This window comes from Dromiciops gliroides, chromosome 1 (genome assembly GCF_019393635.1).
Source record: "Dromiciops gliroides isolate mDroGli1 chromosome 1, mDroGli1.pri, whole genome shotgun sequence".
Classification (NCBI taxonomy): domain Eukaryota; kingdom Metazoa; phylum Chordata; class Mammalia; order Microbiotheria; family Microbiotheriidae; genus Dromiciops; species Dromiciops gliroides.
Window position 1 is genome coordinate 462,235,658 of NC_057861.1, and position 265,998 is coordinate 462,501,655.

Here is a 265,998-nt window from a genome sequence, read left to right on the forward strand (position 1 = left end):
ATCTGAAAATAATGTGCTCTCTCTCAATCTCTCTCTCTCTCTCTCTCTCTCTCTCTCTCTCTCTCTCCACTGCTTGAATATTCCTTTTTATAATTTTTGATGCATTCATTGCTCTAGTATTCTGAGGTCAAGAAAGAAGGGGATATTGAGTATTAAGAAATGGGAAAATGGGTGGAGGACAATTTTAAGTATAGTAGGTATTTAATAATTTGTCAAATTGAATGGACTAGAATGGAATTTCCTTCTGTACCATATGGCCTACTCTCATGAACACTGAATAAGCATTTTAAAAGGCAATATTGGCAAGTCCTTATCTGAAAAAACACTTAAAAATACAGATCTATTTTAGACCAGAAAACTTTATCTTTATCTTCTGTGCTTTATTCTAAAAAGGATTTATTTACCTTATTCTTTTCATTAATTCTCTTCTCAATCTATTTATTCTAAACCTGTGTTCTTTGATTTATTGTCCTTATGGTTATTTATTCCTTCTTTAGTTTCTGTGTTAATTGTGTAATTAAAACTTCTAAAGAAACCTATTTTGAGTCCATTCCTCTAAATAACTTCTGTATTATTGTCTTGTAGATCTTTCTCCTTTCCTCTCACACACATACTTTTAGACAGAAACTTCTTCATGGTCTCTCTGTTATGATGTTGTTTTTGTTGTTTTGCTCCATACATGCTCTTCACTTTCCACTTTTTTCTTTTAATAGTCTCTAGAGATAGAGTAATTTCTTTTATTACTTGTGCTTTTCTTGGTAGCTGCATACATTTTTAACTTTCTTCTATTACTGTTGTCTGAGGTATTTGCAAATTAAATTATCTGCTCATGTTTTCTGTTGAGGGTTAGGAATACTATAAATGCCTCTCTGTTATTAGACATTCATCTTTCTTTTCATTGATGGTTAGATTCACGGCTGCAAGATATGTTATTTTGGGCTGCAACTTGAGCTTTTTTGCTTTTTTGCAATATATTTTTTTTCCATTCTCTCCTGTAGTTTCTAATGGGTACAAAATACTCTTGATATTTTATTCCCCTTTCCTTTTTATTTGAAGGTCCTTTTCCTGGTTACTTTTGTTTGTTATTGGAATTGTTCAATTTAACCACTATGTCTTGGGGTTTGCAGCAGAGGTTCTCACCCTACAGCCCCAGCCTTTGCCCTTTCCTCCACTAGATACATAGAAGTGAATTGTAGAATCTTTCAACTGACACTTTGTTTTCTGTATTCAGAAATTCTGGGTAGTTTTCTTGTTTTATTTCATGCAAATGATATTTGGATATTTTCAGATAGTTATAAAATGTATTAAGTTCAAGGAGCGCAGTTTAGGAACCACTATAGCAGAAGGCTACTAGATGACAGATTGTTTGGCTACAGTCATCTATGAAACAGATAAAACCACAAAGTGACACTAAGTAATGTAGGTCTCCTTAAAAGTAATCGACATTAGAGGTATTATTCCCCCCCCCCCCGCCCCCTGCAATTTATAGATGAGTTAACTGAGACTAAGAAGCTTGCCAGTCAATCTTCACCCAGCTAGTGTTAGGCTGGTCCTCCTGACTACAGATCTCGTGCTTTTTCAATTACAGATAACATTGCCATGGGGGCAGCTAGGTAGCACAGTGGATAAAGCACTGGCCCTGGATTCAGGAGGACCTGAGTTCAAATCCAGCCTCAGATACTTGACACTTACTAGCTGTGTGACCCTGGGCAAGTCACTTAACCCTCATGACCCTGGGGGGGGGGGAACATTGCCATGATGATGATGCCTCTTCTCCAATTATGATGACAGAATGGCAAAAATAGGACTAAGACTCACACATTTCTTAGACCATCCACAAACATTCATTTAGTTGTTGGTAATTTTAGTTTAGAATATTTACCTATAAGTCATTTACTTAATGACTGACAACTTGACCACAGGAACTGGACCATATTCATGTTGATATTCCCATTGTAAATGAACCCAATAGAAATAAAGTTAGAGTTAAATGGAAGGACAGTTCACAGGTTCTTCTCAGAGCAACAAATCAAGGAATTACCAGATTTAGTTTTAAATTTACTGCAAAGAAATACTTTCTATTAAGAACTATATAAGATACTACAAACTAAGCCATTTCTTAGGTTTATTGGGTTATAAAATCATTCATTTAGAGATGGAAAATAACTTAGGGGTCATCTTCATTTTCTAAGTAAAGAAATGAGGCTCAATGAAGTTAAACTTGTCCAAGGTTCACATTGGTAGTAAATAGAAGGTTGAGTCAAACACAGAAATTAAGTGACATCAATGAAGGAGAAAATCAAGCAGAGAATGCCAAAGAAGACCTTTATTAACAACATTTATATGACACTTTACTATGCAAGGCATTGTGCTAAGTGATTTATAATTATGGTTTCAAAAATATTATCTTCAAAAATATGGTTTGAGAACAAGAAACGAAAGAAACCAAAGATTTTATAGGCTTATAGACTGAGAACTAGAAAGGATCTTAAGAGGTCATACTATCAAGAAATCTCACAGCTGAATGTTAGAAATTTTTCCAGGCAGAAGGTAACTGGATGTGGCTAACATAGCACATTGCTAAAAAAATGAAACTGACTAAATCTTAGCAGCTGGTTGCAGATATAACAATCATTTCATATTCAGTAACCAAATGACACTGGAAAAGTGCATGGAAGCTATTCCTCAGGCTGCAACTTAATACCAAATAGTGGTCTGCAAATAAGAAGCTGTATGTATATCCAGGAAGTGTGTGTCTAGAAAAGAAGATGGACAGGCTATGGAATGAGAATGTGAAACATCCACTGAACAGCAAAGAATGACTTCGGTGCTCCTGGAGAATAAAGCAAGACAAACGCCTCCAGGAAATATAGGAACAAGAAAGTCAAGGCTGAAAAAGCCAGCACAGGTTTTGCCAGAAGCAGTAGCTAAACTGATGAGATCATCAGTCTATCAAGGTATACTTCAAAGTTATCAGCATTAATAAAGCAAAATTTAGCTTCTGACCCTAAAAGTAATTTTTAACAAAACTTTAAAAGAATTTCCTAAGTTCTCTTACATATATATATATATATATATATATATATATATATAGAGAGAGAGAGAGAGAGAGAGAGAGAGAGAGAGAGAGAGAGAGAGAGAGAGAGAGAATTGGTGGTAGAGATACTTAGATGAAGATATTTAAATATTGTGTTGTTTTTGTTTTGCTTTTTCGATCTCAAGATCTAATATCTCACCCTAACAATAATTCCTGTTCCCAGTTGCCAAATGGATAAAAAAGCCATCCATGCCCAACTGGCAAAGGCAGCTGGACAGAATTGCTAAGGAAATGAAACTAAGGGAATTTACAGTGAGCCAAGCCTTAAAAGCACCACTCCAGAAAACAGTCATAGCTTTTCTCTTATCCCCTTTCTTCCCTCCAACCATTTCTGTATTCCTCTCTTCTCCTCCCCCAAATCACAATTCTACCTACTAGCATTACCTGCCCTGAAGATTAAACATTTTCCCTGTGGCCATATTAAACCAATCACTATTGCTTCACCTACACATGACAGAAAAAATTTTGAAGGATTAATAGTAGCTTCTAGAAAAGAAAGCATGATGAGGCAGCCAGTGATGGTGATGTGCTTCATTGCTGCTGGGCCTGAGTGCACCTGTGCCATAGAGCTTTCTAAGTCTGGGGGCAACAAAGGTGAGGTGGGGGATGGGGAGGATCCAGAAGGCTGAGAGTGTACGATCTCCTTCTGCTTCATTGCATTACTGAGAGTTTCCTGTCCCTCCTCGTTCCTCTAGGATATCAATCTCCTAGTTTACAGTTCCTATCAGGGCACCCTTTTGTGAAAAACAAAGCCTCATTTGTTAAGAAGTGTCACAGATCAGCATGTATCAGATGCAAGATTGAATGTCCCCCAAACACAAAGACATGCAAAGCAATGCCAGCAAACCAGCAATGGAGCTTTTGACCATGAGAAAACAGATGGTCTGGGTGGGAAAAAAAGACCAGTCTTTATGGAAAAGAAATTCTTCCAGCCAACCCTCCCTCCCCTCCCATTCTCTCCTTTCACTCCCTGGTCGTTCCAGGGCAACATTTGATATGCTGCAACATCATCTGACGTTTGTGTCCTTTTAATTAAACCAAGGGGTCTAGAATAGGGAAGTTTTTGTTTTCACAGGGAAAAAAAAACCAATTTCTAAAGATAATAGAATCTATTTTTCTCTAGGCTTGCAAAAGCCTTGTGTATAATTTGTCCTTTGCAAGAGCAATCAAAGATAACCTGTGTGCAATTGATTATGGACTTTGTATCCTTTTAATTACTTGTTTCTACACACTGGTTTAGTTACATGCTGAAAGTCGAGCCATGTGGAGCTGTCTCTAAACTGTAGTACTTGCTTTTGCTTACATGGTTAAATAATAAAGCTATTAGTGAGCTACCACTCTACCCAACAATCCTATCACTACTGGTCAGAATCTGCATCTTGTCTTCCTTTATTCCTCCAACAGGCTTTTAGATGTTTATATGGAAAAAGAAGGTTGAAGAACTGCAACATTTCTTGATAGAGGGGTGTGGGAAAACCATATGGGATCAGGAGGGTAAAAAGTCTCTCTTGTTTCCCAAAAGTAAAAAGGTCCCCTCTCTCTGGCTGAGAAGTAAAAGTTTGAATACAGAAAGATGTTTTTCGAGGAATAGCAAGTTGACATTCTCCTTTTGCCCTGCAAGCTGCACGCTAATCTTTTGCATTTTAACTGAATTCCCTTGACAAACCCAGCAGCCAAAGCCACAAATATATTTGTGTTTTCTAGTGTTTGAATACTAAGTATTGACAATGCTTTCAAATGGGTCTGTGTGATCCCGAAAATGGGGAAACAGTTTTGTTATTGTGTTCACATGAGCAGAGATTGTGAAAAGGGTCCTTAGGTGATAAGAAAATGGATGAAATACGAATAATACCTGTTAAATAAAACACCATTTAGTTACCTGCCACAGACTTATGCCCTGGGAAAAAACAAAAGCTGTAGCTGGGCAGGGCAGGGCAGGGCAGGGCAGGGCAGGGCAGGGCAGGGCAGGGCAGGGCAGGGCAGGGCAGGGCAGGGCAGGGCAGGGCAGGGCAGGGCAGGGAAGGGAAGGGAAGGGAAGGGAAGGGAAGGGAAGGGAAGGGAAGGGAAGGGAAGGGAAGGGAAGGGAAGGGAAGGGAAGGGAAGGGAAGGGAAGGGAAGGGAAGGGAAGGGAAGGGAAGGGAAGGGAAGGGAAGGGAAGGGAAGGGAAGGGAAAGCTAATTCTATCACCAAGTCCCTGGGATAGAGGTGCACACTAGGAAAATAATGGATGTGAAACTCTTTTTTAAAAACATGCAACAATGACAAAAAGTATAGCTTACACACCTTCTCCTACTCCTATGCTTCAAAAGCCCAAAGCCTGTCTCAACTTCCCTTGTCATAGGCTATACACTCCTATCAGAGAATGTGACTCTCCTCTTTCTTTATTGCAATTTTGGGTCTTTTGAGCACCTGCTATGTGATCATACTGCCATGAGCACCAAAAGGGATATAGCACAATGTGCTCTGTCTTTAAGGAATTCTAGTTAGGCACATGAAACAATGAAAAATACAAGATAGCATGTGTTTAATCCAATTATGTGATTGTTTAGTCATTTTCCAATCATGTCTAACTCTTTGTGACCCCTTTTGGGGATTGCTTAGCAAAGACACTAAAGTGAGTGGTTTGCCAATTCCTTCTCCAGCTCATTTTACAGATGAGGAAACTGAAGCCAACAAGGGTTAAATGACCTCCCCAGGGTCACGTATCTAGTAAGTATCTGAGACTAGATTTGAACATAGAAAGATTGGTCTTCCTAAGTCCAGGCCAGGCACTCTATCCATCAGGCCACCTGGCTACCCCTAAATCATGTGGTAAATATTGTAAATAGTGTGGGAGTTCAGAAAAAAAAGAGAGAGGGCTGAAGCCATGAGATAGGCACAGATAGGACTTAAGTTTAGTCTTCAAGGATGGATAATAGTAATGGTTGTCATTGTTGTCGTTGTTTTTGTTGTTGTTTTCAAATACCAGACCTATGATTTGGGGGTAGAGAGCTCCAGGTAACTTTCTCTACCAAACCATAGTGGTACCTTCTCTGCAATTTATAATCTCAGAAAGCTGATATCGTCACTATGTGCCAAATTGAGAGTCCACATCAAGTCATTCTGACTCTAAGGTCTGTTCTCCATCCATTATGCCACCATCTCTCAATAATGATGATAGCTGACGTTTCTTAAGCTATCCATGCTATTACCCAGCTCATCATTATATGTCATTCTTCTTCACTTAATCTATATTTCAGCCCAAGTAGCCTATTTTCTCTTCCTGGTTCACAACCTTCCATCCCCCATATCCAAGCCTTAGCAAAGGTTCTCCCAATGTCTGGAATACATTCCCTCACTTCTACCCTGTGGAATTTCTGACTGCCTTCACAGTTCAGTTCAAGTGCCACTTCCTACATGAAGTTTTTCATGATCTCTCCTTTCTTCGTATGTCTTTTATGCTTCTAAAATTAAACACATTTCTTTTGCCTATTCAAAGTATGCTGGTTTAGGACAGGATATTTCATTTTTGTCTTCTTATTCCCAGCATCTAACATATTACTTGATATATAGTGAATGCTTAACAAATGCTTATTGATTAAGTGAAGTACATTATAAACATGATTTCTTTTGCTCCTCACAGCAAGACTGTAATATTATTATCATCATTTTACAGAAGGGGGAACTATTGTTGTTGTTCTTCCTTTGATTTGAAAAGAACCAATGACATCACAAAGTGACCTCTTGACTAATGCATGAATTGGATTTCAGTGAGACAGAGTTGCACAAAGTCATCAGTCTCACTCTTTCTTCCAGAGTCATCAAAGTCCAGTATCAAGATAACTGATGATGGTCCAGGATGCAATGGATAATCTTGGAGTCTTCAATGTCTGGCCAAGCTCTAAGTAATCCACATAGTCACTTTCAGCTGCCTTCATGATTGTTGGAACAAATTGTTCTCATCCACCCATTCTTCCAAGAAAAGTCTTCACATTCTTGGGGAAGGCATCCCCCTAACTCACCAACAGGTTTGGGGACTATCAGTTCCCCTCAGTCTGGTCTACCTCTGTGCTGAGATGGTTTTACTGGGGTGTGGCCGCTGCACATGCTACAGCTTCTTAGAGCCACAAGTGAGAGTTTGATGATGAGAAGGCAACAAAGGTGGATGAGTAGCTCTAAGAGGCCACATAGAGGTGCTGGTCTTCCTTAAATACCCCATAGACCCCAGGAAGAGCTAAGGTTAAAGGGGAACTAAGGTTAAATGACTTCCCTACTGTCACACAGTGTCTGAGACAGATTTTAAACCCAGGTCTTCCTTACTCCAAATTCAGTATGAAAGGGAAAAAAAAGGACGGATAGAAGGAAGGAAGGAAGGAAGGAAGGAAGGAAGGAAGGAAGGAAGGAAGGAAGGAAGGAAGGAAGGAAGGAAGGAAGGAAAGAAGGCCTTTACTCCATTACTAACTGTGTCTTGTCAGAATACGTTGCCAGTAGACAAGCTACTACACCAAATCGACTAGTTGGTAGCCAAGCCAGCTTTCATCTGCTGCCATGCCCTTGGGTTAACTTTTATTGTCAGAACTTCTCTAGCTTGGACCAGCTGTTCACACAGCTTTGGGGAACTGGAGAAACTGGAGCACTTGGCTAATTTTCATAACAGCCCACCCTGACAGCTGTTAACTCCTCCTCCTCTTTGGTGTTAGGATCAGTAAACTATGCAGTCAGACTCAGTGCTGAGCCTGTGCAAAATTATAATACAAATGAAGCTTGTTTTCAAGATCCTCTATTCTCTACTTTACTCCTCTCCCTTTTCTAAAGTCTACTCTGCTCAAGGGACCATTATGCCACTCTCCCCTTCAGACCTCCCTCACTTAAATCCAATTCAGTGCAAGTCATGACATCACCTGATGTCATGGTTCTCTTCAAGAACAAAGGACAAAAAACAACAACAACATCCCCCCCCCTTCAAAATATTCTCCAATTCAGCCATCATATAGACTCTAGAACTTGTTTACTTATTGGTAAAAAATTTAACCTGCATGTGGTCCCCTCCTTCAATATTTGGGGAACAAATAAAAAAAGGTAGATGATAGCTAGCAAACTAATTTGATAAACTAGTAATTAATGCTGATGGTTTACCTCTCTCCCTCTACTTCTATCTCCTTTGCCTCCCCCAAACACAAGTTGCATTTTCTCAGAAGCCTTTTCAAAGACAGTATTTAACCACCACCCCCTCCTTGGCCTCAGTTGCCTCATTTACAAAGTGGAGGGAGGGAAGAGGTTAAGTGATTAGATTGCTTTTGAGATCCCTTCTAGCTCTAAACCTATGGTCCTGTGATCCAATAATCCTCTGAATGCTTAATGCCTATCCCCGCTTCAAGGCCATAATATTGCTCCTTCCTTAAGCACTCTAATCACTCAGTTTCTCAACTTTTTCCCCTTTCATGAGCTACTCATTCACCCCACCTCAGCCACACAGAAAGAAGGTCATGCTCTTGATCTATGAACCACAAATGTATCATCTCTATGTTCAAGAGTTCTGAAGTCCCCACACCCAAACATTGGCTCGTTCACACTCTCTCTCTCTCTCTCTCTCTCTCTCTCTCTCTCTCTCTCTCTCTCTCTCTCTCTCAACACCTTCATCTCTAATTCCTTGACCTCTCTCTTCTCCTCATACTGATCCTTTGGTGAATAATTCAACTCCATACATTCCTCTGTCAAATTCTTAACCCCTTTATCATGTTGTCAATTACACTCAGTCAAGCATCAGCCATGGATCATTCCCACCATTTGCCACCTTCACTCCTATACATATGCTGCTGAACAAAGATGGAGAAAATCACACAATCATTTTGTCTGGGTCCACTACAAATTTAGAGTGCATAATTTTTTTGCAGGGCAATGAGGGTTAAGTGACTTGCCCAGGGTCACACAGCAAGTAAGTGACAAGTGTCTGAGGCCAGATTTGAACTCAGGTCCTCCTGAATCCAGTGCCAATGCTTTATCCACTGTGCCACCTAGCTGCCCTACACTGCATAATCTCAACTGAGGTCACATTGCTGATAAGTAAGCCTATCAATTCCATCTTAATTCTCCACCATGGCTCTACCAAACCTTTTCATTCCTTCTTAAGTCTCCCTTCCTGCAGCTGAGAACCTTGACTCATATTTTATGGGAAAAAAAGTGAACCTTTCACTATGAGCTCTTTCTTCCCTCTTCCTTGTCTCCTGTTAGTCAGATGTTTTCTGCCATTATATCCTCCTTCACCCCTGTTTTAGATGATAAAGTGGCCTTACTCCCTTCCAAGTCCAACCATTCTACATGTTAAAGTGATCCCATTCCATGCCATCTCCAATACATTCCTCCCTCTGTCATGCCTACTCTTCATTTATTTTCAATTTATCCTTTTCTACTGGCTAATTCCCCATGGACTACAAACAGGCCCTGATCTCTCCCATCCTGAAAAATACTCCCACTTAATCATTCCATCCCTGCTAATTATCATCCTATATCTCTTCTGCCCTTTGTAATTAAACTCCTCAAAAAGATCATCTATAAGTACCTCCATTTTCTTTCCTTTTACACTCTTCTTAACCCCCTGACAATCTGATTTCCAACATCATTCCACAGAAGCTGCTCTCTCCAAAGTTACTAGTGATCTCTTAGTTGCTAAATCTAATGGCTTTTTCTCAATCCTCATTCTCCTTGACCTCTCTGGGGCCTTTGACACTGTTGACCACTCTCAGCCTTGATACTCTCTTCCCCCTAGGTTTTTGGGTCATCACTCTGTCCTGAATCTCATCCCACCTATCTGAATACTCCTCTGTCTCTTTCACTGGATCTCCTTCCAGATCATGCCCTCTAACTGTAGGTGTCTCTCAGGACTCCATCTTGATCCCTCTTCTTTACTCCCTTTATACTTCACTGGGTGATCTTACTAGCTCCCATGGATTTAATTACTATCTCTATGTTGATGATTCTCCAATCTATTCATACTGCCCCAAACCTTCTACTGACCTCCAGTCTCTCATCTCCAATTGCCTTTCAGACATCTCAAACTAGATGTCCAGTAGACATCTTAAGTTTAGTATGTCCAAAATAAAACTCATTATCTTTCCCCCTAAACCCATGCCAACCTTCTAATTTCCCATCCTCAAAGCTCCTGAGGTTCAGAACCTAGAAGTTATTCGGGACCCCTCATTATCTCTCCCCTCCCATAACTAATTTGTTACTAAGGCCTCTTGATTTTACCTTCACAATATCTCTCAAATACATTCTTTTCTCTCTTCTGATGCTGTCACCACTTTAGTGCAGGCCCTTATTATCTCATGCCTAGAATATTGCAATTGCTTACTGATGAGTCTACCTACTTCAAGTCTCTCCCCACTCCAATCAATCCTCCATTCCTCCACTCATGTGATTTTCCTAAAAGGCAGTTCCAATCATATCACCTCCCAACCCGTACTCAATACAAATTGCAGTGGCTTCCTATTGCTGCCAGGAGAAAACAAAAAATGCTCTGTTTCATATCCAAAGCTTTTCATGACCTAGCCCCTTCCCACCTTACCAATCATCTTATATTTTATTCAATGACATGTACTCTTTTTTTCCTTAATTTTTTTTCTTTTCTTGAAGCTTTCTTATGCAAAATGACCAATATGGTATTGTTTTACATAACTGCACATGTATAACCTATATCTAGTTATTTACCACCTCAGGGAGGAAGGGAAGGAGGGATAGAATTTGGAACTCAAAACTTTAAATAAAAATGTTTATTATTATTTTAACAAAAAGAATTAATCCTGCCTCTTCATAATGAGCACCCCATCTTGTCATTGGGCCAATCAAAATACTTAAGGAGAAACTAAGGTGGCATTAATTCCACCTCCCCATGATTTTCTGATTCAATCAAAATATCTTTTCCCTTATGTGGAAGACTTCCATGACATGTACTCTTCAATCTAGTAATACTGGCCTACTGGCTGTTCCATGAACAAGACACTGCATTTCTTGATTCTTGACATTTCTTCTTTCTCTCCTCCATGCTTGGAAAGCTCCTTTCTTCTATACTGCCTACTGACCTTCCTGGCTTCATTTAAGTCTCAAGTAAAATCTTATTTTTTACTGGAAGTTTTCTTCAACTCTTCTTAATTCTAGTACCTTCCTTCTGTTATTTCCCATTTATTGTGTATATACCTTGCTTTGTCTGTATTTGTTGGCATGTTGTCTCCCCCATTAGATTGTAAGCTCCTTAAGGGCAGAGATTATTTTTACATGTATCCTCAGCACTTAGCACAGTACCTGGCACACAGGGGGAGCCTAATAAATGTTGACTGATTGGTTGATAGCATCTCCAGAATTGAGAGGCTAAGTGTCTTGCCCATGGTCACATACTTCATACTTGTGAGAAAGTGAGAACTTGGACCCAAGTTTGACTTTAGGGTCAGAAAGTTTAGAGTCAGGCCAGTTCATGATCCACTTTGCCACACTGTATCCCTATTTATTTGTAATATATTTAATATTTACTTACCTCTGTTTTTGTTCTATTTCCCAAGGAGAATGTGACCTCCTTTATTTTTGCTTTTATATCTCTAGTGCCTATCAGAGTATCTTGTACACAGTGGACCCTTGAATCCTTATTGAATAAATGAAAGGATGAATCTCAAAGAGGGACTCTAATTATAGTAATTTCAAGACTTATAGCAAGCTTGCAAGAATTTTGGTGGGCTTCTCAATGTCTCTCAAATCACTCTATAAAAATGAAGTCTCTCTGTGTGTCTCCAGAAAGAGAAAGGGTTTCAACTTAGGATCCTGGTTATCTAGTGCTATTCCTGTTTTTTCCTGTTTTTTTCTATTTAGAATTTTATTACTCCCCAATTACATGTAAAAACAATTTTAATGTCCATTTTGAAAACTTTGTATTTCAAATTCTCTTCTTCCCTCCCTTCACACCCCCTTTTAAGAATGCAAGCAATTCAATATAAGCTATACATGCATAGTCATGGAAAAAATTTCCACATTAGGTTGAGAAAGAAAACAGACAAAAAATTAAGAAAAAGGTAATAAAATATGCTTCAATCTCTACTCAGACACCATCAGTTCTTTCTCTAGAGATGAACTGCATTTTTCATAAGTCCTTCAGAGTTATCTTGGATCATTGTATTGCTGAAAATAGCTAAGTCATTCACAGCTAATCATCTTACAATATTGCTGTTACTTTGTACACATTACATTTCACTTTGCATCAGCTCATGTAAGTCTTTCCAGGTTTTTCTGATAGCATCCTGCTCATCATTTCTTATAGCACAATAGTGTCCTATCCTAATCTCATCCCACAGTTTGTTCATCCATTTCCCAATTGATGGGAATGTCCTCAATTTCGAATTCAACTTTTTGGTTGTTGTTTTTTTTAATCCCTTTTTGTATACTCTCCTAGTAGCGGTATTACTAGACCAACGACTATGCATGATTTTATAACCCTTTAGCCATAGTTTCAAATTTTTCTACAGTGCTATTCCCCTTTGTCCTCCCACCTCATTCCATTCCCACCATAGTATGGTCTATTAATTGTTAGCAAGCACTCATTCCAAATACATTGAAAATGAGTTTATTTTATCTAGAAACAAAATCCATTGTAAAAATAAAGATAGTAGATAACTGTGATTTAAGAAGAAGCATGCCAGTTTATTGGCAATGGCGCAAGGGAGAAAGAAAGCGTGGAAGGGAATTAATTCACCAGGTCCCAGGGCAACAGCAAATTATCTCCAAACAGAGCAGTACTTAAGCAGTGAGTCAAGTGGAGTTCCAACTATTCACTATTAAAGGCCATTGCTGCCCACATACTGGGCCTCCAGTATTCCTGGGCTTGCTCCTTCCTATATATTTTCCTCTTTCCATGATTTTCAGTCCTTCCTTCTACAACACTACACTTCCTATCATCCCCATTGCCAAAAGGGGTTACATAAGCAACTACCTTCTCCTATGTATAGGTTCGATCCTAATAAGAATGCTATTTTATGAGCTTCCCTTTCTTTTTTATAGGCACTAAATTCTCTTTCTCTCTCCCTCAGAAGTTGAGGAACAGCTGTTTCTGCCACCTAGGATAAGATTACAATAAATAAAGTCCAAATAAGGAAAGGTCAGTACTAATGAAAACCAAATGGCCAACTCTTCATCTCCATATTTTTTCAACCATATAGCAAAAAGAAAACCTTGAATATTTTTCTTAAGCTGTTAGAAATGGCATCCTCCCCTTAATTGTAATAATTAATGTTACATTGTGTTTTGGTCTTTGCTCTCTTGATGTTTCAGACTTTCTCCCTATTGTGGCATTCTCCACTTTTTCTTTGCCCTTTATTTCTATCCACATCAGAAGCTAAAAGGGAGAAAGAGGATACACAAGACTAGGCCTACACATTAGGACAGATCATCGAGAATTTACTGCAGAGTTTCTTTTGTGTTTCTTTGGGCAAAACTCCTAGCTGGTTAAAAGGAGTTTATAGATTTTGTTTTCTTTTTTGAAGGTAATAAAACACAAAGTTAGAAGACCTAGTAATTAAAAATTTCTTTTTCCTCTTGAACTGAAATAAGCGCTGTCCAGCTATAAAAAGTGCCAAAGTAGCACCCAATGATTTCATTTCCAGGAGAAAGTGGTTTATGATATAGTTGCAGATTATGCCTATTCGTGAGGAGGGATTTTTAAAGGACCTGCTTGCTTGTCATTCTCTCTCCTTTAAACTGTAAAAATTCTCTTGATAACTTTCCCGGTGCTTGTAGATCTCTCCAAGAGGGAATAGGACAATGGGGAATTATTCAGAAACCTGAGTATAGCTGTAGAGTTCTGTTCAACAACCAAGAAAAGCTAGAGTGATATGGGAGTGTTCAGGTCAAGGAGGAAGGAATCCTTTTCACCCTTAATAAATAAGCTCCTTTTCTCTACCTCAACCAAGAAGTACTGGTTCTCCGAAAGAAAAAAAAAATTCTTGTTTTAATCACAATGCTATCTTACTTGAACACCAAGTGGTCAGGAACCAACTAAAGCTTTTTTAGATGAATTGTAAAGATGGGCAATTTTATTAGCTGACCTTAAGCTTTATTTGGTCCTTGGGAAATTTGCAAGTTCTGTTCCCCAATCTGAAACCTTACAGTTGCAAGCAGAGGAATTTCTCTGGGCTAGGAAGATGAAACCACTTGAGCCCTACCTTATGATACATTGAAGATATGGGGAGGGGTAGACCAATGTGATGGTACCCTGAAAAAGAAATGGTGATAATTTCTGTTGAGTAAATTGGGGGTAGTATGACAAAGGAACTGAAGCTTCACTATGTCACAATAGTTGTGACAATGGGCCCCAAAGCAGAATTACAAACCCTAAACTCCCATTATTATGAGGGTTCTTTGAAGGGTCTGCCCTCCCTCTATAATACAAAACCTTAAGGGAAATGCAAAGATTCTTTATCTCTGTCTCTATCCATCACGGTTTCACACACACACACACACACACACACACACACACACACACACACACACACACGCTCGCACGCGTGCACACAGAGAGAGAGAGAGAGAGAGAGAGAGAGAGAGAGAGAAAGAGAAATCCATGTTTCTTGAGGTCCTATCAACTACCAGAGAAATGGAAAACAAGGTACTTCATGAAATGCATGGCCCAGCACCACAAGGAGAAATAAGATTTCACCTGATTGACTCTATCAATTCCCCCCTTTTGAAATGCATTTATTACTTTAGTATTCTGAGGTCAAGAAAAGAGATCATTTTAGTATGGGGGTGCAGAAAAATGAGAGGTGTTATTAAAAATGCAAGAAAAGATATGTAACAGATAAAAGGAAAAAACAGGACAAGAGGATGTGTGAAGTGTTTCCTCTCCTCCTATTTGCCACATAACCTTCAGCAAAATGATATTCTCCTTCCTGGCTAAGAAAATCGCTGTACCACCTGTTTTCTAGATAGGGATGGAGATATACTTTACATTCTTAGCAACCACATCATAAAGGGTACTTAAGCCCTTTGAAGATATCCTCAGTAAATATGAGAGTAGACCACCATTGTTGACCAGTCTTCACAGACATACTTAACCTAGTCTTTAAAAAAAATTCAATATATTCTTCAACCAATTCAGCTTTAAAGTTACTACAGTTGGGCTCAATGAGCAGGGCTAACCTGTAAAACCTCTCTATTGATCATTCTCTTCCCCAATTCCACATTATGTGGAAAAGAGTAGATTTAAGGGGATGGGAATCCCATGAGATAGACAGGAAATTAACATTTATATAGCACCTACTCTGTTCCAGCCTCTCTGCTAAGCTCTTTATAAATATGACACCATTTGATAGACAAGCAAAGAGGAGAAGAGAATAGGATGTTGGCCAGAAGTAATGCTAAAGAAGTATTAATAGTTTTACTATCTCAGATTAAACCTTATCACACACATAGTTTGGGAGATTTCTACTCTCTTTCAGTTTAGGAGCAGTCAATGGTGGCTGGTTCACCGTTATAGAATCTTAAGGCTTGGAGCCACATGGGATTACAGAAATCAATTTTAACATCCTCATTGTACAAATGAAGAAAGTGAGGCAGAGTGAGGAAGTAGTTTGCTGAAGGTCATACAAGTAGTAAATAGCAGAACCAGGATTCAAACCTGACTCAAATTCAATTATTTATTATGTAGTTATTTATTATGTAGGTCATGCCCAATATGCCCAATATAATACCCAGTACTTTCTGCTTCTGGTGATACTGATCACTTTATAGCATAAAAGAATTAATTGTAACATACCTACAAACAAGCACTTATTAAGTGCCTATTATGTGCCAGGCACTGAGTGTACAGATACTCACTCTCCAGAAAAATTCTGGTCTGCTATGACACAAATCTCTGGCCCTTCCTCTTCCTTTCATATTCTTGTGATACTATACATCATGGAGGACAGCTGGTTGGTGAAAGGGATAGAGTGCTAGCTCTGGAGTCAGGAGGATTTGAGTTCAAATCTGGCCTCAGACACTTACTAGATGTGCGACCCTGGGCAAGTCACTTAACTCTGTTTACCTTTTCTTTATCTGTAAAATAAATCGGAAAAAGAAATGGCATACTACTCCCAAAATCCCAAATGGGGTCATGAAGAGTTGGACGCAACTGAAAAAATGACTGAATACATTGTGGGATTCAGAGGTGATCAGCAAACTATTTATGAGACTGTGGCTTACCTATAGAAGTAGATTACCTATTTTCTTTTGATGACAGTCACATAAGACAATTTACTATATCCTTCCTTTAAGCAATATATTGTCTGTCCAGCCTTTCTCCAGCTTTGCTTTTCATACTTAGCAATAGGATTAAAAATGTAAGAAAGAGGGAAGGAACATAAAAAATTAAAATGGAGTTCACCTGTATTGAAGACACAATGAGAGAATGTATGAAGCATTTATTAAACATTTACTGTATGCAAGGCATCATGCAAAGTACTGGAAATACAAATAGAAAAGTAGGTAGATCATGATCTTAAGGACTCACATTCTAATGGAGAAGTGGAAGGTTTCAAATTCAAGTCAAAAGGAAAAGTCCCATAGTTCTTAGGGTATAGCAGCAAAACAAGTGTTAATGACTTTTCTTTATTGTTGTTTCTACTGTGATAATAACTGACATTTATATATTATACAAAACTCTTTCCTCAAAAAAGCCCTCTAAATTATACCAGTATTACAGTTATTCCAATTTTACAAATGTAGAAATTGAAGATGAGAGATATGTCCACCCAGTTAATTAAAGTCACAACTTGGATTTAAACTAAAGTCAGAGGATCATAAGATTTAGCATTGTAAAGTACATTACATATAATTAAGTCTAACTTTCATATTACAGATAAGGAAACTGAGGCATTACTGATTCACTGAAGGCCACACTGATGGTAAGCAGTGGAGCCGATACTCAAACACTGATCCTCTGACTTCTTACTCAGGGTTATTTCTGTTGTACAACAGTGATACCAGCTCTATGCCCAATATTCTTTTCATTATATAACCCTGCTTTTGAAATATACAGTTATCTGTGTGTGTGTGTGTGTGTGTGTGTGTGTGTGTGAGACAGACCATCCATTTCACTCTTTAGAGGATATGCAATTCATTTGACCTGGGAACTTTTTAAAAATCCCAATGAGTCAATCTTTATATCTTATTTTAGAGTGTGTAGAGTTCTCATTTTCTTAATGCTAAATCAAAACTGATTATATAGTTTCCATAGATTATAAGAATCATGTAGAGAATGGGTTCAATTTTCAGACCATCCAAATAACAGGAAGTGACCATATTATCTTCATGTGGCTCACCAAACAAACTGACCAAACGCTTCAAATTCTCTGTCTTCCGCTGAATAGATTATTTCTCCATCACTTTTCAATGGCCATACGACTCTAGAACATGAAAGAAAATAGCTTCAAATCAGGGGAAGTAGGATAGATCAAAGGAAAGACAATTACTTTAGTCTGCTGAAGACTTTTGTAGATGAAATAATTTTTCTTCCAAAGCCTCCTGAATCAAACAACTGGTGTGCAACATGTGCTGAAAATAGAGGAGTAGTACAGATGCTCTGAGATGGGACACAGGTGTTTTCACTGATACTCACCAGCCAGGCTGCCAGGAAGGCAACTTCTTTTGTGAATACTCTGCAGCTGTTTCACTGGAAAACTGGAGGGAGCAGGACCACCCACTGCTAATAAAAGATTCTATTCTATTCTTACTGCCTCTGAACCAGTCACAGACTCTCTAGGCTAAATAAAGATGGGCCTCCTCTGCCTTTCTATTAAGGCTTAGAAGTTCTTTGAGAAAGTAAAAAGCTCAGTAATGGGCCCTTTACTTTGTGCGAGATCTTGCTGAGAATACTGCTAGCAACAGAGAAAACTCTGGGCCCTCGATGTGAATGAGCTAGAAAGCTTTGAAAGTACCACTCCGAGCACTTCGATAGCTCCCACCCTTAGTCCCTTGTACCAATATGCTTTTTGTTTTGGGACTTGTCTTTCATTTATCTGTCCAGGCTTAATCTACCTACTCTAGTCATCTAAGAAAAGTCTGGTTATATTCTGGCCTTTATAGGCTTAGAAATGCTGTTGTTCAGTCAGCACTGCTGTGCCAAAGATTGGGTGAGCCATAGAGAGGTGGCAACTCCATGAGAATGCCAGAAACAGTGTGGACAACATGGCAGTCCAGAGTCAAGCTTGGCCATTATTCTGGTTCTCACACCAATTTACTTGGTTATCTTGGTAAACTTCCTATAACCTCTCAGTGAACTCCAGTTTCCTCCTCTGAAAATGAAGATAATAACACCTGCACAACCAACTTCACAAGATTGTTGTTAGGATCAAATGAGATAATATATATGAGAGTGTCTAGAGGAGGGAGGGGGCAGGAAGAATAAATAAAAAGGGCTATACAAATATAAGGTCATGCAAGGATCGTCTTTACATCAGGATTTTCACACACACACATATACACACAAAGGGGTTATGTCTAACATTTCCCATTTTAAAAAAAATTCTCAACTTAGTAATGATCAATAAAACAAACATCAAGACAAATGATAAAAATTTTAAAGTTCATGAAGCCATAACCTTCTCTTATATACATATTTTTTATTAAGTGAGGCAATTGGGGTTAAGTGACTTGCCCAGGGTCACACAGCTAGTAAGTGTTAAGTGTCTGAGGCCAGATTTGAACTCAGGTACTCCTGACTCCAGGGCTGGTGCTCTATCCACTGTGCCACCTAGCTGCCCCTCTTATATACATTTTTGAAAGGATATATTAACTTGAACAAGATAGTAACAACAATGTCCTGTTTTGCTTTGGTTTTTTTCTCTCTCTGAACTTTTCCTTGCATTCACATTTCCAGATTTTGTTATTATTGTCATTAATATTATTTGAATAGTTGACCTGAGAACAAACACTATCTTTTCAATGTCTATTTCTTTCCACTGAATCATTGTTTTTACATATTTCTTTCTATTCATTTTTTTTCATTTCTTTATGGCATGGTGTAGTGACTATAGAAGACACCATACCTGAAAATCAGAAAGGTAGATTCAAGCCTTACTCTGACACCTATTGGCTATATAACACTGGGGAAGTCACTTAGTCCACCTCTGAGTGCTCCAGGAAACATTCCAAGGCTCTAAGTTATAGAATAGTTTCTGATCTCCATTTAGAGCAGTTCCTTAAAGTACTGAATTCACCTAGCATAGGACCTTGAACATACTGGACACTAATAAATGTTTGCTGATTGATGGATTGATTGATTGATTGATAGGTCCAATAAAAATTAAATTTCATATACGACAATTTGTTTAGCTATTTCCCCAACTATTTGGGCACATAGATTGTTCCATTAAAATATTACAAATGATGTTGAAATTATCATTTTCTGTAGATAAGCCCTGGATGACAATAATATCCTAACAGTAAGATCACTGGGACAGAGGATATGAAGAGGTGGTTTTTTATTATTATTATTATACAGTTCCATACTGTTTTCCAGAAAGACTGAGCCAATCCATAGTCCTACCAGTAGTATAAGCTTGTATGTTCCTACTTAAGTCAACCAGAATTAAATTTAGTCATTTCAAATAATATTTCCCAACTTAATTTATATAAGGTTGTTTCTCTGGGGGGAGTTTAAATTTTTATTTGTATGATGACTAGAGAGTATGAACAATTTTTCAAGTGCTTCAAGTTCTCAAACTCAAAGTAACTTTGATCTCCATGTGGTTGTTCCCTCTGCTGTTGTAAGCAGTGAACAATAAATCCATGCCTGTCTTTCCTGAGCGGCTCTCATCCATGTGTACCCCTTAGTTTGTCAAAGGGGGCCCAATTGCTTTCTATTGACATCAAGTAGATACCAGTATAGAACATGAGGTCTATCTCTCAATCCAACTTCTTTTTCAGCTCCTGAATTTGACAGGGGCAGCTCAGTAGTGCAGTGGATATAGCAGTTAGGAAGACCCGAGTTCAAAATTGGGCCTCAGATTCTTAATAGCTGTGTGACTTCACTTAATCTCTGTCTGTCTCAGTTCCTTCATCTTTAAAATAGGGATAATAACAACACTCACCTTCCAGGGTTGTTGTGCGGATAAAATGAGATAAGTATTTAGCACAGTGTCCAGCATATAATAAGCCCTAAATAAATGTTAGTTATTATTATAATAGTTTCTTTTACTCCCATTCTATATTATTTCTTATTTATAATATGTTGTGACACATTCTTTTTCATAATTCCTCTTTACATTCTTCTTTGTTCTTCAATATAAACTTTGTTATTGCTTTAATTCTATGAAGTAGAACATCAGAATTTTTATTGCTCTCAAAGTAATAACTTGGTAGTAATATCATCTTTGCTGTTTTGCCCTGCCCTAGCCATGATTGTTAAGGAGCTCTCCAAAGATTTATTTCTTCCTCTATTTCTGTTAAAATTGCTTTTTAGTTGTCTTTATATAGGTCTTATGTGTAGAATGGTAGATCAATGTCCAAGTATTTGACATCTTTTGTAATTATAGTGAATGTGATTTCTGTATTCCGCTTTTCATTTGTGATAGAACTAGTGAGATATTTGTTTGCTTATCTTATATCCCACTAGTATTATACATTTTATATTGACCTTGCAAATAAAACTCAAAGACAGCTTGTCTAATATAATGGAAACATCACTGGTTTTGGAATCAGAACCTACTTTAAATTCTGGCTGTGTCATAAATCAGATCAATGAGCATTTATTAAGTGCCTGCAGTCTCAGAAAAGCATGAAAAGAAAAGCAGAGGCAGTCTTTCAGCCCAGAAATGGCAGTTGTAAGTAGGAAGAGGAAAAACCCTTGCCCCAGAGATAACAGACATGAAGAGAGGGCAATGGGGCCCGAGATGAAAATTCTTAGAAAGTTCCAAGGGGGCAGCCAGGTTGCACAGTGGATAAAGCACCAGCCCTGGATTCAGGAGGACCTGAGTTCAAATCCATCCTCAGAAACTTGACAGTTACTAGCTGTGTGACCCTGGGCAAGTCACTCAACCCTCATTGCCCCACAAAGAAAGAAAGAAAGATCCAGAATCCTGGGGAGAAGAGGAGAGAATTTGGATCATATGACTTAAGAGTATTCAAACTCACTCCTTGGAAAGATTGAGGTGGGTCTTTGGAAAGTACCAAATTCCTGGACCCACATTCCTAGGGGGAAGAAAAAGGTGAGCTCTTTGGATGTTCAAATCAGATGAGCTGACTACCCTTAATCCATCTTCTCGTGAGAGATTCCAAACTTTTAAGGTAGTTCTGCACCTGGAGGACTCAATAGGTCCCTGGGGGTAGATGAATTTCATCGAACATAGGAGAGATTTTTTTTTAATTAATGGGCTACCCTGAGTTCTTTATATTGTTTCACATATTTTCCCCAATGGGACTACAATATACCCAGAATATGTTAGTTGGGTGCTTACATAGAAAATGAGGGTCTTTTGCCCACAATTTTGTCATGAACTATATTTGAAGATTTTTAGGGGGAACTCTTGCAGTTGGCAAAGGAACAAAAGAGAGCAATTTGTGAGAAGCCACTTTGATTTACTCCTATCTATTTCAGCCTCTAACTTATAGTACTAAACTTTTTTGGAAAGAAACAAAGCAACACAAAATTTGAAATTTGAGTGATATAAAGTAAGCCTCAAGTTCTTTTCACATTTATTAGAAGATCTTTCCTAAGTGGTCTCATTTATAGTCCTGTCTAAGAGGTTGTACAAAACCTATATGAGTCTGTTGGAAATAAATCTTTAAAATACAACTCATGGTAAAGTGAATTCACTGAGAAGAACATTATATCCCACCCCAGTTGGAAAGGTAATATCTAAAATAAAGTGTTTGTTTCCTTTCTTGGTGTACTTAGCATAGTAGATGGTTAATAAATGCTTATATACTGGCTGACTGACAATATATAGTTTAATCAATCAGTCAATAATCATTTATTAAGCACCTACTATGTTCCAGACTCTGTGCTAAGCACTAGGGATACCAAGAAAGGCAAAAGACAGTCCTTACCCTCAAGGAGCTCACAGTCTAATGGGGAAGATAACATGCAAACAACTCTGTACAAACAATCTATACACAAGATAAATAGGAAATAATCAACAAAAGGAAGGCACAAAAATAAAGAGGAAATTGGGAAAGGCTTCTTGTAGAAGTAGAATTTTAGTTGGGACTTGAAGGAAGCCTGGAGGCAGAAGGGAAGGGAAAGGGGGTGGGGTAAGCACTTATATAGCACCCACTAAATGCCTAGCACTATGTTATTCACTTTTTTTTTTTTGAGATATTTTATTTTTTCTGTTACATGTAAAGATAGTTCTCAACTTTTGTTTATACATGCTTTACACTTTCAGATTTTTCTCCCTCCCTCCCTCCCCTCCCTCCCCCCTCCCCTAGACAGCAGGTAATCTGATATAGGTTATATCTATATATATCTATACATATACATATAGATATATATACACACACATATATATATACATAATAACATTAATCCTATTTCTGCATTAATCCTGTTACAAGAGAAAGAATCAGAGCAGTGATGCAAAACCTCAAAATAGAAAAAAAAAACAACAGTACCCAAAACAAAAGAAATAATATGGTTCAATCAGCATCTATACTCCACAGTTCTTTCTTTCTTTTTTTTTCTTGGATTTGGAGATCCTCTTCTATCATGAGTTCCCTGGAACTCTTCTGTACCATTGCATTGGTGAGAAGAATATAGTCCATCACAGTAGGTCAACACTCAATGTTGATGATACTGTGTACAATGTTCTTCTGGTTCTGCTCATCTCACTCATCATCAGCTCACGTAAGACCCTCCAGGTTTCTCTGAACTCTTCCTGCTCATCATTTCTTACAGCACAATAGTATTCCATTGTATTCATATACCACAACTTGTCCAGCCATTCCCCAATTGATGGGCACCCCCTCAACTTCCAATTCCTTGCTACCACGTAAAGAGCAGCTATAAATATTTTTGTACATGTGGGTCCCTTTCCCCCTTCCATGATTTCTTTGGGCAAAAGACCTAAAAGTGGGATTGCTGGGTCAAAGGGTATGCACAGCTTTATCGCCCTTTGGGCATAATTCCAAATTGCTCTCCAGAATGGTTGGATCAGCTCACAGCTCCACCAACAATGCATTAGTGTTCCAATTTTCCCACAGCCTCTCCAACATTTATTATCTTCCTTTTTTGTCATTTTAGCCAATCTGATAGGTGTCAGGTGGTACCTCAGAGTTGTTTTAATTTGCATCTCTCTAATCATTAGAGATTTAGAGCATTTTTTCATATGGGAATAGATAGCTTTGGTTTCTTCATCAGAAAACTGCCTGTTCATATCCTTTGACCATTTCTCAATTGGGGAATGACTTGGATTCTTATAAATTTGATTTAATTCCCTATATATTTTAGAGATGAGGCCTTTATCAGAAGCACTGGCCTCAAAAATTGTTTCCAGCTTTCTGCCTCCCTTCTAATTTTGGATGCATTGCTTCTGTTTGTACAAAAATTTTTTAATTTAATATAATCAAAATCATCCACTTTGCATTTTATAATATACTCTATCTCATGTTTGGTCAAAAACTGTTCTCCTTTCCAAAGATCTGATAGGTACACTATTCCTTTCTCTCCTAATTTACCTATGGTATCACCTCTTATGTCTAAATCATGTATCCATTTTGACCTTATTTTAGTATAAGGTGTAAGATGTTGGTCTAAGCCTAATTTCTGCCATACTATCTTCCAGTTTTCCCAGCAGTTTTTGTCAAATACTGAGTTCCTATCCCAGAAGCTGGAGTCTTTGGGTTTATCAAACACTACATTACTAGTGTCATTTACTACTGCATTTCCTGAGCCTAGCCTATTCCATTGATCTACCACTCTATTTTTTAGCCAGTACCAGATAGTTTTGATGACTGCCGCTTTATAGTAAAGCTCCAGGTTTGGTACCGCTAACCCACCTTCCTGTGAATTTTTTTTCATTATTTCCCTGGATATTCTTGATTTTTTGTTTTTCCAGATGAATTTTGTTATTATTTTTTCTAGCTGTATAAAATAATTTTTAGGTAGCCTGATTGGTATGGCACTGAATAAGTAAATTAATTTAGGCAGTATTGTCATTTTTACTATATTAGCTCTGCCTATCCATGAGCAATTGATATCTTTCCAATTATTTAGATCTGATTTGATTTGTGTGAAGAGTGTTTGGTAGTTGTGTTCATAGAGTTCCTGGGTTTGTCTTGGCAAGTAGACTCCCAAGTATTTTATATTACCTACCGTTACTTTAAATGGAATTTCTCTTTCTATCTCTTGCTGCTGGACTTTGTTGGTCATGTATAGAAATGCTGATGATTTATGTGGATTTATTTTATATCCTGCTACTTTGCTAAAGTTGTTAATTGTTTCAAGTAATTTTTGACTTGATTCTCGAGGATTCCTTAAGTATACCATCATATCATCTGCAAAGAGTGATAGTTTTGTTTCCTCCTTGCCTATTCTAATTCCTTTAATTCCTTTCTCTTCTCTGATTGCTAAAGCTAACATTTCTAGGACAATATTAAATAATAGGGGTGATAATGGACATCCCTGTTTCACCCCTGATCTTATTGGGAAGGCCTCTAATTTATCTCCATTGCATATAATACTTGCTGATGGCTTTAGGTAGATACTGTTTATTATTCTAAGGAAAGCTCCCCCTATTCCTAAACTCTCTAGTGTTTTTATTAGGAATGGGTGCTGTATATGTTATTCACTTTTACAAATATTATCTCATTGGGGCAGCTAGGTGGCGCAATGGATAAGGCACTAGCCTTGGATTCAGAAGGACCTGAGTTCAAACCCAGCCTCTGACACTTACTAGCTGTGTGACCCTGGGCAAGACACTTAAACCCCATTGCCCTGCAAAAAAAACAAAAAACAAAAACAAATATTATCTCATTTATAGGTGTTATTGTCACCCTCATTTTACAGTTGAAGAGACTGAGGTAATCAGAGATTAAGTGATTTGTCCAGTGTCACACAGCTAGATTGATGGAGGAGGAAGAACTTTGAACACCAAGCAAAGAGTTTTGTATTCGATCCAAAAGGTAATAGGGAGCCATTGACATTTATTGAGTAGGGTGGTGACATGGCCAAACAGAGCTTTAAGATAATCACTTTGGCAGTTAAATAGAAGATGGAATAGCCAAGAGAAAATGTTACCAAGGAGGTGCTAAATAAGGAAGTGAATGGCAAATGGGACCTTTATTTGTCCTGTAGTATTACCCTAGCAACCTTGGTGTAGCTATTTACTGGCAGCAGGTCATCATTCCATCTCCTTTAAGTTGTTGTAGCTACCTGTCAGCTTTTCTCTTTTAATAGGGACATCCATAAGCAAAGAGGAAGCTGCTTTCAAGGTTGGAAATTAATTGAAGGGGTTGGGGTGGAAATATTAAAAATAAAAGCAACTAAAAGCCAATCTACCCTTTGACCACATCCTCATTACTGTCACATGAAAATATCTCACTGGTGTATGTGACTTCTAAATACTTCATTTTCTATGAGTGTCACAAACATTCCAGCAGAAAACCTCAGACTCCTCTCAACTCTATTTTGACTTCATAGGGCTTTTCAGGAACTTTTGCAAGCAGGGATAAAGCTGCATTTTTAACCAAAAAAGAGAATATGATGCTAAATCTTGAGGAACCTAACCTATCTAAATCTTATGAACACATACTATTTGTCATATTGGAAAGAGACAGGAAGAATTTAGAGGTAGTTGGTAGGGACCTTTTTTTACTTCCAGGTGAAAAAAAGCTGATATGAATATGAGCTTTGAAAGGAAAATAGGGGCATGGAATATTGCATAGGGTGTCCCAAAAGTCAGTTCTCCTTTAAACTATTAAAGCTTAAAATTGCCTTAAGACTTTTGGGATACCCTCTATATTAAGACTATTTATTCATTGAGAAAACTAAGGAATTAGAGGGAAGCAGGATGCTTTTGGGTCAATGGAATACCTAACAGCAACAAGTCAACAAGCATTTATTAAGTACCTATAATGTTCCAGGCACTGTGCTAGGTGCTTTTTAGAGTATGTTACAGACCATCAGCCATAAAGGGGAAACAGATGAACTCAGGAAAGATATCATAAGCCTTGTACAGGGACATAATATAATAGTGACGGGGAATTTAAATTATCCAGATAATTCATAAAAAGTTATTTGAGGAAAGAATGGGAACTATCAAGAATGAAATTCTAAAGACAAAAACTGAAATATTTAATTTGAGGAGAGAAAAAAGGGAGTGTGTGAAGATAGATGTATGGATGGGTAAAAAGACTGAACATTTATTAAGAGTTTGCTATGTGGGGAGCAGCTAGGTGGTGCAGTAGATAAAGCACTGGCCCTGGATTCAGGAGGACCTGAATTCAAATCCAGCCTCAGACACTTGACACTTACTAGCTGTGTGACCCTGGGCAAGTCACTTAACCCTCATTGTCCCACAAGAAAAAAAAAAGTTTGCTATATGCTAAGAGCTGAAAATGTAAATACAAGCAAACAACATAGTCCTTACCCTCAAGGAGTTCATATTCTAATGGGGGCATCATCATATAAAAAGATACTTAAAAGGAGAGGGTATGGATGGGTAAATTATATCTTAAATTCAAAATAAAATTAAAATAACTATTTTCTTTTAAAAGGAGGGAGTATGCTACCTAGGCTGCAGCATGGTAATGAACAAGAAAAGGCATGGTGGCCTGGTTTATAGTATAGCAAGATAAGACAAAAGTTCACCCATAAGTATTGTGGTAGTGAGAAAAAGGGAGAGAAAGGAATCCAGGGGTAGAGTCTAAGATTCTTACAAGAGAAGGATAAGAATGATTGCCAAAGAACAGATGGCGTGGTGAGAAGACTGAAGGAAAAGTATGAATTCATTGAGAATTCACCAACCAACATTATCTATAGAACAAGATGATGGTATTCATTGGTTTCTTAGTTTCCCTCTAGCTCTAAATTTATTATCTTATGTTGTTTATGTAGAAAACATTTATTTTTTACCATCATTCATGTAAAAATATCTTTTTTTTCTAAAAAACAAAGAATCCTTAATTCATGGAAATTCCAGATTCTAATCCAGAATACACACACACACACACACACACACACACACATGCTCGCACACACATACCCCTCCACAAACTCCAACTCCCAAAACAAACTCAGTTATGAAGAGATGCAAATATGTAAATCCAAGATTTTTGCCAGATGAAGAGATATATGGATCTGCTCTCTGGTCCTGCCATGGAGAAGAAATAAAATTCTAAAAAAAAAAAAAAATCCCATCCCATGTTGCAAAAGCCTTTTGAAATCAACATAAGGCACACATCAAAACCCTCCAGTGAAAGACTCCATTAGTTGTGAGATGCAGTTAATTGATTTCAGAAGCATTACTAAGGATGACATTTAACTTTTTTTCTTTTTTTGGGGGGGCGGGGAGGGCAGGGAGGAAGGACCTGAAGAAATCTTTCCAGTTAAAACAGCCCCAGGGTTCTGGGAGTCACCAATTTAATCACAGTGTTTATTATACCACTGGGATAGACAGAGGCACATAGTTTCCTATTGTCTACCTTTGTCTTTAAACCCAAAGCTGAATTATCTCAAAGGCAGATTGGATCCTTAGGATGAAAAATAAATTATACATAGGGTACTGCATTTAGCAAGCAGCTAGATGAATCATCTGATGATTACCATGGAGTTATGCAACCTCATAGCCTTTTGCTACAAATAAACAAGCAGTAAAATTTTAGTGAGGCAGAGGCATTCTAAAAGGCTGAAAGGCTTATGGGATTTGGAATGCTCTGGGGACTAGAAACATTCTGGGCTCTCAGCTGTCTTGCTTCTTGAACATAATGAAGATTAAACCAAAGTCCCAGGGCACAAGGTCAGAGACACCCACCCACTTTTCTTTTTTTTTTTTTAGCTACCTAATCATTTTTAAGCGTTATGGTCTGTGACCAATAAAAATTATGGAAACTCAATGCAGTATTTAAATATATATATATATATATTTCAAAAAACCTTAAACTTCCTTTCTCTTTTAACTAATAATAATAGCATTTATATAGCAAACCACTATACAAATATCTCATTTTCCTCACACAGCAATCATAGGAGGTAGGTGATATTATTATCCTCATTTCACAGATGAGGAAACTGAGGTTAAATGACAGAGTCTCATGGCTGTAAGTATAAGAAGAGGCTAGATTTGAACTTGTGTCTTCCTAACTGGAGATCCAGGGTTCTAGCAATTGTACCGTTTAGCTACCTGTCCACCTAGCTTCAGAAAGGATCTAAATATCAGACAAGCCCCCAAATGCTCATTATTAAGTTCCAGTTGATGTCAAGAAATGGTCACTGTTCTCCTAAAGACATTTTTAGTGATTTCTGAAAAATTACAATTTTAGTACATGAAGAAGCGTATAAACAGAGTTGAAAGAAGCCAGCTTGGTCTGGGTTCAACATCACTGATATCGGAAGGGTATTCTGTACCACAGGAGCAAAGGAGCTCCTAATGGGCACAGCTTTTGATGGTGAAAACTCACCTTCAGGGTTTCATCTGACTTTCCAGTATGGTACACCTGACTCATTACCCTGAAATCAGTTCTTTCTTTGATATCAATAAGCCTGCTGTTGTGAAGCACTTTACACTCCCTGGGCACAGAAATTGAAAGGCATTTCATTCCTTTAACTGAGACTTCTCTAAAAGAAAGGTGACTCAGGTTTGACAGTAATTGAGATGAAACTGAAATATCTACTAAATACATTACATGTTTTAAAGGCAGTAACTGGTCCTTTCATTAGACATCTTTCCAGTCAGTTGTCAGTCAACTAGCTTTTATGAAATACCTACTGTGTGCCAAAGACTGCAGTAAGTGCTGGGGACACAACCAATGGTTCCTGCTCTCAAAGATCTCATAGTCTAATAACATTGCCCTTCTACTTCAACACAATCTATAGGAATAGATTCTAATTCTATATCATCAATTTTAATTTCTGTTTTCAAATAAACTTGAGGAGATAGAAAATACTGGATATTTTCATGAAAATGATTTCCCTTATGTTTACATTTAGCTGCCTTGCCACATTAATCTAATGACTTAAGTCTGTTTTCCCTTTGCAAGCTCAGCATGGTTATAAATACAATAAAGAACAGCATTTCTTCCATCATCAGTGTTCCCAAAATAAGTTCAAACCAAACACATGTCCTATAATATGCCATTTCTACAGTTTTCTTATTACTTGAACATATTTTTCCCACTATTTCTGCTGACAAAAATTAGTCATCATCCTTTCCCAATTTGGATTGACCTCACTCAAATCTTGAAAGTGCATAAGGCTATATACATGGCTTCCCTTCTTTGTCAATCTTTTGCTGGATGTAAATGCAGTCTGCCATGATTGATCTATGGGAAGAAAGTGGCTGCAATCCAAAGTGGACAGTCCAAAAAACTAGGATGGGTGATCCTGTACTGTTCCATTAGGCTGTGCCTTCAGTTTCAGAGTCTACCTTTCCATCACCTGTTGTCATAATATATTTTCAAAGTGTCAAAACCCATGCAGCAGATCACTATTGCAAATGAAGAAATCATGGGAAATAGTGACCTATGAAGACCCGTATGCTTTATAACCTTCTACCATTCAGCAAAACTTTGAAGCCACAGGGGTATACAAGTGGCACTATAATGAATCCTATTCTTAATCTCATCTAATCTTTTTAAAGGCTAGCTACTTCACCCCTTGGTTGGTGTAAGAAGGCTCAACTATTGTCATTGGAGAACAATAAGAGCAGGGTAAAGCTCTTATTATTTGTTTCCTGGTTGAAGGAACTTCAGAATAAAGAGGACTTCTTTATTACTGGGCATAAAGAAGGGTATTTGAGTACAGAAAAACTCAGTGAGGCAAATTGAGGCAACTGTCCAACACTGCTTCTTGCCAGGGACTAAAAGCTCTCGCAGATTTAATCCCCAGGCCTCACCTTTGGATATCCCCTTCTTGAACATTGCTATGATTTCTAGTTTTAACCCTTTTCCAGTTCAGAGACCAGCTCCTACCTCTGGCCTTTCAGGTCTGTAAAGGTGGTTAATGGGGGAGCCTGTGATCGATTCAATATATTCCCCTAGTCAGCTTCATCATATTGCAGGGCTTGGGTTTTTGTCTGGAGGAACCTGAAGGGTGCCTCACAGAGGTAAGCATAAGCTTGTTGAAGAGTAACTCCTCTGAATGATTCCCAGTGACTGAGGTTGCTTCCACAGGTGATATTCAACAAAGAGGATAAACTCTTATAGAGTTCTAGGGGCAGCTAAGTGGCGTAGTGGATAAAGCATGGGCCCTGGATTCAGGAGGCCCCGAGTTCAAATTCAGCCTCAGACACTTGACACCTACTAGCTGTGTGCCCCTGGGAAAGTCACTTAACCCTCATTGCCCCACCAAAAAAAAAAAAAGAAAGAAAAAGAAAGAGTCTTGCCTCCTACTAGAGCCTATTTTTTTAAAAAACCTGATGATTCCTTTTCTCTCTCTCCCCTGGGCTTCTAGCCTGGAACACAAGAAAGCAGACCATAATTTGGGGGAGATGAGAGATTTCATAAACACACACACACACACCTCAGTAACTGATGGCACCTTCCAGCACAAACTCCTGGCTATGGTAAAGATGTGCACACATGAAGGGAAAACTCAAAGGTTTTGGGGTTTTTTTTTTCCTGAACTACAACTCACATTCCCTAGGCAGTATGATCCTAGGATATCACCTTCTAGACAAAGAAAGGAGATTTCCTAGGCAGCACTAGCTTTGAAAGTTGTCTGGTGGATAAATGCAAGTTCAAAAGTTCCTCATTTTAGGGCAAATAGGTGGCACAATGGATAAAGCACCAACCCTGGATTCAGGAAGACCTGAGTTCAAATAGAGCCTCATACACTTGACACTTACTAGCTGTGTGACCCTGGGCAAGTCACTTAACCCTCAAGAAAAGAAGAGAAAAGAAAAAATACAAAAAAGTCCCTCGTTTCACCAGCATCCTAGAGAGATTTCCTCAATGTCATACTTCTTAAAGAAAGAAAAGGATGACCAGAAGTAGATTGCAGTTAGAATGTGAACTCTTCAGTAGAATGGGAGCTCCTTGAGGGCAGGGACCATATTCCAAGTGCTTGTTGACTGAATTACTGACTGCAGTTGAAGAATTAAGTTCATGCCTTTGGGGAGAGGACAGAGGGGTTTAAAAAAGAAAGAAGTAAATCTTGAAAATCTGATAATAAAATGAGTTCCTCAAAAAAATAGAAACAAAATATTTGTCTGGCAGCCCTCTAAAGTATGTTTACCTTCTGCAAAAAGTCCTAATAGGTTTTGTGAGTGTATTGTTTCCATAGGCTCCTGTGGATCGGAGTGAATTTTTTTTCCAGTGGGGTCAGGGGAGGCAATAAATGCTGTCCCAAACCTGAAACTCATGTTGAACATTAAGTGCATTGCAGCAGTTGGGGGTGATGTTATTCAAGTATGGAGAAACCTAGATGTGATCTATGACTAAGCTTTGTAGCAGGGGTGATCCTTCCTCATCTCTAACCCCACTCACAGAACATACTAAAAGCTTCCCTTCCTTATTTCCGTCAACTCTGGGAAAATTTTGGAACCTATTTCCAGCCTTCTGGTAGCCCGGTACTGAAAGTAATTTGAATTTTAGTATTATATAGTAAATCCTGCTTCCAGTATAGTACCAGCAGGTAGCCTGATTCACCAATTAAAAGAAGAAGAGCTTCTGGCCCTCATTCTTTTGGCTCTGATCCTCCAGTTGGCATTATGGGGTTCCAATGAGAACTGTGGAAGGAAGAATCTTCATAGCAGCCTCACCCATATGTTAATTAATTCAGTGGGTTGCAACTTCATGTGTTTGCACTGGGTCCTGGATGCCTTTGAATGTTTTTGTTTTTTTTTCTGACTCTTCAACAGCCTGCCAATAGCCTTCTCACCTTAAAGATGCCTCTGCCCTTGCATTCCCTCCTCTGATTGGCGTGTTTCTGCCCAGCTCCTCTATTTCACAAAGATTCCAGACCATCCATGCTTATTTCTCTCCTGGATCTCCTCCTGACTCTCCAGACTCTTCCATCTTAACGCTACAAGATTCCCCTCTCTCTGATCACCACCCCCACATTCCTAGTTCCATGTGTTGTGTTGCCCCACTAGAAAGTAAACTCCTTGGGCCAGGGACTGGCTCTTTTTAGATTATATTTGAATTACCAACATTTATCAGTGTGCCAGGTACATTGTAAGTGCTTAAGAAATCCTTTACCTACCTGTCTTTCTGTATTTAATTCCACTTGTACTCCCCTCTTGGAAAGACCCAGACATGAGCCATAATCCACGTCCTACAAGATACCTTTCCTGATTGCTCTTGTTGTTAGTGCTGCCTCTTCCACCTAAGTGAAGTTGTTATTTTTCAGGCTTTTCAGTCCTGTCTGACTCTTTGTGACCCCATTTGGGATTTTCTTGGAAAAGATACTGGAGTGCGGGGACAACTAGGTGGCGCAGTGGATAAAGCACTGGCCCTGGATTCAGGAGGACCTGAGTTGAAATCCGGTCTAAGACACTTGACACTTACTAGCTGTGTGGCTCTGGGCAAGTCACTTAAGCCTCATTGCCCCGCAAAAAAAAAAAAAAAATACTGGAGTGCTTTGCTGTTTCCTTCTCCAGCTCATTTTACAGATGAGGAAACTGAGGCAAACAGTGTTAAGTGACTTGCCAATGGACACATACTTAGTAAGTGTCTGAGGCTGGATTTGATCTCAGGAAGGTGAGTCCTCCTGTTTCCAGGCCTGACTCCCTATGAATAAAATGGGCCACCTAACTGCCTGCTTAAATTACTTTGGAATTGTTTTGTACCTATTCGGCACTTACCTATCAGGGAACATATTTCCCTCAGTTGGATGCATCCCCTTGAAGACAGGATTGTTTCATCTCATTCATGTCTTTGTATCGTCAGCGCCCATCACAGAACCTGTTATATAGTAGACACTTAAGAAATGTTTGTTGAATTGAATTGTATTTATTAATACTTTATTTCCCACTGCTGAGAACCCCAGGAAAATAATCTTTCTCCCTATGGACTACAGGCCCCTTATTAGAAACCCAAATTTGCCTAAGTTGACTTACATTCTTGAGGTGCTTTCATTTTACCTTAATGTTTTCATCCCCCTTTTCTCCCTCCCCACCTAAGTAACTGCAGCCCTCAGGCCTTGTCTGACTTATCAAACATCCTTTCACAAAAGAATAGAACACAAAACCTTTGGCTACACATACAGATTCCCATTTTTCACACCATGGAAGAAAGCCAAGAGAAGTGGCAGTACTTGGCACTTGGCACATATTTTGCTCATTTCTATCAAGGGACAGCTTGCCCGTAATGGGAAATGGAAAATAAGTGGGGGTCGGAGCGGGGGGGGGGGGGGGAGAAAGACCCTTCTTTAATGAGCCAGATGCTCCCAGTGTGTTAAGAGAACTGTCCAAAAGTTCATTTCGGTAAATGTCTAAACAAACAACACATCCTCCAGTCCTCAGAGACACATTCATCCCCAACCTTCATCCTACCATGGCCTGGACTTGAAAGGGAAAATGTGTTCACAAAGCAAAGAGTGCCAGAGGCCATGAGCATATTTTCTTTAATTATTAATAAGTCTATACTTACTTATTTTTGTCTCTCCTGCTTAATTGTCTCTCCTGCTCTCCTTGAGCATTGTGACCATATTTAAATTCTGGAAAGCCCATTAAGAATATGAGATTTTTACATATGTATGCACATATGTGTATTTCATGCAAATTATACATAATTATTTTACATGCATACATGTGAGTATATTATATAGGTAAGAGATATATGTATGTGCATGTGTATGTATATGTGTATATGTATAGGTATATGTAGTGCTTTGGAAACCTTAATTTGCTATATAAATATTAGTTATCATTATTAGTAGTATTGATATTCTGATTTACAAAGTTTACAAAGGAGAGGCAGATAACAAATGTGTGAAAAAAGTCTCAGACCTTATTGATTCCTAAGAAAACTGATCATGAAAATATCAATTACTAGCAAATATGCCTACTATCTAATCTATACAAAAATTTATAAGATCCATCTATACATGAATTTAGGGCATTCTTGATGAGGGTACAAGTAAGAAACAAGCAAGTTTTCACAAACCATATTCAACAACGAACTATCTTACATCTTACCATCTTTACCATCTTACAATTGACTAAAAGATTATGATTATTGTTAGTTGATTATGTTTAATTATTTTTTCCAAATTAACAAGCATTTATTTCTCTTCCCCTTATACTGACCTACTGAGTAAAAAAAGAAAAACAAAAGAAAAAAACCTTATAATTAATAAGCAAACAATTTCCCAATTGGTCATGTATAAAATGTTTGTCTTACTCTAAATCTTAGTCCACCACCTCACAGTAAGGAGGTAGGTAGAATTCTTTATCATAACTGCTCTGGAATTATGATGTGATATTGCATTCATCACAGTTCTTAAGTTTTTCAAAATTTTTCATTTTTACAAAGCTGTGGTCATAAAACAAGCTATTCTACTGTTTTTGCTTACTTTATTCTGCATCAGTTTATAAAGTCTTCCTAAGTTTTTCTTTCATCTTGGCTGTTTACCATTATGCTTATATATGATAACTCGTATATCCAACCATTCCTCAGTTTTGGGATATCCTTTAGTTTCTAGGGTTTTTTGCCACCACAAAAAGGGCTGTTATAGTTATTTTTATAATGCGGAGTTATTTCTTCTTTATTTGATCTCTTTGGTGAATAGGTCTAGTAATGATATTACTAGGTCAATAGGCATGCTCAGTTTCATAACTTTTGAAGCATAGTTACAAGTTGCTTTCTATAACCACTGTGCCCATTCATAGCCACAGCAATAGTGCACTAATTTGTCTTTTTTCCTGCTTCTCTGCCAATATTTGTAATTTTCTATTTTTGACAATTTAGCCAATCTGATGGGTGTGAATTGTTTGATTTGGATTTTTCTAATTATTAATTATTTAAAATATCTTTTCATATGGTTGTATGTAGCTTGATTTTGTCCCTTGAGAGCTGCCTCTTTATATCCTTTGTTAATTCTTTAAAAAATTATCAAGTTGGGAGAAGCTAGGTGGTGCAGTGGATAAAGCACCATCCCTGGAATCAGGAGGACCTGAGTTCAAAGCCAGTCTCAGACATTTGACACTTACTATCTCTGTGACCCTGGACAAGTCACTTAACCCTCATTGCCCTGCCCCCCAAAAAACAAACAAACAAAATTTATCAAGTAGTAGGGGCAGCTAGTGGATAGAGTGCTGACTCTGGAATTAGGAGTACCTGATGTCAAATCCAACCTCAGACCTCAAATTAAATTTATCAAATACTGAAAGGTTCTTAATTTCATATATTTGAATTGGTTAGTCATTTAATTTGGAAATGATACCTTATCAGAGAAATTTGATGCAATGGTTTTTCCCCTACATAATTGTTTCCCTTCTACTCTTAGGTATAATGCATTTGTTTATTCAAAAACTTTTATACTTTTATTTGTTGATTATGAGGAAGTATTTGACTCAATAAAACAAAATAATAAAATGACACCCTGCAAGCTCTTTAAAAACAAGATGCTTCCTTCTATATATACAAGTGCCCATTCTTGGAAACTCTAACAAAGCCTGTTCAATGAATCTCTAATGAATAGTCAAGGAATAAAATACTAAGATGTATGTTCACCAAAAGTATTCTCCATTGTGATAAAGGAAATGAAGCAGAGAGGTCAAGGAGGAATTCCCTTTGGATAGTAAAGTCCTCCAGATGTTCATGTTTATGGATGATATTGTGTATGGATGACATCAGGCCCCTAAGAAGCTGCATAGCCTCCTAAAAGAGTTATATGATCACTCAAAGAAGTTTGGCCTGTCCATCTATGCAGTAAAGACCAAATGGATGAAGGATGTTTATTGACCAGATTTTATCATGGATCTGAATAACATAATATAGAATTTGTTCAATAATATCTATATATAGGGACAAATAATACAGATGATCTGGTCATAGAGTCAAAAAAAGAAGTGTAGGATGCATTGCTTTCAGAAAATTGCAAAGCACTTTTACTGGCCCAAAATTTGCCCTAATAGCAAAGGCTCATCTTTTCTGCACTGACATTTTCAGATGTTGCCGCTTGACAAATAGACCTAGAATAGTATTTCCTCTGTATAACTAAAGAAGAACATGACATATAAGGCAATGGAAAAGCTTATGGTGAGTATGCAAAGGCCACAACATATAACCAATGAGGAAATCCAAAGAACAGGAATAAAGGATATATTCAAAGAATTGTGTGCCAGAAAAGAAAAGATGGGTTGGTCACATGGTGAGAGTAAGGGTAGAGAGCCAGAGGGCTCTACAGGTACTCTTGCAATCATCTGAGAGAAAGCAGGAAAAGACTGGCATGTTGAGTGGACTCCTCATGGTTACATCTTGGGAGAGCATGGATAATAATTGCATAGCATTGGCAGATATGTAGAAACTGTAATAAGCATGATTGGAGGAAATTCCAGAATTTGTGAGATGGCAGATCCATTTCAGTATTTGAGTATTACTAAATGCAGTATGTGACTGTGAACCCCAGGTGTACTCCGCCAATATTAGCCATTAATTATGAATACCCCCATTTTTGTGGATATAGAGTCAGAAACCCAGAAAGCCACAACATCATAGTTATTTGCCATTTTCACGGGAAGGAACATTAAACCATGACTCAATATAGTCTGTTCAATGTTCTTTACTAAGAACACTATTTACTCTAAGCGTACTTAGAAGATATGCCAGGTATGCAGGCATACCCTAGCGGAGTGCCTACCCCCACTGCCTTGAAGAGAAAGGGAAGAACCAATGAGAATGCCTCCCTCCACCCCCAGAATGGGAGGTATATCACCATGCCTATGTTATTTAAATAATTTTATGCTTTTTTTTTTTTTTTTTGCAGGGCAATGGGGGTTAAGTGACTTGCCCAGGGTCACACAGCTAGTAAGTGTCAAGTGTCTAAGGCCAGATTTGAACTCAGGTATTCCTGAATCCAAGGTTGGTGCCTTATCCACTGCGCCACCTAGCCACCCCAATTTTATGCTCTTATTCCCAGTTTAGAAGTCTGTGAGACAACTGCAGATATTTAGTGACCCTATAAGAAGGAACCACACTAACTAGAACCAGGCACTATTATATTATATCAGATATATTACAAGGTTCTTATTATAGCATGACCAAACTATATCTGTGTACTATATTTCCAAGCCTCGGCATCACAAAGCCATCTCTGAACACAAGGCCATATGCTTTTTGGTGCTACTTTATGGACAAACCATACTAGGCTACCTGTGAATAAGGCATTCATACTTTTTTGTTTCTGTCGTTCCGATCATAGTCCATTCGTAGCAGGCAACTGGGCTCAGCATGAAGTGATTCAATGAGTCAGAGAAAGTTAGAGGATGAGGACAAGTGGGAAATAATAAATTATTCGCCAAGAAAGGCAGCTTGAAAAGACTCAGTGAGTCGGAGAAAAATGGGGGATGAGGAAAAGTAATAGAGTAGAAAAGAAATGAATTGTTTACCAAGAATGGCATCCCCACAGAATAAGGAAAAAACCTAACCTGGGAGTTAGGAGACTTGAGTTTGAGTCCCAGCTTGACTATATTATATTATATAATAGTATAGTATAGTATCATATTCTACCATAGTATATTATGTCATAGTATATATTACATTGTGTTATGCATACATATATATATTATATCATTATAACATTATATAATGGTGTAAAGTTGCTAAAATTCTAGCTATACTGTCTAAAATAACTGAGTGATCACCAATAAATTATAAGCTTTAGCAAGAGTTTAGACTTTTAAGCATTTATTAAGGAAAATAAGAATTTAGTGAAGAGAGAGAAAGAGGCCTAGATACCTATATCTATCTATCTCAGGGAGCCTGCATTTTTTGCTCCACTCTTCATGAGAGTTCTGATGACAGAAGAAAGAACCACACCTTCTTCATCCTACAAGCTTCCTGTGAAAACTGGAAATGTCCTGTCCCCATACACACGGCTCCAAGCTAATTGGCTGATAGCTTTGATAGACAATATCCACGAACAAATGTCACTTCCTTAAGCCAAGGAACTGACCACATGGCTTGCCCTCAGATGCCTTCTCCTCGTGGCGGAGCTTTCCTATAGTAACTCTCCAGCAGGTGGCATCATTCCAATCATTAAAATGGGGTGTGTGTGTGTGTATGTATGTGTATATATATATGTGTGTGTGTGTGTATGTATGTATGTATGTATATGTGTGCGTATATATAATATACACACACATATACATACATAAAATGTGATCTTAGGAAAGTGTCTTCTTGGTATCAGTTTATTCGTTTATAAAATGGAATTCCTTCTAGGGCTATTATAATATGAATTCTTTAAAAAAAACTTAATGAATAAGATTCAAACAGCACCAAGAAAAAAATGAAGAAAATATTTTTGGCTCACAAAAAATCAGACTCCCCAAATTAATTTCTATGATTAATATAATCTACTATGCAAACATCTGATCCTGGAATCACTATCCTGAAATTATAGAAACTCCCTCTTACAAAGTTGGAAGAGAAACAGTCAGACTCCGTGAAGCCTGCTCTGATGACTGGGGCAACAGAATATGTTACTAATATAGAACATACTATGGCTTATTGTCACACAGATTCAGATATGCCAATGATTAAGTCATGTCCTCTGAAACATAACTCTTTTTGGTAGAATGCTGCTTGTCTAATTGGTCTAGAATGAGTCTGGGAAGTCATTTCCCCAGAAAGAGCATCAAGGCCACCATTCCACTCTGTGTACTTACATACATGCCAACATGGCACCTGGTTTTACAATCTGTACTGTACTCTTTGACCATATAAATAAGAACTGGATCATGTACCACATTTGACTATAGGAAACCTTGCTTGGTTTTCTTCAAAACAGCATCATTAAACTACCAGTGTCGCTCACTGAAAAAGAAAATGTGCATTTTAAACAGCAAAATATGAGGAGTGAAATAAAACCTGAGGAAAAATTTTAAAGTTTTCCACAGTTCACACATATAACAGCTTTTTTGTTTTTGTTTTTTGTGGGGCAATGGGGGTCAAGTGACTTGCTCAGGGTCACACAGCTAGTAAGTGCCAAGTGTCTGAGGCCAGATTTGAACTCAGGTACTCCTGAATCCAGGGCTGGTGCTTTATCCACTGCGCCACCTAACTGCCCCCTACATAACAGCTTTAAGTGTATGTCAGGCAATATTAACTAGTTACAGGCTATGTATATGTGTGTGCTAACAGACATGCATACATTTGTGAACAAATGCCAGGTGTGATTAAATCTCCTAATGGAGTATTTTCTAAAATAATTGTATAGAGGGAAGCTAGGTAGCACAGTGGATAAAGCACCGGCCCTGGATTCAGGAGGACCTGAGTTCAAATCCGGCCTCAGACAGTTGACACTTACTAGCTGTGTGACCCTGGGCCAGTCACTTAACCTTCATTGTCTTGCAAAAATAAAGAAATGAATGAATGAATGAAATAAAATAAAATGCAAACTCTTCCTGAGTTAAGAATGTACAGGGTTTGGGAAAGGCTAACTATAGCATGTCCTAAAAATTAAACCCTTGTAGCAAATTTTTTTGATGACAACAGAGGACACAGATGCTCCATATTTTCAAAGCAGGAGACAACTTATGAAAAAGGTCATTATGATAAATCAAGCTCTAGTTTGTGCTTCTTAAAAAAAAATCCTCCCAAAGTTCTAGACTAAAAGACAAATAGCTGTAAATTCTGTCTGAGGTTGTCTCCACTCCTTCTGGACATTAAATTAAGTCTTCACAATTCTCCCAGAGCCAATCTGTCATCCTTGGATTGTCAAAACACTCCTCTACATAAAAAGGTAACTCTCCAAAGAACAGTACCATAAATTGTGTAGGAATGTAAATTAATGAGGAAAAAAGAGTCTATCCTTGGTAAAGAAAAGGAGGAGGAGGGGAAAGCAAGATGGAAAATATTCTCCCTGTGGAGTATGGTTAGTAAAAAATGTAGCTGTTGAGTGTTATGTTTTCCATTGAGGCTGAAGTAGAACCAGTAAGGTTGTCAAGTTTTGCATCTCAAAGTGAGTCTTCTGTGATTATGATGCAGATCTACAGATCCATTTTTGACATGAGAAAGAGGTCATTTTGTCAGCTAGTTTAACTGAGAGGCAAGACTCCAATCATCTTCTGCCTCCCTTTGCACTGCCTGTTTCAAAATACAGCAAGGCAAAGCTTCTGGCTTGCATTCAGGGAACACAATCCTGAAGGACTGGGTCGGGCACTAATACATGGGACTTCATCCTTATCTTGCCAGGGGTTACTTCTCCTGATGTCTCAGGGGAGAGTGATTTTTTAATATTGAATGTGTGTTTATGAAGCTTTATGGTAGAACTATTTTGCTGGCATAGCATAACAAAATTTTACACACTAATATAAAATGTAAGAACCGTGTCTTCAAAACTCAATCTTTGCATTCTAGCTGTTATTAATGGCACCTTTATGACATATGCTTTGTTCTACAAGTTTTTCTAGGCCTGCTTTCTCCTTTGTCTCCTAGCATGACATGTCTGATACAGTAATAAAGTGTATAATACTCATGTTGTACAATGATGTGTATTACACTATGAGGGACTGGACATATTGTGATGTTGTCCTGAAAAGATTGATGCTTGTTTAACCATATCCAAACTTTTGACATGGAAAATCACTCTGTCTCACCGAAGGAGACATAGATCAAAGTACTTTGGAAATCAAGGATTTTCACTTTCCCCTGACTCCAGTATTCAAGGTTTTAGAAACCTTAATATTTCTCCTTCGCCCTAAAGTACTACCCCAGCACCTCATTGTGGTGTGGAAATAACCCTCAGTTCTTAAAGGTTGAGTTTACAAGTCCCCACCAGTGTTCTTTCTACTAACAATTAAACCAATAAACTCAAGTGGCTTTTAGGAACTGTTTACTCAAATGATAGCAAAAACAATCATTAAAAATCATTACCCCTGGGGGCAGCTAGGTGGCACAGTGGATAAAGCACTGGCCCTGGATTCAGGAGGATCTGAGTTCAAATCTAGCCTCAGACACCTGACACTTACTAGTTGTGTGACCCTGGGCAAATCATTGAACCCTCATTGTACCTCAAAAAAAATCATTACCCCCAAAACCCATAGTATGACCTCCTACAAATATACACAGAGTCCATGGTGGGGAGGGAACACACTAAAAAAGAGACATAGGTTCAGAGAACACATCTGTCCAAGGCAACTCATAACTCTGGAACTATAGGACCAAGATGTCTTCTTTCTCTCTGGATAGTCCTTATGATACACACAGTGGGACATGGCATCAATTTTGTCTCAGGTCAGTGATAAATGAGTCACTCCTGCGTCTAGACTGAGATGGCATCCATAGAGCATGATAAGCTGGTCAGGTGGCTCAGAAGGGCTTGTTCAATGCAAGGCAAACCTATTCCTATTTGGGGCCAGGCAGATTGCTTAGCCATTGGGTTGATCATCAAAAGACACAGCATCTATGCTAGATGAGTCAATTTGCTGAATTCCATCAGTTTGCACTTCAGTGGAGAGTCTCTACCACCTCCAGATTCAAGCCTCATTAGGTGTACAGTACTGTATTCTTTCAATTTTGGGAATATATTCAACTGGAGCACACTGCCTTTTTCAGATGGAATGCTACTATGTTGTTGTTGTGATGGTGGTGGTTTTGCTTTTTTTGTTTTTGTTTTTGTTTTTCCGGAAAAGGCAGATACTTTATCCTAAGATTGTTAGAAATCTTGCCAGGTCTGTTATTTCAGGGCCTTGGCTGTGGGGTTTGTTACATCCTAGGCAGTGTGTATGAAAAGTATGACCTCTCTTATTTGGCAATTCTTACTGTTTCAGAGCCAGGTTACAATAATACGGTATCTTTCAGTACCCCAGTTACCAGTATGGTAATTTTTTAGTATGTTTCCAAGATTCCTATTAGATCTTGTGGAAATTAATAGCTACTGATCAAGATACTGAGGCATTTTGTGCCCTAGGACAAGTTCCTTGCCTTTTGCTGTCCTTTTCATATGCAATTACATTAATTAAATCTACTAAAAGAAAACACAATGACAACAAGAGGAAGACCTCTATAGAGTCTACCAGCAGGATAAGCATCAGCCTGGCAGTTCCTAGACCTAGCAGCCAACAGGCAGTAAATGGGTCAGACAATCACTCAGAAGGAGATTACAGAGGTTCCTTTGCTGGCATTGGGGGGGGGGGCAACACTCTCTTGCATTGCCCATACTTGGATCTGGGTCTCAGCCCCAGGATAAGGAGGATCACTAGCAAACCAGAACTTGTGGCCATAGGAGAGCTGGGATCCTGGTCACAGTTCCAGGGTAAAAGAAATGCTTGTAGTCACTCACAGATCAGAGCACAGTTCAGGAGAGTAGGAAAAGCACCTCTCTCTAAATCATAACATCTTGAAAGAACCAAAATCTTAGAAGTCTCCAGAATTATATCTAAAAACAATAGCACAAAACAATCCTGAAGCTTGGGACAGTGCCCCCTCCACTTTGGAAGCAGAGCACGACTTTAGCATAGAGTTAAATCAAGAAATAGGCTGGAAAAATTAGCAAACATCACAAAAAGATCCTAACTATAGAAAGTTACTATGGTGACAGGGAAGATCAAAACACAGACTCAGAAGACAACAAAGTCAGAAGTCTCAAGAAAATTATGAATTGGTCTCAGACCATGGAAGAGCTCAAAAAGGATTTTAAAAATCAATTAAGATGGGGCAGCTATGTGATGCAGTGGATAGAGCACTGGCCCTATGGTCGGGAGGACCTGAATTCAAATCCGGTCTCAGACACTTGACACTTACTACCTGTGTGACCCTGGGCAAGTCACTAAACACTTATTGCCCCACAAAAAAAAAAAAGAATTGGGCAAGTGAAAGCTAATGACTTTATGAAAAATCAAGAAACAATAAAACAAAATCATAAGAATGAAAAAATAGAAGAAAAGATAAAGTATCTAACTGAAAAAATAACTGATCTGGAAAATAGATAGAAGAAAGATAATTAAGAATTATGGAACTACCTGAAATCAATGATAATAAGAGCCTAGATATCATCTTCCAATGAATTATTAAGAAAAACTGTCCTGATATTCTAGGATCAAGGAGTAAAAAATAAACATTAAAAGACTCCACTGATGACTTCCTGAAAGATATTCCAAAATGAAAACTCCCAGGAATATCATAGTCGATTTCCAGAGCTCCTCGGTCAAGGAGAAAATATTGCAAAGCAGCCAGGAAGAAACAATTCAAATATAATGGAGTTACTCTGAGGATAACACATGATTTAGCAGTTTCTATGTTAAAGGACTGGAAGGCTTGGAATATGATAATCTGGAAAGCAAAAGAGTTAGGATTACAACCAAAAATCATCTACCCAGCAAAAGTGTGTATAATCCTTCTGGAGAAAAAATGGACATTCAATGAAAAAGAGCACTTTCAAGCATTCTTGATGAAAACATCAGAGCTGAATAGAAAAATTGAGTTTGAAATATAAGACTCAAGAAGCATATTTTTATAAATAAACAGGAAAGAAAAATCATAAAGTATTAAATATGGTTAAACTGTTTATATTCCTACATGGGAAGATGACATTTGTAACAACTCAGAACTTTCTAATTATTAGGTCAGTTAGGATTATACATAGAAAGAGGGCCTAGGTGTGATTTGAATATGATGGGATAATTATCTTGAAAAATAAAAGGTGTGAGAAAGAGGAATTCACTGGGATAAAGGGAATGGGAAAAGTAGAATGGAGTAAATTATTTGACACAGAAGAGGTAAGAAAGAGCTTTTACAGTGGAGGGGAAAGTGGAGAGGAATATGTGAACCTTATTCTCATCAGAATTGGCTCAAAGAGGGAATACTTTCCACACTCAATTTGATATAGAAATATATCTTAGTATACAAAAGAGTAGGAGGGGAAGGGGATAAGAGAAGATGGGGGGCTGATAAAAAGAAAGGAACATTGGACGAGGTAAAAGTCAGAAGCAAAACACTTTTGAGAAAAGACAGGGTGAAGGAGAGAGTGAGTAGGATAAACAGGGAGGAAGTAGGATGGAGGAAAACACATAGCAATCTTAAATGTGGAAAAATTTATAGCAAGTTTCCCTAATAAAGACCTCGTTTCTCAAATATATGGAGAAATGAGTTAAATTTATATAAATAAGTCATCCCTCAGTTAACAAATGGTCAAGAGATATGAAGAGACAGTTTTCAGATGAAGTGATCAAAGTTATCTATAGTTACACTAAAATGTTCTAAATCACTATTGATTAGAGAGATGCAAATTAAAACAATTCTAACCTACCACCCAACATCTATCAGATTGGAGGGGATGTAGGAAAATTGAAACAATAATTGTTGTTGTTGTTGTTTCTCCTTTGTTCTCAGAAGAGGACCTTGACATGGGGGTGAGGTTATGACTTGCAGTGAATTAGATTTAAGTGAGGGAGGGCTTTGCAAGATCACCAACCTCACTTTTTCCTCCAGAGCCATCTGGGTCCAGTGGCAAGATATATATCAGACAACTGGAGATGTCTGATGGCCCCAGATAGTTAAGGCAATTGGGGTTAAGTGACTTGCCTGGGGTCACACAGCTAGTAATTGTTTGAGTGATATTTGAACTCACGTCCTCCTGACTTCAGGGCCAGTGCTCTATCCACCACACCACCTACCTGCCCCAAAAGACTAATATACTTTTGGTGAAGAAGCATATTGATTCAACCATTCTGTAAAGCAATTTGGAACTATGCCCAAAGGGCTATAAAAATATGCATACCCTTTAACCAAGTAATACCATTAGTAGCTATGTATCCTAAATAGATTAAAAAACAAAAAGGAAGAGGAGCTATATGTACAAAAATATTTATAACAGCTCTTTTACTGGTGGCAAATAATTGGAAATTGAGAGGATGTCCATCAATTGGGAAATGGCTGAACAAGTTGTGGCATATGATTGTGACGAAATACTATTGTGCTATAAGAAAAAAAGAATAGCATGCTCTCAGAAAAATCTGGAAAGCCTTACATGAACTGATGCAAAGTGAAACAAGCAGAAGCAGGAGAACATTGTCTACAATAACAACCATATTGTATGATGATATACTATAGATTACAGCTATTCTCAGCAATATAATGATCTAAGATAATTCTGAAGGACTTATGATGAAAAATACTATTCATCTCTAGAGAAAGAACTAGTCGAGTCCAAATGCAGGTCAAAGAAGACTTTATTTTTCTTCTGTTTTTTTTCTGTTTTCTTTTGAATTATGACTAATAAGTAAATATGTTTTGTGTGACTGCACATGTATAACCTATAACATTTTTTTCCTTTTCAATGAGAGAGGAGAGGAGGGAGGGAAGGAAGCAGAGAATTTGAAACTCATGTTTTTTTTTCGAATAATGCTAAAATTTGCTTTTTGTGTGTAATAGGAGGAAAATAATATATCAAATTTTAAATAGAAACAGAAATAAATTAATAAAAATCACACAAAATGCATGGTGAAAAAAGAGGTATTAGACTATGTGCTGAACTGAAAGTCTACAGAGCCATTGTACTAAGCACATTGTTGTATGCTTGTGAAATTTGAACAGTCTACCACCCCAGGTCCATGCCAGAAAATTGAACCACTTCCATTTGAATTATCTTAGGAAGATTATGAAGATCACCTGGCAAGATGAGGTCCTGGATACTGAGGTCATTTCTAGAGCTGAACTTCTAATATTTTGACGTTCTGTCACAGAACACAACCCTGATGATCTGGCCACATTGTTAGAATGCCAAATGTACACTTCCCTAAAAGAACTCACACAAGGCAGAAATTCACATGGTGGTCAGAAGAAGCTATACAAGGGTACTCTCAAGGTCTCTCTGAAGAACTACAGTATCAATTGTGAGATATGGGAGACATTGGCACAGCATCATCCAGCATGTAGTACCAACATCAAAGAAGGCATTGTGCTCTATGAACAAAACAGAATTGCAGTAGCTCAAAAGAAATGTGAGATGTGCAAACTGAGAAACATCTTCATTCCAAATGTTCATGTAGACTATTTGTCCCTGACCTGTGCTAAAGCCTTCAAGCTCATACTGGTCTGACCAGACACAGTTGGACTTATTGTACTTTAACCGTGACATGGTAATGTCATTTTTTGTCCTCTTTTAGCATGAAGGACAAACAACAATTAAAGCTTCCGAGTCCTTTCCAGAGTAGAACACTTCATTTATACCTGAAAAGACCCCACTCTTGACATTTCATTGTCTATCTCTCTCTGTCCTAAGACTTTCAACTTGTTTGTAGTCTAAATGAAGGCACAACCTTATACAAAATGATCTAAAGGAGTTCTAAGGAGGATACTAACTGTGCAATCCACCTGCTGGTAGTTGCTTTTTATTAAAAAATAAAACAGCACTTTGTAACATTGTGCTCTTGATCTCGCCCTTCCCATCTCCTGTAGAATTTTTCTTCATCTATCTCTTTTAGGCATCATAAATTTTCCTTCTATGCCACTCCAATAGCAATACAAAAATATTCAGATATATCTTTTTCTTTAAAAAAAAGGAAGGAAAGGGGCGGCTAGGTGGCGCAGTGGATAAAGCACTGGCCCTGGATTCAGGAGTTCCTGAGTTCAAATCCGGCCTTAGACACTTGACACTTACTAGCTGTGTGACCTTGGGCAAGTCACTTAACCCCCATTGCCCAGCAAAAAAAAAAAGGAAGGAAAAATATCCTTGCAATTCCTTCTCACAACTCTCATACATCTCTTTTTCACAACCAAAATTATTTTTAAAAAATCCTTCAAAAGGTAATTTAAACCTGATTCCTTCAATTCCTCACTACCTACTCTTTCCTCGAACCCTTGAAATACGGTTTCTCTAATCTTCACCACTCTACTAAAACTGATCTCTCAAAACTCATGTATATGTTCCTAATTGTTCAAGTTCATGGCCTTTTTTCAGTGCTTATCCTTCTTGACCATGTATTTATTTTGTATGTAGTAGGAATTTATTGTTAAAGTGATAACATATGTGTATATAACACATGTTGTTTTCTGAATATAAACTTCTTGAGGGCAGAGACTGTTTCATTTCATATACCCAGTGCTTAGCCCAATACCTGGCACACAATAGGAATTTAATATAAGATTGTGATTGTTTGATTTACCACACCCTCATTCTAGATATTGTCTCTTCCTTTAATTCCCATGTCACAATATTTTCCTCATTCTCTTGCCTTTCTATTTTTCTCTATTTATTTGATGGCTTTTCCACATTTTCCTGATCTCTTAAAATGAAAGTTCCCTGGGATTCTGTCCTCACCCATCTTTTCTTCTATGTCTACACTCTTTACCTTGGCAATCACATTCACCAGTGACATACTGATAGTCAAAAGCAATAGTTTATTTTTTTTTCAATTACATTCCATCTTGAACTATCTACAGCTTTTGACAGCTTTTTCTGATGACCTTTCCCTAATGGATACTCTGTCCTCACTTGCCTTCAAAGAAACCAACAATCTCCTAGTTTCCTTCCTATTTCTCTAATACATCAAATATGAATGAAGTTTTTAAAGTAAATAACACACTGAATTATATTAATCACAAAGATTCTAGAAGTAAACTGTAGTTTCTTAAATAACTAATTCATAAGTTCATGTATCTATTGCCCCAGTCATAGGAAGAGAAAGTAGTTAGTAAAACAAAGAAGATTTAAAATGTGTGCAAATACTCTGTCCTATTAAAGTAGTATATAAATGTACATAATTAAATCAGAGAATTCAAGTAATTAGGGAAAACATTTTTACTCCATGAATTTTCCAGATAATTATCTCAATTAGTTTCTTGATCAATCAGTTACCAAGTATTTAGTAAGTGCTTACTATGTGCCAAGCACCATGCTAAGTTGGGGGTACAAAGAAAAAGCAAAAACAATCTCTCTCATACATAAAAAGAAAAATTTAACATATTATCAACATTTTATTAAGATAACTTCCCAAAAATACTTCAGTGATCAATTGGGAAATCAGTGTAATGTCCTTGTTAGATTTTTTTTTTCAGTAAACCTAATCGAGTATAATTAGAATCTGTGACCTCAACTAATTTAAGAACTACATAGTTTACTATTAAATGATTATAGAGTATCAAATAGTTCAACGATTCAGAAAAATTAATTGAGAACTCATAGTATCCAGGGAAGTTATAAGATTTAGTCAACACATCGTTTCTACAATCTAGGAGATGGATGTTAGATGATTTTGTTGGTAGAGGGAACTTCTACTATTAATGTAAATCAGTACCTTCTCTTAAACTTATAGTCTTAAAAAGTAGCCTAGGACACTGAAAGGTTAAATGACTTGCTCAGAGTGACACAGCTACTATGTGTAAAACATGGAACTTAAACCTGACACTTCCTTACTTTAAGGCCCATTCCATGGTGGAGGAGGTATGAGATATTTAAATAACCATAATTAAAAATAATGGGAGGGGGCAGCTAGGTGGCGCAGTGGATAGAGCACCGGCCCTGGAATCAGGAGTACCTGAGTTCAAATCCGGCCTCAGACACTTAACACTTACTAGCTGTGTGACCCTGGGCAAGTCATTTAACCCCAGTTGCCTCACTAAAAAAAAAAATTTAAAAATTAAAAATTAAAAAAAATAATGGGAGACTTTTGTTTGCCAAAGGTAGTACTTCCTTCCTAGTATGTAAATTTCCATCTACTTCAATAATTTGATGTATAAACTATCTCATTAATGTTGTTACTCACCCAATGATGCAGACCACAACCTCATTTATTCTCTTTTTTATTCTATGGAAAACTTTAGAAGAAGGAAATAATTCATCAGTTAGTCCTACAGGAACCAGGAACCCCAGGAAATTGACTATAATGTCCCCTAAAACTCAGAGAGTTTAAAAGGTTTCATAAAAGAACTAAAGGAATGGGAGCAGGGAATAGACTTGTACTTTAAAATTTTCACATTGTTTAAGGAACATTACAAGGACAAAATAAGAACACATATAAGTGAAATTGAAAAGTTGGTTCAACTAAGGAACTAAGAGGGGAGGAGAAGAATTGAATTTAAATTTATTGGATTAAAGGCCATTGTGCCTGTCTTTATGAATTAAGATTTCTGCTGGTAGAGATAAAAGGAGATTTTTTTTTTCAAATTTGGAGATAGAGAAGGGAGGACTGAATAGATATGCAGTTGTATTCCTACCTGATTCAGACCGTGTTCTGTTTGTTCACTCATCTTGGCAAATTCTGTTTGATGCAATGTGTCATCATAAAAGTGGAAGGAGAGATCCAGAGACCAACCAAAAGTTTCATCTTTCTCTTCTAGGGAAAAACTAAATTCCCATTCCTCCTTCCTCCCACAGCTCTTTCTTCCCTTCCTCCAAGCTTGTGGATAAACTTAAGGAATGTTTATGCCTTCTCTGTTCACCTCCAGGCTTGATGGGAATCCATCTCTATCTCCTCCTCTGTCCTTTGCCTCTCCTCTAAGTCATCAAATGAGTTCTTGTGTTATTTCTCTTATAAAAATTAGCAATTCACTTATAACAGGTGATTTATTTCATGAAATATTTACTTAGTTCTTTGTTCTTCCCTTCTTCTAACTCTAAGATCTTAAATTGTCAGCCCCATGCATCATTTCCCCCTTATTATCTATTTGTGTTCTTTATTTTACCCTTCAACTATTTTTTAAGAAAGGCCTAGAAACATCAGATACTTTATTCATTAATTAGTCTTTTCCTGATAAATGTACTTTTTGTGGGGCAAAAGGGGATAATTGACTTGCCCAGAGTTACACAGCTAGTAAATGTTAAATATCTGAGGTCAGATTTGAACTCAGGTACTCCCGAATCCAGGGCCAGTTAAATGTTTTTTTAAAAACCCTTTCTTGTGATTTATTGTTGCTGTTGTTTGGAGTCATCACAAGTTGAATGCTCTGCTCATCAGTTATTTCTTTTGTTAAGAATCAAATACCTATTGAAAAATCATTTTTTTTCATTAATAATTACAATTAGCTCTGCAACAGAAGTGTATGGAATTTGAAGTATATCTTGAATTCCTTCATTTTTAAACCATAACTTATTCTGACTTCTCTAATTTCTCATGAATGCAGTGATCCAAGGCTATAAGATGTTGTTTCAATGAAATTCTGAAATTTAATCACTACATGTCCTGGAGTTTCTAGTTTAGGGTTTTCTCTTGATGATAATTTGCATATTTGGTCAATCAGTTCATTATTGTCTTATTCAGAGGATCATAGATTTAGAGCTAGAAAATATATTAGAATGCATTAAGTTCAACCCTTTAATTTTTCAGATGATGAAAGTGAAGCCAAGATAGGTTTAGTAACTTACTTAACTTAAGGTCACAGAGATGCTAAGTTGCAGAGCTGGGATGTAAACCCTGGTTCTTTGATTCAAACCAAAAGGAAATTTTCTTGTATCATTTCCTGAAGGATTCAGATTATAAGATTTATCAGATTTTTTCAGAAAAAAACTATTTATTCTCAAATCATCTCTATATATCTTATCTACAAAGTGAGTCATTCGAGCTTGTATAGAATTCTTAAGTTATTTCTATTATCTTTTGCTTCTCCAAATTCTTTTCTAATGCTCTGTTGTTGAGTTTCAAATCTATCTTTTTTCAGAGATTCTACTACTTTGAAGAGAATCTCTGTAGTGTGTACAAAGTTGTCTACTTGGTTGCCTTAGTTATTTTCTTTTGAAAAACATACATTTCTGACTTTATTTCCATCCTAATATCATAAAAGTTATACTTATTTTTTTGAAGAAGTTTCTGACTGTTGTTCCTTGACCTAGAAGGAATCTGTAAAATCTCTTTTCATAGGGTGAATTTTGTTGTTCATTTTTCATTGAAGTATAATACTTCATCAACATGTTATAGACATTTTCAAATTCTTACTCATTTTTTATTCTGCTTTTATGAGTGTTACTGTTGCTTTATCTTCTTAATCTAGGCATTCACCCAGCCATTTATTTTTATCTTTCAGCCTTTTTCTGGTATTTTTGGTAACAGATCTCTGGCTTCCCTCCTTGTTCTTCTACCCCTCCTACCAATGCTGAGACATGTACTTGGAGTTGATTTTAATCTTCCCTCTAAGTAGCCAATGGCATCAAGGCAGGTGTTTCAGAAATTACTCTTACATCAGTAATCAGAAATTTCCTGTCTGTCAACTTAGTCAATTTTGCTCTTTGTGATTGTGTTTGGTACTTGCCATGTCTAATTTCTTCCCATTCAATTCTTGAAATAAACATTTATTATGTAGGGAGATGAGCCTTGTAAAACACCGACAGAACTTTGGCCTCTCTCAAATCTTAATCCTAAAATATGTTTTATAACATTTTGCACTCCCATCACCAATACTAATTTTACTATTTAAGTTTTATATTATTTTGTAATATATCATACTATACTGTGCTAGGCTATGCCATGCCATGCCATACCATACCATATTACACCATATTAAACTGTTCTATGCTATGCTTTTCTGTATATACTATATAGTACTATACTGTGCTATGCTGTGCTATTCCAAGCTAATGTCTATTTTAGAGGATTTCTTCAACTACTTCATAAATTTTTTTTTATCCTTATTCACTATCCACAACATATTGATTCAAAAGTTGCAATTACCTTCATGGTTTTCTTTTTATCTGTTCTCTTGAGTAGTTCAATGCAGAATCACCAATGTTCCATGAAATTAGGTTTCCTACTACCTTTGTTTGGCTGCACAACTCTACTAACTTCTTGATTTGACTTTCCAAGGAGAAAAATGACTCAGTCTTCCATATAGCTACAGTTTCCTTATGTTTTGTTTTCACTTATAGCAACAATATTAATGTTAATGTAGTTTCATTCTTCCAGTAGTATAATCATTTTGTGGTCATTAGAAAAAAAAAGGATCTCACATTTAGAATATCAATTGTTAAAGGAATTTTGATATTTGGTCTAAAAGCTCTAAGTTTTCCATGTATGTACTCTTCCCTTTTTTTCTAACCACTTTGTCATAGTTTTCATTGTGTTTTTGTATCACCAGTGGCAAGCACAGAGTTTTGCACATGGCAGGCATGAAATAAAAGCTGTTGGATTAGAATAAATTGGATTGGATTGAGCCAAATAGGATTGAATACAATCCTCTTGTGTACTCTTTCCTCTATCAATTTTCATGGTACAACTTCCTCATGGCTCTCTTCCTACCTATCTGAATTCTCCTTCTCACTTCCTTTTGCTTGACTCCCTGCCTCATAAACAATGCATCATATTCTTTCAACCACAAAATGTCCTAAATGAAGCTAATTAATTTCAACCACCTCCTCCCTCTTAAAAAGTTACTCAGCCTTCTTTCAAACCTCATTATTTCTGTTGAGAATACCACCATCCTTACTGTCAACCTGAGTCCTCTTCAACTCTTTACTCTCCCTTCCACCCTATATTTAGTCAATAGCCAAGCCTTGTCAATATCTCTCACATCTGTCCTCTTTGCTCCATCCACATGGATGCCTTTAGGTCCTCATTTCCTCCTTCCTGGATCATTGTAAAGTCTTTTTTCTGCTTCTACTCTTTCCTGTCTTTGAGGCAGCTAGGTAGTACAGTGGAGGGAGTGCTGGGCCTAGAGTCAGAAAGACTTCAATTCTTTCCTTAGCTATGTAATCCTGGGTATGCCACTTCTGTCTATCTCCGTTTTCTCAACTGTACAATGGGACTTATAGCACCTAGCTTAGAGAGTTCTTGTGAGGTTCAAATGAATAATGTTTTTTTAAAAAATAGCACAGTGCCTGGCACATATAAATGCTTATTCCCTTCCCTTTCCCCCTTCCCTCCTCTCCAAACCCTTCTCCACATAGCTACCAAAATAATCTTCCTAAAGTATAGGTCTGACTATGTCATTTCTCTGACTAATTATATTTAGTGGCTTTCGGTGGCCTCTAAGATAAAATGCCAACTACTCAGCTTGGCATCAAAGGTAGATAGGAGAAACAGAGAGTTTCTCCCACCTGTCTTATAGTATAATTACAAAGTTGTCCTATTTTCAGAGAATACTTTGCCACTTCTATTACTTTATCTTGGCCCAAGACCACAGTTCAATAAGGAAGTCGACCATTTTGCTCTTCTATATCATCTACCAAACTCCTATCTAATTTTCTACAAAAAGTTATCCCGAGGGCATAGGGAGTATTGCATCTTCCTCCTTTATCTGTGTTGAAAAAGATACTGTCTGATCAATTTACTGAATAAAAATACAGTCAAAGATGAAAAAAAATGATATTGTCCTTGGGCATTTCATCTACATTTTTTCTTCAAGGTAAAACTCATGCTGCTACTTATTCTGCACTTTTATTCTTTGAGAGTTCATTTGTATTTATTTCTGTGTCCTAACTGATATTATCCTTTATGTATATCCTTTATGTCCTGAGAGTCTGCCTTCTGCATTGTAATCATTAGATGAGTGCTCAGGTCCATAGGAGTTAATATTATCACACTTTATGCTTCAGAGTATAAAATAGCATCACTGTCCTATGTCCTTTGAAGAGTTCCATTATCCATTATTCCATAACAGGAAACTGAAATATGGAGAGATCAAGTGACTTGGAGTCAATAATGGAGCTGGACGCTGAGTTTGCAGGCTTCTAATTCACACTTCATTGTGCTCTCTAGTAGCTTTTGCTGCCTGTCCTTAAAGCATTATTTCATTCAAGTATTATTTACTCTTTTTTCCAGATCCTTAATAAAGGACATTAAACAAAACCAGACCTCATGTTGACCCCAAATTCAACCATTGCCCTGCATCATTAGAATGTGTTCTTTAGTCTATCTTCAGTCTGTGACAGAGTACATATCAAAACCAGCACTAATTAAGTTGGCAAATAAGATTTAAGATATTCTTCTAAAGGCATTATTAAAATGTAAATATATGTGTATAGGTAACATTCACTATGCTTAATAATATTTAACATTCTATTGAAAAAAATGTACCAAGCATATTTAGCATAAGTTGTCTAGATAAATCCTTTTTTGTTAATTGCAGAGATCTTTTAGTCCTCCTAATTTCATTACCCTCTTGGTATTTCACTTGTAACATTGGTTCTATAAGAATTGAGTTCATAATGGGACCCAAGCACAAATCTTTCTTTGTAATTTCATTATGAATAATATTAACAAAGATTAACCCCATTGAAAGGCATTAAAAAGAAGAAAAATTTGACCAGCTCAACAGGCATGTCAGAGTAACAAGTAACCCATGGGAACATGATATTTACAATTTCTAGGTACACATTCCAGGCATGAATTTTCTCAGCACTAAAACACTTGATAAGATTTTCAGGTTCCTAACAAGAGTAAAATAAGCCACAATACTCTATGTTTTGAGAAAGGGGATCTTAGAAGCCTTCCTATTGTTTGTTCCCCTCCAATGTAGTTATATTCATCCATGTCTCCACTTGAACTTCAGCTAGTTTACTTTTTATTGAGTTACTTTCTAGCTGATGATATTTTGCATCAAAAGATCAAATTCAACTCAAATATGACACAGAGTTGTTTTTTTGTAGGTTCCCTTCAGAAAAATCACCATTGTGTTTGTCCATGTTCAAGCCAAATACAGCATAAATTCTATTAGTTTTTCAAGATTTCACTAATGCCAAACTTTAAGGTCAATATGACAGAGAGGAAAGATTATTGGATTTTGAGTCAGAGGTTCTAGGTTCATATCTTGTCTCTGCTTCTTTCTACTCGTGTGAACTTGGGCAATCATTTCATCCCTCTGCACTTCAATTTCCTCATGAAAAACAAAAGCAAAAACAACCAGAGATTGGAACAAACTTATACTTTGTTTTCGGTGTTTTTCAGATGTAAATGCCTTTCATTACTCAAAGAAACCCCATTTAAAGGAGCCAAATGAGGTCTCCCAATTTCTGACCTAAAACATATTTGATTAACAATGATCATAATTCTTTAGCCATAATTGCCTAATCTCAAGTTCAAGGGCCATGGTGATAGCCCCTAAAGAGTCATTTGCCATTTACTAGCCAATATGCTTAATGACATGCTCATAGTTTTTGCCCTACCATTACCCAGGATCCATCTGTTAGAATGGCTTGCTGTCTTTTGTCACATCGTTCTGACCCATTTCCCAAGGGCAAATTCGCAATGTGATCACATGACACAGTTTTGTCATTGGTGGTATGCACACCACTACAATGGTGGCATGTGCTTCATTGAATTGTCATCATGAAACAAAGTGATATAAAACTCAAAAGTCATATAATCAAAAAAATGTGAGAACTGGAAAGAACCTTGGAGGTCATGAAGTCAAGTTCTTTTTATATATAGCAAGCATTGGCCAAGAGGAGACAGTGAACTGTTTGCCCACCTCATTTATAGAAGATACCCAGGGCATGTGTATAAAAGGAATGCTGAATCTATATAAAAAGAACAAGACAGGCCACAGAGGAAAGCTATAGAGGTGAGTGACATCACATACAGCTAGAAGTAAGTATTTACTGAGACAAAGAGAGGGCTAGTGCCATTGGGAGGTGGGAAGGACCAAAAGAAATGCTTCTGTTGAGCATCCATGTCCTACCCCTAACCCAGGGAAAGAAACAGCTGCCACTAGGCAAGGACTTTGAACCAGTAAATGGAGCGTTGGCATCAGGAAGGGGTAGAAGGGGTATATCAGCATAGGACTGGAAACCAGGGAACTGAGAGCCTAGAGAGAAGCCTATGTTGAGTGGCACTGCATTTAGACTGCCCCCTGAGAGATGAAAGGAAGAGGCAAGAAAGAGAAAGTGTGTCAATAACAGAAGGCAACAAGGGAGAGATATACAACAGAGAGCCAGAGAAATTGGCCACCAGGGAACCATGTGAACTAAGGAGCAATGAAGCACAGAGACATAATCAGGGAATCCATGATAGTTGTCTTTGTGAGTCACATGAACTATATAGGTCACTGGTAAAGATGAAACCCACTAGAGATGGGCAGAAAAGTTATTGGACACCATCTGAAAAGGGAGAGAGAGTTTTCTTGACTGTTGAGGAGTGCTTTCTGAAATATTTGCATCATTAAATAAAACCAGGTTTATATTTAACATTGTATTAGCTTGAGCATTTCTGGGTAACAGATAGCTCTTTTTGTGAAACCAAAACAAATCACATTTCCCTGGGCAGGAGAATGAGGTAATGAATGTATAGAGTATAAAAAGAAGAATTCTTCAAAATTATACCCCAAGTTTTTGTGTTAGGAAGAATTTTTTGACACCAGAAATATAGAAATGAGGAAACCGAGGCCCAAATAAATGAAATAACTTAACCCAATATTATTCAATATGTCATTAGCACAGTTAAAATTAGAATCCATGTCTCTGGTGTTCTTTTCCCCATGTCTGCTACTAAGCCACAATTTTCAGATACTTTTATTTGGAGGAAGAGGGGGAAAATTCTTTATTTTATTGGTCAGTGAGGATTTCCCTAGATGTAGAATGATTTGAGGTTCAGAACATACTCTTTTGAATTGTCTGTATTGGAATCATTTTATGTGTGGTTATTGGTCATAAATTAATGCAAGTTGATATTGATCTCAATATGAAAAGTGCAGTGAAATTATTCGGGTTCCAAGAGTTGCATGTGAGGTCCTGCTCTTTATGTTGTATATGTTCTTTGCCCCAAGGACAGCTCTGTACAGGCAAGTTTCAAGTCTGCTTAGATGGTAAACGCCAAGTGTTGTGTTTTATTATTAGCAAGAAAAATGTGTGTTTCCCTTTAAGGCAATCAGCTACATGAATAAACTTGCAAGTGGGCTTCTGGGTTTGCTCCCATGATGTGGGAACATCACTGTTTTCTCTAAGCAGACTTTCCTGAGTTTGTATTATGTCATCCTTTTTGTCAACTCATAAACAATCTTCTTATTAAACATTCATATATTCAGTATAAATGTAGACCAAAAGTAATTGCATAAAGCTGATAATATCAAGAACTGAATCAGAGAATTATTTAGCATTCTGAAGTAACAGTCTCACTCCTGATTCTGACCATTTTACTAGTATAATGAGAACATAACAGGCAAAAATTATAAGTCTGTGAAGAACATTGATAGTTTAAGACCACAGCAGGACCTTCAATGTGGGAGAGAAGATTATGTAGTTAGCTTTCTAGAATTTCTCCCCATTTATAACCATATTTCCCTTATATGTCAGTTTCTATTTTCTGACTTTGTTGCTGGTGATATTTCAATCAGCAGGTTGCTAGGCCTGGGTTTGAAGGGAAGCATTGTATGTGTCTACATGATGCTGTCTTGTTTAAAGAAAGGATGCTTATATTGGGCCTGTGGTGTTTGAGTCTGGAGCCACAGAGGTGGATTTAAAGGTAGTGGGAGAGGATTGAATTGTCTAATGTAGGCTGCTTCTTAGGCTTGTGATGGGAAGGACTATGAAAACTGTCAACATCATCAATGGAAACGAAGTTACATAAGTGGAATTGGGTTTGTTGTTGTTGCTCTTATTGTTCTAACTGATGGAGGTTATTCAAGGCAACTCGAAATTACATTTGAATTAAAGCGTCATGCAAATTCTCTTGCTCACCAAGCAATTTTTATTAGAGAGCACATTTTAAAAGTTAGAGTTAGGCGGGATAGTTATGTTACTATTTCTGGGCTGGCAACTGTAGCAAAGAGCACACTCTGAGTTAGGAACCGGTTGTGAGATGTCTGACAACTGCAGAGCTTGTCCTTATTTCCCTAGAGCTGAGTTTCCTCAAGGCATTTGCAGATAATATCATGCTGTGTAGTAAGTTTCTGTGCTTAGTTTTGTTTGCCTGTTCAGAGTAATATAGTGAGGGAATGAGACCCTTGATAGCCAAGAAGCTTTTGTCTATGAACCTGACCTGGAGTAACAGCGTAGCAATATAGATTTAGGATCCACCTACTCCTCCAACCCGGGCATTTAGGGGTTATTTTTCATAAGCCTAACTCATTCTCATAAATAAGATAAGGCCATCTTTATTTGCTTTATTGTATATCGTTGTTGCTGCTACTTTTGTTCAGTCATTTTTCAGTCATGTCTGACTCTTCATGACCCCATCTGGGGTTTTCTTGGCAAAGATACTGGAGCAATTTGCCATTTCCTTCTCTAGTTCATTTTATAGATGAGGAAACCGAGGCAGAGTTAAGTGATTTATCCAGGGTCACAAAACTAGGAAGTAGCTGAGGTCAGATTTGAACTCCAGAAGACAATTCCTCTTGACTCCAAGTCAGCCCATCACTCTATCCGCTACACCACCTAGCTGTCATTTTATTATATATAATTCTGAGGGAAAATAAGATGCCAAAATGACATAAAAGGCAGTGTTAGAGAAGAGAGGGTAGATGCACATGAAGGTTAGAGAAAAGACCATGTCTGGACTCTTCTCAGAGCCCTGAAGATAGAGAGTGAGTCTAGTTTCAAGCACCACAACCTTGTTGCTCACACCTCCCAGCAGGGGGCCTCTCAGCATATGAGGCTCTAAGGAGAAGAGGCTCCTGGGCCTTAGGCCCAAGCAGGGCCTGGAGCAGGGCCTGCATTTTGTGGGCGTCAAGCCAAGCTGGGAGTTCACCTTGAGGCACCTGGGGTGATGCCCACATGACCCCAATGTTCAAACCCTGACTTAAGTTTTGTTTCTTGACAAGTTATGTATGGTTATGTGTGTTAACACAGCACTGTTCCTTTAGTGAAGAATGGGAACATTCTTGTCCAGAATAAGGTTAAGGCCTAGTGCCACAATCTGATTTGTTGTTAACAGGGCAGTCTAATTGGCCGACTGATACAATCTGATTGGTCCTTACAGTTACCATTAATGGGAGGTTGGTAATATATGCTGTGATTTGGTTGTTTTTGTTATGCCGTATGTAAATGGGAACTGTAATGTGATTGGTCCAGAGGGACCCTTGAGTGGTATAAATAGAGGTGAAGGACCTCACTTCAGTGTATTCTCCAGCACATTCAAAAGAGTGTCCATCTCCACGAAGATGAATAAAGAATCCTTCCCCCACCGATTGCTACCTGCTTGGATTCTTTAAGCAGCTACCTGATAGTAACACTAGAACTGCCAACACTTGAGCTGCAATACTAGCTCTACTACCACTAGAGTTGCTAACACTAGAGCTGCAACACTAGGGATGCTAACGCACTATTTGAGTGGTTAGCTGCGTTTCTAACAAAGGTTACTGTAAAAGACACCTGAGTTCTGGTCCAGATGTTCCACTTATTAGCTGAATCAAGTAATTTTATACCCCATTTCAAAGATGAGGAAGCTGAGGGCTAGAGATAGTCAATGGCTTACCCAACATCACATACACTTGAAAGTAGATTAAGGACTAGAATGAAAGTTTCCTGACTCCCAGAATAGCAGCCTTTTCTCCCATTTGTAATTGCTTCCCTCACTCTATCAAATATTGCTGCCCATACACACATATTCAAGGGACCAAGGGAAAAAATTACATATGGAAAAAATGGACATACCTATGCTGAAATAACTTTTGATGCAACATAAAGTTATCATTGTAAGCTTCTAATTTTTCTATCTTGTTTTTCCTTTGCACTTGGAGGACCAATGACATCACAATGTTGAGATTAAGATACAGTGTGTTCAACTGTGGCTGATCAGTCCAATATGTACTCAGAAGGCTCTACCACAGGTCGGGTACCAATAGTTCCTTTGAACTGTTGGAATGGAGATATCTCTAGATTTGCACATCCCACATTTCTTTTGTGCTACTGTGATTCTTTGAATCTCTTTAGACATGCCATGAGTGAGGCATAGCTCCCTGATCAGACTACATATCCTTTCAGCTTTTGTGGTACTATCTTTTAGAATGGATTATAGGAGGAGAAATGAAAGCAACATATATGTAGGCCAATCTTGGAAGATTAATCTGTGACTATAAAGTAGAGAGTATCCTTTAGGTATTGAATCAAAATTGGGAAGTCCCTGTACTCATCTTTGTCACTGATTTTTCAATATATTGAGTTGTGAATCAAGACATCTGAGTTCAAGTTGTCTCTCAACCACTAACTAGCTGTGTGGCCTGGACTAAGTTCCTTTTTCACATGTTCAGTTCTATTTTCTCAATCCTAAAACAAATTCATTAGCTGATTTCTAAAATTCCTTCAAACTCTAAGATTTTATAATTTTATGATTCTGAGTGATCAACTATTCAGTGTGGTATAAGGCCCACATTGCCAAATTCAATAAGAATAGCCAAAATATTCATCTTTCTTGACTTTTCTGCAGTTTTCCACACTGCTGACAGCTCCTTCCCCCTAGATCTTTTCATTGTCCTTCTGTTCTCCTACTTGTCTGGCCATTTCTTCTTATTCTCTTCCTTCATTTCCCTATGTACTTTATAGAATTGTTCTGAAGTAATCCCATGCACACAAAAGTACTTAGAAAATTGTAAAAGACAATGGAAATATAAGATCATAGATCTTCAGAGTCAATAGAGTACAACCCATTCATTTTACAGATGAAGAAACTGAAGCACAGGAAGATTAAGTGATTGGGGTATTACGTTGATTTTTTTTTTTACTGTGCCCTTATTTTCCACTGATATACTTTTCTATTTTAAAAGTGGTATTAAGTAGTTTGATGATGGCATCTTTAATATAGTTTTCTATTTGATAATTCAATATGCTTTCATTCATACTTTTAAAATTAATTCCCTTCAGATTCTACATATTCAGGTTAATTTTGTTATTGTTTTATCTAGTTCTACAAAGAAATTTCCTGATAACTTGGTTAGTATGGCACTAAATCCCTAGGTTGACTCAGATAGTATTGCTATTTGTATTATATTAATGCAACAATGGATTTCTCTCTGATTATTTGTTTTTGTATACTTTTGAAAGTAGAGGTGTTTTTTTTCTTATGCCCAAATGTGTCTTGACAGGTTGGTATTAAGATATTTCAGTAGATTTACAGTCAATTTAAATGGAATTCTTCCTGTTATTTTCACCCAAGTTTTGTGATTAATGCAAGAAAAATTGTCATTATTTTTGTGAATTTCTTTTGTATCCTGCTGCTCTGCTCAAGTTATTAGGTGTTTCTATCAGTTTAATTGCTTTTTCCCTAGAATTTTATAAACAAATCAATCAAACAAAAAGCATTTATTGCATGCCCACCATGACCAGTGACTGTGCTAGGTGCTGGGAATACAGAAATGCAAAAGTAATGTGGTCCTTGCTTACATTTAATTGGGGTGATACAACACATTCACAGTTAAGCAAATCCTGTCTTTAGACAAAATAAATATATAGTGAAATCATGGGGTATATTCATAAATAGGAAAATCTGGTAATCTTTCCTTTTTTAATTCAGTTATTTTATTTGTGTTTTCCATGACTGTGCATAGAAATTGCTTGCTGTCTCAGGGAGAGAGCAGGCAGGGAGGAAGGGAAAGAATTTGGAACTCAAAATTTTTTTAAATGTTACAGCTTTCTTTTATTTATCTGTCAGGTTATGGAAAAACAGAATCCCCCCCCCCAACAAAACCTAAGAAAAATAAAGTTTTTTGAATGTATGCTTTGATCTGTATTCAGGCTCCATCAGTTCTTTCTTTGGAGGTGGATAACATTTTTTATTATAATTCCTTCAGAATTGTATTAGATCATTGTATTGCTGAGAATAGCTAAGTCATTCACAGGTGATCATCCTATAGTTGTTACTGTGTACAATGTTCTCTTGGTTCTGTTCATTTCACTCTACAAAAGTTCATATAAGTCTTCAGAGGTTTCGCTGTTATGATAAAGTGTGAGAAGCCTGGAAAAGTAGGAGGGGGCTTGATTATGACAGACTATGAATGCTAAACAGAGAATTTTAAATTTTATCCTGAATCCAATAGGAAGCCACTGGAGTTTAGTGTGGGGTAGGGAATGGAAAGGGTTTAGGGAGAAAGATAATTCTGTTGTGGACATACTGAATTTTACACCTTAAAAATGTCTGAAGATAGGTCGGGGTGGAGCCAAGATGATGGAGGAAACTCATGACATGATCACTCCAAAAAACCTCCAAATAATGCCATAGGACAATTCCTGGAGCAGCAAAGATGTCTGAAAAGTGTTTGATATGTCTAGAAGTCAGTTACAAGTGTGATATTGGAAGTTAACAGTGAGATTGGAGCAAGATAAGTATTTTCTATCTTTCTTGGTTTTCCTTTGTACTTGGAGGACCAATGGCATCACAATGTTAAGATCAAGATACAGTGTGTTCAACTGTGACTGATTGGTCCAACATGTCCTCAGAAGGCTCTACTACAGGTCGAGCATAAATAGTTCCTTTGAATAGTTGGAATAGAGATGCCTCTAGATTTGCACATCCCCCATTTCCTTTGACCTACTGTGATTCTTTGCATCTCTTTAGACATCCCATGGGTTCTGTCCTGGACTCTCTTCTCTTATCCCTTTATACTATACTCTCAATGCCCATTATTTTCAGGGTCCAAAAGGACACTTACAACTAGAGGGCATGATCTAGAAGAGGCTCTAGCAAAGATAACCAATAAGGATCAGTCAGATGGGTAGGAAGAGAATCAGGAGAGAATAGTGTCCCAAAAACCTAGAAGGAAGAGAATATTAAAGAAGAAAGAGAGATCAACTGTGACAAAGGCTTCAGGAATGTCAAGGAGAATAAGGATTAAGAAAAGGGCATTGGATTTGGGAACTAAGAGATGATTAGTGATTTTGGAGACAACAAATTTTGTGGAACGATAAGGTTGGACGCCAGATTTTAAGGGGTTAAGAAGAAAGTGAGAGAAAAGAAAGTTGAGGCACCTATTGTAAGAGGTCATTCTAAGGAGTTTCACTGCAAAGAACAGAAGCGATATAGGATGAGAGATAATGAGGATGAAGGGATCAAGTAAGAGTTTGGGGTTTTCTTGAGATAGAGGAAACATGGGCATGTGTGTAGGCAATAGGAAATAAACCAGTAGAGAGGAAAAATTGAAAATAAATGAAAGACTGTGGCTGAGAGAGGCAATCTATTGGAGAAGAAGGTATGGAATTACAAGTAGAAGGGTTATCCTTGGTAAGAAGCAAGGCTGATCCATTAAATGAAACAGACATGAAGGAGGAGATATTGACAGATGGCATCTTAGTGACAGGAAAGAAGGAAGAGGGTAGAATAGGGAGTTTATGATGAATGACTTCATTTTTTTTCTGTGAAATGAGACAAGGTTCTCAGATAAAAGAATGGAAGTAGAGGGTGTCATGGGAGGTTTGAGAGGGATACTGCTGTGAAAAGTGGAACAATGAGATGACAATGGAGCTATAGTAGATTTGCCTGGCAGCAGTGAGGGCCCAGTTAGCAACAATTTAGCAACCTAAATTTGTAGTTGACCCAATCAGAATGGTTGTGTAATCTTCTCCATCTTGGTTTAGCAGTATGTATATAAGAACAAAAATAATGAATAGTGGGAGTTATCCAAAGCTGAGGATTGTAATCAGTGATATAAGTGGAATGGCGATTCAAGAGAAGAGGACAGTGGAGACTTGGATTGGTTCACCAAAAGGTAAAAATGGAGAGAAGAGGAGAGACTGAAGAGTATGAGGAAGATGACCTGGGAGACAATTGAGTGGTCAAGGAATTGTAGATCACAGTGTAGATAGAGTAGGGTTTTGTAAGAGAAGGCCGAAGGAGAGGTGAAAAGCCAATAGTCAATTAAGGAAATTTAAGAATTCTTGACCATAGAGGTGGTACATTTGTGGGTGATGCCATGAAGAGTATAACCATCTTTGTATGTGATTGGGTTTGGGTGAAGGAGTAACTCATGAGAAGGGAGTCAAACAGGTTTAAAAATCTTGCCCAGGGTTACATAGATAGTAAGTATCTGGGGCCACATTTCAATTTAGGAAGATAAATTTTTCTGATTCCAAGCCCAGTACTCTATCTACTGTACAACCTAGCTGCTCTTATGTATATATGTGTATCTGTGTGTGTATGTTTCTGTGTATATATACATATATACATATATGTACATATACACCTATGTCTATGTATATATACATACACACACTATGTGTGTTTATATATATGTATATGTGTGTGTATAAACTAATAGCCATTCTCCAACTGATAAGTAGTCAAAAGACAAATAGTTCATGGTAGAACTGCAGAATATTTACAACCCCATGAACAAGAAAAAGGCAAATTAAAACATCCACAAGATTTTAGCTTACATTCAGGAAATTGGCTAAAATGACCAAAAATGGCAATTTTCAATGTTGGAGAGGTTGTGGGATGATATATACACCAATATGTTGTTGGTGGAACTGTGAAATAGTACAACCATTTTGGAAAGCAATTTGGAATTATACAAATAAAGTAATGAAGATGTCCATACTCTTTGGAGTAGAGATTCCTTTCCTGGGCTTATACATTGAGGAAGCTATCAATAATAAGAAAGAATATGCAAAGAATTGGAAACAAAGTCAATGCCCATTGATTAGGGAATGGCTAAATAAATTGTGTTACATGAATGTAATGGAATATTACTGTGATTTAAGAAATGTGTGATGAATCAAAGAAGCATGGAAAGATTTTTGTGAACTAATTCAGAGTGAAATAAGCAGTCAAGAAAATATACATACACTATAACTAGAACAATGTGAATGGAAAAAATAAACACACATCAAAATAATAAAAGTGAATTGACAGGGCAGCTAGATGGCGCAGTGGATAGAGCACCGGCTTTGGAGTCAGGAGTACCTGAGTTCAAATCCAGCTTCAGACACTTAACACTCACTAGCTGTGTGACCCTGGGCAAGTCACTTAACCCCAATTGCCTCACTAAAAAAAAAAAAAAAAGTGAATTGACAAAATTGTAAAGATCACATATGACTAGAATGAATATATATGAGAAAATGGCCAAACTCACCCCTTTGCAGAGGTAGGAGAACCACAGGTATTAAATATTGTGAATGTCCTCAGCCTTTTTCAATTTATCGGTTAGTTTTGCCAATTTTCCCCCACCTTAAAAATATATTTTTTGTATTTATATCCTCTGGGAGGGAGAAGGGAAAGGAGATTATTGAAGATAATTATGATGAAATTTTTAAAAATCATCAATAAAAACTTATTTTAAAAAAAGAAGGCAGTTGCAAATATAAGTTTGGGAATCATCTACATAGAGATGTGAATTGTATCCATGGGGGTTGATGTAATTAGGCGTAGAAAACTGTGGAAAGAAGAGGGCTAAATCCCATAGTATACCGGCATAAAAGGGGTAAGACAATAATGATACCCTTTCAAAGAAAACTGAGAAGAATATCTCTGATTACTAAGAGGTAGAGTGTCCAGGATGTATGATCAATAGTTTCAAATACTGCAAAGAATTCAAGATGAAGACTAAGAAAGGGTCCTCAGATTTAGCAAGAAAAAGGACATTGGTGACTTCAAAGAGTTTTGTTTTTCATTGACCCAGATAGAAATAAGACTACAAGGGGATAAGAAGTGAGTGAAAGGTTAAAAAGTACAGCTAATGAATATAAAAAGTTTTTTCTATGAGTTTGGATATGAAAAGGAAAATAGGCATTACTTGAAGTTATTGTAGGATCAAGTGAAGGTTTTTAAATACATCAACATTTGTTCAGGGTTTAATATGTTCCAGGCAATGTAATAGTAACTTGAGGAAATTTCTTTAAGGATGATGGAGAATTGGTTGTATTTGGAGGGAGAATAGAAGGAAAAAAATGGATTATGTGAGTGAAAATCAGGGAGAGAAGAGCTAACCCAAGGGGCAAGATCCTAGAGGATATGAAAAAGGATTCATTTAAGGGTACAACAAAAGGGTTGGCATAGACAAAGAGAAAAGCCATTTCATCCTCCCAGATTAAAGCAAAAGAGGAGAGAATGATTGGAAGTGTGGATTTGGGAAGAAAAGTAAGTTTACAAAAGATAGCTTCAACTTATTCAATTAAGTATGAGTTGTGGCGTTATCATTAGGGGGAGCAGTTACTATTGAAAAGAACAACCACATACCAAAATACTAAAAAAAAAAATGTAAGTAGGTGGCTTGAGGAAAGAAGACAAGTCTTAGAATAGGTTGTATGGTGCATGCAATAGACAGCCAATCAGTGAAAAATAAAAGGATTGGCAGGTAGGTGACCCATTGGATAAAATACCAGGTCTGGAGTCAAAAAGATCTGAGTTCAAATCCAGCCTCAGACAGTTAGTAGCTATGTGACCCTGATCAAGTCACTTAACCCTATTTGTCTCAGTTTCCTCATTTGTAAAAATAAACTAGAGAAGGAAATGGCAAATCATTCCAATATCTTTGCCAAGAAAACTCCATGGGGTCATAAAGAGTCAGACACAACTTAAATGACTGAAAAACAGCAAATTCATCAGTAGGATCCCAGTTAAGATTGGAAAAAATACTTTTGTTGTGAACCCAACTGTGCGTGATTTCTTCTATCATTCACAGCTCAGCAGTGCTTGAGAAGGAGTAGAAAAGGCAGATCGTGAAATTAATCCAGGGCTGGAATTTAGAAAGAGATGAGAAACAGAAAAACAAGGATGCAAGGACTCAAGGAAAGAGAATAGCATGAAGTTATACTACTTAACTATAGGGTCAAGATTTTGGAGGGAGGAAAGTGAAAGCAGAACTGGGATGATAACCTAGAAAAGCAAGGAGGGTTTGAGTGAGAATGAAGGATAAACAATGACAACAACAAATGACAACAGCAAACATCAACAACAACAACCTAGATTCTAATTCACAAAATATGAATTCTCTTCTTTTTTACTTTTTTGGGGGGGCAGGGCAATGAGGGTTAAGGGACTTGCCCAGGGTCCCACAGCTAGTAATTGTCAAGTGTCTGAGGTCAGATTTGAACTCAGGTCCTCCTGAATCCAGGGCCGGTGCTTTATCCACTGAGACACCTAGCTGCCCCTCTTCTTTTTTACAACAACATTTTTATTCCCACATTTTAAGTCTGGCCCCAAATACCTTCTGTTTTTTGTATTAATGGTCCTCCTGTGAGTTTTTTAAAAAATAGGTTTTGCTGTCTTACAGGTCTAAAAATATTGATTTAATTCAAAGTATTGTTTTTTTTTCTGTCATTTTAAAATGTTTGCTTGCTAGTTATTATTCTCCCCTTCTCAGCTAAATTCCTTGAAAAAGTTATTTACACTAAGTGCTTCTACTTCCTCTGTTCTCACTCTTTTCTACACTCAGCAATCCAGTTTCTGACCTCATCTTCCAACTGGAGCTGTTCTCTCCAAAGTTACTAATAAGCTCTCAATTGCCAAATCTAATGGTCTTTTCTCAGTCCTTGGTCTCTTTGAGACCACCTTCTCCTCCTGAATGCTCCCTCTTTTGTAGGTTTTCATGACTGCTCTCAATTCATTCTCCTGCTACTTTATCTGATCATTCTTCCACAGTCTCCTTTACTAGATCTTCACTAAGGCTTTATCCTGTGCTCCCTTCTCTTTTCATTCTATAATCTCTCACTTGATGATCTTATCAGCTCATATGGTTTCTGTTATCATCTCTATGCAGGTTCCCATATCTATGTATCAGTCCTAGTATCATTTTTGAGCTAAGGTCCTGAATTATTAAATGCCTTTTGGACATCTTGAATTGAACATTTTGTGGGCATCTCAAACTCAACACACACAAAATGGAACTCATTCTTTCCCACAAATCCTTCCTTCCTAATTTTCCTATTACTAGTGAGGGGACCACCATCTTTCTAATCACTGAGAGGATACAAAGAAAAAGCAAAAATAGCCTCTGTCTTTGTGGATCTAGCATTTTAGTTCAGAAGGCAACACATACATTTATAGGTATATGCAATATATATAAAAAGTAGATATATTGTAGCCTTGGAGGGAAAACAGCAGCTGGGGGCAAGGGGTTAGGCACTAAGAAAGTCTCCTGCAGAATCTTGCCTTTTACCTGAATTCTGAAGGCAGACAGAGGTATAAAAGGAAGAAATGAGGATACAGAACATTCCAAACATTGGTAAAAGCCATTGCAAAGGCATGGAGATGACAAATAGAGTGAAAAGATACAAAATATGATATGATGTGATGTGATCTGATATGATATATGATATAAATATAATATATAATATAATAGCACATAAAAATGTTTGATACATGCTAATTGATTTATTGTCAAATGCCTTCCTCACCCCTTTTTTCTATTAAAGTCATAGAAGAGGGGCAGCTAGGTGGTGCAGTGGATAAAGCACTGGTCTTGGATTCAGGAGGACCTGAGTTCAAATCCTGCCTCAAACACTTGGCACTTTCTAGTTGTGTAATTCTGGGCAAGTCACTTAACCCCCATTGCCCCACAAAATAACAACAACAACAACAATAATAATAATAATAATAAAGAGCCAATCCTTTTTTAGAAATTCCATCTTTTCTTCATTTATTAAGTTCAGCCTTGCAGATGTTTTATTTGGGGATGGTTTTCAAAATATCATATCCAGTGTCTCCTTTGATTTCTAATAAACAAGGGGGTAGTCTTGCAGAGTTTGACTTGACTTTCTTTCATATATAAAATAATTTCTGTTGGCTGTCAGCAATATTTACTATTTATGTTGAAATTCCATATTTAAGAAACTGGACAGGACTATATGATGAAACAGTTCTAAAAGTCTAATGCTTATATCCCTGCATTTTTTTGGAGGGAGGAGACTGCTTAACTGTGGACTTTTTCTCTCATTGGCTTATGAATTCTATTTATCTAAACTTTTCCTCTGTTTCCATTACTTCTGGGTAATATTTCAGTATAATTTACTTAAGTATGGCATTTGTGATTTTTATTTCATTGTGCTTCTCTAGAAGGACTATATTTCTTGAATTATCTTCATCTCTGTCTTGGAGCTCAGTTTCCTTGACTGGTAGAGGTCAAATAGTTTGTTTCAATCATTTTGTGTTTTCATTGTCTTCAATTAACTTTCCTTCTTTATATTTTTATGTTCAAAATCTTCAATTCTCTTTTTTATAGAATCAATTTTTAGACATTTTCAGTTATTTGTTCTAAATTCTCTGTCCTCTCATTTGTATTATTTATTTTTCCTTTGATCATATTCTGTCTTAATTTCCACCCTTTTTTATTTCTTCTTTTATTGTACTCCTGAATTATTTTAAAGGATCTTGTAGTTATTACAGTATCATTTCTGGGAATATGCTTTCCCTTTCCTGAGGGGCTTCCTTGTCTTTGGAGTATTAATTGGTTATGTTGACTCATTTTCTCATTTGTTAGCACATTTCCATTCTCTATCTGACTCTTTACTGGATTATCTGTGATGACCTTCCTTAGATGAATTCTTCCATTTATTCTCCTTTCCTGTTGGTTATGCCTCTTTTATGATGGTGATTTTGCTTGTCATCTTACAATGATAAATGGAGTCTGGACTTAACTGCAAGTCAAGATATCACTGGTGATACCAATCATCCTTTTTAAAAATGACGTGCAAAAAGGGAAGGGAAGGGAAAGGAAGGGAATGGAAGGGAAGGGAAACAACACCTCAGTCATTTTCCTAGAAATCCCTTTCCTTTCTCCTCTTAGAATTTTTACTTTTTTTCCTTCAGTTTCTATTTTTTTCTTTTTAACTGTTTATGAGGATTAAATAAAGCATGGGTATACTCACCACCTTACTCATCTTTCCTAACGCAGGACACTTATTTTCTATTTTAAATAGCATTGCAATATACCCTGCACTTCTGAGGTCTCCCCTAGCTTGACAGCGACTCCCTGAAGATCACAAGAGCAATGTCTATTAAGAGATGGGAAGCCTTTGGCTGAATCCTTCCCTAAAGACTGAAACACCAAATGACCAAGAAAAAAAATACAAGTATTTTCCTGAAAACACAGAGTTTGGGACAGTATTCATTGCATAGGTGATTAGCAAATACTGCCTACTGATGAGTCTACCTGATTCAAGTCTCTCCCAACTCTAATACATTATTCAGCTTTATTGTTGTTGCTGTATAGTCATGTCCAACTCTTTGTGACCCCATTTGGGGGTTTTCTTGGCAAAGATAATTGAATGGTGTGCCATTTCCTTCTCCAGCTCATTTTACAGATGAGGAAACTGAGGTGAGTTGCCCAGGGTCATACAGCTTGTAAGGGTCTGAGGCCAGATTTGAACTCAAGAAGATAAGTTTTCCTGACTCCAGGCCACTGCACCAAAGAGCTGCTCATCATTCAGTCTTAAAGTGATCTTCCTAATATGTGAGTCCAAGCAAGTTACCCTACCCCACCCTACCCCACTCACTAAACTCCAGTGGCTCCTTTTCACCTTCAGGATCAAATTACAAAATCCTATATTTGGCATTCAAAACCTAACTCCATCTTTCCTTTCTAGTTTCCTTAGACCCCACTCTTCCTCACATATGCTTGGACCCAAGGATACTGGTCTCCTTGCTGTTGTGAGAACAAGCTTCTCATCTCTCAGCTCTGGGCATTGTATTTGGCTCTGTCCCATGACTGAAATTCCCTCCCTCCTCAAACTCTATGTACTAACTTCCCTAGCTTCCTTTAAGTCTCAACTAAAATCCCATCTTCTACAGGAGGCCTTTCCTAACCCTTTATAATTCTAGTGCCTTTTTCTCTTGCTTCCTATTTATCCTGTACTTGTTTGTACATATTTGTTAACTTGTTATCTCCCACATTAGACTGTGTACTCCTTGAGGTCAAAGACAGTCATTTGCCTCTTTTTATATCCCCAGAGCTTAGTACTGTACCTGCACATATTTCGTGCTTAAGAAGTATTTATTTACTGACTAATGCCAGAAAAAGCATTATAAGCCTCAAATGCAATTCCCTTTTTTAATTTTTTTTTTGCAGAATTTGCTTTTTGGGGACTTATATAACTTCTCCTCTTTCTATTTTTCATTAATTTAGTGTACTTCTTATTGTTCAGATATGGTAGAAAGTCGATCAATGTTAGACAAATCCTCCTGCTGTCATGTTGTCCATATTTCACCTACTTTGTAGTTTTCCTTAAGGCTATCAAACTTTTGCAAGAGAATATGTTCAAACATATAACTACTTCTTGTTGACTATAAAAGCAAAGTTAGGAGATTTACATAAAGAACTAATTGACATTTCATTTTGTTCTCAATTTCCCTGAACAGTGTTTTGGAATCTGACTAGAAAGAAATACAGTATAGCCAAGTTATCAGTCAACCCCAAAAGGCAGAGGTCCCTGAACAAATGGGTAGAGCCTCTTCAAGGCAGGTGATACTTTTTTTTTTTATGTAGCCCAACTTTTCTTATAAACTGACATCTGTGCTAATTTTGATAAGAGAACTTCACACCTTGAAAACAAGACAATAACTTAAGGCAAACGTATCTTGAGACTAAAGGACTATTGTCATTTTTTATCTCAACATAAACCTTCACCTGACCGTAAATGACCTTATGGGGTTCGCTTTGATCTGTCTTCCTTCAAGTGGCTATGAGTCAGTTTCTATGTTTGTTCTGTGAAGTACTCTGATAAATGTGTGTATAGTGTGGTAGACAGTTTCCCACTCAGAAACTCATAAATGAGTAAACCTAATATTCTCAGAGTAATAAAAATCTTTATGAGTTTTGCAGGACAAAATATCTCTCACAGCAAAATCTCGATTTGAGTGACATCCTTTAGGACCTCATTAGAACTAAATAAAATTGACCTCAGATAAAGAATTTATTAAGTGCCTACTATCTCTAGGAACTGTTCTATACATAGTTACAAAATAGGAAACATGTGTGTTAGATCTATAAATCAATCAGAAAATGCAAATGTCATGTTTCCTGATAGCCCACAAGAAGGTGATACCATTTTAGATTTCCTGATGTATGATTTGTCTGTGTGCATGAGTGTTTCGTTAAATTAATTGAGCATGTGCTATCGACTGTAAAAGGCAAAATGACAGCCCATCTTGCATTTCAATTTGAACCAGATAACTTGAAACCTTTAATACATCTGAGCCCCAATTAAATGGAGATAGCTGTGCCAATTCCTTCTCCACCTACCCCTGACTTTCTCCCTAAAACCTTGGTCAGCTTAAATGCATCTGTTCCTGGACTGTGGAATATGTGACTGACTTAGGTAGCAGGGGAAGAATTACCGACTTAACACAGCTGCAGCCTTGTAGGGAACTCTTTGTGTGGTCCTGGGAGAGGAACGTTCCTGCAGTCTCCACAGCTGTGCTCCAAGTGTAGGAAGGGGGGAGGTGAGCCTCAGAGATCTCTCTCTCTTTCTATGCACTCCCCACTCTGAAAAAGGAAGGGTTCGAAAATAGGCTGGACTGAAAAGTTCAAAGGCCAGTTTATTCCCACTGGGCCAAAGAAAAGGGGGGTTTGTGGGGAAAGGGCCAAGCAGTTGATACTCTCAGGTTCCCAAGAAAGAAAAGGCCAGTAAATAAATGAATTATTCATTTGGAGGCTCTGTACTAGACTGATAACTTTTTTGAATCAAAACTGAATGTATGCAGATATGAGATGCATCATTTTCTTTTCTTGATGTGTCCCTGGCTTTATTACTAAATCTATTTCTATGGCAAATAGAAAGTGGCTTCTATGAAACTCTGGAGGCTTCTAGAGAAGAGAGTGAAGGCAGCATTTCATTTTTGACTCCCAGATAATTAACTTTATTTTAATGCATATAGTATAAGGTCATTTGCAGATCACCAGAGCTGATGGAATGCATAAATGATGATAAGGCATTTGTACAAAAATAGTTTGAGCAAACTATAGGCTTTTGTATTTTTCTACCAAATCATGATTTATTTTAAGCAGTTTTAACTAGAGAAGAATTCTGCAACCTGTCTCAAAATCATAGCCAGCTCATACGTGTCTTTCCCAAGAAAAACAAGCCTCCAAGTTAAATACTCAAATTTTGATTCTGAGGGTAGAAGCCACACTGGCTTTTAGCTCCATACTTTGACAGATTTCTAACAACATGTAGGCTTAAGGGTTGATTTCAACTTTATCCAAAATAGACTGCTTTTGATTTTGATTTGGAAACCCTCCTAAGAATTCCAGGGCTTCCAGATTCCAGTTGCTCTGAGAATATGACTATACAGCATGTTCTCCACCCCCATCCCCTGACTATCAAAGGCCCTAATATACAAGGTCAGCTGCATTTCAAAAGAAGGCGGGGGAGAAGCCTAAAATATTTTCTAAAAGGTCCTAAATTATTTTGAATCACTTCTGCCTGTGTGTGTTAATTGGCATTTAATTTAATTTTAAGATTTAGATTTATTGTATCCAAAGCAGTTTATCCATCATTAGTCTGAGGGTGGCTAACTTTAACCAGCATCAAAGTTTGAAGAAAATGATTTGGTAACAAGGTTAGATCTCAGTAGTATGAAATGATAATAATAGCTAACATGTGCTTTGAGGTTTGAAAAGTGTTGTACACATGATATCTCATTTAATCTTCACAACAATCCTGGTATATGCTATTATTATCTCCATTTTACAAATGAGGAACCTGAGGCTGTGAGAACTTAAGTGACTTACCCAGGGTCATTCAACTAGTAAGTGTCTGAGGCTCGATTTGATCTCAGGCCTTCCTCACTCCAGGTCCAGTGCTCTTGCCTGCCTTTCTGCCTCATAAACCTTAGGTGATTTCTTTTGGAATTAATAAGCATTTGTTTAATGCCTACAATATGCCAGGCATTGTTCTAGGTATTAAAGGTTCAAATACAAAAGAGTCAAGTCTTTGTCATTCTTGCTTTCATTCAGTTGGCAAAGAACATGTGCATAAATACATATAAATACATAAATACAATAAATGCAAATTACCTTTTTTGAGGGAGAAGACACTAACAGCTGGGAGGATCTGGGAAGACCTCATATAGATGGTGTTATTGGCATGTTGGAAAACACTGAATTGTTTATATAGATGTGAACATATTTTTGGTTGTAGATGAAAATAGCAGTACATATTCTTTTTTGTTTTGTTTTGTTTATTTTTTGGTGAGGCAATTGGTGTTAACTTACTTGCCCAGGGTCACTCAGCTAGTAATGTCAAGTGTCTGAGGTCAGATTTGAACTCAGTTCCTCCTGAATCCAGGGCCAGTGCTCTATCCACTGCACCATCTAGCCGCCCCATACATATTCTTTTTAGGTTCTGTTCTACATGCTCACTATATTTTCTTTCATTTTTTTTCTTCCAGAGTCTCTGCACCTATTTTCATACAATAATTATAATTTTTTAAAAACTCTCATTCATTACTAAGCAGACTATATTTCAGTATGTAGTTTTAAATTGTCACTCAAGTAATATTGCAAATGTTTGTTCATCTGATGATAACTTGTATCAACAGCAATCCTAACATATAAAGGCATCCATGCTAACTATTATGTGCTATATGCATGTATAGTGTGTGTTTCTTATGTTGTAAAATAAGAAATGAGCTGAAAAAAGAAAGACTGAAGCCCCAACGTTTCCTAGTGTTTTGGGAGGAGAAACAAAGACAAGGAAAGAAAAAGAGATAGAGACAGAGATGAAGAGCGTGAAACAGAGACACAGAAAGAGAGAGATGTCTTCAAAATTCTTTTTGTCTGTGGCACTTCAATTTTAATATCCATCTTTATCTGCTAGATGAAGTGAGAAATAACTTTATTACCAGCAGGAGATACATAGGGAAACAAAAAAAGAAACCTAAAAGTAAATTCCTTTTTGTTTTACCAAATATAAAAGAGGAGAGGGATGGTTTCATTTTTGTCTTTTTTTATTCATAGCACCTATCATTGTGTATGACAAATATTGTTCAGTCTTGTCTAACTCTTCATGATCCTATGTGGGGTTCTGTTGGCCATTTCTTTCTATAGGAGACTTGGAAAACAGAAGTTAAGTTACTTACTCAGGGTAATACAGCAAGTGAGTGCCTGAGACCACATTTGAAATCAGGTCTTCCTCACCTGAGGCTCAGCATTCTATCCACTGAGCAAACTAGCTGCCTCCATGTCTGAAAAATAATAGGATCTAATTAAATTCTTATTTTAATTTAATAAATAATGTGATTTCAACAATTGGTCCCTTAAAAATGGCTGTTAAATGGCTCTTGTCATTAACTTGACAGTATTTCACTCTCCTTGTAATGGCAACCTGGAAGCAGGAGCTAAGTAACATGAGGGAAATCAGGCCAGGCAACGTTGTCTTAGATGCCTGCAATGATAGGTGATACTGCCTCATATGCAGGTAAAAGAGGAAAGGTAAGATCTGTGTGTGTTCTCTTTGGTGGCTTGTTTTATTTATATCCACTTTCTCAAATCAACTGCACAAGAAACAGAGGGCATGAAAAAGACTTCTATTCCACAAAATTTGAATCTGAAGAAGATAATTTTTCAGAGCCTATCAGAACAATCCAGATAATTGTAGTTTTCTATAGTGTTTGTTATTTTCCTATCCATACTCTAACAGACTATGTGAATATAACAAATTGTTTACATCTAAACAAAGAATCAGTCATTTCAGTTTACATTTGAACTCCCCTTTTTCTGTACAAATCTAACAAAGGCACCAAATTGCTGATTTGCTCCATTAGACTTTATCACATACTTCTGTATCTATAAATATATTACACAAACTATTGTAATATAAGAAAACTGAGATATCATTTGGCTCAGTTACAAACTCCAGGGTTAAAACAGCCAAAGTAATTTGAACTAGGCCTTCTCCCACCATGTCCTGCTTCCCACTGTCCACCCTTGCAGCAACATAATAGTGGCTTTCATTTTATGATTCATGTAATCTTATTTAATATTGTATGGATATCTGGTTATGGGAAGTAAGCAGAGAGGAATAATTGAGGTGGGGAAGACATGTTCTCTCATATCCTATTATATTATGTTTCATTGACTGGTTTAAAATATCTTCTGAACTTAAACACCTCAAAAAAAATTTCTATCTATACTATAGAACACAAAAAAGGATTGCAAATGAAACCATTAATCCTCACTTTAAAACTCCTGCTTTAAAAAGAATGTATCTAATAGATTGTCCACATTATTTTCAAAACTATCCTATTTTTCTGTGCTTCCTTTTAAATTTCTATCTGTTCTCTTCTATGTATTTCTTTAAAAAGTTTGAATGACTACCTTTAAAAAAACAACACTATTACTAACCACCCTTGTCCCCTCCTACCACCTACATTTAAAAAAAGAGAAGAAAACAACTTGTAAAAAAAATAGTATGGACAAGCAAAATATATCCACACAGTGCCCACGTCCAAAAATAATTTGTCTCCTTCTGAGCCTTAAATCCATCACTTCTCAGGAAATATATAACATGCTTCATCACAAGTAACCTGAAGACATGGTTGGTCACTGCCTCAATTAGAATTCCTAATTCTTTCAAAACTGATTTTCTTTATGGTGTTTTCTCCTTCTAAGCAATTCTTCCACTTCTGCTCATTTCATTGGACATCTGTCCATACTTCCCATCACTCTCTGAAATAGTCTTTTTTTAATAATTTTGAGATGGAATAAAATTCTCTTATAGTAATATAACAAAGCTTGTTTAATTGATGAACACCCTCTTGATTCGTCTTTTTCATTTTCTTTTTTCCCTTTTGATCCTCTCTTCAGGATCAGGAAATTTGTTTTGCTTATGACTGTTCCCTAGGTGGCTCAGTGGATAGAGCGCTTGGCCTGGAGTCAGGAAGACCTGAGTTCAAATACAGCCTCAGAAACTTGTTAGTTGTGTGACCCTGAGCCAGTCCCTTAAACTCTTTTTGTTTTAATCTACTAGAAAAGGAAATGGTGAAACATTCTTGTACCCTTGCCAAGAAAGCTCCATGGACAATATGGTCTCCAGGGTCACAAAGAATTGAACAGAACTGAACAACAACAAATTCTCTCTGCAGTGTAATCTTACTTATAAAAACCCTCACCCCCACCATGCTCTCTGGACACCACCTGCCTAAGTTTCCCAAGGTATATTTACATCAAATGGTTTATGTGTATATGTTCAATCTGCTTTGTTCAAGTTGAGATTAATGAAGTTCATCTGATGCAAACTTCTCCCAACCCCTCCTTCCTGTTTGTATACTCTTCTTCTCAAGAATCCTAATGATACTCAGAGCTATGAACCCAGGAAATTTGCATTTATGCCAGCTATCTTGAAAATTTTTATATCAATTTTCATGAATACTCTGTGTTTCCCTGACAGCATATGCCACTTGATGTGGACTCTAGGGTAGAATGTAGTAACTGTCTGTACTCTTAGAGGGCAGAATCCCTGTATGTGGTAGAGTCCATCTGTTTTATACATCTGTGGATGAGGCTGAACTGAGGTGGGGGGAGGTCAGGGGTGGAGACCTAACTGAAGCTGACAAAGGAAGGAGATGACTATCAAATAAGTGTTAAGGCAAAGCCAATGGCCAAAAGAATCCAGTAGTAGATGGGCTAGGTGTCTGATCGACTATTCCTGAAGCTTCCCTTTTGAGCTGAGCCACAGTAAGTGAACATTCCTTCACAATAAACTCCTTTGTCTCTTAAAAAAATCGGGGCAGATAGGTAGTACAGTGGATCACCACTGGCCCTGGATTCAGGAGGATCTGAGTTCAAATCCAGCATCAGACACTTAAGACTTACTAGCTGTGTGCCTGGGCAAGTAACTTAACCCTCATTGCCCTGTGCAAAAAGAAAAAAAAAAATCCTAATGCTCAGAAAGGCAAGTTCCTCCCCTTCCTCCTCACTTCTACACTAACTGAAGTCCTTCTACCTTCCCTTCTCTTTTCTCTCTTCAAACCCTCAGAACAGAACCAATATCCAGGTCCTCTCATCTCTATTTTAACCTCTTCAATACCCTTTGAAGACATAAATGTTCTGAAAAAAAAGAATTGTTTCTTCTCTCCCTAGCAGATTGTTAATACTGTATCAATATACAGACCCTTGCAATGACTCAATTAAATTTCCATTTCTAATTTTCTCTTTATTCCTGAATTTGCATTTCAAAGTTTCTATCTAGCTCTGGTCTGTTCATCAGAAATGCTTGAAAGTCCACTACTTAATGAAAAGTCAATCTTTCCTTTGTAAGATTATGCTCAGCTTTGTAGCATACTTTATTCTTGGTTATAAACCCATGTCTTCTGCATTATGTAATATTGTATTTCAATAGCTCTTTCTATTTTTAGCATAAGCTTCTGAGTCTTACATTATTCTGACTGTGATTCCTGGAATTTGAATTTCTTGTTTGTGGCTCTTTGCAGTATTTTTATTTGAGGTAAAGGCTTTGGCAGCTAAGTGGTACAGTAGAAAGGGCACCAGGCCTGGAGTTAGGAAGACATGAGTTCAAATTTGGCCACAGATAATTAATAGCTGTGGCACCCTGGGCAAATCACTTAACCCTGTTTGCTTCAGTTTCCTCATCTGTAAAATCATCTGGAGAAGGAAATGGCAAACCACTGCAGAATCTTTATCAAGAAAACCCCCAAAATTGATCACAGAGTCAGACATGATGGAAATGACCAAACAAAACCAAAATTTATCTATTTAGGAGTCAGCTAAGTGGCTCACTGCATAAAGCACTAGGCCTGGAGTCAGAAGGACCTGAATTCAAATCCAGTCTTAGACACTTTCTAGATATGTGGCCCCGGGCAAGTTATTTAACTTCTGTTTCCCTTAATCTACTTGAGAAGAAAAAAAAAATACTTGAGAAGAAAAAAGATACTCCAGTATCTTTGCCAAAAAACAAAAACAAAAAAGGACCCATGAACAATAAGTTCCATGGGGTCATAAAAAGTTGTACATGACTCAAGAAGCAAATCTTGGACCATGACTTTGAAATAACTGGGACTTTTTACTTTTGAGGTTTCTTTCAGGAGGTAATCAGTAAAGTCTAATATTCTCTTTGTCCTTTGATATATATATAGATAGATAGATAGATAAATAGATAGATATAGATAGATAGATAGATACACACACTTATATGTGTGTGATTTAAATAAAGCAACACACTATATTTCAAGAAATCAACCATGAAAATTACCTATATACATATATATATGTATGTGTGCGTGTGTATATGTGTGCATGTGTATTTGTATGTGTGGATATATGTATATATGTATGTATATGCATATATATTTATTTATAATCCTATTCATATATACACATATACATATATACACACTTATGTACACATGTGCATACATATACATACACATATACATATATATCCACACATATATGTATATAGAGACAGTTTTCATGGTCAATTTCTTGAAATATAGTGTGTTGACTCCGTTTGTTTAAATCATTGGCATTAGGGAGTCTACTGATTCTTAAATTTTTTCTCCTTGGCCTATTTACTAGATAATTTATTGATAAATATCTTAGAGTTTCTTCTTTTTTTCCAAATCTTTTGATTTTGTTCTAATATTTCTTTCTCCTTTTTTTTTTTTTTTTGGTGAGGCAATTGGGGTTAAGTGACTTGCCCAGGGTCACACAGTTAGTAAGCGTCAAGTGTCTGAGGCTGGATTTGAACTCAGGTACTCCTGACTCCAAGGTCAGTGCTCTATCCACTGCACCACCTAGCTGCTCCTGCTCTAATATTTCTTGCTGTAACATGGAATCATTGGTTTCTAATACTTTCATCTACTCTATATACATCTTCTTTGTACTTCTTTATTTATATCTTCCTCAATAGAATGTATACTCCTTGAGGTAAAATACTATTTTATTTTACTTTTCTTTGCATCTCCAGCCTTTAGCACAGTACATGGTGTGATCTCTATCTTCTTGCTAATCTCTTCAGACTTTGTTCCTGAATCTAGATTTTGTACCTGGGTCAAATTCTGCTCCTCTGCTGCACTTGTGAGTGGCATAGTTGGCTCTGCTTAATCTCAATATTGGTCACCTACATTCCTACACTGCCACCTCCTAGAGTAACTCCCTCTCTGACATCATTGCCACCACCCCTTCCCCTTTTCATATCACTGGATGTTGAAGATCTTCTATGGCATCTTATAAGAAAAAGGGGAGGGAACAAGTATTTATTAAGTACCTACTATGTACCAGGCATTGTGCTAAGCATTTCACAAATAATATCTCATTTGATCCTCACAACAGCCCTGGGAATTGAGTAGAATTTCTATCCCTATTTTACAGTTGAGGAAATTGAGGTATAGAATGATGAAGTCATGTGACCATAGTCACACAGCCAATAAGTATCTTAAAATAATTTAAACTCAGGTATTCCTGTGTGGAGACCCAGTACCCTATTCACCCTATTCCATTAACAACTATCTAGCCCAAGAGCCTAAGTGCTTCCACTGGCATTGGCACACTGTCCTGGTTATAGCCTACCAGTTCTTATTACTTCTGGCATCCTTGCTGTGAGTTTTGTACTCCTCTAGGGCTTCTTTTCTTTTTTCTTCTCTTTCTGTCTCATCCCTTTCCTGGCTCTGTTCTCATTTCAAAACCATGCCTCTGCTTCTGTCTCATTCCATAACTTCCCTCAGTTCCTGTGGCATATCCCTTCACAAAACCCATCCCTTTCTGTCATTGGTGAATTCTTCCTGGGAGCTTCATTTTGTGGAAGAAGCCAGGCTGGACAGCCTTCATTTTTCCTGTACACCTATTCCTGACTTTCCACACTTCAAAAATGTGCCACTTCCACCCTATTTTCATCTTCCTTTTATGTGTTGTCTTCCTCCCTTAGAAAGTAAGCCCCTTGAGGGCAGAGACTGTCTTTCTTTTTACTTATTTTTTCTTTTGGTAAGGCAATTAGGGTTAAGTGACTTGCCCAGGGTCACACAGATAGTAAGTGTTAAGTGTCTGAGGCCGGATTTGAATTCAGGTCCTCCTGACTCCAGGTCTGGTGCTCTATCCACTGCACCATCTAGCTGCCCCTTTACTTCTATTTTTAACCCCAGCACTTGGCACAATAATTGGTACATAGTAACTGCTTCATAAATTCTTGTGTTTTTTTTTTTTCCTTTCTTCTTTCCTTCCTTTGGGTTTAGGCAACTGAACTTTGTTGTATGACATAATTTTTCAAAAAGTCAAGAAATTTACCCCATGGCAAGAAATTTAAAATGTCTAGTGTGACAATCTGATATTGTGAAATTCCTCAAAACCTTGGATCAATGGAAGTCCTTTCCACTCCCAATCGGGTTGAGGAAATTATAGAACATAAGGAGAAGGTAAGAAACAGAAAGATATTAAAGACTCAAATGAAATATGGAAAATGTTTATACTTTTTTATCCTTAGATGAGATATTACCTTCAAACCTGACAGAATTAAGAGGCAGCTAGTCATTGACTAGCTGAAGGCCAAGCCACAACCCCGCTGGCCATTTGAAAAATAAAACACATCTTCTAGGGAGTCAGTTGATCACGACACAGCTAAGAGGAGATTGAGCTCTGAAAGCTGAGGAGAGAGACACCTATGAAAGAAGAAACCAGCCCTTCAGAAGGAATTATTTTTGTCTTCTTATTGGGAAGAGGATTTCTCTCTCCTACTCCTTCATGAGTTATGGAATCTTAAAATGGAAGTACTTACCTCTTAGGAGACGTCGCACCTAGCAAGGAGCAAGCCTCCTAAGTCTAGGCATGAGACCAGAGAATAATTGTGATTGGAGACAGAGACATTACTGATTCTGAGTTTAGTTGAGGAGAGGAAATAGCTTGATAAAACCCAGCTAAGTGACCTGACTTTACAATCTGTAATTTTATCCACTGGGATGTGAAGAAATCATTTGATCAAGGTTATCCTGATCAACAGCCAAAAAAGGAAGGGAAAGCCTAGTGGCTGGTCAGAATTCAGGGAGAAGTGGCTAAGGTTAGATGGAGATGGCATAATGAGAGTGAGTTGGGAGCAGGATGAGAGAGAGGTTATAATCCCAAATTGAGAGGGTGACATGACAAGGGTAGGACTGCCAAAATTGTAGGCTCTACTTCTCTACCATAACCTGGAGAAGTCAGAAATTAGTAGCATCACTCCTTCCCTTAGCCATTATCTACAATATTATGGGTCCTTCCTACCTACACACAGTTCAAGAAGTAGACATGGAGATGGGACTAGAGGACAGTCCCCAATCTAGGTGACAAAAGAAGTACCTGGTCCCAAGAGAGCAGTTGTCTAGTGACCTCACATCACCCTTATCTTTGGACCCCCAGGCATGTTTTAGGAAGCTTACACTGGGAGAAAAGGAACACAAAGGACTTATATATTAACAGAACCCCAGTGCCTGATGGAAGCAAAGCTTTTTTTTTTTCCTTTATGGCTGAGCCTGTACAAGAACAGGGAAAAAAGGAAATAGGTGTCCAGGCTGGTATAGACACTAGAGGAATCCCACATGGTTTCTGCCATCTCCTCTACCCACTGAATATATAAACACAGTAGGGGCGAGAGTATCCCTCTACTTTGCTAAGATAGAGTTGGCAGGTAGGTAAGTACGCACTACTACCACCCAGGAATAGATTCACCTTGAATAGGAAGATAGGTATTTGGGGGAAATCAGCCCTGTATATAAATGAGGATAATGATGATAGAGGACAAAGATAGATGGGGGAGGTTAACAGTATCCTAGACTGGTCACACATGCCTAACTAATACCTAGTTAGCAAGAATACTTATTTGAAAATGCTAAACTATTTTCTCCTATATAACTTATCCCATTCAAAGTCAAATGTAATTGCAAAACCTTATAGTCTTTTCTCTGGACTAGGTTTTTTTATTACCTCTCTACATCTTCATCCTGATTACTGTCTCTTCCCTCGACTCCCTCAATCACTGCTATTTCCTAAGTCTCCTCATATATCTGACCACTCTTTTTCAATCTTCTTTTTTACATGATTAACTATGTTCCAGCCCCTACATGTGAGTATCCCACAACACTGTGGACTAGGCCTTTTCTTCTTTTTCTCATCTCTTCCTCATCTCATCAGCCCCCATGGGTTCAATTATCATCTTATTTGATGCCTATGTATCATCTATGTAGATGTCTCCCAGATGAATATCTCCAGTTCCACATATCACCAACTTTCTATTGGACATTTGCAAAGGTATCCTATAGAATCTAAGATTCAAAATGTCCTAAGCAGCATTCACTATCTTTCTATTCACCCCACAACAGCCCCACCCCCAAAACCATCTCTCCTCTAATTTTTTTCTATTTCTGTTTAGCATATCTTCATCTTTCTACTCACCCAAGTTCCCCATCTCAGCATTCTTCACTCTTCCCTTTCCCTCACTTGTCATATCCAATTAAATTCTAAATCTTATTAATCCTACTTCCACAATACTTCTTTCATCCATACCTTTCTGTTTTCTTACACATGCACCAACTTCCCCCAATTTAGAGTCCCATCATTACCCATCTGAAATATTTCAATAAAGTAATTGAATTCCTCATATCTAGTCTATCCTTTATTTCATCCATCCTTTAAACAGATGCCAAAATTATCTTTCTAAAGCAGGACTATTACTATGTCACTCCCCTGTTTCTTTATCATCTTCCTATTGCCTCTAGAGGGGCAGATAGGATAGCATACTGGGCCTGGAGTCAAGAAGAACTGAGTTCAATCTGGCCTCAGATAGTTACTTGGTTTTTGACCCTAGACAAGTTACTTAACCCTATTTCCCCAGTTTCATCATCTGTAAAATGAGCTAGAGAAGGAAATAATAAACCACTCCAGTATCTCCAACAAGAAAACCCCAAATGGGATCATGAAGAGTCAAACATAATTGAAACAACTAAACATCACTGTCTCCAGAATGAAATTCAAATTTGTCGGTTTAGCAGTTAATGCCTTTCTCATTATGGCTCCAGACTACCATACAAACTTCTTTTCCTTTACTCCCTTTCACATACTCCATGTTCCAATCAAGCTAGTTGATTTGGTCCAAGTGAAGCTCTGAATCCTGTAACGATTGGAATGACGCCACCTGCTGGATACTTACTGTAGAAGAGTTCTGCCCATGAAGCGAAGGTCTTTGAGGGCAAGACCAGGAGTCTTTTCTTTGGCGGGAGGAAGTGACGCGGGCTAGTGGGAGGAGGAAGGAAGAGACTGGCGCTGACTCTGGGGCTCTTTCCTTTGGACTCTGGTGGAGAGCGGAGCTAGAAATGTGCTCTCCCTTTAATAGATAGGAATCTAGGCCTTTCTCTCTCTCTTTACCAAATTCTTGTTTTCCTTAATAAATGCTTAAAAGCCTAACTCTTGCTAAAGTTTATAGTTTATTGGCGACCACTCATTAGATATTTTAGACAGTTTAGCTAGAATTTTAGCCCTTAACAATCCTTAGCTTCCTTCAAGGTTCATTCTTTCTTATTCTTTTTTTTTTATTACTTACTATTTTCCTCTCCCTGGTCAGCTATTTTAACACTATATTCTCAGTCCATACTATGTACCACAATAAACTCCAAATGAATATATAACATAGATCAAAAGATCACATCACAGACAAATTGGAGAAGCAAAGAAGAAAATACTTTTGCAATTATGGATACAATTTGGTCATGAAGATTACCAAAAATAAAATGACAAAGAGAATCAAAGCAGATGAAATAAGCATTTTTTTCCATAAAATTGAAAAGCTTTTAAACAAACAAAACCAATTCAAATTCAATTAAAATTAGAAGGCAAGCAGGTAACTTCAAAAAATATAACAAATTTCTCTAACAAAGGTCTAATTTCCAAAATATATAAGGAACTGATCCAAATATATAAGAATGACAGCCATACTCTAATAGATAAATGGTCAAGGGATATGAATGGTCTCTTTTCAAAGGAAGAAATCCAATTTATTGACAGGCATTTTAAGAAAATTATCCAAATAATCAATAATTAGAGAAATAAAAATTAAAACAACTATGAGAATCTGCCTCACATCCATCAGATTGACAAAGATCACACACACACAAACAAATAAATACAAACCTGAAAATTGCAATTGTTGAAGGTGCTGTGGAAGCTCAGGTACAATAATGCATCACCAGAAGACCTGTGAATTGGTCTAGCAATTCTAGAAAGTAGTTTAGAACTAAGCCCAAACATCATTTAACTGTTCATATCCTTAGGTCCACCAACATTACTAATAGACCTATTGTCCAGTGAGACCACAGAGAGAGGAAAGGGACCCATATATACAGGAATGTTTATAGCACCTGTTTTTTTGTTTTTGTTTTTTGTTTGTTTTTTTTAGTAAGGCAATTGGGGTTAAGTGACTTGCCCAGGGTCACACAGCTAGCAAGTGTTAAGTGTCTGAGGCCAGATTTGAACTCAGGTACTCCTGAATCCAGGGCCGGTGCTCTATCCACTGCGCCACCTAGCTGCCCCAAGAGAACACTTTTTTCCCCTTTTTTCCATTTTATTGTATTTATATTTTTATTTATATTATATATAAATATATTTCATGTTATATTTAACATATATCTTATGCTTTGTTTTGGTGTAATACATTGACTTTCTTTGAAAAAAATTATTCTATATTTGTCTTTTGTTTTTATATTATATTTGTTTGTTTTGATCCCTCTGCTCTTTCCTACCCAGTGAACCATCCTTTGTAACAAAGACTTTAAGAGAGGGAGAAAAAAGCAATTCAACAAAAGTGATCAACATGTTGACTGTCTGCTAGTATATACAATATTGTTCACATATTTCCCTACCTCTGCAATCACATTAACTTTAATAAAGTGACTTCCTTAATATTGCCTTAGAAATAAGCACTAGCCATTTTCTTTCTTTCTATTGATAAAATACATTAATTAGTAACCAATTAGGGAAATTACCAATGATCTCTATTGCTAAATCCACTTTTTCCACCTGAAAGTAAAACCACTTTTGTCATCCTACCCACACACTCCCCAGACATTCCATGAGTCAGAGTACTTGGTGATACGGTTAAAGACCACAAAGCCTATCCAGTCACCTAGATTTCCAAATAGCCAAATCTCCAGAGTACCTGAATTCTGAGTTTAGAAGACCCAGAATAAATGTGACCCCATCTCATAGCCATATGAAAATTTCAAAGATATAAAACTAGGTTTTCTGCAAGCAGGAAAAGAGGAAGGAAGAAAGTTATTTTTAAGAGCCACTTTATTTCACAAATAAGATATGCCACTAACTAATAAAATGAAAAAGCAAGTAATGAGGATTTAAAGCATCAGTATTTTGCCTGCCTTGTATGAAAGTTCTGATGCCTTAGGAGATTTCAGATTTTATGGACCAAAGAATGATGCTTGTGAGTATATACCCATAGAGACCTCCAGGCTGAAACCTCTCAGAGAAAGCATCGTTATTGGAAACTTCGCAGATCATTTTTTTAAATAGTTAGGCTTTTAAAGTGGATGGGTAATCTGTCATAATGGAACATTAACTTCACTTAAAGATACATTTATAGTTCTATTTTTATGACACCATTATCATTTTTACTAGTATTATTGTTGTTCCTGAATCAGAGTGCAAAAATACTGCAGAGATAACTTCGTTGTTGGTTTTGTTGGAGTTTAAAAGAAGAGTCATTTGCTATTAAATTTAGAATGCATCACACACACACACACACACACACACACACACACACACACAGAAAGGAAGCCATTAGAGGGCCCTGGAAAAAGATGTATATGCTGTGGGCTGTTTTTGAATGTAATTAAAATAAATTCTAATGACAATATCTTATTTGATTCACTATCTCTATTACTTCTGCTCTAAAGAACTGGAGAGCCAATGAACCTTTTTCTCCCTCTCCAACCATTACATCCTTTCAGATAGATACTAAGTAGTTAGACTGCACAGTGGTGAGTGGGCGACAGATCACACAAAGTGAACACAGTAGGTATCTCGGTTATTCCCTCCCAGGAATTTTAGTAGATGTTATAAGGTGCAATAGTTTGCATTGGTTTTTCCCCATGTTTTTTCCTCTCTTTTTTCCTCTATTTTTCTTTTCACTTTTCAGTACTCTTAATTGAATGAGTTTTCTATGTCACACTTTATCTTTTTTTTATTGTCTGCACCAGTCACTTAGTACTAACACATTTATTTGTTTGTTTGTTTGTTTGTTTTTTGCTGGGCAATGAGAGTTAAGTGACTTGCCTAGGGTCACACAGCTAGTAAGTGTCAAGCGTCTGAGGCTGGATTTGAACTCAGGTCCTCTTGAATCCAGGGCTAGTGCTTTATCCACTGTGCCACCTAGCTGCCCCCACACTTTATCTTGATATAGAAATGTTTTGTTCCATTGGATTATTAATTCCTTCTTTCCACTCACATTCTGTTTATTAATGATTTCATAAAATCTTATACTCTTGAAAAGACTATGTAGGTAATCTAGTGTAGTGGCCTCTAATGTGGAGATCATGGAATCATCCCAAAGGGATTGTGGGATGAACCAAAGGAATATCTAATCAACCAATCTGGAAGGCAGATACCATCTCATCTTCACTATGATAGCCAACACTTGGGCCTATGTCCAACATAATATTTGCTCTTAACCCCTAGCACTCTACCTCTTTATTTTCCTCTCTTGTCTGTGGAAATGCCAAATCTCCCTCCTTAGGAGATAGGTGTTACCATCTTACATTAAAGTAGTTATAACCTAAGCCAAGTTATATACAGGAGCTGCCAGATAATATTTGGACCCTTCCACTCCCTGCCTCCAGGTTTCATGGCTTTAGGAGGCTCTTCTTAGAGCACCAGATCTGTGCTTAATGGGGAAGTAACTAAGCCTCACTCCTTTTTGGTTTGGGTGGGATAAAGGCACAAAGGGATGAACAGACATTGTCAGATATCATTACCTTATCTTCCCCTCCACTTCCCAAATCCATACATCTTTAAAATTTCTCTATGACTGTTGAAGGCACCACTATTCCTCAGTCACACTAGTTTTCACACCTTGATGTAATTTTCTGTGTCTTCTTTGACTCCTCACTCTCTCCAAAGTGATTTTACTAAAGCCTAAGATTGATCTTATTAATGCCCTACTAAATAAACTCCAGGATAGACTCTGGGATCAAATATTGCTTAATTTTTATCTCATCCTTTTTTGTTTCTATTTTTATACAAACTTTATAATGGATAAAGTTATTAGTACAATAATATACCGATAAAATTGATTCATATATTGGGAGTGTATGCTCAAGCATTTTTTGCTGATAGGAGCACATAGTCAAAAAAAAAATGATTGGTGACTGTTAATCTAGTCCAAGTCAGGATCTCAGGTAATCAAAGCTGGAATAATAGCAGTTAGCCCTCTCCTGCATACAGCAGATACATTTCTGGAATGGTTAATACACATGCAGAAAAAGGAAACAGGTGTATTTTTAAAATATTAAACCAGAATTCTCCAGAATAATCCATACACTTTCCTCTCTAATGTTTTGGCTTTCATTGGTAAAAACAGAAAGAAAATCTAGTCCCAAATTAGCTATGGATTTAGAAGTCCCCTCCTAGATCATAATCTGAATAGATTCCATCAACTATAGTTTTAGTTTGGTATATAGAATTCCAGCAATACTGCTTATCATTACATCAAATATGCATGCAGGTAGGTGGTAAAATGGATAGAGTGCCAGACTTAGAGTCAGGAAGACTTGAATTCAAATTTTGCCTCAGACATTACAAGCTGTGTGACCCTGAGTAAGTCATTTACCCTCTCTCTGCTTCAATTTCCCCATCACAGTGTGTTCATTTAGATCAAATCAGATAATATATGTAAAGGGCTTTGATAACCATAAAAAGTATATAAATACTGGCTATACTTAAGATTATTTCTCCAGGGCCAAGAGACAAGTTTCTTTTTGCCCAACTCAGGGGTTTCAAGCCAGAACTACATATTTTAGTATCTGGGGCAAAAGGCACAAAACCTTTGCTGGGCAAATAAAACAAGAGAAGCCCACAATTGAGAGGGAAGGTGAAAACACTATCACATGAAGAATGGTTGGGGAGATTGCCCAAGGGAAAGGAAAGTGACCTCATGGTTTCCAATTTTAACCAATTATTTTTGATAACTAGTTGCTAAGGTCAGGTGTTTCTTCATACTTGGCATCCAAGGAGTCTGATAAATGAGATGGGAGAAATGAAAAGTTACCTCTTTAACAAAGAGGTTTAGAAGAAACAGTTAAAATATCATTGAATGCCAAGTCTCCCTCTCCAAATTCTGAAAATAACATGGCAGAATGTTGGAGCTAAAAGGGACCTACTCTTTCATTCACAGAGGAAGCTGAGATTCTAGAGAGGAGAAGTTACTTGCCTAGGGTCACAGAGGGAGATTTGTTCAATTCATTGAAAATGAAGCTGGGATGAGGTGATGTAAAAATTGAGCCCAAATTTTGTAGACTCACAGGTTAAGAGCTAGAAGGGATTTTTAAGGAACAATTTGACTGAACCCTTCATTTTATAGAGGAAAAACAATCATAACCCAGGTTCGTATAAAAGCAAGGACTAGAATGTAGATCTTCTGACTTTTAACCCAGTGTTCCCCTTGCCTTACAGCTGAAATGTTACCTTTTGAAATATATAGTCATGGATTCCTTAGGAGTGCCAGTCTTCTGAGGGTTGGTCCTTGCTCTCATGATTCAGTTGAGCAAGAGGAAGTCTAGAATTCTCAAAAGAAGGCAGTCTTGGAGCCTTCTTCCAGAAGGAGAAACCTAGAACTGCCCCAACCTGGGGTAGGGTAAAATTGGGAGTGACTACCACATACATTTTTCCCACCTTCTATCCCTATCCTATTGCTTGAAAATCTGGGATGACCTGTGTGCATAGTGGAGACTGAAGCCAGACCTCTTTCCCTACCCATAGGCTATGCCAGAAGCTTGGGTCCTGACACTCATAGACCAACACTTATCATAGTGCCAGGCAGAAAGCAAGCACTTAATAAATGCTTATGGACTGTCCTCTTTCCTTATTTAATGAAGAATCCTGTGAAACAGAACTTTGGCCACAGCTCAGTCATTCCCCAAGAAAGAACCCACATCTCCTTCCCTCACAATCAGAGGTGTGCTGGACCCAGCTTGAATGCGTCTCTAGAGCATATTTTAAATTTTCAGGGTCAACATTTATATATTGTATATCCACAAACTGTTAAAAACCAAGGTTTGATTTATTGTTTTCTCATCTAGACTTAAGAAAGTGTTAATAATACAGATTAAACTGAAAAGTATATCCTGAGTCATCCAACCATTCTGGACAGCAAGGTAGAACTATTCCCAAAGAGCTCTAAAACTGTGCATACTCTTTGACCCAGCAATACCACTGCTACGTTCATATCTCAAGGATATCAAAGAAAAGGGGAAATAACCTATTTTATTGAAAAATATTTATAGTAGCTCTTTTTTGTGGTGGATAAGATTTGGAAATTGAAGGGAAGCCCATCAATTGGGAAAAAACTGAACAAGTTGTAGTATATGATTGTGATGGAATATTATTGTGCTATAAACAATAATGAGAAGGATGTGTTCAGAAAAATGTGAAAAGACTTACATGAACTGAGGCAAACTGAGATGAGCAGAATCAGAACACTGTATACAGTAACAGCAACATTGTACGATGATGAACTGTGAATGATTTAGCTATTCTCAGAAATACAACAATCCAAGACAATTCAGAAGGACTTATGATGAAAAATGCTATCCTCCTCCAGAGAAAAAAAAACTGATAAAGTCTGAATGTAGATTGAAGTATACTTTTAAACTTTGTTATTTTTGTTGGGGTTTTGTCCATGTTTTCTTTTGCAATGTGCCAAATGTGGAAATGTTTTGCTTGACTGCATGTATAATCTATATCAAAGTGCTTTCCTTCTCAAGAAAGGGGGAGAGGATAGAGGGAAGGAATGAATTTGGAACTCAAAAAAATTTTTTGAAAATGTTAAAAAAAACTTTTTATTTACATGTAATTGAGAAAAATAAAAAAAGAAACAATATAAAAAAGAAAAAACTATCCTGTGTGAATTTTGTAACCTCTGTGAAGGTTACTAAAATTTTACTGATATACCCCTGCTCACAATCCTGTTAGTAGGTTCTAGTCTCACTTTTATGCTTAAAATGATGTCAGGGTCCATTATATTTGCCATGTAGGGTAAAACTCCAATCATTTTTCCCCTAATTATTGCTCTGCTGTTATGTTCCACTGCCTTCCTATAGAAAACAAGACAGAAAACAACCCCACCCAAAAAAAGGCATTGCTATACCCCCTTATAGTTTTGCACACCAGTAATATACATGTGAATTTACCCAGAACACTCTGAGAGAGATTGTAGAGCAGCCATTTCTACCATTTGTCCAACTGTCTGCCCAATTTGTATCTCTCTCACTATCAGCTACATTATCTTTTTTATATGTCAAGTATAAAAATGTGGGTGTGTGTGCCTGCATGGGGAGCATTAAGGTATGAGTAACCATGCCCAATGGCCATGTCATGTTCAGTTAAGCAGGGTTACCACACTTTTATCTCTTCATTTCATATAAAAATTTCAGAAAGGAAATTTTATAAAAAGACTTATGTATGTACCAAATAGACCTCTCTAATACAAAAGTTTCCCAATGTGCTGGTTGAAAAAATGTTCTACATGAAAGCTTAAGGCTAGATGCTTTGCTGATGGAAAAAAATGCCCCCCTTGATATGAACGGGGAGTATGTGATAGATTTAGGGACAAATATATGTTTAGGGCCTTCCTATTTTCTTTTATAAGAAAATGTTACAAATACTATCAATATGATATAGCTTAGTGAATAGAGCATGGTATTTAGAATCAAATAGCCTGGATTTGAATCCTCGTTCTGCCACTAACCAACTGTACTACTGTGTGAACTTTTCTGGAACAGGTATAAAATAATGAAATTGTACAAGGTGCACTGTTGGATCCTTTCAAGCTTGAAATCATGTGTGCCTTTAAACTAATGAGGAAGCAACTATTTATGTAATATGACTTTGTTAGGCCATGATAACCGATGATAGTTCATTTAGGACCTGTAACTTTTTATTCAACATAATATTGCTCATATGAAAACCAGGCTTATGATACAAGTAAATCATGAATTATTTCTTACTACTTGTCATTGCCATTTTCATAATTATATTTATTTTATTTTATCCATTTAAAAATATTATTTTAAGAAGGAATCCACAGGCTTCACCAGATTTCCAAAAGGACTCCTTGACCCCAAAAAGATTAAGAACACTTGTACCAAGGCCTCCCATGTGGTTGGTTGCTAAGAAACTAAGAATTTTAGCACATCAGCTCTTGTTTTACAAGAGTTGATAGTCTCTGAAAATAATTTGAGAGTGATGTAACACTATTGCAAGATAGCCCACCTTTTAACAGATACCATAAATAGAAATATTTTAAACCTATAAAATTCCAAGAGATCTAGTATAATTTGGTGGTCAGAGGACTGTTGTGGGAATGAGGGCAACATTAGTGCAAGTTCACTTCTGTCAAATACTGTCTCTCTAACCCTGGACAAGTTACTTATTCTCTTGGTACCTCAGGCAAATCTCTAGAACTCTAAGTTAAAGAGCCAGTGAAGAGACTTTCCACACTGCAGAGTACCCTCACAATGATGAAATCATAAATTAAAAAAAACACAATTATAATAATGCCAAACATTTTTGCATCAGGAAATTGAATTAGCAGCTCTGTATAATGAAAAGATTAAAATGTGAACTGCATGAAGAATGACTGTACTCTATTAATATGTGCTTCTTTAGTCTCTGAATTTTTAACTAAGCATTATTGCCATCTGTTTTTCATATTTGGTCTGTTTTCATCTGACTCTACTATATTTAATATATTTCTCTAAAATAGATATTAATAAGCTTGCTAGAATCTCTCTGGTATTGTCTTTTTCATCCACAAAGAATGTCAAAAAAAAGTCGTCCTTTGACATTTGTCTTTCACAGTTATAATTGGCATATAAATGAACTGGTTCATTTTTTGATTACTCAGGAAACCAATTCACTGCCATATTTAACACTTTTTACTTGCTTCTTCGGTTCCTTAATGACGCCACTAATCATAATGTTGATGAAATCACAATGAAGATTTTTTGATAGATACAAAGCTGCTGGGACCTATTATAATTCATGCTATGAGAGTAATGGATTGAGAGCTAGCCTTTGCATAGGAAAGGTTTGGGTTCAAGTCCAAACTGTACCATATATAGGCTGTGTGACCTTGGGCAGGTCATTTAACTTCTCAGTGCCCCACCAACTTGGATACTATAAATTGCAGATAAGGTAATGATTTCTTTTGTTGAAGGAAGTTCCTTCTTCTCTCGGAGATACTTACCAATGAAATCACAGCTTCCATTAAAAAAATACACTCACTGGTTAGAATGCAGGATGAGGATGTAGACATGAGAGGAGTTAGTAGGGAATAAAATGATTCAGGAGGATCAAATAAAGAGAGAGATAGGTTTCCATTTTCTTGGTAGAAATCACTGGAAGGAGAGGGGAGAAACTGGAAGTAAAGTCCAAGATTCTCCTTGCTTGAGCAGAACCAATGATTAAGCCAGAGAAGTTTTTAAGGTGAGAGTCCAAACTTCATCAATGACTGAATGAAGAAAGGGCACTGAAGTTCACTCCACTTCAGTTCAACCACATAGATAAAGCTTGTTTTTAAAAAAATGTTCTCTAATATATATATATATATATATATATATATATATATATATATATTTAGTGAGGCAATTGGGATTAAGTGACTTGCCCAGGGTCACACAACTAGTAAAGTGTTAAGTGTCTGAGGCTGGATTTGAACTCAGGTACTCCTGACTCCAGGGCCGGTGCTATATCCACTGCACCATCTAGCTGCCCCTTTTAATATATTTTTGACATTAACATGTTTTAGCAATTAGCAAGAACTGATATTTGTAATTCATATTCATATGCCTAATGATTTAGAAGCAGAATTGAGGAAAAACTTTAAATCTTTAAACAACCAATAAAATGTGATGTTCAGTAATAAAGTATTTTGCTACAAGTGAATATTTGTGGAAACTAGAGTATTCTAGAAAACTCAAGTAATTGTATTTGCTTCATTAAATAACTACATAATTAGTAATTGCTTGAGGGAGTGTAACATTTTATTTAAAGCTATAAAAATCAGCAGTTTTTTTAAGTGCTTTGGATACAATTTGTCAACAATAATGAGAAACACCAAAGCAAGGATTAAAATAACTTTTCAAGTTTTGCTAAATAAGGGAATTTCTTTTGAATGGCCAAGAATACTATTTTTAACCGGGGAAAAACATGTGAGAACATCAAAATTAAAGCTATAAAAATGTACTTCTTTTATCCAACTCATGGTATCTCCAACAACAACAAAGCAAAATTAAAAAAAAAAATTCTTCCAAAAAGTTTATCTGTTGATAATTCATTTTGAAAACATTACCCCTAAATTTCCATTGATGTCATCCAGGGTTCTGATGAACAAATCAGACTCTCACTGCAGAAACTTGATTGTTTGGTTTTTTTTCCACCTTGGCCTTCCATCTCTGACCTTTCAAGTCCTCCTAAAATCAAATTGGCAGATCCTGTTTTCTCTTAGCAGAGCATCTCCTAATCCTCCTAATATAATTTAGAATGACAGGGCAGAGCTGCAATTTTCAATAATATGTCTGCAGATGAAAAGAAGGGTGGCCCTAGGGCAACTCCAAGTAAGCTTCCAGTTGGCAAGACGGGGGCAGATGTGGCATATCTGAATCCCTGGATATTGTGTCTCCAGGGGTCATGGGTTAACAGATACCAGTTGCTCTTCTCTTCTGGCACTGAATGCTATGGCATATTGCCACACTGAAAAAAGGAACAACCAGGATGCTTTCTGCACTGGGGTCCATGGAGCTTCTTAATGACCTAAACAGTGAAGAGGGAAAGAGACATCTGATTTGGGTATCAATTCACAAACTAAATGATTTAGTTCTCTGAGGTCTTGATTCACCTTTAAAAATCCAAGTCAGTTTGATTTTTCCCAGTTTCAATGAGGGTCAGGAACAATATATCAAAGAAGCATGATGGCATAACCATGAAAAGGACTATCTAGTCCTATTGTATAATTAAGGAACCTAAAGCTCTTTAGTGACTAATGAATGGATTTGCTTACTTTCACAAAGCCATAAAGATCACCAGTATCAAGGATTCATTGTCTGTGTTTCCTTACAATGTGAATTCCCTGAGAGCATGGACCATCCTGCTTTTCTGTGGATATACTTAGTACTCAACTTTGCACATGTTAAATGCTTAACAAATGCTTTTTTCATTCTAAGACTAGTACCCAATGTTTCCTGTGATGGTTGTAGTAATATTTTCTTCTCTCAGAAAGAAAACAAAAAACTTAAGTAGAGAAATAGGAAAAAGGTTTATAGGAAAGAAAACAATATTTTCCCCACGACTGATGCACCAAAGTCAAAAGTTGCCAGTACAGGGAGGGGACAATGAACATTAAACCATGTTGATTCCTTGTAGAGAGGAGCTCAAAGATGGCACTCTGTTCAAATGCATCCAACGTATAAAATTAGGTTCATTTATATTTCATGATGTAAACCTAGCAATGTCTTTAGAAATCCTTAAATTCAGAGAAGAAACAGTCTTCATATTTTCATTCAGTTACTGTCAAATTAATCCTCTAATGCAAAAATTGACCAGAAAAAGCAGCACCTTCAGAAACAAAAAGGCAAAAAGAAGACAGAATCTTATTCTCTCTTCTTCCCTCTCCAAATAAAATCATATATAGAACTAGAGAAATGTCTTCTCCTCCCACCATTTTTATTTCTCCCCTTTCATGAAAGTGATCAAGCAAGGATGATCAGGAATGAAAATAGAGAGCTAATATAAAAACAAAGGTGAGAAAATAGTATTCATTTTCAAGACAATGTAATCTGAAGCTGCTGTTCCAACTGACACTGGCAGGTCAGGTCTCCAGCTATGGTGTCCTCCCTCACAGGTCAAAGATAGGCCTTAGGAGTCGGGATTGTCTTTCTAATATTTTAACCCAAAATCCCCTGTCTGGAAAGTTATATCAATTAGTCATCTAGTCTTTGTTAGCTTTTAGAAGTGAACATTTACTGTGGTTGTATAGTTTGTACAGAAGAATGAAAATCTCTCACAAAAAAATACAGAGTCCAAGAGAAAGTAGGATCAAGCATACATAGAACACATTGGCAAAGACAGTAAGTCCTATCTCCTGAAAGTCCATTGGCTGGTGTGCTCAAGTTGTTCACTCTTTGTGTGGGTTAGCTTTTCTTCTGGGCTCCTTGTAGAGCCTTGAATCAATCATCACATTCAGTCTATTATTTCCTAGGGACACTGGTAGGATACTAATGGACAGTTCAATTTCTCTAGTCTTTCACTTATCTGCTAGAAGGTTTTGTCATGAATGGAAAAACCCCAGGGTTGATCCCTGCTAGTTCCTATGGAAGGGTCTTTGGAAAAAAGGCACTTTTGTGAATAAATTCCACTTAAATGCAGCAAAAATGAGAAGAGGGGAAGAGTTTTCTTTTCTCAGAGTAAAGGTACATCCAGCCAAGAGTCTAATTAGACAAATTAACTCATTATATGCTTAAACTCAACATTGCCATTCAAAAAGTGACAGAATTTGAGCAAGAAGGAAGCCAGTTCTCAGAGTAAGAGAGCACTTATCAAGTTTCCTCTAGAGTGCCTTCTAGTATCTGGTGGAACAAATAATGTCTGGCAAAGAGCATAGGATTGACAGTAATCAGTCTTTTTTACTGAATAAGATGAAGTAGTTTGTTCCAGATTATTAAATGGAGATATGATTTCCCGCCCACACACACACACATACACACCCCAATGAAATATCAGAATGTTGAAAATTATTTTGCATGGGAAAGTACATTCAAATTATTTAGATAATATGATGTTCACCATTAGGAGATTCTACCAAAAGAACCAGCATTTTAAACATATTTTATCTTTATTGATTTTTATTTCAAATAATGGGATCCAATCTGAGAAGGGATATCAAGATCTTAATTAGCTGTATCAAAATATCTCATTGAAAACAAAATCTCTTCCCAGTTGAAATTTTCCAAAATCAACTATCCCCCAAAGTTGAGATTCTTAACATTTTGTGTCATGGACTTCTTTTGGCAGCACAGTAAAGTCTATGAATCCTTTTAAAAACTTATGTTTTTGAGGAAATTAATTATATTAAAATACAATTATCACTAATCAATATATTTTAAAAGTCCATGGATCCCAAGTTAAGGACCCCTACAACAATAAATACCCTTTACTATAAACAAATGAAAATAGTGAGTAGTACATCTTCAATTTTTCAATAATAAAAATTAAAACAAAATGAGATTTGTCTCCCTAAAGTTTCTCTTTTTCTTTGAAAACCCATTTCCCATTGCAAGGACATTGCCAGAAAATATTTGCAACATTTGTAATTTCATTTGTTAGTGATTATATGCCAAAATAATGTTAATTCTAGTTTACTAACATTGATTTCTTTGATTTCTTCTTGGGTGTACTCTTATCTTTAAAAAAAAATCAAGGTGGTACCTAGTAGTACCAAATACAATGAGAGTAAGAACAACACTCAACAGCATTTTACTGAAATAAGTACATATGGGAATCTAGTAACTGAGTTAAGAATCACTTTTGTTTATTACATCTAAATCATTCTAGACTTGTGAAGCATTAACCTATCTCGAGATACTTCCTCATTGTATTTATTTTCCTTTTATCTTTTTTTGTTATTTAGTATTTTATTTTCCCCAATTATATGTAAAAACATTTTAACATCATTATTAAAACTTTAAATCCCAAATTCTCTCCCTTTCTCCCTCTCCACTCCCCTGTTGAGAAGGCAAACAATTCTACATAGGTTATACATTTATAGTCATGCAAAACATATTTCCATATGAGTCATATTGTGAAAGAGAACATAGACAAAAAACTCTCAGGGAAAATATAGTAAAAAAATTATGCTTCGAACTGTATTCAGACACCATCAGTTCTTTCTCTGGGGATGGATAGCATGTTTCATAAATGCTTCAGAGTTGTCTTGGATCATTGTATTGCTGAGAATAGCTATCATTAACAGCCTACAATATGGCTTACAAACTTAACAATATTGCTCTTTATACACAGTATATTCTACTTTGCATCAGCTTGTGTAATTCCAGGTTTTTCTGAGAGCATACCGCTCATCAGTTTTTATAGGACAATTCCAGTATAATCACATACCACAATTTGTTAAGCCATTCCCCAATTGATCGGCATGCCCTCAATTTCCAATTCTTTGCCACCAGAAAAGAGTTGCTATAAATATTTTTGTACATGGAGGTCCTTTTCCTTTTTTTTAAATTTCTTTTTAGATCCAGACCTAGTAGTGGTATCACTAGGTCAAAAGGTATGCATAATTTTATAGGCCTTTGGGCATACTTCCAAACTACTTTACAGAATGGTTGAATCAGTTCACAACTCCAACATGAGTGCATGAATGTCTCATTTTTCCCATATCCTCTCTAACATTTCTCATTTTCCTTTTCTGTCCTATTAGTCAATCTAATAGGTATGAGGTATTACCCCAGAATTTCTTTAGCTTGAATTTCTCCAATCAATAGTAACTTAGAGCATTTTTCATATGATTATAAAAGGCTTTGATTACTTCATCTGGAAATTGTTTATATCTTTAGGTCATTTATCAATTAGGGAATGTCTCTTATTTCTTTAAATTTGACTCAGTTCTCTATCTGTTGGAGAAACAAGGCCTTTTTCAGAGAAAGTTGCTTCAAAAAAATTTTCACAGTTGTTATTGCAAACTACATTTCCCTCCAACCTATTTCCCCCTGTGCTTATTCTATACTCTCTCCTTTTACCCTGTCCCTCCTGAAAAGTGTTTTGCTTCTGACTATCAACTCCCCCAATCTGTCCTCCCTTCTATCACCCCCCTTCTCTTATCACCTTCCCCTCCTACTTTCCTGTAGGGTAAGATAGATTTCTATATCCAATTGAATGTGTATGTTATTCCCAGTTTGAGCCAATTCTGATGAGATGAATATTCACTCACTTCCCCCAAATGCCCCATCTTCCCCTCCATTGTAAAAACCTTTTCTTGACTCTTTTATAGGAGATAACTTGTCCCATTATATTTTTCCCTTTCCCTTTCTCCCAGTGCATTCTCTCATCCCTTAATTTTATTAATTTTAAAATATAATCTCTTCATATACAACTCAAACCTCTACCCTCTATGTGTGTATGCATCTATGGGATTTTATACATACATATATATATATATATATATATATATATATATCATGAAAAAAGTCAATAATTTGGTAAAGGAGACACAAAAAATACTGAATAACACTTAATAATAGATTAGGCCAAATGATGAAAGAGGTAAAAAAAGCTAATGAGGAGAAGAATACATACACATCCATTCACGTCTTTTTAATCCCCTGTATATATATATATATATTTGGTAAGGCAATTGGGGTTAAGGAGGTTAAGTGACCTGCCCAGGGTCACACAACTAGTAAGTTTCAAGTGACTGAGGCCAGATTTGAACTCAGGTCCTCCTGACTCTAGGGCTGGTGCTCTATTCACTGCACCACCTAGCTTCCCTTATATATATCCTCTATCGATCTATCTATCGATCTATCTATGGATTAAATGTATATATTTATATATAATGCCTTTAAATATATATGTATAGGGGGCATCTAGGAGGCACAGTGGATAGAGAGCACCAGCGCTGGAGTCAGGAGGACCTGAGTTCAAATCCAGCCTCAGACACTTAACACTTACCAGCTGTGTGACCCTGGGCAAGTCACTTAACCCCAATTGCCTCACTAAAAAAATAAATAAATATAAATATATATATATATACACATATACATATATACTCCTTCTAACTGTCCTAATGAGAAAGCTCTCATGTTATTATAAGTATCATCTTCCCATGTAGGAACATAAACAATTTAATTTTATTAAGTCCCTCCCTTATCATTTATCTTTTCTGTTTATCTTTTTATGCTTTTCTTGAGTCTTATATTTGAAAATCAAATTTTCTATTCAGCTCTGGTATTTTCATCAAGAATGTTTGAAAGTTCCCTATTTCATTGATCATCTATTTTGCCCCTAAGGATTATACTCAGTTTTTCTGGGTAGGTGATTCTCGGTTCTAATCCTAGTTCCTTTGCCTACTGGAATATCATATGCTAAACTCTCCAGTTCTTTAATGTAGAAACTGCTAAATCTTATGTTATTGTGACTGTGGCTCCATGATACTTGAATTATTTCTTTCTGGGTACTTGCAGTATTTTCTCCTTGATCTGGGAGCTCTGAAATTTGACTATGATATTCCTGGGAGTTTTCATTTTTTAATCTCCTTCAGGAAGTGATTGGTGGATTCTTTCCATTTCTAATTTATTCTCTGGTTCTAGAATATCAGGGTAGTTTTCCTTGATAATTTCTTGAAAGATGATGTCTAGGTTCTTTTGTGATCATGGCTTTCAGGTAGTCCAATAATTTTTAAATTATCTCTCCTAGATCTCTTTTCCAGATCAGTTGTTTCTCCAATGAGATATTTTACATTGTCTTTTTTTCATTCTTTTGGTTTTGTTTTATTGTTTCTTGACTTCTCATAAAGTCATTAGCTTCCATTTGCTCAATTCTAATTTTTAAGGAATAATTTTTCTCAGTGAACTTATCTACCTCCTTTGTCATTTGGCCAATTCTACTTTTTAAGGAGTTTTTTCTTCAGTGAATTTTTGTGCCTCTTTTTCCATTTGACCAGTTCTGTTTTTCAATGTATTCTTCTTCTCATTAGCTATTTCTACCTCTTTCATCATTTGGCCTAATCTATTATTAAGTGTTATTCAGTATTTTTTGTGTCTCCTTTACCAAATTATTGACTTTTTCATGTTTTTCTTGCATCATTCATTTCTTTTCCCAAGTTTTCCTCCACCTCTCTTACTTGATTTTAAAAATCTTTTTGAGCCCTTCAATGGCCTGAGACGAATTCATATTTTTCTTGGAGGCTTTGAATGTAGGAGCTTTGACTTTGCTATCTTCTTTTGAGTGTGTGTTTTGATCTTTCTTGTCACCATAGTAACTTTCTATGATCAGATTTTTTTCTGTTTTTTCTCATTTTTTCACCCTATTTCTTGACTCTTTGTTAAAGTGGGGCTCGGCTTCCATGGTGGAGGGTGTGCTGTCACAAACTTCAGGGTTTTGTGCAATTGTTTTCATAGATACTTAGGGACCTATAAGTTTTCAGTTCTTCCAAGGTGGTATAATCAAAGGAGAGATGTCGTTTACATTTCCCAGTCTGTGATTTGGTCTGTGAGCAAACACAAGCACTCTTTCCATCCTGGAATTATGACAAGGGTCTCTGCTCCACTGTGTCTACAAGCTCTGGTGTTTTAGCACTCCTCATTGCTATGAGATATTTTGTTGCTCCAAGTGCTAAGAGCTGAATAGATGCTACAGAATCCTGCTGAGTGGAGATGTGACTGGGTTCCTTAGGCTTGACAAAGAAATCAAACTTGATGAGTTGTGTAGTTCTCTTGCTTTAGTGATCTACTTAGCACTATGATAGCATAATACCTTTCTAAAGTGTCTGTGAGTTAAAATAATTTATAACTGCTTTATTAGTTGTGAATAGAAGAGGAGTGGATTTCTCCTACAGGGAAGGGAATAAGTATTTATATTGCATCTACTACATGTAAGTTAATCTTCTAAACACTTTTAACAGTTATGTCATTTCTTCCTTACAACAACCCTGTTAGGTAGATGTCATAATTAGCCCCATTTTACAGATGAGGAAAGTGAAGCAAACAGAGATTAAGTGACTTGCACAGGATAACATAGTAAATGTCTGAGACTGGGTTTAAAATCAGGCTTTCTTTACTACAGGCCTATCACTAAACACTGTCACCACTTACCTCAACTCTTCAATAGGAAAGTAGTACAAACCAAAAAGGGAGTCGTTAGTAAGAAGAGGAACTGTATGCTTCAGATTGTTCCTGAAGCAATCAAGGGCATCAGCATTCTGAAGTTGTAAGTTTCCTGAGCACATGGATTTTTCTCACATATGGATCTCCTTGTTGAATATCTGTGTGTGCCTACTCTTCCCCACTGACATTATATGTATTGGTGAAAGAATGTGACCCAGGTTTATGTTCAGACTGTAATGTATTTATTATTTCATTTGAATTGTATTGAATGTGATATTTGAATTTTTCTTGATTTTTTCTTAATGTTAAGTAAATATTTTATGCTTAAGAGATAATGGTGTCCATTCTAGAGAGCAGTTTTGGAACTATGCCCAAAGGGCTATAAAGTTGTGCATACCCTTTGACCCAGCAATACCTCTATTAGGTCTTTTCCCCAGGGAGATCATGGAAAAGGACCCACATGTACAAAAAATATTTATAGTTGCTTTTTTTGTGGTGGCAAGGAATTGGAAATTGAGGGGTTGCCCATCAGTTGGGGAAGGGCTGAACAAGTTGTGGTATATGAATGTAATGGAATACTATTGTGCTGTAAGAAATGAGCAGGTGGATTTCAGAGAAACCTGGAAGGACTTGCATGAACTGATGATGACTGAGATGAGCAAAACCAGGATAACATTTTATACAGTATCAACAACTTTATGTGTTGATCAACTGTGATAGACTTGATTCTTCTCAGCAATACAATGGTCCAAGATAGTTCAAAGGACTCATGATGGAAAATGTTCTCCAAATCCAGAAAAAAACCAACTGCGGAATCTAGATACAGATAGAACCATACTATTTCTATTGTTTTGTTTTTGCTGTTTTTTTCTTTTTTGATGTTTTTCCTTTTTTCTCTGATTCTTCTCTCATAACATGACTAATGCAGAAATGTTTAATGTTATTGTACATATAAAACCTATATCAGATTACTTGCTGTCTTGGGGAGGGGGGAGGGAGGGAAGGGAGGGATAGAAATTTGAAACTAGAAATCTTATCAAAACAAATGTTGAAAACTATCTCTAAATGTAACTGGAAAATAATAAAATTTTATATGGAAAAAAGAGAGATAATGGTGTCATGGTCAATGATTTTGTATAAATGGAAAGCACACCAGTTGGGCTTCTTGAGCTACAGAGAAGAGTATATTTTTCTCACAATTGGTTTATACCTAAGATTGTGAGAGGGTTTGAGTCATGGCCACATGGTGGTGGTTCATCTCTGGAAACCCCAGTTTGAGGGGTGTGTGGACAAGTTGAGTTAGTAAGCCAGCTCCCAGGGAGAGAAGATGGGAGTCACCCAAGTCACTTAATACAGAAAGTAACATAGGAGAGTTCATTAGCCCAGGCAAGGAGTGGTAGGAAGAAAACAAAGCTCTTCTCTTAAACATTCTTCATCCTCAGGGTGAAGAGAGTTGAGGGAAATTCTCACTTTCTAAGATGAAAGAAAATTAAACAATTAAATGAAGTTATTCTAAATATATTCTAAACATCTAACTATATTATTATAGATGAGTCACTTAAAAGCTTTAGGCCATACACTTTCTTCATCTATAAAATAAGAGACTTGGATTAAATGTCTTCCTAGGTTCCTTCCTCAGATCCTGTGATTTCTCTCAGAGGCAGCTGGTGACACAGTGGATAAAACACTGGGCCTGAAGTAAGGAAGACCTGAGTGAAAACATGACCTTAGATACTTACTAGCTATGTGATCCTGGGTAAGCCATTTAACTGCTGTTTGCCTCAGTTTCCTAAACTATAAAATGGGGATAATAATAGCACCTACCTTACAGGATTGTTATGAGGATTCAATGAGATAACATTTGTTTAAAATGCTTAGCACAGTGCTTGGTACATCATAGGCACTATATGAATGTGTATTCCTTTCTCCTTCACTCTCTTCAATTCACATATAGGATTTTGAGGATGGGAAAAGTACACTTCATACTAGAAAATGCCTACCCTATTTTCTTCCCAGGAGGTTTAACCTTAAGTTCCCCCTCCATCTGTTTTGTCACTATGTCTTTTAATCCTCTGCATTAGTGAACATACCTAGCCATCTTATTCTCATATAGCATTTGTTTCACTGAAGTCTCTTAGCAACTAATTCCTTGTGTATCTGATTACCAAGACTAGGCCATCTTTCACATGTAGAACAGTAAAATTTGCATTTTCCACTGTAATCTGTTATCATTTCAGTACTCTCTTTCTAATAAGAAGTTTGATGCATTTTTCACTTGTATGCAATTTTAAAAATAAATAGACCAACAGCATATCTTATTCTGGGAGAAAGATTAAAAAAATCTACACTTCTGAGTTAATGAGCAACACATGAAAGCCCTAATATTCTCATTGTAAAATGTAGCCATGGAGAAGAATTCTTTGAATACCTTGATCTGGAACCAGCCTCACCAATTTTCACTCCTATTTAAGAATTAACTCACTCAGAATTAAGCAACCTATGACCAGATCCTTTAGTGACATGTAGCTCTTTTAACATTTCTTTTCTTCAGCAGCTCTTGAATGTTTAGGATAAAGGTAAAGGTCATTTATAAGAAAGAGAAAGATGGAGTAGTTTTCAAGGGCCCCAAAAATGACAATTATACTTGAGGTTTCCTTTCAATATTGAGAGGTAAGTATCATTGATCTAAAGGAAAAGAACCAGGAAGGTGCAGTCATCCCATTTATTGTTTTTTGTTTTGTTTTGTTTTGTTTTGCGGGGCAATGAGGGTTAAGTGACTTGCCCAGGGTCACACAGCTAGCAAGTGTCAAGTGTCTGAGGCCAGATTTGAACTCAGGTCCTCCTGAATCCAGGGCCAGTGCTTATCCACTGCACCACCTAGCTGCCCCCATTTATTGTTAAAGACTCTGTTCACACAGGGGTGAATGAAGAGTCTAATAGACCTATGCACACAGCCCAGGAGAGATGATGTTGTTGGTAGTGGTGGTGGTAGTGGTGGTGGTAGTGGTCCTTCACTTTTGAACACGGTCAATGATATCACAGGTGATATCTTGAGTTACTCATGAATTAGATTTAAATGATACAGAGTTGCCCAAAGACATCCAGGAGACAGAGAGAGTCTAGCAAAATACCAATGAATGGGTAGTTCATCCCCCCAATCCTGACTGTTCCTTCATTTCCTCAGACAAAACACTGTCATTTAGATAATTTTCTTCTGACAACACAGTTGCCTTTTGAAAGACTGATGAGGTTGGTGGAGGGGGAAATTTATGTGAGGAAAGCATTTTTATGATTTCCTTAATAAATATTTAATGAATAATTTTCTGAAATACTTCTCCCCCTCCCCCATTCAGGGAATACACTTTATTTTCGATGTCAAAAGAAAACAATTCTATGTCAAACATGACACTCAGGTGTCATATATCTTATCAAATTATAAAAAGGAAGTTTTCAGCGATTGAAACTTGTACAATGAATGTTTGCTGAATCAAATTAAATTGAATTGAATTATGTGGTGACTCAAAATTGGGAAAAGCTATAGTTTTAGTGTGTAACTGGAAAATACACTCCAAATAAGTGACTCTCCCAGACCTGAAAGTCAATTCTTAAGATAATATTAATAGCAATATGATTAACAGTATAACAATCAACAGCATTAGAAAGCCAAGGAAGAAAAATCAAAACTGGTGGATGGTTATAGACTCAGTTTCATCAAACATATGGCTATTTAACTGTATTGTCTTTATTTATTTGTGTGTGGTGGGGGGTGGGACCTTTTATACCTTTTAAGGTGTTTTGTTGATCTTTTGGTTTTTGGTTGTTTTTTTAACATCACTCACACTTCCCAATAATTTATTATTCCCACTTCCCCCTTGATAAAACTTTCCTTTATAGCAAAGTAATAGGCAAAACAACTCAAAATGTATACCTCTCCCTACAACCATAGCATGCTCCTCTCTGTGAGAGGTAAAAGGAATCCATGAACAAAAGTTCTAAAGCTTTTCAATGTTGCTTTTCCATTACAGTATTTTGGTCACTGTGTAAATTGTCATCCTAGTTCTGCTTCCTTTGCTCCACATTAATTCATATAATTCTTCCAGAATTGCTGAGTTCTTTATGTTGGCCATTTCTTATGACACAATAATATTACATTACATTCATATATCACAATTTATTCAACCATTTCCTAAGGGTTCAGCACCCACTTTTCTTCCAGTCTTACTAAAGAAACCTTAACAACAGTGCTAATCTCTCTCCCCACTCCCTAACACTCCCCTCACAAATACACATAGCTTTAAAGCAAAAGGAATTTTGCACCTAAGGAACAATGAACTTATATTTGCTCAAAATGTGTTATTTACTAAGAAAAGTATTTCCCTTTTGTGATATGATTTTTTAAAAAAATGCACAGGAGAGTATAACTGATATGGAAATTCTGAGGGACATTGAAACTCTGAGATTACTATTCATAGTCTACAGGGAATTCAAGCTTTTAATTCCTTATTTTTGCTTTTGGAAAGGTAGCATCATATAGTAAAAAAAAGACCCTGGGACTTGAAGTAAAAGTATCTGAGTTTAATGTCTGGCTTTATGAATTTCTGAGTGACTTAGACCTAAGCTTCAGTTTTTCCTCACACATAAAATAAGGATAAAGGAGCTTATACTAGCTCCCTCACAAAGCTGTGAGAAAAGCATTTTGTGAATTGTTAAGGGGTTTATAAAATTGAGCTGTTGGGATATGTGATTTAAAATAAAATAAAAGTGAAAGAAGAGTAATTAAAAACAATTGGATTGGGGACCAAAGGAGCTGTGTTCAAATTCCTGCTATGCTATGTTAACATGGACAAATAATTAAAATACCTAAGCCTCAGTTTCTCCATTTGCAAAATGACAGAATTGGCCTTAATCATTGTTATTTTCCAAATCCAAGTTCTGGTGAGTCTAAGTTTTAACTGTCTCATTATTCAGCACAAAAAGGACTTTATTATTGTGGTATAATTGTGGCTAAATATACCTGGGGAACGAGGATGGAGGGGCGCCTACAATTGAGTTTCTAACTAATGATCCTTAACTTTACAAATTATCATTTCAATTTTTCAGTGATAATTTATTGGGTTATGAATTGGGTCCCTAAGAGATATAAATGGGAAGAGGAATTTTCCTCAAATTCCGTTAAGGTTTCTTTGTTTTGTTTTATTTTAACTAACATATCTTTTAAGAGGAACTGAGTAGTTGTGGTGGTGTTTGTTAGTGTTGTTTTGGTGGGGAGAAAGAGAGGGATGGACCATAGGGTGATAGGCCTAGAGCCAGAAGGGTCATCAGAGAACACGGAGGCCAACCCCTTCATTTTTCAGATGAGAAGAGAAAGGTTCAATGACTTGCCCAAGGTCAAATAGTAAATCTCAGAGTCAGAATTCAGATTCAAGACTATAACTCCAAGTTCAACATTCTTTCCACTGGACCATAGATCCCTACCCTATGTTCTATGGATTATGAATAAATATAAATGTAAATTGTTTTATAACCTTTGTATGGAATAAATTGTTTTATAAGATTTGTATGGATTAGGAATAAATATAAATGTAAAATTTCTTATACCCTCAAAAATCTAAAATATAGGATGCTCTTTGTAAGTATAAAAATACTTAAAGATTTATGTGTTTCCATGGAGAAGTAGAAGATTTCAATTCTTTGCATATGCTGTATTCCTTGCTACTTAGATGGATAACTAACCAAGCAGCTTGGTCCATGCTCTAACCAGACTGGAACAGAATGATGGCAACTTGGCCTGGGTAGGTATTGATGAAGTGCTTAGTCTTATGCTTCTCTGTCCAAGTATTTCCTCAAAATGAAGTGCTAAGCAGGGTGGTCCTTCTTGTCAGTCCTCAATGTACTCTGCTATGTCCTTTTAGATCATATATTTTGAGCACCTGAGTCACACATTCTTCAGAATTCTCCTTCACCTACTCCAACCACTCCATAACCACACACTTTTAAAAATTTTACAACTATGCTTTTAAAAAAATTCTACATCATAGGCCCACATGTTACCATGGCTCCAGGGGTACCCAGAATAATGGTTCCCCTGAAGATGGGCAACCAAATGACCCAGGCAGGTATTCTTTTATTTTTATTTTTTGGGGGGTGGGGGCAGGGCAATGAGGGTTAAGTGACTTGCCCGGGGTCACACAGCTAGTAAGTGTCTGAGGCCATATTTGAACTCAGGTCCTCCTGAATCCAGGGCTGGTGCTTTATCCACTGTACCACCTAGCTCCCCCTGGGCAGATATTCTTATTGCCAAACTGTTGTGAGTCTCAGATGCTGATTTTTTAAGCCTCTCACATGTTGCATGAACACTTTTTAAAGGATTTAGGGGAGGACATAGATGAGACTTGCACAGAAGTGCACATTGGTTGTGATCCAGAAAGAGTATCCACAATGATGAAACTGTGGCACTATTGAAATACTGAACTATCTTAGTTGATTCTTAAAACAACAATTTGAGGTGTTTTGGGAATGTGTGATTATTCCCATTTGATGCTGTAAGGCTCAGAGTTTGAATCACTTGCCTGAGATAATATAGCTACTGAATTCAAGAGCTGAGACTCCAAAGCCAGTGCTCTTCTGGCCACAATGTCACCTACTAGATCCAGAAGATGACAAAGTGGTAGAGGAAACAATACCTGTGTGGTCTGGGCAAGTTGATCTAGATTCCTTGTAGGGTCCCTTCTGATTCTAAATCTATAATCCTAGATCTCAGTGTCCTCACTTGGAAAATTAGAAGTTTGGATGAAAATGATCTTTAAGGTCCCTTTCAGTTCTAAATCCTATGAGCCCAGAAGTCATAATTCTCTTTTAGAGATTGTAAGAATAACAAAGTTCTGACATTCTACTATTTCACTTCCATCCCTTATTTTCAGCAAAAGACAAATGAATTTTGCAAATTAATAAAATTAAAGTAGAATGTGTTTTCTAGTACTGTGCCCAAGATATTAGAAATTTCATAAGACTATTGTTCATTCCTGGTGATATAAAAGATAAATTACTCAAATTATAACTTGGCAAAGCTCTGTTCTAGGCTCTTTTCTCTCTTTACACTTTCTCACTTGGTAACCTCTTCAGCTCCAAAGAGTTAAATTATCATTTGTACATAGAAGATGAAACTTGTTGAATATGGAGAATGAGAGAGAATAAACAAGGTAAAAGCTAAGTAATGCGCCTGGCTAATTAGGGGAATGGTAATGCCCTAAAAAGTAATAGAGCAAAACAAATGAAGGATGAGAAGTTTAGGACTGATATGGAATTTCAGTTAGGTTAAACACTCCATGGTTCAATCAATTATCCTAAACTGCCCAGTGTGTAACCCAGAAATACTTGTTGATTAATTAATTATGACAATAAACAATTTGTTAATGAGATATAAGGCTTGTCACTCTTCCTTGACTACACTTCTGTACTCAAAGGAGAAAGATTCATGAAAATTCTGAATGACTGAGACAATAAGATACTTTCAATAAAAATAGCACATTTATGTTAGACCTAATTTTTACACAGTAAGTTTAGAGGGAGAAGAAAACGAACATCAACAAAGGCAATATGAAGACCTTATTTTTTTAATAGAAAGGCAATGTCAGGAAATAACCAATCTCCAAAATCCCCACAATGACAGATTGCATGTTAGAATTTCAATTGTTGGTTCAATTCTTCTCTAAATGGCACCTCTTTAAATTTATAGTGGGCCTTTTTCACAAGTACAATAAAGCATGCTACCATATTTAAAACTACTAACAGAAAACATTACAATTATTATATTTTATAGCTGATTGTCTTTAGATAATCAGAAGAAATGCAATAGATTTTTTTGTAAATTTACTACCACTTGCTTTCTATTTGTCTAACTTGTGTTTTACATTTTCCATAAGCCGATTACAAGAAGAAAATGACGGGATAAGGTATCTGCTTAAGGATTTTCCAAAGAGGTGAGAACTAATCCAGAATATTTCACATTCAGGATCACCTTACACAGATACCTGGCTCCTGGCCACCACTATGGAATTTAAGGGTGAGAAGAAAATTACAAAAGCAATTCACAAAGACGATGTAACCCAAAAGTATTATTAAAGCACTCATCTGGTGGACCAGAGAAGACATGATCTTCACTTTACAAGCCTTTATTTCATATAGATTGAGTTTAGCTGTTCACATAGTTTAGCATTCTTCTCAGAATCTTCATCTGGCATCATTGTTCCTTTGGTACAAAAGCAAAAATTGAGAGGAGGGGGTGTTTAGAGAAAAAACACACATACATCTTTTCCTGGTCTGACTGACAAAGCATTTTGCCCTTTGCAATAGATATTTTCAGTCAGATGAGTTTCAAGGAAATGTTTTTGTTTTGTTTTTCAATCTCATTCCACATGGTTTGACTTTTGTTTGTTTTCCTGTCACCCTTCTAGAATTACCCTTGGCATCTTTCCTAATCAGCAACATTAGGAGCTCCCTGGCCCACAGTGGAATGTAGACCTGCAAGTCAGTTGAGGTTAGTCTGGCCACCAGCCCCCATGTTAGGATTTCCTCAATGACAGTCAGCTTAGATCGGTCCAGTGCCAACCATTCAAAAATAACCACAAGATTCCTCACTCTGCTTTCCCTTCATGGTGACTTTCTTGTCTTTCTTTTCCTTTCTAAAGGATTTTCAAGATCAGATGTCTGGTTTGAGCCCTATAATTGTCCTGTTTCTTTGGCACAAAAGCAAGAGAATTGTTGTCAAGGTACAAGTGATGTTTTTCTAAGTTTTCTCAATTTCTAAAGACAACATTTTTCATAAAATGGAGGTCAGACCCCAAAAAGTTACATGATTATTCAGTATTCTCTCTTTTTTGTAGTGTTTCTATGTACCCAGGGAAAAAATGCTTCCAACTTAGAATCAGTTGAGAATTATCAATATGGAGATGATTAAACCTATGTAATTCAAAACTCACTCAAGTATTCGATTCAAGAAATATTTATTATTTCCTACGTGTACTGCTACATCAATCAATCAATCAACCATCATTTACCAAATACCTATCATGTGCTGGGCATTGTATTAGGTTCTGGGGATACAATGACAAAAAATGAAATTGCTGACATTGCATTAGGGAAGAGAGCTTCATTTCACAAATCTAGAGTTGGAAAGGACATTTGAGGCCACATTGCTCAATCCTTTCATTTACCTGAGGACCAGAAAATTAAGTGATTTACCCAATCAGTATAAAGGGCAGGATTTGAACCCAACTCCCTTAATTTCAGAACCAGTTCTCTTTCTCCTATACATGTACATATATAAGTATATAGAAAATAAATACAAGGTAATCTGTTATGACTAAATTTTCAAGAGGAAACAGAATTGCAAAATGTTTTAAATAAAAACTGCAACTTGCCATTGGAAAGTAACTTCATGTTGGAAATGTGAAGACCCTTCAGCCTTAACTTTATTTCAAAATTATATTTTTGTAAAGTTTTGTTGCTTGTTGTCCTTCTTGTTTAAAGAGAACCAAAATTATATCACTACGTTGGATTCAAGGTACAGTGTTTGACTATAGCTGATCAGATCAATATGAGTTGGGAAGTCTCTTATCACAGGTAAGGCACAAACAGTCCACATGAACATTTGGAGTGGAAATATCTCTAAATTTGCACATCATACATTTCCTGTGATCTACTGCGATTCTGTTTTGCTCATAGAACACAGCACCTTCTTTGATGTGGGCATGCGAATACTGGGAGGTTCTGTGCCAGTGTCTCCCCTGTCTCACAGTCTATTCCAAAGTTCTTCTGAGATACTTTGAGCATGTCCTTGTATAGCTTCTTCTGACCTCCATGTGAGTGCTTGCATTTTGTGAATCTTCCATAAAGTAGGTTTTTTTAGGGAAATATAGGTCTGGCACATGATCAGCCCATCAGAGTTATGCTCTTTGCAGGAGACTTTGAATGCTTGGCAGTTGAACTCAAGAAAGGAACTCAGTGTCCAGTACTGTATCTTGCCAGGTGATCTTCAGAATCTTCTTAAGACAATTCAAATGGAAGCAGTTCAGTTTCCTGGCATGGCTCTGGTAGACTGTCCAGGTTTCACAAGCATACAATGAAGTCAGTACAATGGCTCTGTAAACCTTTAGGTTGGTAGGCAGTCTAATACCTCTTCCCTCCCACACTTTCCTTCAGAGCCTCCCAAACACTGAGATAGCTCTAGCAATGTATGTTTCAACCTCATCATCTATTTGTACATCCCTAGAAAGTATACTGCCAAAGTAAATGAACTTATCCATAGCACTCAAAATCTCTCCATTTGCTGTAATTGGTGGTTCCATGTATGGATGGTGGGGAACCTCTGTTTTCTTGGTGTTAATTGTCAGGTGAAAATTAACACAAGAGCAGAGAATCAATCTATAATCTGTTCATTAGGACAGTGACTATTTTCTTTTTAGCTAAATTAAAACACTGGAGGGGCAGCTAGGTGGTGCAGTGGATAGAGCCCCGGCCCTAGAGTCAAGAGGACCCGAGTTCAAATCCAGCCTCAGACACTTGACATTTACTGGCTGTGTGACCCTGGGCAAGTCACTTAACCCCAATTGCCTCACCACAAAAAACCAAAAACAAACAAAAAACCCACTGGAGTTGTCTGTAGCAAACAGTTCTAGAACCCCTCTCTCCAGGAATCTTAAAACTGAAGTTTCCCTTCCATAATTCCTTGATCATCTAGTGTTGTAGCCTATTCACACAGCTCTATGCATCATTTTACTCTTTGTCAATAGTTCTGCACATTCCTGAATGCTTCAGGTATGATTGTGAATAAATGCAAAGTAAATGAACTACTTTTATACTGCCTTTCAGGTCTGTGATTCAATAATTCTCCATAAGAGAATTAATTCAATCGATCAATTAATTAATTTAAGCTAAAGTTTCGCCATGCTTCTGATAGAACTAGCAGGAAATAACATAAGGCATCATCTAGCCTTGATGATGTTATGATCATACTAAGTCTTGATTATATTGTGATAACGTTTGCACTATATCAATAATGGATCAATAAACTTTTGCATTCTGTGTGTTTAGCCTTGAGGGATTCCCCAGGGTTCTTGAGGTCCACCAAAAGAAGTAATACAAACACCAACACTAATTTCTTCCTTTGTTAGCTAGCTGCTTAAACCAGAATATTAATCCACATCTCTGCCCATATAGAAGACTGATTTCCATTCTCTACCTAATATTGCTGAATTTAGATTAAAGTAATAAGTAATGGCCACTAAACTATCTTTCTCTTTAGACCCTGAATAAAGGGAGTCAATCATATTTCATAATTGTTTCTTGCATGTGAAATTCAGAGAAAGGAAGGAGACTAGTGATCATACTTATGATTTTCTCTTTATATTTGCTTGTGAGCATTAGTCTACTTAATTCTTCTCTTTCATCTCTAACTCTTAATTGCAATTAACTTCTCTGACATGTTATAGTAAGTAGAATGTAGAGTACCATACATGGAAACATTATTTTAGGGTTGTTAACGGAATGGTTTATAATGCAATTTAAATCCCAATTCTTTATGTTTACTATAGAGGGAGCACTACATCGAACTGCCTTCTGGGAGTAAAAATCAACAGAAACCTATTCATGCATTTTCTTAAAAACTCTAGCTTCTGGGGGCAGCTAGGTGGTGCAGTGGATAGAGCACCGGCCCTGGAGTCAGGAGTACCTAGGTTCAAATCCGGCCTCAGACACTTAACACTTACTAGCTGTGTGACCCTGGGCAAGTCACTTAACCCCAATTGCCTCACCAAAAAAAAAAAAAAACCCTCTAGCTTCCTATCTAACACTGACAGAACAAACAACATAATGCATTTCAGTCTATTATGCTATGATAAAGGTAAGAAAAAATAGAACATATATCATTGTAATTGATTGTGAATGAGAATTAAAATGAACATGATGTACTTTTCATATTTATGAATTCAATTCCTCAGACATTTTTTAAGCATCTGACATACTCAGAGAATGTGTTAGGTGCTAGGCATAGGATTTATAATAACAATTCACATGTATTATAGCACTATGGAGTATTCTCCTACAATAATCCTATGAGGTAGATTATACAAGTCTTACCATCCACATTTTAAAAAGAAGGTTTAAAGAAGCTATTATTGATGACCTTGTTGTTGTTGTTGTTGTTGTTGTTGTTGTTGTTGTTGAGACAATTAAGTGACTTGGCCAAGGTCACATAGCTCATAAGTGGAGAAGCCAGGATTTGATTGGACAGAGTGTAAGGGAAGTACAAAAAGCAAGCCATACATGTTGTTGCCAATATTTTGAAAAGGGGGCAGTTAAAGAAAGAACTGGTATTAATTGAACACAGACTGAACTCAAGAATGCTATTTTTCACTTTCTTTCATTTTTTTTCTTTTGAGTTTTCTTATACAAAATTACTAATTTGGTGATGTTTTACATAATTGCAACTATATAACCTATATCTTATTGTTTGCCACCTCAGGGAGGGGGGAGGGTAAGGAAGGGAAAGAAGAATAAAATTTGGAACTCCAACCTTTAAATAAAAATGGATATTAAAAAGGAAAAATGGGGAAATTACCTATACCTAGAAGGATTAGACAGGCAATAAACTAGCTTTTATGAAGCACCACTATTTGTTAGGACCTCTGCTAAGTGCTACGATCCAAGTAATCCCTTATGGAGTAATTGGCACATAAGTAGACCTTGAAGTCAGGGTTTGAAGTCATTAAGTTTTTACTTCAGTAGATTCAGTTGAGGGAAGGAGGTTGTAGGAAGGGAATTTGTTATGGGCAAATTCTCTTCCTAGATATTCTTTCCTTTCTGGATTTTCCTGACACTGGTCTCTCTTGGGTTCTCCTCCTGTCTAATTGCTCCTACTCATTCTCCTTTACTGTTATACCCACTGACTGTGGGTATCTCCCAAGGATCTTCCCAAAGCTCTCCTCTCTTTTCTTTCTACATGCTCTCATGTGATAATCTGATTAATCAGCACCAATGGGTTCAATTATCATCTCCATGCAAGTGTCCCCAAGATAGAGACAGTCTTTCATCCTAGTTTCTCTCTTAAATGCTAGTCACCATTCATGAACTCTAGAACATTTCAAACTGTATGTTCCTTAGGCATCTTAAAGTTAATATATCAAAAAAACTCTCAAAATTTCCTTCCCCTCCCCCCCCCAAAAAAACTTCTCTCTTCTGAATTTCCCTGTACTTGTGAAGGATAACATCATCCTTCTAGTCACCTAAGATCACAACCCAATGATATCCTCAACCTCTCACTCACTCACCTCACCTAACAAATCAAATGCCAAATCTTATTTCTATCTCTAAATTATCTCTCCTATATATCCCCTTCTTTCCATTCACATGATCATCAATATAGTTCAGGCTCTCATCACCCCTCACTTAGACTATTACAATAACCTTCTATTTGTTCTACCTGCCATAAGCCTCTCTCCACTCTTACCATACAACCACCACACAAATTATCCCCTACCTAGCTGCTGAAATGGTTTTCCTAAAGCACAGGTCTCACCATGTCACACTCCCTACTCAATAAACTCCAATGACTCCCAAAGATAAAACTCCTCTGTTTGGCATTCAAGGTTACCACTTTTTATTTTTATTTTATTTTATCACTATTTACCACTACGGCCATTTCTACTTTCCTGACTTACACATGAGTCCACTGTGTGCACTCTACCATTCAACAACACTGTCTTTGTTGCTGTTCCTTACACACAATGATCCATCTCCTGTCTCCAAGACTTTGCTCTATCTGTCCCTATGTACCCATAAGGTATCTTATTTTTGTAACTTTTCTAGTTCATAGAAAATTCTCTTTGGTAGATAAAAAGAAACCAAATATAGGTTGAACAGTCTCTTTTTTCCTATATGTATCATTGATCCATTAACCCTGAGAAGCAGGCATACTTTGATCTTCCTTTTCCCTTTAACAGTTTTTAAAAGCCATTTTGATTTTATTTTTATTTTCTTCTCTTTTGTTTCTTCTTTTCCTTCCTTGTTCCTTTCTCCCTTCCTTTCTTTTCTTTATTTTAATTTTGACCCATGTGGGGACCTACAGGCTGAAAACTCTCCACTGGCACAGAATTAGAATTTGAAATCATTGAATTGCCCAAGTAAAACCTAACTCTAGTTTTCTATCACTGTTCCTTTTCAGTCCCATGCTTCAACCTGCTGAAAAGGGTCATGGTTCTGTTTCTAATAACTGATTCGGCATGTATTTAATATAGCATAAAACAAACAAAACAAATACACATATCAACCAGCAATGGTGTAAGGGGTTTGTTTTTTAATCAACAATTACCTGAATTAATTTCCCATAGGAGCCTAATAAGTATTTTTTGCAGATTTAGAATAGAGAAAAAAATTGTTTTCATTAAACCATTGAATCAGTTTAGATTAGACCCTTTGGCTCCCTAAGACACAAGACATGATTTTTGTCTTGGCTTTTTGTTTTGTTTTGTTTTGATTTGTATGGATTTTTACAAAGCAGAATACGTTTTGTTTTGTTCCAATATTTTCATCAGGGTGGAGAATTTGACGTATGGAAATTCCAACCATGGATGCATCTTGGCAACTCACCTATAACTTGTGACATGTCTGGGATACCAAGAAGTAAAGTGACTAATCAGTGGCCACGTGAGTGTCCCAAAATGCACCCAAGAGCATCAGAGGAAGGATCCTTCAACCCAGTTATTTCTAACCCCCAGTCTAACTCTCTATGCATAGAAGGTTTGGCCATGGCCAGTTTGCTTTTCATTAGGCAACTTGATGGTCCTACATTATCTAAGGCAGGGGAATGGAAGGGGTTGGGTGAACTTTCACCATATTGGTCTCTGATTTAGTAAGGATAGCTGATTAGCATAATACACTGCAACTCAGATCTCCTGAGCTCAAGCAATCCACCAGACTCTGCCTCTACAGTAACAGGAATTATAGAGAAGTACCACCACACTCAGCCAAGAGTAGTATTTTTCAAGAAAGCAACATCATGGATGAATTTCTTGCCATGCTCTGACAATGTACAGTAATTCTTATCCTTTTCTAGTAGATTTCATTTCTTAGAACAGGACAACCTTGCCCTAGTGGTTATGTGAATACATCCCACTAGATAGAAATACAGAGGATGTAGGATTCAAAATTTCTAAAATTCTAGGTTCTAAGAGAGTGTTAAGACCTTTGATCCCTCAGCTCCTCCACTCTGTAGCATAGTGTGGACTCTCTAGGGACTGTGGACATTATGAATTTACCAAATCAGAATCAACTCTCACCTCCTCAACTATGGAAAACCTTAATCCTTCCTTAATTTTGTGTTTTAGTGAGCCTCCCCTCAAGACTAAAACACATTCATTACCATGTCATTCCTTTGCTCAAGAACTCTTTACCTATAGGAGAAAATGCAAACTTACTTAACATTTAAAACCATTCACAGCCTGGCCCCAAGTGATCTTCCCAGGCCTATTACACATTTCTCCCTTCAAAAACTCTACACTACAGTCAAACAGGCCTGCTTGCAGTTTCTCATACACAACATTCCATCTCTTCTCAACAGGCCTTTGACACAGGCTGTCTTCCATACCTGGAGGTCTCTATTTCACCTGAACCTCTTGGAAACTCCTGACTCCCTTTTAGATTCAGCTCCTTCAAGAAGACTTTTTTGATTCTCCTAGTTGTTAGCTCCTTTCCAAAATCACTTTTTTATTTCATCTATTTCCTATACATAACAGCATTGTAATATAGTATATAGAGTGTGTCATGGGGCTGTGGGATCCTGGGCAAATTGCTGAACCATTCAGTTTTCTAGGCAACTCTCTAAGACTAAGTTGTAGAAAAGATGCCAACCTTCATTGCTAGAAGGACTGTCTTCATCCAGGAGTTCAGTATTGCAAAGAACTCAATCATCCAATTCCTCCTATTCCTATATTTATTTACCTGTGAATAAGTTTGCCCCTAGTAGAATGTATGCTCTGTTTTTGTATCTCCTGTACCCAGCATGGTGACTAACACATAGTAGGCCCAGAACAGATGCTAATTGATTTATTGATTGACTGATGACAGAGTAATGGAATCTACTCTCTACCTAAGAGACAAAATACATTTAACCAAATATGGTATTTCCTCTTGGAATAGAATCAATAAAGCAATAAGACAATACCTAATAGCAACAAAACAATGTACAACGAACTATCTACCTGTGAGCTTCACCACCAAAGATTCTCCAGGAACACAGAACACCCCAGAGGGGACAAGGAATCCCTCTTAATCCAATAGTTATAGGAAATTCACAGTTCATTTTGCTTTGCCTACGTGGAAAAACTTACTATAAATGTGCAAAGATGTACAGATAATACAACAATTCACTCCATGGATACATCTTGGCAACTCACCTGTAACTTGTGACATGTCTGGGACACCGAAAAGTAAAGTATCTAATCAATGGCCACATGAGTGTCCCAAGATGCACCCAAATGCATCAGAGGCAGGACCCTTGAACCTGCCTCCCAGTCAACCCTCTATGCATAGTAAAGGTTCAATTCACACATCATCAGGCTAAGACTTAGGAATTCTAGACCTTGGACCTATCTCAGTGCAAGGCACAGATTCAGAATCTGGTATGAGCAAGAACTCCTGAAATCCCAAGTCAGTGCATATCACTAGTAGGGACCTCTGTCTCATGCTATGTCAGAGAAGGGCGAGTCCTTAGTGGCAGGCCCTGGCAAGGGACAGGGACAGCAGCACTATTCTGCTACCTTGTCTTTGATCTTCAGATCTTTAAACCAAGGCATGTCTCTCTTACAGTAGTTTGTCATTTCCTGTTGTGATTTTCTCATTTACCATATAAACTCTGGAGTTGAAGAAAGAAGAAACATAAGTGTACTACATCCTACCCCCAGAAAAAAGATTTTAGTACCTTTCAAATACATGGGGTGGACATCTGTGAACATCCTCATCATCATAAGGATCATCATGTAATGATTGGAACGACGCCACCTACTGGAGACTTGCTGTGGGAAAGCTCCACCATGAGGAAAATGCCTCCGAGGCATTGTGGCTTTTCCTTGGCGTCAGGAAATGACGTTTGCTCATGGGTGCTGTCTATCAAGGCTACCAGCCAATCAACTTGAGGAGCCTCCTATGGTCTGGGAGGAGACAGGAAGGAGGAAAGGGAGCCTGCGCAGAGAGTGCGGGGGCTTTTTGGCTTCCTGACTTGATGGTGGTGGTGGCAGAGGACTTCACAGGAAATTTGAGGAAAGATAGGAATGCCAGGCTGTTAGAATTCTGTTCTCAATCTTTTTCTTTCTATTTTCCAATAAACCCTTAAAAACCTAAACTTGTTTTATCAGTGATTTTTATTCAGTTTCCCCCAAAACTGGGGGAACAGATTAGAATCCACATTTAGAATCCTAAATTACACAATCACTTGGTAAATACACAGTTGTGAGTGAACAATTCAACTACAAAGTACAATGCACATGTAGATATGACATATATGTCATTATCTCTATTATTAAATACAACTAATGTTATTATACACAACCGACATAAAACATAGTCTAAAGTAATGTTTTGTGCAAAATAACCAAATATATAGATCACACACTAAAGCAGTCTGTATGTACATAAAGAAAAAAAGTATGCAAATCATGGCTTAAAAAAGAAACAAAATCCAGTTTTTAAAAAAGCACATTGTGGGGCAGCTAGGTGGCACAGTGGATAGAGCACCAGCCCTGGAGTCAGGAGGACCCGAGTTCAAATCTGGCCTCAGACACTTGACAGTTACTAGCTGTGTGACCCTGGGCAAGTCACTCAACCCCAATTGCCTCACCAAAAAAAAAAAAGCACATGGTATAGAAAATATATAGGCTATATACGATACATTATTGACTGTGCATTGCTCCTTTATTCCTACTCACAAGGGAGTCCAATTAATTCTTCAATGTGTATTATGGTGCATTATATCTGTGGGGCCAGTCACTACTATTCCCAGAGATTATTTCATAGGTAATTTGTCAAATCTTTCACATATATGACATGTCAGCTTCCTATAAATCCATTATCTTGTGTATGTGCGTGTGCATGTCATGCACAACGATATTCTTTTAACTGAACCCTAGAATAACTTTGCTAGTGAACTCAGCATTATTTTATTGTTTCTTTCAGAGGTCCTCTGAAATGAGTCCATAAATACTATAGACAGCAGGTCTCCATTCAGCCAATCTTTCAAACTGGTTGTGAGTCTCTACATCTTTTCCAAAGCAAAGTCAATGGGCTAATGTGGTTCTCACCCAAACATTGGCATGTACAATGCAAAGCTTATGGCTCCCTTCCCGGTTTCATGCTCCAAAAGCCATATGTTGATTCCACTGAAACATTTTCTCAGGCTTTAAGGTTTCCAGCTTGTTCAACAGTGAGCAACTGAAACCCTCAGGCTACAGGTCTCCCTGATGGTGCTAAGGTATGATTCTAGACTTCATGGTTCTTGCTAAGACCAATACTTCCTTAAATTATTTGCTTTTGAAGATAGCCTTTATTGGAGTGAAATCTGACATAGAAGCAGTACATAGAGAAATACTTCTCACACAATATCTTTGCGGCTGTAGATTCTCTCTGATTCCTCAATGTATATGACTGTACATATTAGGTGAACTGCTCAGTCACCACTAGGATGTGATTTATCTACATACTGAAACCATAAAATCAATGTACATAAGCTCTAAAGGCTTGATGCTACTTATATTCTCCAAGTATGTGCAGCATGAGTTGGCAGCACTTTCCTTGAAAACATTGAGCATAAGTCTCACATGTCTTACAGTCATTTGCTGATACTCAATGCCATTATTTTTTTCCCTAGCACTAGTATCTTTTCTTTACCCAAGTCTTCATATAGAGCTCACAAGTCAAAAGACAAAAATGTCTTGAACAACATCAATTATTTCCTGGTACCATTTGTATATAATCAGTTAGAGACTGATAAAATATTCCATTTTTATAGTTTCAACGTCTTTCATTGTCTCAATAGTGGGGGATCCTTTGTTTGAGACAGCAAAGGATACTTATTTGCTTTTTTGATTTCATCACTTCTTGTATCTCTTCTTCATGGAACTGCTACCAGGAATAGTCATTTAAAGAAAACTGAGGCAAAGAGGAACTTGTTCAATGCAACAAAGTTCACAAACACTGATGGCACCCATTCTGATGGAAAACCTAGACTCAGCTGAACTTTCATTTGATGAAAGTTCATCTCCATACATGTGATCACCTTGACTTCTTTTATGGCTCTCATCTTATCTTTGAACTCATGTGACCATTGAGAGAAAGAATCTCCACATTTTTCAAGTACCAATCTATGACAAGGAACGTCCATTCAAGATACAGCTGGTCAAAATGTACGTCAGTGAATCATAATCCCTCCCTATTAAAATGAACTCTATTATGTATAGTCTCAGAATTTACCCATGGAAGTTCACTTTAAAGCTAATCAATCAATAATAAACATTTATTAAACATCTACTATGTGTCAGGTACTGTGCTATATGGTGGGGATACAAAAAGAGGCAAAAGACAGTGCCTGCTCTCAAGGAGCTCAGAATCTGAGAGACAACATGCAAACAAATACATACAAAATAAACTATAGAAAAGGGTTCTCATGACCCAACAAATATGATTGGTCCTCTGAGTTACCAACCCACCAAATGATGGCAAATACCAGGGACTCTGGTACAAGAATCTCTTCCTACATCTAGACCTCATTCAGGAAAAGTTCAAATCTTTGATTCTCTTAACCCATTTTCACTATTTCCTTTATATACTTGCTTCTTAGAATCTAGTCTCAATTTGCCTGTGTTCCTCTCTGTACTTGATAGCAATCAACCTAAAGTTTAAAAGCCTAAAGTTGCCACATCTTTTCAATCAATGCCATAGGCTATCAAAGCTGAAATGATTTAAAGAAAAAAATTAATGGTGTTAGCAAAAGCACTGAGGTGGAAACATACAGTGAGTAATGTGTAATTTAGTTGAAATATAGTATATGTGAAAGGGAATAATGAAAGATTAAATTGCCAAAGTTAATTGGAACCCAATAACAGTGGCTTTTCCTGCTAGGCTTGAATGTTTTGGCTCCATTTGTGGATCAGTAAGGAGTCATTGAAGATTTTTGAGTGTTGGAGTGATGTGATTAGAACTGATCATTAGGGAGACTAAAAAAATCATGAAAGATATCAGATGACTTTCAGTCATGTTTACTGTATAAGAGAACATTGTTATATCCCCTTGTTGTCCACATTCATTAAATGAAGCATTTGGGAACTGAAACAAGGCATATACTTCTTCACTTACTGTATAAGTTGACAAGAGGTAGACAAATACCTTCTGAAGTTTAATACATGCTGTGTTTTCCCTCATTGCTGCAACAAGAAAAGTCATTCCTCTCAACCGGCTCCTCTTGAAGAGGTGACTCAGATATCTTCTTAGCCTCTCAAGTGATACTTGGTACTGAAACATCCAACAAATATGAGATTAAAAACTACTTGAGTATCTGCTTTAACCATAATTCATTAAGATCCTACTCTGAGGGTCACTGATAACACTGGTCAAGAGGTGATTACAGTTCACAGACTGTTGAGATGTAACAGCTGCTGATGCCCTTTCTACCTGAAAGAATTAGAAATTCAGGCACCTCCTGGCAAAATAGTTGGTTATGTTGTATAAAAAGTCACAATTCAAAATGAAAGTCAAGAAGATATTTTGAAAATTGTGGGTCCCCATGCAGCATTTGACTATTTTGGAGATTTTTTTTCTAAAAATGAATAATGAAAAGATATCAATTGGAAATATTTCACAGTGTTAGTCAGGATTTATGAATGATGTCTTCACAAATGCTGACAACTTTGGGATACAGATTCCTGCAGAACTAGATGTGAAAATCAAATAAAACTGAGGCCTGTCTTCTCTTTGACTTTATGTTCTTTGAACATTTACTGGCTGAAATATAACAAGTAAGTTGATAGAAACAATAATATATGCAGACCAGAAGGTCCAAATTTAGTATGGGGAGAGTTAATTGGGTGACTAGAGAGTTAATTGGGTGGCTGTCCATAATATTGGGGTTCAGAAAATAATGAGGGGGCGGCTAGGTGGCGCAGTGGATAAAGCACCAGCCCTAGATTCAGGAGTACCTGAGTTCAAATCCGACCTCAGACACATGACACTTACTAGCTGTGTGACCCTGGGCAAGTCACTTAACCCCCATTGCCCTGCAAAAAAAAAAAAAAAAAAGAAAAGAAAATAATGAGGGACCTCTAGATCCAAAGTTATTTTTCCCAGGACAAAAATAAAGGAAATTAACAGCCTCTTTTCCACAAACAAATCAGGTTTTATTAATGGGAATAAAATATATAACAAAGGTGAAATTAATAAAGTCAGGGACAAGGGAATATGGGAAGAAAAAAATGGATAAGCTCCCTGGCTCTAGCAAAGACTGACTTAATCCCCAAACTTGCTTCCAGCTCAGCTAATTCAAAGAGCTGGCCTCGTTTCTATTAACTCACCACCTGGGGTCCATAGTTTCTATAGGAGTCAACTGAGCAGTCCCTCTATAGTCCTCTCTCAGAAGCTCACCAACAGGAAAAGGGACCTCCTCTCAGCAAGCATTCCCTTTTCTACTTTTTCTCTCCCTCCCCCAAAAGGGAGGTCCTTCAAGTTGCTTGGCCAAGAGTGGTCCCCTTAGTGATGTCAGTAGTATACATCACTCAGAGCAGGCCAGGTGTGGCCTATATCTAATCATCTCAAGTAGGTACTTGGTTGGTTTCTCAAACAATACTAGATCAATCAGGTGAGCATCTGCCAAATTCCATTATTTTATCACAAGACCATATTTCAAAATCCCTTGGGCTCAATATGTAATTTCTGAAATGCATGGATATCAGCTTTCTTGTTTTACAGAAAATAGAAATCATAGCATTTATTAAACCATAACTAAAAATGGTAACCCCCCCTACAAAAGAGTATGTATGTATTTATGTATATATACACATAAATACATACATATGTACATGTGTATATATGCATATATTTACACATAAATACATGCATGCATACATACATTACAATGACATAGCACTTTATTTTGTGGAACTCAAATCAATTTGGAGAAACTCCCTAACTCCCAAGATACCTTGATAAGGGCATCAGGGCCCCATGTATTGAATTCACCACCATCCTCTTATATCTATGCTTCAAATCTTTGAATGTCCAGTATAGTTTTTACCATCTAGTTCACGTAGGGTGAAAGAGTACAAAGGCATAATAATAAATAGAGTTAATAGCTGAATAAATCACTTATTGTTGCCCTTATATGTTGTTAAAACACTATACTGAAAGGAAAAGTTTCCTAAACGAATGACTTCTCAAGTTCTCTTTGAAAAAAAAGAAAGGTGCATAAAAAAGATCCTGTTTACTTAACTTGGCTTTTCTTGATGTTCACAAAAATCTTTCTTAATCCTTAACCAAAATTTTTTTGGATAACTAAACTTTTAAGAATTCAAACTCTTCAAATATACAAGTGAGACAAAATGAACTGGAGGTAAAATGTGACTAGCTTATTTTCTTTTTTTTTTTTTGAACATCCACAGAATTTATTAGAGAACAAGGTTCAGATGAATTAAGAAGTGAATTGTATTGAATGTTCAGTAATCACTATGATTGTTAGGATGCTTTTTGTTACATCAAGCCTATATCAAGAAAGCAAGCAACAATCATTTATGAGGCAATTGCTGTATGTCAGGCACATTGCTAGGTACCAGTGAACACAAAAGATCAAGTGAGACATGTTCTTTCAAGGAACTTACATTTTTATCAGAAGGGATAAAATGCATATGTATAAATCTATGCAAAAATAATTAGGAGACAGTTTAGGTAGGGTTAAAATTATAGATGTGCCTCTTTTCAATTTCGACTTATTGTTCTAAGTTCTTCCTTCTGGGGTCATGCATAGAAATATAAGATCACAGATTTGTGGCTGCAAGGGGGCTGAGAGGCAACTGAGTACCATTGTATTTTGTAGATGAAGAAACTGAGACATTCAGTAATTTGCCCAAAGTCACACAAAATGTTATGTGGTATTCTTAGTTGTATCTGTGGTTACCCAAAAGAAAATCATCTCTATTACCATTAATAATTGTAATAATAACCATAATGTTAAAATCTACATTTTGGACCTACTGACACCACCTTAGGAAACACAAGAAAAAACTTAAAATAGATGAACCTGGATTTGCCAAGCATAATCAAACATGGTTTGCCTTTGGATAAAGCCTATGGATTAGCTTAGTTCCAAAATGGGACTAAAAGGTTTTCTGTGTGCAGTATTCACATGACTTTTGCCAGGAAAAGTTAACAATTATCTGAATCATGGTGATTTGGTTTTAGAAAGGAGTTTTATTATATTATTCAAGACTATCATTGATGCCAGAAATTAAAGAAATGCTATCCTTAACTAGTCTGGACTCATTGATCAATGCAGATTATATAGGGAAACAGAAGAAATTGTGCATCATATCCCTTTAGATTGCAATGCAAAACTTAAGAACCCATTGAACCTAAATGGACACAAGCAGGTGGCCAGATATATACTAGAAGTTTGGCATCTTTGATGAAAAGTCAATCCCTAAACTGCAAATACAGACCCTACCTTTAAGAAATCAAAAATTTAAATATACTGAAATTAGAGCATTATTTCTTTTTCTTGTTTGTTTTTTTGCTTTTGAGTGTTTTGTTTTTTTGCTGGGCAATGAGGATTAAGTGACTTGCCCAGGTTCACACAGCTAGTAACTGTCAAGTGTCTGAGGCCAGATCTGAACTCAGGTCCTTCTGAATCTAGGACCTGTGTTTTATCCACAGCACCACCCAGCTGCCTGCAATGGGGCATAATTTCTGACCAAAATCTTGCCTACAATGGCCTTGATTGTTCCACTCACATTTAAAAGTGTTTTTAATATATGTCACCCTACCAAATATTAATTATCTTCAAACTATATTGAATGAAAACTTTCCCAAATAAAGAGATCTAGTGGAAGCAATGTGGTTTACATGAGCTTATTTTCTCTAAGGAGAACCTGACTACATTATCTCCAACAGCTCATACATCTGACCTGTCATCTATTTAGCATCCTCTTACCCTATACCCTTTCCTTTTCTGCCCTTGATATATGTCTAAACTTGTTCCTTACTTGGATCAACTGCCTGAGGATTAGATTGATTCTACAGAATCCTCTGTAGCCTCAAACCCTTCAGTTTACTGACCTTTATTTCAGAATTACAGTTCTTCATTATGGATATCACAAAGATTTCTTTCTGTTTTTGTTTTTTTGTTTGTTTCATTTTGTTTTGTTTTGTTTTTTGCGGGGCAATGGGGGTTAAGTGACTTGCCCAGGGTCATACAGCTAGTAAGTGTCAAGTGTCTGAGGCCGGACTTGAACTCAGGTACTCCTGAATCCAGGGCCAGCACTTTAACCACTGTGCCATCTAGCTGCCCCAAGATTTCTTTTTCACATTTCAAAATGTAGGGGCAAGCAACTCTTAGAGTCTCTGAATTGATTTCTTTCCTAACTCAAATGTTAAAGTCATATTTAGCAGTGAGGGTAGCTGTTGTTTCAAATCACAGAAAAATCAAACCAACATTTTCCTAAAAATAAGGCTTGAATGTGACATAGGTTTCATACTTTAATTAGGAGAACTGGGACAAAAAAGATTCTTATGTCTATGCATTTATTCACAATGGGAAGAACCACTTAAGAAATGGGTTTTCCCAAGCTCAAAATGTCAAGTGAGCTGATTTATAGTTGCTGAAGAGACACAAGTCAACAAGAAAATATGGGATACAACATGAAAGAAAATGTTCTCAGCCACACACATTCATGGAAGGTGATGAAACATATGCAAGGTGTGAAGAACATCTATTTTTCTCTAAAAAGGAAACAAACATATGTTGCTGTTCTTTGACACCAAGGACCATAGCGAGTCAAGCCCTTCTATCCTCCATTATCTCTCAAAGTCTATCTACATTCACGTTCATTGTTTCCATAATACTATCTATCTCTCTCATCCTCTGCCGCCCTCTTTTCCTTTGGTCTTCAATTCAACATAATGGGGGTTTTCATTGAGTCGTGTCTTCTCATTATGTGTCCAAAGTGTTTAAGCTTCAGCTTCAGTATTTGTCATTCCACTTAATAGTTTGAATTAATTTCTCTAAATATTAACTGATTTGATCTCCTCACTGTCCAAAGGAATATTAAAAGTCTTCTCCAACAACACAATTCAAAAGCATTGATTCTGTGTTGCTCAGCTTTCCTTATAGTCCAACTCTCATAGCCACGCATCACCACTGGAAAAGCCATAGCTTTAACTATATGGACCTTTGGTGGCAAGATGATGTCTCTGTTTTTTAGTATGCTGTACATTTCTATAGTTTTCCTTCCAAAGACCAAGTGTCTTTTAATTTTATGGTCACAGTTGCTGTCTAAAGTGATCTTTGAGCCCAATAATATAAAATCTTAATTGTCTTCTCCCTCTATTTACCAGGAAGTGTTGGGACCAGTTGCCAAGATCTTAGGTTGTTCTTTTTATATTAAGCTTCAAGCCAACTCTCCTTTTTCACCACTCTCCTTTTTTTCATCTTTAAGAGGCAGTCATGTTATGCATAAGCTTCTACAAGCTAGGTTTCAACAATATGTAAGCCAATAATTACCAGAAGTTCAGGCTGGCTTTCAAAGAGGCAGAGGAACTAGAAAGCAAATTGCCAACATCTGCTAGATTATGGAGAAAACAAAAGAGCTCCAGAAACCATCTTCTTCTGCTTCAATGATTAAACTAAAAATGTTTGACTCTGTGGATGTCAACAAATGGAGCAAGTCCTCAAAGAGATGGGAGTACCAGAGCATCCTATATGTCTCCTGAGAAACTTGTATGCAGGCCAAGAATCAACAGAAAGAACCAAACATTAACAACCAATTGGTTTAGGATTGGAAAAAGAGGGGCAGCTAGGTGGCACAGTGGATAGAGCACCGGCCCTGGATTCAGGAGGACCTGAGTTCAAATCCAGCCTCAGACACTTGACACTTACTAGCTGTGTGACCCTGGGCAAGTCACTTAACCCCAATTGCCTCACCAAAAAAAAAAATGGAAAAGAAGTACAACAAGGCAGTATATTGTCATCTTATTTAATGTATATGTAGAGTGTATCATGTGAAATGTCAGGCTAGATGAATCAAAAAAATGTATAGGGATTATATAAGATCTATGAGTCCAGGACAGACTGTCAGTCAACAAAAGATCATATGTAACTTCTGTGTTAAATCAATAACTAAAAACTTGCAATGATAAAAATATAGTAACCATTGTAACGGTACAACCACCCTCCCAGTTTGAAAAAGCCTTTCTCCCTTTGCAATAGTTTCCCTGGGTTCTACACATTCCCCATGACTTCCTGACCTTTTCTGGACACTCATACCTTCCATCTATACATAGATCTGGATCTCTCCAAAATATTCTTGACTGGGACATCAGAGATAGGAAACCAATCAGATGCACCCAAATGAGGCCCCACTACTGACTCTCACCCCACTCATTGGGCCATGTTAGTTCTTTCACTTCCCTGATCCTGGTTTGGAGGTCTTGGCCTTTGCCTTATTTGGAAGGATTAGCCTGGTGTTCTACTCTTAATTTTTCTTTGTTTCCTTCATTGCAATTCTTCCTTATCTTTCCACCTCCTGGAATCCTTCTTTTCCTTTAAGACGAGCTAAAGTATTATCTTTTGCAAGAGGCCTATCCTGATCCTCCAAATGTTACTGCTTCCACATCCAAACTACCTGGAATTTATTTTGTATTTATTCACCTTCTAATTTTAATGTCTGTATTTGAATTGATTTTTGTCTTTTCTAAGAGAATACAAGTGCATTTTGAGGGAGACTTTTTTTATTCTTTGAACTTGTATCCCCAGCTCCTAGCGTAGTGCCTGGCTTCCTTTAAATCCCAACTAAAATCCCACTTTCTACAGGGAGCCTTCCCCAATCCCTCTTTTTTTTTTTTTTTTTTTTTTAGTGAGGCAATTGGGGTTAAGTGACTTGCCCAGGGTCACACAAGCTAGTAAGTGTTAAGTGTCTGAGGCCGGATTTGAACTCAGGTACTCCTGACTCCAGGGCCGGTGCTCTATCTACTGCACCATCTACCTGCCCCTCCAATCCCTCTTAATTCCAGTGTCTTCTATCTTTTAAGTATTTCCTACTTATCTTGCATATAGTTCACTTTGTGTATATTTATTTGCATGCCATGTCCCCATTAGATTGTAAAATTCTTAAGGGTGAGGACTGTCTTTTGCTTAGCACAGTGCCTGCTACATAGTAGGCACTTAATAAATGTTGATTGATTGATTACCTGGAACACAGAAAGCACTAAATAAATATTTGTTTGTTGTTTAGTGATTAATTGTCTTTGCCTACCCTGTTTTTGCCCTTTTGGGTCTCCCTAAACCTTTTCTTGTGTGTTAAGTTAGGAATTTTACACCAGGAGCAAATACCACAAACTAAACCTGAAGAAGTCATGAAAAAATAACAGCCCAAGGCTAGTGTCAACAGAGAGTAGAATCCAGGTCTCCTGAATCCCGGGCCAGTATTCTATCAGCCAAGTTGATGAAGTATGTTCTTCTGAGATATGCCTCATGCATATGTCAGTATTATATAAGTTTTCTCAAAAGATTTAACAATGTTCTTTGACAATCCTCTGATTACATAATCTGAATGAAGCATAAATAAAGCAGAAATATACTCAACAAAAGCTTCCCTGCTGTTATGGACTTATGGAAGAGCAAGTTGAAGAGAAATTGGAAACTCCTTCAGATATTCCTTCTATTGGAGGATATTATAATTTTTGTATCAAGCTCTGAAGCATTGAAGAATCTCTTAAATATGACTTAGAATCATTCAGAGGAGTTTGACCTTATAGTAGTAGGCCTCCACCGGTTGTGGACGACCATGGATCAGCGCCTTGAAGAGCCACAGGCCACAGTGTGGTTGTGCAGTCTGATACGGGAGCCCCAGCTCCTGAGTGACTTATAACCGGTAACTGCTGCATCCCATGTTGTATCTACCCCATGAGGAATAGCTGGAGTTTCCTCTCCAGGGCGCTTGACCAAAGTGGGTGAATGATGCATATTCTCAAGACTATGGTTTCTAGTTGGATTGGTCACTTATAGAGTTCATCTATCAGAATGCATATATTGAAGTAATACTGTAAATGGATAGTAAGCAAGGCCTGGAATTGAAGAGGAGTAGGCAGGATTACCTTTGGAAATTACACAATAATTCAAAAAATAAAGCTTCCCAGGTTTTTTTAATAGTGCTATTATTCTAATTGTGTTGGATGACTGTGAGTTATAGAACACTACAATCTCTGGCCCCAAAGTAAAAAAACTCTACATTCTCTTTGACCCAGTGGTCCTAGGCCTATATTTCAAAGACATCATAAAGAGAAAATGTTGTATACATGTAAAAATATTTATAACAGTTCTTTTTGTAGTAGCATAAAACTGGAAACTAAGGTGGGGTATCATTGATTGGGGAATGGATAAATAAAATTATGGCATATGAATGTTATGGAATATTATTGTTCTAAAAGAAAAAAACAAAAAGGACAATTTCAGAGAAACCTGGGAAGACTTGTATGAACTGATTCAAAGTAAAACGAACAGAACCAAGAGAACAATTGATATAAAACATCATAAAGACAAGCAATTTTTAAAGGCTGAAGAACTATGTTTAATGACCAATCACTATTACAGAGTAGTAGTGGTGAAGAACCTTTTCAATGGAGAGATGATAGACTCAATATTCAGAACAAAACATAGATTTTTGGATATGGACACTATGATAATGTGTTTTGCTTGATTATGCATATATAATAGTTTGGGTTTTTAATGGGGGAAGGTGTGAAGGAAAGAAAGAAATACTTATTAAGAATAAAAGTTTTTAAATCCTATGATATCTGAAGAATTGAGGTGTTAATTACATTATGTGAAGAGGCACAAAAAACCTATTACAATAGGGGGAAAGAAGGGAGGGGTGAGCATTGTTTCAACCTTACTCTCATCAGATTTGGTTCAAAGAGGGGATAATATATGCTCATTTGGATAAAGAAATTTTACTTATTCTTTAGGGAAGTAAAAGGGTAAGGGAAAAAGCGGGCACTGATAGAAGGGAGGGCAGAAGCTGGGGAGAAAAGGTTAAAGAAAAGGGAGGGGGTGATAAAAGGGAGGGCAGATTGGGGCAGGCAGTGGTCAGAAACAAAACTCTGGTGAGGAAGAATAGGGTGAAAGAAAGGGAAAAAATAAAAAGCGGTAAATAGGATGTAGGGAAATAGAGAGTAATAATAATTGTGAATATGAATGGGATAAACTCTGCCATAAAATGGAAGTGAATATCAGAGTGGATTAAAAACCAGAATCCTACAATAGGCTGTTTACAAGAAACACATTTGAAGCAGAGAGATACACACCTCTGTGTAAAGGTAAAAGGTTGGAGCAGAATACATTATGCTTCAGCTGAAGTAAAAAAAGCAGGGGTAGCAATCCCTACCTCAGACAAAGAAAAGGCAAAAATAGATATAATTAAAAAAGATAAAGAAGGAAACTACATCTTGCTAAAAGGTACTATAGATAATGAAGAAATATGAATACTAAACATGTATGCGCCAAGTGGTATAGCATCCAAATTCTTAGAGGAGAAGTTCAATGAGTTACGAGAAGAAATAGACAGCAAAACTATACTAGTGGGGGATCTGAATCTTTCTCTCTCAGAATTAGATAAATCTAGCCACAAAATAAATAAGAAAGAAGTTAAAGAGGTGAATAAAATGTTAGAAAAGTTAGATATGATAGATGTCTAGAGAAAATTAAATAGGAATAGAAAGAAATAGGCCTTTTTCCCAGCAGTACATGGCACATACTCAAAAATTGACCATATACTAGGGCACAAAAACCTAAAAGTCAAATGTAGAAAAGCAGATCATGATACAATAGAAATTGCATGTAATAAAGAGCCATGGAAAGGTAGACTGAAAATTAATTGGAAACTAAATAATCTCATCCTATAGAATGAGTGGGTCAAACAACGAATGATAGAAACAATCAGTAACTTCATTCAAGAGAATGACAATAAAGAGACAACATGCCAAAACCTATGGGATGTAGCCAAAGCAGTGCTTAGGTGAAATTTTTTCTCTCTAAATGCTTACATGAATAAAATAGAGAAAGAGGAGATCAATGAATTGGGCACACAACTAAAAAAAGCTAGAAAAAGAACAAATTTAAAATTCCCAATTAAATACATAATTAGAGATCCTGAAAATCAAAGGAGAAATTAATAAAATTGAAATCAAGAAAACTATAGAATTAATCAATAAAACTAAGAGCTAGTTTTATGAAAAAACAATAAAATAGATAAACATTTGGTTAATTTGATTTAAAAAAGAAAGAAAACCAAATTGACAGAATCAAAACTGAAAGGGGTGATTTCAACACCAATGAAGTGGAAATTAAAGCAATAATTAGGAACTATTTTGCCCAACTGCATGCCAATAAATTTGACAATCTAAATGAAATGGATAACTATTTACAAAAATACAAATTGTCCAGATTAACTGAAGAGGAAATAAAATCTTTAAATAAGCCCATATTAGAAAAAGAAATTGAACAAGCCATTAATGAAGTCCCTAAGAAAAAATCTCCAGGGCCAGATGGGTTTACAAGTGAATTTTACCAAATATTTAAGGAACAATTAATTCCAATACTGTACAAATTATTTGGAAAAATAGGTAAAGAAGGAGTTCTATCAAAATCCTTTTATGACACAAATGTAGTGTTGATACCAAACCCTGGCAGAGCCAAAACAGAGAAAGAAAATTATAGACCAATTTCCCTAATGAATATTCATGCTAAAATCTTAAATAAGATATTAGCAAGGAGATTACAGCAAGTGATCACCAAGATAATACACTATGACCAGGTGGGATTTATACCAGGAATGCAGGGTTGGTTCAGCATTAGGAAAACTATCAACATAATCAACGACATTAATAAGAAAACTAAAAAAAAAATATATGATTATCTCGATAGATGCAAAGAAAGCTTTTGGCATAATACAGCACTCATTCCTAATAAAAACACTAGAGAGCATAGGAATAGGTGTAGCTTTCCTTAAAATAATAAGCAGTATCTACCTCAAACCATCAGGAAACATTATATGTAATGATGATAAGTTAGAGGCATTCCCAATAAGATCAGGCATGAAACAGGGATGTCCATTATCACCTCTATTATTTAATATTGTACTAGAAATGTTAGCTTTAGCAATCAGAGAAGCAAAAGGAATTAAAGGAATTATAATAGGCAAGGAGGAAACAAAACTATCATTCTTTGCAGATGATATGATGGTATACTTAGAGAATCAACAAAAAAACTACTTGAAACAATTAACAACTTTAGCAAAGTTGCAGAATACAAAACAAACCCAAATAAATCATCAACACTTCCATACATGACCAACAAAATCCAGCAGCAAGAGATAGAAAGAGAATTTCCTTGTAAAGTAACAGCAGACAAAATAAAATACTTGGGAGTCTAATTGCCAACACAAACACAGGAACTCTATGAACACAATTACAAAACAATTTTCACACAAATCAAATCAGATCTAAGTAACTGGGAAAATATCAATTGTTAATGGATAGGCCAAGGTAATATAATAAAAATGACAATTCTACCTAAATTAATTTAATTATTCAGTGCCATACCAATCAGACTACCTAAAAATTATTATATAGAGCTAGAAAAAATAATAGCAATATTCATCTGGAAGAACTAGAGGTCAAGAATATAAAGGGAACTAATGGAAAAAATGCACAGGAAGGTGGGCTAGCTGTACCAAATCTGAAGTTTTACTATAAAGTGGCAGTCATCAAAACTATTTGGTACTGGCTAAGAAATAGAGTGGTAGATCAAAGGAATAGGTTAGGCACATGAGACACAATAGTAAATTACTTTAGTAATGTACTGTTTGATAAACCCAAAGACTCCAGCTTCTGGGATAGGAACTCAGTATTTGACAAAAACTTCTGGGAAAACTGAAGAGAGTATGGCAAAAACTAGGCATAGACCAACATCTTACACCTTATACTAAAATAAGGTCAAAATGGGCACATGATTCAGACATAAAGGGTGATACCATAGGTAAATTAGGAGAGGAAGGAATAGTTTACCTTTCAGATTTATGGAAAGAAGAACAGTTGATGACCAAACAAGGGAAAGAGAATATTATGAAATGCAAAATGGATGATTTTGATTACATTAAATTAAAAGTTTTTGTGTAAACAGAAGCAATGCATCCAAAATTAGAAGGGAAGCAGAAAGCTGGGAAACAGTTTTTATGGCCAATACTTATGATAAAGGCCTCATTTCTAAAATAGATAGGAAACTAAATCAAATTTATAAGAATCCAAGTCATTACCCAATTGAAAAGTGGTCAAAGGATATGAACAGGCAGTTTTCTAATGAAGAAATCAAAGCTATCTATTGCCATATGAAAAAATGCTCTAAATCACTATTGATTAGAGAAATGCAAATTAAAACAATTCTGAAGTACCACCTCATACCTATCAGATTGGCTAATATGACAAAAAGGCAAAATAATAAATGTTGGAAAAGCTGTGACAAAATTGGAACTCTACTGCATTGTTGGTGGGGCTGTAAACTGATCCAACCATTCTGGAGAGCAATTTGGGACTATGCCCAAAGTTCTATAAAGCTGTGCATACACTTTGACCCAGCAATACCACTATTAGGACTTTTCCCCAAAGAGATTATAAAAAGGGGAAAAGGCCCACATGTACAAAAATATTTATAGCTGCTCTTTTTGTGGTGGCAAAGAACTGGAAATTGAGGGGTTGCCTATCAATTGGGGAATGGCTAAACAAGTTGTCGTATATGTATGTAAATGGAATATTATTGTGCTGTAAGAAATGATGAGCAGGCAGATTTCAGAGAAGCCTGGAAGGATTTATACAAACTGATGCTGGGTGAGATGAGCAGAACCAGGAGAACATTTTATACAGTATCAACATTGTGTGTTGATCAACTGTGATGGACTTGACTCTTCTCAGCAATACAATGGTCCAAGATAGTTCCAAAGGACTCACTATGGAAAATGCTCTCCAAATCCAGAAAAAAAAAAGAACTGTTGAATCTAGATGCAGATTGAACCATACTATTTCTACTTTTTTGTTGTTTTTCTTTTTGAGGTTTTTCCCTTTTGCTCTGATTCTTCTTTCACAACATGACTAATGCAGAAATGTGTTTAATGTGAGTGTACATATATAACCTATATCAGATTGATTGTTGTCATGGGAAGAGTGGTGAGAGAGTAGGGAGGAAGAAAAATTTGAAACTAGAAATCTTATAAAAACAAGTGTTGAAAACTATTTCTATATGTAACTGGCAAATAATAAAATATTTTTATGATAATAATAATAATAAAAGAAAAATCAGTTCAAAAATGAAGCCCCCATTACTCTATTGCCCCAAATTCACTCACTACTCCTCCAACAGGAAGAGTTTCCTGGTACTTCTCCCAATCCAATGTGTGTTGATCATGATGCATGCCATTTCAACTTAGGGCCACTGCTGTAACACTGAGGGAACTATTTCACTAGGCTGAGTTTTGACTTGCCTTCTTGCCCGATACCTAGGCAACTGAGAGTTTAAGTCCTTCCATACACCAACCTTAGCCCTCTCTCCTTCCTCACCTGGAGTCACAACCTGGCAGCTCGGCAAATTCTAGCAATAGCCATTCCTGCTGGCTTCCACTATACTGTTACAAGGTTCCATTTTACTCAAGATCCACTCTAACCTTGCCTCCTTAGGAAAGGATGAATGCTATCAGAGTGCTCTAAACTTTGCATTCTGGAACAAATTTCCACCCAGAACAAAGTCCTGCTCTTCTCAGGCTTGTTCTAGTCCAGGTTGTGATACTTAAAATGCATTGTAACAAATGCCCATTGGGGAAGTAAGATGTTAGGGATAAAGGCTGGCCTAGGTTCTGCTCCTAACATATATTAGCTGTGTGATCATGGATAAATCACTTAACTTCTTAGTGTCCCAAACTCCAATCTAAGACTATACCAGTGGCAGAAGGTCCATATCAGTGAACAAAATTGCCATACTGGGATCTCCATACACTGATGAAATGACCAGGCTGAAGAAAAAATAAGGGTTCGTTGCTTTAAGCATTTACTGATTCCTTTGTGAAACTACTTTTAAGTCTGAAATTGCTGAATTAAATAAAATGTCCTGTTTGTTCAAAATGAATAATGGGTTAAAAGGCAGCTTTTTAAAGAACAATGACATTTAAAGAAGAAATTTTAACTTTCGGTCATGACTTTTAATGTTCATTTTTTTCTAAATAGATGATAAATTTATGTAACTCTCTGTCACTTTAATAATATGAAATGTTGAGAGGTTTGAGGGTTTTTTCCTCCTCCTAGCAAAGGCAAATGGGTCTGAGAAAAGGTGTAAATCCTTCCAGCATATGACCATGTCTATGCTAACTAGTAAAAGAGATTACAATCTATTCTTCAAAAACATGAACCATCCATCGAGGTAATAAGGTATTGTATTAGTCAGTAGAAGTTAAAAAAAAAAAACCTTCTAGCTAATGTTGGCTTAGGCTATCGATTCAAGTTAGTAAGGAAACAATTGAAAAGTAAAGGGACAAAAAGGTTGAATGGACTGATTCATGTCAAAGTTTCCCATACTGAATTCATCATTGTATTCCATCTTTGATTTTTAAAAAACCCACTAATTCTACATGGATCAGACTAATTTTTTAAAGTATTTTGTGTGTTTTAACTGAAATGAGAAATTTCTACCACCTCTACATAGCTAATAGAAATGAATAGGTTCTGGTCACTAAAATATTTTCAAGGGGGATTGACCACTGAAGCTGAGTAGCTCCCAGAAGAAACTGAGAAGCCTCCAGCCCCATTGAGGTTTTTCATTCCACAAGTATTTCTTCAGCATCTCTTATGCCTTTAAGCACTGTGCTTGACATAATTACTATTAGAACCAGATCCACCAAGACTGCTGTAGGAAATTTTAAGTTGAGGTAAAGAAAAACTTCCTAATAGTTAGAGCTATGCCAAAGTGGAATATGGAAGTAATGGGCTCCCCATCACTCAAGGTACTGAAAGAAAAGAATATTGACAAACAAACCTTATTGACAAACATATTTGTGAGGTATGTTGCTGAGAGGATTATTGTTTAGAATTAGACTTAGATAGTCTGAGGGTCTAACCTAGGCATGTGCTAACTGCTTTACAAATATTAATTCATTTGATCCTCACAACAACCCTGCAAGGTAAGTGCTGCTATTATATGCATTTTACATTTGAGAAAACTGAGGCAAATTAGTTAAGTGACTTGGCCAGTGTCACATAGCTAGTAAGTGTCTGAGTTCACATTTGAACTCAGGTCTTCCTGACTCTGGGCATATTGCTCTATCTACCAGGCCACCAGTTATCTCAGCTCCCTGTTAGTTCTCTTAATACCTGGGCTTATTCTTCAATTTAAATTTTACTATTGATTAATCTTTGTCCAACTTCATTTGTTCTTTGATTTGCCACTTCCATTTATGTTTTCAGTCTTCAGGTGTTATTTTGTAGTTTCCTTAATTATTCTTTCATTTATTCATATGTTTTAATTGATTTAAGATGCCCCTTTAATTCTTTTTTGTTTTTTGGTGAGGCAATTAGGGTTAAGTGACTTGCCCAGGGTCACACAGCTAGTAAGTGTCTGAGGCTGGATTTGAACTCAGGTCCTTCTGACTCCAGGGCCGGTGCTCTATCCACTGCATCACCTAGCTGCCCCACTCCTTTAATTCTTGCAATATATTTACTATTCAATCTAAATTTAAATATATATGCATACATATAAATGTATATACATGTATATATATGTATACATATATTTGTATATGTTTATTTGTATAAAAGAAGGCTGGGAACCCTGCTTCTGGGAGTCTTCTGATAACATGTAATCAAAGTGCTCCTGAGAGTCTTTGGAGGGTGCATAAACACTTTGAGACTGATTCTAGTCAGCAGATCATGTGGTAGGCATCAGCCTTTTTGATTGGTTGTAGCTGTCTTACCATAACTGGGAGCACCTTCAAAAGATCTGAATGGATCTCTCTCAGCTCTTGGTTTAACTCCTTCATTGATAGGATTCTAGAAAAGACAATTCTGTAAGGGGAAAGTCATTGAGTCCTTTCCAACTGAGGTTTACATGTGACCCCATGAATATAGGCTTGGCTGTTCAGCATTTATCCTTTCATCAATCTACTGACTCACAAAGTCACAGGGCCCATCCAATCCCTTCAGCTAAAGCAAAAGGACAAACATCAAGGCCCAAGGCTTCTCCCCTTACTGTGTTGTCCCTCACCAATAGAGTTATCAAAGGAATCAAAGCAAGAACAGAAAGTTATCTAGAGAGAAGCCTGAGGCTGACTAGGGACTCTTGAAGGCATCCCAGTTGCACAACTGGGAAGCTTAGGACATGGCAGTGAGGCCAATGCACCCTTAGCTGGGCAGTGATAGGACTGAGGGAGAAAATGCATTCTATATTTGGCCCATCAAGATGATGCTAAAGGAAAAGGTTGAGAGGGTGGGAGAATGAGGACTTCTGCTGATGGGATTAAGGAAGAGAAAGACTTGCTAGTTCTGGCAAGACCTATATAGACTGAGACAATATGAGGACTTCTGAGGTAGGAGAGATTTACTGCTCCTTGCCAAGAATAGGCAGGGCTGAGGAGATGGTGGAAACTTCTGCCTTAACCAGGCTCAGAGAAGATCTTAGGAGGATGTCTGCTCAGACACAGAGGGAAGCTAAAGGCAGAGGAAACTTTCAGTCCTGTTTGGACATATAAAGGATTTACAAAATCAGGGTTGAGGTTTTTAGCTTGGCTTAGGCACAGAAAAGGCTAGAATAGGGGGAGCTTTCACCCCTGGGTGAATAAAGAAGCTGAGGGGATAGGTCAAATGGATCTTTAAGAATGAAATTCTATACAAAATATATTTATAGCAGCTTTTTGGTGATGGCAAAGAAGTGAAAATTGAGGGGATATCCATCAACTTGGAAATAGCTGAACAAGTTGTTATATTATGATTGGGATGGAATACTATTGTGCTATAAGAAATGATGAACAGGACACTCTCAGAAAAACCTGGAAATACTTAGATGAACTGATACAAAGTTAGATAAGAAGAACCAGGAGAAAAATGTCTATGTTAATAGCAATATTGTACAATGATCGACTGTGACTGACTTAGTTATTCTCGGCAATACAATGATTGAAGGCAGTTCTGAAAAATGTATGATGAAAAATGCTCTCCATCTCCAGAAAAAAAAAAGCTGATAAAGTCTGACTGCAGATCAAAGCATACCTTTTCTTTACTTTCTTTATTTTTCTTGGGGTTTTTTTTGTTCTCTGTTTTCTTTCACAACATGACTAACATGAAAATATGTTTTGTATGACTATATGTAATCCCATATCAAATTGCTTGCCTTCTCAATGAGGGAGAAGAGGAGAAGGAACAAGGGAAAGAATTTGGAACTCAAAATTTTCAAATGAATGTTTAAAATCATTTTACATGTAATTGGGGGGAAATAAAATATTAAGTTTTTTTAAAAGAATGAAATTCTGATGCAAAAAACATTAAAAGGCACACATCTAAAAAGACGAATGTGCATGCACAGGACTCATTATCCAACTTACATTTTTAAAAGACATCTGGAAGATGGAAGCAAGGGCATGTAACTCACAATGAATAAAAACTAGTGGGAAAGGGGCAGCTAGGTGGCACGATGGATAGAGTACCGGCCCTGGATTCAGGAGGACCTGAGTTCAAATCCAGCCTCAGACACTTGACACTTACTAGCTGTGTGACCCTGGGCAAGTCACTTGACCCCAATTGCCTCACCCCCCCCCAAAAAAAAAACTAGTGGGAAAGTCCAATAAGAATAACATTATCCAAATACGGCCTCAGATACTTGATACTTACTAGCTGTGTGACCCTGGGCAAGTTACTTAACCCTCATTGCCCCGGGGAAAAAAAGAATAACATTAGGGGAAATAAAGCTCAGAATGAGCTGAAGATCAAGATAAATACAAAGAATATATTTTTAAAGAGCTTTGAGAAACCTATGTTGGGACAAGAGGAAGATTAAAGATGAGATAGGACCATAGTTCAGGCTGAATGGAATGACAACTCAACCAAGCAATCAACATTTATAAAGGCCCTATTATGTTCCAGAGGGCCATTTAGGTGGTACAGTGGATAGAGCACTGGCCCTGAAGTTGGGAGGATCTATGTTCAAATCTCACCTCAGACAATTACTAGGTGAGTAACCCTGGGCAAGTCACTAAATCCCACTTGCTTTAAACATCCAGGGCCAGCTCCAGTCATCCTGATATATGCCTTGCAACTGAACCAAGATGGCTCTGGAGGAGAAAGTGAATGACCTTGCACAGCCCTCCCTCACTTAAATTCAATTCAGTACAAATTATAACATCACTCCTATGTCATGGTCCTCTTCAAGAATGATGGACAAACAACAACAATTATGTTCCAGGAATGTGCTTAACACTGAGAATACAAAGACAAACCCAAAACACCCCCTGCCTTCAGAAAGCTGATATTCCTATAGAAGAAACAAGCATATAACTATATGTCTGTGTGTGTGTATATATGTATGTATGTATTTGTATATGTGTATATGTGTGTATGCAAATGTGTACATACATATATATGTTTATTATATATGTGTTCATTTACGTTCACATACGTATGTATGACATATGTAAAGTAGATACTAGGTAACCTTAGAATAAATTAGGAACATCACTATTACCATGTAAAGAAGTTTGTCAAGTGATTTAGACTTTTCACACACCTTGATTTCAGCCTAAGCACTAAATCTTCACTTTTTGTTAGCTACATGCAAAGTTTTAATCTAGAAGACTATTAAAGACCTCCTCTAGGAGGGAGTGAAGCTGATGACTTTGTGCAACTCTGCCTCACTTACATCTAAGTCAAAACATCTCCCTCATGATGTCATTAGTACTCTTTGAAAAGGAGGGATGAACAACACAAACAAATATAAAAACAAAAAATAGAAGATGAGGCTTGAGCTTCATGGTTCAGGAATCCAGGGATTCTAAGAGGCAAAGGTGAAGAGGGGACAACCAATAGTCACAAAATCACAAGTAATGGGGCATTATGTGTGAGGAACAGCAAGTAAGCCAGGAGGATTGGACTCTAGAATATGCAGAAGGTAATAATGAATAAAAAGAATCAAAATGTAGATGGGGGTTATGGAATCAAGAAAGCTATATGACAAAAAGAGGGGTTGATATTTGCACTAGAGGTAATAGCAAACCTCTGAACTTCATCAAGTAGGGAGATCACATGATCAGACCGGCACTTTAGGAAAATCACTTTGGCAGCTGTGTGGAACACAGATTGGAGCAGACAGAGATTTGAGTCAGAGAAAACCATTGTAATAGTCCAAGCAACATGAGATAAGGGCCTGAACTAGCATAATGGTTATGTGTGTGGAGAAAGGGGGGAGACATACAGGCATATTGAGAAGTTAGAAATGGTAAAGCTTGTCAACTGATTGGGTATGTGGGCTAAGTGAGAATGAGGAGTCTGTTATGACAACAAGTCTCACCCTCAATATAATAGGGAAGTTTGGAGCAGGGTTGGGGCGGGGGGGGGGGTTGGAGGAAAAGATAATGGGATCTGTTTTGTACATGTTGAATCTGAAAAGCTTCCAAAACCTCCAGTTGGAAGAGTCCAATAGACAACTGGTAATATAGGACTGGAACACAGGAGAAAAAAAAAACAACAACTATGGCTAGATTTATAGGTCTGTGAGTCATCTAAATAGAGAAGATAATTGAATAATTGATAACTATGAGAGATGGTGAGATAACCACCTGAAAGAGTATATAGAGAAAAAAGGATAGAGTCTAGGATTGAGCCTTGGTGTACACCCACAATTAGCCAGCATGAATGGATAAAGATTCAACAAAGGAAACTGAGGAGTGGTCAGATAATTAGGAAGAGAAATTATAATAACAGATGAATGAAAAGATAAAACATATACCACCTATCTCCCAGATTTATTATAAATAATGTGTTTTATAAAATTACCAGTATTTTTAAAAGAAAGGTGAACTATCATTATTATTATTATTATTAGAATAAAAAATTTTAAATATTGATTGAGATCCAATGGCTCTGGAACAATTTACATTACACCTTTTCATGTATTCTGTGTGTCAGATGACAAAGACCACTAGCTATGCCATCAAGTCCATATTTCTCCTCCCATCTGATGTCTTTCATAGGAGAAAGTTTGCGCCTCCAAGGCACTCCCTACTTGCCTCCAGGTCTCAGAATTCATAGTCTCTTTCAAGGCTAAGCTGAGGTGCCACCTCCTACATGAAACCTTTACTGAAACAACCCAGTTAATGTTCTTCTTACTCCAAAAATTAGTTTGCTTTTATTTATATTGCTCATTTTCCCCTCTCCCTCCAGACTCAGAAGAATGTAAGCTCCTTAAGCGGAGGGATTATGTTGAGTTTTTTTTCTTTGTAGCTCTAGAACCTAGCACTGTATTTTGTTCATTTTGTATTCTCTTCTCCTGGCCACCTAATAATTTTAAATTTTAATACAATATATATACTTCTGGGTCATGAAGTATTTCCAATAGACTTTCAATTCTGTATTTTTTTACTATTTTTATCTAACCCTTTTAAAAATTCTGTCTTGCATGGGCTGATGATGAGTGGGATGAGCAGAACCAGAAGAACATTGTACACAGTATCATCAACATTGTGTATTGATCTACTGTGATGGACTAGATTCTTCTCACCAATGCAATGGTACAGAAGAGTTCCAGGGGACTCATGATGGAAGAGGATCTCCAAATCCAGGAAAAAAAAAAGAACTGTGGAGTATAGATGCTGATTGAACCATACTATTTCTTCTGTTTTTGGTGCTGTTGTTTTTCTATTTTGAGGTTTTTCCTCATTGCTCTGATTTTTCTCTTATAACATGACTAATGTAGAAATATGTTTAATGTTATATATACATATACATATACATATACATATACATATACATATACATATACATACATATATATCAGATTGCCTGCTGTCTAGGGTAGGGGGGAGGGAGGGGAGGGAGAGAGAAAAATCTGAAATTGGAAAACTTGTATAAACAAAAGTTGAGAACTATCTTTACATGTAACTGGAAAAAAATAAAATACTTTTATCAGAGAAAAAAATTCTAACTGCCTTTTGGCAGTTAAAATATACTTACTCTGTATCTAGGTTTCCCAACCCACTAATTAATGATAACATCTTTACTCTTAATACAACACAAGAATATTATGAGGTAATGACATAATATATGTGAAACTATGTGGGCCTTTTGGTAAGAATGGTTTTCTATAACTGTAAGATATTGTTACTAGTATTAATGTGCCATATTTCATTTGACGTTGTCTGTTTCTAATTTCACTAAGGTTCTGTGAACAAAGGATTGCACATGCCAATTCAATCTGAGTTCCTATCTGTGTGTGCTTGAGGAAATCACTTTGATTCTATCTGCCCTAATATCCTCATCTGAAAATGGTAAATAATACTAAGTTAACTTAGAATCATAGAATGAAAGGCTAAAGAGATTTTAGAGATCCAACCCCACCCCCATTTCCACATTTTCTGAACAAGAAAATAGATAGAAGTCCCTTGCTCAAGGTCACACAAGTACTAAGTAGCTAATTGAGAGTTTAAATCTAGGTCCTCTACTACAAGAGTTCTATGAAATCCAACTAGAAGAAGAGATTGCCTATTAGCAGAATAGGCAATACTGCAGTCAGATATTATGACAAATGTTGGTACATTGTTGACTGAATTAAATTAGGCCTCTGACTCGATTATGCCACTTGATTTTTTCTCATTTATCCTCATATCTCATTGATTTGCTTTCTACATAAATCTCTATAATAACCTATTATTGTTAGTATTCCATGATAACTTTTTAAGGTTTTGATTGTTTTTATGAGTATGCTACTTAATTTTTGTTTATGGATTTGCCTAGCATCTTGAAACAAAAATGGTGACAAATTGAAGTTAAGTGATTATATCTACAAAAATTTCTAATAAATTTCAATGATAATTAGTATACAGAAGTAGTTGTTGAAGACATGAAGTTACATTGAATAAGTTTACAGTTTACAGGCCACATAGTATTTTAAAAAATGGATTCAAAATCAGAAGGTCTGGATCTCTTCCTTACTATACTCTTGACTGATTATGCATCTTTGCATGAGTCATTTAACTCTACTCTCTTGCTCATAAAATTAGGCTAATAGAGCTCAATTCTTTCTGGCATGACAGGAGAAGACACATTATGTGTTCTTTAATGGAGGAAACCCTACCTCTGCCAAGCCTTTTAAATCTATGTTCACCCCAGGTTTATGGCAGTCCCAATTGCAACTAAGTCAGAGCCAGCCCTGATACTTCTGTACAACTTCTTAAGACTCATGCACCTAAAGGACAAAGGAAACAGTGACTTATGTGGGAAGGGTGCTCCTAGTAGTCTTTTCTTAGCTGTATTACAGAAATATTATGAAAAAAGATAGAGCTTTCTGGTAAAGCTTTGCTGTGAGATCAATTAGGGAGAATATATCTTTCCCCTTGTACTTCCTCTAGGAAACTTTCACTGATTATATCTAAAAATTTCACTGATTGTATCTAAAACATCACTGATTATATCTAAAAATATCTTTAACATACTCATTTTATTTCTATTTTTGTGGATAGTATTTGTTTCATTCTGTGAAAAGCTCCTTTAGGTCAGAGAACATGCCTATTCTTGCCTATGTGCTTACAAGAACATAATATAAAGCATTCTCCTTTATGGGAATTCAATAAATGTTTTTTGAATGACTGACCAAACACATTGCACTCAAAAGTTTTCAGCGATAAATTCTTATCCTAAGTTTTAATTCAATCAAAATTTCCTCTGGCTTTCCTGAAAGCTATCGCCTGCTCTCCATTTTCAGGGTTCTTGCCTCATGGTTATAAGGACTCTTCACAGGTAATTTCTCTATTTGGTTTTGCTCCTCAACATCTTGGGGACAAATAAAGGTGATAAAGACTTGAAACATTGAGGATTTTGAGAATTCAGACAAGGAATTGATCATCTTCCATCTTACTTCATTACCCCCACCCCATAATTTTACAGACGAGGAAAAGCTTGGTGGGCTTCAGAGAAGAATGGCAATAATCTCAAACTTTCTACAACTTGTGTTTATGCCAACAGGCTATGTTTACAAAGAAGCTCAAGTCGGAAAATGAAAAAGCAATAGATATTTTCCATCTGTCTAAATGCCAGAAAAAGGGGAATATATTAAAACTCAGAGGCTGAGGTTCCCAGGGAAAGACTAGAGCAAATTGGATGACTTAGCAGAGTTCAAGTAGTCATTTCCTCCAGGGGATAGGCAAACTTAATGACAAGTGATGAGTGAGTATGAACTGTCTTTACAGCTGTCTGGTATATATTTGTAAAAACCAGAGAAATGATGAATAAAACTCCTTTATTCATGATATTTACATGGCTGTAATGCTTTCACCTGCATTTGGCTCAGACAAGCTCTGAAAAGTCTTTGCAAAACATTAATGGCTAGATGGGCAATTTCCCTTGCCAAGTTGGAAAAATGAGCATAGGTCCAGCCTATGAATGCTTGGCAGCATGAGAAGGTAAATGATGTCCAAAGAGCCTTGTTTTTGGAAAAGGAAACATTCTTTTGCTGCTAGTGCAATTAATTGCCTGTGAACCCTCTCCCCCCACCACCATTTACATCTACCTCAAACCTACTGTACAAATAAGGCCTCCATTGAAATGAGAGATTTTATTTACTTTATCAACAGTAGAAATGAAAATTATGTACTGTGGAATTGTAGAAAAGTAATTAGAAAAAGCAAAAGCAAGAATCAGTTGTTAGAATGAGAAATGTGCATTATTTTCCTCCAGTAAGACATCTTTGATATGAAAATTTTTCTGCCACAACTCATTTAACTGTCTTTCTACATCCATTATTTTTACATATTTTGATAAAATTTTAGTTACCCATAGCTAGTCTATTCCACAAGAGGAAGAGGAAAAGTCAAATCAGTTTTCTTCAGAGTTTTGACTTTCTGCTAAAATGGTAATGATTATTTTCAGTGAATACTTATGGTGTAAACCCTTTCCTGTAATCAATTAATTAATTAATCAATAAACATTTATTAAGTGCCTACTACATGTCAGACATTGTACTGAGACCTGAAGATACAAAAAGAGGCAAAAGGCAGTCCCTGCCCTCAAGAACCTTACAATCTAATGGGGAAGAAAACATGCAAATGAATATATAGACAAAGCAAGCTACATACAGGTTAAGTAGGAAATATTCATCAGAGAAAGGCATCAGAATTAAGAAAAGTTGGAGAAGACTTCCAATAAAAAGTGAGCTTTAAGTTGGGACTTAAAAGAAGCCAGGGTAGTGTTAAGGCTAAAATGCTAGCTAAACTGTCTAAAATATCTAATGAGTGGTCGCCAATAAATTATAAGCTTTAGCAAGAGTTAGACTTTTAAGCATTTATTAAGGAGAATAAGAATTTTGGTAAAGAGAGAGAAAGGCCTAGATTCCTATCTATTAAAGGGAGAGCACATTTCTAGCTCCGCTCTCCACCAGAGTCCAAAGGAAAGAGAGCGAGCCTGAGCGCCAGTCTCTTCCTTCCTCCTCCCACTAGCCCGCGTCACTTCCTGACTCCTGGTCTTGCCCTCAAAGACCTTCCCTTCATGGGCAGAACTCTTCTACAGTAAGTATCCAGCAGGTGGCGTTATTCCAATCGTTACAGTAGTCAGTAGGTGGATCAGCGGAGGGAGAGTGTTCCAGGCATGTGGGACAGTCAGAGAAAATGCCTGGAGCTGAAATATGGAGTGTCTTGAATACAGTATATAGAAATGCCGAAAAGCCAGTAGCACTGGATTAAAGAGTACTATCAGAGAGTAAAGTGTAAAAAGGTAGAAGTGGGGGTGGAGGTAGAGTATAAAGGGTTTTGAATGCCAAATGGAGCATTTTGTATTTGATCCTGGAGGCAATTGGGAGCCACTGGAATTTGTTGAGTAGGTGGGTGACAAGATTAGACCTGTACTTTAGGAAAAGAACTTCGGTGGCTAAATGGAGGATGAATTAGAATGGGGAGAGACATGAAGCAAATATGAGGCAGATAAAAGTACTGTTCTATGCCATGGGAGCTATTAAAGGTTCAGCTAAGACATATCCTGCCCTCATAGAGTTTATGGTCTAATAGGGAGGTGTGGGATGTACACAAGTAATTAAAATGCAAATGAATATGAGATGTACATTAGAGGTTTATAAAGCAAGACATTTTATGATACTTAATGAAAAGGTTATAACTGACTCAGCAGATCAGAGTGAACTTCATGGAGAGGTAGTATTTGAGCTAAGCTTTAAAAGATGGCTAGGGATACCTAAACCAAGCATATACAAAACAGAGAAAGAAAATTATATACCAGTTTCCCTAATAACTATCAATGCAAAAATCTTAAATAAAATATTACCCAGGAGATTACAGCAATTCATCACCAGGATAATACACTATGACCAGGTGGGATTTATGCCAGGAATATGGGGCTGGTTCAACATTAGAAAAATTATCAACATAATCAACCACATCAATAACAAAACTAACCAAAATCATATGATTATCTCAATAGATGAAGAGAAAGTATTGACAAAATACAGCACTCATTCCTATTAAAAACACTAGGGCAGCTAGGTGGCACAGTGGATAAAGCACTGGCCCTGGATTCAGGAGTACCTGAAATCAAATCCAACCTCAGACACTTGAGACTTTCTAGCTGTGTGTCCTTGGGCAAGTCACTTAACCCTCATTGCCCTGCAAAAAACAAATAAACAAACAAAAAAAAAATAGAAAGCATAAGAATAAGTGGAGATTTCCTTAAAATAATAAGCAGTATTTACCTAAAATCATCAGCAAACATTATATGTAATGGGGTTAAGTTAGAGGCATTCCCAATAAAATTAGGGGTGAAACAGGGATGTTCATTATCCCTATTATTATTTAATATTGTACTAGAAATGTTAGCTTTGGCAATAAGAGAAGAAAAAGGAATTAAAGGAATTATAATAGGCAAGGAGGAAACAAAACTATTACTCTTTGCAGATGATATGATAGTATACTTAGAGGATCCTAGAGAATCAACTAAAACAATTAACAACTTTAGAAAAATTGCAGGATATGAAATAAATCCACATATATTATCAGCATTTCTATACATGAGCAAGAAAGCTCCAAAGCAAAAGAAAAAAAGAGAAATTCCATTTAAAGTAACAGTAGATAATATAAAATACTTGAGAATCTACCTGCCAAGAAAACCCAGGAACTCTAAGAACACAATTACAAAATATTTTTCACACAAATCAAATCAAATCTAAATAATTGAAAAAATATCAGTTTCTCATGGATAGGCCAAGATAATATAATAAAAAGGACAATTCTACCTAAATTAATTTACTTATTCAGTGCCATACCAATCAGACTACCTAAAAACTATTTTATAGAGCTAGAAAAAATAATAACAAAAATCATCTGGAAGAACAAAAGGTCAAGAATATCAAGGGAACTAATGAAAAAATGCACAAGAAGGTGGGCTATCCATACTAAAACTGAAGCTACACTATAAAGTGGCAGTCATCAAAACTATTTGGTACTGGCTAAGAAATAGAGTGGTGGATCAATGGAATAGGTTAAGCACAGGAGACACAATAGTAAATGACTTTAGTAATGTACTGTTTGATAAACCCAAAGACTCCAGCTTCTAGGATAGGAACTCAGTATATGACAAAAACTGCTGGGGAAACTGGAAGATAGTGTGGCAGAAACTAGGCATAGAACAACATCTTATAGAGTACACTAAAATAAGTCCAAAATGGGTACATGATTTAGACATAAAGGGTGATACCATAGGTAAATTAGGAGAAGAAAGAATAGTTTACCTCTCAGATCTTTGGAGAGGAGAACAATTTATGACCAAACAAAAGATTGAGAATATTATTAAATTTAAAAGGTTTTGTACAACCAAAAGCAATGCAGCCAAAATTAGAATGGAAGCAGAAATCTGGGAAACAATTTTATGGCCAGTATTTCTGATAAAGGACTCATTTCTAAAATATATAGGGAACTAAATCAAATTTATAAGAATGCAAGTCATTCCCCAATTGTGAAATGTTCAAAGGATATGAACAGGCAGTTTTCAGATGAAAAAATCAAAGTTATCTATTGCCATATGTAAAAATGCTCTAAATCACTATTGATTACACAAATGCAAATTAAAACAACTCTGAGGTACCATGTCATACCTATCAAAATGGCTAATATAACAAAGAAGGAAAATAATAAATGTTGGAGAAGCTATGGGAAAAATGGAACATTAATGCATTCTTTTGTGTTTTTTTTTTGTTTTGCTTTTTGTTTTGGGTTTTTTTTAGTGAGGCAATTGAGATTAAGTGACTTGCCCAGGGTCACACTAATACATTGTTGATGGATCTGTGAACTGATCCAACCATTGTGGAGAGCAAATTCAAACCATGGCCAAAGGGCTATAAAGCTGTACATAACCTTTGACCCAGTAATACCACTATCTGACCTTTATCCCAAAGAGAAAGTGAAAAAGAAAAAAGGACCCACATGTACAAAAATATTTATAGCTGCTCTTTTTGTTGTAGAAAAGAATTGAAAATTGAGGGGATGCCCATCAACTGAGGAATGGCTAAACAAATTGTGGTATATAAATGTAATGGAATACTATTGTGCTGTAAGAAACGATGAGCAGGCAGAATTCAGAAAATCATGGAAGGACTTGTATGAACTGATGCTGAGATGAGCAGAACCAGGAGAACAGTACACAGTATCAACAACATTGTGTGATAGATTTAACTCTTCTCAACAATAAAATGATCCAAGATAATTCCAAAGGACTCATGATGGTAAATGCTCTCCACATCCAGATTAAAAAAAACTGTAAAACCTACACGCAGATTGAACCATACTGTTTCTGCTTTTTTCTTTTTTGATGTTTTTTTCCTTTTGTTTTGATTCTTCTTTCATAACATTACTAATGCAGAAATATGTTTAATGTGATTGTACATATTTAACCTATATCAGATTGCTTGCTATCTTGGGAAGGGGGAAGGAAGGGAGGGAGGGAGAAAAATTTAGAACTATAAAATTATAAAACAAATGTTAAAAACTATCTCTACATGTAACTAGAAAATAATAAAATATTTTTATGACAAAAATGATGGCTAGGAATCCACAATGTGTAGAGGGGTTAAGAAGAAACCAGACACCAGAAATAGTTTCCATAGATGTGGAAAAGAAAAGTGTGTATTTGGGTATCAGAATCTAAATTTATTAGAGTATAGAATATGAGTCAAGGAACATTACAAGTTTGGAAATTCCCTCCAGTCTAAGTTTTTGTGACATTGCTGTTCTCTTCCCCAATCTGATCTCTCCTCAGTCACCTTTGCTGAAGCTTCATCCAGAGCACTCCACTAACTATGGGCATCCCCTGAGGCTCTTTCCTTGTCCTTCTCCCTCTATCTTATTTCACCTGGTGATCTCATCAGCTCTCATGGATTCAACTATCATTTCTCTGCACATTATGCATTTAGCCCAAGTCTCTCCCCAGAGGCTTACTCCTGTATCTCTAACCACCTTTTCCATGTTTCAAACTGGATGTCTCATAGACATCTCAAATCCAGTGTGTCCAAAATGGAACATAAGTTTTGTTAAAAACCTTCCATCTTCCCAAATTCCCAGTTAATATTGAAAGTACTATGCTATTTCAGTCACCCAGCTTCATAGCCTCAATATCTTTGTCTCTTTATTCTCACTCATATCATTTATCTAAACCATCATCAAGTATTATTGTTTCTCCCTTCACAAAATCACTCATAGATGACCCCTAATGTAAACTCATAGAGCCACCACCTTGGTGTCCACCTCATAACCTTGAGCCTAAACAACTGCAATAGTCTTCCGATTAATCTCCTTATGTTAAGCCTTTTCTTACTCCAATCAATCTGAGAAAATGATATGCAAGTCTGACCATATCACTATACCCACCCTGCTTCTACTCAAGAAACTCAAGTGTTTCCTTATCCAGAAGCAAATACAAAATGCCTACTTTTCTAGTTTTCTTATACTTCACTCCCCTCCATGTATTCTAAAATCCATCCACACTTATCTCCTTGCTTATACTTTGCATAAGACATTCTTTCTCCCTACTCAATACCTTTTCACTGAATGTTCCCTATAGCTGGAATGCTCTCCCTTCTCATATCCTCCTTCTGTCTTCCCTGTACTGCCTTCAAATCCCACTTTCTACAGGAGATCTTTCCTCATCCTTCCTCTTCCCCAAAATTGCTAATTCCTTCCCTCTTAGAGGACTTTCCATGTACCCCATGTATATGTGTATGTGTATATGTATGTATGTATATGTGTGAGTGTATGTGTATACACACACACACACACACACACACACACACAGTTATTTGCATATTGCTCTCCCCATTAGAATGTGAGTTACTTGAGGACAAGGATCTTTTTTTGAGAGGGATTGTTTTTGTAATTTTGTATTTTGAGGGCTTTTATTTTGGTTTGTTTGGTTTGACTTTTTCTTTTCTGGATATTCCTACCATTTAGCACAACATTTAAAACATAGTAAATACTTAAACAATGCTTCTAGACTAAGATAGGCTGGTAAGGTAGGGAGGTACCTGACTGCAAAAAAAAAAAAAAAATGTCAAATGTAGTAGTTTGAATTTTACACCAAAACCAATAATAAGCCATTGAAGACTTTTCACCATAGGTATAATAGGACCTGGTATATTCAGGAAAAACAGGCATGTCACAGCATTATAAAAGATGGACTGGATTCAGGAGTGGAAGTGGAAAGATATGTTTGGAGTCCACTGCTATAGTCCAGGTGAGTGATCATTAGGGTTTTTACTGGATAGTGGGATGGGGATTAGAGTTGATAGAGAAAACAAAGGAGGACATAAAAATATTGCCGAGAAAGAATTGACATGATTTAGTATTTGAATATCATAAAGGGAAATCACTTTTTAAGCTGTCTGGTCCCAGAGGTCCTGGAGTCTGCAGTATTAATGTCATTTCCCCATGACAGCCCCTAGTGCTAAGCCCTTGGCATATGGGCACCTAATTCAATAGTCCCTCCCTTTGCCCCACTCTGAAATGTTACCAATAAAAGATCCCAAAGGCAGAGATAGATAAATGGATGGTTGACAGATAGACAGATAGATAGATGGATGAATAACACATAAATTAATGAATGGATAGATAAATTAATGAATAAACAAATAAGTGAATAATAAATGGCTAGATAAATTATGGATAGATGAAAGAAAGAAAGAAGGAAAAATGATAGATAGATAGATAGATAGATAGATAGATAGATAGATAGATAGATAGATAGATGCTGGAATGAATTATGAAAGGTCAGTCTTCCTGACTCCATGCCTAGCATTCTATCCACTGTGCCACTTTGCTGCACTATATGTAGATAGATAGACAGACAGACAGACAGACAGACAGACAGACAGACAGACAGACAGACAGACAGGTAGATAGATAGATAGATAGATAGATAGATAGATAGATAGATAGATAGATAGATAGATAGATAGATAGATAGATAGATGGATGGATAGATAAAGACTGGAGGACTGATGCTAGCACAGAAGAAACTGAGTGTGCATATAAAAGATTCAAGTAGACAAGTGATTGACTTTCAAGTGAGAAACACATATGAGTTGGGAAGGATAGGAGCAAACTGAATACTTCCATATGGCCCAAGTATCTGTGAATGCATGCATGGCTTATCTTATCCTGTTTTCTTTTTCTTTCCCAATTTCAGATGAATGAGAATTCTTAGATGGGAGAAACTAAGTGACTAGTAAGACCAGATAATCCATCAAAGTAATCCAAAGTCCTATTGAGCATCAGACTCTCAGAGGTGGTAGAAATCGCAGCCAATTCTGTTTATGAACCATCACAACAGTCAAGAAATCTGCTTGACTTTGGCCTGTCAATGAATTCATGTGTCAGCCAGGGCACCATGTCCTGGAAGGAACCTGTACAGATGAGTAAAGGAGCAGCCCACCTATTGCTAAAGCCACAATCCAAAGCAAACTTGGAAAGAACTATTAAAAAGAAGGAAAAGGATTCACAGGTCTAGAAGTCATGAAGTAACTGACAACTCCATATGTTCTCTAAACATGTGCCTCCCTAACATGGTACCTTAAATTTGAATCCATTGTCCTCAAGGACCTTGTGTCTGCATGCAAAATGAAAGTGTATTCCCTGATTGGGGAGGGAAGGAAAGATTATTTTGAAAGTATCATTTTTGCGGTATCTTTGACGTATATTCCCTTTTGTAAAAGATGACTGATATTAATTGATTCATTGACATGGGTGAAATATCAGCTACAGGCTTTTGAATAATGCTTTTAGAATACTCCAGTCTTTGGAGGTTATCTGATAATATAACACTAAGAGGAGTGGGACCCAGCTCACATGTATGGGTTGGAGTCGGAGTTGTAGAAGGAGCTCACGTGTGAGTAATATGGAGATAATATAACCTTATAGGGAAAAGCTAAAGCACAGGGGATGAGATGAGAAAAGGAGGAGATGAGAAAAGATTTCTTATAGAAGGTTGTTTATGATCTGAATCTCAAAGGGATTCAGGGATTCTATGAGGTTTAGGTGAGGAAACAGGCTATTCTAGAAATAGAAGACAAGCAATACAAAGACATGAAGATGGGACATTTAGTGTGATCTTCAAGGAACAGCAAGTAGTCCAATATGGCTGGATCATTAATTTTGTACATATGTGTATAGAATTATATATGTGTTGTGTCTGTCAATTCTGCCTTTGTAGAGGAAGAGAAGGCAAAGAAATTCTACATAGAACTGATAAGATCCTCCAAATAAAATCAATGTGTTTTGATACTTTGGTGACTTAATATCAGAAAATGTAGCTCAAGAGTAAGAAACAAGAGAGGTTGAAAGTTTGTAGACTCCACAAAAGCTTTAGACATATATAACATTAATACTTTCTTCAAGAAAATAATAAGGAGATGCTGGACATAGAAAGCACTAAATAACAAAAGAAAGAAAAATTAAAGTGGATGCATTCTAACACTCACTGCTGACATGACCATTATTCCTAAATCAGCTGACTTTTTATAGTCAGGTCATTGGCTTAGAAGAAAGATAAAAATTAATACAAAACTAAGAGAAATAATTTAAAAATAAAAAATGCACTTAAAACAACTTCAACCTGATTTATTTAAATAAGCTCTGTTTGGTTATTCCATTGCCCATACTCACTTCCAAGTCATTTCTAGGGCAGAGAAGAGCACTTTTGGTCATGAAAGATTAGGAGCTATGAGGAGCAGTATTGATTGCTATCCCAAGCAATCAGGAAGGTAGAGAAGTAGTGTCACTTTCAATCACAAGGGATCAGAGGCCCTGAAGAGCAACATTGCTTATGACTTCAAGGGATCAATGACTCTTTCTTGGTTAGGACCAGAGCACAGGCCAGGTGAACAGTAACTACATCTCTCTCCAGATCATATCATCTTGGAAGCACCAAAAGTTTCCAAATCCCCAGAACAAACTTGGAAATTAATAGTGCAAAAAAGTCTGAAGCTTGGGAGAATGTCTCTCCTCCTCCCCCATCCCCATCCTGGGAACAGACCCCCAACATAAAGTTCAAAGTAGAAAAGTGCTGGAAAAAATGAGCAAACAACCTCCCTTGAAAAATACCCTGACCATAAAAAGCTACTATACCAATAGGGAAGATCAAGACACAAACTCAGAAGAAGATAGCAATGTTAAAACAGCTACAATCAAAACCTGAAAGATAAATGTGAATTGAACACAAGCCCAACAAGGATTCCTCAAAGAGCTTAAAAGAAGATATTCAAACTCAAATAAGAGAGGAAGAAGAAAAATTGAAAGCTAAACAAGAAAGTTATGAAAAGACAATTAATGGCTTGGTAAAAGAGGCACAAAAAGTACTGAAGAAAATAATTTCTTAGGAAATAAAATTGGCCAAATGGTAAGAGAGGTACAAAATTTCACTGACGAAAATAACTCCTTAAAAAGTTGAATTGGTCAAATGGGAAAAGAGGTACAAAAACTCCCTGAAGAAAACAATTCCTTAAAAATTATAATTGGACAAGTGGAGGCTAATGACTCCATGAGATATCAAGAAACAAGGGAGGCATAGCTAGGTGGCACAGTAGATAAAGTACCGGCCCTGGATTCAGGAGGACCTGAGTTCAAATCCGGTGTCAGACACTTGACATTTACTAGCTGTGTGACCTTGGGTGAGTCACTTAAACCTCATTGCCCCACAAAAAAAAAAGAAACAAGGGGAAAAATCAAAAGAATGAAAAAGAAAAGAAAATATGAAACATCTCATTAAAAATTAACATGGAAAATAGATTGAGATGATATAATTTAGAAATTATTGGACTACTTTAAAGACATGATCAAAAAGAAACCTAGATATATTAATTCAAAAAATTCTCAAGAAAAACTGCCCCAATATCTTAGCTCCAGAAGGTAAAATGAAAATTGAAAGAATCCACCAATCACTCTCTGAAAGAGCACTCAAAAGGAAAACTCTCAGGAATATTACAGTCAAATTCCAGAGTTCCCAGGTCAAGAAGAAAATATTACAAGCAGCCAGAAAGAAACAATTCAAATATCATGGAGCCACAGTCAGCATCACACATAATTTATCAGCTTCCATGTGAAAGGAGCAGAGGACTTGGAATATGATGTTTTGGAAGGCAAAGGAGTAAGGATTACAACCAATAATAACCTACCCTGAAAAGCTGAGAATAATCCTTCAAGGGAGAAATGTATATTTAAAGTAGAAAACTAAAATTGTAAATGAATGTTAAAAACATCAATGCTAATTGATATTAATTTTTAATTAATGTTTAAAACAAGGTTTTTACATTTTTAATATTCATTTAAAAAATTAATTCCCAGATTCTCTCCCTCCCCTTGCTTCTCCCCCACCCAATTAGATGACAAACAATAAAATATAAATTATACATGTGAAATATTACAAAATATGTTTCCATATTACCCATGTTGTAAAAAAAATTTAAAGCAAGAAACATTTAAAAAGTTCCTTTCTTTAAGTATCTTCAATATGCACTCAGATTCATCAGATTCTCCCTCTGGAGATAAATAGTATTTTCATCTTTTGGAATTATCTTGGATCACTGTCTTTCACAGCTGATCATTATTAAAATATTGCTGGCATTGTGTATAATATTCTCCTGGTTCTACTCATTTCAGTTTGTATAAGTTCACATAACTCTTCGCAGGTTTTTCTGAAACAGTCCTCCTATAAATATTTTATACAAATAGGTCGTTTTCCCTTTTTAAAAATCTCTTTGGGACATAGCTCTAGTAGTGGTATTGCTGCATCTACAAAATTTTACAGCCCTTTGGGCATCATTCCAAATTGTTCTCCAAAATGGCTGGACTAGTTCATAACACCACCAACAATGCATTGGTATAACCATTCTGCATTTCTTCCAGAATTTGTCATTCTCCTTTTCTGCCATGTAAGCCAATCTGGTAAATGTGAGGTGGTATCTCAGAGTTGTTTTAATTTGCATTTCTCTAATGAATACTGATTTAGAGCATTTTTAATGTGGTCATTGATACCTTTGATTTCTTTTTTCTGAAAACTACTTGTTCATCTCCCTTGACCATTAATCAATTGGAGAATAGTTCTCATTTTTATAAACTTAGAAACAAATATATTATTAACCAATTGCCATGATAGGAGTCAATTCAAACAGGCATTTATTTAGTGCTTACTATGTTCCAAGTTCTGTGACAAGCTCTGAAATTACAAATAGAAGCAAAAAGAAAGTCTATGCCTTCAAGGAGCTTACTTTCCAAAGGGGGAAGGCCATACATAAAAGGAAGTTGAAAAGTGGAAGGGATAGAGGACAGCCCTGTGCAGACATGGAGGGAAAAGAAGCCTGAAGAGTCAGGATCCCAAAGAGGAATAAATGAATGAACATTGATGGCCTAGGTCCCTCTTTAAAATGAAGTTCTTGGAAGGGAGTTACCAATTAGAGGAAGGAGCTATACAGGTGGAGGGATCATCCAAGATGATACTGAATTCTCTGTACTTTTAAGTAGCTTATGTATCTATAATGATAGGATTCCATGAATAGTATTATTTGTGGAAACTTACTTGTTCTGTTCCCATATCTTTATCAAGGAAACCCTTAATGCATGTGTGGATTATTCTCATAAAATTTATTTATCAGAAATTGTGACTTTGGGGGAATTTTTGCTTTTATTGGTAATAATATCTGGCATTTTTACCTCTTTCAGATACCTTGAGAATCAATCCCACAGCTCCCTCAAAATTGTCTCATCCTTAGCACATATTTCTGTACTTATCTTAATAAAGTTGCTTTCTTCATCTTTGTTTTCATCAGTGCCATTTCCATTTTTTTTCATGCAGGGCATCCAGAGCTATGATGGTAGAATTTGAATGTGATAGCTCCACTGTCCTTGATAATGAAAAAAGTTTGCTTATAGATTTTTATCATTTTTGTCCACCTATTGTCCTTCTTGTGTGAACCTTAAATGACCTCCAGATAACTTTAGTTTGTCTATGGTCAAGCTTTCTTTAATTTTTTTCCCTCAGTCATTTTTGTGACCTCTGGCCTAGGATCCTTTCAAGATCCTGGATTTGCATAGATCATGTTCTATCCCAGAGGTAACCAAAAAAGGTCTCTTTGTATTGTCCCTACCATAAAATATTCCCTGACAGTAAGAGAATAGGAAGGTATAAAAGAATTTCCTTGCCACAATTAGAATCCAGCTGAGATTATGTAACACGAATTTGTAGTGGACTCAGAAACACAGTTTTATGATTTTCTCCATATTTATTCAGTAGCACATTAGTAGGAACATAGGTAGTATCTGGTAGGAATAATCCAATGCTGAGGCTTGGCAGGGCAAGATAGGTGCTAGGAAAGGAGGCCAAGGGACTAAAAAGAAGAAGACAGCATAGAACTAAACTGGCTCACCAAATGGTCAAAGTGACAAATTGAGGAAAGTGTAACTAATGCACTGGTAATAGCCTAGGAGAGAACTCTGGGGTCAAGGGATTGGAGATGACAGTGTAGAAGACCACAGTTTGATTTTGGAAGGCAGAAGGAGAAGTAGAATGCTAAGAGATTTTGATTAGATAAGGGAATTTCAGAGTTCATGAACAGGGAAGTGGTGTATTTCTAGGTGATGGCAACATCAAGGATATGACTATCTTTGCTAGTGGGTAACTGAGGTGAGATGGAGGAGGAAGTTATGGGAAATGAGTAAGCTGAAGAACTGGAAGGTTTGGGTGTTTCAGGGAGTACCAATATGTATGTTGAAGACTCTAAGTATGAGGGAAGGAGTTGGGGGGGGGCGGGGGATAGAGAAAGATTGTGAGCCAGGTAATGAACTCATTGAGGAAGAAGAGAGAGTATTTTAGAGGTCTGCAAGACAACAGCTATCAGTATTTTCATTGGACAGTAGATATGAATTTTGTCTGGTGGTAGGAGGAGAACATGGATATGGCCACTGGGAGCAAGTTATATTCCAATTTCTTTACCACAACCAGTGGCCCCTAGGGTGAGGGGTGAAGGACCTGGGAAGCTGTGTCATCAGGAATGATGCAAGTCTCAGTGCAAGGAGATGGAGGGACCAAGAAAGGAAAAATTGTGGGTTTTTTTTTTTAATGAAAGCTAGTTTGTTACCTATAGAGCAGGCATTCCAGAGAGCATTATGGGATTCAGTTGAGAGGGATGGGAATAATGGAATGGTCAGTGGAGGACTGAATACAAGGTTTGAACAGCCAGGATTCAGAATGACTGGAATAGGGAAGGAATGAGATCACCAAGCCATTGAAGTGTTGGTGAGTTGACTCTAGAAAACTACCAACCAGGTCTACAAAATCGATAATGGAATAATTAAAGAACTATCTCCTGGGACTGACATCAGTCATGAATAAAAAATGTCTTTTATGAGGAAGGGGGAAAAAAAGGTCATTTCATAGTCTAATGAGCAGTGTGGCACAATGCTGTCTGCTGAATTATTTTAAAACAAACAACACAAGCTGAAAGGTTCCCGTTTATGTCAAATCACTTTTGCTGATGAGCGATTCCAAGCTGATGAATGACTAATCAAGCCAGGATGGGCTACAAAAGAGTGTATGAATGTGGTGAAATAAACTTTTCCTATGCCAGATGAGGCCCTCAGTCAATCAGATGTGTGATTGCATCATGTAAACGACACCCTCTGGACTTGCTTGATTTGCTCTTATAAAATCCCTGTCAGTTTTTACACATAAATAATTCAAATAAATTACTTTGGTCACCAGAAGCTTCCAATTCTTATAGTGGCACCATATCGCCCCCATTTCTTTTGGTCATGTTCATTCTTCTGGTAACAGAAGCTAAATTTCTGAATTTAAAAAAGATTCTGATTTTAAGCTCTTTCTTTTCTTACCAATTTTTTTCCAACTAATTGATCAGTTTATATGTTGTTTCCCTGTTGTGTTTTTTAAGGAGATGAGAGGAAAGGTAGTTGATGTTTAGAATGCTTTCTGCATATGTGATTCCCATAAACATTCATATCTAGATAAAGTTGGACATTACATTGTATGAGCAGTTTCTACAAACAAATAGAGAAAAATATATTCCATATTTTCCCAGATCTTAATAACCACACTTAAGAATGCTGCAGAGAGAATAACAGTGCTTACATCATCCTGGTAACTGAAATTAATCCAACAATGCCATTTAAAAGCCTTTGAGCCAAGAAGAAAGTAGAGATAAAACCAACTAAGGTACCAATAAAAAGATCAATATTTTGGGACAGGGAGTTGTGATTTTCCAGAAAGACTCAAGTGACTTTTGGTAGGAACAAAAGATGTAAAGTGTCTTTCTAACCCATTGCTATCCCATTGCACTAATCCTCTCTGTCCCCCCCTGCTGATAAATAGTACCATTTCTGTCTCGGCCATGACTTTAGCATAAAAGCAGTTCAGAGAGACATGAGTTTCTGTTTTTTTCTCTTCTTCTAATTCTGTAGCAAGTAAATGTATTTGTTAGTATTTGTCAGATAGCATTTCCTTTTGCTCTTTTGTCTTTGACAGCAAATACTTGAGGCTCCATTTACTGATCTGTGTGAAAAGAAAGAATATTAAATATTATTGGCTGTTTTCAATGTATTGATTTATTTGACTGATTTTTTTGTCTTTTTTCCTTTATTAAAAATGTTTTTAGGGTTCTCTGAGACAGGTGCAGGGGTGGGGTATGCAAGGGAAATTGAGGCACTATAAAAACAAAAGCTATCAATAAAATCTATTTTTAAAAGAATGGAAAACATTTTGGCAGTAATACAACTTCTCTTTTAAGATGAGCCTTTTGCACGATTGAAACACCAGGTTTGGCACACAAAGATATTTCTCCAGAAGAAATAAGAGTTCAGGGCTATGAATTAGTCATTGACCTTTGTCCTACAGCTTCAATTGCTATTTTGTGGTAATTGAATGATGCTTCAAGGGCCACTCAGCTAGAGCCAGTCAATAACCTCTTGGTGCCATCATCACTATTGTGTCACCACCCAGATCTGAATTCTGTGATTAGTTCCATTATCAAAGCCTTAGTTAGTCCATAAGGTCATAGATTTTGAGCTAGAAGGCATCTTTGAGCTGATTAAGTCCACTCTAACACCCCTCCATCTTGCAGATGAGGAAACTGAGGCACAGAAAGGTTAAATGAAAGGGGTCACTCAAACTAGTTAAATGTCAGATGCAGGCTTTGAAGCCAGGTCCTCTTGATAACAAACCCGGTGCCCTATTCAGTATCAGATGCTATTTCTCCTTGGCCTTGAAAGAGCATAGATTCGGTTTCTGGAAAGACCATGACACAAATAATTTTTGGAGTCTTCCCTACAGTAACAATTGCAAAGACTGTATTTTTTCCACAATGCTATCCTTTGGACCTGAACATGCCACCCCTGATAGTTTTGCTCTCAGAGGTGTTAGTGGTTCTCACCATAAAATAGAGAAGAACTTTCTGCAAAGGGTCAGACTATAAACTGAAGGCAAGCAGTAATCACATAAGCTCCTTTTTTCCAGCTACAGACAAGAGGACATGACCCATCAAGACAGGGAAATGTAGTTGGGCATATGGGAGACCCCTTGAAAAAATCAGGAAGGGCAACAAAGGCACCAACTTTATTGGAAAACTTCCTCTCGATGGAAGGATTTTGCTTCCTTATTAGTGATCTTTTCAAACACCAGTAATAATAGTAATAACTGTTATTAGTTTATCTCCTTAAGATTTAGAAAGTGGTTTATATGTGTTTTCTCTGGTAATCCTCACAATACCACCATGGAGAAGATAGTGCAACTCTTGTATTCCTGGTTTTGCAGATATTTTTTTAAAACTTTGACCCCTTGACAAGTATAAATACAGTAGTTCATTAATAAAAGCCATTATTATAGTTCTTCCCAAATGGAAAAACCAAGAGATATATGAATTAAGTCTCTTAATCCAGGTCACAATGAAGATCAGAGGATCAGAGGATTTCAAACAGAACAGACCTTAGAAATCATCTAATCCAATCCCCTCATTTGACAGATAAGGAAATTCAGGCTGAGAAAGAAAATGAAAAAATTCAAGGCTCAGAGAGAATGGTTGAGGAAGGTACAACATCTAATGGAATGAAAATTATCACTCAGTTTGTTTTGATATGCATACTTTCTACACATTTAGCCTATCACTTTCAATTTCCATATTTGTAAAGTGCAGATATTATCTGAGCCTTATAGGAATATTGTGAGACAATCTCTTAATAAACCTTAAAGCTATGTACAAATGTGAGCTATTATCATGATTTTTTTCAAAGAGGTAAAGTCTATATATACTAACTTGGGTACGAGAATTTTTTATGCATTTGGGGAAATTATGTTTTAATAGTTTCTTAACTGCAATTTCAATTAAAGATGTCATTTCAGAGCTTGAAAGGACTCTAGAAATCATCTGATCCGATAACTTCACAGATAAAGAAATCAAGGTCTAGAGCAGGGTTTCTTATATTTTTTTCCCTTTGCAACCCCTTTTCACTAGAGAAATGTCTACATGATCCCCAATATATAGGTATATAAAATAGGTATACATAACCTTTAATTGTTGCCAAATTTTTGCAACCCCAACATTCAGTTACATGAGCCCATAACCCACAATTTAAGAAGCTAGGGCCTAGACAAGAAGAATGACTTGGCCAAGGTGACAGAGCTTGGGAGTAGAAAACCCAGGACTAGAATTTAGGTCTTGTGATTCCAAAGCCAGTGCTCTTTCTACCTCAGTGCATCCAATTTTTCACTTACTAGTAGCACATTTTTGTTCAATGCAAGTATTTGCTCACCTTGAAGTTACTACCACCCATTTGGTTGAAGTAATCAGCTAACTGTAAGTAAGGCACATGGCATCATAGATTTAAATGTGGGAAGGACCTTTGAGGTCATGTTGTCCAAGGCTTTCACTTTACAGATGAGGAAGATAAGGCCCAGAGAATTAAGTTGACTTGCCCAAAATCACAAAGGCAGTAAGTAGCAAAGCTAGAATTTTAGCATGTATCATCTGCCTCCAAATCCAGTGTTTCTAAAAAATTATTCAAAAAATAATCATTTCTATTCCACCTAGCAGCAGTGATCATTTCAGAAAAAGAATTTTTTAAACTGTGGTGCCCCCCCACAACATTTATCTCATGGTGTTCTTTGTACCCTTAGAAATATCATTAGGAAAGGAGATTGTCAAGAATAGAGATTAAGAATCATTTCCTCTCCTTGACACTCAGGTGGCTAGGACCTGGAGTCAGGAAGACTGAAGTTTAAATCTGGCCTCAGATACTTATTAGCCATACTTTACCTTGTTTGCCTTAGTTTCTTCAACTGTAAAAGTAGGATTAAATGAGATGATATTTATAAAGCAAAGTACCTGGTATTGTAGGTTCTTACTAAGTGTTTGTTTCATTCCTTTTTTCCCTCCATTAGCTGCTTTTATTTCTCTTCATTTATAGCTACATGACATGTATTAGAACAAAATGAGATGCCCATAATCCATCTGTTAGTTAACAAAATGAAATTTATTTAGTCATAAGAAGGGAAGGATATTATAAGTGGAGGGAATGTATATTTGTAGGTATTTGTGAATATCATATTTCTATTCCTGAGGATACAGCATTGATTTAGTTAAACAGAGCTTCCTCACCTCTGAGTTGCCCATGATGGTCTGCTTTTCTGTGATGGAGGACCCTGGAAGATACTTCTATAGTCATAATCCCAGTGAAGAACTTTGTAACTGATGTGACTAAATATACTGTACTTACATCAAAGACAAAAAGGTTAGGTTATGGCAATTTTCTGATGTAGCCACTCCCAAAAGGTATGACCTTCTCTCTAATCACCTTGAGCTTCACCCCTAATTAGGGAGTTATCTAGAAGATAATGGAAAAGGCAACAAGACTGCAAAATTGTCTCAATCCCATACACAACTGCCAACTGCTATTTTTAATCTCTAATAAGAAGGAAGGCAGATTCATATGTATCAATAACACCTTGGGAGGTTTATTAAAATAGAAAAATCAATGTGAATTATACTCACCTTCTCATAATGCTTGAGTTGTCAATCAGAACACCCTGCAAAGCTCAGACATAGTGTTTACCAGCTCTCTATCTCCTTTCTCTCTTTCTATATAATGTGCCTCACTTTCTCTGTCTCGTTTTGTAATTTGATATTCACCAAAACTAAAACACGCAGATCAGAAACAGCTATTATTGATTATTTTACATAGCCAGCAAATTCAAACAAATTAAAGAGAGTTTATTAGTTCAACTTTAAAAAACAAAGGTAAGCTTTGGAATGGGAACATTTTTGTTCTCCTTGGGAAGAGAGAGATGAATGAAAAGGGAAATGGTGTCATCACCATCTCTCTCAGAAGACTCGAGAATTCAGTCTCTCTCACCTGAACTCCATGCGGCATTATAGTGGTGACAATGGCTCGTCACATCTCTCTAGATCCCCACAAATAAAAAATGAAACCAGCACTCAGTTCAAAACCTTTACAGTTCTGAGATCTTGCCAACCGAGCAGATCCAACTATATCCTCTCTTTCCCACAAGACTGATCTCCAGGCAGAAAACAAAACAATAGCTAATAGCTACCACCTAAATGGTGCTTTGAGGTTTGCCAATAATATCTCATTTGATCTTCACAACAACCCTGTATTGTAGATGCTCTTATTATTCCCATTTTGCAGATTAGGGAAGTGAAGCTGAGATAGGTAAAGTGTCTTGCCCAGGATCACACATCTAAATGCCTCAGGTGGTATTTGAACTCAGGTTTTCCTGGCACCAAGTCCATCTCTTTTTCCACTGCGCCAGCTAGATTCTTTTTAGGGCATGTAGTCCCTCTTTTGTCCATAGATCACAGCAAGTCGAAAAGTTCCATCCTTACCAGGAGGACTTGTCACCTTGTGTAGTTTATCAGAGAAATACTGGGGATTATATCAAGTGTTCAAATTTTCTCTTCATGCAGAACTCTCCTTAGTGTTAGAGGTATTGAAGGGGTTATGATTATATGCACCAGAAGACACTTTTGCCATGAGAATTCTGACAGGGCTCAATTCACAATATCATAGCAAGCCATGCCCCCCAAACTTTAGAAAAGCCCATTTCTAATCCTACCCATAAGTGCCATGGTTCTGTTTATAAGAAATGACCTTTCTATCTACCCTATCACTTTTAGTCCAAGTGCTTTAACTGTTGGCCTCATACAAGACCTGCTACTTCCCTTCTTGTCACGCTCACAAAAGGGTTGGTAAGGGTTATATTCTACTCTATTGTGTATGAAAACACTGGATTGAGAGGACTGCTGCTTGCTCTTTTGTTGGTTTTAGCTAATAACAGTTTAGCTCACCGTGCACATAGAAGCCCAGGAAATCTGTCACAGATGGCCATATGTATTACCCCTGAGAGCAATGCTCTCATCTAGGGAAATTAAAGTCTCTAAGGCAAATATTGGAGGATAAAGCAATGTCTAAAGGACATGTTATCTAGGAAAAACTATCTTTTTCATATCTTTATGTACAGTGTTTTCTTGGTGAAAAGAAAACGAAGGTAGAAAGACATTTGGGTTTTTTTGTAGATGTTGAGTTCTAATAATTAAACTATAAGCTCTTAGTTCTATTAATATGAATATAGCATTTCTAGCATAGGATCATATACAATATCTGGACAGGAACTAAAAGGACAATCAGTCTAACCTTTTTTTTTATTTTAAAGAGGAGAAAACTAAATTCTAGAAAGTTTAAACAAGTAACATTGTAAGTTACACATGAAGAGGGATTTTTTTTCAATTATTGGCCAGTCTTTTCCTCCCTTTCCAACTACCCCTACCCACTGGAAGGAGGGAAGGAAGGAAGAAGAATTTTAAAAGAATATTTACTTCAAAGGCATAACAAAAGCAAACATACTTTCTCCAGTACCTGCTGGGTATAATTGTTCCTATATTAACTTAGTCTCCAGGGTGCTGACATTCTCAGGGGTCCCCTAAAACATCCATCTTGCAATCCTGGGCTTCTAGGTCCCCATAGCTTGAACTCACAGGTGTAAGACTCCACTCCCTGAACCTGAAACTGAAAAGTACAAATGAAATAGACCAAAGTCATTTCTCAGGGCCACCAGGTTCCTCCATGGGACTTATTGCATGAAACTTTGCTGTAAGTGAATGAGACCTTCACCCTTAAATGCCACCAGAAAGATAGAGTGACTGTAGCTCAGTCAGGTAGCTATAGAAATGCAGTCAATTTCTAATATTCAGCTAATACATAGACTGCATGGTAGAAAAACACAAAATGTCCATAACTGTACAAATAAGTCAAAAATAGTCAGTAAATAAAAATTTATTAAGTGCTTACTTATGTGGCAAGCACTGCTCTAAGTGTTGGTAATACAAATAAGAAAAAGAAAGATAATCCATGTCTTCAAGGATCTTATAGGGAATCTAAAGGGGAAAACAAAAAATAGCTAGAAAGGATTGGGTGAGAGTATCTAGAGAAAGGGCATGGCGAAGTCCAAGTACAAAGACTTTAGTAACTAGGAGGAAATGAAGATTTGGGTTGTATGTGAGTCTTTTTTATTTTGTTTTATTTTATTGAATATTTTATTTTTCCCAATTACATGGAAAATTTTTTCACATTGTTTTTTTTAGTTACAAATTCTCTTCCTCCCTGCCCCTTCCTTGAAATGGTAAGCAATCTGACATAAATTGTATGTATTCAATCATGCAAAAATATATTTCTACATTAGTCATGCTGTGAAAAAACACAGACCAAAAAAACCACCAAAAAATAAAGTAAAAACATAAAATGCTTCAATATGCATTCAGACTCCATCACAGTTCTTTCTCTGGAGATAGAAAGTATTTTTAATTATGAATCCTTTGGAGTTGTCTTAGATCACTGTATTTTTGAGAGTAGTTAAGTCATTCACAGTAGATCATTATACAATATTGCTGTTACTGTGTACACTGTTCTCCTGGTTCTCCTCACTTCACTTTGTATCAGTTCATCTAAGTTTTTCCTGTTGTTTTTTTTAAATCATCCTGTGTGAGCCCTCTTTAAATGGAGTCTTTGGGAGAAGTTCTTTGCTCCATCCTCCTGCTCTCCAATCAGAGGGGCAGAAGGTACTGAGGATACGGAAAAGATGTGAGTACCAAAGCTGATACAATCTTACAGAATGACAATTTTAGTGGTGAAGAGGTTTTCTGGGATCATGATGATGATTGACCCCTTTTTTGTTCCCCTTATTCCTTCTTGTATCTCCATTTTATGTGGTCTGAATATATGCCAAATCTGTGTTACATAATATTGATGATGTTATTTTTTGGTTCTCACTTGGCTCTGAATAAAATTATACAAGTCTTTCTATGTTTTTAAAAGTCTATTTTCTCTCATTTCTTGTAGCATACCTCAATCTGTTCAGTTGTTCCCAAATTGATTGGCATGCTTAGTTTTTTTTTAGGGGGTAGGGCACCACAAAAAGAGTTGTTGAATATTTTTGTATGTATGAGGCCTTTTCTTCTTTCTTTGATTTCTTTAGGATATAGTACAAGTGGTGTATAATCAGATCAACAGGAATCCATGGGTTAGTAACTTTTACTGTCCAGATAGTTGTATTCATTCACATCTCCATAAGCAATGCATCAAGTACCTATTTTTCCTGAAGCCCTTTCAATATTTGTTGCTTACCTTTTGTGGTTATCTTTGCCAATATGATGGCAAATAGGTGGAAGTGAGAAAAGTTTGGTCAAGGCAGCCCCTGATCAGTTTCATGCATTCCCTAATCAAGCCAATGAGATAATGAAGCAAGGGCATTTGTCTGAAGCAAAACTCCTGTGGAGACAGATTTGTACCCTTGCTTAAAGGGCATAACGAAATTCTTTGATTGGTTCCCAGTAGCTGAAGCTGCCTCTAAGATGATAATTAACTAAAAAATAGGGGAAATAACATTATAAGAAGAGCAAATTACTGATTCTGCCCCTGTTCTTCTTCCTAGCCTGGAACCTAATCATTGGTTCTTACACGGTTTTCTCTCTTTGATTCTACTTTTGTAACCCACCTTTAAAAGTTGAAGTTTGCTTTGCTTGAAACCATTCCCCCTATACCCTCATGGTTTAGAAAAATAAGCTACCTAGGCTTCTTTCTCTCCCTCTTTTATATATTATGTTTTCTATTCTCTCTTACTGTTTACCTAGCTATAAACCACTATCTTGTTGATTAAAGATCAAATGTCAGCACTGGCTTAGGAGAATGGATTCTAATTCTGGCTCTGTGTCATTAACTCACCATGTAACCTTGAACAAATCACTGTAATTTCTGTGTATCCATTTATTCATTTATACAATTAAGTTGGCTTAGATGACATCTAAGATCCTTTCCAACTCTAACAATTGCTGACATAATCTACAAAGCAACTGAAGGCCCAATATGACAGAAGGCATCAATGTTATATGTCTTCCATAGAAGTTTTTCTATTGGTCAAAGACTTGTCTTTAATACTGTAATATTGTAAAGGAAAACTCCTATAAAATGCTTTGTTTTCCTTTATAGGTTTAAAATATGTTTCTAAAAACAGCATATTATTAGATTTTCATTTCTAATAAATTCTTCAACTCTCTTCCATTTTATGAGTGGAGTTCATACCCTTTATGTTCATAGTTATGATAGGTTTTCCTCCATAATATCTTTTATTTTCTTCTCTTTATCCCAATTTACTTTTTTTTTACCAAAAAAAAGAGATAATGAAAGAGCAGAAAAGTGATGGACACTAGTAATTTATGATGGAAGTGTTCCAATATCAATCTTTTGCCTGTGCTTTTCCCCCAGCCTAGACCACAATCATTGGTTCTTATAGCGTTGTTCTTTCTTTTAAATCCTACCTTTATAATCCACCTTTCAAAGTTGAAGTTTACTTTGCTTGAAATTATTCCCCCTGCAGCTAGCATGGTGGCATACATACATTTATAAATTCCTGCAACTGGGGCTGCTGAAATTGGTGGTTTGTTTGAGCTTGGTAGTTCTGAGCTGCACTAGTGTTAAAAGCCAATTAGAAGTTCACACTATGTCTGACACCAATGTGGTGAATGTCTGGGAGTTGGAGACCACCAGGCTGCCTAACGAGGGGAAAACCAATCCAGGTTAGAAATGGAGCACATAAAAGTTCCCATGCTGTATAGCAGTGAGATCAGATGCATGACTGGCTGCTGTGATTCTATCCTGAGCAATAAATATAGAGAAAACTGGTGCTCCCCAAACCCTACCAAAAAAAGACAAAAAAGGAAGGGAGGGAGGGAGGGAAGGAAGGAGGAAGAGGGAAACTGGGAAAAAGAAAGAGAGAAATAAAAAAGAATGAAAGAAGCTATTCTCCTTCTTATTCTATCCTATTTCCCTCTAATGAATTTCTACATCAAACTCTGTATACCTTCATGATATATTAAACATTCCTTCATATGAATCAAAAAAGCATAAAATTCCTGAGATATCTACTGCTCCCAACTTTTCCTCTATTTCTATATATTCTTTTTCTCACATATCCTAGTTATGAGAAATAGTACATGCTCTCTGCCTTCCTCATTTCTTCCCAAGTGTATTCCTTTTCCCCTCCCTTTACTTTCCTCTCTTAAAAGCAAAAGAATATCACCCAGGCCCTGTGTTTGACTTTCTTTGTTCTGTCTGTAATCCTTGAAGACAGTGAGATTCTGAAGAGTCACTTGTCTCTTCTACCCCTACATTATAACTTAGTTCCTTCTGTTTGCTCAGATGTATTTACCTTTCTAGGTTTCTCATCTCATTTGTTTGTATCTCAAAGATTCTACTCAGCACTGTTATTTTCATCATTAATTTGTGAAAGTCTTCTAATATGTTAAAAATTCATTGTCTTCCTATATGAGTATACTGTTTTGCTGAGTAAGGGACTCCTTGCTATAACCCTTTTTATTTGGCTTTTTGTAATATTGTATTCTAAGATTTTTTTCTCCTTTAAATTTATCATTGCTAATAAATCTTGTGTGCTTCTGACTGTCATGGCAATTTTGGATAATATTTTTTCAAATTTCCTTTTCTGAAGAACATAGTTGTTAACAGGTGAGAGATGATGACCTAAAATACAGAGCAGGCTTACAAAATCAAAATATCTTTTTCTGCCATGAATATTTGAATAATTAATCAAAGCAAAAATAGAACTTAAATTTTAAATAAACTTTGAAGCTTTACACTTGTAGAGTAGATAGAATATGGAAAAATAAAACCAAAAAAATTTAAGGCTTCTTAAAAATGTTTGTGGATCTAGATATGGGGTAAATATAGCTAGGACCAGAGAAATTGAAGTCTAATAAAGTTGCAAAGCTTTGCTTATTTAAATTACTTCTTTGGGGAGAAAAAACAAATAGAACACATTATAGGAGTCCAGTTGCCCTATAAATATACCAGCAAAGATCGAAAAAGGACAAGAGTTAGAATAAAGATCAAGAAGACCAAAGGACAACATCATTAAGCTTTAACATCTAGTTTAGGCTTGCACTAGAAATTGGACAGAAGCCTGCATGCAACACAGGAGGTAGAAGCCATGGTGAGTTTCGGTAATTGGGGGCTGAAGTCAGCAAGATCTTAGCCCTGACTTATGGGTGCAACAGCAGGGAACAGAGCCAACCCCTTAAAGGTCAGTACTCAGTGAGATAAGACTAGTCAGTACATATCTGGGACACTCCAAGAAACCCAAAGCCTCACTCATGCCTTTTCTCATTATTTTCTTTAAGATTCCATGCTTTTGAACCAGGAGAACATTGTACACAGTAACAGCAACATTGTGTGATACTCAACTGTAATAGACTTAATTCTTCTCAGCATTACAATGATCCAAGACAATTCCAAAGAACTCATATGCAAAATGTTCTCCACATCCAGAAAAAAGAACTATGGATTCTGAATGCAGATTGAACCATACTGTTTCTACTTTTGTTTTTGGTTTTTGTTTTTGGGGATTTTCCCCTTTTTCCCTTTCCCTTTCCCTTCTGATTCTTCTAAAACAACATGACTAATGCAGAAACATATATAACCTATATAAGATTGCTTGCTGTCATGGAGTGGAGGAGGGAAGGGAGGGAAGGAGAAAAATTTGGAACTAAAAATTTTATGGAAACAAATGGTGAAAATTAGCTTTACATGTAACTGGAAAATAATAAAATCCTTTTGTGATTTAAAAAATATTCCATGCTTTTATTCTTCTAAATAAATGTTATTATTGTTTTATCCAGTTCTATAAATAAAGTACCCCCTTGGTAATTCGATTGGCAAAATACCATATCTGTAAAATTAATTTAGGAAGTATTGCCATTTTATTATTTTTGCACAATCCAGCTATAACAGTGACAAAAAAAATATATTTCCTTAGGAAATCTGTTTAAAATCATTTTATCTCGTGGTTTTTCATGAGGATTTTCCTAATTGAATAAACTGTTTTCCCTTTCTAAGACAAAAGAGGTGTCATCAGTGTGACAATAACAAAAGGCCTAGCTATGTGAAAAGTGCCTTGCAAGCTTTAAAGAAAGAATTATATAGAAATCAATAGTTGTTGGAGGATTCTGTATATCAATTTGTAATTATAAAAAGAAAATGATGGAGCTGTCCATGCCCTTTGACCCAGTGATATCACTACTGGGATTATACCCCTAAGGAATTATAAGAAAAACAAAAGTCCAAGATATACCAAGAAATTTATTGCAACTTGCTTTGTAGTTGCAAAGAAATGAAAATAAAGTAGATGTCCAACAATTAGGGACTGACTAATAAAAAGTATGGTATGTGAATTTAATGAATATTGTTGAGTTGAGTTGAGAGCTCCATAATGAACACATTATTTCCAATCTACTAAAATTGTATGTCTCTGCATTCCAAGCAACCTTATGAATTACCCAACTGTCATTTATACCCTCAGGAAAAATATATGTTAATGAATTTTTTTAATTAATTTCAAAAGAAATTGAAGGTAGAGAAGGGTAGAAAGGTTTTCTCTAGGTTACATTTTAGAGTTGTTGGGATTGTTTTTTGATGTTTCACCAGGAGAAATAAGAGAAAATAAGCTCCCCCCCCAAAAAAAAAAATCAAAATCAAATCCCACAAAAAGAAAAATTCTATGCGGTAAGAGTTTCTGGGTCACCTAGACTCTGGATTCCAACTAATCTATATCCACACAGACTTATTTGTGGTCTACTCAGATGCTTGACTCTCAGTTGATTTCCTCAGGCAAGTACATAGCCCCAGTTCCTTTCTCTGTACTTTCCTATCTCACTATGTCTCCAGAGCATGCTTTTTAGACTCTGCTTATGGCTTAAATTACTGCTTTGGTTAGTCAGACCTTCTTACTTATTGATCTAAGTTCTCATAAACTCTTGATTAGGACAACATGCATCATCTTTTCCTTCCTTACCATATCTGCCTAGTTTTATTTCTGCTATAGCATCTCTTCTTCCAATGTGGCAACCAGATACTGACCCTCTTTGTTATTGTATGACTCGTTCCCCCATCTCTAGAAGGTTGGCATTCCAGACTAAATCATGAAAGATTGGGGTGAGATTACTCACATTACATGTGTGACGGAGGGGTCTTTACCATCACTTGAGAGCACGTACAGGTATTTTCTGACTGTTTCCCATCAGCCATGATGACTCAGGTTTTCTTACATTGTGGTAATGAAAGTTCTTTTAATTGACAACTGTCTGCTCATCATTATCAATAATAATATAAATATAAATAAATAAAATATAAACTTCATAATTTTATAATCTAATTTCACAAATTATATAATTATAACAATATGTAATTATTTAATATAAATTCACAAATACAAATTTTTTTAAATGTAAATGCTGGGGCAGCTAGGTGGTGCAGTGGATAGAGGACCGACCCTGGATTCAGGAGAACCTGAGTTCAAATCCATCCTCAGACCCTTGATACTTATTAGCTGTGTGACCCTGGGCAAGTCGCTTACCCCAATTGCCTCATATATATATATATATATATATATATATATATATACATATATATAAATGCTCACAAGGCTTTACAAATATATCCTATTTTATCTTCACAACACCACAGGTAGAAAAACACTTTTATTATTCCCATTATATAAATAAGGAAACTGAGTCACAAAGAGATTAAATGATTTTCCCAGAATCACACAATTAGTAAACATTTGAGGCAGGATTTGAACCCAGGTCCTCCCATAGTTTCTATTCAGTATACCACCTACTTCCTTGTATACTAAAGGAACAATTCTTACCCCTCAGCCTATTCTTCCTTGGCAACTTTCAAAACAGGCAGTCTGCTGTGAACTGCCAGATGGGGGAGGGCCTGACAGCATTTACCATCTGTCTGTAAACACATGACTCCTTTGTGTCTTCTGTGTTTATTCTTTCCTGGTCTTAGGGAAATGAGTATACAAAGAAGGAATTCACCAGGTTATGACCTCATGAGTTTTGAACGGTTAGAAGAGCCATTGAAGTCCCCTTGGTAACCAGTCAGTAACAGATATCATCAAAACTGGTTCTGGTAGCAACAGCAGTCAAGTCTGGTGAGGAGCAAACAAAGCAGCTGAGCAACCTGCTTGGTTTGTCCCATCCCTCAAAACACTGTGTCCTGAAAAGAGGCCACCCAGGTGAATGAGGGAGCAAACTGTCCAGCATAATAAACCCCAAAGCAAATGTGATGGGACTTTGAGAAGGGAGAAAAGAACTCCCTGGTCCAGAAAATGCACAGTATCACTCAACTCCATATATTCCCTACCTATGGACCACATTACCTTTGTATTTCATATATGAGACCACTATCCCCAGGAACCAAGTGTATGTGTAAGGGAAGAGTGTTTTCTGGCTTCTTCTTATGATTAGGGGGATTGTAAGTTCTGTCCTGGGTATATTTTCTAAATAGATAACAATCAAGTGATTGATATTGGGAAGTACACACTAGATGGGGGATCATGAACAATAGCATTAGAAATCCTAGGAAGATTAACCCTCATTGCCCTGCCAAAAAGAAAGAAAAGAAAAGAAAAAGAAATCCTAGGAAGGAAGGAAGGAAGGAAGGAAGGAAGGAAGGAAGGAAGGAAGGAAGGAAGGAAGGAAGGAAGGAAGGAAGGAAGGAAGGAAGGAAGGAAGTCACTATCTTAAAGGAGCTCAAAATCTCTTAGAGGAAGATAACCCACAAAAGGAAGCTGAAAAGTGGGCGGTAGGAGTAAGGAGGCATGATGGAAAAGTCAAGAGTCCCAAAGTAGTGCAGTCAAGTGAGAAACGAGGAGGTAGGTGCTACTATTATCCTCATTTTAGTTGAGGCAGACAGAGGTTAAGTGGCCACTAGTCCTGGGTCTTATATTTAATAAGTGCCTAAGGCCAGGTTTGAACTTAGGTTTTATTGACTCCAGGCCCAGCGTTCTGTCCACCATGCCACCAGTTAATATTTCACATTCCTGCTTTTCCACAGATACATTTATATACTCTGTTCTTTCACTACCCAAACATTGCCAGCAACTTGAATCTTGTCTTAACCACAAAGAGGCCAAGGGTTAATTAGACAGCAATGAATGTAAATTAAGGCAGGGAGCCAACCTTTACCTAAATGTTAGTAATTTTTCTAACTGAGGGCTCAGTGCAATGGTGAATGTACTCATAATTTTTCATCTAAAATAAACTTCCTAAAGGTGCATAGGAGGAAACAGCATAGACCTTACAATGCATTTTATTGCTCTTAGACTTAAAATTGGATAATTACTATAACAGAGAGTTACACTAAAATTATTTGATTACATTTTAAAATAGAAAATCTTCAAAACATATCCTAAAACTTTCATAGAATACCTGTCCTAATAAAATATATTCCATCATAGTCTATTACAGCTCTAATTACCCCCAAAGCTACTTCTGTTGAATATGCTTCTTTTAAAATTAATTACAATATGGTATTTTCAAGATATAACCTAAATGAATGCAAATTGTCATACACTCTTTTTCCCACTCATCATCTCATTTGATCCTTACCACAGTCCTGTGAGATAAATAGTTACAGGTACTATTATCTCCACTTTACATTTATAAAGTACTGCAGAAGTACACAGAAAACAAGATACCAGAAGTAGAAAAAGCACTGGGTTGCCTAGCATTCAGAAGACCTGGGCTTAAGTATATTAAGTATATAAATACTCTACCTTTTTAGAGTCATCTGTATAACCTTGGATAATAGGGATTTGGACTAATCCCTAAGGCCCTTCAAAGAAAGCATATCTCCTCCAAAATGCCTTTTATATGAAGAAAAGGTTTATCAGTAAAGCATCTTTTAAAATAATAAAAAGATATGATGCTAGAGGAAGAACACAATTTTATGAGAATGATGTATTTATTCATTATTACTTAATAAATCCTCCAGTGCATGGGGCAGAAATCTGTATGCATAAAAATAGTTCTCTTTTTTTAAAAAAATTTAGCTTTGAATATTTATTTTGTTCCCCCCCCAAAAAAAAACCAATGGGTTCAAAAATACTTACTTTTGTTTCCCCCCTAAAATCCAACGGGTACAAATTTAGTTATTTCTTAGGTAAGGGAAAAAAATACATTGAACTATTTTATAAGGATATGGGTAAGAAAAAAACTACTAAAGAAAAGTATGAAGAGGAATGGCCAATGTGGAGACCAAGGCAGGGGGAAGAGAGGCAGTGTAATATAGTGGATCGAGAATGGGTATGGAGTCAGTAAGACTTAGATTCAGGTAGTGCCTCTGAAACATTCACTATATGACCTGTCTCCTTCCCCTATTCCCCCTCCTTAAATATGTCACAAGTTAGTTATTCTCTCAATGTCCTGCACAACTCTCTTAGACTAGAATTTATAGAAGATACACTGATCTAAACTGGAGTGGAACATGGGGAATTCCTAAACACCTATGAAACCACCAACACAGAGACACACACACACACACACACATACATACACACACACCAGTGAAATTGTTTTTAGCTTGTATAGAGAAAAGTAATGGACACTATCTGATTTTCTCTTATTTTATGTCCATAAATCCCCATTAAAATTAATTTAAATATTAACAAAGAACTGAATTCATACAACATTTCTAACTTTCTTTGATCACATATTACTCTAAATTTTAGCTTTTGTTTGCAATTTTATCTATAATTCATTGAAATTATTTTATAATTTGGAGGGAAACATGACTCTTCTTGTAGAAATAAGATAGCAGAAGGCTCAGGTGAGTTTTTGTAAGTGTTATATGTTAGAGTACAGACCAAATAAGTCCAAACATAGGCTAACTCAATCAAATATCTTTGAAAGGAATAATTATGGGTAGATAAATGATAGATAGATAGATAGATAGATAGATAGATAGATAGATAGATAGATAGATAGATAGATGATGGATGGATGGATGGATGGATGGATGGATGGATGGATGGATGGATGGATGGCAAATAGGTGGCACAATGGAGAGAGTGAAGGACCTAGAGTTAGGAAGACAGAATACCTGAGTTCACATCCAGACTTGAACACTTACTAGCTATGTGACCTTGGGCAAGTTATTTAACCTTGTTTGCCTCAGTTTCCTCATCTGTAAAATGAGGGGGAGAAGGAAATGGCATAGCATTCCAGGATCTTTGCCAAGAAAACCCCAACTGGGGTCACAAAGAGTCAGACCCATCTGAAACAACTGAACAACATTGTGTGTGTGTGTGCGCGCGCGCACATGGTCTTAGGAACAGACCTGACACCAGGACCTTGTTAGTTCAGATTCAATACTGAGATAAAATTAGGAACTCCTAAGTCATTGAGTAGTTAATAAAAGGTTAACTTAACTATAACATAGCAAGAATACACAAGGAAACAGAGGCCTTCAGGATTATGTCTATATATTAGATTATGTAGATAGCCAGAGTCTATCAGAAACAAAATCAATTCTGGGTAGGAGCAATCAGGTACCAAGGACAGCTTTGTCATCTTTTAGGGAAAACTAATTCATGGTGGAGAGGGAGGGTTGGGAGGAAAACCTTTTGTTTTCTCTTCTTCTTCCCAACTTTTTCTTCTCCCTAATACTAAGCCCTTAGAGTCACCTCTGAAACTAGAAATTGCTTCAGCCCCAAAGTTATCCCTATGTAAGTGGGAAATGGAGGTGTGCTTTCAATCAATCCATCAATTGGTATTTATTAAGTATCAACCATGTGTCAGGCACTGTACTAGGCAGTAGAAATACAGAGGCAAGATGCAAGAGAACTTGCTCTCAAAGAGTTCAGATGCTATAGGACAAGACAGGTCATAGACACATAAATATATGCAAAATAAATAAAAATAATTTGACCGGGAAGCACCAGCAGTTGAGCAGGGGAGATCAGGATTGGCTGTATGTGGGAGTTGGTGTTTATACTGATCTCTGAAGGAAGCAAGGGATTCTTAGAAGTAGGAGTGAGGAGGGAAAGTATTCTAGCAACGGCAGGGCATTTTGTGCAAAGATATGGCAGCAAAACATGGTCTGCAATATAAAGAGACTAGCAAGTTAGTTTGACTTGAATCTGGAGGGTGTGAGGAAAGAGAGGTTGGAGACAGCTTGTGGATGACTTAAAGTTTCTCTTTATCCTAGAGCCAGCGAAGCTACTTGAGTAGGGAGGGATGGGTAATATAAGATCTTATATTTAGAGTTGGAGGGTATTTTAGAGGACAGTGAGATGGTTCTGGTTGTGGAATGTTGGGCCTGGAGTCAGGAAGTCCAAATACTGCCTCAGACACATACTGGCTGTTGACATAGCTAACTTGTGACACTTTCTGAGCTTCAGTTTCCTGATTTGTAAAAGAGAGATAATAGCACCTACCTCACAAGTTTGTTGTGAGGATCAAATGAAGAAATATAAGTAGGGCACTTTCAAAACCTTGATCTGGTATATAAAGCTAGCTTTTGTTGTTGAGTCCAGTCCCTTCATTTTACAGATAAGGAAGACAAGGCACAGAGAGATTAAGTGGCTTGCTCAGGGTCACACAATTAGGAAGTATCTGGGGCAAGATTTGAATTCAGGTTTTCCTGAGTCCTAGAATTCTACCTAGTATATACCATTATAGAACTATGTTGTTAAAATAATAATTATAGATTGTTACTTGTATATTTAAAAATATACAATGTATGTCAATCTAGGTATAGATTTTAGAAAATGCTTGCATTAAAATATTAGTGGTTACACATAGATGCTCAAAAGACTCTATGCAAGTTATTTCTTTTCTCTAATATTATATCAAAAAAGAGAGTGTAGCATTGAAAAAAACATTATTTGGGATGTTTTTGTTTCTCCCTCCATCTATCTAAAATAAAATGGTTAAACTTTGAAAGGTCATTGGGCATTTAGAAGACTGATTGAAAACATTTGGCTTCAAGGACAATGTTTCACATTACGATGATATTCTAATGCCTCCACTGACATCATGTTGTGCAGAGGGCCAAATGGGCCTGTTGATGAAAATACAATGCTAACAGGCACTGACACTGTACTATATCCAAAGAACTTATTTCATTGCCAAAGAAAACATCTTGTGCTTCAATATGAATAAATCATAAGCTTTTGCTAATGTTGTGTTGTGTTTGGAGAAACAGATATTGGTGGAATTGTTAGGCCAAGCAATGGGTATTCGATCTTCCCTTGAATTTTGTGACACTGATCCAAGGGGAATCTCCATGAAAATGGCCCTAGGCTGAGAGAGCATGTCCCCTTGTTTTGCAACTTACTTTCCAAAACTGAGCCAGTGAAGCCAAGCCCAGAGGACAGTCATTCTTTAAAAAGGTAATAAGTTGGCTTTATTCAACGTAATAATTGGCCTTTTGGGGTTCAGGAAGGGGGCAGTGTTTTTCAGTATTTGACAAAAATGCATTATTTTGTGATACTTCCCAATAAATCAAATAGTAGTCCACTGAGAATTCCAAGAAGAAATCACTAGTTTGAATTGATCACAGCTTCAACTTGCCAGTTCTATGAACAGGAGCTGCCCGGATAGTGAGGCTATATTCCTCCAGCTCTCTTCTCTTATTTAGGTATGTATGAAATATAAACAACGTAGAAACAAGGTAATTTGGGGGAGAAGGCAATAGTAATAGGGAGAGGGGATTATCAGAATGATTTTATATACTATAGAAGATGGCTCTTGAGATGAGTCTTGAAGGACACCAGGAATTCCAAGAGACGTTGGTGAAGGAGTTACCTTCCAAGAAAGTAGAATAATCACTAAGTACAAAGATATGGAGTTGTAGGCATTTGCCATATGAAAGTAATATTAAGAAGGCAAGTTTAAGCAGTCCATAAGAGATTATGAGGCAGAGTCATGGTGCAATAAGACTAGGAATATAAATTAGGACTAGATTATGAAGAGTTTTAAATGCTAAACAAAGGAGGTTATGTTAGGTCCTAGAAGTGATAGAGGACAACTAGGATTTATTGAATAGAAATGTGATGTGAGGGCAGCTAGGTGGCACAGTGGATAGAGCACTGACCCTGGATTCAGGAGGACCTGAGTTCAAATCCGGCTTCAGACACTTGACGCTTACTAGCTGTGTGACCCTGGGCAAGTCACTTAACCCCAATTGCCTCACCAAAAAAAAAAAAAGAAAGAAATGTGATGTGGTCAGATGGGCTGTTTAAGAAAATCACTTTAGGAGCTATATGAATGAAGGATTTAATTCAAAGATGAGGCAGGAAGACAAATAGGGAGGTGGTAACAATTGTCCAGAAGAGAGGAGATGATACCCTGAATTAGGGGGATGGCTATATGAGTGGAGAACAGTCAGATTTGAAAAATGTTACAAAGATAGGAATAATAAAATTTAGCAACTCATTCCATATGTGGAATAAATGAGAATAAGCAGTAGAGGGATAGCACTGATATTAAGAGAATCTGAAAGATATAGAAAGATCTGGAAGAGGGTGGGTCTGAAGGCAAAGATAATGAGTTCTTCTAATGGAAGACATTACTCACTTCCAGAGATAGAAGTGATGGACTCAAGGTGTACATAGAAGCTTTTATTTTTTTTGAAATGGCCAATGTGGGAATTTAATTTGCTTGATTATGGATATCTGTTAAAAGGGTTTTATTTTTCCTTTCTTTTTCAATGGGGAAGAAGGTGGATTTTTGTTCATTGAAAAGCAGAGTTAAATGAACCAAAGATAATAAATTCCATTTCAGGCATGTTGAATTTGAAGTGCCTACTGGACATGTAATTTGGAATAGGCAGTTAAAAATATAGGACTAGAGGTAAAGTGAGAGACTAGGGAAGAATACACAAATATGAAGATCATCTGAATAAAAATGATCATTGGACCCATGAGACCCAATGTTATCATCAAGGGAAAGAATTTAATAAGAAGCCCCTGGAGTTTATAGAGCAGGGTAATTCCATGGTCAAATCTGTGCTTTAGGAGAATCACTTTGGCAGCTCTGTGGAGGATGGATTGGGAAAAGGAGATTTGAAGCAGGGAAACTAATTAGGAAGCTGTCATAACCAAATGAGAAGTGATGATAACCTGAACTAAGATGATAGTTATTATATGAGAAGAGAAAGGAGGATGGGTGTAACAGACACTATGGAGGATGCAGTCTTCTAGCATTATTTGTAAGATGTGAAACTTTGTCAAGAATTAAATTCTGAGAAAGTCATCATTAGGCAATTAATCTGGCAATGCATATGTGGAAAAGAAAGTTTCAGATGTTTAACACACATGTGAATATCACTAGCTAGTTGGAGAAGATATTCAACTTAGAAACTTGCAAAAGTCTAACAGAAACGGATACAAGAAGTATGACAAACCTATAAAAATATATTGCAGTAAAAATGCATTGATTTACATCCTCTCAATCAGACTTTCAAGTCAATCCTAGCAATTCTCCACCTTTATTCCCAAAGCCCTATCTCTGCAGCCTCTACTCTCTGGTTGAAACATCCTGATACTGTCTCTTTCTTTCTATCCATTAATCCTCCTCTTTGAACTTTACCTGTCCTGCTTCTAGCTATATAGGCAGGACTAGCCCCAGACCTTTCGAGGTAATAATTTGCAAGTTTTATAAATATTTCAAGGCGGCAGCTAGGTGGCACAGTGGATAAAGTACCGGCCCTGGATTCAGGAGTACCTGAGTTCAAATCCAGCCTCAGACACTTGACACTTACTAGCTGTGTGACCCTGGGCAAGTCACTTAACCCCCATTGCCCTGCAAAAAAGCAAATAAATAAATAAATAAATAAATATTTCAAAATACAAATTTCTCTGTTTAACTTTTAAAGCCTTTCATAACTTGGCTTCTTTCTGTATTTCCAAGCTGATCACAAATTACTTCCCTTCATACACTAATTCAAAGTGGCCTGTTTACTATTACTCATCCATGATATTCTGTCTTTTGTCTCTGTAACTGTATAAATGCTACTGCAAAATCTAGGATATTCTCTTTTCTTACTTATGTCTCCTAAAATTCCTAGCTCCATTCAAGAATCAGCTTAAATATGGTCTCCTTTAATAGGCCTTTCCTGATTTCCCCAGTTGTAAATGCTCCTTCTCCCATACCATGAATTACTTTGAATTTTTGTAACAGGTGGTAATGAGAGTGAGCATACACTTAAGGAACTGTGATGAAATAATGGGATTTAGCAGATACTCAAAGACCCACCTGGAGATTAATCTATACTGACTGAATCAAGTGAGAGTGATTGACTGCTGATTAAGCCTACTTCAAGTTAACTGGATTGTAATCACACCTGGCTAGCCCTTAAGAAGGTATTGTTCTCAGAAGCTAGACTGTGAACTCAACTTGAGAACACCTTCAGAACCAATGGATTTGGATGATGCCAACCAATCAGCTTGAAGCAATGTGTAAGGACCGCCTCTGTTCCAGACCTATAAAAAGTTTCCACAATCAGTTTCCTGGAGAGAGTTCATGATTGAAGCAGGCTTGTGACAGAGGACTTGAGGAAGAACCAGACCAGGCTGGAACTCTAGGCTAAATAGGCTTTTTTCTTAACTTTCTGAACATCACAGAACTTTTGGTGACACATTCTCTGGCCTCACACTGGCATGAGTGACCATGAGAGGATTCCCAGTTAATCCCTTCAGGTGCCATTAATTTAGGACCACATCAAGAATTATTGGCCACTGTACCAGGAAAAATACTCTCATTAGTAGACTCTAAATGGAGGTTTCTGTTATCTCTATATAAAATGACCTCAAATATCTATACACAAATGCCCAAAGTTTAGGTGGACAGCAAGATGAACAAGAAATCCTAATTCAGAGACAAATTTGACCTCATCAATGTCTCTGGGGTTTGACTGGGAGAAATATAACCCTTATTCAAAAGAAACAAAACAGGTAGAACAGGGTGGGAAGCATTGTAAAATCCAGAATGAAGAAATCCAGAAACCAGAGAAGGAATCATGGTATAAAACTTTAGTTGAAGATAAGTGAAGATGGAAACAAATAAGATCTCAGCATTGCTATAGGTGTAAGGAGGGAATGGATAGTGAAGTTGGTAAATAACACAAATCTGGCACAGAGGCATGATATAATATTAATAAGGAACTTTAATCATCAAAACACATCTGCTGAATCTCTCTATTTCAGTTTCTCTGTGTCTCTGTCTTCATCTCTTTCTCCATGTCTTTTTATTTCTGGTGGGGAAGAGAGGCATAAAGAGAGGATACTCCTCCCTTCGCCCCTCCCCAGCAACATCTGACATAGCTACATTCATGTGGCAATAAATATGTGTGCTTTCCTGGCACTCAATACCAAGTTCCTTGCTGCCTTTCCCCCTTTTTGTGAATACAGACACTGAACAGCAATCCTGAGAGATGAATGTTTCCAACTTTGGCGGCTCCATCTTGAATCTAAGGGGTCTGGTGTTATTGAGAGGTCTGTGGGCTGATTATCCAGCAGCACATGCTTCCTGCAGCTACATCCTTCTCAAAAGGTATGACCAACACCAAATAGATAAACTATGCATGCATACCTATATGAAAGATATGAACCCTGAATGAGTTAGTTGAAGGGTATGGATCTGGAGTAAAAATTAAATGCCTGTTAAATAGTTCTACAAGTTTCCTGGAAGTCTTTGCCTCCTAAGAAACTAGCATTGGAGCTATGGATTAGTGCTTCATGTTTTAATTACTTATCAATGAACACATATAAGTTTTTTGTATTTAATCCAAATTTTTGGTGAAAGGAATAAACATAACTGTCCTATACTTGATATTCACTGCTTTGTGCATTTATTCCCTTTCTAAAAGAGACCCTCTTAATCTCTTATGGGGAAACCATGTATATAAGCTATTCCTAAACTTTGTATTAAAGATTTTTCCCTTGAACTCCACTCTGAGATGGGACAACAGGAGACAGAGGGTATAAGAAGACTAATTCTCTTTCTGCCTGAATTCAAATCTAGAGCTCCTTGATGAAACAATGGGCTATGAATGACATACCTGTATATACTGGATTTCCCCATCCCCTCCCCACTAGGATGAAGTCTCCTTGAGAGGAGAGGAGGTGCCACTTTTGTATTCATATCCTTAGCACCAGGTACAGTGACTTGACAGTGCTTAATAATGTTTGCTGAATGATTGATAGAGAAATTATTAAGAAGTATAGACCTCCTTATACTTCCAAATAATATACAACTTTTAATAGTGTATATCTGAATAGGATGAACCTTTCTTCTTTTTGTTTACTACAAAGGAGAAATTTTAGAGATAGACATTTTCATATTATTATTATTATTAATGGCTTTGTTTTATTTTTTCTCAAAATTGTGAAGTATCATATATTGGATGAAACATAAATAATAAAATATGAATTTATATGTTATGTCTCATTGGAAAGGACTGCTACAAGCCTTATAATTAATCATGTGATCAATTTCCTTTTGTTGTTGTTGTTTTTTGGGGGTTTTTTGTTTGTTTTTTTAGTGAGGCAATTGGGGTTAGGTGACTTGCCCAGGGTCACACAGCTAGTAAGTGTTAAGTGTCTGAGGCCAGATTTAAACTCAGGTACTCCTGACTCCAGGGCCAGTGCTCTATACACTGCACCACCTAGCTGCCCCTGATCAATTTCCTTTTAAAAGTTGGAAGCTCCAAGTCCCCATGTTCATGTTTGTTCATCTCTTTCTTATGTTTCATTTCTTTTCTTTCCCTTTTTTTTGTTTTCTTCTTTCTAATACTTTTATTATTCATTGCATGCCTTCCATGAACTTTTGATGCTACCTCATCAGTTGCTTCCTTAGGAAACTGTCCTTCATCCTAGATGTATGGATTAAAGATTTTGCAATGTCTTTATTGATGAGTGATATGTGTTGTAAGCTACTTACAACATATGCACATCGAATTTCTCTTTAGTGGATTCAATCAGACATGATTACCTTAAATGGTGTATGTTATATTTCACAATTAAGGTTTGCATTTTGCTATTAGTAGATAATTATGGGAGAAATACCATTCCCATCTTTAATACTCAACATAAAAGCATTATATTACTAATATTTTTTCACCCAAGTGTACTCTTAGTATTGAGCTACTTATCTGAAGTATGAAATCCTATTATTGTTTATTTCCCTCTCATTACACATACACTGATGTGTATTGCTTCTATTGAACATGGTTGAGATGCAATTGCTTAAATCCAAATCAAAGTTGCAGGGGAAATGTCCAGTGGATGTCACACAATGACTAATGAAGACCAGTTTGTGAAAAGTGACATTAAAGACAGTATGTCAAGAACAAGTATGACTAATAACCTAGGTAGTACATGCTTGTGCAGTGAGAATGAGAGACAATGGAAAGCAGATCTGATTCCAATATTGGCCCCATCAAGATAATAAAAGTGTATGTTGGGTGGGAGGACAAGCATTTATAGAGCACCTGATACAAACCAGGCACTGTGCTAAGCTCTTTACAAAGTATCTCACTTGATCATCACAACAACCTTGGGAGATAGGTGCCATTGTTTTATCCCTCTTTTACAGTTAAGAAAACTAGAGGAGACAGTGGTTAAGTCACATGGGGGTCATACAGTTATTAAGCATCAGGGTCAGGTATGAACTCAGGGTCTTATTGACTCCAGGCCCATTATTCTATCCACTGTTCCATCTAGCTGCCTCTGAGCTACCTAAAAGAACTAAAGGATGGTGTCTAGCACATTTGGCTCCTCTAACTTGAACCTTCCAGAAGCATATGGATCATCATTCTCACAAGAAAAGACATTTGGGGCTTATGATCTGAATCAGCAGAAGGATAACCCATGCCAAGAGGATCACATATCTAGGTATCTATTTCTGGTGCCACCTTGAATAACTCCATTTCCAGAACTTTATAAATACTGGGAAAAAGAATGATCTGGGTATAATATTTTAGTGATTTACTCTAACTGCTGATGGATTCAAGTGCCCAAATGGACCTGTGATCTTGATTTCATTGTTCCCTCCAAAGATGGAGATCACAATCCAACCATGCTTGACCTTCTTATCTATATGCACTACAATTTCACCAAAGAGTATCCATGAAAATTGCTGAGGCAGGAGGTAGGAGTGGGGTGAGTCTTTTTCTCATTTTCCTGTTGTCTTCAGGATACTAGTGAAACATATGGATAATCCACTGGTGATGAAAAACAAAAGTTCCTAAAGTATAATCGTAATATTTATGCCACATCTTATGAATTGGTGGTATCCATGTTTGGAGAAGGTTCTAACAAAAAAAATGTGGCTCATATGAAAAATACTAAAGGTTAGAATAGGAAAGTTTTAGGGGAGGCAGGCACATGGATTTTCAAATATGAAACTTGAGGTAAGATAGGGAAGAGCTGGCAGCCCAGAAAAGCAATTAGGAATAAGGCAAAGAGGTAAAGGCTCTCTGTGAACCACAGAGAGATTGGCAAGAATTGCCAGTGCCCCCTATTATTTCACAAAATAATTATAGTTAGCATGTATATAGCACTTTATGGCTTGCAGAGTGTTTTGCAGATATTATCTTACTGAATCGTCACAACATTGCTCTGAAATAGGTGATATTCCTGTGCCCATTTTATAAAGGACTGCTCAAAACCTGGTTCTTACACTTAAGCAATGCTAGTGGCTTGTCATGAGCTCTTTCCCATTCTGTACCTAACATAATTCTTAAAACTATTTCTCTTAATTGCAGTCCATCCATCCTCACTCTAATTCTCTGCAAAATCCCCTTTGCATTTATCCAAATGCACTCTTCCCATAGTATCTCACTATTATAGGCTACCCAAAAGCTACAGAGAGTCAAGAATTATAAAAATGAAATTGCTGAATAGTGAAAAACACTCCTAGCCTTTTTTTAAAATGGCAAGGAGTAGCTATCTAAAACCAAAAGCATTATCTATAATGGGATAAACTAGAAGCCCTTCCAATAAGATCAGGTGTGAACCAAGGAAGTACATTATCACCACAATTATTCGATATTGTATTAGAAAATCTTAGCTATGGCAAGTAAGACAAGAAAAAAGAAATTGAAGTAATAAGAATAAGCAATGAGGAAAGAGGATTATTGCTTTTTGCAGATGATATTATTGTATGCTTAGAGAATAATAAAAACAACTAAAAATCTGAGACAATTAACCACTTTAGCAAATTTGCAGGATAAAATAAACCCACATTTCTATATACTACTAAAAAAAACCAGCAGGAAAAGTCAGAGAAAGTCCCTTTAAAATAACTACAAACAATATAAAAATACTTGAGAGTCTACTTGCCAAGACAAATCTAGGGACTATATGAACACAATTACAAAACATTTTCACACAAATAAAGACAGATCTAAATAATTGGAGAAATATTCATTGCTCATGGGTAGGCTGAGATGATACAATAAAAATGACAATATTATTTAAATTAACTTACTTATTTAGTGCCATACCAACCAAACTCCCCCAAAATTAATTCATATATTAAGAAAAATAATGACAAAATTCATCTGAAAAACAAAAGATCAAGAATATCAAGGAAATCAATAGGAAAAAATCTTTGAAGGAAGGTGGTCCAGCAGATTTCAAACTATATTACTAAGTGGTAATCATGACAATAATCTGGTACTGGCTAAGAAATAGTGGTAGAACAGTGGAATAGTTTAGGTCCACAATATGTAGTAGTAAATGACCATAATAATCTAGTGTTTGATAAGGGCAAAGACCCAAGCTTTGGGGGAAAGAATTCCCCATTTGACAAAGACTGCTGGGAAAACTGAAAAGCAGTTTGGAAGAAACTAGATATAGACCAACATCTCACACAATATACCAAGAAAAGGCCAAAATGGATACATGATTTAGACATAAAGGGTGAAATCATAAGTAAAATAGGAAGGCATGGAAATTTTACCCGTCGGAAATATAGATAAGGGAAAAGGTTATGACTAAATAAAAGATAAAGAGAACCTCAGAAAGTAAAATGGATAATTGTGGTAACATGATATTTAAGTTTTTGCTAAATAAAATCAATGCAGCCAAAATTAAAAGAAAAGCAGTTAACTAGGGAAAAGACTGTTACTATGTTTCTCTGATAAAGGACTCATTTCTCAAATATATAGGAAATTGAGCCAATTAAAAAAAAATAGTTATTCCCCAATTGAAGATGGTCAAAGGATATGAACAGGAAGTTTTCGGAAGAAATCAAAGCTTTCAATAATCACATAAAAATCATCTAAATAACTCTCAGAGAAATGAAAATTGCCAGATTGGCTAACATGACAGAAAAGGGAAATTACAAAGGGTATGTGGGAAAATTGTTACACTAATGCACTATTGGTGAATTTGTGAACTGGTCTAACCAAACTGGAGAACAATTTGAAACTATGCCAAAAGGTCAATAAAACTGTTCATTACCTTTGAGCTCAGTAATACTACTACTAGGTCCATATCCCAAAGAGATCAAAGAAAAAGGGAAAGGACCTATACATACAAAAAATATTTATAATGGCTTTTTGTGATGGCAAAGAATTGGAAATTGAGGGGATACCCTTCAATTGGGGAATGGCTGAACAAGTTATGATATATAAATATAATGGAATACTATTGTGGCATAAGAAATGAGGAGCAGTTATATTTCAGAAAAACCTGGAAAGACTTACATGAACTGATGCAAAGTGAAATGGGCAGGACAAAGAGAACGTTGTACACAATTAAAACATCATACAATGATCAACTATGATTGAATTAGCTCTTCTTAGCAACACAATGATCCAAGAGGATTCTAAAAGACTTATAATGGAAATATCTAGAAAAGAACTGATGAAGTCTGAATATAGATAGAAGCATACTATTTTCACTTTATTTTTTTTCTTTTATTCTGTTTCTTTTTTCACAACATGACCAATATGGAAATATGTTTTATATAATTGCACATATATAACCTATATCAAATTGCTTCCTATCTTAGGGAGGAGGGAGGGAAGAAAGAGAGGGAGAAAATTTGAAACTCAACATTTTATTTTTAAAATTAATGTTGAAAAATTGTCTGTCCATGTAATTGGAAAAAATGCTATTTTTTAAAATGCCTGTTTTGGGGCAGCTAGGTGGTGCAGTGGATAGAGCACCGGCCCTGGAGTCGGGAGGACCCGAGTTCAAATCTGGCCTCAGACACTTAACACTTACTAGCTGTGTGACCCTGGGCAAGTCACTTAACCCCAATTGCCTCACTAAAAAAAAAAAAAAAAGCCTGTTTCACAATGATTAGTTTACAATAATTGGTTCACAACATCCCCATGAGGTCAGAACAGTAGTATAATTGTCAGGCACCATTCAGGAAAGAGAACACAAACATATATGTAATTTTTTGCCCACTCTGATTTAACAAAGAATCAACCTTCATGTTGTCCTTGAACCATGTTATTAATATTTTATTAATTTTACCATATGTTGAATTTTATATTCTGTTTTAGAGATGATAGTGTTCCTTTACAGCTGATCCATGAGTGAAGGGCTGTTTTGTTTTGTTTTTTAATCTAACAAATAGATATTGGCACATATAAATTTCTTGCCAATGAAAAGAGATGAGTATCATTTTACTGACAAACCATGTGTGTGATTTTGAAACTCTACAAGATGTGTTCTCTTCATCAATATATATGTAGTATCCCCTAAAGGATACATGATATCAGAGTCCTTTCTGCAAAGCAAGAGCAGATATCCTCTGACTGCTTCCTGTCAGCTTCTGAGCTGGAACCCTGAGCTGACCCTCAGGTCCTTCTTCCTAATAACTCTGAAGTATAAGAATGTCTCTCTAAGCTCTGGAGGGTCAGGTAGAGAGATTCACTTCCCTTCACCTAGACAAAAACCATGAGCTCAGTTTCCTGGGAAGGGGAAGGCTCCAGATACCTTTTAAGATCTCACAAAGGTCAAAGGACCTTTTACCAAAGGAAAGAAGTTGAATATAGGAGGTAATTCAATTCCAGGCACCAGCTTGAGTAGGAGACCCAGTAGTGGTAACTAGAGTAGGATAGTGACTATCATAACAATGGCAGCAACAGCAGCAGCAGAAGCAGAGAAGGAAAGGGTAGCCCACAGAGAGAGAAGCCACCAGGAAGAAAGAACTCACTTGGCATTGATGACTCATTAGAGGTGAAATATAAAATAGCCAGCAAACACCCCTTATAAAGGAACTGTTTTCAAATATCAAAATAAAGCTTGATTATTGGTCTCTCAACTGATTATCATCATTCAACAATCACTATTTAGCATTCCCTTTTCTGTGTGGGAATAAAACTACCAGTTTTATACCTGACCCAGGTATTCTAGAAACCTACCTTAACTCCACTCCTCAACCCAACTCCTTGCTTGGGAGGACCCTTTAAATTAGAGTCAAAAACAGGATTGTTCCTCAGGAATCTGAAGTGGAAGTAGATGGGAGCACTAGGGAGCCTAATTCCCTCACTGAGGAGACAGGTAATCCCAAAGCAATAAAGCCAGGGCAAACCTCAAGGGCAGGTAAAACTCAGGAATTGGCAAAGGTCAGCCCTGTGACCTCAGGTAAGCAGTGCCTAGCTAGATAGTTTGCTAGACACTCACTAAATTTTACATTTCTCTCTCTTCTGCACTCTACATTCCATTCAAATTGGCTTACTTACTATTCCCCCTACACAGCTTTCATTTCCTTACCCATGCTGCTAGAATTTCCTCTCTCCATGCCTTTACCTCCTTTGTCTGGTCATCCTTTCTTATTATGTGGATAAGGGTGTGGTCTTACCCTCATTACTGCAAGAGCTATGCTTCCTCATGCTGAAGAAAATGACTTATTATTGTATGCTATAGAATACATATCCATACACACATTTGTTCATACTATATTAATAAGAACTTTATTAATATTTTTGTATTTGAAAAATTTTCCCCCTCCATTATGAGATCTGAATTAGCATTTCATGGGTAAAATCTCAAGGGGGGGAAATCATAAGCACCTTTATGCAGCCTTTGATTCTTCACTTGATAATAATAATAATATTAATGATAATAATAATAGCCAGCACTTACTCTGAGCCAGGCCCTGTGCTAAACATTTTACAATTATTATCTGATACTCACAACAATTCTGGGAGATATGTGCTATTATCCCCATTTTATAGATGAGGAAACTGAGGCAAACAAAGGTTAAGTGATTTGCCCAGGGTTACACTGCTGGGAAATGTCTGAGGCTAGATTTTAAGTCAGTTCTTCTTGACTCCAGGCCCAGCATTCTATTGACTTGGAATATAATGTCATTCTTTCGGTGCTCGTGAGATAGTTGGCATGTATCTCACAAATATTGATTGTCCCTTGATTTTTGTTTTCTGTTTTAAAACCAGATGAAAAGATCTCCACCTCTTTGCCCAATACTAACTTTATAAATAAGTATTCATATGAACCTAGTGGGCCCTCTAACATCATAGACAAAACTTTCCATGTTCCAAACTTGTTAGTCAACCTTGAAAAAATCAAGTTCTATTCCCATGCTCTCATGCCCCTCAACCAACGACTGCACTTGAAGATTCCTAAGCATAGAACTGGAAGAAGTTGTAGCAGATAACACCTTGCTCCCCACTTATCAACATCCTGGAAACCTTGAAAAGGAGGAAGTGCCCCTACCATACATCAGAGATGGGACTTCTATTTAAGAAGGAAAACTTCAAAAACATCTTTAGAAGTACTATTACAGCCATAATCTGGTGAACTACCATACCAATGGCCCAACCTAGATATAGCTTTGGATGCCCACTCCTGTCCATAGTCTGGTGTAAATAATAACTTTAAGAAACTTCCTGGGGGCGGCTAGGTGGCGCAGTGGATAAAGCACTGGCTCTGGATTCAGGAGGACCAGAGTTCAAATCTGGCCTCTGCTCAGACACTTGACACTTACTAGCTGTGTGACTCTGGGAAAGTCACTTAATCTTCATTGCTCCACAAAACAAAACAAAACAAAACAAAATAAAACAAAACAAACTTGAGGATAAAAGCAAACTTCAGAATGAGAGGAGGAAAGGGAATATGAAGTGGAAGAATTAGCTAAATAAGGATGAGAGTATAGAAGGAGGTAGCAAGAAAAGCGAGCTTTTGTCCTCAGAAATGTCAACATGAAATCACTTGAATTAAGTGAAGAAGCAGCATAAATTTGCTAAACATACATATGAATTGACAGGGGCCTCTACCCTTCAATGTGCTGTGATAGTCAATGGTGGCATTATTATAGTATCCCATCTATAAATACTAACAAGCTGAGAGGATTAAGCTTCCAAAGAGCTCAGGCCAAAGATCTGGGTTCCCAGGGGCTGCATTGAACCTAGATTTGGCATGAGATCAATAATTATATTCCAAGATGGTGAGAAATAAAGTACACCCATAATATATCCCTACATGGAGAACTTGTACTCAGCTCTGTATCTGATTTCTGAGTGCCAGATTTTGTAAGCATTCCTGACAGGTGAGGCCTGAATTTCTTTTCCTTAGGGCTCACAGGTGTTCAAAAGTGAGGCCTCTGACACTTTCCATCAAATAATTCATCTTATCCCCGACAGACGCCCTCAAGCCTTGTAGTGGGTCTACTGAAGACTTCCTCAGTCTAGGCTTCTACTGAACCTTGCCTAGGAAGCCAAAGGTCCTTTTCTGAGAAATTTTCTATCTTGGACCTAGTATTGTTATCTACAATAAAATATCTAGCCTTGGACATATTCACAGCCACATCTTCTCTGTACAACCCCAGAGATTTATTCTTTGCCTAATGGTATTCCTTTGTATAACTCAGGGGAACTAGCCCATGTTTTACATATGGTAAACTATCTCTTTCTGCCAGAATGAACTTCAGCCCTATCTGCAAGTGAACTGTCTTTTTCTGATGTAGTGGACCTAGCTTTGGCCCTTCTCCCTAGTGAACCATGCCTTTCTGCTCTAAATATTCCCTTCAACCTCCTTACTATCTGACATTATTTATTCATTCAGACCTCTATTTTCTTGACCAAATCCTCCTCATGAGATGATAAATAAATCAGTTCCCAGGTTGTGGTAGAAATAAGATATGCTAAGGTACCTGCCATGCAGTCTAGTTCAGTCTTTCCCTTAAAAAATATTGTCAAAGCGCTATGGAGATTTAATTAGTCCAGGAGAGTAAATCTCAGACTATGAATGTAGCTTTCTCATCACTGAAGCCAGTCCAGGAAGACTCCACGGCTCCAACCTCAGGTTTGACACTCAACTATTTTGTTATAATGTTTGCTTGATCTAATTTGGTTTTTTCAATTACCAAACATTAATTTTCTCTATTTTATGCTCCTCAATTAAACAACAAAAAGAAAAAAGAAACATTCATAACAAATATGCACAGTCAATTAAATCACTCTTACATTGGCCATGTCCAAAAGTCTCATTATTTATCTTGAGTCCATCACCTCTGTGGCAGGAGGGGATAGTATACTTCATCTTCTGTCCTGTAGCATTGTGATTAATCATTGTATTGACCAGCATTCTTAATTCTTTCAAAGTTGTTTTTCTTTAAAATGTTATTGCATAAATTGTTCTCTTGGTCCTACTTGCTTCATTCTGCATCATTTCATACAGGGCCTTACAACTTTTCTCAACAATCATCTCATCTATCTCTTACTAGGGAAAAAATAAAGAAATATATCAATGGAATAGAACAGGCATTCCAGAAAACTGATCAAATAAATACCAAAAAAATCATGATTGACAAACTTTAGAAAATAAAAACTGGGGGGGGGGGGAGTTATTTATTTAACAAATGCAGTTGGTGAATATTCCCAAAACAGCATGGATTTCTTTTTTATCTTTCATATAGTAATTACTCAATACACATTTTTTTTCATTTGATGTGGTCATACCACCAAGATGGAAATTATTTGCAACTTTCAATTATGAACCATTTAATGGGTATTCCAGGTATTTAGGAAGTATTCCAGCAGCCCTGTGAATGGATGCCATCATTTGTTTTTAGGCAGAGTGGATATAACAGTGGTTCTGGAGTCAAGAAGACCTTGGTTCAAACCTTGCCTCAAACACTTACTAGCTGTGTGCCCTAGGCAAGTCGCTTAACCTCTGTCTGCCTCAGTTTTCTCATCTGTAAAATGGGGATAATACCGAAGGTTGTTTTGAGGATAAAATGAGATCATATTTGTAAAGAGCTTAGCACAGTGTCTGGCATATAGTAGGTGTCAAATAAATGCTTCTTCCCTTCCCTCTTTTCAGTAGTAATCAAAGTCCAATGCAGCTTTGACCTACCTAACACTTTTTTCATGCAATTCTGAGAACCGAAACAGACATCATTGGTATATAACAATCATTGTCCATACTTTGCTTTTCTATCAAAACCTCATTGACTGAATACATCTTGATCTAACCTAAACTAGTAAAAAATACCTGAATCACTGCTGTGGTATATGGATGTAATATAATATTCATTTCACTATAAAAAATTACTAAAAAAACAATTATAGAGAATTCCAGTGTGTATTAACTGACGTGGAGTGAAAGGAGGAGAATCAGGAAGACAAGATATACAAATATGACAAAATTGTAAAGAAAAGCAAATCTGAAAGACTTAAAAACTCTGATCAATGCAATGACCAAATATGTTTCCAAAGGATCTGTGATGAAGCATGTTACTCATCTCCTATTACAGAGTAAAATACTAAAGATGCAGAAAAATACATATATTTTGGACACAACCAATGTGGGAATTTGTTTTTCTTGATTGTGCTAATTTGCTTCAATGTATTTGGGGTTTATTTTTTGTTTTGTTTTGTTTAGTTTTTGGTGGTTGTTGTTTTTGAAGTTGGGAGATGATTGAGGAGAGAGGAGGAATTAGCAATATTGTTACCCAAAAACATGGTCATTGAAACATTTTTAAATGCACAAGAGATCCAAAGGAAGCACAGACAAGTAGGACAGTTTTGAAAGTATTATGTGAAGGGGGCAGCTAGGTGGTGCAGTGGATAAAGCAACAGCCCTGAATTCAGGAGGACCTGAGTTCAAATCTGGCCTCAGACATTTGACAATTACTAGCTGTGTGACCCTGGGCAAGTCACTTAACCCCCATTGCCCTGCAAAAAAAAAGTAATATGTGGAATTTATTATATACTTTTTTTAAAAGTTAGAGGAAATGGAGAACCATGATTTCATGTACAATTCTCTTCTGTCCTACTGCTTATATAAAAATCATCACTGTCCCCTTTTTTGATATTCAAGCTCAAAATAAGATAAAATAATAATATTTAGAGGCTAAATGTTTTCTTGATAGTTTAGTAGATCCCTGATCTTTTCCATGTGGGTACACTTTCAATTTTGCAGATCACAACTAATCCTCAATTTGTAACTGAAAGTCTCAGTTGGTTTATAAACTACGATCACAAAAGGTCGGCTCTGAGCAGATCCCTAGAAACAAAATAGACCAGTACTCTAACTTTATAGTTACAAAAGGTAAAGCCCAGAGAAACAAATTTATTTGGCAATTGTTGCTAATTAGTTATGAGCATTCCACAACCAAAAACTGACCTGAAGCTACAACCTCTGACACAGACACACCTAACAAAATAGGGAACGGTTTAGAGTTATTCTCAAGGATAAAGCTTTCCCTGATCTTTTGACACGGGCATCACTGCCAAGTTCTTGGGTATGGTCCAAGCCTAAGACTTTAATAACCCAAGAGGATGACTACAGTGTGATGAAATTTTCAGCTACAACTCAAAAATACCATCTAGTGCAATGTGAAGTATCTTGTAGTTGCATTGGTAGAGCAAGTAGCCATGCAAATGGAATCATAGCACCTTGAAGAATTGACACTCAAGTAGATTAAACTGCATCACACTATTTTATGTATAGCCGGGACCATTGCTCTGCAAGGAGCATACTCAGAGTTTCCACTTCTATTTATTATAACCATCTGGGTGCTTCAGGTCCTGCTTCCCATCACATGGTAGCCTTTCATTGAAAATATTTGGGGTTTTACTATGATGTGGTAAAGCCTGATTGGCATCTTAGTCATCTTGTCTTCTGATGACAGCAGCAGGTGGTGGATAGATACTGTGTCAGTTATTTGAACAAACCACTTACCAATCTGCTTTCTTGTCAGTGACTCTTCTGAATGGAAAGAAGTTTTCTCTAACTATAGAGTGTCATGCTCAGGGTCAGGGAAAGAGTAGTACTCATTCCCCTAACCCACCATTAATCTCCATGTTGATCATGAACATAGACATACAGACAGATAGACATACAGAGATAGAGAGGATAGATAGAGGGGCAGCTAGGTGGCACAGTGGATAAAACACCGGCCCTGGATTCAAGAGGACCTGAGTTCAAATCCAGCCTTAGACACTTGACACTTACTAGCTGTGTGACCCTGGGCAAATCACTTAACCCTCTTTGCCCCACCAAAAAAAAGAAAGAAATAGAGAGGATAGATAGAATATAGAAATAAATGATAGAAAAGAAATGGTAGACAGATAGAGCATTTATTAGGTATACTATATTCCAAGAACTATGCTAAGTAAGAGTTGAGGATACAAAAAAGAAGAAATAAGAAAGTCCCAACCCTCAAGGAGATTGTATTCCAATTTTGTGGTTGTTGTTCAGTTGTTTCCAACTTTTCATGACCCTATTTGGGATTTTCTTGGCAAAGATACTAGAGTAATTTGCCATTACCTTTTCTAACTCATTTTACAGATAAGGAAACTGAGACAAACAAGGTTAAAAGATTTGCCTGGAAACACCCAGCTGGTAAGTGTCTAAGGCCAGAATTGAACTCAGGAAGATGATGAGTCTTCCTGACTCCAGGTCCAGTGATCAATCTACTGCACCACCTAGCTGCCCCTACATTCCAATAGCAGACAATAAAATGTTAAAGGGAGCTGGAAAGTGGGATGAGGGGAATGGGGGAAAAGGGGTCCACATGAAGCTAATGTGGGGGTGGAGCAGATGACCAGAGGTTGAACAGGAAGTAAAATCAACCTTGCTGGGGGTCCTCAAGATATGGTAGTCTCAGACCAGATAGGTGGTTAGCAACCAATGAGAACTCCTTGCCTGTGCTCCTGGCTGCTTTTTCTATATTGTTTCCTTTCCCAAGGAGGTGACTAAACAAGAGCTCAACATATTTTTACTTGATGGCAACCTTGTGAGTTATAAAAATTTTAAGAACTTTAATCGAGTGAGAACAGCAATTAATTGCTGGAAATGCAGGAACAGTTGATAGTATAAGATGCAGAAATAGTTGACCATGGAAGTAGTTGAATACAAAGTTTAAAAAGGTAAAATGGCTAATCTAATACGGTTTGAGTATCACATCTCTTCTCCCTGACACCTCCTAGAAACAATAGTTATAAATTTAGTTGCTAAATCCTATTTTAAATTTGTTTTTGCCAAATGTATGCTTGTGAGTATCCTGTGTTTAGCATTCCTTTTGTATATAGGAATAAATTACCTGACTTTTATTGAACATTGAGCATCTTTTTAATCCCTTCTTTTAGAGGAAATTCAATATGTGCCAGTAATTAAAAATCATCCAAAGTAGAGGATTTAACAACACAAACTATATGAGAAAAGGACTCTAACCTCTCTCATTAGAGGCAACTTTTTCTAGTACTGAATTCAGTCAAGCATCATACCTAGGTACAGAACAAGTAAGGTCAAATATTCCAGCCCCTTTGGACCCAGCAGAATGGTCTTCTCAAGGTCAAATATTAAAATGGGATTAACATCAAGCCAGCCACTTCTCTTAGAGAAGGAAACGTAATTGAGATTTGTATGACCATTTAAAGAAATGAGAGGTGTGGTTCTTCTTTAGGTAAAACCATTTATTATCTGGAGCATATTTTTTTCTGTTCAAAGCTGTACTTACTATATTTGTTTCTTACAATTTAGTGAGCTGAAAGAAAAGCAATAGTAAATAGTTGGCTGTCAGAGTTTAACTGTATCTTTCAGTATCACTTGGTCTTTATCTGGTTTGTTCCTTTTTACCCTGACATGCATGTAGCTATGACTGACCTCAAATTGTCATGGAATCAATGATTGCTTTGCACATGTAAAGACAGCAAGACAAGGACTCTGCTCATCAGTATTCTCTCCCACAGCAAAGAGATTAGAAGAGAAGGGAGGTTACCCAGCTGTCAAGGGAAAACAAACAAAAAAAAAATCTGAAAAGCATCCTGAAGAAGATGAACACAATTACCTAATTTTTGGATAATTCATGCAAAATTTTTAATAAAAAACATTCCAAACACATTTTTGTGCCTCATTCACTTTCTTAGAAAACTAAACATCATCAAAATGATTCTTGCTTTCCTACACAGGAACTGTATTGAAGAAACTGATCTCCATCAATAAACAAACATATCTGACATATGTACACACCAGCTTAGAAGTATTGAAATTGGGTCCTTTCAACTCTATATAGGATCACTAAGCTAGCAGCAGTCTCTCTTTTCTCATTTCTGATATTTTTACATATCCCAGAAAATACAATTTGTTTTACAAAAAGAAAAAAGAAAACAAAGATTAGATCTAATTTGAATAAAGTTCCATTATATTGCATCTAAAGTGTTAGAAATAGTACTGTGGTCTACAGTAAATAAAGTATTAGTGGTTTTTAGCCATTATATGATCAGTGGGCATTCAGGAAACTTCTCCTTTCACTGCTTCTATGAAAAGTGTTTCTATAAACATTTTTGTTTGTATGCTGGACCTTTCACCTTTTCCTTCTTGGGGTATGTGCCTAAGCAATGGGATCTCTAGGTCAGAAGAGATCCATTTCATTTCAACACATTAGACATTGGTCAAGTGCCTATGCCACAAATACAACTTTGCTTCAGTTTAAGTGAATGGCATTGATCAGGAAAAAGATCAGCTTGGTGAACTTTCAGGAAGGTTATACCTCTAGACTTTGATTTTGTCTGTCAATCAAAGGTCTGGATATGCCCCCTGGCACTTCATTGAGCATATAGGAGAGGTCCTTAAATGTCATCATGAAGAAAAGGAGCCCTCTGCTTCAAAACATTGACAGCTTTAGGCTCTGACAGCCTCTCTAGAGTTAATATGTATAATGGAGCTCAGCTACTCAGATCCATGGTGCATGTCCCCAATTTTTCGCATTCTCACTTGAGACTAGACTATTATTTCAAACAGTCATAACTTTATTCTGGGTTATAACTTGTCATGAGTCTCTATCCTACACATCTTGAGAGTATTGAGCACATTCCAAAGAGCCCCAAAGCTGGATACACTTGAGTTTACCAGGATGGAAAAAACTATCCAATATGAGCCACTAATGGGAGTAACAGTGTCATTGGTTCAGGCCATTGGCTATCACATCTGTAGCCTCCTGAATAAACAAGAAGGTAAATACCTCATTTCTATTTCTAGATAGATTAGGAGAGAAGGGGAAGGTCCTGGAATGAACTAGCCTATTAAAGAAAAGAGGGTCTCATACCCACAGTGCTGAAAGCTGCAAAGGACTGTGCTATGATATGGGGATCTCCCTCATAAAAGAAATCCTGGTTTTTGCCCTCCTCTACTACGATGAGTTTTTGAGACAGTGCAGGTCCAATGGGGAAGAGCATTGATTCTCTAAGCATAAGTGGGAAAATTCTGCTAGTTGTGCCCTCTGGAAGAAATTGGAATTTAGCTTTCTTGAGAGAAAAGGGTAAGTTCCTGAACTGAACTGACTTCTTAGGAAAGGATTGTCTAAATGTCCCTTGGAGATGGAAAAGCAAGAAAACAATGAACCACAATAGAGTGCACTTGGTTCTCACTCAGAATATGCTCTGTGAATTTCACAGTCTGTCTCCACAAGTCTGAGTACCTAATTCTTGATCACGTTCTTGAGAAGACTTCTCCCTCCAGGAACCCAAACAAGCCTCTAGCCTCACAGAGCTACTTTTTGGACTCAGATGCTACCCCCACCAAGGAAATTAATCAAGGCTTACTAGAAAGGAACTCCCTTCCTATCTGAATAACTCACAGTTGTAGTTTAGTTCATGAGTCAGATTTTTTCTCCTCTCTATCATGTCTTAGTCTCTTACTGCTACTAAAGCTCCATGGCCACACACATAATTCTCTTTCCTCTGGGATGTTATCACTGTCATTAACTTACCTTTTTCTCTGTAAGAAGTGAATCCTAGAACTCTCGGATTCAGGATAGCTAGAAGCAGCTGCCTTTCTCATCAGACCTACATTGTCTAAATAACTCACAATGGTAGTGCATGTGCTGTCTCCAGTGGTAAATCAGAGCAAACACACATGGCTCATTATATCTAACAAGCTTTAGAATACAGATCATGTGGGGGCAGCTAGGTGGCACAGTGAATAAAGCACCGGCCCTGGATTCAGGAGGACCTGAGTTCAAATCCAACTTCAGACACTTGACACTTACTAGCTGTATGACCCTGAGCAAGTCACTTAACCCTCATTGCCCCACCAAAAAAAAAAAAAAAGAATAGAGATCATGCTTCACAGCCTATCAAATCATCCACCCAATCATATGCCTAGCCATCTTCCCTCCCATCAGCACCACTCTCCCTCCCCCTACCTTGTGCTTAATAGTTACAAAATCAATACCACCATTGTTACTAGAAAGAACACATCAATGATTACTCTGTGTCAACATTTCTGTGATTTCTGTCTTTTCCAAGCCACCACTCCTTTATATGGGTGATCACCACCTATCAGAATGTTAACCCTTAAAAAAAGGAACTGTCTTGCTTTTGTATTTGTGTCCCCATTGATTAGCCCAGGGTTTTATATATAGTAAACAATTGAAAAGTACTTTCTGTCAGTCCATTCATTCATAGTATCTGAAGGTTGTCTTGCTCCTTCTCCAGGGCCGGGATAAAGTGGGTGATCCTCTTCTCTTAGCGGTGTATGTTGTTGAGTTGTTTCAGTTGTATCCAACTCTTCATGAACCCATATGGAGTTTTCTTGACAAAGGTATGAGAGTGGTCTGCCATTTCCTTCTCTAGCTCATTTTACATATGAGGAAACTGAGGCAAATAGAGTTAAGTGACTTTCCCAGGCTCATATAGCTATTAAGTGTTTGAGGTTATATTTGAACTCAGGAAGATGAGTCTTCCTGACTTCAGGCTTGGCATCCTACCCATTATAATATCTAACTTCCCCTTGTTTCTCTAGGATTATGGGTTTCTGAAGTCAGAGAACTTGAGATCAAATCCTGTCTCTGGCATTTACTTAACTATGTGACCATTGTCAAGTTACTTCTTTATGGGGTAATGAGGGTTAAGTGAATTGCCCAGGGTCACACAGCTAATAAGTGTCAAGTGTCTCAAGTCAGATTTGAAATCAGGTCCTTCTGAATCCAGGGCCAGTGCTCTATCTACTGTGCCACTTACCTGCCCCCTCTCAAGTCACTTCTGCTCCTTGGCCCTCAGTTTTCTCATTTTGTAAAATAAGGTTAGACTATATGGCCTCTGAAGTCCCTTCTGACCCCAAGTCTATGATCTTATGAACTCTCTAGTTACTTGATACTAGGTAACCCTTCCTCTATCCAGGAGGCTGAACATAACCCTCTATCATCTCTTAGAGCTCTATGGTTGAAAGACTTCATCACTGCCTCTTGTCTGCACTAGTGACTCCTAGGGGATAGCTCTGTACATACACAAGCTTTTTCTCCTTTGTCAATTTACATCCATACTTAGTTCTTCTGGTATAAGGTCTGTTTTCAGCTCTTTAAGAGTATCCCAGATGAGCACTCACCAGAAGTCTGCTGATTTTCTTTTGTAGGCCCAGAACAAAGCGTAGCTTTGACCCAGAAAAATTTAGGTTAATTATTTGTTTTTGGTTTTTTGGTTTGTTTTTGCAGGGGAATGAGGGTTAAGTGACTTGCCCAGGGTCACACAACTAGTAAGTATCAAGTGTCTGAGGCCAGATTTGAACTCAGGTCTTCCTGAATCCAGGGCCGGTGCTTTATTCACCATGCCACCTAAAATCCAGGGCCGGTGCTTTATTCACTATGCCACCTAGCTGCTCTTTTGGTTTTGTTTTTTGTTTTGTTTTTTTAGGTTAATTATTTAATCTTAGGTTGCTAAAATTTCAGGTGATAATCTCAATCCTTCCAACAAAGCACCAGTGGGTTGTCAAAGCTTCATCCAAAGGTTCACCTCCATATAGACTCACCAAACTATTCATTTTTTTCCTGATCAACCTCTCAAAAATATCCATAGAGAGGTTTTTAAAAGTGACTTATAGGGGCAGCTAGGTGGCTCAGTGGATAGAGCACCGGCCCTGGATTGAGGAGGATCTGAGTTCAAATCCGGCCTCAGACATTTGACACTTAGTAGCTGTGTGACCCTCAGCAAGTCACTTAACCCCAATTGCCTCACCAAAAAAAAAAAGTGACCTATAAAGTACTTTGAGCATCTTTCAAAGAAAAACACCCCAGAAATAGTAAGTACTGTTACTTGCCTATAATATTATTTGACTTTACTTGTTGGTAGAATTAATAATTCTATTAATTATCAGGTGTTGCTATGGAAGGCAAAGTTGACTAACTGATAATCTCTCTTTTCCACACTCTCCTCCCTTCTGGAATGGGGAGTTGGCGGGGGGACCTCAGTCTCTCAAGGTCACAACTATCTCCTCCCATGGAACCAGTTCAAGATATATTATTCTCTTTAGTCACTATTTTTTTTTTGGTTTTGTGGGGTAATGAGGGTTAAGTGACTTGCCCAGGGTCACACAGCTAGTAAATGTCAAGTGTCTAAGTCCATATTGGAACTCAGGTCCTCCTGAATCCAAGGCTGCTGTTTTATCCACTGCGCCACCTAGATGCTCCCCTTTGGCCTCTATTTTATGCTCCTTTCACAGGCCATGCCTAACTTTTAGGTTAATGGAAATGGGTCCAGGTCCACATTGCATCTTTCTATGCTATTTTATACTGTTTAGATGAAAGAAAAAGTTCTTAATAAAATCAAAACAACTAGAAATCCTCAGTTAGGAAAATTTCTAACATTTGAATAGAGGTTTAGATCTCTTCCCTACTTGAATTTTCTGCATTTCTTCCCTGGCTTCTTCCATTCTCCTTTGTTCAATGCAGAGTATATCTATATCTATAACTATCTATCCATCTACATATATGTGTGCATATATGTACATGTATGTATACACACATGGGGAGGGGGATGGGAGGCTAGCTTTTGTAATTGACCATGGATTTTTTATGAAGCAAAATCAGAATAAAGGAAACAACTTAGATAAAAAAGAAACAAGTACTTATTAGCAGTGCTTGTTATTGAACCAACAAAGGTTGGGGAAGATGGGGAACGTAGACCTTTTGGAGCTTTCTTTTGTGCTCAAAGGTGATTACAGCTGTCAGATTTAGTCTAAGTTCTTTGTTCCAGAATGCTTGCAGGGAACAGATGACCCACCATAATCTTGTCCCTCTTTACTCTCTCTAAAAGTCCCCTCCTTAGCTCTTATTCTCTCTCTGCCTCTATCTCTGTCTCTTTGTCTTTCTGTCTCTCCCTCTCTCTCTCTCTCTCTCTCTCTCTCTCCCTCTCTCTTTCTTCCTCCCTCCCTCTCTCTGTCTCTCTCTGTCCCTCTGTCTCTGTTTCTGTCTCTGTCTCTTTCTCTGTCTCTTTGTCTTTCTGTCTCTCCCTTTGTCTCTCTGTCTTTATCTGTCTCTGTCTGTATGTGTGTGTGTCTGTTTCTCTCTCTCTCTCTCTCTCTCTCTCTCTCTCTCTCTCTCTCTCTCTCTCCCTCTCTCTTTCTTCCTCCCTCCCTCTCTCTGTCTCTCTCTGTCCCTCTGTCTCTGTTTCTGTCTCTGTCTCTTTCTCTGTCTCTTTGTCTTTCTGTCTCTCCCTTTGTCTCTCTGTCTTTATCTGTCTCTGTCTGTATGTGTGTGTGTCTGTTTCTCTCTCTCTCTCTCTCTCTCTCTCTCTCTCTCTCTCTCTCTCTCTCTCTCTCTCTCTCTCTCTCTCTCTCTCTCTCTTCCCTACCTCACTTGCCTCATTGTCTCTTCAGTTGCTGCTTGCTACTTCATTCTAGCTCAGCTGATTACATCACAGGTTGGGACTGAGGTGACTGCCACCACTACTACAGATGCTACTAAGCTCATAAATTGCCAGCTCTTTCATATCACTCTGCTTTCTTACAGACCATATATCCCTCTTTCAAAATCCCTAGCATGACACAAGTCTGACTCCTAGCTCAAAGATGGAAATAATCCAAATCTTTCTTAGAGCTGAAAGGGAATGTGTGTCCTTCTAAAATACAAAACATTCAGTTCTCAAATACCTAATATGGTTTACAGACACTTTCTTTATAGGAATTCTGCAAATTGCTATTCTCATTTACAGAGAGAGAATTGAGGCTCATAATGATTATGTGTCTTGTCAATAGTCACACCTAAGATGGGGGAGAGCCAGAACTCAATCCTAAATCTTCAGATTTCAAGTCCAGCACCTTCTCACCACAGTGGGCTGATTACCAATGGTCTGCTTCCTCAGTTTTCTCTCTTCTCTGATTCATTCTTGTCTTGGAATCTATAATCCACTAAATTGCTTTGTGGTATTTGAGCAGGTTTTATCTGGGTGCTCTGGTCATCTTTTCTAAAGTGTGGTAACTAACCATCATTGTTAGTGAACAAAGGGAAGCTAGAGGTAGCCAACAGTCCCACAAAATAAAAATCAAGGGATTTGGGGGAGGATATAACTGCCCCCGAATAAATGAAAATCTAGTTCCCTTTTTCATGGGAGTATCAGCCAGGAAGAAATTTTCCAACTGCTGTCATCTGACCAGGTCTGTCCCAGCACACCCTAGCTCATGCTCCATTTAGTGCTGAGGGGTGCTTTTAACCATAAGGATTTCAAGGCCCCATACTCAGGTATAGGCTGGTCATATACCCTTCGAGTTAAAGACACATAAATGGAATGTTGAGAAATAAATTGAATAAAAATGGGGATAAACAGTTGTCATGCAAAATAATAACAAAGAACAGAAAAGGAAGTTTTGGTTCTTCTTGCTTAATAATCCTATCTGGCTATTTATGAGATAGTGAAAACTTGGAGATAAATATAAAATCTTTCATTTCTGCACAAAATAAAAAATGTTAGTTTAGTCTATTCAACTCAGCTTTTTATTCATTCCTCAGAATATTTTATTCAGCACTTACATAACATCTCTGTAGCTTAAAATATTTTGTAAACAATCAATATCATGTAATTTTTTCATAAAAGAAATAATTTACTGGAATGCCATGGGAAAATAACAATGAATATTGTAATAAATGCAGTAAAACTTGAAACTTGAATAGTTTCAGCATTATTGAGAGTTTTACTAAGAAAAAACAAGGCAAGTAAAAATTTCTCAAGAATTTCCAACACCTTCCATGAATACAGGACAAATCCATGGTCTCAAGTTTTAAATAGATTTCTTCTCAGTTCTTCTAAGATTTCTGAATGTGTTCAGTCTCTGTATTCCCCAAAGGCAGTCTGCACTAACACAGTATAACTGCCATGAGGGAAAATACTGAGAGACAGAGAGATAGAAGAGGGATTCATTCAATTAAACAAAGTTTTATTATATGCAAGGCATGTGTTATATGAAGGGAAAAAATACAATTTCTTGTTTACAAGGAAGTATAATGAAAGGATAGGGAGTGATACAGTCAAAGAGATTTTTAGCCAAAACATATTAGAAGCAAAATTAAAGAAGGAATATTTATTGTTTTGTCTTGTTTTGTTATGGGGATTAAGGTAGGCTTCAAGAAAGAGGTAGCGCCTTTTCTTTTTTTCCTTTTTGTCAAATATTTAATTTTCTTCCAATTACATGTAAAAAGTTTTTAACATTTTTTTAATTTGGAGGTCCAAATTCCCTTCTTTCTTCCCTACTCTCCCCCTTTCTTGAGAAGGCAAACAATTTGATAGAGATTATACCTGCCCGGTCTTGCAAAACATATTTCCATATCAGTCTTGTTGTGAAAGAAAACAGAACCAAAAAACCCACAAGAAAAATAAAAAGTATGCTTCTATTTTCATTCATACTCCATCAGTTATTTCTCCAGAGGTAGATTACATTTTTCATCATAAGTCTTCTGAAATTGCCTTAGATCATTTTATTGCTGAAAGTAGCTATCATCCACAGGTTTTGATCATATGATATTGCTGTTACTATGTACTATGTTCTAGTGGTTCTGCTCACTTCGTTCTACATCAGTTCATATAAGTCTTTCAGGGTTTTTCTGAAATAGTCCTGCTCATTTCTTTTTTATTATTATTTTTTTTCTTTTCTTTTCTTTTCTTTTTTTTTTGGTGAGGCAATTGGGTTCAGTGACTTACCCAGGGTCACACAGCTAGTAACTATTAAGTGTCTGAGGCTGGGTTTGAACTCAGTTGCTCCTGAATCCAAGGCCAGTGCTCTACCCACTGTGCCACCTAGCTGCTCCCTGGTCATCCTTTCTTATAGAACAATAAAAAAGATCATTTTGACATCTGAATGAAAGATGGAGTAAAGTGGATAGAAACTTGAAGCAGGTAGATCAACCAGCAGACTATTGCAATAGTATAGAAATGCAATGATGAAAACCTATACCAGGGTGACGATAGCATAAGAGAAAAGTGTGCAGTGTTACAAAGAAATGTTACCAAGATAAAAAATCAACAGTATTTAGTAACAAGTTGGATATGAGAGTGAAAGTAAGGAGTTGATGATTACATCTAAGTAACTGAGAATATGATGATACTCCCAATATTAACAAGGAAGATAAAAAGAGGAGAAAGTTTGGGGAGAAAGATAATGAGTTTAGTTTGGGACTTGTTTCATTTAAGATGTCTACAAGACATCCTCTTCAAGATGCCCAATAAGCTGTTAGAGACATGAAATGCAGATTTTTCCAAGACTGGGGCTTGACAAGACAGTCAATAAACATTTAATAAATATCTACTGTGTGCTAGGCACTTTGCTAAGCAATGGCGATGCAAAGATAGGCAAAAGACAGTCCCTGACCTTGAGGTCACAATATAATGGGGGCAAAAATGAGCAAAGTAATAAGTACAAACAAGCTATACACATATATACAGGATAAGTAGGAAATAATTAAAGGAGGAAAGACATTAGAAATAAGAATTAGGGAAAGCTTCCTATAGAAGATGGGATTTTAGGTGGGTTGAAGGAAGTTAAGAGACAGAGATGAGGAGAGAGATATGTCATGCATGAGGAATAGCCTGTGAAAATGCCCAAAATAAGGAGATGGAATGTCTTGTTCAAACAGCAACAAGGAGGTCAGTGTCATTGGATTGAAGAATATATGGTCAGTGTTAGATGTAAGAAGTATGGAAAGGTGGTAGAGGGGAAGACTAGGTTATGAAGGGCTTTGAATGCCAAATGGGGGATTTTTACGTTTGTTCCTGGATTTGAGAGGGAGACACTGGAGTTTATTGAGTTGAGGGACGGAGTGGGAGAGGAGGTGACAAAATTGAACCTGCATTTTAGGAAAATCACTTTGGTGGCTAAGTAGAGGATGGACTGGAGCAGAGAGAGACTTCTGGAAGGCAGATGAACTAGTGGTCTATTATAAGATCAACAATAGGATAAATGGAGCAAGGAACTCAAGATAAGATGATAATGTAGAGTTAAACAGGATCACCAAAGTGTCAAAATGTAAAAGGGAGAAAAGTATAGCCATTGTAAGAAAGATGGCCTAGGTAAAAAATGAAGGTTGGGATGGATTGAAGGTCACAGTGAGAATAAAGAACAGGATCTGTGGTTACAAGACAATGAATGGTCTCCCATTCATTGTTGGAATAGCAACAGATTTTGATCAGAGAAGGGAATTTCTGAGTTCATGAATATGAAAGTGGTACATTTTAAAGTGATAGCATAATCAATTGTATGACTATCTCTGTGTGTAACTGAGGTAAGGTGGATGAGTAGGTCATGGTAAATAAGTCAATTGGGGAAATGAGAGATTAGGGTGCTTGAGAAAGTATCAATATATATCTTAAAAAACCCTAGTATGAAGTTAGGAGTTGAGGAGAAGAAAAAGTGAGCCAAGCCCTGAAATCACTGAGGAAAAAAGGGGAGTTTCCTGGAGGTCAGTAGACCAGGTCAATTGATACAGATTGGAGAAAGAGAAGTTATTAAGTGATAGTGATAGCAATAGGAGGTGAACTTGGAAGTGGGAATGGAAGACAAGAAGTATTTCAACTCCCCCACCTCAGGCATTGAGTTAAGGGAATGAGGGAAAGTATAAAAAGTTCTGGAAAGTGTGGCCACCACAAAGAATTGGAAATTGACAGGATGCCCATCAATTGGGAAATGGCTGAACAAGTTGTGGTATATGAATGTAATGGAATACTATTGTGCTATAAGAAATGATGAACAGTAAGATTTCAAAAAAAACCTGGAAAGACTTAAGTGGACACATGCTGAGTGAAATAAGTAGAACCAGGAGACCATTGTAAACAGTAACAGCAATGTTGTGTGATGATCAGCTATGATAAACTCAGCTCTTCTCAGAAATACAGTGATCCAAGACAATTCCAAAAGACTCATGATGAAAAAATGCTCTCCACATTCAGAGGAAAGAACTATGGAGTCTGAATGCAGATTAAAGTATACTATTTTCACTTTATTTGCTGTTCTTGTTTTTTCTTCCTTGTAGATTTTCCCTTTTGTTCTGATTTTTCTCTCACAACATGTGTGGAAATATATTTAACATAATTGTACTGTATAACCTAAAAATAAGGAAGGAAGGAAAGAAGGAAGGAAGGAAGGAAGGAAGGAAGGAAGGAAGGAAGGAAGGAAGGAAGGAAGGAAGGAAGGAAGGAAGGAAGGAAGGAAGGAAGAGTGGCTACCAGTGAGACTGTGTCATCAGAATCACTGAGATGGTGAAGATATGACCAGGATTTGTTTTGTTAATCATTGAGGATGAGTTCATGTAGCTTTTTCCACTCATGACCCCTTTTTGCCCAAGAAATTTTTACACAACCCCAAGTATATATACATACAAAATAAGTATATTTAACCTTTTACTGTTGCCAAATTTTTGTGACCCCCACATTCAGTTAAATGACCCCATAGGGGGTTCCAACCCACAGTTTAAGAAGCTAAAATGTAGATAATAATTGTATTTATATTTATAATATTTATAAAATACCTACTATCTGCCATTGTACAAAGAACTTTACAAATATCTCATTTAATCCTCATAACTATGGGGGGGTGGTAAGGGTAAGTGTGATTATATTTTAGGTTGCAGAAACTGAGACAAAAAGAGTGATTTGCCCAAGATCACATAGCTAGCAAGTGTCTGAGACCAGATGTGAACTCAGATCTTCCTGGCTCATTTCTCTGCCTAATTTAGGAAGCTCAGGTGAAGGGATCAGAAGGGGCAGCTGATGAAATATAGGTTCTACCCTTTCCCTGAAGGCAAGTCAAGGCCAGGACGGATCAGGAGAATTGTGGAGGAAACAAAATGGAATGGTGTCTCTCTCTCTATTCCCTGCAGTCAGAAGAGGCCAGGCTGGAAGGCCAGTGGATGGTGGAATGGTATCTCTCTGTCCATGCAGTACAGCTTTCCTCTAGCTTCCCTGCCAGCAGGAAGAGAAGAGGAAACATTACAGACATTAGATCTGGCCAATACAAACTAACCAACCTGGGAGAGGTGAAAATGAGTGTAGCAAGACTCTCCCTTAGGGCATTCCAGGCAAATGATTAGAAGGTGAGAGGAGACCTGCTTCTGGGCACACGTGTTAGAGAGACTCTCCCCACACACATTGTGAGCATGAACAAATGACTGTTTCATATTGGCAAGGATAACTCAAAGATTTGTACTCTGTTGTCATGAAAAGCATTTTAATTGGCCATTTAGTTCACACTCCTTGGTGGAGCAAGATCAGTGATAGGATCAGGGAGCAAAGTACTCAAGTTGAATTGGTTCACTAAAGGTCAAGGTGGAGAAGGGAAAAGACTATGATGGTGATAGCCTGGGAAAGAAATGAGGGGTGGAGGTACTGAAGGTCATAGTGAGAACCAAGAACAGGCTAGAGGCTGTAGTCCTGCCACGTCATCCCCTACTTGGTGAACTTCAGTTCCTCCCTATCACCCCAGGATCAAATATAAAATCCTCTTTTTGGCATTCAAAGCCCTTCATGACCTATCCCCTCCCCCCCTCTCCCGGCTTTTTCCAGGCTTCCTATACCTAACCCTATGAGGCACTCCAATTCAGTGACACTGGTTTCCTTGCTGTTCTTTGAACAAGACACTCTATGTCCTTACCCTGGGCATTTGCCCTGGTTATCCCTAGTGCATGGAATAGTTGTCCCTACTCATTTCTGCTTCCTGACTTCCCTGACTTCCTTCAAGACCCTTCTTGAAGTCCCATTTTCTATAGGAAGCCTTTGCCAACCCCTTTTAATTCTAGTGCCCTCCCTTTTCTTCCTGTAGATAACTGCACATATTTTTTTGTTGAAGACTGTGACCTCCTTAAAGGCAGAGCCTGTCTTTTGCCTTTCTTTGTATTCCCAATGCTTAGCACAATGTCTGGCACATAGCAGGTGCTTAATACACAGTGGCCTGGCACACAATAGGAATTTTGTGGAAGAAGTAGAGACAATGTCCTCAAAGTACATTTTAGACTCTTGAAGGTAGAGAGGTGGGAGGGAAAGAAAGTCACCTGGAAACTGGATTTTCCCCATCCCTAGTACATTCTTCTAATAATTTGCCCACACACACAAAGCAAAACAAATTAAAAGCTCACCATGAACTCTTGAAATGTATTTTTTCATTGAAAGCAATAGCCCTTAAAAATATATGTAGCAAAGAGATGGCCATCATTCTTTTACAGGTCTCTGTGTAAGGAGGAGTAAATGCCAACATTTTACTATAAACTTCTTATAAGGTAATAAAATTATTTATATCTCAGTATTCTGCCATTAACTTTCCCCACCTCGGCCACTCACAAGTTCACAGTACTGTTGGGGTAACTGTTTTTTCAAGTTCAATGCTCCAAAGAGCACCTATATATTCTTTATGCCTGACAAAGTCAAGTGATACATGAGTTTGGAGAAAAAGTTATTAAATTGAATGCTTTCCCTACCTTCCTTCTAAGATCCACCTAAAAGCTCACCTTCTACAGGAAAACTTTCCCAATTACTTTAATTCTAGTGCCTTCCCTCCACTTCCTATTACCACTTCATTGCACCTCAGACCAGGTGAGCTAGTGCCCTGAGTTTTCCATCTCCTCCTGGGTACAGTATGACCCCTGAGGAAAAACTGCTAGGGGCCAGGCGGGGAATCTTCCATTAGCCCCAAGGCAACCACTTCCATCTGTACCAACACAAGGCATCTTCCACCTCCTGCTGCTAGCCCAATCTGCCAAATGGGATGTGGAGAATGTCCAGTGTAAAGAAGAGACACCATCCCTTCTACTTCAAGCCTCCCATCTCCTGTGCCTACCTTTTGAGAGTAGAGAAGTGGCACTGTCCATTCAACAATTGACATTCTCACACATAGTCATACCCATTACATCCCAATGACTCTCAACTCTTATAGATCATCATCCAAACCCCATTCCACACCCTCAACCATCTGATTCCTCAATCCCATCCCCCCCAAAACTTCCACCTCAAAGTCTTAAGCTAAATCTGCCCAGCTCTTCCTTTGTGCACTCTAGAATGCCTGTTCCGTAGACAATAAACTTACCTTCATCTTAAATCTTTACCTCTCCCACTCTTTCTATCTACTAGCTCTTACCCAAACATTGCTTTCCCCTGATGTCACAGCCTCCCTAGCGACCCTTTCTGTCTGACCTTCTGGTACTGGAGAGTGGTACTCACTCTCCTCAGCTCACTGGTTGAGGCAAGGTGGTTGGAAAACTCCTGGCTCTCCATTGCCATTTCTAGGTTTTCCCTCTTCCTCCATCACTCCACAACCTCTCTTCCTTTAAGGTGAATTCTCTTCATATCTACCACCCAATCAAAATTCTAGTAGCTATTGTTTACAGACCCCCTAGGTCACCTCTCTTCCTTTCTCAATGAGTTTGTTACCTGGCTTACAATTTTTCTTTCCTCCTAGACTCTTGCCCTCATACAGGGAACTTCAAAATGCATTTTGATTCTCCTTCAAATACCCTAACTATTTAATTCCTCAACCTTCTCACCTCCTAGAAGGTACTCCTCCACTCTACCCCACCTCAGTCACATAAAAAGATACCCTTGATCTTGCCATCACCCCTAAATGTACCACCTCTATATTGTCAAGAATTCTGAAATTCTGAAATAGGCAATTGTACAATATCTTCCTTATCATCTCACTATCCAAACCTTTTCATTCCTCCTCAAACTTCTCATGGCTACCCTTCCATACTCTCTCCTATATGAGAACCTTGCCTCATATGTTTACAGAAAAAAAAAATTGAGGCCATTCACCATAAGTTCTGTCTTTTCTCCTCTTCTTTATTGCCTATCATTCAGGGGTCTTCTGCCACTATCTCCTCCTTCATCTTTGTCTCACATGATGAAATTACTTTACTTCTTAACAAAGCTAACTTCTCTACTTGTTCAAGTTATCCTATTCTACTTTATCTCCTCTTACAGATTGCCTCCTTTCTCATCTCGACTCTTTCAATGATTTTCAATCTCTACCTCACTACTGGCTCATTTTTTACTTCCTGCAAACATGTCTATATCTCCTCTATCCTGAAAAAAATTTCACTCAGTCCTTCCATTTTGGCTAATTATCATCCTATATCTCTTCTGTACTTTGTACCTAAATTCCTCAAAAAGGCCTTCTCAGGTGCCTCAACATTTTCTCCTCTCACTCTCTTCCTAACCCCTTACAATCAGGTTTTTGAACTTGTCATTCCACTGAAGTTGTCTCTCCAAAGTTATTAATGATCTCTTTTTTTCTTTTTTTTTGTGGGACAATGAAGGTTAAGTGACTTTCCCAGGGTCACACAGATAGCAAGTGTCAAGTGTCTGAAGTCAGGTTTGAACTCAGTTCCTCCTAAATCCAGGGCCAGTGCTTTATCCACTGCACCACCTAGCTGCTCCACTAATGATCTCTTAAATGTCAAATCCAATGACCTTTTCTCAATCCTCATTCTTCTTGACCTCTCTGCATCCTTTGACACTTTTGATCACTCCTTCCTCCTTGCTACTCTCTTCTCTCTAGGTTTTCAGGACACCATTCTCTCCTGGTTCTCCTCCTACCTGATTGCTCCTTCTCTGTATCCTGGGCTGGATTCTCTTCCAAATCATACCTTCTAACATGTCCCTCAGGGTTCTATCCTGAACCCTCTTCTTTCTCTATATCATTCACGAGGTGATATCATCAGCTCCCATGCACTTAATGACCTTTTCTATGCTGATCATTCTCAAAAATGCCTAGCCTGTCTGTTTCTCTACTGACTGCCAATTTCACATCTCCCACTGCCTTTCAGACATCTCAAACTGGATGACCATTAGATATCTTTAACTCAATATGCCTAAATCAGAACTCATTATTTTTCTCCCTAAACCTTCCCTACCTCCTACCTTCCCTATTAATGTATAGAAAACACCATCCTCCCAGACCCTCAGGCTCACAAAGTTATTCTAGATTTTTCACTATCTCTCAATCCACCACCTGCCTCATTGCCATATCTAATCTGTCATCAGGCCTATGGATATCACCTTTGTAACATATCTGAAATATACCCCCTCCTCTCCTCTAATGCTGTCACCACTCTAGTACAGCCCAGTATCACCTCGCACATTTAATATTTTAATAACCTGCCAGTGAGTCTGCCTTCCTCAAGTCTCTCCCTACTCCAATCCATCCTCTATTTAGTCACTAAAGTGATTTTCCTAAAATGCAAGTCTGATCATGTCACACAAAGACCCATATATTCAATAAACTCTAGTGGTTTCCTATTGCCTCCAAGAGCAAATACAGATATTCTCTTTGGCATTTAAATCCCTTCATAACCTAGTCCCCTACTACCATTCTAGTCTTCTTATACCTTACTCTCAAACATGTACTCTTTGATCCAGAAAAACTGGTTTACTGGTTGTTCCATGAATAGCGCATTCCAAGCATTCTCTCTGATTGCTCCCCCCCCCCCACTCCACCCCCTCCCCATGCATAGAATACCCTCCCTTCTCTGCTCTGACTACTGACTTCCATGACTTCCTTTACGTTCCATCTAAATTGCACCTTCTTCAAGAAGCCTTCCCCCTACCCTCTAAATCCTATTGCTTTCCCTCAGTTAGTTATTTTTATTTATCCTTTATAAAGTTTGCTTTGTTTCTAAATTTCCGTGTTGTTTTTCCCATTTGAATGCAAGGTCCTAGAAGGCAAGAATTATATTTTGCCTCTTTTCGTATCCCAAGCACTTAGCAAAGTGCTTGGTATGTGGTAGTTATTATTGTTGTTCAGTTGTTTCAGTTATGTCCAGCTATTCGTGACCCCATTTGGGGTTTTCTAAGTAAAGATAATTAAATTGTTCCCCATTTCCTTCTCCAGCTCATTTTACAAAGGAGAAAACTGAGGCAAGCAGGGTGAAGTGATGGCCCAGAGTCAAACAACTAGTAAGTGTATGAGGACAGATTTGAACTCAAAATATGAGTCTTCCTAACTTCAGGCCAGCACTCTTTCCACTGAAACACCTAGCTGCCCATAGTAGGTACTTAATAAATGTTTGTTGATTGGTTTCCCTCTCTTGATTATTTCCTATTTATTCTGCATATAGCTTGTTTGTATAAAGTTGTTCGCATGTTGTCTCCTCAATTAGATTGTGTGCTCCTCTAAGGCAAGGATTGTCTTTTGCCTTTTTGCAGTCCCAGAGTTTAGCATGGTGCCTGGCACAAAGCAGGCACTTAATGAATACTGATTGACTGATTGACTGAAATAGAAAAGAAAATAATGAGATATCTCCCCTGCTTAAACAGGCACAATCTCCCACACACTCTCATGCTCCCATCTGAGGAGGAAACTCACAATGTTAGTGTTGCATTAATGCTGGAACATTGTTCATGGTTCCATTGCTTTGGTGCTATGAAAATCCACTGGTTTTCACCACTTCTTTACTCTGCCTTTAAGGCTACTTCCCCACTGATTTATTGGGGGCCGGGGGGGGGGGGGTTCTATAATACTCAAGAATTTCTTCATCTGCTGTGGCTTTTTCTTCCTCACATAGAAAGTTATCCTTTGAGAGATTGTCCATGCCAAGGGCTATTTTAATTCTTTTATAGTTCAGTTCCTTAGCCACAACCAGCCAGCATGGAAAAGAGCCTTAGGTCAGAATCATTTTTGCTTATGTCCCCACTGATGCTCAGAGAAAACTCCCCAAAACCACTTAATATTTAGGTTTAGATGAATATGTTTCTTTCATAGGCCAGCATGCCCCTAGAAGCTAATACAAATTACCTTTGAGATTTCCTTAGCAACACTGGAGGGATAGAATGGAGCTAGGACCCTTCATTCCTACATATATATTAAGTTGATATCTTCCTTATATGTATATGTGTATATATATACACATAATATACCTATATCTATATATACATATAGTAAACCTAAGTCAGTCAACCTTTAAACAATTATTAGTGTTCAATATATTAGTGAAGTGGAACTGATCAGCAAGACCAGCCCTTATGAGCCTACGCAGTTTCTGGATAATGAAATTCCCACATGGACTTTGGAGCTCATGTAGCTCTCCTATAACTGGTTCAGAACTGCTAACCACGTGATAAAAAGGGACCTCTTTGACTGCAGAGCCAAAACTGGGAGTATTCAAAAGGTAATAACCAGCAATAACCTGGACCTTCCCTTTGATTTCTTCTTGCTAGATGGCATTCTGTAGAGAGCAGACAGATTGCACTGAAAAGGGAGAGGCCTCTAGCCTTTGGAATTCAAGGCTGACATGTGTCCTATAAACACAAGTCTCAATTGTTTTCCTTGGCATTTCTTTTCATTTTAGGTGAAAGAGATCAGAGTCTCTGAGTTTGTGATTTTTGAAAGGTCTAAATAATGAGTCCCCAGGAGGCTCAGGAGTGGAGTGCAGGGGAGTGCATCTAATCCAACTTTTAGGACCTAAGGAACTACTCCCGTGGCTCCCAGTTACTTCTAGCATCAAATACAAAATCCTCTATGTGCTTTTGAAGCCCTTTATAACCTAGATACCTCCTACTTTTCTGGAGTTCTTATGGCTTACTCTATGATCTTGTGACATTAGCTTCCTTGCTGTTCTTAATATACTATATTCTCTCCCCTAACTCTGAGTTTTGTAGCTGCCCCCCATGCCTGGAACTTTCTCCCTTCTCATTTCATCCTTCTAGCTTCTCTTCCTTAGAGTTGCAGCTAAAGTCCGACCTTGCACAAAAAGCCTTTCCCAGACTTCCTTAATCTTAGTGCCTTTTTACTGGGACTATCCTTCACTTATCCTGTATATATCTTGGTTTTACAAGGTTTTTTACATGTTGTTTCCCCTGTAAAACTGTGAGATCCTTAAGAGCAGGGACTGTTTTTGCTTTTCTTTGTATTCCAAGTGCTTAGCACAGCACCTGACACTTAGTAGGCACTTAAAAAACTCCAGATAGCTGGCTGAAGAATGAAGAATGAAGTAATGACATTACTTGCTGATGTCATGGTGCTCTTCAAGAATGAAGGTCAAACAGCAAGCTTTGATGTAAATATCTCATTCCTAGTCAATGTTGCTAATTAATATTAACTGGGATTGGGGAGTAAATAAGTGGCAACTAACAGTGAGATAAAACACTGGTGTGGGGGCTCAAGTTGATAATACTAGAGAAAGATAGCCCCAGATCTTCAGGTATATTCCTAGAACCCTAGCTGTCCTGGGTCTGGAAAAGTAAGACCAGAGTACTTGTTATGTGTTCAGGGATACTAAGAAAATGTTAGATGGCTAATGCAGAAATAAGTTTAATGATTGTTTTCTGTCTTGGGTAGGGGGCAGGGAAGGGAGGAAGGGAAAAAAAGTTTGGAATTCAAAATCTTATAAAAACAAATGTTGAAGACTATCTTTACGTGTAGCTGGAAAATAATAAAACACTTTTAAGATAAAAAAGAATTTTCAAAGAAAATGTTAGAGATAGAGAAAAGTTTAGAGGTCATTTAAGTCCAAATCTTATTGTTTATGAAACTGAAGTCTTGTGAGGTTAAATGACTTGTTTCAAGACACACAGCTGGTAAATGGCAACTCTAGGATTCAGACTCAGGTCTTCTTACTTTTCATTCATTTCACCATAATGTGAACACTTCAAATGTTAAAAGTGTGTTTATTTATCTGCTTTCATTAACAGACATTTCAAAATCCAAGAGGAGCTACTGTTATCTTTAAATAGCCATGCATATATTAGTCTTGGGAAGAAAGAAAATCCACATCCAAGTCCTTACATAGAGTAGATATTTAACAATGCCAAATTATTGAATAATTTGTCAGTTCCAATGAAAACTCATTTAATCTGCCCTATCTTGTTTTTGGTTCCTACTGAAAAAAAAAAAACAAGTATCTCTGCAATAATCAAAATATTCATTTAATAATATGTGTTAGGGGCAGCTAGATGGCGCAGTGGTTAAAGCACCAGCCCTGAATTCAGGAGTACCTGAGTTCAAATCCGGCCTCAGACACTTGACACTTACTAGCTGTGTGACCCTGGGCAAGTCACTTAACCCCCATTGCCTGCAAAAAAATAATAATAATAATAATATGTGTTAAAACAAGTGAAATCTACTAATTGTATGATTATTGTCCCTTCAGTAAGCAAAATAGCCATTTAAAATATATGTTAAAACAAGTGAAATCTATTGATTTTGTGATTATTAACAGAGGTTAGTAATTGATTAATGTTACCCATAGCAATTATTAAAATAGAATACTTATTTTGGTCCTTATGAAGCATTCATATTTCTATCATAGGTTGCTGATAATTTAAAGAACTTTGTTAACGTATCATCATAATAGTCTTAGGAAGGTGGATCATAACAGATACTATTATCCTTCAATTTATAAGGAAAAAATTTTAAATCTGTTAGAATAATCCCTGCATTTGAAAAGGCTGGAATTCTGAAATTCATTCTATAGCACACTAAAATCATGACCCTTATGCTAGGAGACTAAGTGGCTTCTTTAACCAATCCAATCTCCCTTCTTGTTCTGAATCAATTGGTAGAGGGGCTTTACTACTATAAGTATATCATATAATAACTCATTGGAAATATATTCAGTTGTCTCATTATGTCAATGATCCTCAAAACATCCTCTGATGCTGGCAAAAGTCAATTGCTTTTGTACGTATTTTGCACATGAGAATGTAAGACTTGAAAATCTTCAATGTTCTATCCAGCAACAAAGAGTAATACAACATAACAGTTGAGAATGGGTAGAGGGGGCATCTAGATGGCACAGTGGAGAGTACCGGCCCTGGAGTCAGGAGTACCTGAGTTCAAAACCGGCCTCAGACACTTAACACTTACTGGCTGTGTGACCCTGGGCAAGTCACTTAACCCCAATTGCCTCACCCAAAAAAAAAAAAAGAAAGAAAGAAAGAGAATGGGTAGAAATAATTTGAAAGGAAATATTAGCCACATCCCTTTTCACATTTGTGTTCTGTGTCCTGGTTGTTCAACATTATGTAGTAAAATTTTGAATTGAGAATCCTGTTAGTGATCTTGGAGATGACTTATTCTAACCAACTTACCACTAAGGAAATGACTCTCAGTGAGAGAGAGAACCTTTAAAAAAATCACATAGAACTTGCTACATATAGGGTGACTTGGATTGGAAAATTCTGAGCAAATGAGTAGGGAAAGAGATAATAATCCCCAAAGAGAGAGAAAGAATAGAAATAAAGTAGAAGAAACTTCAGAAGGGGACACAGAAATTCAGAATAGTGTGGATATTATCATATCAAATTTAATATATGCTTTAGAAAAATATAATGAAGTGTGGTATAGTTTAGGTATAGTATAGGTTGAGTAAAACAATGGTAGTATCTTCCTAACTACATTATTACCATTGGAAAACAAAAGCTATCTCTAACTTATACATTTATAGTTTACATAAAGATTTTGTTTATAATACTCTAAATATATGGAACTAAGGCAGTCCCCAAGTATAACTTTTTTCCATCTTTGGCTTTTTTTCCACTTGCCACTACCCTAAGGAATTTGGGTAATTCCCTTAATAGTAACACCCTAGATCCCCATTTTTAAATATTTCCTTCAACTAATATTTCCAATATACATATCTCCGATGATTATCCCAGACAAGAGGGGTTTCCTTGACCTCCCTCACTCCGAGTTCCATCACTTACTTTCTGATCTCCAGCTTCCTTCAGTTTCTCTCCCAACTTACCCAAGCTATTCTACTACTTCTTTTCATTCCTCACTTTCCTCAGTTTTTTGACTCAGATTTTCATCATGACTGCTCACACTTCAAACGAACAGGAGTTACTCTGAATGAAAATATTTGGGAAGATGAAGTTTTCATGACAGAAGAAAGGATTTTGAAGACTACAGTAATATTTGCATTTCCCCCCTATTAACTGTCTTGGAGTCAGCTTGTTGCATTGGAAAAACACTGGATATGAGTCCAAAAAGACTTGGCTTCAAAACCTGGCTTAGTCCCTTACTATCATATGAATTTGAGCAACTCACAATCCCTGGTGGCCTCATTTTCCTCATATGTAAAATGGGAATAATAATACTGATACCCGCTTGGCATCATACATATGGAAGACACTGGGAAGAACAGATATCATGTGTTAGTTTACATATGGTGGGTAGGAGCCATTTTTCATTGGCTTCAGAGTCTGTAAAAGGGTCTGACTCAGTAGGAGGTGAGGTTACTAAATTAACTTCTGAGGGAGCAGGTAGCCAGTAGCACTACCACAGTAAGGGGAGAGAACCTCAAGGCCTCTTTTTTTCTCCTCCTTTCCTCCCCTAAAGCCTGGTAGGACTGAGAAATATACCTAAATCTGCAGCCGTTTCTTTTATTTTCTTTTTTTGGCCATTTTGAAAAAAGTAGAATCCTCAATCTGGCTCAGAAGTATGAGTCATAGGAATTGGGGAGTCCAGGAATACAAAATGATTATTGAATACAGCCTAGCACAGATTTCCTGAACAACAAGAGTGCCAGTACTCCATCCCTGAAGAAGTTTGCAATGACAGTTTTGGAATGCATTGGTGGGACCAATGCTATGCAGGAAATGAATTAAGAAATGAGTTTAATCCCCACCCCCCATCCCAGACACCAAGGTGGTAAAGGGGGGGATTATGCCTCTGAGGCACTGGGCTAAATGTTTATACATTTGTTCTTACTATATCTTTGAAGTAAATATTCCTTTGTAAAAGTTAATATGATGGGGCAGAGCCAAGATGGCAGAGAGGAATCAGCAAGCTGCCTGAGCTCTCCTTCTCTTCCCTCAAAAAGAACATTAAGTCAAGCCTCTGGACGGATTCTGAAACTACAGAACCTGCAAAGAGACAGAGAGACACAGTCTTCCAAACAGAGATAATTTAGAAGACTTCAGGAAAGGTTGGTCTGACTCAGGCAAAAGGGAAGCATAGCACAGGGTGGCAGCGCAACACTGAAGGGGTCGGGGCAACTCAGCAGGAAGCTGTGGGCCACAGCCGAGCAACTGAGGCCCCTGGATCCTGGCTCAACAAGCTGGTGGCGCAGCAGGACAGTGGCAAAACCCACCTGCACCAGCCAAGAGGGCAGGTTGCCAGCTGGAGGGCCATGAACAGGATAGGTGTGACTAGGCCCATTGATCCCAGTGTGCTCAGACAGGAAGTCCAGGGCGGGGAAATCCACACACCATAGAGGCCTCAGTGTAAAAAGCCGGTGACACAGCCCCTATCCCCCAGCACAAGAAGCTCAAAACAGGGACCCTGGTGCTCCCAGAGCAGACCTCAACTTAAAAAAGAAAGAAAGAAAGAGAGAGAGAGAGAGAGAGAGAGAGAGAGAGAGGGAGGGAGGGAGGGAGGGAGGGAGGGAGGGAGGGAGGGAGGAAGGAAGGAAGGAAGGAAGGAAGGAAGGAAGGAAGGAAGGAAGGAAGGAAGGAAGGAAGGAAGGAAGGAAGGAAGGAAGGAAGGAAGGAAGGAAGGAAGGAAGGAAGGAAGGAAGGAAGGAAGGAAGGAAGGAAGGAAGGAAGGAAGGAAGGAAGGAAGGAAGGAAGGAAGGAAGGAAGAAAGAAGCTTCAATATGAGTAAGAAGCAAAAAAGAGCCCTCTCCATTGAGAGCTTCTGTATCGAAAGGGAAGAGGCAAACACAAACTCAGATGAGGACAATACTCTCAAATTGCCTACATGTGAAGCTTCAAGAGGGTAGTTGAATTGGTCTTAAGAACAAAAAGCCTTCCTGGAAGAGCGCAAAAAGGATTTTAAAAATCAATTGAGAGAGGTAGAAGAAAAATGGGAAGAGAGCTCAAAAAGGATTTCCAAAGTCAATTAAGAGAGGTAGGAGAAAATATAGGGAGAGAAATGAAAGCAAAACAAGAAAATTATTTTAAAAATCAGCAGCTTGGAAAAGGAAGCACAAAGATTGACTGAAGAAAAAAATTCCTTAAAAAATTCATCTGGCCAAATGGAAAAAAAGGTGCATAATCTCATTGAAGAAAAAAATGCCTTAAAATTAAAATTGGACAGTTAGAAGATAAGGAATCCATGAGACACCAGGAATCAGCCAAGCAGAATCAAAAGAATGAAAAAATAGAAGAAAATGTGAAATACCTCATTGGAAAGACAATTGATCTGGAAAACAGATTCAGGAGAGACAATGTGAAAATCATTGGACTGCCTGAAAGCCATGATCAGAAAGAGTCTAGACACCATATTCCAGTAAATTATTAAGGAGAACTGCCCTGATATTATAGAATCAGAGGATAAAATCATCATTGAAAGAACCCACCAAACACCTCCTGAAAGAGACCCCAAAAGGAAAACCCCAAGGAATATTGTAGCCAAATTCCAGAATTATCAGGTGAAGGAGAAAATACTCCAAGCAGCCAGAAAGAAGCAATTTAAATATCATGGAGCCACAGTCAGGATTGCTCAGCACCTGGCAGCTTCAACATTAAAGGACTGCGAGGTTTGGAATATGATATTCTGGAAGGCAAAGGAGCTTGGATTGCAGCCAAGAATCTATTACCCAGCAAAAAAATGTGCATTCTGTTTCAGGGGAAAAGATGGACATTCAATGACATCGGGGACTTTCAAGATTTTGCTGAGGAAAAGACCAGAACTGAATAGAAAAGTCAATCTTAACATATAAGACTCAAGAGAAGTTTAAAAAGATAAACAGAGGGGAAAAAAAGTTACTCAATTAGGTTAAACTGTTTATATCCCTACATGAGAAGATAATACTTATAACTCTTGAGAACTGTAAATGTATTTGGGCAGAGAGAAGGACTATACGCAGAGGGTATAAATATAAATTGTCTTTGATGTGATGATACAAAGAAAATTAAGGGGTTAAAAAGGGAGTCCAGGGCGGTGGCTAGGTGGCACAGTGAATAAAGCACTGGCCCTGGATTCAGGAGTTCCTGAGTTCAAATCCAGCCTCAGACATTTGACACTTACTAGTTGTGTGACCCTGGGCAAGTCACTTAACCCTCATTGCCCCACCAAAAAACAAAAGGGAGTCTATGGGGAGCAAAGGAAAGGGGAGGTGGAATGGGGTGAATTACATCATATGAAGAGGTGGAAAAAAAACCTATTACAATAGAGGGAAAGAAAGGAGGGGTGAACATTGTTTCAACCCTACTCTCACCAGATTTGATTCAAAGAAGGAATAACATATACATTTATCTGGATAAAGAAACTTAGCTCATTCTTTAGGGAAGTAAAAGGAGAAGGGAAAGGGGAAATTGATAGAAGGGAGGGCAAAAGCAAGGGAGAAAGGGTAAAGAAAAGGGAGGGGGTGATAAAAAGGGAGGGCAGATTCGGGGAGGCAGGGGTAAGAAGCAAAATGTTGGTGAGGAGGAATAGGGTGAAAGAAGGGGGAAAAAGTACAAAAGGGGTAAATAGAATGGAGGGGAATAGACAGTAATAATAACTGTGAATGTGAATGGGATGAACTCTGCTATAAAACGGAAGCGAATTAAACACATTTGAAGCAGAGAGATACACACAGAGTAAAGGTAAAAGGTTGGAGCAGAATATATTATACTTCAGCTAAAGCAGAGGTAGCAATCCTTATCTCAGACAAAGCACAGGCAAAAATAGATCTCATTAAAAGAGATAAGAAAGGAAACTGCATCTTGATAAAAGGTACTATAGATAATGAAGCAATATCAATATTAAATATGTATGCGCCAAGTGGTATAGCATCCAAATTCTTAGAGGAGAAGTTAAATGAATTACAAGAGGAATTAGACAGTAATACTATTCTAGTGGGGGATCTGAATCTCCCCCTCTCAGAATTAGATAAATCTAGCCAAAAAATAAATAAGAAAGAAGTGAAAGAGGTGAATAGATTTATGGAGAAAATTGAATGGGGATAGAAAGGAATATACCTTTTTCTCAGCAGTACATGGCACATTTTCAAAAATTGACCATGTATTAGTACACAAAAACATCATAGTCAAATGTAGAAAGGCAGAAATAGTAAATGCATCCTTCTCAGATCATGATGCAATAAAAATTACATGTAAGAAAGAGCCATGGAAAAGTAGAATGAAAATCAATTGGAAACTAAATAATTTCATTCTAAAGAATGAATGGGCCAAACAAGAAATCATAGAAACAATCAATAACTTTATCCAAGAGAATGACAATAATGAGACAACATACCAAAATCTATGGGATGCCACTAAAGCAGTGCTTAGGGGGAAAATTATAACTCTAACTGCTTACATGAATAAAAAAGAGAAAGAGGAGATAAATGAATTGGGCATGCAATTTAAAAAGCTAGAAAAAGGACAAATTAGAAATCCCCAATTAGATACTAAACTAGAGATCCTGAAAATTAAAGGAGAAATTAATAAAATTGAAAGCAAGAAAACTATAGAATTAATCAATAAAACTAAGAGCTGCTTTTATGAAGAAACCAATAAAATAGATAAAATATTGGTTAATTTGATTAAAAAAAGAAAGAAGAAAACCAAATTACCAGTATCAAAAATGAAAGGGGTGTTGTTACCACCAATGAAGTGGAAATCAAATGAATAATTAGGAATTATTTTGCCAAACAGTATGCTAATAAATTTGACAATCTAAATGAAATGGATAAATATTTACAAAAATACCAGCTGACCAGGTTAACTGAAGAGGAAATAAAATCCTTAAATAAGACCATATTAGAAAAAGAAATTGAACAAGCCATTAATGAACCCCCTAAGAAAAAATCCCCAGGGCTATATGGGTTACAGGTGAATTTTACCAAACATTTAAAGAACAATTAATTCCAATATTATACAAATTATTTGGAAAAATAGGTGAAGAAGGAGTTCTACCAAATTCATTTTATGATACAAATATGGTGGTGATACCAAAACCAGGCAGAGCAAAAACAGAGAAAGGAAATTATAGACCAATTTCCCTAATGAATATTGATGCTAAAATCTTAAACAAGATATTAGCAAGGAGATTACAGCAAGTGATCACCAGGATAATACACTATGACCAGGTGGGATTTATACCAGGCATGCAGGGCTGGTTCAACATTAGGAAAACTATTAACATAATCAACCACATCAATAAGAAAACTAACCAAAATCATATTATTATCTCAATAGATGCAGAGAAAGCTTTTGACAAAATATAGCACCCATTCCTAATAAAAACACTAGAGAGCTTAGGAATAGGTGGAGCTTTCCTTAAAATAGTAAACAGTATCTACCTAAAACCATCCACAAGCATTATATGTAATGAAGATAAGTTAGAGGCATTCCCAATAAGATCAGGGGTGAAACAGGGATGCCCATTATCACCTCTATTATTCAATATTGTACTAGAAATGTTAGCATTAGCAATCAGAAAAGAGAAAGGAATTAAGGGAATCAGAATAGGCAAGGAGGAAACAAAACTATCACTCTTTGCAGATGATATGATGGTATACTTAGAGAATCCTAGAGAATCGACTCAAAAATTACTTGAAACAATTAACAACTTTAGCAAAGTAGCAGGATATAAAATAAATCCACATAAATCATCAACATTTCTATACATGACCAACAAAGTCCAGCAGCAAGAGATAGAAAGAGAAATTCCATTTAAAGTAATGGTAGATAATATAAAACACTTGGAAGTCTACTTGCCAAGACAAACCCAGAAACTCTATGAACACAATAACCAAACACTTTTCACACAAATCAAATCAGATCTAAATAATTGGAAGGATATCAATTGCTCATGGATAGGCTGAGCTAATATAGTAAAAATGACAATTCTACCTAAATTAAATTACTTATTCAGTGCCATACCAATCAAACTACCTAAAGATTATTTTATAGAGCTAGAAAAAAATAATAACAAAATTCATCTGGAAAAACAAAAAGTCAAGAATATCAAGGGAAATAATGAAAAAAATGCACAGGAAGGTGGGTTAGCTGTACCAAATCTGGAGCTTTACTAAAAAGCGGCAGTCATCAAAACTATCTGGTACTGGCTAAGAAATAGAGTGGAGGATCAATGGAATAGGATAGGCACAGGAGACACAGTAGTAAGTGACATTAGTAATGTAGTGTTTGAAAAACCCAAAGACTCCAGCTTCTGGGATAGGAACTCAGTATTTGATAAAAACTATGGGTAAAACTGGAAGATAGCATGGCAGAAATTAGGCATAGACCGGCACTTATACTACATACACCTTATACTAAAATAAGGTCAAAATGGATTCATGATTTAGACATAAGAGGTGATACCATAGGTAAATTAGGAGAGGAAGGAATAGTCTACCTTTCAGATCTTTGGAAAGGAGAAAAGTTTATGACCAAACAAGAGAGAAAGAATATTATGAAATGTAAAATGGATGGTTTTGATTACATTAAATTAAAAGGGTTTTGTACAAACGGAAGCAATGCATCCAAAATTAGAAGGGATGCAGAAAGCTGGGAAATAATTTTTGTGGCCAGTACTTCTGATAAAGACCTCATTTCTAAAATATATAGGGAACTAAATCAAATTTATAAGAATCCAAGTCATTCCCCAGTTGAGAAATAGTCAAAGGATATGAACAGGCAGTTTTCTGATGAAGAAATCAAAGCTATCTATTCCCATGTGAAAAAATGCTCTAAGTCACTATTGATTAGAGAAATGCAAATTAAAACAACTCTGAGGTACCACCTAACACCTATCAGATTGGCTAAAATGACAAAAAAGGAAAATAATAAATGTTGGAGAAGCTGTGGAAAAATTGGAACACTAATTCATTGTTGGTGGACCTGTGAACTGTGCTCTCCATTCTGGAGAGCAATTTGGAATTATACCCAAAGGGCTATAAAGCTGTGCATACCCTTTGACCCAGCAATGCCACTTTTGAGTCTTTTTCCCCAAAAGATCATAAAAAAGGGAAAAGGACCCACATGTACAAAAATATTTATAGCTGCTCTTTTCATGGTGGCAAGGAGTTGGAAGTTGAGGGGATGCCCATCAATTGGGGAATGGCTGGACAAGTTGTGGTATATCAATATAATGGAATACTATTGTGCTATAAGAAACGATGAGCAGGAGGAGTTCAGAGAAACCTGGAGAGTCTTGCATGGGCTGATGATGAGTGAGATGAGCAGAACCAGGAGAACATTGTGCACAGTATCATCAACATTGTATGTCGATCAGCTGTGATAGACTAGATTCTTCTCACCAATCCAATGGTACAAGAAAGTTCCAAAGGACTCATGATGAAAAAGGCTCTCCAAATCCAGAAAAGAAAAGGAACGGAAAGGAAAGGAAAGAAAAAAAGAAAAGAAAAGAAAAGAAAAGAAAAGAAAAGAAAAGAAAAGAAAAGAAAAGAAAAGAAAAGAAAAGAAAAGAAAAGAAAAGAAAAAACTGTGGAATATGAACGTTGATTGGACCATACTATCTCTTTTGGTTTTGGTGCTGTTGTTTTTCTTTTTTTGAGGTTTTTCCTTCTTTCTCTGATTCTTCTTGTATAACATGACTAATGCAGAAATATGTTTAATGTTATATATCAGATTACTTGCTGTCTAGGGGAGGGGGGCAGGGAGGAGAGGGAGGGAGAAAAAGTTGCAATTGGAAATCTTATCTAAACAAAGGTTGAAAACTTAAATAAATAAATTTTTTAAAAATTATCTGGTACTGGATAAGAAATAGAGTGGATGATCAATGAAATAGGCTAGGCATAGGAGACATAGTAGTAAATGACATTAGTAATGTAGTGTTTGATAAACCCAAAGACTCCAGCTTCTGGGATAGGAATTCAGTATTTGACAAAAACTGCTGGGAAAACTGGAAGATAGTATGGCAGAAATTAGGCACAGACCAACATCTTACACCTTATACTAAAAGGCTGGTATTCTACCCACTACATTGTGCTGCTTTTTGATTAAATAAATTAAATGAGTGGCTTAAAAACAGTTAATATGATGTTAAGCGATTAAATGGAACTAGGGTGCTAGTGATTAGGTCCCTAAAATAGAGACAAAAAGTCAATGGGGATTCAAGTTGAAGGCATTGAAAAGAGACTCTCCCTCATTCCCTGAAAGTATTGTAAGGTCTAAAATTCTAACTGGAATGTCTAAAATCTAATAAGTGGTTGCCCTAAATTAGAAACATATAGCACCAATCTTTGGGCATTAAGTATTGATTAAAGTATATTAGTTGTTAGTAAAGAGAAACACATAGATAAAGAATGAGATCTGTCTACTCTCCCTATTCTGCCTGCCCCTGCCTCCAAGCTGAAGTCCAGAAAACAAAAAGACCTAGCTTCTCCCCAGCTTCTCTCAGAAGCCCCCTGTGAAACAGGAAACAGGGCCATCCACGCACACAGCTCCAAGCTAATTGGCTGGTAACACTGATTGACAGGACCCACAAGCAGCAGACACAACTTCTGGATGCCAATCTGACCTTTGAAAACCCAGAAACTTCACTTCTGGATGCCGAAGTCACATGTTTTCTTTTCAGGCCAGAGCTCACAATGTCCCTCCCAGCAGGGGGTGTCATTCCAATTCTCACAGTACCTGAGAACACTGAGCGTGATAAAAAAAAAAAAATAACAAGCCTGGCTCTGAGGTATTAGGCCAGAGTCAACCAGGTTACATATTAGATAGATAGATAGATAGATAGATAGATAGATAGATAGATAGATAGATAGATAGATAGATAGATAGATAGATAGATAGATAGAGATAGATAGATATAGAGATTATACGCATGTTATAGACATATACAATATATGACAGATACACATATATACAAAAACACATGTATACTTAATTTTTTAAATCATGTATATTATATATTACACACATGGCTAGTTTTTCACACTGAAATATTTCCCTTGTGTACCCAAAAATATGGAGTTATCTCTAGTTTATAGAGTGGGGTTCAAGTCCCTTCTCTAAAATGTGCAAACTGTGTGATCCTGGTCAGAGCACAAAACCTATTTATGCCCCCAAGTGACACACTAAGACTAAATTGCAGAATAAGTGCCACCCTGTGTCGGTAATGAATGTTTCCTTGATGAGTATTCCTTATACCAAATAAATCATAGGTCTAGGCAAAAAAAAAACCCTAAAATGCTGCTACTCCCTACTTTATAGGGCTGCTGGGAACAAAGGGCCTGGTCAGCTTTTAAAGATTACAAAAATGTAAGCTAATTGATTATTATTATCTAGGCTGGGGGGGGAGGTGATGTTCAGGGAGAACTAGTCCCTCTGGTATAATGGCTTGCCAAGCTCTTGTCAGGACTGCTCATTAACCTTTGGAGTCCACCTTCACCCAACATTCATCTGTGGCTCCAAGAATCTGTAGTATACCGACTGGCCATACCATGGTAAACTGTCTCTGCAGATGGGCTAAACTATACAACTGACAGACCTCAAACATATTAGTCAATTAGGGGGATATCTACCTCAATCGTGTGAAGACTTCCCCTAACAACTGTGGAATGGGCAGATGAGAAAAATTTGAGCAGGAGCTGTGGAGTGCTAAAAGTTTGGTCAGACATCAAACACCAAGATCATCTACTACATCCCAGAGCACCATCGGTTGTCATGACTTTTGTCTTGCTACTAGACTTCAGTGACTCTGGAAGAGAGAGACTTACAACTTCGTGTAACTGCTTCACTTCAATTCACATGCAAGTCAAGTCATCACAGTGATGACATTGTCTCTCCTCAAAAATGAAGGACCAACAGCAACAACAATTATCTGGGCTATAATAAAATGAGTGAGAAAGAAGACAATGCCATAGGGATGTATTCATCTTCTTAAAATGATTTGAAATTGTTGTGTTTTAAGCAACAACTCAAACTTTTAAAATCTGATTGTTAAAATGAACTAAAGGATTTTCTTTGAGGCTGGTAGAATAACAATCCAACGAGTGTTTCTTAAACACCTGCCATGTATAGGGCAGTAGGAATCTAAAGATGTAAAAAATAACACAATCGGGGGCAGCTAGGTGGCGCAGTGGATAGAGCACTGGCCCTGGAGTTAGGAGTACCTGAGTTCAAATCCGGCCTCAGACACTTAACACTTACTAGCTGTGTGACCCTGGGCAAGTCACTTAATCCCAATTGCCTCACAAAAAATAAAATAAAATAACACAATCCCTGCTCTCCGGGATCTTATAATGCAAAATTTATATGATACAGTATGATAAAGGAAAAAAAGAAGTGTAGAGGAAAGTGTCTAAGGAATCTGAAAGCATTTAAAATCTGGGTTTTATGGAGAAGAATGTATGGGAATTAGGTCTTGAAGCAAAATGAGGATTTCAATATCAGAGTAGTCAGGAATGGTCTGTGAGAATTCACACAGGCAGAGAAGGGTAAGGAAAGGTCAAAAGACAGTGAGAGTCCAGGTTGGCTCAAGCCAGGTATACTGTGAATCTGGGACAGGAAGGGAGATTGGAGCCATATTGGGGAAGGCTTGATGAGCCAGACTAAGAGGTGTGATTTTTTTTCACAGATACAGTGGGAAGTCACTAAAGGTTTTTGATCAGGTGGTGAAATAACCCAAACTCTGCTTTAGGAAGATTATTTTGACAGCTGTGTGAAGGATGAACTGGGGAGAAGGAAGAGATGAGACAGGGAGACCATTACAATTGTTCAGGTGAGAGGTAATGAGGATCAGCACTGAAGTGGTGGCAGTATGATTACAAAGAGATACTGACAAGGTAGAATCAACAGAACTTGGCAAGTGATTAGTTTAACTGTGTGACGTGGGGGAGGGGAACCATCAAAATAGTCCAAAATGACTGCATTTTTTGAAAAAATGACTCAAGCCTGGAGGACTGGGAGAGAGGTCTTGACATCAACAGAGAGAGGGAAGTTGGGGAAAAGGGAAGATGCTGGCAGGAAATTCAAGTGAAAAAATACCATCATGTATTTGGAAATATGAGGTTAAGGAATGTGGAAATGGGAGAGATCAGAGGAGAAATAGTGGCTAGGTGCATTTTAGTATATATCTTAGGGCTAGGGAAAAAGAAGATTTCTGGAGAACATAGATGGCCATGGAAATATAGGCAGATTATCAAGCTATACAAAAGGATTTGTTTTAAAAATAAATTAAAGGGGCAGCTAGATGGCGAAGTGGATAGAGCACCATCCCTGGAGTCAGGAGTACCTGAGTTCAAATCCGACCTCAGACACTTAACACTTACTAGCTGTGTGACCCTGGGCAAGTCACTTAACCCCAATTGCCTCACTAAAAATAAATAAATAAATAAATTAGTGACTGATAGTATTTACTCAGTGCCTGCCCCCAGTCTCTATCCTTGTCCCTCTTTATGCCTTAGCCTTTTTGAGATTTGAGTTTGGATCAGAAATCATCTCTCTGACAGTTCTTTATTTCTTTACCCCTGTCCTTGTGCTGAAGAAACTAGATCTCAGAACTTGGCGTGCCCAGGTACCAAAGGCAAGGTTTGTCTGCTAGTAGGAAGACTCAGTGTGATGGGGTGGATAGAGAGGTGACCTCAGAGCCAGAAAGATCAGGGTTCAAGTCCTGCCTTGGACACATATGACTCAGTGACCCTAGGCAAGTCTCTCAGTGCCAGCAGGCTGCTCTCAGAGATTACAAATTGCAAAGCAGGTGCCCAGCTGCATTGGCAGAGATAGTTTCCTCACTAGGAGTTCCTTTACCAATAAAATCATAAATCAAAGGAGATGTAACAAAATATAATCACCAAGAACCCTTCATGAGCATGGCAGGCTGAGTTGTCAAGCATCTGCTAAAACACGAGATGTGTGGGACAGGTTTTTCACTACCCTGCTTCTTACAGGCATTGTTTCTCTAAGTAGCCACCCCCCTTCAGAGGTCTGCCTTTGCTTTTCGAGAACAGCTTGGGCTTTCAACACAAAGGGGAAAAACAACAAAAAAACAAAGCTGTCACTTAGCTGACTTTCTGCCCCTCCCACAATGGCTACAAGCTCCCCTATACTAGTAGTGAAACTTAGACTTAAGGATTGTCCTCTTTGCTTAGCAAATAAACCATAGTCTCTTTTAATATTTGGGTCTTTGAAGCTCCAGGCAGAAATTTCTCGCTGGCAGTGTTTAGATTTCATACACCAGAACTTTAAATCTCTTACCTCCACAAAGTTGTTTTCTTCGTAACACACTATAACAATAACTTTCTCATTATAAACATAGAGGACAATAAAATGGTCCCCAAAGTTCATTGTGTTCCCTCTTCTTTCTCTTTTGAACATTTATTTTAGATGAAAAATTCACTCCAATCCCCAGTTAGAAAAACAACACCTAAGGGAGAAAAGTTGCATGCTCAATCAAGCCTTAAATTTATATTTATCTCCAGTTACCCCCTGGCCTCTTTGTGATTGGAGCAAAAATAAATTTACTGAAAACATTGCAGTAATGAAACAGTAGATCAGACTTTAGTGTCTGTGGATAAACAGGCACTATGAGGGGAAGTTGGAAAAGGAAATGACTTTTTCTTGGGACTTCCCTCAGCCTGAATCCTCCAATCTGGTAGAACCTGTAGAGCCAATGACTGTCCTTGATACATTCTGTCTCTGCCACAGTTTTCTTCCTTTCCTCCATGCCTCCCTTTTCTCCAGCCTCTCAAATACAGCTACTCAGAATTCCTTTCCCTCCTTCCTCCCCATTCTGAGAGAACTTCTTTTTGTACAAATTGCTTAGGACAGATATGCGCCAGTCTTTCAAACATCTAAGAGGTATAAAGGCCCTGTTCATACTAAGTTTTGATTTTCATACTAAGTTTTGATTATTTGACTGAGTCAAAAATTCTTTGCATTTAGTCAAAGCACTATTTCCCAGTAGGGTAGTTTTGACCCCATGTTTACTTTTGTCCCTCAGTTTTAATATTTGCTGTCCTCAGCAAACCTACTGGATTTTGTTTGGCAAAGGTCAAATCTGGGATATCTTATTAGTTATTTGATGAGGTTCTGCATTTCTGATTCAAATAAAAGTATTTATGCCACCTTTTATAATGAAATTTCATAATTAACATTTTTGCTCTGAAAAGTGACAACTATTATTAACTGAATAAATGGAATCAGGGCACAAGTGGATGGTACCTAAGAGTAGCGGGGATCAGGGACAATCAGTGAGAAGGGCATGAACTGATGGCAAAGAAGAGAGATACCCTAAAGTCCTTCAGGGTACCTTAGAACCTTGAGGGGCAGATGTAGCCTTCTTGGCTCTAGGACAGTGAGGTTGAGTGTACACACTACATGTGCAGCTTCACCTAGGATAAAATTGGGCTTCCTTCCATTTGTGGGAACTTTTGGAGAGATTCTCCACGCAGGACTTTTATTTTTGGGTACTCCAAGTACAAAAAAAATCCTCAAGAAATTAGCAAAAAAAATTATATGGAGAGTGTGAGGTACCCCAACCCCTAGGATCATGAGCTTATTTGGAGACAAAAAGCCAAGTAAGTTTGTTTTCTCACCCTAGAGTAAAAGGGCTCCAGTTGAGCCCAGGCCCTAAATCTCTTCAGAGAGAGCTTCATGTGGTCTGGGAGGCCCCGAAAGGAACAAGTATATTTCTGACTCAGGAAGCTTTTTTTTCCCCTTTGGTTTGAGAAAGCCATTCAAAGACTAAGTAAGCACTAACCAGGCAGTAACCTTTGATAAATTATGTGAAAGATTCCTTAATTGATGAATCTACATAATTTTGTATTTGAACACACTTATGACTGTGAGGCTTGAAACAGCATGGTAAGCTGACCACATGATGATAGAAGACTCTTTGACTATGGAAACATTCAAAAGGCCAGAGTTACCTTCTGCCATCTCTCTTCAACTCATTGTCTTCAGGTATGTTCTTGGGGGATCCCAGTGACTACTTCACTCTTGGTGTCCAGTTAGAGACAATGCTGTAAGGGGAAAGGTCTTCTCCTCTCTGAAGTCATGTGACCCTACAAAAAAGCCTTGGTTCTTGGCTTCTGCATTTGTTCTTTTCCATTTTAAATGAATGAAATTTATCTGGACAACAGTAGAGTGGGCCATAGGAATCCAGAAATTAAAGTCCATGCTGGGTTTTGCAACTAGTGAAGCACTGATACCCTGAGGAGACAGAAATGACCTTCAGGACTGGCCTTCAGGACTCACACCAGTGTAGCTAGTCATCTAGCAGTCATTCAGCATCTGGACATGACCTTGGTGGGACTAGTGTAATATAGATTGAGCCTACTCTCCCCAGAGACTGAAGTAGTATAGGGTATATTATGCCCCTAAGGTACTCATGCAAATGTTTGAAATTTCTGTACATTTGTTCTTGCTAGAGTTTCCAATAATCTTTTGAAAAAGCTAATTGAAGCTAAATAGTAAAATGGAACTGGAGTGTTAGTAACAGGCTCCTAACAGTGGGAGAATATAGCTGGTGGAAGCTTGAGCCAGGGCAGTAGAGAAGATATCTCAAAACCCCTCAGGGTACCTGAAGATACAGATGTAGTCTGTCTGGCTCTGGAACAGTAGACTAGGGAGTACATCTTGGCATACCCAATCTCCCATGAGCATTTAGACAAAAACAATGGCAATTCCCCCCAAATAATAAAAAACCCAAAAGGTGTTAAAGGTGATAACTGTTCTAAGTCCCAGTATCTTAGGCTATATCTAAAAGGGGGAGACAAGAGGCTGTAGTTAGTCATCTCCCTCTGTTCTGATTTCTGTGAGGATAGGTGACAGCAGAGAGTAGATTAGGGCAAGTAAGTGTAGGGACAGCCCTCTCTCCTTGAACACACAGGAAAAAACCCTAATATCAGTATCATCAACAACCACCAGATGCTCTCAGTTTTAACAGCAGTAGTAGTCCCTGGGCTGTATCCAGCTCTATGGTGCAGTGTCTCTGCTGCTCAACAAGACTCTTTAACCCAGCCCAAGAGAGCTGCCATTCTTGGTGTGAGCTCATCCCCCTCTTAGTTTGCCAAGTCTTCCGTATCTGATTTTCTTGCAATGACTACTTGCCTCTCCTTATTCCCCTCTCTTTATTCTTGCTCAAATAATTCTCTTAAGTCTCAATATCAGGCTTTGAAAACTCCCTTGGGGATTGAGTAGGAAGACTCTGGGAAATGTCTGCCAGAACCCACAGGCATCCATTTGCTGCCTCCTGATTTCCTTGACAACACCTGCTAGAGGAGTCACCCAGATAACATTACACATGTTTATTTGCAGAAGAGTTATCAAATAGGAAAAGTCCCCTTACTATGAGGGAACAGACAATGTGTGCCTTAGGCAATCATGTTGCTATGTTAAGAAATCTAAATACTCACCTCCAAATGGAAAACTACCCTCTTCTAGGGCTGAGTACAAGGATAAGTATACGAGCTGGACTGAAAGTTTCTCTGTTCTGCTAAGTAGAAGTGATTTTTTGCACTTAAACTTCCACAGCCAAAGCAAAGTATATGAGGAAGTCTGGGTTGGTTGAATAGAAATTGAACTGTAAGAAACTTTTTTGACAGATAAATAAAACTAGAAATGAAAGTCAGGTGCAAATTTTATTCACATAATACAGGTAGATTCATGTTCTAAGCATTTTAGAGGCAATGAAAGACTTAGAAAAACATATCTTATACTCATGGATTCTTTATTAGAATACAGAGAGTAGAGACCAATCACCTTTGTAATTCATATGGACTCCAAATTTTAGAGAATTATAGACATAGGCCTAAAGATGAAAAGAAGGTCAGATTCAAAAAGTTAATATCCAACAAATTCAACCAAGGCAGAGATTTAAATCTCTTTCTACAAGGATTTTCTTTCCCTAACTGGAGATTCTGAGCTATAATCATGAGGGTACATTTATGGTTTTGATGTTAATTGATTATTTTTAAAGTTCATTTTATTTTTAATTTATGGAATAAAACAAGCATTTCCATAACATAGTATAATAAAAAGAAGATTACACATGAAATCTACTGCAAATCTTCTATGTATAACTTGCTATTCCTTTTAAACATACAACAAAGTTATCATGTAAATTTTTTTCTTTGTTCTTCCCTCTCTCTCCCCACCCTAAAGATGGCCACCATTAGACAAATATATATATAAGTAAAATTATTACATACTTCCATTTACTAATTCTTTCTCTGGATGTAGATATCATTTCTCTTCCTGTGCCCTTATAGTTCATTTTGATAATTAATTGGTTATTAATCATTTTATTAGCCTTTAAGTGAAATGGCTTAAAAACACAATGTCATCAACAGGTGCTGGAGGCTTCAGTTTTATGAGTACTCATGGTTCCTAGGTTATATCTAGTCATGCATTAGAGAAAGAAAATATGTAACCCATGATATTCGGGACCAATTCACATCTAGGCTAAACCAAGCAATTGTTGTAACCTATGGCCAGGTTTCATTTAGAATGTGGGTGCCTCAGAGAAAAATCTCTAAGCCCTGAATGAGGGGTATAATAAAAATGTGGACAAAGAAAATGTCATACCTGTTTATAATTTGTGTGTGTGTGTGTGTGTGTGTGTGTGTGTGTGTGTGTGTGTGTGTGTGGCAATTGGGGTTAAGTGACTTGCCCAGGGTCACATAGCTAGTAAGGGTCAAGTGTCTGAGGCTGAATTTGAACTCAGGTCCTCCTGACTCCAGGGCCGGTGCTCTATCCACTGTACCAACTACCTGCCCCCTGTGTATAATTCTTGAAGGAAAATATATATCTGGACAAATCTGCAGCCTCAGCAACAGAAGTACATGGCTGAAAATGGTTCTGAATCATTGTTACAAATGGATATAATGGAAGAAATAAAGGAAAAAACGGCATACTTCAGTCTGTATTTAGTTCTCTCTCTGGAGGCAGATAGTATGCTTTATCATTAGTCCTTTGGGATTGTCTTGGATCACTGTATTACTGAGAATAGCTAAAATCATTCAGATCCTTCCAGGTTTCTCTGAAATCCGCCTGCTCATCGTTTCTTACAGCATAATAGAATTCCATTACATTCATATACCACAACTTGTTCAGCCATTCCCCAGTTGATGGGCATCCCCTCAATTTCCTATTCCTTGCCACCACAAAAAGAGCAGCTATAAATATTATTGTACATGTGAGTCCTTTTCCCTTTTTTATGATCTCTTTGGGAAAAAGACCCAATAGTGGTATTGCTGGGTCAAAGGGTATGCATAGCTTTATAGCCCTTTGGACATAATTGCAAATTGCTCTCCAGAATGGAGAGCACAGTTCACAGCTCCACCAACAATGCATTAGTGTTCCAATCTCTCACTCTCTTTTAAACCCTCTCCAGTCTCATCACTCAAGTGAAACTTTTCTGTCCGAAGTTACCAATGATCTATGAATTGCAAATCTAATTGCATTTTTAAAATCTTCATTCTTGATCTATCTGCAGCATCTCAAACTCAAAATGTCCCAGAGAGAACTAATTATCTTTTCTTTAAGAGAGAGCTAATTATCTTTTCATCTAACTTTTTCAGATTTTACTCTCAAGGGTACCCAGTTTCATAACCTTAATGTTATCTTTAACTCTGAACTCTTTCTTACCCCACAAATTCAATCAGTTACCAAATCTTGTCATTTCTATCTCTTCAACATCTCTCATTAATGTGCTCTTCTCTCTCCTCACATAGCCACCACCCCAATTCAGGCCTGCCTCACTTCTCACCTGGACTGTATTAGCCTAATTCTTCTCCCTCCCTAAAATCTCTCTGCATTCCAATCCATCCTCTCCACAGCTGCCAGAATGACTTTTCAAAAGCACATATCTGACCATGTCACTCCCTTCTCAATAGATTTCAATGGCTTGTTATATCTTTGGAATTATATATAAACTCTGTTGATATTTTAACTTCTTCACAACCTGGCCCTTTCCTCCTTAAACATTACTCTCCTCCACACACACTATGGTCCTAACCACACTGGCCTACAGTATTTACTGCTCCTTATATATAATGCTCCAAGTTCTATCTCTGTTTTTGCGCCCCCCTCCCATGCCTGGAGTATTGTTTCTCATCATTTCTGCCTCTTAGAATCCCTGGTTTTCTTCAAGATTATGTTCAGGGTAGGCATTTCCTCTTTAGTCTCTAGTGCTATCACCTCTAAGGTTATTATGTATCCATGTTGTATGTACCTTGTATACACACACACACACACACACATACACATATACATATATGTATATATATATGGCATCTGCTCCAATATAATGTAGTTACTTCTGAACAGAGACTATTTCACTTTTATCTTTGTACCTGCATTTAACACAGTACCTAGCATATAGAGGCACTTAATAAGTGTTTGTTGATTAATTGATACAGAGGCTCTTTATTGCCCGTACCATAAAATATAAATCCACTGTTTGGCTTTAAAGTCCTTTACAACATAACTCTAATATGTCTTTTCAACCAGATTATACATTACTCACCTTTCCACAACTTACATTCCAGCCAAACCGAGTTTCTTACTTTATCTCACACATGACACTCCATTTCCTCTATGCATTTCTCCTATAAATCCTCTTTCTTTTATTTTTAAAAAATATAAAATATTTACTTTTGATCTCTCCTATCTTTCCCCACCCACTATGAGAAAAGAAAGAGTGAGAGTAAAAGAAAAAGGGGAAAAGGGGAAAGGGAAGAAGGAAGGAAGGAAGGAAGGAAGGAAGGAAGGAAGGAAGGAAGGAAGGAAGGAAGGAAGGAAGGAAGGAAGGAAGGAAGGAAGGAAGGAAGGGAGGGAGGGAGGGAGGGAGGGAGGAAGTAGAGGGAGTGAGGAGAGAAAACAAATTCTCATATGAGACACATCCAAAAATAATTATTCTCATTCTAGATATTAGCACATCAATTCTCTGTCATGGCATGGGAAAACCCTCCATACTTCTGTAATGGATGTCCTCATAACTGGAATGTAGTCCCTTTTCACCTCTCCCTCATAAAATCTCTCATTTCTTTCAAGATATGGCTGAAGCACCACCTTCAACACAAAGCCTTTCCTTGTACCCTGAAACTACTAGTGCCCTCCCTCCTTAACTGCTCTGTATTGAACTAGTTTGTTGTTTCATTTTTATTCTGTGAATACTTGTATATTTACATATTGTTTCTTACCAGTAGCACATAAGCTCCTTTGAAGCAGAGATTGTTTCATTTTTTGGCTTTGTATGCCCAGGGCCTAGCACAGTGTTCAGCACACAGTAGGTATTTAATGTTGGTTGATTTAATGATTGATTGGTTGACAGTTAAGCACAGTGAAGGCTAATTTCAAAGGGGTAAAATGAAAGAGGCAGCCTATAGAGCAGTACTGTCATGACATCCCCAAGCCCAAAGGTTCCAGTACAACCTTGATGATTCCAGCACCAAGCTGAGACTTTTAGTCAATTCAACAAGTGCTGGGAATACAAAGATAAAAACAAAATAGTCCCAGCTGTCAAGAAGCTTATTTTGTGGGGGGAAGGAGGGAAGGAAACATTTTATATATATATACAAAGATAAACAAACACAAAATCTATAGAAAGTAAATACAAAGTAATAACTTGGGGGGAAAGGATTAACAACCAGGAAGATCAGAAAAGGCTACATGTGGCAATTGAGTTAAGACTTGAGGGAGCCAGAAATTACCAGAGGCTGAGGTGAAGAGGGAAAACATTTCAGAGATGAGTATAGCCTGTATGAGAACCCAGAGGAAGAAGATGGAATGTCATGTTTGGACAACAGCTAGTAAGCCAGTTTCACTGGAATACAGATGACATGAAGGTGACTAATATGAAATCAATATGGAAAGGTAGGCTGAAGATAAATTATAAAAGACTTTAAATGACAGAGGAGTTTGCATTTAATCCTAAATGTAACAAGGAGCCCCTAAAGTTTTTTAAGCAGGGAAGTGGCCTATACTTTAGAAATATCAATCTGATGGCTATGTAAAAAATAAATTAGAGAGGAGGAGATACTTGAATCAGGAAACTTTAATAAGGCTTTCAATCGTCCAAGGGAAAGCTGATGAGGGACTAAACTAGTGTAATGACTGTGAATGAGGAAGAGAGGATGAAAAGTAAAGATATTGTAGAGGCAGGATCTACACTTTGCTACAGATTAGATACAGGTTGTGAGGGGGAGTTTATAACCAAGGATGACACAGGGATTGTAAACCTGGGTGACTAGAAGGATGAGGGCATCCTTTAGAGAAACAGGAGTGAATTGGGGTTCTAAGGAAAAGATAATGAATCCATTTTAGACATTTTGAGTTTGAAATTACTGTGGGGCATTCAGGTAGAAATGTCTAGCAGGCAGTTAAGTGATGAGAGACTGGAACTCAGATGGAGAGGAAAAACAAAGGAACCAGAACAGACTCTGTGGGGTTTATCTATGGTTCAGGAGAGGGGCAAGAAGATGATCCATTAAGGAATACTGAAAAAAATTGGCTGGGCAGGTAGATGGAGAACCAGGTTAAGAAGTGTCATGAAACTTCAAGGGAAGAAACAGTATCCAGAAAATAATCAACAGTATTAAACACTGAAAGGAGGTAAAGACTGAGAAAGGTCAACTGATTTATCAATTCAGCGATTGTCATTAACCTTGGAGAGAACAATGCAAGTCAAGTGAACATTATGAAAGCCAGCTCATAACATATGAAAAGAGAATAGAGGGTGATAAAACAAAGGCAACTCATGTAACTTAGCTGTTTCTAGAAGTTTGACTGTGACAGAGAAGAGAGATATAGTTTGCTCAAGGAAATAGGCCAAAGTAATTTTTTAAAAATTATAGAAGAAATCTAAGCATTTTTGCAGGCAGTAAGGAAAGGCAATGGCTAAAGATTAGAGCTCAGAAAGATAAAAGGTAATAAATGAAGGGGCAAGTTACTGTAGGAAATAGGAGGTGACAGAATCAAGGGTAGAAGCAATCCTTTGGGGCACAAGACTAAGGGACTGGCCTTGGCAAGGAGAAGAACCAACTTTTCCTCCAAGACTGGAGCAAAAGGGAAGAGGTGGAGGAATAATTTTGATAGAATTCAAGCTGTAAATTTGTGGAGACAAAGAAGCTCATAACAGATAATATAAATATTCTTAATAAAATATGAAACAAGGTCTTCTACTAAGAAAGAACGGTCAGTGATGATATAGTTGAACTAAGAGAAGAGAAGGTTTAGAACTGCTGATTTGGTGAATTAGAAATAAATGGGGAGGCAGCTAGGTGGTGCAGTGGATAAAGCACTGGCCTTGGATTCAGGAGGACCTGAGTTCAAATCTGGCCTCAGACACTTGACACTTACTAGCTGTGTGACCCTGGGCAAGTCACTTAACCCTCATTGCCCCGCAAAAACAAAAAACAAAGAAATAAGTAGGAAAAAATGCTATAAAAGAGTGGGAGCCCAACTGAAATTAGTTAATATAAAATTGTAGTTGAATCAAACAGCACAATTCTGTAACTTCCTTCAGCAGTATTAAGGTGTAACAAAGGTACACAGAATGCTAGTGGTAAGGATAATTCAGATTTGGGGTTTGTAAAGGTGTTCCTTGAGTAATGTTATGGTAATAGATCATGTGATCAGGGAGTTCCAGAGTATAAAATGGAACTGATTAGCTAGAACATTAAGATTTCAAAGGGAAGAAAGTAAGACTAAAATAGAAGTGATAGACTGGGAAATGAGGGTTGGGTTCACTGACTGGAGGCTCTAGTGAGGATAATAGAATAGGAGGTTATAATACAATAGAATCACAAGGATTATAATACAATAGAGGATCATAAGAATATAGATTTAGAGCTAGATGGGACTTCAGGGGTTATCTATTACAATGATTTCATTTTACAGATGAGGAAACAAGTTAAATGATTTGTCTACAATCATAAATCAAGTAGATTTCAGAGGCAAGATGTGAACCACGGTCTTCCTGTCTCCATTTCCAGCATTCTATCCACTATTTCATGCTCACAATTTTAAAATTATGAATGGGGTAGGGAAGGGGTAGGGGAAAATGGGAGGGTAAGATGGAGGCAGAACCAATATGGTAGAGAGCAAAGAAGCAGTATGGTAGATGTCCCTTCCACAAAACTCACCCAAACAGACCTGGGAAATGCACCAAGATAAATCCTAATGGGGAAATCCCCCTAAAAGTTACAGTGAGTCATTTGAACAGACCAAGTTGATAAAGGAAGATAAAGAAAGCAGCAGTCTGCAGGCACTGGGGATAAGATTGGGTTTGTCTGCTCTCAACTATACTTCAGAGTCCAACATGCTGGAAGAGGCCTGCACCAGGACAAGAGGAGGTCCCAGACCCATAGTAAATGCAGTCCTAGATCCAAACCAGTACACCACAATAAGAACAGGTTGTGTGAGTGGTAAACTGGTACACCTAGAAAGGACTTCAGAAGCAAGCAGCAGCAGTATGGTTCAGATCCCAGGAGCAGAGCAGGGTCTCAGTTCCAACATCTAGGCCAGCCTACAGAGGAATAACCAAAGTAGGAATCTCAGACCCAAGGGGAGTCTATAATTCTGTCACTCCAAACCAACAGAGCATTCCAGATGGCTATTAGAAGCTGAGTCCTCTTGCATTCTATGGTTGCTCAAACAGAAACCCAAGCTAAGAATTTGCAGAACTCAGATCAAGGAATCGGAGGGAAGTAGCAGTCAGATTTTACCTTGGACCAGACCACTCTGGAAGCAATAAATGCTTATAGGTGCCCAGCCTGTCCCTGAGGTCCTGGAACAGTACAATACTCAAAATCCCCAAGAAAGAAGCAAGCAACAGAATCAGTTCAGACCTTCCCTCCAGAAGTGCCAGACAAAACATCAAGTCTGACATCAAGAAGTAGACTGGAAGAATGATCAAACAAACAAACAAAATAAGAATCCCATGATAAAGAGCTATTATGATGCCAAGGAAGCTCAAGATACAAACCCAGAAGAAGATAATTACTCCAAAATATAATCAACAAAACCTCAGAGAAAAGCATGGCTTGGACAGACACTGAATAAGAATTTCTAGAAAAGATGAAGAAAGAGTTTAACATTTTTAATGTCTTTTATAAATAAAATGAGAGAATGTTAGGGAGAAATTGGAAAAGAAATGAAAACTATGGAAGAAAGAATTGGAAAGATAATTAGTAGTTTGGCACAAGAGATTACATATCCTTACCCAAGCAACAAATTCTCTAAAAAATTTAAATGGACCAAACAGAAGCTAATGACTCCATAAGATGACAAGAAATATTAAGACAAAGTCAAAAGACTGGAAAAATCATAGAAAATGTAAAGTCTTTTACAGAAAAAAACGACTGGCCTGAAAAATGGATCTAGGGGAAAAAAATTAAAAATCATCAGACTATCTGAATTCTGTGATCAGAAAAAGAGCCTAGACATCACAGTTCAAGAAATCCTAAAACTGCCCAAATCTTTTAGTAGAAGAGGGAAAGTGGAAATGGAGAAAATCCACCAGTCATCTCCTAAAAAAAAAAAACAACAACAACAACAACCAATAAGAAAACCCTCAGGAACATCATAGCAAAAAATCTAGAGCTTCCATGTCAAAGAAAAATGCTGCCAGAAAGAATTTAATTATCAAGATCTACAATTAAGATCACAGATTTACTGGTCACCACTGGAAGGGAGCAGAGAACTTGGAATATAATATCCCAGAAGGCAAAGGATATGGGCTTGCAGCCAACAATAACTTACCCAGCAAAACTGAATATAATGCTGGGGGGGGGGGAAATGGATCTTTAATGAAATAGAGGACTTCCAAGAATTCCTGATGAAAAGACCTGAGTTGCATAGAAACTTTGAAGTTTAAACACAAGAATCGAGAAATACAAAAAAGTAAACATGAATAAACAACAATAAAGGACTAAACAAGGATAAACTGCTTATATTCAAATATAGGGAGATGATACATGTATCCCTCAGAACCCTATAATTATCAGGAATTATAGAGAGAATCTAATTAGACAAGGCCTGGAAGTGATTCTCTTATGTCTTGAAGATCTTAAAAGAAGAATAAAAAGAGAGGGGGAAAGGAATATACTTTAGGGGAAGATAAAGAAAGCTTAGGAGAAATTAACATATGAAATCAGGCACATATACAAACAGGGAGAAAGGGTAAAGGAAATACTGGACACTTCAACCTTACTAATCTGAACTGGTATTTAAAAAATAAAAAACAAATCACTTCTAAGCATTGAACCCATTGATTTTTTGTTTGTTTTGTTTTGTTTTGTTTTGTTTATTTTTGGCGGGGCAATGGGGGTTAAGTGACTTGCCCAGGGTCACACAGCTAGTAAGTGTCAAGTGTCTGAGGCTGGATTTGAACTCAGGTCCTCCTGAATCCAGGGCCGGTGCTTTATCCACTGCACCACCTAGCTGCCCCCACCCATTGATTTTTTAAAAATGTAATCAGAAGGGGCAGCTAGGTGGCACAGTGGATAGAGCACTGTCCTTGGAGTCAGGAGGGCCTAAGTTCAAATCCGGCCTTATACATTTGACACTTACTATCTGTGTGACCCTGGGCAAGTCATTTAATGCCAATTGCCTCACCAAAAAATAAAATAAAATAAAATAAAATGCAATCAGAAAACAACAAACTATCAAATTTTCATAGAGCTTAATTTTCATAGTGGGATAGAATATTATCTCAAGAAAGCTGGCTTGATTGAGTCCTAACAGATTCATGGTCACAACCATTTGAAAAGATAAATTTCCACTAGATTCAAACTAAATTGTTGTCTATGCAAGCAAGAAGAAATAGAGAGATAATAATCCAATGAATTTGGATTTTGTAGACAAATCAGTGTAATAACCTATTACAGACCAGGGCTGACCAAGCCAGTCTCTTAGTAGTTTAGATCTGAGACTGAAATGAGACACTTGTAGTTCAATGAACAGATACAAAAGGAAATTTACTTAACAATAGCAGGAAAAGGACGTTTTTCTAGGATACCACAGGCTAATGTAGCTGAGCATAGATCCTCTGTTTTTGAGTTGCCCATAATGGTCCATTGGTCAAGGAGGAACTAGAATTTCTCATAGCTTAACTCAAGTGAACAGGAAGTAATGACAGTCATCAGAATTTTTAATTCCCTTAGCAATTAAGTTTCAAGGATGGTTCCAATATATTTTAAGGCAGTTCAAATGGCAAGAGACCCTAGTAGATATTCCTCCTACCACATAACCCAACCTACAATTTTCACAGATTTTGACACCTGGAAATGCCCTCAGGAGCCATCTAGTCCAATTTATATATGAAAGAAATTCCTGCCATACTATACCTAATAAGTGGCCATGCAGACTTTGCGTGAAGACATTTAAGGAGTGAGGACCCTACCAACTCTCAAGGTATCCAAATCTACTTTTGGACAAATTATTTTTCTTTAGTAGAGGTGGTATTGCCTGAACATGCATGCAAGTAGATATAGCCAATGGAAGGTAGACAAATTTACACATACATTCATATTTGGAGTAAAAGCGTTATCTATCCAGAATTCTTGAGGAAAACAATTATTTTGGATAGCCAGGTTTTGGTTTGTTTGTTTGTTTGTTTTATGAATAGCTGAAGACTTGGGCATCAGGATGTTTTTTTAATCCCATTGTCATTATTAGAGAGACTTGGCAGTTGAAATACGGAGGTGGGAATAGTTAGGCAGTATCTAAAATCAGCTTACTACTGCACTCAGTAACCCTCAAAAGGGTATCTGAGGCTTTATGCACATAGTGATAAATCAGGGGGGTCTGGAGGCATAGAACTGGCAAGAGAGCCAGGATTTACTTGTGGCAAAGCCTTATGACTGGACAGCATCTGGTGTTCCTAAATGGATTTCTGAGTCTGTGTTTGTGTTCCCTGGTTTGTATATGACCTTGGGAAAGTTTTGTGTATCAGGGTGTGCTTTGAGCTCTCCTGAGGTCTCCAAGGGCTTTGGTGACTGTGCCACTGAGCAGTTGATAACACTTTCTGAGTTCTCTATTTGGTCACCCATGCCCATGTCAGGGTTCATGGGACCCTAACAAAAGCATTTTGGATAAAAACTTTCTGTTATTTTTAGTTTCCTTCCTTCTTAGATAATGCTCATGAAGGGGAGTTCACTAGTTTGGGACCTACGTCGACTTCTGAGAAATATAGTTGCTAGTTTAAATCTGCTTTGACAGTTCACTTATTTGGATAGATTAGGTAGGGTTGGTTCAAAGAGAACACAAGCTCAAAGTTCTAAGAGAATCAGTTACTCTGACTTAGAATTCTAAGCAACAATTGTTGCTCATTTTGAATGTGACAAGCAGCTTTAGTATGTTAGAACCATATGAATACCAGAACTATCCTATAATTATGGGATAAATTTAATTTATCTGATCATATGCAAAAAATGAGAATTTAATTACTAAGCAGATGCTAATGCGTAGTCATTCTCAGAATTAAGGCAGAAATGTGATACCTACTCTTCTTTACCAAGAATGAAAACAGTGACAATCTTTCTCTTCCCCTCTCCCACACAAGTCCAAAATGTTTTTCTATTTCTTTAATATCTATTTTGCATTTCTGTCTGCCTAATCTTTAAAAGCTGGCATTAAGATAAAACTGTGGTTAATCTAATGCTGTTCTTGTCTTGTGTATTTTATTTTCTCAAAGACAGCTAAGAAGAATATCATGTATAATCAGCTACAGAAAGAAAGAAATTTTCTTTCTAATTTTCTGGGATTCAAAAGGGAAGAAACCAGAGGAAACCAAATAGATTTTATTGATACAATTATTATAGCTCCCCCAAAGCAGGGAAAAGATCATATGTATTTGGACCAAAAAGAAACCAGGACGGAGAGTGAGTCAGCAGAGTTCTGGAGGGCGGCAAATTCTGGTAATTAGAGAATAGAACTTGCCTTGGGCAATTCCTCTGCCATGGTTCCCTTCCTAAACACATTAAAGATAACGGAGGGAAGCGACTAATGGAGAAGCCCTAAGTATGGGAAAGCTGCAAAGGAGGAAGTAAGTGGCTCATGGGCCAGATGAAGGGAGGAGCAATAAATCCTCTTCAGGCAAATAACCCCATACCATCACCCCTGTTAGAGGTAACTGAATCTTTATTTTTAAATAAATGTAAGGAAACTCCTGTATTAATGCAGGTCTTCCCCTTGCCTACAACTTAAGCTACCTAGAATACTGACAGGTTAAGTCACTTGCCTGGGAGTCACACAGTCAGTATGTGTCAGAAGTTGAACTTGAATCCAGGCCTTCCTGACTCCACTATACTCCGACATCATTATGAACACCAGTTATTATGATATGCTTTAATACAGTGATGCCTGAGGACCATTAAGCGTGTAAAATTATTTTCCCTCTCCTGAAGGCCTTTAGTCTACTGGGCTATTTGAATTCTTGTCTTTGATTTTTATTGGAGTTTTTTTTTCCTCTGCCTTTATTGCCAGTTGTCACTTCTTGCTATATAAATCCATATTCTCCTCCTAATTTTCAGATTCTAATCTGCTATTGATATGGAAGAAAATTCTCATTAGGATTCTTTCTTAACAAATATGCTGTGAGGGAAGGTCTAAAAGTTTTTCCATTGGTAAAGTTAGCTCCACAGACTTTTCAAAAAAAAAAAAATAAGAATACATAGAGGGACTTTGTGTTTACTTCCTGGTTCTCAACTGAGTTCCCAAAAGATAAATGGTAAGGAGGTATTGAAGATTCCTCACAGAAAACCACTAAGATTAAAATGATGTTTATTGTTATAAAAAATAAAATGTCATTCAAAGTATAATCTGGAAAGATGACTGTTAATTGAAGATTAATGATTAATTATACCTTTAAAGACCTTTAAAAGCTCACAAGGTCATAGCTATCTCTAATCTCCACCTAAAATCAGGTGTAACATGGATGTCTTGTCCCCACTCTCTCAGAACCAAGTTTGTTACATATCTCCCTTAGTGCTCTCAGGTGCCCTGAAAAGTTCGGAGGTATCTCTTTTCTATTGCCATTGGCTCAAATTCATACCATCTGTATTCTGACCACCTCCTCCCCCCATCCCCACCCTGCCCATTTATTAGGAGCCAGTGAATAACATGGCTAGTTCTATTTAACCATGTAACATCAGCCAGAACAAATATACTAATGCTTCCCCCAACACCCTGAGGGCATAATCCACCATATGCATAATCTCTTCTACACCAACTCAGTGTCTGGGAAGGATTAGACTCACAATTTGGTTCCATCAAGTTCAAATCCAGGTGCAGCATAACTACTGAGTGAATCCTTCTAAGGGACTAGAATTCTAAAGGTCACTACCAAAAATCACTCCTTTCTCCTCAGAGCATTGATACTGAGCTGGAGGTCATACTTGTTCTGGATTCTGACTCCTGGTTTCTTGTGGCCTATGCTCCCAACCTAGATCAGCAACTCTTCCTACATGTGGAACATAAAAGAAGAAAGAAAAGGCAAAAGAGGCATCATTTTTTCAAGGGCCATTTGGTGTCAGAGAAGGAAGGAAGTTCTAAGATTTCTCCCCTTCTCCCACTCACCCTTAACACATGGTCTCACTAGATGTCATGAGTGAAAGAATCATTAAGCTCCATAAACATGAATATAGTAAAGATGAGGACAAAACTGACAAAGACAGTTCCAGTGAATTGAACAAGGCTCCTCTCAACTATGATTAGCCAATCAGAACCAGTTACAAAATGTCTAGCTATGCTCCATAGTCTTGCCAATGCATTTCCTTTACTTATTATCACAGTTCTCTCAGAAGCATCTCCCCTGAGTCCTCCATGTGGAGAAATATCATCTGCCCAGCATCCTCCCTGTGGAGATGCTATCTGAGGCAGTCTGTGCATGCACCAGATCCCAATTATATAGAAAAGAGTAGGCGCAATAGAAACGAAAGCAACAACAAGGCCATGAACTCATGGGCTATACTGTTGCAGACCTATGAAAGATATAAAAAGCCTGAGGCTTCTCTCTACTCTCCCCACCAAGGCCTTTCAGCATTCCTTCACTCTTCACTGAAACACATCTTTGGGAGGAATGAAGACCAGCCTCACTTTGACTCATTAGTGCCTTTTGAATGTATCAGAATTCCAGCTATACACACAACTAATCAGCCATCTCTTCATCACATTTTTGTTTTTAGTCATTTTTCAATCATGTATGACTTTTCATGACTTACCCTTTTGGGGTTTTCTTGGCAAAGATACTGGAGTGGTTTACTATTTCCTTTTCCAGCTCATTTTACATATGAGGAAACTGAGGCAAACAGGGTTAAGTGACTTGCCCAGGGTCACACAGCTAGGAAGTGTCTAAAGTCAGATTTGAATTCAGGAAGAGGAGTCGTCCTGACTCCAGCCTCGGCACTATCCACTGCACCACCTAGCTGTCCCTATCACATGTTTAGCCTACCAGAATGAGTTACAGAATATTCTGTGTATGCTCCAAATTAAGGAGCAAGACACTTCCATTATCTCTCATCATGTCTTTCCAAAAGAAAGCTCTCCAACTTCTTCCACATGGAGGTTGTCTCCAGTTACACTAAATTTTATTTTTCATTTTGTTCTCCTAGATTTTAACCATTACATGAACCTGTTTTCCCCTTAGAAAAAAATCCATACTAGTTTTCTTTGTTTGCACTGTATGTCTATATGCTGTCTTTTTCTTACTTGCCCCCATATATCATTTTATTGTTTGCTTGAAAACACTATGCACAGTATAAATGTAATATAAATATTCATTCCTAAAGTGCATATAGTCAAGGAATATAAGCATAAAATAAGTTGAATTCTACTTCCAACACTATATCTTTCTTTGTAAAAGTTTTTCTGAAAAATGTTTCTCTCAAAAGACTCATTTGCATAGCCAAGAGGACACGGGCCTACATAGGACACTTCCCCTTTTATGCATTTCTCTGCTTAAATACCACTCATTTCTCTTTTCTTACATTATACAAAGATAATTATTAAAATGAGTTCATTAATAAAAATGTGCTTCTGAATAATGAGCTGTGAAGTCTCTATTTTCTCCTATTTACTTATTTATTTATTCAATAAATAAATGAGTGTGTTGGTGTCCAAGCCTTGAAAAGTAATTTGAGATGAATTGACTAGGAAGCCTTAGCCACATGCAATTAGCACCAAGCATAGTACTGTTGTGTGGCTCAATTAATAATTCATAAAGTTATGGCACAATCAAAAGTCTTTTTTTTAAATCCTGTAACAAGTATGCCATAGCTAGCTCAAAATAGCACAGGCTCTTACTGAGTCTATATTATACTGTGGAAATAAAAATGGCACACTTGTCAAGACAGAGATGGGGGAATAAATGATTGGGAAACTCCAAGGGTTCTATCTATCACCTGCTATTCCCAGAAAAAAAAAAAACAGAAATAAAAGGTACATGGCAGCCATGTAATAGTATCTTATTCCACCATTCAGTTTTAAATGTAAGGTCCCTTTAATTTTTTTTATCATCTTTATTTGCAAACCACCTTTGGGGAGGGGAAACAAAAGAAAAATCCCCTTTTGTGCAGCATTTTAAATTTTGTGTCAGCACACATGCACATAAATAAAATGAAATGGACACAGAAGGGAAACTTATAGCTACAGTTCATGAAAATTGATGATTTTTTATAATATAGATGTAGCTGTACAGAAAGAATCTAGAAGCTTCACATAGAATAATAGCATTTGTTTGTCATCTACCTTGAGGACCAGGGAATGTTCATGACATAACAGAGAGTCTAGTAAAGAAGTACATAAACGTGGGCCTAAGCTGAGCCTCTACCTGACAGATTTGATGGAGATAAGCACAGACTGTTCTTCAGTTAACTGAGGCACTATTCTTTTCTTTAGTAATATTCATATATGGGTACCCCTGGAATTGTATGCCTGTGGGAACTGAAATTAGACCAAGGATTTCCTACCAAGTTATCTGTGTGGAAGGGAACCAGTAGTGACAAAACATGGCCACTCCTATGAGTCCTGGAGATAACCACTGGGAGAAGTTTGGATTATGAAGTCCATATGGCCATCCTGAACACCTAGAACCTCAGATATGACTAAGGTCAACACAGTGCCAGTAATTGCATATATGACTAGATCTACACCCATCTCAGAAACATATGAAGATTAAAAAACATTAAGTCTTTTTGTAATTCCAAGGACATTGTTTCTTGATATTGACATACACATATGTGGAAGATGAAAAAAATCCATTCATCAAATTCTTCCCTCACCTAAAACATTAGGACTGCCAGATGCATTGAAAATGATGCTTTTCAACAATGTTTCTGACACATACAACCATTATCTTACCTATAAGAGTGATTGCTTGGGATAGGAATGTCCCTCTTCTGACCCCAAGTCAAGAAGTCATAAACTCTTACAATTCTCCTAAGGTACATAATCATTTTTGTATATAGCTATTCAAATTCACCTTATCTAGTGATAGTGTTCCATTTGGAGGATCATCATTGTTAAAATTACTAATTTAAAAAATTTAAATGTCAAAAATAAGGCTAGATCTTGAAAGTCAATTTGAATCTGGTGATTTCTCCCCACTTTATCATAGTAGACCAATAAAGGACTTCTCTGAAGTGGACTCATATCTATCTTTGGCTTCCAATTCAAGGTACCAAGGGAACTCAGAGTCACTACAGATCCTACTTTTCATTGAACCAAAGGCCCTGAGAGTAGGAGGCAGAGTGGAGCTTTGCTTCTAAGGACTCAAAAAATAGAAGTTGAATGTCAGCTCTACATTCAGGGGATCTTCTTTGTTAAACTTTATTCTCACCACTTTGTGTTAAGGCTTCAAGGTGGGTTATAAGGCACTGAATTCAGCACAACCCCCAAAGATCCAATTGCCCCCACCCAGAACAGTAAGAGTTCCTGGATACCTGTGAACCAGAGGCAGTCAAGATACCATACCAACTCCATGCTCTGTCATCAATAAATAATAGAGGATAAGTACCCAATTAAGATTATTCCACCATGATATGCTGGGCAAGCTCCCAGCTATTGATCCTCTTTCTCTTGTGATTCAAAGTTGGTGTCTACCAAGGGGAAAATTCTTCTACCTCTTCCTGTATTCTCATACCAATATACCTTAAACCTGTTACTCTATAGTCAATAAATACCCTCTTTTGCTCTCTCATTACATAGCTACATGATAGTCTTTTTTATTCTTCCCTGATTGACTTTCTATTGCAATCTCAGCATCAGTTCTAAACCTTCTTCTCTTTCCTTAGTCCTTTTAAACCACATCCTTCATCCCTGCCACCTCAGCAGAAGACTATACTTTAATATTTTTGTTTGTTTGTTTTGCAGGCAATGGGGGTAAAGTGACTTGCCCACGGCCACACAGCCAGTAAGTGTCAAGTGTCTGAGGCCGGATTTGAACTCAGGTACTCCTGAATCCAGGGCTGGCGCTTAACCACTGCGCCATCTAGCTGCCCCCAAGACTATACTTTATATTTTATTGAGAAAATAGAGGCAATACTTCTTCCTTCTCACCTACTTTAACCTCAAAATCCCCTTTTCAAAACCTACATTCTCCTATCCTTTGCTCCGGTCTCTAAAGAAGAGATGATCATCCTTTCCTAGACCAGTCCCTCTTCATGAGCTCTTAATCCCATGTCATATCACAATTAGCAGCTTGTCCTTTTTATTATAGAATCTTAGAGTTGAAATGGACTTTAGAAGTCATCCAATCTAACTCCATTTTAATGGATAAGGAAACTAAAGCCCAGAAAGGTTTAAGTGATTTGCCCATAGTCACACATCTAGTAAGTACTCTTCCACACTTACTGTTTCCCTTTTTTGCCATTTTGATGAGTAAGTAAAATCTCTGAGTTGTTTTGATTTGTACCTTTTATCATTAATGATTTGGAACAATCATTAATATAGTTGTTAATCTTTTTCAATTCATCTTTGTAGAGCTATTTGTTCATATTCTCAATAATTTACTGAAGAAAGGCTCATGGTCTTACATATTTGTGTCAATTTACACTATAACAGACTTCTATCAAAGATGTTTAGCGCAAAGAGTTTTTGCTACCTGACAATTGCTCTTCTTGTTCATTTTACATATTGTTGTTGTTTTAAATACATAAGCTTTTACATAATTTATAATTAAAATGATATGTTTTATCTTTTATGATTGCCTCTATTCCTTGTTTGGCTAAAAAAGGTCTCCTGGTAGTCATAGTTACGGAAGGTGCTTCTTATTCCCCTGAGTGTTTTTATGGTATGACCTTTTATATTTAGGTTTTGGATCTATTTGGAACTTATAGTGATATATTGTATAAGATGCTGGAAAAAAAACATTTTCTTCCCAATGCTTCTAGTTTTCCCAGAAGTTCTTGTCAAATAGGAAATCTTTAACACCTCCTCCCATACAAAATACTTTATGTCTTGGGTTTATTAAATACAAGATTGTTTCAATATTACTTCTGGGTCTTTCTTGTCTAGTCTATTCCACTTATCTATTTTTCTATTTTTAACTGGTGCCAAACACATACCTTGTTCTTCAAGGAAATTTTATCTGCAACGTGTTCAAGATGCTATATTTTTTACTTCATTCTTCTTATAGCTGAAGTTTTACAAGCCATATGTTGAATGTGGGGGTCATCGGAGTTTACCAGCAAATTATGTGAATTGATCTATGTTCTTGATTTTCAAACTCCCTATGATATATACAGATAGCTGCTCATCCATGACTATTCATCCTCTATAACTTTAAACATATCCTCTTATATGGGGAATGATGAAAGGGTCCTACTCGAAACTGCTAGGATATTTCTACTAGATGTTTCACTAAATGAACCTTCATTGAGAACCACCACCACCAACAACAAAATATATTCAATCTTCTTACAAATGGAAATGGATTCAGATCCTCTATGTTTCTGCCTAATTCCAGCATTGAATCTAAGTTCAGCACCTGACATATCACATAGCTAACTCTTCTCTCTCTTTCTCTGTGTGTGTCTCTTCCTTCCTCCCTCCTTCCTTTCTTCTCTCTCTCTCTCTCTCCTCCTCCTCCTCCTCCCTCTCCCTCTGTCTCTGTCCTTTACTCTTTCTGTCTCTCTATCTCTTTGCCTATCTCTCTGTGTGTGTCTCTGTGTCTCTCTCTCTATCTCCCTGTCTCTCTGTCTCTCTCTCTCTCTGTCTCTGTCTCTCTTTCTCTGTCTCTCTTTGCTTATTTGATTTGATACCTACTAGTATGAGGCCATACATACCTACTGATGTGAAGATAAATTCAGTTCCCAGAGCAGGACCACTACCACAAGGCTGTGATTCAAATTCCAGGATTATTGTAAGTTAAAAAGACTTTATTGCTGCTTCAGTAATTCAAGAGTAGAAAATGAATAAATTTGCCTTTGTAAGGACCAAAAGGGGAACAACTATCAGATATTCTACTTGATAAAAATAATAACATAATAAAACATTATGATCATGTGAAAAAATATTTTAAATTTAGAGTCAAAATGGCATAAGTTGGAATATTTTCTCATTCATTTACTAGCTATATGATCCTGGGAAAGTCATTTCACTACTCTAAGTATCAAAGTATACATCAATAAAATGGGGATGATAATTTGTTTTGGCTGACATGGAAAGAGAGCTATAGATATGCTTGGAGGGAGGGGAGAAAGTAGGAAAAAATTAGAAAGGGAGAGGGAAGATTATGAAAAAAAGAAGTGAGCTCCTTAAGTTTTTTTAAAAATTTAAATCATGAACTAGAAAATAATCAACAAATATGAATATTTTGAGGAAAAAGATCATAATTGTAATTATGTATCTATGAGATACCACCTATTTAATGATGGTAGCACAAATATTGTACTGCATGTTTGTGTTCCCTTCTGAATTTTCTTCTACTCTCTTCTGTGTACTTTAAGTATTTAATAGATGCTTCAAAATCATTTTCACTACCTACCATTTCCCCCCAAATCTCCCCCTCTGAATAAAAACCCTCCTTTGTAACAAATAAATATGGTCAAGCAAAACAAATTTGTGTTGTGTTGGTTATGTCTCATGCTTCAACATCAGTGTTCAGTAGTCAATTATTGTTCAGTAGCTTTAGTCATATCTGAATCTTTTTGATGCCATCTGTAATTTTTTTTAGCAAAGATACTTGAGTGATTTGCCATTTCCTTCTCCAGCTCATTTAACAGATAAGGAAATGGAGGCAAACAGGTTTAAGTGACTTGCCCAGGGTCACACAGCTAGGAAGTATCTGAAACTGGATCTGAACTGATGAAGAGGAGTCTTGATGACTCAAAGCTTGTCACTCTATCCACCATCCTGAATTATGATTAGTTATTGCATTAGAGGGTTTTTTTTAAGGCTTTAAAAGTTATTTCCTTTAAATTGGCATGGTCATTGTATAAATAATTCTCTTGGTTCTTCTCAATTCACCTTTTATCAGTTCATGCAAGTCTTCCTAGGTTTCTCTAAATTTATTCCTTTTGTCATTTAAGACACAGTAATATTTTGCCAAATTCTATACCATAATTGGTTCAGCCATTCTTTAAATGATGGACACTCACTTTGTTTTTGGATCTTTGCTACACAATAAAATCCTACTACAAATAATTTTAAGCATGTGGGAATTTTCCCTCTCCCTTTGATCTTTTGGGGGTATATCAATAGCAGTGATAGCATTGAGTCAAGAGGTTTATTCAGTTTAGAGACTATGGGAGTATAATGAGTCAATCAACAAATATTAAGTGCTCACTACATACCAGGGGTGTATAGGGTGTGTTCAGGGTAGACTAGTACCTCTTGTATGAGGTCTGCCAAGCCCTTTTCCAGGTTGCTTTCCACCTTTTGTGTCTGCCTGTTCCACTTAACTCTCCCCTGTGTGGTTCCAAGAAGCATCAGTATGCCTAGCAGCCACACTCTTGTAAACCATTTCAGCATATGGGCTAAACCAAGTTCAGGGCAATCGAGGGGTCTGAAACCCATTGATGAGTTGGGGTGGGGTAGTGTTCTACCCCAAGCATGTGAAGACTTCTGCTGGTAAAATGGATAGATTTGAACAAATTGCTCCAATGGCCATGAAGGGAGCTGAAGCAGACACTGTGGTACAAAAACTTCTGCAAAAATTATTCCGCTCCCCATCAGTACATGGAAAGTGTACACATTTATAGACAACACCAGATCCAGTAGATCTGAAATACAAACAGCTCTTGTGAGAGAAATCAGCAGGTATGGCATCCAAATAGCAGTTGTAAGTGAAACAAAGCTGCCAAAACTGGTCATCTTACTGAAGTCAGAGTCGGATACACTTTTTTCTGGAGTGGTAGCAGTGAAAGGGAGTGCCATGAATCTGGTATAGATTTTGCAATCAAAACTAATCTAGTCAACAAACTCACATGCTTACCAAAAGGAATGAATGAAAGGCTCTTGACAATTAGATTGCTACTTGCAGGAAAATTCCCTGCCACCATCATCAGTGCCTATGCTCCCACCATGACAAACCCTGATGAGGTCAAAGAAAAATTTTATAATGACTTGGAGACCCTTATCATCAATGTGCCAAAAGAAGACAAGCTTATTATTCTTGGTGACTTAAATGTTAGAGTAGGCTCAGACTACCAGGCATGGCAGAGAATCCTTGGGAGGAATGGAGTTGGAAAGAACAATAGTAATGGTAACTTACTACTGACTACTGTGTATCATGATCTTCTCATCACCAACACTGTCTTCTGTTTATCTGAATTCAATAAAACTTTGTGGATGCACCCTTGAGGCAACCATTGGCATTTAATAGACTATGTGGGGGGCAGCTAGATGGAGCAGAGGATAGAGCACCGGCCCTGGAGTCAGGAGTACCTGAGTTCAAATCCGGCCTCAGACACTTAACACTTACTAGCTGTGTGACCCTAGGCAAGTCACTTAACCCCAATTGCCTCACTAAAAAAAAAACAAAAAACAAAAAACAACAAAAACAACAACAAAAAAATAGACTATGTGGGGGCAGCTAGATGGCGCAGTGGTAAAGCACCGGCCCTGGATTCAGGAGTACCTGAGTTCAAATCCGGCCTCAGACACTTGACACTTACTAGCTGTGTGACCCTGGGCAAGTCACTTAACCCTCATTGCCCCGCAAAAGAAAAAAATAGACTATGTGATGGTAAGAAGAGACAGACAGGATGTGAGAGTGATGAAGGCAATGTGTGGTGCAGAGTGCTGGACTGATCATAGACTTATCCTCTCCAAGCTAAATATTTGTATTCAACAAAAGCTGTGGCCTCAAGGCAAAATGAGTACCAGAAGACTTAATATCAATAGATTACAGCACTTCTCTGAGCAGGAACAGTTTGTTGCTAACTTGGAAGAAAAGTTGAGGCAACACATGATTGGCAACAGTGGAACAGAAAAGGAGTGGACAGCTTTCAGAGATTTGGTCTACAGCACTGTATTTGCTCATCACAAACATCAAGACTGGTTTGATGAAAATGATGGGAAAATTCAGAAGCTGCTAAATAAAAAACAAGAACTGCACAAGGTTTACCAGTAGGATAGTTTGTCCATCCCTAAGAAGGCAGCAGTTAATTCTGCCAAAAGTAAAGTATAAATGAAGTTTAGAAAGATGCAGGATTCTTGGTTCAGTAAGAAGGCAGATGAAATTCAGTTTTATGCTGGTAGTAACAATCCAACGTGCTTTTATGATGCTCTAAAGGCTATTTATGCGACAGAGACATATGGTACATTACAACTACTCAGTGCTGATGGAGCCACATTGATTAATGATAAGGACATGATCCTGGAGAGATGAACTGAACACTTTCATAGTGTTCTCAACACACCATAATCAATCAATGCTGAAGCCATTGATCATTTATTTCAGTTTTAAGTCAACCCCTCTCTAAACAAATTTCCAATTGAAAAAGAGTTTTTGAATGTGATTAAGCTCTCCTATGGCAAAACACATGGCAAAACACATGGTCCTCATTCTATTCCACCTGAGATTTACAAGATCAGGGATCCACTACTCATTCAAAAGCTCATTGAAATTTTTCAGCTTACATGGCAAGATGAGGTTAGCTCCCAGGAGTTCAAGAATGCCTCCATTGTTTCTATAAAAGTAAAGGAAATAGGGCAGCTAGATGGTGCAGTGGATAGAGCACTGGCCCTACATTCAGGAGTACCTGAGTTCAAATCCGGCATCAGACACTTAACACTTACTAGCTGTGTGACCCTGGGCAAGTCACTTAACCCCAATTGCCTCACTAAAGAAAAAAAAAGTAAAGGAAATAGATTTGTCCTGTGACAATCATAGGTCTCTCTCAGTCATTGCTGGCAACATTCTTCCCAGAGCCCTTAATAAACTGATCCTTCACATAGAAGACAGTCAACTACCTGAGAGCCAATGTGGCTTCAGAAAGGGCTGAGTAACAGTAGATATGGTGTTTGCTGCCTGCCACTTCAGTGAGCTGAGAAGATGGTGGAACCTTCAAAAGTACTAGGGAAGTTTAGAAGAAGGGCAGAGTTTTGGGGGGAAAAATAAGTTGTTTTGGAAATGTTGAGTTTGAAATACCTACAGTACCTCCAATATAGTTCAAGATGTTGAAAAGATGGTGATGTATAACTAGCTCAGGACAGAAACTAAGGCTGGATATGTAAATCTGGGGGATCATCTATATAGAGATTGTGGTTGAGCCCAGGGGGGCTGATAAGATCACCAAATAAGGTAATAAAGGAAAGAGAAGGGCAGGCAGTTAATGGACATACCTTAGATGAATATCTAGCAAAAGAACTGAGAAAGAGTGATAATACTGATAGTAGGAGAACCAGAAGAGAATAGTTTCATGAAAACCTAGAGAGAAGTGAGAATTAGGAAGAAGATGCTGATTGACAGGTTCAAAATTCAAGAAGGATGAGGACTGAAAATTAGACACTGAAGAAATCACTGGAAACTTTGGAGAGGCCAGTTTCATTCAGTTGAAGCTAAGTTTCAGAGGAAGAGAATAATTAAGAATACCAATTGCAAATGGCTTTGTAAAGGAGTTCAGCCATGAATGAGAGAAGAGTATAGGATAAGTGGAGACCAAGTGAAGTTTTGTTATTATTGTTCTTGTTCTTTTTTTGTTTGTTTTTGTTTTATTATTGGAATGAGGGAGATATGGGAGTGTTTGTAGGCATCAGGAAGGGCACAAGTATATAGGGAAATACTGATGATAAGAGATTAGGGATAATAGTGAGGGCAATTTGTTACATAAAGTAAGAGGGTATAGGATTAAGGGTACATATAGAGGGGCTTGTTTGGGAAAGAAGGGCCACATTTTCATCTGAGATTGGAGAGAAGGAGATAGTAGAGGAAGATTTCTTAACAAAATAAAATGAGAAGTAGAGTAGCTTGATGGATTGTCTCAATTTTTCCAGTGAAATATGAGTTGAGGTCTCAAGATGAGAGGATGTAGAGGGAATATCTTGAGATACTTAAGAATGAAGGAGATTTGGAATAACCACTATAGAGAGCAGGGTAGCAAATCAATTATGGAGGAATAGAATGTCTTGCTTCACTGAAGGTCCAGTTCTTGCTTCACTGAAGGTTCAGTTGAAATTAAATACCATCAACTTGCCAGTCAGTATGGTTTTATGATTTCCTCTAGCTCTGTTCACCAATGCATGAATAGGAATGAGAAAGATGGATCATGGGAGTAATACAGAATTGGGGGTTAGAAAGAAATGATTGGTAATACAACAAGGGAGCAAGGGATTTATAAAGGAGAGAAGATAGTTTAGAGTTGAGTTGTTTCACCAAGGGATAGAGATTGGGAGGGGAGGAGATTATAGCAAGTGGAGGAATGATGGCCCAGGAAAAAAAAATTGAACCATGGAGGCAATGAAGATAATATTAAGGACAAAGAAGAATGTTAAGGATCATAAAGGCATAGGGAAAAATGGAATGGCAAAAGATTATTATCAGATAAAGGAATTTCAGAGTTCATGAACATGGAAGTAGAACAATCTTTTTATGTAACTGAAGGGGAGTAATTCTTCATGGGAATTGAGTAGTTTGGGGAACTGAGGAGTTAGGGTATTTGAGGGAGTTTTCATATATATATATTGAAATCCCCTAGTATGGAGGTAGGAGATGGGGAGATAAGAAAATTGTGAGTCAAGCACTGCATTCATTGAAGAAGTAGAATTCTTTGGGGGTGGAGTTTTATAAATATTAGCCACTAGAGTCTGAATTGGATTAGATGATAAATTTGTATATTTTGAATCTCAAAAAAGGGTCACTTAGTGGATGTGGTCAAGGGAGGTTCTGAAAGTGGTAATGGAGATCAAGGAATAGTCCAACCTCCCCTTTCCCTGATGAATGATTGTATGTATGTTAAGGGATGAGGGTGGAGCAGGTGGGGAATATGAGAGAAAATGTTGCTCTTCCTGGAGGGATAATGAGTAAAATGGTTTTGTCAAAAGGAAAGCACATCTCAATGAGAACCAGAAGACAGAAGAAGTGAGAAACGAAAAGGTTTAAGATGAAGGAAATACAGATATTTTTTAATAATTTCTGAATACAATCCTTAATACGATAATTACCAGATATTCCAGAGGGCATAGTGAATGTAGCAGGCAGTTCTGGAGTGGGACGTGGAATATGTTTGGGTAAAGAAGATGGGATGTAGGGTTGAGATAGGTAGGTATGAGGGAGAAGCCACTTGAGGATAGGGAACAGGGATTGTACATGGACAGCTGGAAGTTCAGAATCACTAGAATGGGGGAAGTATAAAAGGATGTTCAGCATTCAGCACTGAGTCCAAACAGAGTGTCAGGCATTAGGGAGAAGCTGTTTAAGAGATATATGAGACCAGACTGTTCAAGGTCCTCCCTTGAAGTTCAGTTTCCTGACCAACGGAAATGTTCTATTATGTAAGACCTAAGAACCACCAGAGAAGAAAGACCTGGAATGAAGAAGATATAAAAGGCCTTGTCTGCCGGACAGCCAAGTGCTAAAGATGGCCCTGGTGGAGGCTCCACTGAGGTGGGAGGCAAGCAGCAATCCTAATACCATCCCTTTCTTGGTTCCCCTCATATATATGTGGCTTGTAAGGTCTGGAAAATAGGCAGGGTGCTAAGAATCTACCCTTGTGTGGCCTGTTTTAGGAAGTAATCCTTGTTTAGAGCCTTTACAGGAAGAAGTCAACAAGGACATATAAAAAGTGGCTATTCCCACCTCTTGCCTTGAACTCATCACTAGAGGGGCCCTAGTTCAAGGTTCCACATTGCTTTCCAGAATGGTTAGACCAACTCAGACTTAGACCAGTTGTGAATTAGTGTGCTTTACCTTCCCACAGGCTTTCTAACAACTGTTATTTTCCTTTTTTGTCACTTTTGCCAATCTGATTGGTGAGGGTTAAGAGAAAGAGGTGGAACAACATTTTTCTTTTTTAGAAACAGTATGGTTCAATCTGCATTCAAAATCCACAGTTCTTTTTTCTGGATGTGGAGAACATTTTCTAACATGAGTTCTTTGGAATTGTCTTGGATCATTGCACTGCTGAGAGGAGCCAAGTCTATCATAGTCTATCATCCCACAATGTTGCTATTATTGTGTACAATGTACAAGGTTCTGCTTACTTCACTCAGCATCAGTTCACTTAAGTCTTTCTGGGTTTTTCTGAAATGTGCCTGCTCATCATTTCTTACAGCAAAATAGTATCCCGCTACATTCATATACTACAACTTGTTCAGTCATTTCCCAATTGATGGGCATTCCCTCGATTTCCAATTTTTTGCCACCCCAAAGAAAGTTTCTATAAATATTTTTGTACATGTGGGTCCTTTGCCCTGTTCTATGATCTCTTACAGATACAGACCTAGTAGTTTTATTACTGGATCACAGTCCCATAGCCCTTTGGGCATAGTTCCAAATTGCTCTCCAGAATGGTTGGATCAGGGGGCAGCTAGGTGGTGTAGCAGATAAAGTACCGGCCTTTGATTCAGGAGGACCTGAGTTCAAATCTGGCCTCAGACACTTGAAACTTACTAGTTGTGTGACCCTGGGCAAGTCATTTAACCCTCATTGTCCTGCAAAAAAACAAACAAAAACAAAAACAGAAACTAAAACTAAAAAAACCCAGAATTGTTGGATCACTTCACAACTCCACTAACAGTGTATTAGTGTTTCAATTTTTCCTCAGCTTTTCCAACATTTATTATTTTCCTTTTTTGTAATATTAGCCAATCTGATAGGTGTCAGGTGGTACCTCTGAGTTGTTTTAATTTGCATTTCTCTAATCAATAGTGATTTAGAGCATTTTTTCATATGGCAATAGATAACTTTGATTATAACAACACTTTTTCATTTGATTATCGGTAGCCTGGCTTTCTTCTTTTGAGGACTGCCTATTTATATCCTTTGGTCAATTATCAGGAACTATTCTTGTTCTTATACAATTATATCAACCCTTTATATATCTGGGATAGCAGACAGATCTTTAGCAGAGAGAGAGAGAGAGAGAGAGAGAGAGAGAGAGAGAGAGAGAGAGAGAGAGAGAGAGGAGAAGAAGAAGAAGAAGAAGAAGAAGAAGAAGAAGAAGAAGAAGAAGAAAATGTTGCAAAGATTTTCTACTAATTCCATTTGTGCAAAAACTTCTATTTTATATAATTATAATTGTCCATTTTACCTCCTGTGATCATCTATCTGTTGATTGATCATGAACTCTTCCCCTATGCAGAGTTGTGAAAAGTATCTCCTTCCATTCTCCTTTAATTTGTTTATAATATGACCTTTTATATCTAGGCCATGTATCAATTTAGAGCTTATTGTGGTAGATGGTGTGAGACGTTGATCAAAGCCTAATTTCTCCCAGGCTACTTTCCAGTTTTCTCAGCAGTTTTTGCCAAATAGTGAGTCTTCAACCTCAGTATTTGGTGTCCTTGGGTTTATTGAACACCATGTGACATGTTCAATTACTTCTGGACATTGTGTACCTATTCTGTCCTTTTGGTGAGCTTTTCTTTTCCTTTCTCTCTTTTTTCTCTCTTTTTAAAATTAAGACCGAATTGTATTGATGATTACTGCTTTGTAGTATATAGCTTGAGATCTGCAGCTAGATCCATTTCCTTCCCACTTTTTTGTCATTATTGTCCTTGAAATTCTTGATGTTTTGTTCCTCCAGAGGAATTTTGGTATTATTTTGTATAATTCTATAAAAACAATCCTTTAGTACTTTGATTGATATAGTATTATTAGCATCTTATTACATTGGCATGGCCAACCCACAAACAATTAATTCCTCTCCAATTGTTTGTCGTCCTTTATTATGCAAACTGTTTTATAGTGATAGTCATATAACTACTTTGCATGTCTTTCTAAATGGACTCCCAGATATTTCATACATTCTGTGGTAATTTTTAGTAGAATTTCATTTTTCTTCTTGCTTCTCTTCCTTCTGTATTTTATTAGTAGTATACATAAAGGTTTCCTATATTTGCGGGTTTATTTTCTATCCCACTACTTTAATGACATTATAGATTATTTCTATTAATTTTGAGTTGGACTTTGAGGGTTCAGTAAGTAAATATTATCTGAAAAAAGTGAGAATTTTATGTCTTCTTTGATTATGCTTATTTACTCCATTTCTTTCTCATTTTATTGCTATAGTTAGTATTTCTAGAACCCATTTTTTTTGTTATAGCTGGTATTTCTAGAGGAAATAACAGTGATGACAACAGACACTCTTGCCAGGCATAGTAGTTAGCCAGATGTGTTTAGCTGAGACCAGTGTGTGTGTGGTGGTGGGGGGTCAATTATGCCATTCCCTGTCCTTTAGGTTTGCCCAGGTTCAGCCGAAAGAACAAAATCCCTCAGTAAGGGAGTAGGCTTCTTGCTCTCAGTTATTGATTCAGGCCCCCACCCTGCCCATTCCAGGGGCAATTCTCTTGTTGGCTCAAGTTTAATTCAGCAATAGTAGAAAGTGTTAAAAAATACCTTTAGTGTATAAATGAATCAGGTAACAGATTGATTAGAACAGAATCCAGGTACTTATGTATAACTATCATCTACTCTACTACTAGCATAAAATGCAAGAGACTAATATTCAAACCTCACAGACATTTGTAAGAGGTTTCTTTTTCAGAGTTAATTGCCTTTTTGCATTTGTTGAATCTTCAATCTGATCAACACTTAGGGGGATCTTTCTTTCCAATGGTTTTTTCTTTCTTTGGGTAACTCTTCTAACTTGTCTTTCTGCTTCTATTGTCACTGCAACTTCTCTGGTTGCTGCTACCCTGCTGTTCAGTTGCCTAGGAAGGGGAACAGCTGCCTTGAAAGATCTCACAAGATCCTGTACCAAGGGGAAGAAGATACAAATGGAAGGTGGCTGCAAGCCAAGAACAGAATTGCCTAGGAAGTCATGACCTCGTGGCTTGCTGACAGGTAAGGGGAGTTTACCCACTCTGACCAGACCCTCACATAACTTAGTGAATTGTCCTGGCACTTTAAATCCTGTAGAAAAAGGAGGTCTTTCACCCTTTTAGTTATCCAGAGTTCTGAGTCAGTAGTGAATTAAAAGCCTTTGTGACATCAACTTGTTTTTTTAAGTATTTTATTATTTTTCCAGTTACCTATAAGGATAGTTTTCAACATTTGTTTTCACAGGATTTTTTTTAGTTCCAAATTTTTTTCTCCCACCCTTCCTTCCCTCCCTCCTCCCCAAGACAGAAAGCAGTCTGATATAGGTGTATATGTACAATCACATTAAACATATTTATACATTAGTCATCTTGTGAAAGAAGAATCAGAGCACAAGAGGAAAACCTCAAAAAAGAAAGAAAAAACAGTCCAAAAGTAGAAACAGTATGGTTCAATCTGAATTCATAATCCACAGTTCTTTTTTCTGGATGTTGAGAACATTCTCTATCATGAGTTCTTTGAAACTGTTTTGGATCATTGCACTGCTGAGAAGAGCCAAGTCTATCCCCATTGTTCATCATACAATGTTGCTGTTACTGTATACAATGTTCTCCTGGTTCTGCTCCTCTCAGTCAGTATCAGTTCATGTAAGTCCTTCCAGGTTTCTCTGAACTCCTCCTGCTCATCATTTCTTACAGCATAATAGTATTCCATTACATTCATATATGTGGCATCAACTTGTAAGGAGTCACCCAGACAATATCTCATTCTCAGAGGTATACATGCGATGGGGGTTGGGGAATAGGTTTGGAGGCTATATTCGTTCTATCATATATATCTTGCTTGGAACTCAAGATTAGCATTCCCTAAGGAGAAATCTTAGTGGTAGCTACACTCATTTTAACACTAATATTACTGGATAGGTAGGCCTATATTGGTTTTTAAAATTATTATTATTGTAGATGATACTCACTCTTAGTTAAGTTTCCTTTAAAATGGAACTTTCAATGTTTAGAAACCTTAGTATTTTCAAAATATATGCATCAGATTGAGGTTACATAAAAAGGTTGTTGGGGTAGGACTAATGTCTGATTCTGTTAGTTTAGGTTTGATGTTGATACAAAATGCAAAATGAAGCACTCAAGAGTTCACAATAGGAGATTTACTTAGCAGTAGCAGCAATAAGAATACATAGCTTCTATAGACTGTGTCCCCTAGGCTTCCATATAGAAATTCATCAGATCAACAGGGCAGGGTGTGGTAACTCCTACAATTTACAGACTTGGGAGGGCTGAGAAATGAGTGGATCTTTTTAATGCCCTTAGATGACCAGGAAGCAGCAATCTCTGAAGGTAAGGGCAAATCCAGTACCAGTGACAACTTTGTATGACCTTTTAGGAAAAACTATATCTTAAGGACTTGGGGGGGGGGTGACCCTTGGTAATTATTCCTTTCACATAGCTTAAAATGAAATGCAAAACAAGGTAAAATCACAAAGGTTTATAGTATTTTCAAAGAGTGAAGCGAGTTATACTATAAAAAGGATTTCTTTAAAATACTTTCAATTACTCAATAAAATAAGTCAACATTGGTATAAAAGTCAAACACTTCTGACCATCATAGTTATGAAAAAATTCAAAATTAACTTGAAAAGCTAGTGTTATTTTATGTTTTATAATTTAAATATCCTTGAAGTGGAAGAGAAAAAAGATGTTTTCCCTAAGAAAATAATTAATATTTCATTTTGAATTGCCTATTATTTTCTTGGTATCAGAGCACATCCAGCATAAAACAGAAAGACATCATCACTCAGAGGAAGGAACGGGATGCTAGCATAAAATCTTTGTTAGAGAATAATGAGCCTAAGTAAAATTTAAATGTGGTCATTTAATGTACTTATTTGAGTATTACTAAGTTGGCATCTGAAACCCACTGATCAACGTTTATAGATATGGTGGGGGGGAATTCTGCTTGTTTGTATGTGGTTTGTTTTTTTTTGTTGTTGTTGCTTTTTTTTGTTTGTTTTGGTTTGTTTTGGTGATGATGGCAAAAATTCAACAAAGCACAGGAATGATGAAGGACTGAAGCTATATTGGAAAGTATTCTCTCAGACCAGCTTTCTGGGATGGCTTTGAACTCTTGCTTATCATTATTTTATACGCCTTCTTTTCTTTATGTTGCCGGTAGGGAGAAGAAAAACATAGGAGACTAGCCTTTAGGATTTTTAATCAAAGCTACTACTCTGCTGATTGCCATAGTGGATTTTCAAAGGGTAAAGCAAGTGGGCAAATTAAAATCCCATGTTCCTGTGGGCTAGGAGCTGAGCTTTTT

The 265,998-nt window shown here is 37.2% G+C and overlaps 1 pseudogene; it reads left to right on the forward strand.

Annotated features, from left to right (window-relative positions):
* The first annotated feature begins 2,818 nt into the window (after nucleotides 1-2,818).
* On the forward strand, nucleotides 2,819-123,278 carry LOC122750427 (annotated as a pseudogene).
* Nucleotides 123,279-265,998: the final 142,720 nt, after the last annotated feature.